We start from the raw sequence: 288358 nt of genomic DNA on the forward strand, positions 1-288358 counted from the left end.
CTCCCCCTTTCCCCGCTCATGTGTTCTCTCTCTTTATCAAATAAATCTTTAAAAAATAATAAAATTAAATTTGAAGCTAATAAATATGAGAGTTATAAAGAAAACCAACTGGGTTTGGGGAGTTCTTCAAAAGTAGACTATTTGGTATGAAGCAATAATCCTCATTGGCCTGTTGAGGAAGAGACAGAAAGGTAGAGTACATATGCTGAACTTTGAGAGCTGATTCTGTAACTATTTATGTTCCATGGAGAAGCTGAAGAAAAAACATCTGAGGGTGAAGGTTTCGGTCCCTTTGGGTTTGGGGTATGGGTATTTGAAATACCCAAAGGAGCAAATTTGACAGAATCATGAAATAAACCAAGAAATTGTTTGATCATAGTGAAAAATGTCAACTGGCCTTCTGTGATTATTGTTCAGTAAAGCAGATGAAATTTATTAAGGATTCAAGAATTTTAATAATACAATAAACAAGTTTGACCTGATGAAAGTATATTGCACTATACTGAACCTAAGCTTTACATATGAAACTAAAATAAATTAATCTCAAAGAAAGTTTTAACAAATATGAAATATTTTAATCGATTAAATCTGATGCCTAGTAAGGAATAATACTTTTGAAAAGGTACATTAAATAATTTAAAAATTTTACAAAGTGGGCTATATTTCTAATGAATAATTAGAATTTTTTAGACAGGGGCAAAAAGATAACTGCAAATTCTCATACTAGAGGAGAAAATGCCTGACAGTATGTATGCTAGATGTCAAACTCTGGAATTTATAAAAATAAACATTTGAGCAATGCAGCTAATATATAATAATAAGGTATAATAATTGTAATAAAATTTAGAACTGATATTAAATGTAATATAATAAAAATAATGGAATTAATAATAAAATAGTGTTAGTGCAATGTTGAGAAAAAATGTTTAGACACTTAAACAATAGTAAGAATAAATAGTATAAACTAAAATCTTGAATGAGTGTCGAATTTTGTTGAATACATTTTCTGAATTACATATTTTTTATGTTGTAAAATTGTAGTTTAAAAAATTTTTTGAATTTTATTATGTTACCCTAATCATCATTCAGTACATCATTAGTTTTCTATGAGTGTTCCATAATTCATTGTTTGTGTATAACACCTAGTGCTCTGTGCAATACGTGCATGCCCTCCTTAATACCCATCACTGGGCTAACCCATCCCCCCACCCTCTTCCCCTCTCAAACCCTCAGTTTGTTTCCTATAGTCCATGGTCTCTCATGGTTCATCTTCCCCTCTGATTCCCCCCTCTTTGTTTTTCCCTTTCTCCTCCTAATCTCCTCCATACTATTCCTTATGTTCCACATATAAGTGAAATCATCTGATAATTGTCTTTCTCTGCTTGTCTTACTTCACTTGGCCTAATCCCCTCCAGTTCCATCCAGGTCAATGCAAATGGTGGGTATTCGTCCTTTCTGATGGCTGAGTAATATTCCATTGTATGTATGGACCACATCTTCCTTTTTTTAAATTTATTTTTTATTTTCAGCATAACAGTATTCATTATTTTTGCACCACACCCAGTGCTCCATGCATTCTGTGCCCTCTATAATACCCACCACCTGGTACCCCGACCTCCCACCCCCCCGCCCCTTCAAAACCCTCAGATTGTTTTTCAGAGTCCATAGTCTCTCATGATTCACCTCCCCTTCCAATTTACCCCAACTCCCTTCTCCTCTCTAACTCCCCATGTCCTCCATGCTATTTGTTATGCTCCACAAATAAGTGAAACCATATGATAATTGACTCTCTCTGCTTGACTGATTTCACTCAGCATAATCTCTTCCAGTCCCGTCCATGTTGCTACAAAAGTTGGGTATTCGTCCTTTCTGATGGAGGCATAACACTCCATAGTGTATATGGAACATTTTCCTTATCCATTCATCCGTTGAAGGGCATCTTGGTTCTTTCCACAGTTTGGCGACCGTGGCCATTCCTGCTATAAACATTGGGGTACAGATGGCCCTTCTTTTCACGACATCTGTATCTTTGGGGTAAATACCCAGGAGTGCAACTGCTGGGTCATAGGTTAGCTCTATATTTAACTTTTTGAGGATCATCCATATTGTTTTCCAAAGTGGCTGTACCAACTTGCATTCCCACCAATGGTGTAAGAATGTTCTCCTTTCTCCACATTCTCTCCAACATTTGTTGTTTGTTGCCTTGTCTATTTTTGCCATTCTAACTGGTGTAAGGTGGTATCTCAATGTGGTTTTGATTTGAATTTCCCTGATGGCTAATGATGATGAACATCTTTTCATGTGTCTGTTAGCCATTTGTATTTCTTCATTGGGGAAGTGTCTGTTCATGTATTCTGCCCACTTTTTGACTTGATTATTTATTTTTTGGGTATTGAGTTTGAGAAATTCTTTATAGATCATAGATACCAGCCCTTTATCTGTAGTGTCATTTGCAAATATCTTCTCCCATTCCTTGGGTTGCCTCTTTGTTTTGTTTACTGTTTCCTTTGCTGTGAAGAAGCTTTTTATCTTGATGAAGTCCCAACAGTTCATTTTCCTTTTGTTTCCCTTTTCTTTGGAGATATGTCTTGAAAGAAGTTGCTGTGGCCGATGTCGAAGAGATTACTGCCTTGTTCTTCTCTAGGGTTTTGATGGATTCCTATCTCACATTGAGGTCATTCATCCATTTTGAGTTTTTCTTTGTGTATGGTGTAATAGAATGGTCGAGTTTCATTCTTCTATATATAGCTGTCCAATTTTCACAGCACCATTTATTGAAGAGATTGTGTTTTTTTCCATTGGATATTTTTTCCTGCTTTGTCAAAAATTAGTTGACTGTGGAGCTGAGGGTCCATATCTGGGCTCTCTATTCTGTTCCATTGATCTATGTGTCTGTTTTTGTGCCAGTACCAAGCTGTCTTGGTGATCACAGCTTTATAACATGTTTCTTCTATATAATATTTTCTCTTTAAAATTTGTCTATTATATAAACAACTTTAATGTAAGGGACATATAGGTAAACTACTCCCAGCAGCTAAAGAATACATATTAGTATATATACATATATTCAGCCATCTTTGCATTTCTGGGATAAAACCTACTTGGTCTTGATGCATTTTTTTAAAGATTTTTATTTATTTGAGAGTGAGAAAGAGAGAGTGAGAATGAGCATGAGCAGGGGAGGGATGCAGGGAGAGAGAGAAGCAGATTCCCACTGAGCTGGAAGCCAGATGAGGGGCTTGATCCTGGGATCCTGGGATCATGACCTGAGAGGCAGATACTTAACTGACTGAGCCACCTAGGCACCCTTTGATGTATTTTTTAAAATTTATTTATTTGAGAGAGAGAAAGAGAGAGAACAATTGGGAGGGGAAGAGGGAGCAGGAGGGAGAGTGAGAGAGTCTCAAGTGGACTCTGCACTCAGTGTGGAGCTTGATATGTGGCTCGATCCCATGACCCTGAGATCATGACCTGAGCTGAAACCAAGAGTTGGATGCCCAGCTGACTGCATGACCCAGGCGCCCCTGATGTATTTTTTATACATCAGTGCTGGATTGAGTTCACTATTTTATTTTTCTAGTTTTTCTTTTATGTCCATAAGTAAGATTGACATATAATTTTTTTGTATAATTCTTGTCCATGTTTGGTATGGAGCTTGTACTAGCCTCATAAAATATATAGGACATTCAGATTATTGCAGTGGTTTAATTAAGTTTATTTATTCCCTCCTCTTTTCAAACTCCACCAAAATAACATAAAAAATTAACAGAAATACACCTACAAGGACAGAATATAGGATTAGAGAGGGGTAATACAGGGGCCTTTGCTGAAGTATTTTTAAGATCTAAAGCGAATACAATAAAATGTTAAGCTATGACTAAGCTGGGTTGTAGGTATATGGGTATCCATTATCTTTTCCTTCATAATTTTTAGTTATGAGGAAATATTTATTAATGATAAAATTAAACAAAAAATAAAGAAGTTATTTATTTTTTAGTTTAGAAAAATTATTTAATTTCAGAAAGTTATATGTGCTCTATAAGTACTTCTCAAATTTTGATGTGCATATGAATAACCTAAGGAATTTTATTAAAATTCAGGTACCAAATCCTTGGGTCTGGAATCATTAGGTCCTGAGTTTCTGCATATCTTATAAGCTCCCAAGTGATGTCAATGCTGGTGGTCCATGGACCACTATTTGAGTAGCAAGATTTTAAGGGAAATTAAACAAGGCAATGTGATAGAGAGTGGCAGGGACAGGAAATAGTTTCTTTAATGAAGGTACTCTTGAACAGCTTCTCTGAACAGTGATATTTGAGTCATTAAAAAGTCTCCAGGAAGGATGTCTAAGTAGTGCAAAAAGTAAGTACAAAAGCAGTCAGGTGGAAATAACTTCTGGCATTTTCCAGAAACTGAAAAGGCCACTGTGGCCTTCTTCTTTTCCTTTTTTAAAATATTTTATTTATTTATTCGACAGAGAGAGATCACAAGTAGGCAGAGAGGTAGGCAGAGAGAGAGAGGAGGAAGCAGGCTTCCCGCCAAGGAGAGAGCCCGATGCGGGGCTTGATCCCAGGACCCTGGGATCGTGACCTAAGCCGAAGGCAGAGTCTTTAACCCTCTGAGCCACCCAGGTGCCCCCCACTGTGGCCTTCTTGAAGGATTTAAGTGTTTGTTCCACAATTCACGTGTAATTAAGTGAAAATATCACATATTTGGAGTCATTAAAAACTAAGTTTGGTTTTCATCCCATTAGCTCTGGGACCTCTGTCAAGCCACATAAAATGTATGTTTCATCATAAATATGTGAATATATTTTTAAAGACTTTATTTATTTGTTTGACAGAGAGAGGGAGCACAAGCGGGGAGGGTTGTGGGAGAGGAGATGCAGACTCCCTGCTGACCAGGAAGCCCGATGTGGGGCTTGATCCCAGGATCCTGGGATCAGGACCTGAGCTGAAGTCAGATGCCTAATGGACTGAGTCACCCAGGCACACCTAAATATGTAAATATTAATGAATAATGCATATTCTCCAGTATTGATGTGGGAATTAAATAAGATAAGGTATTAAAAAGCACTTTGTAAATTGCAAAATGCTATACACATATGAGTACAATTATTGCATAATTAAAGTGCTGTCATGTGATGTGAGTCTGCAACAGCTATTTATAGTGGCTTTTATTTTGTGCTCCTATGTTTCTTTTATTATTTTAGACACATGTCAAGTTGCTATAGTCCGACTTGGCCTGTCTGTTGCTGCAGTTCTCTAACAGCGCACTACTCTCACTATGCTTCATGTTCTATTTCTGGGTGCACTGGAAATTTTCTTTGACTCATTTGGCTCATGTTTGACCTACTTTAGCTCATCACAGAGTAACTACTTGGATATTTCAGTGTGATTCACATTTCCTAATCAGAATAGTTGACTTATAGTGAATACTATTTCAGTAAAAATATGTTGACTCCATTCAAAGAGTTGATCCATGCCAATAATGCCTTTAGATAATTCTAACGAAACTTCTCAAGAATCCTGAGAAGTCCTCTATAGGGTTAGGTGTTTCAGAATTCTGAGGTCTTAACTCATTTAAAATCTTACAATTCTATATGGCCCCTACAGACTTTCAATAATCTTGTCTTTGAGTATAGAAAACATCTTTAGTGTAAAGAACAGTGGAATAGGAGCCAGGATACCTCTGTTCTAATTCTGACTCTAATACTACATGGCCCTGGTCTTTTTTATCTACTAGGAGTGAGGAATACCCCCCCAAATTATTGTTAAGAATGAGCAAAATAATGTGTGTTTCTGCAAGTATAAAAATTCAAAATATTATTTTGCCACCCTATATGTAACAATCTCTCACAAAATATAATGGTACATAGATTAGTATATATATATATTTTAAAATTAGAGCATTATTGGACAATGCTTTACCTGGATAGAAAGATTCAGTGGCAACACAATTATTTGCCTGTCTTGTGTAAAAAGTTTGAATACGTGGCGGTGAACATAAAATTGCAACTGCATCACAGCCTATAGGGTTTTAAACAATGCTGAGAGATGCAGTCTTCCAGAAAACTGGAAGCATTTAAATATTTTGTTCAATGACAGTAGTGATGTAGGAAAAGACATTAGGGTTTGATGCCAACGGCCAAAAAGTAATTCTAGAGACACTGTTGGTACAAGGTGATTTTATTAAAGCACGGGGACAGGACCCAAGGGCAGAAAGAGCTGTACTGGGGTCATGAGGACTGGCCCATTATATACTTTCAAGTTGGAAGGGGGTTAGGGATAGTGTAAGCCTCCCAGGTATTTTGGAAACAAGGTTTCCAGGATCCAGAGGGGGCTAGCTATTGTTGGAAAGGTCTTTTATTACTGTTTAGTAAAAACTCAGTCACCAGACTCTACAGATGTGTATCTGTGGGTTATATGCTTGAAGCATGATTGCCAACATATATTTGGGGGTGTTGGGGGTAGAGATAAAGGAAGTTTCCAAAGGAATTTTTATATGTTAAAGCAGACTTACAGGATCTTGGGGATGGGCAATTCAGATGCCTCTTGCCCTAGCAAAGTATTAACAGGGATGCCACTGAGTTTTTAGAGGAATTTCACTCTGCCTGTTTCAAGGATTTGTCAATGGGTTGTTGATAGTAAGGAAATTTAATAATTTTCTTCTGCCTTTGTTTCTCACATCAGTGAGAAAAGAATAAAAACCTGGGTCCTGTCCCTGTGCTTTGATAAAATCACCTTGTACCAACGATGTCTCTAGAATTACTTTTTGGCCGTTGGCATCAAACTCCAACGTCTTTTCCTACATCACTACTGTCATCAATAAAAACTATGGGCTTCTCTACATACATCTTCATTTTACTATCTGTCAGCCAGTCTAGCTGCTTCGCAATAATTCGGGATGCTGCAGAAATCAAATGGAAGAGCTAGAAAGTGAGGCAAATTAGCAAAGATATGTGTGTGTTTGTGCGTGTGTGTGTAAAGACCAACAGACCAAAGGAAAACTGCCCCCAAGGTTTGCGCAAAAGTGAACTATCAGCCTGAAACTCAGCCATCAGCCTGAAACCCAGTGTATCTCACGGTTCATTAAGTCTCCACCCTGGGTAAATTAATATCTATAGTTCAATCTACCCTAAGAGTTAGTGCTAAGGAGAGTGAAGAATATGCAAAGGGAGGATAGAGTGAAGCGTTGCACTGAGTTGGAAGCCGTAAAAGAAAAGTGGAATGCTTGGACAAGATAGGGTTGGCAGATTTAGCAGTATTTGGGACATAATTATACTAAAAAATGACTCGTTTATTTCAAGTGCAAATTTAAGTGCACATCCTGTATTTTATGTGGCAAATCTAGGAAAACAGAGAAAGACAACATTATTCTTACATTACCGATTGCGTAAAACACTCAAAGAACCTCCCTGGAAGATAAAAGGGGTGGAGCCCAAGCTTCTGACTCTCCGCTAAGTTATTTCCGGTTTGGGGCCCTGAGAAAAAGAGAGGGAGGTGAGAGAAGATTAAGGTTGCTGAGTTGGGTCCGCCAGCGTCCCACAATCCTTTGCCCTCGGTTCCTCTTTCCTCGCTCAAGATGGCGCTGCTCGCGATACAATCTTCACGCTGGGCAGCCGCCGGGGCTGCTTTCGAAAAACGCCGGCATACCGTGTTTCTGATCCGACATCTAGTCTCTGTCCGTGGCGCAGGTTCTCAGTGGAGATCACGGCAGCTCGGCGTTTCGGGAACCGCTCGAATTTCCCAGGTGAGATGCCATCACATGGTAGAGTAGGGTGAAGGACAAAGGGACCTATAGGGAAAAGTTTGCCCTCGTGTCCTTGGGTCAGAGAGAACTCTAAGAGGAAAGGTTGTCAGTGCTAACTCGGAAGTGAAGGAAATTGGGGTTTGTAATTTGAGGAAAGGGTGAAGAAAACCTTTTTGGCATAGCCCACGGGAATGAAACGGAAGGTTTTGGTCAGAGGGCACCTAAGCGCTAGTGACTCTCGCAGCATTTACATTATTTTTTCTTATGAGTTTAAGAGATGTGGTAGACAGGATTCCCAGATTGCTTATCCTTCCAAATGTAAGGAAAACGAGCTGCTTTCCAGAGTTAGTAATGGAATTTGTGACCAGTATGCCCATGGTTCAGATTTTACTCATTTGGTTGAAAGTAGCAGTTAGGGGAACACTGTAAGATGACAGCAAAGCTACGTGTAAACAAGAGGCAAATTGATTTGGCAGCAGTTAACTCTCCGCTGACAGTGGTTCCTGATAGGCCGAAACCGTAACAATCTTTCTCTCCAAAACATTGACCGCCCTAAATTCATATGTAAACACGATTGTCCTTTGGTCTGAGAAGAGTGTTTTGTTCATACAAAACGGTTTCCTTTGGAAACCGTAAAGCTGGTTATCTTTAATGTAGTTTTTGTGATAGTGCCTCTTAATATCTGTGTCTGTTGTTATCCCTCACTCTGCAGTTTCAAATAAATTATTTGTACTTTAGTGTATCATTCATTTACTATATATTGGCAAAAAGTTTAATTCCCATTCAGTGATACTTGTTCATCAGTATCACTGAAGTATTTTCAGTTTTGTATGAGAAGCACCCTCATAAATTTTGATTCTGCGTGAACAGATATTTAATATCTACTGTGTACATAGGGCTACGCTCAATAATGGAGGTACCAAGAGAAACATAAATTAATGCCTACAAGATTGATCAATTTAGTTAGGGAGAGGGAATCTATGCATTATAAGGATAACTAAAAAACAGTGTAGGTTAAATATCAAATGAACAGTATAAACAATAAGAACAATAAACATATAGAGGAAATGGTGGTAATTAAGGACCAGATCACAGAGAGGATCTCATGCTGGTGATAGAAATGGGGAGAATATTTTAAGCAGGGAGACTATCGAATGACACTAGGCATGTGGAGTGCTGGAGAAATTGTATCTATTTTTTCATCCAGTAATTAGTGAACACCTTTACAGCAGTGAACAGAATAAAATACAGGCCAGCTCTTAAAGAGTTTAAAATCTAGTAAGGGAAAAAGGTAAATAAACAGGCAAATATAATTCAGTAGTGCAATGATGGGGAGGGTAGAGAGTACTGGAAGAGTGTATGGGAAAGGCATCAAGTCTAATTTTGAGGTGGGAAAAATGCCTTGAATAACTGATATCTAAACTAAGCCAAGACCTTAAAAATTAAGAGAAATTAGCTAAAGAGGGAATAGTGTGTGCGGAGGCCCACAGGGAAGAGAGAACATGGACTTTTTGTAGAACTACATACAGTTTTAGGTTACTGAGGAGTTTAGGATAAAAGTGGCACCTTAAGCTAGGGGAGCAATCCAGATCATTTTAATAAAGTTTTAAAAACACTTTATAGTTGAAAGTTTGGAACACATGATTTCTTGGGAACCATTCTTGTTCTGTAGTCCTCTAAAAAGTCTGATGAAGTTAAGATAAAATTTGTAGGACTTTGTCAGGCCGGGAGAGTGAGGGGGCTGGAGAAGTTACTGGTATTTTCAGAAGAAGTAATGGAAATAAAAAATTAGCCTTCTCTGTTTTCATGAACACTGTCCCCACAACTTTCTTCCTTATTGTCTTTGTACATTTTACCATTCCTTTTGGTTACCATTTCCAAAGTGAAAAACAAGGGAAAGATGTTACTTTTGTTTTCTACTTCTTAAAGGCATGGAACTCTTGCCATAATTTAAAAAAAAGATTTAATGGAAAGATGAAGGAATGGTTTTAAGGCTTTTAGCAGAACCTGATATAGCCCAAGGCATCTTCATATAGTGATCTGTGATTAAGATTACAAAATAGAGGCTTCTGGTAGTGTAGTCAGTTGAGCATTTGACTTTTTGGTTTTTGCTCAGGTCATGATCACCGGGTCCAGAGACTGAGCCCTGCTTTGGGCTCTGTTTGGCATCTGCTTGGGTTTCTATCTGCCTCTCCCTCTGCCCTTCTCCCCTCAAATAAAGAAATAGATCTTTAAGGAAAGATTACAAAATAAATATTAATATATATTTTTAGGATAGTCGTTAGTAAATAGCATAATATTTTAGAGCTGAAAAGAACCTTAGTGCAGTGTTAATGAAATCATGTTAATAGTTTGGATAAGCACTTTTTAAATATGAAATTCAGTGGAATAAGAAAGAAAATATCAGTGCTTTATACATATTAGGGGAAGTAATGCTTTAGGTAACTTGTTTATATGTGTATATATACACTCCTACATGTATGTGATTACTGGGATGTATTATAAAATGTGTTTTTCATACGGGGATGATACTCTAGAACTAAACTGTGCAGTATGGTAGTCACTAGCTTTGTGTGGTTGTTTAAATTTAAATTAAATTAAAAATGTAATTCCTTGGTTGCATTAGCTGCATTTCAAGGGCTAAAATGGCACATAGGTATGGGACATTTCCATCATTGCAGAAAGTTCTGTTCAAACAGTGTTACTTTAGAGAAGATCGTATCTAGCCTTTGGATTTTACAGATGAGGTAACTAAATCCTAGTATAGATAAATGACAGTCTTTAAGGCCACTCATTCATTTATGGCCTTCTGTGTGTCAGGTTATTTATATGAAGGTAAATAAGATTCTGGCAGACATAAAGCATACAATAAATATTGAATTGTAAAGATATACTTTTTAAAGATTCTATTTATTTGAGAGAGAGAGTGAGGGAGGAGGGTCCCGCTAAGCTGGGAGCCCATCACAGAGACTCCAGGATCATGACCTGAGCTGAAGGCAGATGCTTAATAGACTGAACCACTCATGTGCCCTGTAAAGATACTTCTACTGGAGCACTGTTAATAGAGGGAAATAACCTTAAACATAAAAGTTTTTTTAATTAAAATGGTTAGTATGATAAGACTTAAATTGTAATGATTTATTTTGCAGTTGCCTCTTTACTACATTAGTTAATATTAAAAAGACATGAATTTTGAGTGGTACAATTTTTCATCAATACTTATGTGGTAGAAACTGAGGTATCATACAGTTAGTCCACAGCACTTTTTACCTAAGTTTAAAAAGTTCCTAATTCTTGATCCTGACACTGATTATATATTTTTCTTCTTTTGTTCTTTTAAAACATCTTTTTTGAGATTAATTCACATACTGTATAATTCACCCATTTAAAGTGTGGAATTCAGTAAAGTGTGAAGTGTTCTCTAATTTTTGGTTTTGATTTGTGTTTCCCTGTTGACAAAAGACACTGAACATCTATCCATGTGCTTATTGGCCATTTACATCTCTTTTTGAGGAATGTCTCTTCAGGTCTTTTGCCCATTTTTTAATTGGGTCTTTTTATTATTGAGATGTCCGAGTTCTTTATATATTACAGATTCAGGTTCTTTATCGTACATGTGATTTGCAAATATTTTCTCCCATTCTGTGGGTTATCTTTTGACTTCCTCGATAATGTCCTTTGAAGTGCAAAAGCTTTTCATTTTGATAAAGTCAAATTTATCTATTTTTTTCTTTTGTTGGTCATACTTTTTTGTGTTATAGCTAAGAATCCATTGCCAAATCTGTCATGAAGATTTACTATGTTTTCTTCTAAGAATTTTATAATGTGATCCTAGTGAGATATAGAAACATCACTCTTGTATAGTTCTAGTTGCATTTTCCCACTTTATTTTAATATATATTACACTTATAAATGTTACAGTCCTAACAATACGGATATATAATTTATGACTTTAAAAGAAGCTGAAAGAAGAAAGGAAGGCAAGTAAATATTTATTTTGTTACACTAGCCTTTGTATTTATCATTTCTAGTTCTCTTCATTTCTTCTCTTGTGTTTGATTTACCATCTCGAGTCATTTTTTTTATCCCACTATAGCTGTGCTCCCACCTATCTCCTGTGTGATATTATTGGCAAGTATATTGTATCGCTATATGTCATAGGCTCAACAATTAATTTTATCCATATTATGTTATACAATTGCTTTTTAAATTGGTTCAAAGAAGAAGGTAAAAAAACTGTGCATTTATACATTCTGGTGCTCTTTGTTTTGGAGTGTGTGTGTGTGTGTGTGTGTGTACACGTACATGTGTGCACGCATATTTGGGCTATAGTCTGAGGTCACTTGTTTTCAGCCTAAAGAACTTCCTTTAGTATTTCTTGTAAGGCGTGTGTAAACACATTTTCCCAGTTTTCGTTTATCTGCGAATGTTTTTGTTTTGTCTTCATTTTTGAACAGTATATTTTCTGGATATAGGATTCTTGCTTGACAATTTTTATTCTGAGTGCTTTTAATATTATCCAACTGCCTTCCGGACTACACATTGTTTTTGCTAAGAAATCAGCTGTTAATCTTATTGGGGTCCTCTTGTTGGGAAGGAGTCTTTTTTTTCCTCTTGCTACTTTCAAGATGTTCCCCTTGTTTTGGCTTTTAATGTTTTTACTATAATGTGTCTGTGGATCTCTTTGTATGTTTCTTCCTTGGAGTTTGTTGCACTTTCTGGATGTGTAAATTGCATTTTAATATGTAAGTTCTTTTTAATAAGCTTTGGAAATTTTCAGCCATTATTTCATCAAGTAGTTTTTCTTTCCCTTTATCGTTCTCCTTTTCTTCTGAAACAGTCATTATCCATAAGTTCGTTTGCTTAATAATGGCCCTCATTTCTCTGAAGCTGTGTTCATTTTTCCTCAGTCTTTTTTTATCTTTGTTCTTCATATTGGTTAATCCTTATTGTTCTGTCTTCAAGTTTACTAATTACTTCTTCTGCCAGTTCACATCTGCTGTCAGTCCCCTCTAGTGAATAGTTCATTTTAGTTACTATAACTTTCAACTCTAGAATTTCCATTTAGTTTCATTAAAATAACTCCTATTTGTTTATTGATATTCTCTATGTAATGTTATTGTCATTACACCTTCTTTTATTTAACATGGTTTCCTTGAGTCTTTGGACATATTTATTATGATTACTTTGAAGGCTTTTTCTTTGCAGTCTGACATTTGGTCAAAACCACAGGCAGTTTCTTTTGCCTGCTTTTTCCCAGGGTATAGGTTATACTTCCTTGTTTCTTTGCATGTCTTGCAATTTTTTTGGAAACTGGACATTTTAGATAATGTAGTAACTCGGGGTACCGGTCCCCTCCTTCCCAGAGCTTGTTATTGTTATTTACTTGATTTTCTATTTTGTTAAGGACTGGCTGGACTATTTTAGTGATTTCTTTCTTCACTCTCCTCCTTGCTGCCTACTTTGCCTCTAATGTAGCTCCTTAAGGGGTGTAACCTTGAGTATGTCCATAGTTACCTTGGGATGACAGTGGTTTTGCTGGGGATTTCTGTCTCTTTCCCAGTTATGTTCCATTAGTTGCTGGCAGATTGTACTGCTGTTTTCAAAAGTGCCCTGGGGCAAAAATTGTTCCACAAACTAAATCAATCAAATTGGTGTTGCTTTGAAGTGATAGTTCCTGAGGACAACGTTTGAGACTTTATCTGATCCCAGGCAGGCTCCTCCAAGCTACCTGCCTTCTTGGTTTTCTGGTTCTCGGGCAAACCAGCTGACCCTCAGTTTAGCTTCTGTGGCTGATGATTCCATCAGTTTTTTCCCACTTGGCCTTTCACAAGAAACCTCCACTGTTTTTGAGAGCAAACTGAGGCATGAACTTCTCCACATTAAGTCAATTACTGTGGGAAGAGATGAGGAGCTATATGTTTTAGGGTCTCTCCTGCCAGGCAGAAATCTGCCAGCCACGGGTCTGGAGCTGGGGGTGGGGACATTGGTGGCCTCTCTCTGAGTGATACCCCCACCTTAGGAGTTGAGTGCTAGTGGGGAGTAAGAGGAGTTCTTTTTGGCATGCTTCTTTTGATATGGAACCAGCCTCTTAGAAGTCAGGGTTAGGGCAATTGGGCCTTCAACAATCAAGTATTTTCAGTGGCACCACACTCAAGGTCAAGCTTTGTCTCTTCTGTGGGGATATGTGGAAGAAGGGAGCCCCTCCTTCTTGACCACATTAGCCCAGAAGCTAGTTTCAGCAGTAGGTCACTGGGGGAAAGATGAGAGAAATGCTGATGTTCTGTCTTTCCCAGGAAGATAGTCTTCTCACTTGGAGCTCATGTTATTTCATTTTGCTGTATGCCCCAGGACCATTTCTAGGGGTGTTAAATGGTGGTCCTTTTGTAACTTGCCATTTTTGCTGAGAAATGGGTCTAAGGAGATGTTGTATGCTAGAAGTGAAACTCTCTTCATTTGATTTTGACTGGCTTGTGTTCTTTGGTTTATACTCCATGCAGCAGAATGGTCTGTCCTTTCTGTTTGGTTTTTAGAAGATATTCCCATTGAGGACTATCTGGCATACCTTTTACTTTAGTGTAGTTACCTAGTGTATTCTATTTAGTAGTTTTTGGATAGGTACTGTTTTGTTTTCATTTGTTGGTTCACATTTCATTTGTTTTTATCATAGACAAAGGATGAGAGCTTTAATATTTCCTGGTAGTAAATTTCCCCTTCCTGCAGTCCCACTGCTGACTGGCTGCTGCTAAGAGACTTTACTTCTGGCCTTCCTATTAATTGAAGTAGATTATAACAACAGTAGTGAAACAATCCTCCTACTTTGCTTTTTAGAGATCCTGGTTTTAAGATACAGGTTTTATATTATAAGATGCATATCAAGAAATGACAGTCATTACTGAGAAGACATAAAATGTAACAAGAAAATCAAGAACAGAACTTAAGAGAAGAAAATTAAGGGTACTTTTAAGGGGATTTTGCGTGGAACTTAAAAGAGGGCGAGAGGTGATTCAATGACATTTAAAGTACCTGAAGGGCATTTTTTTTTAAATTAAAGGTTTTCCTTCTAGTAGTTCAGTGATACCTGAACTTACCTGGAATATTAGTTTATAAAAAGAGACATAGACTTCAGTTGTAAGAAGAGGGATTTAATGTGCATATAAAAAAGAATTTCTTAGATTAATAATCTTTTTATTGGAAGAGCAAGGAAGACTTTAACCTAAGGGGCAGAATGAATAACCATTAATTATAATTTAGATATCTTCTTGAAGATAGAACTGACTTAAATTTATATCATTCAGGATCAAAACTGACTTTAATAGGGGTGATTTGGCAGAAAGAACATTGGTAAACAGAAGAGTTGGATTCTAGTCTTAACTTTGGTGTTAGGAGAACTAGAACAAATCATTAAACAATAATTTGCAGTCATTAGAAGAATATAAGTTATTAAGAAACAATGGCCTAGTTTTGAGAAAAGAAAGACCTACCAAACCAGTTCAGTTTTTCATATGAGAGAGTGATAAGGTACTTAGAAGCATAGTCTGTCTTGATTTCAGTAAGGCTTTCAGTTATTTTCCTCTATATCATTCTCACCCAATAAGCCAGGAAGGAATGATGTTGTATACTGTTAAGAGGTCTTGAGGTAGTAGTATAGTAGTAAGTAAATCTTACTGGAGAAAATACAGATAATTTGAAGGATTTTGATTTATAAGTATTAAAGAGGATGAACAACTGGTATACGAAGGATATAGCATGATATAGTGGAATGAACATTGTCATCAGGACACCTGCCTACCTGAGCTCTATTTCTACTCTTGATTATCTTGGACAGATCACTTGTTCCTTTGGACTTGGTTTCTCTAAAATAAGATTCAGCTACTTGATCTCTAAAGTTTCTCAATTCTTTAGTTTCCTGACTCTAATCTTCTGGGAGTAATCCTTTGTATAAGTAGAATCTCTATGTTATGAGCCTAGTTTATTACTATTAATAGTTTTTCAGGAGCAACATAGGCTACATTTAAATTCATGTATGTTTTTAATGGAGCAGATTTATGTGGTTCTGCCTCTTATAGTACTTGTTGATCTAAGAACAGGAGTAGAAAAAATGAGATTGGTGATGAGTTCAGTATTTGCTAGTGTTGGGGAGATAGAATTAGAGGGGAAGAGTGAGCTAGGTTCTAAAATTATCTGTGAAGATAGAAACAGGTTCTAAGGAGGTCGTGGAGAGTGACAGCAGTGCTGTAAAAGTTGTAAATAAAGATGAAGCATACCTGGACTGTAAATGATAAAGAATGGAAGTATAAAGGTCTTAGTCTGAAGTGGCACTGGGAATTGAGAAGAGGAATTCAGAGAGGGGGGGGTGCCTGGGTGGCTCAGTGGGTTGAGCCTCTGCCTTCGGCTTAGGTCATTATCTCAGGGTCCTGAGATTGAGCCCTGCATTGGGCTCTCTGCTCAGTGGAAAGCCCGCTTCCCCCTCTCTCTATACTTGCCTTTCTGCCTACTTGTGATCTCTGTCAAATAAATAAATAAAATCTTTTGAAAAAAAGAGAAGAGTAATTCAGAGGATCCCTTATTTGAAAATAGTCAAATAACTAACATTCTTTAAGTCATTGACATAGTTATTTGAATTGGCTATTAAGACTAAAAGGAGGGGGAAGAAAAGTGAAGATTATTTCTAAATTTTCTTTTAGAATACTAGGCCCTTCAAGAATCTGGTAAAAGCCATGAACCTTCTCCCTAGGAAAATGGGCATACACACATACTTCATTCTGCTTGGCGATCCGAGAATCCCTGATAAATATAGTATTTCAGGCTGGGGTTCTCTAATGGAGTTCCTGAGTGTCCAGTGGTGGAGTAAAGGGCACTTGTCATTGAGCAGTGGGGGGTAGAAGTGGAAGGGAAACTTATTTTGCTTGTATTAAAATTTTGATTAAATGGAAAATATAGTAATACACTGATACTCAGTGTTTATCTGAAAGTTTCCGGTTTTTCAAATAGGAGTATGTTCCTTCCCATGTTATAAAGTAGAGTTTAAAATAGAAGCTAAATTGCCTGTTCTGTATATGAACCTTATAGTTTTCCCTCTTTATTTTATTTATAAATTTCCCTTTTTAATTGTACAAAACTGCATCTAATAAAAGCATGAGGAAAAATAACCCACAACTTGCCTCTTAAGTAATTTTCCATTTCCCCCTTGAGTTGTAGTTGTTATATGGTTGTAATTTTTACAATGCTGAGATAATTTTAAATTGTTTCTTTTTATTTATAAGCATTATTTTTCTGTGCTCAGTGTTTATGAAAATTAGGTCTTTTAATTATTTAATATTTTAGTAGGTATATTTAGCTGGGTGCAAAAGGAGACATTTTTGTTCTTTTGGTTTTCTTCCATTTCCAGAATTTGTCTACCTAAAGTCCTCATTTATGCTCTCAAGACACCCTTGTAGATTTTAGTACTAGTGAGTAAATATACTTTTCAAGTCTGTTATATTATTATGTCATTTTATCTTCACAGTAACTCTGTGAGGTGGGTGTACATTTCATTGCAGTAACTGCGACCTGTCCTGTCCTTTTCATTCTCTCAACTTCTGTTATAGTTTTAGGCCCTTGTAACTTTATGCATGACTTCCTCATTGCTTACAGTTATTTATTACCCTTCCAATCCATCCCATACAACACCTCAAGATTGTTTTTCCTAAAGAACAACTCTAGTTAAGTGTCACTTCTTTACTTATGGACTCCAGTGTTCTCTGTACCTTAGCCTAGTCTTAAAAGCCCCTAAGGATCCCCCACATAACTAGCTTGCTAGACACATTGTTAAATATTTTCCTATAAATACCCTGCTATTCCAGTTACTCTGGATTGCTCCCTGTTCCTTGGACCTTGTGTTTTTCTGTTTTCCTTCATTTATGCCATACTCTCTGTTTGAAATGCCCTCTCTCTAATAACTCCTCCCAGTTTTTCAGAACTTAGCTCAAGGGCCAGTTTATTCTATAGAACCATTTGTTCTTTTTTTAAAGATTTTTAAAATTTATTTGGGGGAGGGAGGGGGAGAAAGAATCTTAAGTAGACTCCACACTGAGTGCAGAGTCTGACTCGGGGCTCGATCTCATGACCCTGATAGGACGACCTGAGCCATAACCAAGAGTCAGACACTAAACCGACTTGGCCACCCAGCTGCCCCAAGAACCATTCTTTATAAGCTTGAGAGACACTGATTTCTTCCTCTTTTGAACTTCTGTAACATCTTCTACAAGTAGTTATCATATGTGTCCTGTTAAAGAGGTAAGATTTTAGATGCTTAAAAGGCAGATACATTCCAGTCATCTCTTTTATCTTCTACAGAGCCAGGAATGGTCTTTTTCATGTAGTAGGCAATCAGAAAATATTTGTGAAATGAATGATTAAACCCTATAACCAAAATAACAACTAAATTTAACATAAAAATAAATAATATTTGTTTTGGTGCTACACATTTGGAATCAAAGCCTCACTTTCTACATAAAATGTTTATTTCAGCAAAATCATAATCAGACTATGGAGTTACTAAATTTGAGGATAATCTCTTTTTGAGGGAGAGAGAGAGAATGCACTAAAGTCATGCGTAGAAGAAGATAGAGAGAAAGAATCCCAAGCAGGCTTTGCTCAGTGCAAAGCCCTATGCAGGACTCGATCTCATGACTCTGAGATCATGACCTAAGTCGAAATCAAGAGTTGGACGCTTAACCAACTGAGCAACCCAGACACCCTTGAGGATAACCTCTTAAGTTCGTCCATTGCATTTCTGTCATTAGGTGGTACTGTGGCAGGGTAGCACTGAATATCAGTTTTTAGTTTGATAACCAAAGCACACATGCTTTTTTATTGCAAAATTTTGGGTTACTTTATTAGTAGGCATCTTTTGCTAAGAAAAAAATAACTTAAGGGACACCTGAGGTGCTCAGTCAGTTGAACATCCAACTCCCTGTTTCAGCTCAGGTCGTGATCTCAGGGTTGTGAGATTGAGCCCTGTGTCACCCTCCACACTTAGCACAGAATCTGCTTGAGGTTCTGTCTCTCCCTCTCCCTTTGCCCCCCCTTCACACGTGCTCTCTCTTTCTCTCTCTAAAATGAATAAGTAAGTCTTTAAAAAGAGTGACTTACAAGGTGAAGTTCTTTAAAGAATAAGGTAGGGTGCCTGGGTGGCTCAGTGGGTTAAAGCCTCTGCCTTTAGCTCAGATCATGATCCCAGGGTCCTGGGATCGAGTCCCGTGTCAGGCTCCTTACGCAGCAGGGAACCTGCTTCTCCCTTTCCCTCTGCCTGCTACTCCGCCTGCTCATGCTTGCTCGCTCTCTGTCAAATAAGTAAATAAAATTTTTTTAAAAAAGAATTAGATAAAAAATTTTACTCTTTCTAGAAATTTTAATTTTTTTAAAAGATTTTATTTATTTGACAGACAGAGATCACAAGTAGGCAGAGAAGCAGGCAGAGAGAGAGGGGGAAACAGGTTCCCTGCCATGCAGAGAGCCCAGTGTGATCCGAGGACCCTGGGATAATGACCTGAGTTGAAGGCAGAGCCTTTAACCCACTGAGCCACCCAGGCGCCCCACTCTTTCTAGAAATTTTAACTGCAGGTTATATTTTGGCTCATTTGGTAGTTTTCCAATTAAATTTTCTTTTCCACATCCAGAAGGCAAAGAGATGTTAGAGTGGAGAAACTGTATCCTATGGGGTATTTTCTTAGATATTGACATTTTAGGAAAGTAGGTTTTTAAACTGCTATCATGCTTTTCAAAGCATAATAAGAAAGTGAAGTTAAGGTTTCTGTTTTGGTTTATTTATCAAATTATTTTTATTGATCTTGAGTAACTTGTATTATGACATCATTGTAGTATAGTCATGTTTTTCAGTGTGTGAATATTTGCCACGTATGAACTTCATCTACTCTTAACTATGTTGATTTAACAGCTCTGTGTGTGTACATGAATGTTAGTTTTCTAGGGCTTCCATAACGAAGTACCACAGCATGGGTGACTTAAACAGCAAATTTTCTCACAGTTCTGGAGGTTAGAATTCTGAGATCAGGGTGTTGGTAGGGTTGATTTCTTCTGTGATCTCTCTCTTTGACTTGCAGATGATTGGCTTCTCTGCTTTGACACAGTCTTTCCTCTGTGCTTGTCTGTGTTTTAATTTCTACTAAATATACCAGGGAGATTAGGGCCTACTCCAATGACCTCATTTAACATTAATTACCTCTTTAAAGGCCTGATCATCAAATAGAGTCACATTTGAGGTTTTTTGGAGTTAGGATTTAAACAAGAAATTTTGGGAGAGAAAAAGTTCAGTCCATAACTGTGTGTGTGTGTGTGTGTGTGTGTGTGTGTGTGTGTGTGCGTATGTGTCCATCCACATGCTCACAAATACATAGAAAAGTGGAAGGATAAACTTAAACAAAGCTCTGAAGAGCGGATGGGTAGGGAAGCTAAAAGACAGTAAAAAGGACCTTTCACTTGATATTATAGATACTTTAGCATTGTTTGTTATGCTTGTATTTATTTACTCATTTATTACAGAGTGCAAGAGAGAGAGTGCACACACATGCACATGACCCGATGGAGAGGGTTAAAGGGAGAGGGAGCCCTGATACAGGGCTTGAGCTCATGGCCCTGAGATAATGACCTGAGCTGAAATCAAGTTGGATACTTAACCAACTGAGCCACCCAGACATCCCGATGTGCTTTTTGTTAAAATGAAAAAATCTTACATGTAAACTTTTCAACTGATGATCTGACCTTCTTGTTTGTTTTATTTTTTTCTTTCAAGTTTTTATTTAAATTCAAATTACTTAATATATAATGTAATATTAGTTTCAGGAGGAGAAGCCAGTGATTCATTGCGTACATAAAACACCTGGAGCTCATCCATCACAAGTGCCTTTCTTAATGCCCTTTGACCTGATCCCCCCCACTACCTCCCCTCCAGCAACCCCCAGTTTGTTCTATGTAGTTAAGAGTCTCTTTTTTTTTTAAAGAGAATATCAAAATATTTTTTATTATGTTCAGTTTGCCAACATATAGTACCTCATTAGTTTTTTTTATTTTTTTATTTTTATTTTTTTTCCCAATTTATTTATTTTCAGAAAAAACATTATTCATTATTTTTTCACCACACCCAGTGCTCCATGCAAGCCGTGCCCTCTATAATACCCACCACCTGGTACCCCTACATCCCACCCCCCCACCACTAGAGTCTCTTATAGTTTCCCTCCTTCTCTGTTTTTATCTTATTTTCCCTTTCTTTCCCCTATGTTCTTCTGTTTTGTTTCTTAAATTCCACATGAGTGAAATCATACAGTATTTGTCTTTCTCTCAGTGACTTATTTCGCTTAGCATAATACACTCTAGTTCCATTCTTTGTCATTGCAAATGGCAAGATTTCATTGTTTTTGATAGCTCAGTAATATTCCATTGTGTGTATATACCACATCTTCTTTATCCATTCATAAGCTGATGAGCATTTGGACTCTTTCCATACTTTGGCTATTGTTGATAGGCCTCCTATAAGCATTGGGGAGCATGTGCCCCTTCAAGTCAGTATTTTTATAGCCTTTGGATAAATACCCAGTAGTACAATTGCTGGATCATAGGGTATTTCTCTTTTTAACTTTTTGAGGAACCACTGTACTGTTTTCCAGAATGGCTTCATCAGTTTGCATTCCCACCAACAGTGTAAGAGGGTTCCCTTTTCTTTGCATCCTCACAAAATCTGTCATTTCCTAGGTTGTTGACTTTAGCCACTCTGACTGGTGCGAGGTGGTACCTCATTGTGGTTTTTGATTTATATTTCCCTGATGATGAGTGATGTTGAGCATTTTTTTGTGTGTCTGTTTTGGAGAAATGTCTATTCATGTCTTCTGCCCATTTCTTGACTGGATTATTTGTTTTTTTGGGGGTGTTGAGTTATAATAAGTTCTTTATAGATTTTGCATTTTAGCCCTTTATCTAATATGTCATTTGCAAATACCTTTGCCCATTCTGTCAGTTGTTTTTTAGTTTTGTTGATTGTTTCCTTTACTGTGCAGAAGCTTTTCATTGTCATGTAGTCCCAATAGTTCATTTTTGCTTTTGTGTCCCTTGCATTTGGAGGCATTTCTAGTAAGTAAGAAGTTGCTACCACCAAGATCAAAGAGGTTGCTGCCTATGTTCTTCTCTAGGATTTTAATGGATTCCTGTCTCACATTTAGGTCTTTCATCCATTCGAGTCTATTTCTGTGTATGGTGTAAGAAAGTGATACAGGTTCATTCTTCTGCATGTTGCTGTCCAATTTTCCCAGTATGATTTGTTGAAGAGACCATCTTTTTTCCATTGGATATTCTTTCCTGCTTTGTTGAAGATGAGTTGATCATATAGTAGTGGGTCCATTTCTGGGTTCTCTGTTCTGTTCCAGTCACTGGTGTGTCTATTTTTGTGAAAATATCATACTGTCTTGATGATTACAGCTTTGTAATGCAAGCTTGAAGATTAGAATTGTGATACCTCCAGCTTTGGTTTTCTTTTTCAACATTACTTTGTCTATTTAGGTCTTTCCTGGTTCCATACAAATTTTAGAATTGTTTGTTCTAGCTCTGTGAAAAATACTGGTGTAATTTGATCAGGATTGCATTTTATTTGTAGATTGCTTTGGATAGTATAGACATTTTAAGAATATTTGTTATTCCAGTCCATGCACATGGAATATTTTTCTGTTTTTTTGTGACTTCCTCTATTTCTTTTGTAAGTGGTCTGTAGTTTTCAGTTTTCTTACCTCTTTGGTAAGGTTTATTCCTAAATAGCTTACAGTTTTTGGTGCAGTTGTAAATGGGATGGATTACTTGATTCCTCTTTCTACTGCTTCATTATTGGTGTAGAGAAATGCAACAGATTTCTGTATGTTTATTTTATATCCTGTGACTTTGCTGAATTCAAGTATCAGCACCAGCAGTTTTTTTTGTTTTTGTTTTAATTTTTTTTATTTTGGTGGCATCTCTCAGGTTTTCTGCACAGCGTATAGAGTCATCTGTTAAGAGTGAAAAAAAAAGAGTAAAAGTTTGGGGGCAGCTGAGTGGCTCAGTTGTTAGGCGTCTGCCTTCAGCTTGGATGGTGATCCCAGGGTCCAGGGATCAAGTCCCACACTGGGCTTCCTGCTCAGCAGGGAGCCTGGTTCTCCCTCTCCCACTCCTCCCTGCTTGTGTTACCTCTCTGGCTGTCTCTCTGTGGCAAATAATAAAGAAAATAACAAAAAAAGTGAAAGTTTGACTTCTTCTTTGCAGATTTGGATGCCTTTTATTTCTTTATTCTTTTATTTTTTTTATTAAAGCATATCTTTTTTTATTTAATTTTTTTTATTTTTTATAAACACATATTTTTATCCACAGGGGTACAGGTCTGTGAATCGCCAGGTTTACACACTTCACAGCACTCACCAAAGCACATACCCTCCCCAATGTCCATAACCCCACCCTTCTTTTCCCAACTCCCGTCCCCGCAGCAACCCTCAGTTTGTTCTGTGAGAATAAGAGTCATTTATGGGGCGTCTGGGTGGCTCAGTAGGTTAAAGCCTCTGTCTTCGGCTCAGGTCATGATCCCGGGATCCTGGGATCGAGCCCCGTATCGGGCTCTCTGCTCGGCAGGGAGCCTGCTTCCTCCTCTCTCTCTCTGCCTCCCTCTCTGCCTGCTTGTGATCTCTGTCTGTCAAATAAATGAATAAAATTTAAAAAAAAAAAAAGAGTCACTTATGGTTTGTCTCACTCCCAATCCCATCTTGTTTCATTTATTCTTCTCCTACCCACTTAAGCCCCCATCACCACTTCCTCATATCAGGGAGATCATATGATAGTTGTCTTTCTCCGCTTGACTTATTTCGCTGAGCATGATACGCTCTAGTTCCATCCATGTTGTTGCAAATGGCAAGATTTCGTTTCTTTTGATGGCTGCATAGTATTCCATTGTGTATATATACCACATCTTCTTGATCCATTCATCTGTTGATGGACATCTAGGTTCTTTCCATAGTTTGGCTATTGTGGACATTGCTGCTATAAACATTCGGGTGCACGTGCCCCTTTGGATCACTACGTTTGTATCTTTAGGGTAAATACCCAGTAGTGCAATTGCTGGGTCATAGGTCAGTACTATTTTCAACATTTTGAGGAACCTCCATGCTGTTTTCCAGAGTGGTTGCACCAGCTTGCATTCCCACCAACAGTGTAGGAGGGTTCCCCTTTCTCCGCATCCTCGCCAGCATCTGTCATTTCCTGACTTGTTGATTTTAGCCATTCTGACTGGTGATATCTCATTGTGGTTTTGATTTGTATTTCCCTGATGCCGAGTGATATGGAGCACTTTTTCATGTGTCTGTTGGCCATCTGGATGTCTTCTTTGCAGAAATGTCTGTTCATGTCCTCTGCCCATTTCTTAATTGGATTATTTGTTCTTTGGGTGTTGGGTTTGTTAAGTTCTTTATAGATTTTGGACACTAGTCCTTTATCTGATATGTCGTTTGCAAATATCTTCTCCCATTCTGTCAGTTTTCTTTTGATTTTGTTAACTGTTTCCTTTGCTGTGCAAAAGCTTTTGATCTTGATGAAATCCCAATAGTTCATTTTTGCCCTTGCTTCCCTTGCCTTTGGCGATGTTCTAGGAAGAAGTTGCTGTGGCTGAGGTCGAAGAGGTTGCTGCCTGTGTTCTCCTCAAGGATTTTGATGGATTCCTTTCTCACATTGAGCTCCTTCATCCATTTTGAGTCTATTTTCGTGTGTGGTGTAAGGAAATGGTCCAATTTCATTTTTCTGCATGTGGCTGTCCAATTTTCCCAACACCATTTATTGAAGAGGCTGTCTTTTTTCCATTGGACATTCTTTCCTGCTTTGTCAAAGATTAGTTGACCATAGAGTTGAGGGTCTATTTCTGGGCTCTCTATTCTGTTCCATTGATCTATGTGTCTGTTTTTGTGCCAGTACCATGCTGTTTTGATGACAGCTTTGTAATAGAGCTTGAAGTCCGGAATTGTGATGCCACCAACTTTGGCTTTCTTTTTCAATATTCCTTTGGCTATTCGAGGTCTTTTCTGGTTCCATATAAATTTGAGGATTATTTGTTCCATTTCTTTGAAAAAGATGGATGGTACTTTGATAGGAATTGCATTAAATGTGTAGATTGTTTTAGGTAGCATAGACATTTTCACAATATTTATTCTTCCAATCCAGGAGCATGGAACATTTTTCCATTTCTTTGTGTCTTCCTCAATTTCTTTCATGAGTACTTTATAGTTTTCTGAGTATAGATTCTTAGCCTCTTTGGTTAGGTTTATTCCTAGGTATCTTACGGTTTGGGGTGCAATTGTAAATGGGATTGACTCCTTAATTTCTCTTTCTTCTGTCTTGTTGTTGGTGTAGAGAAATGCAACTGATTTCTGTGCATTGATTTTATATCCTGACACTCTACTGAATTCCTGTACAAGTTCTAGCAGTTTTGGAGTGGAGTCTTTTGGGTTTTCCACATAGAGTATCATAATCATCTGCGAAGAGTGATAGTTTGACTTCTTCTTTGCCGATTTGGATGCCTTTAATTTCCGTTTGTTGTCTTATTGCTGAGGCTAGGACTTCTAGTACTATGTTGAATATCAGTGGTGATAATGGACATCCCTGCCATGTTCCTGACCTTAGTGGAAAAGCTTTCAGTATTTCTCCATTGAGAATGATATTTGCGGTGGATTTTTCGTAGATGGCTTTGATGATATTGAGGTATGTGCCCTCTATCCCTACACTTTGAAGAGTTTTGATCAGGAAGGGATGCTGTACTTTGTCAAATGCTTTTTCAGCATCTATTGAGAGTATCATATGGTTCTTGTTTGTTCTTTTATTGATGTGTTGTATCACATTGACTGATTTGCGGATGTTGAACCAACCTTGCAGCCCTGGGATAAATCCCACTTGGTCGTGGTGAATAATCCTTTTAATGTACTGTTGAATCCTATTGGCTAGTATTTTGGTGAGAATTTTCGCATCTGTGTTCATCAAGGATATTGGTCTATAGCTCTCTTTTTTGATGGGATCCTTGTCTGGTTTTGGGATCAAGGTGATGCTGGCCTCATAAAATGAATTTGGAAGTTGTCCTTCCATTTCTATTTTTTGGAAGAGTTTCAGGAGAATAGGAATTAGTTCTTCTTTAAATGTTTGGTAGAATTCCCCCGGGAAGCCGTCTGGCCCTGGGCTTTGTTTGTTTGGAGATTTTTAATGACTGTTTCAATCTCCTTACTGGTTATGGGTCTGTTCAGGCTTTCTATTTCTTCCTGGTTCAATTTTGGTAGTTTATATGCTTCTAGGAATGCATCCATTTCTTCCAGATTGTCAAATTTGTTGGCGTAGAGTTGCTCATGGTATGTTCTTATAATAGTTTGTATTTCTTTGGTGTTCGTTGTGATCTCTCCTCTTTCATTCATGATTTTATTTATTTGGGTCCTTTCTCTTTTCTTTTTGATAAGTCTGGCCAGGGGTTTATCAATTTTATTAATTCTTTCAAAGAACCAGCTCCTAGTTTCGTTGATTTGTTCTATTGTTTTTTTGGTTTCTATTTCATTGATTTCTGCTCTGATCTTGATGATTTCTCTTCTCCTGCTGGGCTTAGGGTTTCTTTCTTGTTCTTTCTCCAGCTCCGTTAGGCGTAGGGTTAGGTTGTGTACCTGAGACCTTTCTTGTTTCTTGAGAAAGGCTTGTACCGCTATATATTTTCCTCTCAGGACTGCCTTTGTTGTGTCCCACAGATTTTGAACCGTTGTATTTTCATTATCATTTGTTTCCATGATTTTTTTCAATTCTTCTTTAATTTCCCGGTTGACCCATTCATTCTTTAGAAGGATGTTGTTTAGTCTCCATGTATTTGGGTTCTTTCCAAACTTCCTCTTGTGGTTGAGTTCTAGCTTCAGAGCATTGTGGTCTGAAAATATGCAGGGAATGATCCCAATCTTTTGATACCGATTGAGTCCTGATCTAGGACGGAGGATGTGATCTATTCTGGAGAATGTTCCATGTGCACTAGAGAAGAATGTATATTCTGTTGCTTTGGGATGAAATGTTCTGAATATATCTGTGATGTCCATCTGGTCCAGTGTGTCGTTTAAGGCTTTTATTTCCTTGTTGATCTTTTGCTTGGATGATCTGTCCATTTCAGTGAGGGGAGTGTTAAAGTCCCCTACTATTATTGTATTATTGTTGATGTGTTTCTTTGATTTTGTTATTAATTGGTTTATATACTTGGCTGCTCCCACGTTGACGGCATAGATATTTAAAATTGTTAGATCTTCTTGTTGGACAGACTTTTCGAGTATGATAAAGTGTCCTTCCTCATCTCTTAATATAGTATTTGGCTTAAAATCTAATTGATCTGATATAAGGATTGCCACTCCTGCTTTCTTCTGATGTCCATTAGCATGGTAAATTGTTTTCCACCCCCTCACTTTAAATCTGGAGGTGTCTTTGGGCTTAAAATGAGTTTCTTGGAGGCAACATATAGATGGGTTTTGTTTTTTTTTATCCATTCTGATACCCTGTGTCTTTTGATTGGGGCATTTAGCCCATTAAGGTTCAGGGTAACTATTGAGAGAGATGAATTTAGTGCCATTGTATTGCCTGTAAGGTGACTGTTACTGTTTATTGTTTCTGTTCCTTTCTGATCTACCACTTGTAGGCTCTCTCTTTGCTTAGAGGACCCCTTTCAATATTTCCTGTAGAGCTGGTTTCGTGTTTGCAAATTCTTTCAGGTTTTGTTTGTCCTGGAAGCTTTTAATCTCTCCTTCTATTTTCAGTGATAGCCTAGCTGGATATAGTATTCTTGGCTGCATGTTTTTCTCGTTTAGTGCTCTGAAAATATCATGCCAGCTCTTTGTGGCCTGCTAGGTCTCTGTGGATAAGTCAGCTGCCAATCTAATATTATTACCATTGTATGTTACAGAATTCTTTTCCTGAGCTGCTTTCAGGATTTTCTCTTTGTCACTAAGGCTTGTAAAGTTTACTGTTAGGTGACGGGGTGTGGTCCTATTCTTATTGATTTTGAGGGGCGTTCTCTGAACCTCCTGAATTTTGATGCTCGTTTCCTTTGCCATATTGGGGAAATTTTCCCCAATAATTCTCTCCAGTATACCTTCTGCTCCCCTCTCTCTTTCTTCTTCTTCTGGAATCCCAATTATTCTAATGTTGTTTCGTCTTATGGTGTCACTTATCTCTCGAATTCTCCCCTCGTGGTCCAATAGCTGTTTGTCCCTCTTTTGCTCAGCTTCTTTATTCTCTGTCATTTGGTCTTTTATGTCGCTAATTCTTTCTTCTGCCTCATTTATCTTAGCAGTGAGAGCCTCCATTTTTGATTGCACCTCATTAATAGCTTTTTTGATTTCAACTTGGTTAGATTTTAGTTCTTTTATTTCTCCAGAAAGGGCTTTTATATATCCCGAGAGGGTTTCTCTAATATCTTCCATGCCTTTTTCGTGCCAAGCTAGTACCTTGAGAATTGTCATTCTGAACTCTAGATCTGACATATTACCAATGTCTGTATTGATTAGGTCCCTAGCCTTCGGTACTGCCTCTTGTTCTTTTTTTTGTGGTGAATTTTTCCGCCTTGTCATTTTGTCAGATAAGAGTGTATGAAGGAGCAAGTAAAATACTAAAAGGGTGGCAACAACCCCAGGAAAATATGCTTTAACCAAATCAGAAGAGATCTCCACCCGCCCGTGAGGGTGGAGAAAGGGGATAAAAAGAGGTTCAAAAAATGAAAGGAAAAAAAAAGGCATTAAAAAAAGAAAACGAATAAAGAAAAGTATGAAAAAGAAAAAATATATATATTAGATAAACTAGTTTAAAAACGTTAAAAATGAAAAGGGTAAAAGTTAAAAAAATTTAAAAAAATTTAAAAAAAAATTAAAAAATTTAGCAAAAGAAGAGAAAAAAATGAAAAAGAAAAAAATTACTTTAATTGCAAGACTTAAAAATCACAGGGAGAAAGCCATGTGTTCCGTGCTTTGCTTTCTCCTCCTGTGGAATTCTGCTGCTCTCCTTGGTATTGAAACCGCACTCCTTGGTAGGTGAGCTTGGTGGCTGGATTTCTTGTTGATCTTCTGGGGCAGGGGCCTGGTGTAGTTATTCTCAAGTGTATTTGCACCAGGTGGAATTGCACCGCCCTTACCAGGGGCCGGGCTGAGTAATCCGCTGGGGTTTGCTTTCAGGAGCTTTTGTTCCCTGAGCGCTTTCCGTAGAGTTCCGGAGGACGGGAATACAAATGGCGGCCTCCTTCTCTCCGGCCCGGAGGAGCCGAGAGCCCGGGTCCCAACTCCTCAGTGTGCCCTCAGAGAACAGCACCCAGTAACTCCTGTCTGCCTGACCCCTGGCCGAGCTCTGAGCTCCCCAAGCCTGCAACCGGTTCAAGGTAACCCCGAGCTGCAAACTTACTGTTTGCTCTGTCTGCAGCCGGCTTTCTCGCTCCAGTACCCGCAAGCTCTGTGACACTCAGACACCCCCGATCCTTCTGTGACCCTGCGGGACCTGAGGCCACGCTGAACCCGCGTGGGCTTCGCCCCGGTTTAGCCTCTGGAGCGATTTCCCTTAGCGCAACAGACTTTTTAAAGTCCTGATTTTGTGCTCCGTTTTTCCGCCGCTTGCCGGGAGCCGGCCCCTCCTCCCGGGGTCTATCTTCCCGTCGCTTTGGATTCACTTCTCCGCCAGTCCTACCTTTCAGAAAGTGGTTGTTTTTCAGTTTCTAGAATTGCTGTTCTTCTTCTCTTCAATCTGCCGATCGATTTGCAGGTGTTTGCACTCTTTATATAAGCTCTCTAGCTGATCTCCTGCTAGCTGAAGTAGTCTCAGCTTGCTACTTCTCCGCCATCTTGACTCCTCTCGGATGCCTTTTATTTCTATGTGTTGTCTGATTGCTGAGGCTAGGACTTCCAAATATGTGGAACAGCAGTGTTGAGAGTCGACATCTCTGTCTTGTCCTGACCTTAGGATAAGAGCTCTCTGTTTTTACCCCCTTGAGGATGATTTTAGCTGTGGGTCTTTCATATATGGCCTTTATGATGTTTGGGTGTGTTCCTTCTATCCCTACCTGGTGGAGGGTTTTTATCAAGAAAGGAGGCTATATTTTGTCATATGCTTTTTCTGAATTGATTAGACGATCGTATGGTTCCTGTTCTTTATTTTATTAATGTGGTATATCACATTAATTGATTTGTGGATGTTGAACCACCCCTGAAGCCCAGGAATAAATCCCACTTGATTGTGTTGAATAATCCTTTTAATGTACTGTTAGATCCTATTAGCTAGTCTGTCTCTTGGTGAGAATTTTTATATCCATGTTCATCAGGGATATTGGTCTATACTTTTCCTTTTTGGTGGAGTCTTTACCTGATTTTGGGATCAAGGCAATGCTGGCCCGTGGAATGTGTTTGTAAGTTTTGCTTCAGTTTCTATTTTTTGAAATAGCTTCAGAAGAATAGTTGTGAATTTTTCTTTAAATGTTTGGTAAAATTCCCCTGGGAAGTCATCTGGCCCGGACTCTTGTTTGTTGGGAGATTTTTTATGACTGATTCAATTTCTTTGCTGGTTATAGGTCTGTTCAGATTTTCTATTTCATTCTGTTTCAGTTTTGGTAGTTTATTTCTTTCTAGGAATTTAGCTGTTTCTTACAGATTGCCTAAGTTGTTGGCATATAATTGCTCATAATATTCTCTTTTAATTGTTTGTATTTCTTCAGTGTTGATTGTAATCTCTTTTCTTTCTTTCATGACTTTATTTATTTGGGTCCTTTTTTCCCTTTTGATAAGGCTGTCTAGGGGTTTATCAATCTTACTAATTATTTCAAAGAACCAGCTACTAGTTTTGTTGATAGAGTTTTAAAAAATATTCTGTATCATTTTTTTTCTGCTTTGATTTTTATTATTTCCAACCCTCTGCTGGACTTAGCTTTTATTTGTTGTTCTTTTTCAAGCTCTTTTAGGTGTAAGGTTAGCTTATGCATTTGAGACTTTTCTTTCTCGAGGAATTTCTGTATAGCTATGTACCTCATCCTTATGACCACATTTGCTACATCCCAAAGCTTTTGGACTGCTGTGTTTACATTTTCATTTGTTTCCTTGTATTTTTAATTTCTTCTTTCATTTCCTGGTTGACCTATTTATTCTTTAGTAGGATGTTCTTTGACCTCCATGTATTTGCATTCTTTCAAAAATTTTTTTCTTGTGGTTGACGTCAAGCTTCATAGTCTTGTGGTCTGTAAATATGCATGGTGATCACAGTCTTTTTGTATCTGTTGAGACTGGTTTGTGACCCAGTATGTCATGCTTTCTGGAGAATGTCCCATGTTTATTCAAAAAGAATGTGTATTCTTCTGCTTTAGGATGAAATGCTTTAAAAGTATCTGTTAAGTCCATCTGGTCCAGTGTGTCATTTAAAGCCATTGTTTGCTTGTTGATCTTCGGCTTAGTTGATCTGTCCATTGCTGTGAATGGCGTGTTAAAAGTCCCCTACTATTGTATTATTATCAATGAGTTTCTTTAAGTTTTTTAGTAATTAATTTATATATTTGGGTGCTCCCAGGTTGAGGCATAAATATTTACAGTTCTTAGGTCTTCCCTTTTATTATGATAATAGTGTCCTTCTTCTCTTATTACTGTGTTTGGTTTAAAAATTATTTTTTCTGATAACAAGGATGGCTACTCCAGCTTACTTTTGATGTCTATTAACATGATAAATGGCTCTCCACCCCCTCACTTTGTTTCTGGAGGTATCTTTAGGTTCAAAATGAGTGTTTTCTAAGCATGTTGATAGTTATTGTTTTTTTTTTAATCCCTTCTAATACCCTGTGTCTTTGCATTGTGTCACTGAGTCCATTTATATTCAGAGTAATTATTGGTAGATATGAATTACTGGCCATTGTATTAGCTGTAAAATCACTATTCCTGGTTCTCTGTTCCTTATTAGTCTTTATTGCTTTTGGTCTCTCTTTGCTGTTCAAAGGATCCCCTTTAGTATTTCTATTTTTAACTTTTGTTTTTAAATTTTTAAATAAACATATAATGTGTTTTTATCTCCAGGGGTACAGGTCTGTGACTTGCCAGGTTTACACATTTCACAGTACTCATCATAGCACATACCCTCCCCGATGTCCATATCCCCACCACCCTATCCCGACTCCACTCCCCCCAGAAACCCTCAGTCTGTTTTTTGAGATTGAATCTTTTATGGTTTGTCTCCCTCCCGATCCCATCTTCTTTCATTTTTTCTTTTCCTACCCCCCAAACCCCCCATGTTGCATCTCCACTTCCTCATATCATGGAGATCATAGGATAGTTGTCTTTCTCCGACTGACTCACTTTGCTAAGCATAATACCCTCTAGTTCCATCCACGTTGTCACAAATGGCAAGGTTTCAATTCTTTTGATGGCTGCATAGTATTCCATTGTATATATATACCACCTCTTCTTTATTCATTCATCTGTTGATGGACTTCTAGGTTCTTTCCACAGTTTGGCTATTGTGGACATTGCTGCCATAAATATTCGGGTGCACGTGCCCCTTTGGAGCACCACGTTTGTATCTTTAGGATATATACCCAGCAGTGCAATCGCTGGATCATAGGGTAGCTCTATTTTCAGGTTTTTGAGGAACCTCCACACTGTTTTCCGGAGTGGTTGCACCAGCTTGCATTCCCACTAGCAGTGTAGGAGGGTTCCCTTTTCTCCGCATCCTCGCCAGCATCTGTCATTTCCTGACTTGTTAATTTTAGCCATTCTGATTAGTGTGAGGTGGAATCTTATTGTGGTTTTGATTTGTATTTCCCTGATGCCGAGAGACGTGGAGCATTTTTTCATGTGTCTGTTGGCCATGTGGATGTCTTCTTTGCAGAAATGTCTGTTCATGTCCTCTGCCAATTTCTTGATTGGATTACCCCTTTAGTATTTCTTGCAGGACTGGTTTAGTGTTCATTTAGGTTTTGCTTGTCTTGGAAACTCTCTCTTTGCTCTTCTGAATGACACCATTTCTGACTATAGTATTCTTGGGTGCATTTTTTTCCCCCTTTGAGCATGTTGAACATGCTCAGCATGCTCGTGCTACTGCCTTCTGCCCTGCTAAGTTTCTGTCTATAGGTTTGCTACTAATCTTATGTGGCTAGCATTTTGGGTTAAGAACCTTTTGTCCCTACTAGCCACTTTCAGAATTCTATGTAATTTGCAGGTTTTGCTCTGATATGACTTAGTGTTTTTATAGGTCACAAAATTCTTTAACATTTCAGTTCTTTTTTCTATTTTATGTGTTATTTTTCATGAAGACCCCCAAATAAAGGCTTCCTATTGCTTAGTGGTATGCTGCCTGGTACAGTAGACATTAACCTCATGTAGGTACTTAAATTTCAATTAAAATTAGTTAAAAATTAAATAAACGTAGTAACTTAGTCACACTAGACATATTTTAAGTGCTCAAAAGCCACATGTGACTGAGTGGTTATTGTATTTGACCACACAGATATAGAACATTTCTGTTATCATAGAAAGTTCTGTTGGACACGGCTGACCAGAAAACAACTTTATGTAGGTGATTGTATTATCAGATTTGTTTTAGGAATATCATTCTGGCTTCAGTTTGAAGGATAGTTGGAAAATAAGTTGTAATTGGTGATATGGACATCATTTGGGAGGATATTGAAGTATAGGAGAGAAGTTGTAAGTGCCTGTACTGCCTGTCATGAGAAAGCATTATCAGGATTTGCCACCAATCATTCTTATATCATGACATGATTTTGAAATGTTTTTAAATATGATGAAAGGTTTTGAGGAAGAGGAGTAACATTTTGTCTTAGCTACTTTTCTCAGTCTCAGGATCTTTAAGCTAAAAATGGGCTTGTGAAGTATAAAGGGCTTAAATTTTGCCGTTACGATTTTAGTTAATGCTTCTGTAAAAAACACTATCTCTTGTAATTAGTTTTGTTGGGACTGCCTATAGAACTCATGTGGGTAAGCTACTATCACTTCTATTTCGAATTCCTCTCAAGCAGTCCAGTGACATCCTAACTAATTCGTGACAGAATTGACACTGCAACCCAAGGCTTTTCATTCATCTCTTTCCCTTTCATCTTATCAGCTCTATTTTCACAACTCAAATGGATGCATTTTTCCTCTTATTTGGGATTGTTTGTGTAATTATACTCTATTGCATAGGTGAATAGGTAGAATAAATCCTTAGATAAAACTAGGTAAAACTATCTTTTAAATGAATTTTTTTTAATTTTAAATGAATTTTTTAAAAGATTTTATTTATTTTTGAGAGAGAGAGCATGCATGGGAGCATGAATGGGGGGAGGGGCAGAGGGAGTATCAGACTGCCTGCTGAGCAGGGAGCCCAATGCGGTGCTCAATCCCAGGACCCTGGGATCATGACCTGAGATGAAGGCAGACATTTAACCAGCTGAGCCACCAAGGCACCCTTATATGAATTCTTATATATCATTAGCTTAGAGTATTATAGTACATGCAAAAGTAGCAAAATTATACCACACTAATGTTTGTAAATTTTAGGACCACTTAACACAGCTCTACATTTACAAACAAGAATATACTACCATTGTTAGGGTCCGTGATCAAAGGAGCGAGACTGATACAAAGCGAAGGTCAAGCAAAGCTTTATTTCGCACCAAGCATCAAGAATCAAACTGACGGGTCAGGGCCGTCTCTTGCAAAGAGGTGACCCCTCCCTGCCTCACAGACTAACTTTTATAGAGTAAAGGCCATGTGGTTGAGCCTGGCTACACACAGGTGGCCAATGAGATTACAATCCACAGAGAAAACTGCATAGTCATGTTAGGTCACACACAGGCGGCCAATTGAATTACAGTTCACCCTAGTATGTGTGCCCCACTGATTGGCTGTCTTTACCTGGCCTGACCCGCCCTTGTATCTGGGCTTTGCTACCTGGGACTGGTAGCTAGGGAGACAGTATGCACACCCACTGATTGGCTGTCTCTACCTGGCCTGTCCTGCCCTGTATCTGGGCTTTGCAAGTAAGTTCCTCTGGGAGGGGCAGGGTCAATCTAAGTTTACTGCATAGACAACAAAATGGCTCCCTCTGATTAAGTAGGCCCTTAAAACCATCATCTTCAGACAGTCCTTTAACAAACACACTGGAGCTACAACCATGAGTGAGGCATAAGTCTTTGCTCTCCAGGAAATCACAGTTTAGAGTAGAAAATAGGTAGCCAACTATTCAAATAAGATACGGTAAATGTTTTCATAGGGGTAATTGCAGGATTATATGGGAGCCCAGAGGTGGAGAACCATCTTCAGCCTAGAGAGGTGAGGGAAGACTTTCCACAGGATTTATAGATGAGTACTGAAGGACTTGTAGGTAGATATTCACTTGATGGATGAATGAGGAAAAAGGGATATTTTAGGCAAAAATATTAAATGACATGTTTTCTTTGGAAAAGCAGTTTGGAGGGTGGATTGGATGTGGACAAAATTGGAAGTAGAGAGACATTTAGTTTGGATGGAATGTTTAGAGGGTTTAATGGTATGGTGTTTATTCATGCAAATGTACAGTGAATAAAGGAATGTGTCAGTAAATCAAAGGGTATTGGGGAATATTCAGATATTGCATCTGATGATTCTTCATGCATTGCATGAAGCAAGGTTTCCAAAACTTTGCCATACATTAGAATCACCTGGGTGGCTTTTTAAACTCTCAGTATACATTTTAATTCTTATACCTATTGTAACAGTTGGGGTTGAGAGCTGAAAATCAGCAGTCTTTATTTTTAAATTTTTACATTTTTTACACTTAATTTTTTAAGTTTTTATTTTAATTTCAGTTAGTTTACCTACACTGTTATATTAAATTTTTTTAAACATTATGTACATTACGGTGTACATTATGGTCATTCAACACTTCCATACAACACCTGGTGCTCATCAAAACATTTGCAATCCTTAATCCCTATCATGTATTTAACCCATCCCCCAACACCTCTCCCCTCTGCTAACCATCAGACTGTTCTCTTGCTTTGTCTCATTTCTTCCCCCTTGGCTTGTTTTGTTTTTTAAATTTGACATATGAGTGAAATCATATGGTATTTGTTTTTTTCTGACTTATTTTGCTTAGCATTATACACTGTAGCTCCATCTGTGTCATTGCAGATGGCAAGATTTCATTTTTTTATGGCTGAGTAATAGTCTGTTACATGTGTATACCACTGCTTCCATATCTTGGCTGTTGTAAATAATGCTTCTATAAACATAGAGGTACATGTATCCCTTTGAATTAGTGTTCTTGTGTTCTTTAGGTAAATACCCAGCAGTGTGATTGCTGGATCATAACATAGTTGTGTTTTTAACTTTATGAAAAACCTCCATATTGTTTTCCTCAGTGGCTGTACCAGTTTGCATTCCCACCAGTAGTGAATTAGTATTCCATTTTCTCCACATCCTCACCAATGCCTTTTATTTCTTGTGTTGTTGATTTCAGCCATTCCGAAAGGTGTGCGGTGATATCTCCTTTTGGTTTTGATTTGGATTTTCTTGATGATGAGTGATCTTTTCATCTTTTCCATTTCTTTGTGTGGTCTTGGGTTTTTTCACAAGTGTTCTACAGTTTTCACAGTACAGGTCTTTATATAGTTTTCACAGTACAGGTCTTTTACCTCCTTGGTTAGATTTATTACTAGGTATCTTATTATTTTTGTGGCAGTTGTAAATGGGATTGATTCCTCAATTTCTGTGTATGCCCTTTCATTATGGATGTATAGAAATACAACAGATTTCTGTAGATTAATTTTGTATCCTGTGACTTTACTGAATTCATATTATCAGTTGTAGCAGTTTTTGGTGGAGTCTCTAGGATTTTGTATAAATGGTATTTAGTCATCTGCAAATACTGAAAGTTTTACTTCTTCCTTACCAGTTTGGATTCCTTTTATTTTGTTGTCTGATTGCTGTGGCTCAGACTTCCAGTAACGTGTTGAATAAGAGTAGTGAGAATGGACATCCTTGTCTTGTTCCTAACCTGAGAGGAAAAGCTCTCAATTTTCCCCATTGAGAATAATGTTGGCTGTGGGTACTTCATACGTGACCTTTGTTATGTGGAGGTATGTTCTATCTCATCCTGCTATGTTGACGGTTCTTATTATGAATGGATGTTGTACTTTTGTCAAATGCTTTTTCTGCATCAGTTGATTGAGCATATGGTCTTTATCCTTTACCTTATTGATGTAATGTCTCACACTGATGATTTGTGAATGTTGAACCCCCTCCACTTACATCCCAGGAGTAAATCCCATTTGACCTTGGTGAATGAATTTTTTAATGTACTGGGTTTGCTGGTATCTTATGGAGAATTTTTTGCATTTGTGTTTATCAGGGATATTGGCCTCAAGTTTTCTTTTTTAGTGGAGTCTTATCTAGTTTTGATATAAGCATAATGCTGACCTTATAGAATTAATTTGGAAGTTTTTCTTCCTTTTTTATTTTTTTGGAATAGTTTGTGAGGAATAGGTATTCTTTTTTAAATGTTTGGTAGAATTTGCCTGTGAAAGAGTTTGGCCCTGGACTTTTGTTTTTTGATTACTAACTCAACTTCTGTGCTGGTTTTTGGTGTGTTCAAATTTTCTTCTGTCTTGTTTCACTTTCAGTAGTTTATATATTATAGCAATTTATTTCTTTTAGATTACCTAGTTTGTTGGCATATACTTATTCATAATATTCTCTTATGATTTTATTGCTGTAGTATTGGTTGTTATTTATCCTTTCTCATCTGTGATTTTATTTGAGTCCTTTCTCTTTTTTTTCAAGTTTGTCTAGAGGTTTATCATTTTTTTCCTTCTTTTTCAAAGAAACAGCTCCTGGTTTTATTTATCTGTTCTATTGTGGGTTTGTTTTTTAGTTTTGTTATCATTTATTTTTACTCTCTTTTATTTGTTATTTCCATCCTTCTGCTGTTTTTAGGTTTTGGTTGTTCTTTTTCTAGCTCCTTTAGGTGCAAGTTTAGGCTGTTTATTTGAAATTTTTCTTGTTTCTTTTAGTAGAATTGTACTGGAATAAACTTTCCTCTTAGAACTGCTTTTGCTACATCCCAGAGGTTTTGTATTGTTGTGTTTTCCTTTTCATTTGTTACCGTGTATTTTTAACTTTCTTCATTGATTTCCTGGTTGACCCATCACTGTTTAGTAGCATGTTATTTAACCTCCATGTATTTGGTCTTTCTAGATTTTTTATTGTGGTTGATTTCAGATTTCATAGTTGTGGTCAGAAAACATGCGCGGTATGATTTTGATCTTCTGAATTCTTGAGATTTGTTCTGTGGGCTACCATGTGATCTGTTCTAGAGAATGTTCCCTGTGCACCTGAACAGAATGTTTGTTTTGCTGTCTTAGGTTGGAATGTTGTGAATGTATCTGCTAAGTCCATCTTTTCCAGTGTGTTATTCCAAGCCATTGTTTCCTTGTTGATGTTCTATTCAGGGGTGCCTGGGTGACTCAGTTGGTTGGGCATCTGACTCTTGGTATTGGCTCAGGTCATGATTTCATGAGTCACAAGATTGAGCCCTGCATCAGGTTCCATGCTCAGTGAGAGTCTGCTTGGATATTTTATCCCTCTACCTCTTCTTCCACTCTTTCTCACTCTCTTTCTCCCAGATAAATGATAAATATTTAAAAGGAAGGGTGTTCTTTTCATATTGTTTGTTCATTGATGTGAGTGGGGTGTTAAATTTCTCTACTGTTACTATCAGTTAGATCTTTTATGTTTGCTATTAACTGTTTTTATGGATTTGGGTGCTCCTGTGTTGGGTACATAAATGTCTACAGTTGTTATACTTTCTTGTTGGATAGTTCCCTTTATTATCAAATGATGCCTTTCTTGCTTTGGTTCTTGTTACAACCTTTGTTTTAGAGCCCAAATGTCCATCAACTGATGAATGGATAAAGACGTGGTATGTACACACACACACACACACACACACACACTGCACTATTACTCAGCCATAAAAAGAATAAAATCTTATCATTTGCAGCAGGTGGGTGGAGCTAGAGAGTATTATCTTAAGCAAAACATCTCAGAGAAAGACAAATAGTATATGATTTCACTCATATGTGGAATTTCAGGGAAAAAAAAGCAGATGAACATAAGTGAAAAAAAAGAGAGAGTCAAACCATAAAACACTCTTAACTATAGAGAACAAACTGAAGGTTGCTGTAGGGGAGGTAGGCAGGGGCATAGGTTAAATGGGTGATGGGTATTAAGGAGCGTAGTTGTGATAAGCACTGGGTGTTTTATGTAAGTGATGAGTCACTAAATTCTACACCTGAAACTGATGTTACACTATATATTAACTATCTGGAACTTAAAAACTTGGGAGAAAAAACTATTCTGGGAAGCCTAATAAAAATTTTAATTTGCTATGCAGTAAAAATGAATGAATGAATGAATGAATGAGTAAGTGAATGAATGAGTGAAATAATGTGTCTTTTTTGTCAGACTACTCCAGCGTTTTTTTCTATCCATTTTCATAATAGATGTTTCTCTGTCCTTTCAGTTTCAATTTGCAAATGGCTGTAGGTTAAAAATTGGTATCTTTTAATAGGCATATAGATGGGTCCTGTTTTTTAATCCATTCTTCCACCCTGTGTCTTTTGATTTGATCATTCAGTCCATTTACATTCAAAGTAATCATTGGTAGATACTTACTTATTGCCATTTTATTACTATTTTCATCATTGTTTCTGAAAATATTCTTCTCATCTTTTCTTGTCTTTCATTTTTTGCTGATTTCCTTTAGTGATTTATTTGGATTTCTTTCTCTTTATTCTTTGCATATTTATTAGTGGGTTTTGATATATGGATACCATTAGGTTTGTATATAACCTTTTTGCATTTCAGAGTTCTATATTAAGTTAATGGTTGCTTATGTTTGAACTATTCTTTTTTCCTCTTGTCACCACATTTTTGGTATGTATTATATTTTATATCCTTTATTGTGAGTTCCTTGCATATTTATTTTTACTGCTTTTGTTTTTACTTCCTTTGTACTATCACTTTTGGTGTTTCCTTTCCACTCAAAGAGTCCTTTTTAGTATTTCTTGCATAGCTGGTTTAGTGATCACAAACTGCTTTAGTGTTGGTCTGGGAAACTTGATCTCCCCTTCTATTCTGAATGATATCCTTGCTGGATAGAGTATTCTTGGCTGATTTTTCCCATTCAGCACTTTGAATATATCATGACACTCTTTTCTGACTTGCAGTGTTTCTATTCAGAAATATCCTGCTAGTAGTCTCTTGCTTTCCCTTGTGAGTTACTGACATCTTTTCCTTGCAGCTTTGGAGATTTTGGTTTTAATCATTCTGTTTTGCCAACTTAATTACAGTATCTCTTGGTTTGGGTCTCCTTTTATTGATTTTGTTGGGGTTTCTCATCCTTTTGTGTCTGGATATATGTTTCATTTCCCATATTAGGGAAGTTTTCAGCTATTATTTCTTCGAATACATTTTCCCTTTTTTTTTTTTTTCTCTTCTGGGAGTTCTATAATATGAATGTTATTATGTTTGATGGAGTCAGAAATTCACATTCTGGTTTTGTTTTGTCTGATTGTTTTCTTTCTTTTTTGTTCTTTTTGATTGCTTTCTATTAGTTTATCTTCTAAGTCACTAATTAGTTTCTCTGCTTCCATCTTGCTGGTAATTACATCAAGTGTGTTTCTCATTTCCTTTATTGTGCCCTTTATCTGTCCTCTGTTATATCTTATCTGTGTCTCATTCATGTCTTCTATTCTCCTCTCAAGTCTAGTGAGTAGCCTGATCATTGCTTCAAATTCTCTATCAGGCATGTTACTTGTATCTGTTTTGCTTAGTTCTCTGACTGTCCATTGCCCCGTTGTTTTGTTTGGGATAAATTTCACTGTCTCAACATTTTGTTTGCCTCTCTGCATCTGTTGCTATGTAGTAAAAAACTCAGCTTGTCTTCTGCTATTAAAAGTAGTGATTATATGAGGAAGAGGTCTTGGTGTCACTTGCAGAACCTGGCACTTGGGGAGGGTATCCTTTGCATGTGGTTTATATCCTGGTGTTGTACCTGCATCATTTTTATTTTTTATGTGCACTGACTCTCTGCCTTTTGTGTTCTCCGCTTCCTCTCTGTGGTGTTAGTGGGACCCAAACAGCCCTACTTTTAGGATGCATGCCTGCCAGGAAACTTGGGATTGGGGCCACAGTGTTATCAAATTTGCTCTGGTCCACTAGTCATTTCCCAGATTCCCTGAAATGCTATGGTATATTTGGGCAACTGGGGACATGAGGCTGGGTGTGGGGCATGATGGTTCCTAGGGGCACAAGGTTGGGCATGGTGAGGTGGATGGGTACAGCACTCAACAAGTGCTCTGCACCTGGTGGCTGGGCTTTAACAAAATTTGCTCTGAGCCTACGCTTGAGGCTAGCAGGCTTGGAGTGGGTCAGTAGTCAGAAGAACTTGTGGGTGGGACCCACTGCTAGCAGGTTAGGTAGCAAGAGTCTGTGAAGCTCTTGTCTCCTTCAGGTGTCTGTATTTACGCTGGGGGGCAGTGGAGGAAAACGGCACATGCCAACCTCCTCATTTTGGGGGTTAATGCCCAATGCACACTGAAATTAGTTTCCACAGATCTGTCTCCTGTTTGCCTGCAGCACTGTGGAAATTGGTCTTTTTATATTATCTCTCCTCCCAGGCTGCTGTCTTTTTTTTTTTAAGATTTTATTTATTTATTTGACAGAGAGAGATCACCAGTAGTCAGATAGGCAGACAGAGAGAGAGGGGGAAGCAGGCTCCCTGCTGAGCAGAGAGCCTGATGTGGGACCCGATCCCAGGACCCTGAGATCATGACCTGAGCCAAAGGCAGCCGCTTAACCTGCTGAGCCAGCCAGGTTGCCCCCAGGCTGCTGTCTCTTTTAGGACAGTGACCCAGCTATCACTTGCCCTTCTGGTTTGGAGTGCTGAGTTAGAGACCTCTAAAGTTCCAGGGGCCAAGATCATTTGGTTTTACAAACTCACAGAATTCAGCCCCTCTGTTTTTTTTTTTAAAATTAAGTTGATTTATTTATTTTCAGAAAAACAGTATTCGTTATTTTTTCACCACACCCAGTGCTCCATGCAATCCATGCCCTCTATAATACCCACCACCTGGTACCCCAACCTCCCAGCCCCTCTGGTTTTAAAGCCAAATACTGTGGAGGTTAGTCTTCCCAGTGTGAGTTTGCTGGTGCATAGTCCCATTTCTCTGCCCTCTCTGTGTGCACGGCTCCCTCCCTCTGCCCTTCTGACCTTCATAATGTTTCACATGCAGCATCTTTTCTGTGTGTAGTTGCAGAGTTTGTTCTGCCAGTCTTTGAATCACTTTATGGTTTATTTCCTTGGTTGTAAATGATATATACTTGAAAATGTGGGACAGAGTGACCTCAGGGTCTTCCTACTCTGCCTTCTTCCCACATTCCTACCCAGCTGATAGTATGAGTTGTTGTATTGGTTGTATTGGTTTTATACTTGGTGCAATTATATTGCACCACTGTGGTTTTTCTGGGATGAATCCCACCTGGTCATGATGTATAATACTTTAAAAATGTTTCTTAATTCAGTTTGCTAGTTGTTTGTTAAGGCTTTTACATCTATAATAAGGAATTTTGGTGTGTAGTTTTTTCTGATGTCTTTATCTGGCTTTGGTATCCAGGTAATGCTAGCTTCATGGAATGGGATAGGAAGTATTCATTCAAGATTTAAGTTATTTTTTTCTTTAAATACTTGAAGAAGTCACAGTGAAGCCATATGATCTTAGACTTTTTTATTGGTATTCTTCCATTACTGATTTAGTGTCTTTATTTGTTAGGGGTCTGTTCACAGATTTTCTATTTCTTAAAGTAACTTGACTTTAGTAATTTATATTATAATAGGAATTTGTTCTTATTGCCTAGTTTACCTTATTTGTTAACATATGTTTTTTTATCCTTGTTATTTCTGTAAGATCAAAAATAATGTTTCTTCTTTCACTTTTTATTTTAATTTTCTTTTTTTCATTGTCATTCTAACTAAAAGTTTGTCTCTTTTGTTGATATTTTCAAGAGAATGAACTTTTACAAATTTTTACTTAGTTAACATACAGTGCAATATTGATTTCTGGAGTAGAATTCAGAGATTCATCACCTACATTCAACACCCAGTGCTCATCTCAGTTGCCCTACTTAATACCCTTCATCCATCTGTCCTGTCCCCCCTCCAGCCTCCCTCCATCAGCCCTCAATTTGTTCTCTATCGTTAAGAGTTTGTTATGGTCATTGGGGAGGGTATGTGTTGTAATGAACACTGGGTATTATATAAGATTAATGACACAGACCTGTGCCCCTGAAGCAAATAATACATTATGTTAATTAACTGAATTTAAATTAAAAAATAAAAACCTCAAATAAAAAAAAAAGACTCTCTTATGGTTTATTTCCCTTTCACTCTTACCCCTTTCCCACATGTTCATCTGTTTTCTTTATTAAATTTCACATGGTATTTATCTTTCTCGGACTTACTTATTTCACTTAGCATAATACATTATAGCTCCATCTATATAGTTGACAGCAAGATTTCTTTTTTTTATGTCTGAATCATATTCCATTGTTTATATATGTACTACAACTTCTTTATCCATTCGTCAGTTAATGAACATTGGGGTTCTCTCAATCGTTTGGCTATTCTTGATAATGCTAATGTATAAACATCGGGGTGCATGTATACCTTTGAATCTGTATTTTTGTATCATTTGGGTAAATACCTAGTGGCTCAATTGCAGACCATATGGTAGTTCTATTTTTAACTTTTTGAGGAACCTCCATACTGTTTTCCAGAGTGGCTGCTTTGCATTCTTATCAACAGTGGGAGAGAGTTCCCCTTTCTCTGCATCCTTGCTAACACCTGCTGTTTCTTTTGTTATTAATTTTAGGCATCTGATAAGGTAATACCTCATTGTAGTTTTGATTTGTATTTCCCTGGTGATGAGTGATTTTGAGCATCTTTTCATGTGTCTGTTTTGCCATCTGGATATCTTCTTTGGAAAAGTGTTCACATTTTCTGCCCATTTCTTAACTGGATTTGTTTTTTGGGTCTTGAATTTGATAAGTTCTTTATAGATTTGGGGTACTAACCTTTTATCAGATTTTTCATTTGAAAATATATTCTCTCCCTCCATAAGCTGCCTTTTAGTTTTGTTGATTGCTTTCTTTGCTATGCAGAAGCTTTTTATCTTGATGAAGTCCTAATAGTTCATTTATTTTGTTTCCCTTGCCTTTGCCAAAATGTCTAATAAGAAGTTGCTACAGCTGAGGTCAAAGAGGTTGCTGCCTCTCTTCCTTAGGATTTTGGTGGTTCCTTGTCTTATATTTAGGTTTTTCATCCATTTTTAATTTACTTTTGTGTATGGCATAACAGAGTGGTCCAGTTTCATTCTTCTGCATGTTGTTGTCCAGTTTTCTTAACACCATTTGTTGAAGAGACTGTCTTTTTTCCATTGGATATACTTTCCTGCTTTATCAAAAATTAGTTGACCATATGGTAGTGGTTCCAATTCTCAGTTCTCTGTTCTGTTCCATTGATGTATGTGTCTACTTTTATGCCACTGCCATACTGTCTTGATGACTATGGCTTTGTAATATAGCTTGAAATCCAGAATCGTGATGCCTCAGGTTTTTTTTTTTTTTTTCAGCATTGCTTCGGCTATTTGGGTTTTTTTATGGTTCCATACAAATTTTAGAATTGTTTGTTCTAGCTCTGTGAAAAATGCTGGTGGTATTTTGATAGGCATTGCATTACATGTGTGGATTACATTGGGTAACAATATATGTTCTTCTAGTCCATGAGCTTGTGATGTTTTTCCATTTTTCCTTTGTGTGCTCTTCAATTTCTTTTATAAGTGTTTTATACTGTTCAGAGTAAATATCTTTTACTTTTTTTAGTTAGGTTTATTGCTAGGTATCTTACTATTTTTGGTGCAGTTGTAAATGGGATCAGTTCTTGATTTCTCTTTCTGCTGCTTCATTATTGGTATAGAGAAGTGCAACAGATTTCTGCATATTGCTTTTATATCCTGGAACTTTGCCCGATTCATGTATTAGTTGTGGCAATTTGTTGGAGTCTTTTAGGTTTTCTACATAGTGTCATGTTATCTGCAAATAGTGAAAGTTGGACTATTTCCTTGCCATTTTGGATGCCTTTTTATTTCTTTGTGTTGTCTGATTGCTGATCCTAAGGCTGCTAGTAGTGTGTTAAATAGTAATGGTGAGAGGGGACATCCCTGTCTTGTTCCTGACTGCAGGGTAAAGCCTCTCAGTTTTTCCCCAGTGAGGATATGAGCTGTGAGTCGTCCATACATGGCCTTTATGATCTTGAGGTATGTTCCGCATATCCATCTACTTGTTGAAGTTCCATGTATTTGAGGTCTTTCCAAATTTTTTCTTCTGTTTGACTTCAGGTTTCAGTGTTGTGTTCTAAAGATATGCATGGTATGAGATCTGTCTTTTTGTATGTGTTGAGAGCTGATTTGTGACCCAGTATGCAATCTGTTCTGGAGAATGCCCCATGTACATTCAAAAAGAATGTGTACTGTGTTGCTTTACAATGAAATGTTCTGAATTTATCTGTTAAGTCCATCTGGTCTAGTGTGTCATTTAATGCCATTGTTTCCTTGTTGATTTTCTGTTTATATGATGTGTCTATTATTCTAAGTGGGGTGTTAAAGTTCCCTACTATTATTGTATTATTATCAATGAGTTTCTTTATTATTTATGGATTTATATATTTGGGTACTACCAAGTTAGGTGTATAAATATTTGGAGTTGTTAGTTCATCTTGATGTATAGACTTCTTAATTCTATATTATACACTTCTTCATTTCTTGTTGCAGTCTTTGTTTTAAAGTCTAGTTTAGCTGATACATGGATGGCTACTCCAGCTTTCTTTTGATGTCCATTTGCATGATAGATAGTTCTCCATTCACTCACTTTCAACTTTCATATGCTTTAGGTCTAAAACATGTCTCTTGTAAAGAAAGCATGTAGATCTTTTTTTCCTATATATTCTGATACCCTATGTCTTTTGATTGGAGCATTTAGCCTTTTTACATTCAGAGTGATTATTGAAAGATAAGAATTTCAATAATTGTCATTGTGTTATCTGTAGAGTGGGTATTTCTGATGATGTTCTCTGGTCCTTTCTAATCTTTCTTGCTTTCGTTCTTTTTCCCTGCTAACAGAATACCCCTCAATATTTCTTGGCAGGGATGGTTTAGTGGTCACAAACTTTAGTTTTTGTTTGTCTGGGAAACACTTTATCTCCCCTATTCTAAATGACACCTTTGCTGGATAAGGAATTCTTTGTTGTGTATTTTTCCGATTCAGCAATTTGAATGCATCCTTCCATTCTCTTCTGGCCTACGAAGTTTCTGTGGAGAGATCTGCTGTTGATCTGTCTTCCCTTTTAGGTTAAGGGTTTTTTTTTCCCTTACTGCTTTCAGGATCCTTTACTTGTCTGTGTATTTTGTGAATTTTACTATGATATCCCTTGGTGATCATTGATTTTTCTTTAATGGGAGTTCTCTGTGCTTCTTGGATTTTAATGGCAGTATCCTTCCCCAGATTAGGGGAATTTTCAGGTACACTTTTTTCAAATAAACCTGCCCCCTTTTCTCTCTCTTCATCTTCTGGGACTCCTATGATATAGATGTTACTCTGTTTTAATAAGTTGTTGAAGGGGCGCCTGGGTGACTCAGTCGTTAAGCAGTTGCCTTTGGCTCAGGTCATGATCCCGGAGTCCTGGGATCGAGCCCCACATTGGAATCCCCACTCATCAGGAGGCCTGCTTCTTCCTCTCCCATTCCCCCTGCTTTTGTTCCCTCTCTTGCTGTGTCTCTCTGTCAAATAATAAATAAAACCTTAAAAAAAGATAATGTCAATGATTGAAGTCCCTAAGTCTCCCTTTGTGATCCATTACCATTGTTTCTCTCTTCTTTTCAGCTTCATTATTTTCCATAATTTTATCTTCTGTATCACTGATTTGTTTCTCTGCTTCATCCATTTTCATTTATGTGGCCTCCATTTGGGCTTGTATCTCAGTTATAGCAATTTTAATTTTGGCCTGATTAGATTTTAGTTCTTTTATCTCTTCAGCAAGGGAGTCTCTAGTGTCTTCTGTGCTTTTCCAAAGCCCACATAGTATCCATATAATTACTTTAAATTCTGTTTCAGATATCTTACTTGTATCTGCATTGATTAAATCTCTGGCCATCATGTCTTCCTGTTTCTTTTGGGGTGAATTCCTTTGTCTTGTCATTTTGGAGAAAAGAAATTTAAAAAAAGCAACTTTTGTAGCAACATGGACAGGACTGGAAGAGATTACGCCCAGTGAAATAAGTCAAGCAGAGAGAGTTAATTATCATATGGTTTCATTTATTTGTGGAGCATAACAAATATCATGGAGGACAAGGGGTGTTAGAGAGGAGAAGGGAGTTGGGGTAAATTGGAAGGGGAGGTTAATCATGAGAGACTATGGACTCTGAAAAACAATCTGAGGGGTTTGAAGTGGCGGGGGTGTGGGAGGTTGGGGTACCAGGTGGTGGGTATTATAGAGGGCACGGATTGCATGGAGCACTGGGTGTGGTGAAAAAATAATGAATTATGTTTTTCTGAAAATAAATAAATTGAAAAAAATTAAAAAAATAAAACAAAAAAAAGTAAGAATAGTAATTTTTTAAAAAAGAAAATAAGATAAAATAGAATTCATTAAAGGAAACTAGATCCTAGGTGTTTTGGTGTGCTTGTTATGGAAAGCTTGTTACAAAAAAGGTAGAAAGAAAGAAAAGAAAAAGAAACAAAGAAAAGCAAAAAATTAAAATAATAAAAAAAAGTTGTTTGTGTTTAAAAAAGGAAACAAAAAAAAGCAGACAAAAACAAAAAAAAAAAAAAAAGAAAAGGAAACAAATATCAAACAACAACAAAACCCAGAAGAAATTAAATCCTGTTTCTCTAGAGCTGAAGCTTTGTAGCACTCTGTAATCAGCAGACTTGGTGTGGATAAGGGGATTGTGCTGTTTTTTTGTTTGTTTGTTTGTTTGTTTTTTTAGGGGAGGAACCTGTTGGTCTGATTCTCAGGTCGAATTCCTTTAGTAGAGTTGTGCCTGCATGGCAGGGGGACAGGGCATGCTAGGTATAGTGGCCTGTTACTTGCTTGGCAATATTTAGCTCATTCAGGTTGTTAAAGGAAAGGTTTTACAGTGTTATCTTGTCTCTGAAGTGGGAAAATCGGCAGCACACCTCTTTAATGAGCCCTCAGAGACATGTAAACAGTGACCTCTCCTGCATTCCTGGATTCTGTCAGATCTGTGCCTTCACTCTGTCTGTTTTGGAGCTGTCTGCCTGAGGAATGGCATAGCCCTCCTGTGTTTTTGTTTTGTTTTGTTTTTTGTCAGGCGGAACTGTGTTTCAAAACCCACTTAGTGACCCCTGAGGTGCAGATCTGCACTCATCCTCTGGGGGAGGGTTTCCCTGCGTTGTGGCCAGTGCTGGCTTGTAGCAAAAGACAGTGGATGGATGGTGCTGCAGTTCAGATTCATGGTGAATTGTAACATACAACCAGCTGCGGGTTTTGTAGACCCCAGCCAGGTCTTTTTCCCTATATTGGTGGGCAGGGCAGCTCAATGTCACCCACAGGGTCCTTTGCCTTTGCCTACAGAGAGGTCATATCACCACTCCCAAATGCCCTCAAGGTGCTCCTGGTGCTGGCTTGTCCCGGAAGATATTTGGGAGACCATGCAGCCCTTTGGTGTTTATGGAAATTGTAACACACCCTGTGCCTGGGTTTATAGTCCTCAGCTGGAGTCTTTGTTCCTGTACTGGTGGGCAGGGAAGCTGAATGTCCCCACAGGGTCTTTTGCCCTCAGAGATGCCATAACACCTCTCCCAAATGCATTGCAAGGAGAGGAACCGCTTCTCCCCATCTGACCCTGGGGATCTGGAGGCTGCTCGCTGCTGGGGCTTAGCTCTTCTCCCCCATTGGAGCATAACTTAGGTTCGCAGGTGCGAACCTGGGTATGTCACAAACTTCTGAACTTCAGAATATGCACTTTGCTGTTTATAGAAAACTAGCAGTATTGTAACCTTCTCCTTTTCTCCTGTCAGTTGATTTGAGCAGTAGTTTTCTTGTATAGTCCTCTGCATGAGTTTTCATTTTTTTCTCCCATACTTTGTCGCTCTCTCCTCTCTTGCTACTCCGTCTTTGGTCAGTGCTCCCTCACCTGGGGAGTACCCACCACTCTTCTCCTACATATCAACTTTCCACAGTGCCACTTTCAACAGGTGGTTTTTCTGGTTTATAGAAGTGCAGCATTATTCATTAAGACTTCTGATTGATTTCTTGGGTATTTAGAATGATTTAATATTTATCTAGCTGTGTTCAAGTGAGGAGTCAGACTTATAGTCACCTTACTCTCCATGAAGTTTTACTTTCATTGCTGTCTTTTTCTTTTTTCCTTCTTTATCTTCTATTGTATCTTTATTGTTTCCTTTCTTCTACTGTGTTTGAATTTAGTTTACTCTTCCTTTCCAGCTTAAAGTGTAAAGTTAGGTTATTTATTGTAAATATGTCTTTGTTTTTCATGTAGGCTTTTAGTGCTATAATTTTCCCTCTGAGCACTGCTTTCATTGCATCCCATATGTTCTGATATGTTGGTTTCGTTTTAAAATTTGGGTCATTTTTTAAATAGTTAAATGTATATAACATTTTCCACTCCCACCATTTTGAGGTGTACAGCTCTGTAGCATTAAGTATATTCGTATTATTGTGCAGTGATCACTATCATCTATCTCCATAACTTTTTATCTTTACCAACTGATACTCTGTACCCATTAAATACTACTTAATTCTCTTCCCTTCTTTTTCTTGCCTCTGGCAGATACCATTTGATTTTCTGTCTCTATAAATTTGATTATTCTAGGTACTTCATATAAGTGGAATCATAAAATATTTATATTGTCTTTTTGTGATAGTATTTTTACTTAGAATAATGTTATCAGGGTTCATCCATGTTGTAGCATGTGTCTGAATTTGTTTCCTTTTAAAGGCTGTATAGTATTCCATTTTATGCATTTACTGCATTTTGTGGATGATGTGAAATAATGTGAATGTGGATGTAGAAGTGTCTGAGTTCCTGCTTTGAATTATTTTGATTATATACCTCCAAAGTGGTACATCTAGATCATATGGTAATCCTGTTTTTAATATTTTGAGGAACCGCTATTGTGTTTTTCACAATGACTACACCATTTAAATCCTCACCAGCAGAGCACAAGAGACAGTTTCTTATTATTCCTGACAACACTGGTTATTTTCTGTTTGTGGGTTTTTTTGTGTGTGTGTTGTTTTAATCATAGCCATCCTAAAGAGTGTGAAGTGGTATCTCATTGTGATTTTGATAGGCAGTCCTTGCACGATTCATACATAATTCATAATGTTGAGCATCTCTTCATAAGGTTATTGCCCGTTTTTATGTCTTCTTTGCGGAAATGTATATTGAAATCTTTTCACTCAATTTTTGAGCTTTTCTTTGTTGTTGCCTGCTATAGGAGTTTATAGTGGATATTAATGCTTATCAGATACATGATGTGTAAATATTTTCTAGTGGATATTAATGCTTATCAGATACATGATGTGTAAATATTTTCTCCCCTTCTATGGATTGCCTGTTACTCTATTGACAGTATCCTTTTATATGCAAATTTTGAATTGCGATGAAATGTGTAGTTTGTCTCTTTTTCTTTTGTTGCCTGTGTGTTTGGTGTCACATTTAGGAAATCATTGCTTAATCCAATGTGATAAAACCTCCCATTATAATTTCTCCTAAGAGCTTTATAATTTTGATTGTTATATTTAGGTCTTTGGTCCATTTAAGTTTATTATTATATTTGGCATTATGTAAGGGTCCAGCTTCATTTCTTAAATGTGGACATTTACTTTTGCCATCATAATTTGTTGAAGAGATTGCCCTTTCCCCTTTGTATGAATGGTTCTGACACTTTTGTCAAAGATCATATGACTATAGATACATAGGTTTATTTCTGGGCCATCTTATGTTCCATTGGTCTATATGTTTATTTTTATGATAGGACCATACTATTTCAGTTATTGAAGCTTTGTAACACATTTTGAAATCAGGAAATATGATACTTCCAGCCTTGTTCTTCTTGCTAAAGATTGCCTTGACTCTTCAGGGCCTTTTGTGGTTCCTTATGAACTTCAGGATTTTATTCTGTGAAAAATGCCATTGGAATTTTAATAGGAATTGCACTGACTCTATAGAAGATTTTGGGTGGTATGGGCATTTTAATAGTATTGGTTTTTCTGAACCATGAACATGATGTCTTTCCATTCATATCTTCTTTGATTTTTTCATCAATATTTTAAAGTTTTTAGTATGTAAATTTTTACATATTTGGATCAGTTTATTTCTATTTTAATTTTTTTGTTCCAATTGTGAATGAGATTGTTTTCTTTTTTTTTTTTTAAAGATTTTATTTATTTATTTGACAGAGAGAAATCACAAGTAGATGGAGAGGCAGGCAGAGAGAGAGAGAGAGAGAAGCAGGCTCCCTGCTGAGCAGAGAGCCCGATGCGGGACTCGATCCCAGGACCCTGAGATCATGACCTGAGCCGAAGGCAGCGGCTTAACCCACTGAGCCACCCAGGCACCCCCGAGATTGTTTTCTTAATTAACTACTTGGATAGTTTGTTTTTATTTATGGAAGCATGACTGATTTTTGTGTATTGACTTTGCATCCTGCAACTTTACTCTGTTTGTTTTTTCTAACAGTATTTTTGTTGACCTTTAGGGTTTTCTACATATCTGATCCTGTCATCTGTAAACAAAGATGATTTTATTTTTTCCTTTCTGATTTGGTTGCCTAATATTATTTCTTTTTCTTGTTTAATTGCTCTGGCTAGGACTCCTAGTACTGTGTTGAGAAGAAGTGGCTAGAGTAGGCATCCTTGCCTTGTATTGAATCTTAAAGGGAAAGCTTTCAGTTTTTCTCCATTGGGTGTGATGTTAGCTGTGAGCTTTTCATATATGGCTTTGTTATGTTGAGTTAAGTTTCTATGTTTATTTTGTTGAGAAGTTTAATTGTGAGTAGTTGCTGAACTTTGTTAAATTTTTTTTTCTGCTTCTACTAAGATGATCATTCTTTTCCCTTCATTTGGTTAATGTGGTGTATCACATTGATTGATTTACTTATACTGAACCGTGCTTGTGTCACAGGGATAAATCCCACTTGGTCGAGGTGTATAATCTTTTTACTGTGCTGTTGAATTTGGTTTACTAGTATTTTATTGAGGAATTTTACATCTGTATTCACCAGGAATATTGGCCTGTAGTTTTCTTTTCTTGTAGTATCTTTGGTTTTGGTATCAGTATGATGCTGGCCTCATAGAATAGGTTTGGAAATACTCCTTCAGCTAATTTTTGGACGAGTTTAAGGATTAGTATGAATTCTTTGCATGCTTGGTAAAGTTTATCATTGTAGCCGTCTTGCCTTGGGCTTTTCTTTGTGGGAAGTTTTTGATTGAATAATCAAATTCTATCTCTTATTTGTCATTTCTTTTTAACTTGGTATTGGTATTTTGTATGTTTCTAGGAATTTAGCCGTTTTTTCTAGGCTTTTGTTTTCTGACAGTTCACAATAGTCTCTTTTATGTTCCTTTTTATTTGTGAAGGAAATGTAGTATTGTCTATTTTTCTCTTTTTTAGAAAGATTTTATTTATTTATTTAACAGATACATAGAGTACAAATAGGCAAAGTGGCAGGCAGAGGGAGAGGGAGAAGCAGGCTCCCCATCGAGCAAGGAGCCAGATACGGAGCTTGATTCCAGGACCCTGGGATCATAGTTGAAGATAGACGCTCAACCAACTGAGCCACCCAGGCACTCCTGTTTTTCTTATCTTATTTATTTGAGTCTTTTTCCCCCCTTATTCTAGCTAAGGGTTTTTTTATTTTGTTTTCAAAAAATTAATTCTTGTTTGTTGGGGTTTTTTTCCTACTGCTTCACAATGCTCTATTTGTTTCATTTATGTTCTAGTCTTTATGATGTCTTTTCTTCCACTGTCTTCAGGTTTGGTTTGTTCTTCTTTATCTACCTTGAGGTGTAAAGTAAGGTTGTTTGTTTGAGGCTCAGTTCAGGCTGCTCTAATAAAATATTATACATTGGTGGCTTATAAACACCAGACTTTATTTTTCATAGTTCTGAAGCCTGGAAGGTTCAAGATCAAGGTGTTAGGAGATTCAGTGTCTCACCTTCTGGCCTACCTTCTGGTTCATAGATGGCTGTGCTCTTCCTTATATGGTGGAATAGCCTAAGGATTGCTCTCATATCTCTTTCACATATGGAAACTAATCCCATTAATGAGGCTGTACTTTCATGACCTAGTCATCTTTTAAAGACCCTACCTGCAAATATCATTGTATTGTGGATTAGGTTTTTTTTTAAAAGATTTTATTTATTCATTTGATAGAGAACACAAACAGCACAGCACACAGAGCAAGAGGGAGAAGCAGCCTCCCCTTGAGCAGGGAGCTTGATCCCAGGATGCTGGGATCATGAGCTGAGCCAAAGGCAGACACTCAACCAAGTGAACCACCCGGGTGCCCTTGGAGTAGGGTTTTTTTTTTTTTTAAAGATTTTATTTATTTATCTGACAGAGAGAGATCACAAGTAGGCAGAGAGGCAGGCAGAGAGACAGAGGAAGAAGCAGGCTCCCCGCTGAGCAGAGAGCCCGATGCGGGGCTTGATCCCAGGACCCCGGGATCATGACCCGAGCGGAAGGCAGAGGCTCAACCCGCTGAGACACCCAGGCGCCCCTTTGGAGTAGGTTTTAACATGCATTTGGGTAGGGGGCACGAAAATGCACTCTGTTGCAGAGATCTTCTCTCTTTTTTAATGTTAGGCAAACACTATAAAGTTGCATCTAACTACTGCTTTTGTTGCGTTGTATTTTCCTATTTGTTTCAAGGTACTTTTTTTTAAAGGTTTATTTATGTATTGGGGGGACAACTGCACACATGAGTCGGGGGAGGGACAGAGGGAGAGAATCTTCAAGCAGACTCCCTGCTGGGTAACAGAGCCGGATAAGGGGCTCCATCTCCTGACCTATGAAATGATGACCTCAGCCAAAACCAAGAGTTGGATGCTTAACTGACTGAGCCCTCCAGGTGCCCCATCTCAGAATGCTTTTTATTTTTTCTTTCCCTCTTTCCTTCCCTCCTTCCTACCTACCTTCCTTCCTTCCCCACCCTCCTTCTTTTTGCTTCCTTTCCTTCCTTCCTTCCTCTTTCTTTCTTTCTTTGTAATTGGCAGTGTTATATTAGTTTTAGGTTTATAACATAGAAATCAGCAAGTTTATATACATTATGCTCTGTTCATCACAAGTATAGTTACCATTTGTCATAGTACATTGGTATTACAATATCATTGAGTATATTCCTTATGCTGTGTCTTTTATTTTCATGATTTATGCAATACATAACTGGCAGTCTATGTCTCCCACTTCTCTTTACCTCCATCCCCTCTGGAAACCATCAGTTTATTCACTGTATTTATGGGTCTAATTCTGGTTTTGTTTGCTTATTTGTTTGTTCTTTTTTTGATCCCACTTATGAGTGAAATCATATGATATTTATCTTTCTCAGTCCAACTTGCTTAGCATAGTACCTTCTGGGCCCATCCATGTTGTCTCATGTTGCACAATGTCATCCTTTATTATGGCCCTGTAATATTACGGGGTGTGTGTGTGTGTGTGTGTGTGTACCACATCTTCTTTTTTTTTTTACAGGTAATTATTTATTTTATTTTATTTTTATAAATACAACAGGTATTTATAGAGAACTCTACAGACTAGGTTGAAGCTCTTCCATGCTGTTCAAAGAAGGCCTTAAGTTACGAAAACACTTTATGCAAGATCATTCCTAAGTTTGGATTGCCACTAATAATTCAGAGCGACAACGGAGATGCATTTGTGGCAAAAGTCACATAAGCAGTGTCCAAAGCCTTGGGCATTAATGGAAATTAAACTCCTTCCTGAAGACCCAAATAAACTGGAAAAACAGAATAAATGAACATCAAAAAAACGCTGCTTGGACCAGCAAGCCTCTGGTCCAGAGAAATCCGTGGACAAGTACAAAAGAAATCCGTGGACAAGTACAATAATTTGTTGGTTATAACAGACCTCCCCTAAGGCCCTAGATAAAATAGTATAAGAACAACAAACCAAAGTACAAAAATCCTGGTAATATAGAATATTGGGTTTCAACTTGGAGCTAAAGTTTTCTAAATGAATGCAAAGAGTTTCCATTCCTCTAATTCTGCTCTTTGCCCCATTTTTTTGGTTTTTTTTTGTTTTTTGTTTTTTCTGTTTTTTTAAAATTTATTTATTTTCAGAAAAACAGTATTCATTATTCTTTCACCACACCCAGTGCTCCATGCAATCCATGCCCTCTATAATACCCACCACCTGGTACCCCAACCTCCCACCCCCCCACCACTTCAAACCCCTCAGATTGTTTTTCAGAGTCCATAGTCTCTCATGATTCACCTCCCCTTCCAATTTACCCAAACTCCCTTCTCCTCTCGAACACCCCTTGTCCTCCATGATATTTGTTATGCTCCACAAATAAGTGAAACCATATGATAGTTGACTCTCTCTGCTTCACTTATTTCACTCAGCATGTTCTCTTCCAGTCCCATCCATGTTGCTACAAAAGTTGGGTATTCATCCTTTCTGATGGAGGCATAATACTCCATAGTGTATATGGACCACATCTTCCTTATCCATTCATCCGTTGAAGGGCATCTTGGTTCTTTCCATAGTTTGGCAACCGTGGCCATTGCTGCTGTAAACATTGGGGTACAGATGGCCCTTCTTTTCACAACATCCGTATCTTTGGGGTAAATACCCAGGAGTTCAATTGCAGGGTCATAGGGAAGTTCTATTTTTATTTCTTGAGGAATCTCCACACTGTTCTCCAAAGAGGCTGCACCAACTTGCATTCCCACCAACAGTGGAAGAGGGTTCCCCTTTCTCCACATCCTCTCCAACACATGTTGTTTCCTGTTTTGTTAATTTTGGCCATTCTACCAGGTGTAAGGTGATATCTCAATGTGGTTTTAATTTGAATCTCCCTGAGGGCTAATGATGATGAACATTTTTTCATGTGTCTGATAGCCATTTGTATGTCTTGATTGGAGAAGTGTCTGTTCATATCTTCTGCCCATTTTTTGATATGTTTGCCTGTTTTGTGTGTGTTGAGTTTGAGGAGTTCATTATAGATCCTGGATATCAACCTTTTGTCTGTACTGTCATTTGCAAATATCTTCTCCCATTCCGTGGGTTGCCTCTTTGTTTTGTTAACTGTTTCCTTTGCTGTGCAGAAGCTTTTGATTTTGTTGAAGTCCCAAAAGTTTATTTTTGCTTCTGTTTCCTTTGCCTTTGGAGACATTTCTTGAAAGAAGTTGCTGTGGCTATACCACATCTTCTTACTCAGTTATCTATCGATGGACACTTAGGTTGCTTCTGTATCTTGGCTAATATAAATAAAGCTGCTATTAACATAGGAGTGTATTAATCTTTTCAGATTAATGGTTTCATTTGCACTGTGTAAATGCCCAGTAGTAGAATTATTGGGTCAAATGGTATATATAGTTAATTTTTTTTACAAACCTCCATACTGTATTCCACAGTGGCTGTACCAACTCACATTTCCATCAGCAAACAGTTCAGTTTTCTCCACATCCTCATCAGCACTTATTTCTTCTATTCTTGATTTTAGCCATTCCAGTGTATGTGGGGTGATAGCTCATTGTGATTTGGATTTGCATTTCTGTTATGATTAATGATATTGAGTACCTTTTCATGCACCTATTATCCACTTCTCTGGAGAAATGTCTGTTTAGTTACTCTGCCTGTTTTGAAATTGCAGCATTTGTTATTTTGGTACTGAATTACATGCGTTCCAGATATGCATTTTAGATATCAGCCCCTTATGAGTTATATGGTTTGCAAGTAATTTCTCCCATTCCATAAGTTGCATTTTCTCTATGTTGATTGTTTTCTTTGATGTGCAGAAGTTTTAGAGTTTGATGTATTCTCATTTGTGTATTTTTACTTTTCTTGACTGTGCTTTTGATGTCACATCCAAGAAAACTTTGCCAGATCCAAAGTCACTATGTTTTTCTGTTGAAGTCTTACAAATTATAGGGAAGATATGAGATATTTTATATTGAGGTATTTTATTTTGAGTTGATTTTTGTGTATGGTATTATGTAAGAGTCCAACTTTAGTTTTTTGTTATTATTATTATATATTTTGTTATTATTATTCTATACCCTTATTATTTAAGAGACTACACTCTCTAGTTGTGCAGTCTTTGCACTTATAGAAGACCATTTTAATGTATGGGCAAGATAATATTTCTGGACTCTCTATTCTCTTTTCTTGATTTATATGTTTGTTGTTATGGCATTCCCATCTGTTTTAATTACTGTTGCGTTGTGATGTGATTTGAAGTCCATAATTGTGAGGACTCCAACTTTTTCCTCTCAAGATTGTTGTGGCTTTTCAGGGACTCTTGAGTTTCCATATGAATTTTTGGACTTATTTTCTATTTCTGCAAAAAAAAGGACATTGAGATTTTGATTGGAATCACATTGATTGTATAAATTGCTATGGGTAATATGTGAGTGTTTTAGAAGTACTGAATCTTCCAATCCATGATTATAGGGTATCTTATCATTTATTTGTGTCTTTTTTCTTTTGGCAGTATTTTATAATTTTTCGAGTAGAAGTCATTTGACCTCTTAGTTAGGTTTATTTCTAATTACTATACTACTTATGATACTATTGTAAAGGGATTATTGTTATAATCTTCATATTTAGTTTATAGAGACATATCTGTTTTTCATTTTGATTTTGCATTGTGTAACTTAGCTGAATTTTTTTTTAGTGTTAATGGTTTTTTTTTTCCAGGAATCTGTAGGGTTTTCTTACATGACATTATGTCATAGGTGAATAGAGATAATTTTACTTCTTACCCATTTGGGATGCCCTTCCTTCTTTTCTCCCCCACCCCTTATTTTGCCCTAATTACTGTAGCTAGGATGTCCACTACCCTATTGACTAGAAATGGTGAAAGTGAATGCCTTGTCTTGCTCTGGATCTTAAAAAATTCCGGCTTTCCCTGTTATGTATGATGTTAGCTGTGTTTTTTTTTCTTTATGAATTTTATTATGTTGAGGTCGTTTCCCTCTTTTCCTAGTTTCCAGTGTTTCATCATGAAAGGTTGTTGAATATTATCACATGCTTTTTCTGTCTCAAATAATATGATAATGTGGGTTTTTAAAAAAAGTTATTTATTTGTTTGATACAGAGAGAGAGCACTAGTAGGCAGAGAGACAGGTAGAGAGGGGGAAGCAGGCTCTCCGTTGAGTAGAGAGCCCAACGCGGGACTTGATCCCAGGACCCTGAGACCATGACCTGAGCAGAAGGCAGAAGCTTAACCCACTGAGCCACCCAGGCACCCCGATAATGTGGTTTTTATCCTTTATTCCATTAATGTGGTGTATATTACATTAATTTTTAGATGTTGAACTACCCTTGTATGTCAAGAGTGAGTACTTGGTCATGGTGAATACTCATGTTAATGTGCTATTGAATTAGATTTCTTGATATGTTGTGGAACGTATTTGTATCTGTATTTCTTAGGGGATATTCCTCTATAATTTCCTCTTTTTTAGTGTCTTTGTCTGCTTTTGTTTACAGGGTATAAATTTCAAAATGTTTTCTTCTCTTTGGCATTTTGGAAGAGTTTAAGGAGGATTGGCAAACTTTTTTTTTTTTTAATTTTTATTTTTATTTATTTATTTATTTTTGGAATTCTACTTTATTTTATTATTATTTTTTACTAACTAGAATTTTTTTTCCCAATTTATTTATTTTCAGAAAAACAGTATTCATTATTTTTTCACCACACCCAGTGCTCCATGCAAGCCGTGCCCTCTATAATACCCACCACCTGGTACCCCAACCTCCCACCCGCCCCCGCCACTTCAAACCCCTCAGATTGTTTTTCAGAGTCCATAGTCTCTCATGGTTCACCACCCCTTCCAATTTACCCAAAAGCACATACCCTCCCCAATGTCCATAACCCTAACCCCCTTCTCCCAACCCCCCTCTCCCCAGCAACCCACAGTTTGTTTCGTGAGATTAAGAGTCACTTATGGTTTGTCTCCCTCCCTATCCCATCTTGTTTCATGGATTCTTCTCCTACCCACTTAAGCCCCCATGTTGCATCACTACTTCCTCATATCAGGGAGATCATATGATAGTTCTCTTTCTCTGCTTGACTTATTTCGCTAAGCATGATACGCTCTAGTTCCATCCTTCTGCTCTTTTTTACCTCTCTTCTTCTTCTGGGACTATGATACGCATATTATTATGCTTAATGGACTCACTGAATTCCTTAAATCTATAGTCATGATCCAATATTAATTTGTACCTTTATGATTTCATTATTTTCCTTACTTTTGTCTTTTATATCAGTTATTTTTTCTCTGCTTCTTCCATCCTTGTGGTTATTATAATCAGTCAGTTTCATGTCTCAGTTATAGCATTTTTTTAATTTTGATCTGAGTGGTTTTTTGGTCTTTTTATCCCTACTGTGTGGGACTTCTATTCTTTCCTCAAGCCCAGTTAGTATCCCTATGTTTGTTGCTTTAAATTTTGGATCAGGCATGTTACTTATTTTTGTTTGGATTAGATCCCTGGCTGTGTCCTTTTCTTGTTCTTTCTTTTGGCTTGAATCCCTCTGTCTTTGCATTTTGTCTTAGTCTCTGTCTTCTGTGTGTTACAAAATCCTGCTGTTTCCTGCCCCTGAGAGTAATGATTCTAGGAAGAAGAGGTCTTATAATACCCAGGGCTTGGGTCTTCAGGGAGTGATTCTGGTGTATGCCTTGTGTAGTTTGCTTCTGTGTTTTGGCTGCTTTTTCTTTCAGGTCATTGTTCTGCAGAGTTTCTCCTTGCCTGCGGGGAGGTGTTTGGACGTTTTCAAGAGTATGGTGAATTTTAACTAGGTGTGCTCTGATCTGCTTGTTAAAAGAGGCCATTTCCTGTTTCCATTAGAGCTGAAGCTTTGCTGCATTCTACTGTCAGACTTGGTGCATATGGGGGGTTTGTGCTGGTCTTTTGCAGGGAGGGGACCCTGCTCTGGTTCTTAGGCACACTTGCCTTAGTACAGAAGGACCTGCAGAGCACAGGATGGTGAGCCTTGGTGTAAGTTACTAGGGCCTTCACTGTTGGTGCTGTTCTGCTTAGTGAAGTCAGTCCGAGCTGAAATTTGGAGGAGAAAAATGGTGCTAGTCCTCGTCCTCCTGCTAAGAGAGGGGAGTTCTCACTGCTGCTGTCTGATAAGGCCTCACAGAAGAGTGAACAATCTCCCCTTGTGAGTTGCAGGCATCCCTCAGATCCCCACCTTCAGTCTGTTTGTGCCCGGGACATCTGCCTGCCCAGCAGTGAAATGTACTTGTGTTTTATTTTAGTAATGCCAGCTGAGTTTCAAAACTCCAAACTTTAGGAAACTGGCACAGCTTGGACCCATGCTGGTCCTCTGTGGGTGGGTGTTACAGCACTAGGACTGGTGCTGGCTTGTCTCAGAAGGATAGGTACACCGATGCATAGGAGCTTGGAGTTTATATATAGTAGAATGGTGGAAAAAGGCATCGTCCACGTTTGCTGTCCTCACCAGGTGTTTCTGCTTCCATGCTAAGGAATCAGGTAGCTCAGTGGCTCACTGGTTCTTTGTCCCCTGACTGGTAATGCCACCTCCCCAGATGCATTCCAGCAAAGGTTAACTGTTTCTCCTAGTGTGTCCCAGGGGTTCCTCAGATTGTGCCATGCACTCCTGGGCCTCTGCTCTCCTTCTCCACAGAAGCACTGCTGTATCTGCTAGGCTCTACACTGACTGTGGTGTGGACTTCTAAAACTCCAGTTTTTGAGTTCCACTGTTTGCAAAAACTCACAATAATTAGCCTCTCTCGTTTTCCCAGTCAGTAGCTTTGGGGAAGTGTCTTCCTTGTGTGATCCCATGTATGCTGCTCTCTCTCTCTCTTCTGTGATCAGGGCTCCTTCCCCTCTCCAGCACTCACAGTCATCTATTCCCCCAAATCATGTCTCCACACTCCTACCTTCCAGGATGTGCCCTGTTCTCAATCTCTATTTGTACAGTTTTTTCTCTCAGTTCTCAGATTGATTTCTTGTGTGTTCAGAATGATTTGATATTTATCTGTGTTTAAGGCACGAGTCAAGCATAGTATCCTCCTATACTCCACCATCCTGAGCCCCATTCTGCTTTTATTCTGTTTAATTTCACTGTGTTCTGTACCATTTTTGTCTCTCATATCTTGCCTTTTTGAGGTTTAATTGATTATTTTGGCATCTCATAGTGATTCACTTCTCATTTCAGTGTGTGTGTGTGTGTGTGTGTGTGTACTTAAAAATTAGTGTTTACTATAGGGATTCCAACGTACTGAAATTTATAACAATCAATTTTGAATTGGTTCCGGTTTAACTTCAATAATATAAAGAAAATGCTGCTTCTAGACCTCAATGTGAGACAGGAATCCATCAGAATCATAGTAACCTCTTCAACATCGGTCACAGCAACTTCTTTCAAGATATGTCTCCAAAGGCAAAGGAAACAAAAGCAAAAATGAATTTTTGGGACTTCATCCAGATCAAAAGCTTCTGCACAGCAGAGGAAACAGTCAACAAAACAAAGAGGCAACCCACAGAATGGGAGAAGATACTCGCAAATGACAGTACAGACAAAAGGCTGATATCCAGGATCTATAAAGAACTCCTCAAACTCAACACACAGAGAACAGATTATCATGTCAAAAAATGGGCAGAAGCCATAAACAGACACTTCTCCAACGAAGACATACAAATGGCTATCAGACACATGAAAAAATGTTCATCATCACTAGTCATCAGGGAGATTCAGATCAAAACCACATGAGATAATCACCTTACACCAGTTAGAATGGCCAAAATTAACAAGACAGTAAACAATGTGTGTTGGAGAGGATGTGTGTTGGAGAGGATGTGGAGAAGGGGGAACCACTGTTGGTGGGAATGCCAGTTGGTACAGCCACTTTGGAAAACAGTGTGGAGATTCCTTAAGAAATTAGAAATAGAGCTTCCCTATAACCCCGCAATTGCAGTACTGGGTATTTACCCCAAAGATACAGATGTAGTGAAAAGAAGGGCCATCTGTACTCCAGTGTTCATAGCAGCAATGGCTACACTCACCAAACTGTGGAAAGAACCAAGATGCCCTTCAGTGGACAAATGCATAAGGAAGATGTGGTCCATATACACTATGGAGTATTATGCCTCCATCAGAAAGGATGAATACCCAACTTTAGTAGCAACATGGATGGGACTAGAAGAGATTATGCTGAGTGAAATAAGTCAAGCAGAGAGAATCAAATATCACATGGTTTCATTTACTTGTGGAGCATAAGGAATAACACGAGGACATGGGGAGCTGGATAGGAGAAGGGAGTTGGGGGAAATTGGAAGGGGAGATGAACCCTGAGAGACGTGGACTCTGAAAAACAATCTGAGGGTTTTGGAGGGGCAGGGGGTGGGAGGTTGGGTGAGCCTGGTGGTGATTATTATGGAGGGCACATATTGCATGGAACACTGGGTGTTCCATGCAATATGTCAGAGAAGGACAAATATGTGATTTCACTCATATGTGGCATTTGAGAAGCAAAACAAATGAACAAAGAATCAAAAGGAAGCAAACAGCAACAACAACAGAGTATGACTCTTACATACATAGAACAAATTGGTGGTTGCCAGAGGGTAGGTGGTTTGGGACATAGGTTAAATATGTAAATGGGATTAAGACTATAGGTATCTCGAGGAGCAGTAAGTAATGCATAGAACAGTTTCATTCTTTTAAGATTTTGTTAATTTGTCAGAGAGAGAGAGAGACAGCACAAGCAAGGGGAGAGAGAGACAGGCAGAGGGAGAAGCAGATTCCCTGCTGGGCAAGAAGTCCAATGCAGGACTCAGTTCCAGGACCCAGGGATCATGACCTGAGCCAAAGGCAGCTGCTTAACTGACTGAGCCATCCAAGTGTCCCAGATTGTTCAATTTTTATAGTGGGCACCTAAGGCTGATATAACATTATATGCTAATTATGCTTCAATTATATATTTACATCTTGACAAAAAATAAGTCATGGGGTAGGGCATAAGGAATATAATCAATGGTATTGGAATAGCATCGTATGATGAGTGATGATAGCTACACTTGTGGTGAGCGCAGCATAACATACAGACTTGCAGGAGTCATTGTTGTACACCAGAAAGTAGGTTGGCACATATGATAGAACACTGAATAGCAAGTGAGAACATTGTTTTAGAGCTAGTGTGATTTTAAAGTGATAAGTCATAGGACACACTATCTTTATTATATATTTAATTTTATTAAATTGGCTGAAAACATGAAGAATTACATTATTTAGTTGTCTTTTAGTAACTTATAATTTTTGATTTATTAAGTTCTGAAACTACATAAGAACTTCATTTAAGAGTTTTACTTTATAAAATAAAATTGTGAATAATGGACAGATTTCAGTAATAGTCATATGGGAAGGACAGATATTATATTCTATCAAATTTTCATTTATGTAAGCTTTATTTACTTTTGGGTGACATTTGAATTTGTACTTAACTAATGTTTTAATTGCCAGCAAAGGCAGTTGCTTTTTAAGTACACAAAGCAATTACATATGAGTCATAGTGTCATCGGATGTTAGCATTTAAATAGATTCTGGGAGTGATATACTCAATTTTCCTAATCTTACAAATGAGAAACTGAAGCATGATATGCCCAGTAGCAAAGAGATGCTGAATGAATCACAGAGCCAAGATCTCCTAACTTCTGGTACAGTGTTTGTCCTGCTACATTTTTTTTTTTAAATTCAGTTCATTTCAGATTACTTTTATTTTGTATAATTAATCCTTGCTCAGTTCTTCCTGGGATTTTGATAGGACTATTGATAGAGGAAAATTCATAGAGAAATCTGGGTATTGATGAAGCTGTCTTTCTCTTTTTTCCCTTGCACTTATATATCATCAGGACTTTCAAAACCAACTGAAAAGTTAAGCCAATTTTGAATGAGAGTTGCTAGTAACACAAACATTGAATTACCTCAAATTCATGATTTGTTCTCTTAACTTTATTTGCAAATTACTCATAGAAAGACTATATTGAATGCCAAGAAGTGTGGTAGATTGAGGGTCACAGCAGGAAATAGACATGGGCCTTACATTTGTGAACGAAATGGAAATGATGCAAATACAAACATTAAATAATGACAGAAAATTTAAATGCGAATTTGGAAATGTAACAAGTGCTATACTTAGAGATGTGTGCCGCCATGATATTCTTTGTTATGTATACTTTGACCTAATCAGAGAAGTTAAGGAAGGCTTTCCTGAGATAGTCATGCCTAAGCTGGGTTCTGAAGAATGAATAGGATATAAGTAGGCAAAGAAAGAAAAGGAAGAGAGTTCTAGGCTGAGGGAAACACATGTCTAAAAGCTCTGTGGTGATAAGTATGGGAGCACGTGAGAAGCTTCTGTAAGGTACACCTGGAGGGATGGGTTGCAACCTAATTCTGGGTCATATTTAGGACGCCAATAATGTTAATCATCATAACAACTTATTCTTAGGTACTTAAAAGGTAGTCAGGTATTTCAAGAAGCTGTGTTGGCAGGCAGTAGGAGTAGGGGAAATATTACATTCTTTAAAAACTCAAGTAATTCTGATAGATAATATCAGGACAAATTTCTACATATAAGCTTTTAATCTAGATGTGTATGATTGTACATACTAATAAAATAGTTCTAAATTCTTTCATGCATTGTGAAGATGCCCTTAGTTTATAGGAAATATGTTGGGATTCTCATAGTCAACAATATACAGATACACATTCAGAATAAACTTAAGGTAGACTATTTAAGACGCTTATGACCAAAGCTCATAATCATTACTGAAGATCATAGAAGAAGCACACCATATGCCTGCCCCCAGCCAGGCTTCAGGTCATTTTCAGAGTTAGGTGAACTGACATGTCTGTTATCTTAGTGTCACTGTGGGATAAAGTGAGCTCAGGATCTGCCTACTCTGTCAACATCCCAGAAAGGTATGAAGCCTGAAAGTTCTATATCAAGGAGACAGCACGGTCAGGTCTCTGGACATCTTTACACATGTTATGACCCTTACCATGGATTTATAAATATTTTTATGTTTCTCTCTTATGTCATGCTTGAAGTAAAACATGGAGTTACAATCCAGAAATATTATGCTGTTGACTTTAGTATTTACTAAGAAAATTTGTATAATTAGAGAAAATGCTAGAATACTCAGTATTATATGAATGTTGATTCTCCTTAAATTAATAAATAGCTGTAGGTATATTCCAGTCAAAATTTCTACAGGGTTTTTTGAGAAGGCCTCCACAAAAGCTTTTCTGGAACAATAAACTGATGAGAAAAGCCATGAAGATTTTGGTGAATAAAAGTACTGCAGGTATTTTTGGGGGAGGAACTTATTCTGCCGGATACTACACTATGTAAGTTAAACAGTGATATTAGTGTATGAGTAGACAGGGAGATTAGTGAGACCAGATATCAAATTTGAAACAGACCTACATATATACTTAGTATTTGCAAGTTCTTTAAATTTCAAATTAGTAGGAGAAAAAAGACTTAGCTTTTTACCTAATACCATAGGCAAAATAAACTGGAAATGTATTAATGATTAAATATTATAAATTATACCTTAAATCAATGAAAATATATAACATGGCCATTTATCTACTCTCAGGCTAAGAATGGCATTTCTAAAGTATGAGAGAATGGCATAAACAAATAAAATGTACAAATGTGATGCTGTGAATATACATATTCTTTGTCAAAGATGATATAACAAAGCAATTTTTGTAACATAAGAAGCCAGTGTTAGAGGTGATACATATAATGAACTCATACAAATAAGTTTTTTAAAATACAAAAATGTAATTAAAAGCTAGGCAAAGAGGTCCAAAACCTATGGGATACAGCAAAGGCAGTCCTAAGGGGGAAATACATAGCCATCCAAGCCTCCCTCAAAAAAATTGAAAAATGCAGAACACACCAGCTGTCTCTACACCTTAAAGAACTGGAGAATCAACAACAAATCAAACCAACTCCACACATAAGAAGGGAAATCATCGAGAATAGAGCAGAGATCAATGAGATAGAAACTAGAGATAAAGTAGAATGCATCAATGAAACCAGAAGCTGGTTTTTTGAAAGAATCAATAAGATCGATAAACCACTGGCTGAACTAATCCAAAGGAAAAGAGAGAAGGCCCAAATTAATAAAATTATGAATGAAAAGGTAGAGATCACAACTAACACCAAGGAAATAGAAGCAGTCATCAGAAGTTATTATCAGCAGTTATATGCCAATAAGTTAAGCAACCTAGATGAAATGGATGCATTCCTGGAAAAATATAAACTTCCAAAATTGAACCAGGAAGAAATCGACAACCTGAATAGACCAATATCTAGTAATGAGATTGAACGTGATCAAAAGTAACGTGATCAAAAGCCTCCTAAAAAACAAGAGCCCAGGACCTGACGGATTCCCTGGGGAATTCTACCAAACTTTCAAGGAAGAAATAACACCTGTTCCCCTGAAGCTGTTTCAGAAAATTGAAGCAGAAGGCAAACATCCAGACTCTTTTTATGAAGCCAGCATTACCCTGATCCCCAAACCAGGCAAAGACCCCACCAAAAAGGAGACTTTCAGACCAATATCCCTAATGAATAAGGCTGCTAAGATTCTCAACAAGATCCTAGCAAACAGGATCCAACAGCACATTAACAAGATTATCCACAATGACCAGGTGGGATTCATCCCTGGATTTCAAGTATAGTTCAACATTTGCAAATCAATCAATGTGATAGAACAAATCAATAAGAGAAGAGAGAAGAACCACATGGTCCTCTCAATTGATGAAGAAAAAGCATTTGACAAAATCGAGCATCCGTTCCTGATTAAAATGCTTCAAAGTATAGGGATAGAGGGAACATTCCTGAATTTCATAAAGTCTATCTATGAAAAACCCATAGCAAATATCATCCTCAATGGGAAAAAGCTTGCAGCCTTCCCATTGAGATCAGGAACACGACAAGGATGCCCACTCTCATCACTCTTATTCAACATAGTATTAAAAGTTCTAGCAACAGCAATCAGACAACAAAGAGAATTAAAAGGTATTCAAATTGACAGTGAAGAAGTCAAACTCTCTCTCTTCGCAGGTGACAGGATAGTTTATATGGAAAACCCAAAAGACTCCACCCGCAAACTACTAGAACTCATACAGCAATTCAGTAATGTGGCAGGCTACAAAGTCAATATGCAGAAACCAGTTGCTTTCTTATACACTAACAATGAAAATACAGAAAGGAAAGTTAGAGAATCGATTCCATTTACTATAGCACTAAGAACCATAAGATACTTGGGAATAAACCTAACCAAAGAGGTAAAGGATCTGTACTCAAGGAACTACAGAACACTCATGAAAGAAATTGAGGAAGACACAAAAAGATGGAAGACCATTCCATGCTCATGGATCAGAAGAATAAATATTGTTAAAATGTCTATACTGTCTAGATCAAAATTACATGGGCAGTTTTCAAAGAGCTGGAGCAAACAGTCCTAACATTTGTATAGAATCAGAAGAGACCCCGAATTGCTAAGGAAATGTTGAAAAAGAAAAACAAAACTGGCAGCATCATGTTGCCGGATTATAAGCTTTACTACAAAGCTGTTGTATTTTGCTTTACTACAAAGCTGTTGTATTTTACTACAAAGCTGTAATTGTGCAGGAGCAATTCCATCTGGTTAAACAGTGATTTTGTTGTTTATGCAGTAAAACTTAAACTGACCCTGACCACCCTGCAGGGGACTTACTTAAAAGCAAGTCCGGGAAACCAGTCCCAGGTAACAAAGCCCAAATACAAGGGCGGGTCAGGTGGAGACATCCAATCAGTGGGGCGTGCATACTGTCTCCCTAACTACCAAGGAGTGTGGGCCCCGCCTTTTGGGCACCAATATATTTTTTTTAAGATTATTTATTTATTTATTTGACAGAGAGAGATTACAAGTAGGCAGAGAGGCAGGCAGAGAGAGAGAGGAGGAAGCAGGCTCCCTGCTGAGCAGAGAGCCCGATGCGGGACTCGATCCCAGGACCCTGAGATCATGACCTGAGCCAAAGGCAGTGGCTTAGCCCACTGAGCCACCCAGGCGTTTGGGCACCAATTTGACCAAGGTGATAGCTAGTTCAAGTAGCTGCTATGGGGTGAATTGTAATTCAATGACCATCCGTGTGTGACCTAGAATGACTGTGCAGCTTTCTCTGTGTGTTACAATCTCATTGGCCACCTGTGTGTGGCCAGGTTCAACCAAATGGCCTTTGTTCTATAAAAGTTAGTCTGTAAGGCAGGGAGGGGCACCCTCTCTTAAGAATCGGCCCCAAACGGTCGGTTTGATTCTTGACGCTTGTCGTGAAATAAAGCTCTGCTTGACTTTCGCTTTGTATCAGTCTCGCTCCTTTGATTATGAACCTAACACTGATCACCAAGACAGCATAGTACTGGCATAAAAACAGACACATAGACCAGTGGAACGGAGGAGAGAGCCCAGATATGGACCCTCAACTTTTTGGTCAAATAATCTTCACAAAGCAGGAAAGACTATACAGTGGAAAAAGATAGTCTCTTCAGTAAATGGTACTGGGAAAATCAGACAGCTGTACGTAGAAGAATGAAACTTGACCATTCTCTTACACCATATAAAAAGATAAACTCGAAATGCATAAAAGACCTCAATGTGAGGCAGGAATCCATCAGAATCTTAGAGGAGAACATAGGCAGTAACCTCTTCGATATCAGCCACAGCAAGTTCTTTCAAGATATGTTTCCAAAGGCAAAGGAAACAAAAGCAAAAATGAATTTTTGGGACTTCATCAAGATCAAAAGCTTCTGCACAGCAAAGGGAACAGTCAACAAAACAAAGAGGCAACCCACGGAATGGGAGAAGATATTTGCAAATGACAGTACAGACAAAAGGCTGATATCCAGGATCTATAAAGAATTTCTCAAACTCAGCATACATAAAATAGATGATCATGTCTAAAAATGGGCAGAGCTTCTCTATGACCCCGCAATTGCACTACTGGGTATTTACCCCAAAGATACAGATGTAGTGAAAAGAAGGGCCATCTGTACCCCAGTGTTCATAGCAGCAATGGCCACAGTCGCCAAACTGTGGAAAGAACCAAGATGCCCTTCAGCAGATGAATGGATAAGGAAGATGTGGTCCATATACACTATGGAGTATTATGCCTCTATCTGAAAGGATGAATACCCAACTTTTTGTAGCAGCATGGACAGGACTGGGCTGAGTGAAATAAATGAAGCAGAGAGAGTCAATTATCATATGGTTTCACTTATTTGTGGAGCATAAGGAATAACACTGAGGACAGGGGGAGATGGAAAGGAGAAGGGAGTTGGAAATTGGAGGGGGAGATGAACCATGAGAGACTATGGACTCTGAAAAACAATCTGAGGTTTTTGGAGGGGTGGGGAATGGAAGGTTGGGTGATCCTGGTGGTGGGTATTTTGGAGGGCACTTATTACGTGGAGCACTGCGTGTAGTGCATAAACAATGAATTCTGTTACACTGAAAAGAAATTTAAAAAATAATAAATAAAAAGCTAGGCAAAGAAGTAAAAAGACCATTCGTAGAAAAAGAAATAGTAGATGAGTAATCAGTTAAGTGTATGAAAAGATAATCAAATTCAATATAAAAGGACAGGAAGCAAAAACAGCCCACAAAAGAATATGAGTTCTAAACAACAGTTGAATCTTTTACATTCTGCTCAGTTGATAATAGTAAAAACAGATGCAGCATTCCTATAGTGAAATTATTCTTAGTGCTAATGGCAATGTACGGTGGCACAGCATTTCTCGAGTGCAGTTTGCCATGTGGATCAAAAACCTTAACAAATGTTTATGTTTGGGGGCACCTGGCTGGCTCAGTGGGTTAAGCCGTTGCCATCGGCTCAGGTCATGATCTCAGGGTCCTGGGATCAAGCCCCGCATCGGGCTGTCTGCTCAGCAGGGAGCCTGCTTCCCCCTCTCTCTCTGCCTACCTATCTGCCTACTTGTGATCTCTCTGTCAAATAAATAAATAAGACCTTTAAAAAACAAAAACAAAAACAAATGTTTTTGTTTGGGGAGATGTCCACAAAATTGTAGAGTAGGTGATACTAGCTTTCTGACCCACAGCAAAAGTAACAATTTGACAGTTGCATGTGATAAAAATAGCCTTGGAGCAGGGAGCTCTAGAGTCTAGCTCTAGAGTCTAATGAAAAACTATGGGAACACAAAGAAACAAGAAATAAATGGAGAATAACAGTGCAGAGAGGATTGCTGGGGAGATGGGCATCATAGCTGAGACGCTGGGAACAGAAAGGTTAGGAGACCTCAGTATCAGCCATGTGGTACTGAGCCCCAGTGGCCTGCTCTGCTGAGGACCTCAACAGCTTCTGCAACAGCCTCAGCCTCCCTTTATAACTTTCACAGCTGATGTTCTCAGAATTTTTTTCTGTATAGACCTCAGTGACCTCTGCTGAAGACACTGCCGGTTTTTACCACTGAGGTCACCAACAGCTGTCACCACCATGGACCCTCTCACCCAGAGAGTGAGATACTGATGTCCTTCCAACCATGAAGGAGCAGCTGTTGCACTGCCAGCCTCCTGACCATATAAGCCATGTCCTGTACCTCATAACTCTGACCATTCTGCATGTGCTTGTGCTCCAGACCTTGGCTCTTTGGCTGCAAATTAATAAATTGATATATACATCAACAGAATGAAGGATAAAATCATACAATCATGTTGATAGATGCAGAAAAAACATTTGTCAAAATTTGACATCCTTTCATGATTAAAAAAGCTTTCAAAAAATTAGGTGTAAAAGGAAAATATCTCAACATAATAAAAGCCATCTATGACAACCCCACAGTTAACATCATATTTGATAATGAACAGCTAAAAGGTTTTCCTCTAAGATCTGTAGCAAGACAGGGTTCCCACTCTTATCATTTTTAAGTTCAACATAGTACTAGAAGTCCTAGCCAGAAACATTTGACAAAATAATGAAACATTATGTTGAAATCAGTAGTATTTCTCCCATTTTTTTTTCTTGACACCCTTCTCAAAAATCAGTTGACAGTAAATGTATTGGTTCATTTCAATACTCTCAGTATTGTTCCATTTATCTGTATTTCTGTGTCTATGCCAGTACCATCTTTAAATGACCATAGTTTCATAGTAAGTTTTGATTCAAGAAATGCACTTTAATTTTATTCTTCAGGGACATCTATTATTCATATGGGGATCATCTTTTCCTTTTTCCAATTATGTCACTTTTTCTTGAATCCTTATTTGTCTTATATATTTTTAAACATATTCTGCTTTGTTAAGACATTGTTGAGTTTATGTACCCTTGTGTATTTGCTTTTGTATTCCTTCTGATTTGGGCTTTATTTCTAAAATGTGCTTTTTTACTTTTGTTTCTAATTATTGTTGGAATTCTCTCATTGTTTCTCAGTGTACCCAATTTTGCTTTATGTTCCTTTATTTATAGTCTTTCTCTTAATATCTGTAGCTTATTTAAAGATATTTTATACTTAACGATCTTGTTTTATAAGGATATGTTGCGCTTTCCTTGTCTGTGGTATCATTCTGTTTCTTATTTTTTTAAGACTTTATTTATTTATTTGACAGATAAGTAGGAAGAGTAAGGCAGAGACAGAGAGAGGAGGAAGCAGGCTCCCCGCTGATCAGAGAGCCCAGTGTGACCCTGGGATCAGACCTGAGCAGCGGCTTAACCCACTGAGCCACCCAGGCGCTCCAGTTTCTTTATTTTTGAAGCTTGTAATTTCTTGGTCTCTTGGGGGTCTCCTACACTGCTGGTTCTCTGAAACAGTAACACATCACCAAGGTGTTTTGTTGTTCTCAGCTTCCCCATGCATCTGTAATATGCCATGTCTAACCAGTACTCCTAAGTCAGGCAAGACAGAAACCAGTTCCTTGGACAACCTGCTGATGAGTCAGATTGTTAGATGCCTGCTCCACTCCTTCCCTCCTTCCAAAAGTAGAAGCCTTGAGTTGTGCATCTTCTCATGATCATGCTGAGTATACTGCTCACTACTCTCTTTTTCTCAGCAGCCCCCAGGCATCCAGACTGTGTTGGTTCTGTCAGGGCTTCCAGTGAGGTGAGACAGAAACCATAGCCGGGGGGCAGCACTCTGAAAAGCTAGGATGCTGAATGCATGTTTCTCCCTCACTGTCAGGAGGGAAGCCTCAAGTTCTGTGCCTCCTCCCAATGTTCAAAGCTGTGCCAACTGTAGTAATGCACCAGCCATTTCCTTTGTTTTTATCTGCCCGGAGAAATCCAAACTATTCTGGTTTTCATGCAAGTAAGCTGATACAGAAACCAGTACCTGGAACAACACTGTATAATTCTGAGATGTTGAATACATATTTCACTACTCTTCCCCTCAAGGAAAATGTTGCCAACTGGGGTGATCTGTCTCAGCATTGAGCTCTGCTGGTTTAGGGGAGGGGTTCATTGTGGATAATGTGAATTTGCTATTCTTAAGTTCTTCAGTGCAGCTGTTCTCAACTTTGTCCTTGTCTTGGATCTGCAACTTGGAATGTGAAATTCTTGTTAAGGTATTTTGGTCCATGTATCCTCATCAAATCAGTGTTCCTCTGGCAGAGCTAGGATTTTCTGACATCTTGTGATGTCACTTCTTTAACTATTCAAGTGTAATATATGAGCAAAAAAACATAAACATCATGAGTATAGAGCTTGATGACTTTTTACAAACTGAAAAGACCCATGTAAATCTGTATCAGATTTGAAAGACAATTTGGTTGTATCTAAAACTCTAGGTTTGACATTTTTTTTTAATGCTCTGAAAATCCTCTACTGTTTTTGCATTCAGTATAACTTGTTGAAAAGTCTTTGTAGATTTTTTTAGAATATATTATTTTACTTTGATATTCCTAAGTTTTGTTGTAAATATGTCTAGATGATAAGTTTTGATAAGTGCCACTTGGCACTCTATATGCTCTTCCAGTATGAAATCTTCCATCTTTAATTTTGGCAAATTTAATCTTTTTGTATTTAATTTTTTATATCTTGTTTTTAAATAAATTATAACTAACGTACAATGTTATCTTAGTTTCAGGTGTACAGTATGATTCAACAATTCATATACATGACTCAGTATTCATCATGATAAGTATTTTCTTAATCCTGTTCACCTATTTCACCCATTCCCTCCACCCACCTCCCCTCTGGCAACCAGTTTGTTCTCTGTGTTTAAGAGTCTGGGATTTTTTTGCTTGTCTCTTTTTTCTTTGTTTGTTTTGTTTCTTAAATTCCACATATGAGTGAAATAACATGGTATTTGTTTTTCTCTGACTTAGTTTATTTAGCATTATACTCTCTAGGTCCATCCGTGTTGTTGCAAATGATAAGATATTCTTTTTTAATGGCTGAGTAATAGTCCATTGTGTATCTATACCAGTTTTTCTTTGTCTGTTCATCTTTTGGTGGGCATGTGGGCTGCTTCCATAACTTGGCTATTATAAATGATGCTTCAGTAAACATAGGGATGCATATATCTTTTTGAATTAATATTTTTATTTCCTTTGGGTAAATATGAAATAATGGGTCATATGGTAATTCTATTTTTATGTTTTTGAGGAACCTCCAGTTTCTTTACATTTTAATTTTTTCTTGGTATCATATTAAATAGTTTTTCATACTTAGACTTTGTGTTTCTTTATTTAACTTTCCTTTTAAAATCTAATATTGCTATTCTCTTTTATTTTGTCTCCTTGTTGCTGCTTTTACACCTTTCACCAGGCATCTGCAACTAGTATATGCCTTTATATGTTTATAGCAAGCAATGACACTGAAGGGTGCTCCAGTCTGAAGAGAGTTGTGATGGGAGTGGAATAGGTTAAGCCCCTAAGCCAAGTATTCAGGAAGCTGCCAGGCAAGTCAAAATACACAACCATATTTCTTTGAGCACAAAGCCCATATTTTCCCTTCTGTTACTAGGAAGCCATACCAAAAACGGGAGGTGCTATCCATCCCCATGGCTGCCTCTGATCTGGGGACCTGGGGATGGTGGGTGAGTATGCACAAATACCAACACTTTCTACTGAAATTTAGTGACTTCTTCATTATACACTGGTTTTTATAAGTTTTTGAATTAGATTCCAGAGTTCTAAAAAAGTTGTTTCTATCAATTTTTGACAGCTTAATCATTGCTTCAGTGGAGGTATGTATTTTTGAATTTCCATACTCTGGAACTTTGATGATATCACTTTATTTTTAGGATCACAGTTGCATTGATGATCTTTTTTTGATTTTTAAAAATTTATTTATGTGTGTGTGAGAGAGAGAGCACTCATGAAAAGGGGGGAGGGGCAGAGGGAGAGGAAGAAGCAGACTCTTAGGAGGACTTGATCCCAGGACCCTGGGATCATGACCTGAGCCGAAGGCAGGCGCTTAACAGACTGAGCCACCCAGGCTCCCTGCACTGATGCTTTTACCAAAAACATCACATGTGTTTTATTAACAATAGAAAAATTAACCTAGACATTTTAAGCTTATGAATCAGGAAGATAACAGTAAACTTATTAGGTCCAGTACATCATAGATATTGTTAGTATTGATAATGTTAAGGATGTATATCTCTAGTCCACTACTTACTGGCTATGTGAATTTGGGCAGAGCAGCCTCACTGAGCCTCAGTATCTAGTCTATAAAATGGGAATAATAATAGTAGATACTTTATAGCATTGTAGTGAGAATGATATGAGATAGTGTAGCAGTGGATAGAAAACCAGCCAAATAGTGACTGCTTAGTGAATGGTTCTTACTAAAAATGATTATAGCTGTTTCTAATCCACATTGTTTGTAATGCAAAAAAATACTTTTGCAAACCAAGAGCAGAATGAAAATATGAAAAGCAGATAAAATACTAACTGCCCTGGCCTTCAGTGAATCTGTTCTGTTGTGGGCTGAGCAGCTCCAAGGATGAACTAAAATTGAGGTGTTTTTTTGGGTGGGTGATATTGGGAAGGTGATCAAGATATATCTTATCGTTGCATTTGTATTTCTGTGATATGCCTGCATCTGTTAGCTTTAGATTATAAACTCTTAAAGTATCAGGATCATGCATTTAAAGTTTTTGTTGTATACTTTATATAAGATAATAGTCTTTTGGTATTCAACAGTGAATACAATTTAAGAAAGTTGATATGGCAGTTTAGAGCAAGGTTTGTTTACTCTTGAAACAATGTAGAATGACTTTAAGGCTTTTTGGTGCTTCTTTTTAAGGCATTTAGAAGAAAGTACAACTAATGCTTCTAAGAGAGCTGCCAGTTTTCTTCCTGACGTTATGTGAAAATAAGTGTTCTAGTAGTCCTTGTGTGAATTATGGTTACCTTATGGAATTTTCAAAGTGCAGTTGAAAAGAGGAGTGGATATTTTTAGGAAAAAACTCTAACAGGTTGTTTCAGGGTTCAAATAGACAAATGAGATAAACGAGAGAAACCAAAATTAAGACATTTTTTTGTATGTATATTTGAGAGGGGGCACAATATCCTTTGTAAAGGTTATTTTTTTTCTTATTTGAGAAGCTAATTCGCTTGTTTGGGGCAATAATTGTGTTACCAGAAATACATAGTTGTGTTTTACATCACATTTTTGTTTCATTAGACCATGAGGAGGTAATGGGATATATGTTAGCAACCTTCTCAGGTTTGAGTGCTATTAGCAATACTAAACTAACAATCAAAACATAGGCAGATAGAAGAGAAAAGAGAAATCTACCAACACATAAAAAGAGAGAAACAAAAAAAGGAGTAGAAAGGAGATACCCAATGTTGATGGCAGTGGCAGATTGCGGTCAGTCCCCAAGGCCCATGTTTATCTACCCCTGTGCTAGAAATTAGCTTTCAGCATGCTGGAAAGAGGCTTGATATGGATAAGCTGAAAGGAATATAAAATTTACAAAACCAAATGCTTTATTTAAAATGCCTTTTCCATCTAGTGCTTAACAGGAACTCATTAAGGATCATTTATGGGCCCTGGAGTCGAGTTTGTGTTTATATCAATATTCTCTTACTCTGTACTTTATAAGCAAAGCTTATGCCACGTACTTCCTACCAAAAGACTGCCTATTACTAGATAACTGTTGGGATGCTTATTAAGAAAACCAAGGTATTTTGGATATGATATGCATAGTGAGTCTTGCAGAGTAACCAAGTAAATGAATAGCCTATCTTGTATGAGTTCAGTATAATTTTCCAGGTAACTGACTTACCAGCAACAATCTGATATAACCATATGAAGCATTAAACAGAAATGAGCATTTATAGAAAAAAATAACTAAATAAAGTGTCAGGTCTGCTATTGATTCAGATTGTCCAGCTATGGAACTTAAAGTTAAGAAATGTGCTTGAGAGTTCTCTCTGAAGTCCATATTAGTGAACATAAAGACTGAAAGTTATAACTGTAAAGTAGGAAAAAAATAGGTCTAATTCCACTTTCTCAATTTCTTTCACATTATCTCATCATTCCAGCTATAGTGTGGAATATGTGGTAGCATCTCCATTTTGTGCACGAGTATAGTAAGGCTAGGAATGTTAAAAGACTAAGAGATTCATCCCAATTACCTTAAGTTCTTGGGTTCTGATAAGCCAACTCGATGAAATAATTACTAAACATGTCTAAAATGTATCCTTAGTCAATTACCCTAACAGTAAAGTTCTCTTTAGGTGTCCCCTAATTTCATGATTTTAAAGGAATTGGTTCTAAGGTTTTTTTCCTTGCTTTAGAATTCTGTCATTGATGTTTATTGCCTTGAATTTGGCAAATTTATTTTTCCTTTTTACTTTATTAACAGCATGGAATCTCACACCACTTAGCTGAAATGTGTGAAGCAGTGACCAGGTTTCATGATGACAGAAATGTCAAATAAGGTTGTTATATGAACAGGAACAATGTTTAAACTTACTTCACAAAAGTTGCCTAAAAAAACCTAAAAACTCTGGAGAGTTTTTATGCTATGTGCTAAATAGGTCTTGCTGCTAGTGGTAAGCCCCAAGAGATGTGAAAATTTTGTTGAGGAAGAGGGGAATTATGTGGATATTGTTTGTTCATGAGTTGGTTTTCTGTGATGGTGATGGTGGTGTTTTTTTGGTGGATGTGTTTTCATTTGCTTTGCTTTGACATTCACAGAATCTTTGGAGGCTGCTGGGATTTTAGAAGTCATCTAGAGCAAGAATCGGCAATATATGACCCTTGAGACAAATCCAGTATGCCACCTATTATTAGAAGGCATCTGTGCTAAGAATTTTTTTTATATTTGGTACTGGGAAAACCATCTAAAGGAGAATAATATACATATATTTATTAACATAACATGTATTATTTGTTTCAGGGGTACAGGTCTGTGAATCATCAGTCCTAAACAATTCATAGCACTCACCATAGCACATACCCTCCCCCTGTGTCCATCACCCAGCCATCCTATCCTGCCCTCCTCACCCCCCCAGCAACCCTCAGTTTGTTTCCTGAGACTAAGAGTATCTTATGGTTTTTCTCCTTCCCTAGTCCCATCTTGTTTCATTTTTTCCCTCCCTACCCCCAACTCCTCACCCTACCTCTCAAGTTCCTCATATCAGAGAGACCATATGGTAATTGTCTTTCTCTGATTGACCTGTTTTGCTTAGCATAATACCCACCAGTTCCATCCACATCATTGCAAATGGCAAGATTTGGGGGGTGTTGATGGTTGCATAGTACTCCATTGTATATGTATACACCACATCTTTATCCATGCATCTGTTGATGGACAACTAGGTTTTTTCCATAGTTTGGCTATGGTGGACATTGCTGCTATAAACATTTGGGTGCACGTACCCCTTCGGATCACTACATTTATATCTTTAGGGTGAATACCCAGTACTGTGATTGCTGGGTCATAGGGTAGCTCTATTTTTAACTTTTGAGAAACCTCCATACTATTTTTTTTTTGCAGAGCTCCTACAGCAGCATGCATTCCCACCAAGAGTGTAGGAGGGCTCCCCTTTCTCTGCATCCTTGCCAACATCTGTCATTTCTAGACTGGTTAATTTTGGCCATTCTGACTGGTGCAAGGTGGTATCTTGCTGTAGTTTTGATTTGTATTTCCCTAATGCCAAGTTAGGTGGAACATTTTCATGTGTGTCTATTTGCCATTTGTGTTTTCTTTGAAGAAATGTCTATTCTTGTCTTCTTCCCATTTCTTGATTGGATTATTTGTCCTTTGGGTGTTGAGCTTGATAAGTTCTTTAAAGATTTTGAATATTAGCCCTTGATCTGATATTTCATTTGCAAATATCTTCTTCCATTCTGCCAGTTGTCTTTTGGTTTTGTTGACTGTTTTCTTTGCTGTGTAAATCTTTTGATCTTGATGAAGTCCCAGGAGTTCATTTTTGCCCTTGCTTCCCTGGCCTTTGGTGATGTCTTAGAAAGAAGTTGCTGCGGCAGAGGTTGAAGAGGTTGCTGCCTGTGTTCTCCTCTAGGATTTTGGTAGATTCCTGTCTCATATTGAGGTCTTTCATCCATTTTGAGTATAATTTTGTGTATTGTGTAAGGAAATGGTCCAGTTTCATTCTTCTACATGTGGCTGTCATATTTTCCCAACACCATTTGTTGAAGACACTCTTTTTTCCACTGGATATTCTTTCCTACTTTGTCGAAGATTATTTGACCATGGAGTTGAGGGTCCATTGCTGGGCTCTGTATTCTGTTCCATTGATCTATGTGTCTTTTATTGTGCCAGTACCATACTGTCTTGATGATTGCAGCTTTGTAATAGAGCTTGAAGTCAGGAAGTGCGATCAACTTTGGGTTTTTTTTTTTTAATCTTTTTTTTTTCCCAATTTATTTATTCTCAGAAAAACAGTATTCATTATTTTTTCACCACACCCAGTGCTCCATGCAAGCCGTGCCCTCTATAATACCCACCACCTGGTACCCCAACCTCCCACCCCCCCGCCACTTCAAACCCCTCAGACTGTTTTTCAGAGTCCATAGTCTCTCATGGTATACCTCCCCTTCCAATTTACCCAAATTCCCTACTCCTCTCTAACGCCCCTTGTCCTCCATGCTATTGGTTATGCTCCACAAATAAGTGAAACCATATGATAATTGACTCTCTCTGCTTGACTTATTTCACTCAGCATAATCTCTTCCAGTCCCGTCCATGTTGCTAGAAAAGTTGGATATTCATCCTTTCTGATGGAGGCATAATACTCCATAGTGTATATGGACCACATCTTCCTTATCCATTCATCCGTTGAAGGGCATCTTGGTTCTTTCCATAGTTTGGCGACCGTGGCCATTGCTGCTATAAACATTGGGGTACACATGGCCCTTCTTTTCACGACATCTGTATCTTTGGGGTAAATACCCAGGAGTGCAATTGCAGGGTCAATAGGGAAGCTCTATTTTTAATTTCTTGAGGAATCTCCACACTGTTCTCCAAAGAGGCTGCACAACTTGCATTCCCACCAACAGTGTAAGAGGGTTCCCCTTTCTCCACATCCTCTCCAACACATGCTGTTTCCTGTTTTGTTAATTTTGGCCATTCTAACTGGTGTAAGGTGATATCTCAATGTGGTTTTAATTTGAATCTCCCTGAGGGCTAATGATGATGAACATTTTTTCATGTGTCTGATAGTCATTTGTATGTCTTGATTGGAGAAGTGTCTGTTCATATCTTCTGCCCATTTTTTGATGTGTTTGTCTGTTTCGTGTGGGTTGAGTTTGAGGAGTTCATTATAGATCCTGGATATCAACCTTTTGTCTGTACTGTCATTTGCAAATATCTTCTCCCATTCCGTGGGTTGCCTCTTTGTTTTTTTGACTGTTTCCTTTGCTGTGCAGAAGCTTTTGATTTTGATGAAGTCCCAGAAGTTTATTTTCGCTTTTGTTTCCTTTGCCTTTGGAGATGTATCTTGAAAGAAGTTGCTGTGGCTGATATCAAAGAGATTACTGCCTATGTTCTCCTCTAAGATTCTGATAGATTCCTGTCTCACGTTGAGGTCTTTTATCCATTTTGAGTTGATCTTTGTGTACGGTGTAAGAGAATGGTCGAGTTTCATTCTTCTACATATAGCTGTCCAGTTTTCCCAGCACCATTTATTGAAGAGACTGTCTTTTTTCCACTGTATATTTTTTTCCTGTTTTGTCGAAGATTAATTGACCATAGAGTTGAGGGTCCATATCAGGGCTCTCTACTCTGTTCCACTGGTCTATGTGTCTGTTTTTATGCCAGTACCATGCTGTCTTGGTGATCACAGCTTTGTAATAAAGCTTGAAGTCAGGTAAGGTGATGCCGCCAGCTTTATTTTTGTTTTTCAACATTTCCTTAGCGATTCGGGGTCTCGTCTGATTCCATACAAATTTTAGGATTATTTGCTCCAGCTCTTTGAAGAATGTCGGTGGAATTTTGATCGGAATGGCATTAAAAGTATAGATTGCTCTAGGCAGTATAGACATTTTAACAATGTTTATTCTTCCGATCCAAGAGCATGGAATGGTCTTCCATCTTTTTGTGTCTTCTTAAATTTCTTTCATGAGTGTTCTATAGTTCCTCAAGTATAGATCCTTTACCTCTTTAGTTAGGTTTATTCCCAGGTATTTTATGGTTCTTGGTGCTATAGTAAATGGAATCGATTCTCTAATTTCCCTTTCTGTATTTTCATTGTTAGTGTATAAGAAAGCCACTGATTTCTGCACATTGACTTTGTATCCTGCCACGTTGCTGAATTGCTGTATGAGTTCTAGTAGTTTGGGGGTGGAGTCTTTGGGGTTTTCCATATAAAGAATCATGTCATCTGCGAAGAGAGAGTTTGACTTCTCTATTACCAATATGGATACCTTTTATTTCTCTCTGTTGTCTGATTGCTGTTGCTAGGACTTCTAATACTATGTTGAACAAGAGTGGTGAAAGTGGGCATCCTTGTCTTGTTCCTGATCTCAATGGGAAGGCTGCAAGCTTTTTCCCATTGAGTATGATATTTGCTGTGGGTCTTTCATAGATAGATTTGATGAGGTTCAGGAATGTTCCCTCTATCCCTATACTTTGGAGCGTTTTAATCAGGAACGGATGTTGGATTTTGTCAAATGCTTTTTCTGCATCAATTGAGAGGACCATGTGGTTCTTCTCTTTTGTCATATTAATTTGTTGTATCACATTGATTGATTTGCGAATGTTGAACCATCCTTGTAGCCCAGGGATGAATCCCACCTGATCCTGGTGGATAATCTTTTTAATGTGCTGTTGGATCCTGTTGGGTAGGATCTTGTTGAGAATCTTAGCATCCATATTCATCAGTGATATTGGTCTGAAATTCTCCTTTTTGGTAGGGTCCTTGCCTGGTTTGGGGATCAGGGTAATGCTGGCTTCATAGAAAGAGTCTGGAAGTTTTCCTTCTGCTTCAATTTTTTGAAACAGCTTCAGGAGAATAGGTGTTATTTCTTCTTGGAAGGTTTGGTAGAATTCCCCAGGGAATCCGTCAGGTCCTGGGCTCTTGTTTTTTGGGAGGTTTTTGATCACTGCTTCAATCTCGTTATTAGATATCGGTCTATTTAGGTTGTCGATTTCTTTCTGGTTCAATTTTGGTAGTTTATATTTTTCCAGGAACGCATCCATTTCATCTAGGTTGCTAAGCTTATTGGCATATAACTGTTCGTAATAACTTCTGATGATTGTTTCTACTTCCTTGGCGTTAGTTGTGATCTCTCCCTTTTCATTCATAATTTTATGAATTTGGGCTTTCTCTCTCTTCTTTTGGATTAGTGTAGCCAGTGGCTTATCGATCTTATTGATTCTTTCAAAAAACCAGCTTCTAGTTTCATTGATACGTTCTACTGTATCTCTGGTTTCTCCCTCATTGATCTCAGCTCTAATCTTGATGATTTCCCTTCTTATGTGTGGAGTTGGTTTGATTTGTTGTTGATCCTCCAGTTGTTTAAGGTGTAGAGACAGCTGGTGTGTTCTGGATTTTTCAATTTTTTTGAGCAAGGCTTGGATGGCTATGTATTTTCCCCTTAGGACCGCCTTTGTTGTATCCCATAGGTTTTGGACAGAAGTGTCTTCATTCTCATTGGTTTCCATGAATTGTTTCAGTTCTTCTTTGATCTCCTGGTTGATCCAAGCATTTTAAGCAAGGTGGTCTTTAGCTTCCAGGTGTTTGAGTTCCTTCAGAACTTTTCCTTGTGATTGAGCTCCAGTTTCAAAGCATTGTGATCTGAGAATATGCAGGGAATAATCTCAGTCTTTTGGTATCGGTTGAGTCCTGATTTGTGACCCAGTATGTGGTCTATTCTGGAGAAGGTTCCGTGTGCACTTGAGAAGAATGAGTATTCTGCTGTTTTAGGGTGGAATGTTCTGTATATATCTATGAGGTCCATCTGGTCCAATGTGTCATTCAATGCTCTTGTTTCTTTATTGATTTTCTGCTTCGATGATCTGTCTAATTCTGAAAGAGGCGTGTTAAGATCTCCTACGATTAGTGTATTCATATCAATATGACTCTTTATCTTGATTAACAGTTTTCTTAAGTAATTGGCTGCTCCCATATTGGGAGCATAGATATTTACAATTGTTTGATCATCTTGGTGGATAGTCCCTTTAAGGATTATGTAGTGTCCTTCTGTATCTCTGACTACAGTCTTTAGTTTGAAGTCTAATTTATCTGATATGAGAATCGCTACCCCAGCCTTCTTTTGAGTCCCATTGGCATGAAAGATGCTTCTCCACCCCTTCACTTTCAGTCTGCGTGTATCTTTAGGTTCAAAATGGGTCTCTTGTAGACAGCATATGGATGGGTCCTGTCGTTTTATCCAATCTGCAACCCTGTGCCGTTTTATGGGTGCATTTAGGCCATTCACATTGAGAGTGATTATTGATAGATACGTTTTTATTGACATCGAGTTACCTTTGAAGTCTTTCTTTCTGTAGACCGTCTCTATATTTCTGTTCAATGCTATTCTTGGGATTTTTCCTCTTTTATAGAACCCCCCTTAATATTTCCTGCAGTATCGGCTTGGTGGTTGCATAGTTTTTTAAGCCTTGCCAGTCTTGGAAACTCTTTATCTCTCCATCCATTTTGAATGTCAGTCTTGCTGGATAAAGTATTCTTGGCTGCATGTTCTTCTCATTTAGTGCCCTGAATATATCTTGCCAGCCTCTTCTGGCTTGCCAGGTCTCTGTGGACAGGTCTGACGTTATTCTGATGGGCTTCCCTCTGTAAGTAAGGAGCCTCTTTGCCCTGGGGGCTTTCAAGAGATTATACCTACAAATATAATTTCTCAATTTGACTATCAGGTGTCGTGTTGTTTTTTTTGGAGTGTATAATCTTGGGTGGAGACCGTTCAGCCTCTAGTACATGAACGCTGGTTTCATTCGCGAGATTCGGAAAATATTCATGAAGGACTTGTTCCACGATATCTTCTAGACTTCTTTCTTTCTCCTCCCCTTCAGGAATTCCAATAATTCTGACGTTGGAACGCTTCATGGCATCATTTATTTCCCTGATTCTGCTTTCATGGGATCTAAGCTTTTGTTCCAGCCTTACTCCTGATCCTTACTCTCTATCTGTTTGTCTTCCAGATCACTAATTCTATCTTCTGTCTCAGTTACCCTAGCTTTGAGAGTGTTTAGATTGGATTGGAACTCATTGAGAGCATTGTGGACCTCCTCCCTGGTAGCTTTAAGCTCCGCCCTAACATTGTGAACATCCTGTCTGGTCGCTTTCATTTCAGCCCTAATCAATTCTGTTTGGTCATCCATGGCTTTCTCCAACCTAGCTATTGCCTGGATAATTGTTAGCCTGAATTCTCTTTCCGACATATTGTGTATGTTGATTGCCGTTAGCTCTGTTGCAGAAGGTCCATCCTCTGTATTTTTCTTCTGTTGGGCATTCCTCCTCCTAGTCATTTTGGTGGGAGAAGACTGAACAGATGTAGCTGGATGTATCAACTCTGGTGCAGTCAAGGTGCACCCTGGAACACTTCCTATCTCCGTCTCAGAGAGAAGCCTCAGTCTGGGTGCAGAAGCTGAATAAATTCCCCCTTTGACGCTGGCAGTGCAGGTTCCAAGTTGCAGACCCTGGGGGCGCAGGATCTTTTGCTCGTCCCCAAAGCCAAGGCAGTGACGGCTGTCTGGGAGCTCCTGACCGCCAGAGAGGTTCCAAGCAGCGATCGCACACTGAGATTTTGCCGCCGGCCCGGGCTGGGAGTGCCCGGCTTGCGCGCACCTCTCTTCAGAGGCGGCTGTGGGTCGGGCGCGCGTTTGGGGCACTGAGAACGGGGCGCTGGTCCGTAAGCCGCAGGCTGGGCTTTTGCGCGCCTCTGTCCGGGGAAGAGTTTTGCTTGCGTGCGGCTTAGACTTTGAAACAATGGCGCAGGTCAAGAAGCGCCCCCCGGCCTTAGAAACCCAGGAGAGCTGGAGGGACGTGCGTGCGCATCACAAGCTTTGTGGTAGGGCTAGCGCGCGTTCTGCAGACCGGCGTATCTCTCATCCCCTCACTGGAGCCGGAACCCACGCACTCTGGGGCGCGCTGGCGGCTTAGGGACCAGGAGCTGGTTTCTCCGCCGCACTCTCTCTGCCTCCGCACCGGGGAGGCCGTCTGGGACCGGGGACTTAAGCCCCTGTCCCTATCCGCCCCGATTCCCACAATTTCCCCCCGCGATCCTTTGCTCTTTTGGAGTGCTTTCAACCAGTCTCCATGTTAATGCTGGTCCCCAGACGCAGGGCACTCTCGCTCGTACTGGAGTATTAGTTTACAACCGGTCGCCTCTGGTGGCTCCCTCCCCCTTTTGTTTATCTTCCGATATCAGTCTGCTGTTCCCATTCCGCTTTACCTGCTCACTGGCGTCTTCTGCCCCTGTAGAGATCCAGACGTGTATAATTCTGATCTCAGGCTGATTTCATGGGTGATCGGAGTTCTTTGGTAGGTAATCAGCTCACTTTGGGGTACAAGCTGAAAAGACGCCTCTTCCTAGTAACCCGCCATCTTGTCTCCCCCCAACTTTGGGTTTTTTTTGTTGTTGTTATTTCCAACATTCCTCTGGCTTTTTGGAGTCTTTCCTGGTTCCATTTAAATTTAGGATTGTTTGTTCCATTTCTTTGAAAAAAATGATGGTGTTTTGATAGGGATTGCATTAAGTGTGTAGATTGATTTAGGTAGCATAGGCATTTTCACAGTATTTGTTGTTCCAATCCTTGAACATGGAATGTTTTTCCATTTCAGTGTGTCTTCCTCAATTTTTTTCATGAGTACTTCATAGTTTTCTTAGTACAGATTCTTTCCGTCTTCGGTTAGCTTTGTTTGTAGATATCTTATGATTTGGGGTATAGTTGTAAATGGGATCAATTCCTTAATTTGCCTTTATTCTGTCTTGCTGTTGGTGTATAGGAATGCAGCTAATTTCTGTGCATTAATTTTATATTCTGACACTTTACTGAATTCCTGTATGAGTTCTGGCAGTTTTAGAGTGGAGTCTTTTGGGTTTTCCACATAAAGTATCATGTCGTCTACAAAGAGTGAGAGTTTGACTACTTCTTTGCCAATTCGGATGCCTTTTATTTCTTTTTCTTGTTTCATTGCTGAGGCTAGGATTTCTAGTACTATGTTGAATAGCAGTGGTGATAGTGACATCCCTGCTGTATTGCTGACCTTAGAGGGAAAGCTCTGTTTTTCCCCATTGAGAATGATATTGGCTGTGGGTTTTTCATAGATGGCTTTAATGATATTGAAGTATGTACCCTCTGTACCTACACTGTGAACAGTTTTGAACAAGAAAGGATGCTCTACTTTGTCAAATGCTTTTTTAGCATCTATTGTTCTTTCTTTTATTAATGTATTGTATCATATTGATTGGTTTGTGGATGTTGACCCAACCTTGCAGCCCAGCAATAAATCCCACTTGGTCATGGTGAATAATCCTTTTAATGTACGATTGGATCCTATTGCCTAGTATTTTGGTGAGAATTTTACCATGTTCATCGGGGATATTGGTCTGTAATTCTCCTTTTTGATGGGGTCTTTGTCTGGTTTTGGGGCCAAGGTAATGCTGGCCTCATAAAATGAGATTGGAAGGTTTTCCTTCCATTTTATTTTTTGGAACAGTTTGAGGAGAATAGGTATTAATTCTTTAAATGTTTGGTAGCATTCCCCTGGAGAGCCGTCTGACCCTGGGCTATTCTTTTTTTGGAAGATTTTTGATTACTGCTTTTATCTCACTGGTTATGAGTCCGTTCAGGTTTTCTATTTCTTTCTGGTTCAGTTTTGATAGTTTGTATGTCTCAAGGAATTCATCATTTCTTCCAGATTGTTAAATTTGCTGGTGTATAGTTGCTCATAATATGTTCTTACAGTTGTATTTCTTTGGTATTGGTCATGACCTCTCTTCTTTCACTCATGACTTTATTAATTTTCGTCCTTTCTCTTTTCTTTTTGTTGAGTCTGGCCAGGGGTTTATCCATCTTACTCTTTCAGAGAACCAGCTCCTACTTTCATTGATCTCTTCTACCATTCTTTTGGTTTCTAGCTCATTGACTTCTGCTCTAATCTTTATTATTTCTCTTCTCTGGGGTTAGGCTTTCTCTGATGTTCTTTCTCCAGCTCCTTTAGGTGTAGGGTCAGGTTGTATACTTGAGACCTTTCTCGTTTCTTGAGAAAGACTTGTATTGCTGTATAGTTTCCCCTTAGGTCCGCCTTTGCTGCATCTCAATGATTTTGAACAGTTGTGTTTCATTTTCATTTGTTCCCATGAATTTTTTAAAATTCTTCTTTAATTTCTTGGTTGATCCATTCATTCTTAGGAGGATCTTCAGCCTCCATGTATTTGAGTTCTTTCCAACCTTCCTCTTGTTGTTGAGTTAGAGTTTCAAAGCATTGTGGTCTGAAAATATACAGGGAATGATCTCAGTCTTTTCGTACCAGTTTACTGATTGTTGACCCAGAATTATTTTGGAGAACATTCCATGTGCATTAGAGAAGAATGTGTATTCTTTTGCTTTGGGATGGAATGTTCTAAATATATCTGTGATGTCCATATGCTCTAGTGTGTGATTTAAAGCTTTTATTTCCTTGTTGATGTTTCACTTAGATATTCTCTCCATTTCAGTCAGGGGGTGTTAAAGTCCCCTATTATTATTGTATTATTGTCAGTGTGTTTCTTTGATTTTGTTACTCATTGGTTTATATAGTTGGCTGCTCCCATGTTAGGGGCATAGACATTTAAAATTGTTAGCTCTTCTTGTTGGACAGAGCCTTTAAGTATGATATAGTGCCCTTCCTCATCTCTTACTATAGTCTTTGGCTTAACATCTAGTTTATCTGATACCAAGTTTGCCACCACAGCTTTCTTTTGATGTACATTAGCATGGTAAATTGATTTCCACACCCTGACTTTAAATATGGAGGTGTCTTTGGGTCTACAATGAGTTTCTTGCAGAGAGCATATCGATGGGGCTTGTTTATTTATCCATTCTGATACCCTGTGTCTTTTGGTTGGGGCATTTAGCCTATTTACATTCAGGGTAACTATTGAGAGATAGGAATTTAGTGCCATTGTATTGCCTGTAAGGTAACTATTACAGCATATTGTCTCTGTTCCTTTCTGGCCTGTTACTTTTAGCCTCTCTATTTGCTTAGAGAACTCCTTTAAATATTTCCTGTAGGGCTGGTTTGGTGTTTGCAAATTCTTTCAATTTTTGTTTATCCTGGAAGCTTTAGTGATGATTCTTTAGTCTTTCAAATTTAAATTTTTTAAATTTATTTTTTCTTACTCTATTTTTTTATGGGGGGGTTTTTGGTTTAATTTTTAGTTACAAATCTGTTCTTTTCTTTGATTTCTTTTTTCCTATAAATCTTTTCTTTGATTTGGTCTTTTCTTTTTTTTAAATTTTTTTATAAACATATATTTTTTCCCCAGGGGTACAGGTCTGTGTATCACCAAGTTTACACACTTCACAGCAGTCACCAGAGCACATACCCTCCCCAGTGTCCATAACCCCCCCTCCCGACCCCCTTCCCCCAGTAACTCTAAGTTTGTTTTGTGAGATTGAGTCAAACCATAAGTGACTCTTAATTAATTAAGATGAAGGGTCTTAATTAAGATTAAAAGTAATTAATTAAGAGTCACTTATGGTTTGTCTCCCTCCCAATCCCATCTTGTTTCATTTATTCTTCTCCTACCCCCTTAACCCCCCATGTTGCATCTCCACTTCTTCATATCAGGGAGATCATATGATAGTTGTCTTTCTCCGATTGACGTATTTCGCTAAGCATGATACCCTCTCGTTCCATCCATGTCACAAATGGCAAGATTTCATTTCTTTTGATGGCTGCTTAGAATTCCATTGTGTATATATACCATGTCTTCTTTATCCATTCATCTGTTGATTGACATCTGGGTTTTTTCCATAGTTTGGCTATTGTGGACATTGCTGCGATAAACATTCGGGTGCACATGCCCCTTTGGATCACTACGTTTGTATCTTTAGGGTAAATACGCAGTAGTGCGATTGCTGGGTCATAGGGTAGTTCTGTTTTCAACATTTTGAGGAACCTCCATGCTGTTTTCCAGAGTGGTTGCACCAACGTGCATTCCGACCAATAGTGTAGGAGCGTTCCCCTTTCTCCGCATCCTCGCCAGCATCTGTCTTTTCCAGATTTGTTCATTTTAGTCATTCTGACTGGTGTGAGGTGATATCTCATTGTGGTTTTGATTTGTATTTCCCTGATGCCGAGTGATATGGAGCACTTTTTCATGTGTCTGTTGGCCATCTGGATGTCTTCTTTGCAGAAATGTCTGTTCGTGTTCTGCCCATTTCTTGATTGAATTATTTGTTCTTTGGGTATTGAATTTGCTAAGCTCTTTATAGATTTTGGACACTAGCCCTTTACTTGATATGTCGTTTGCAAGTATCTTCTCCCATTCTGTCTGTTATCTTTTTTTTTTGTTGTTGTTGTTGTTCATTCATTTATTCCACAAATATTTTTGCTATATGCCAGGCATGCCTATGCAAGGCAGTGAACAAAATGAATTCTCAGTTCTCATGTGGTTTACAATCCAGTAGAAGTGCAGAAGATTACAGGAAGTAAATTACAGATCTAGTCACACAGTTATTACAAATAAAAGACTAGAGAATTTAGGGGAGAGTATTATTTTTAAGTGGGGCTCTCAGGAAGACCTTCCTGAGAAGGAGATATTTGAAAAGAAGTTTCTTTAAGAAGTGAAGAAATGACCACTGGAATATTGTTTTCTTTACAGAGCTGATAGCATATTGCATTCTCTAAAGGGGTACACTTGCTTAGGGTAGTGTTGTAAGAGGAGCAGTAGGTTAGAGGGTAATGCATTTTCAGAAGATGTCATTTGCCTCCCTTCAGGATTCTTTCCGTTTTGGTCCCAGTCATGAATCCATCCTTGCTTTCTATTCTGAGGGTCTGGAATATTCCCCTGGCTTAGTTTTTACTTGCTGAAACCCTAAAGGCACAAGGTTGTGTTTGGCCCCTAGAAACACCAGGCATTTGAAGGGTCTTGATGCTTCACTTATTTTTTTTTTCAGTACGTCTTTCTTGCTTTATTTCTTTTTTTTTTCAATTTATTTATTTTTAGAAAAACAGTATTCATTAATTTTTCACCACACCCAGTGCTCCATACAATCCATGCCCTCTATAATACCCACCACCTGGTACCCCCAACCTCCCACCCCCCCCCCCACCACTTCAAACCCCTCAGATTGTTTTTCAGAGTCCATAGTCTCTCGTGATTCACATCCTGTTCCAATATACCCCAACTCCCTTCTCCTCTCTAACACCCCTTGTCCTCCATGCTATTTGTTATACTCCACAAATAAGTGAAACCATATGATAATTGACTCTTTCTGCTTGACTTATATCACTCAGCATAATCTCTTCCAGTCCCGTCCATGTTGCTACAAAAGTTGGGTATTCTTCCTTTCTGATGGAGGCATAATACTCCATAGTGTATATGGACCACATCTTCCTTATCCATTCATCCGTTGAAGGGCATCTTGGTTCTTTCCATAGTTTGGCGACCGTGGCCATTGCTGCTATAAACATTGGGGTACAGATGGCCCTTCTTTTCACTACATCTGTATCTTTGGGGTTAAATACCCAGGAGTGCAATTGCAGGGTCATAGGGAGCTCTATTTTTAATTTCTTGAGGAATAGCCACACTGTTCTTTAAAGAGGCTGCACCAACTTGCATTCCCACCAACAGTGTAAGAGGGTTCTCCTTTCTCCACATCCTCTCCAAACACATATTGTTTCCTGTTTTGTTAATTTTGGCCATTCTAACTGATGTAAGGTGATATCTCAATGTGGTTTTAATTTGAATCTCCCTGAGGGCTAATGATGATGAACATTTTTTCATGTGTCTGATAGCCATTTGTATGTCTTGATTGGAGAAGTGTCTGTTCATATCTTCTGCCCATTTTTTGATATGTTTGCCTGTTTCATGTGTGTTGAGTTTGAGGAGTTCATTATAGATCCTGGATATCAACCTTTTGTCTGTACTGTCATTTGCAAATATCTTCTCCCATTCTGTCAGTTGTCTTTTGGTTTTGTTAACTGTTTCCTTTGCTGTGCAAAAGCTTTTGATCTTGATGAAATCCCATTAGTTCATTTTTGCCCTTGCTTCCCTTAACTTTGGCGATGTTCCTAGGAAGATGTTGCTGTGGCTAAGGTCAGAGAGGTTGCTGCCTGTGTTCTCAAGGATTCTGATGGATTCCTTTCTCAAATTGAGGTCCTTCATCCATTTTGAGTCTATTTTCATGTCTGGTGTAAGGAAATGGTCCAATTTCATTTTTCTGCATATGTCTGTCCAATTTTCCCAACAGCATTTATTGAAGAGGCTGTCCTTTTTCCATTGGACATTCTTTCCTGCTTTGTTGAAGATTATTTGACCATGGAGTTGAGGGTCCATTGCTGGGCTCTCTGTTCTGTTCCATTGATCTATGTGTCTGTTTTTGTGCCAGTACCATGCTATCTTGGATGATGACAGCTTTGTAATAGAGCTTGAAGTCCGGAATTGTTATGCCACCAACTTTGGCTTTCTTTTTCAATATCCCTTTGGCTATTCGAGGTCTTTTCTGCTTCCATATAAATTTTAGAATTTTTTGTTACATTTCTTTGGAAAAAATGGTTGGTATTTTGATAGGAATTGCATTAAATGTGTATATTGCTTTAGGTAGCAATTGCATTAAATGTGTAGACTGCTTTGTGCCATTTTCACAATATTTATTCTTCCAATTTAGGAGCATGGAACATTTTTCCTTTTCTTTGTGTCTTCCTCAATTTCTTTCATGAGTACTTTATAGTTTTCTGAGTATAGATTCTTTGCCTCTTTGGTTACATTTATTCCTAGATATCTTATAGTTTTGGGTGCAATTGTAAATGGGATTGACTTCTTAATTTTTCTTTCTTCTGTCTTGTTGTTGGTGTAGAGAAATGCAGCTGATTTCTGTGCATTGATTTTATATCCTGACACTTTACTGAATTCCTGTACAAGTTCTAGCTGTTTTGGAGTGGAGTCTTTTGGGTTTTCCACATACAGTATCATATCATCTGCGAGGAGTGATAATTTGACTTCTTCTTTGCTGATTTGGATGCCTTTAATTTCCTTTTGTTGTCTGATTGCTGAGGCTAGGACTTCTAGTACTATGTTGAATAGCAGTGGTGATAATGGACATCCCTGCCGTGTTCCTGACCTGAGCGGAAAAGCTTTCAATTTTTCTCCATTGAGAATGATATTTGTGGTGGGTTTTTCGTAGATGGCTTTGCTAATATTAAGGTATGTGCCCTCTATTCCTAAACTTGCAGGAGTTTTTATCAGGAAGGGGTGCTGTACTTTGTCAAATGCTTTTTCAGCATCTATTGAGGGTATCATATGGTTCTTGTTCTTTCTTTCATTAATGTGTTGTGTCACATTGATTGATTTGCAGATGTTGAAGAAACCTCGCAGCCCTGGAGTAAATCCCACTTGGTCGTGGTGAATGATCCTTTTAATGTACTGTTGAATCCTATTTGCTAGTATTTTGGTGAGAATTTTCGCATCTGTGTTCATCAAGGATATTGGTCTCTAGTTCTCTTTTTTGATGGGATCCTTGTCTGGTTTTGGGATCAGGGTGATGCTGGCTTCATAAAATGAGTTTGGAAGTTTTCCTTCCATTTCTATTTTTTGGAACAGTTTCAGGAGAAAAGGAATTTCTTTTTTAAATGTTTGGTAGAATTCCCCTGGGAAGCGGTCTGGCTCTGGACTTTTGTTTGTTTGGAGATTTTTGATGACTGTTTCAATCTCCTTACTTGTTATGGGTCTGTTCAGGTTTTCTACTTCTTCCTGGTTCAGTTGTGGTAGTTTATATATCTCTAGGAATGCTTCCATATTGTCGAATTTGTTGGCGTAGAGTTGCTCATAGTATGTTCTTATAATTGTTTGTATTTCTTTGGTGGTGTTTGTGATCTCTCCCCTTTCATTCATGATTTTATTTATTTGTGTCCTTTCTCTTTTCTTTTTGTTAAGTCTGGCTAGGGGTTCATCAATCTTACTAATTCTTTCAAAGAACCAGCTCCTAGTTTCGTTGATATGTTCTATTGTTTTTTTGGTTTCTATTTCATTGATTTCTGCTCTGATCTTTATGATTTCTCTTCTCCTGCTGGGTTTAGGGTTTCTTTCTTGTTCTTTCTTGAGATCCTTTAGGTGTAGTGTTCAGTTGTGTACTTGAGACCTTTTTTCTTTCTTGAGAAAGGCTTTTACTGCTATATATATTCCTCTCAGAACTTCCTTTGCTGTGTACCACAGATTTTGAACCGTTGTATTTTCATTATCATTTGTTTCCATGATTTTTTCAATTCCTCTTTAATTTCCCGGTTGACCCATTCATTCTTTAGAAGGATGCTGTTTAGTCTCCATGTATTTGGGTTCTTTCCAAACTTCCTCTTGTGGTTGAGTTCTAGCTTCAGAGCATTGTGGTCTGAAAATACGCAGGGAATGATCCCAGTCTTTTGATACCGGTTGAGTCCTGATTTAGGACCAAGGATGTGATCTATTCTGGAGAATGTTCCATGTGCACTAGAGAAGAATGTGTATTCTGTTGCTTTGGGATGAAATGTTCTGAATAGATCCGTGATGTCCATCTGGTCCAGTGTGTCATTTAAGGCCTTTATTTCCTTGCTGATCTTTTGCTTGGATGATCTGTCCATTTCAGTGAGGGGAGTGTTAAAGTCCCCTCCTATTATTGTATTATTGTTGATGTGTTTCTTTGATTTTGTTATTAATTTTTTTTATATAGTTGGCTGCTCCCATGTTAGGGACATAGATATTTAAAATTTTTAGATCTTGTTGGACAGATCCTTTGATTATGATATAGTGTCCTTCCTCATCTCTTATTATAGTTTGGCTTAAAATCTAATTGATCTAATATAAGGATTGCCACCCCAGCTTTCTTCTGATGTCCATTAGCATGGTAAATTGTTTTCCACCCCCTCACTTTAAATCTGGAGGTGTCTTCGGGTCTAAATTGAGTTTCTTTTAGGCAACATATAGATTTTTTTTTTAATCCATTCTGTTACCCTGTGTCTTTTGATTGGGGCATTTAGCCCATCAGCATTCAGGGTAGCTATTGAGAGATATGAATTTAGTGCCATTGTATTGACTGAATGGTGACTATTACTATATATTGTCTCTGTTCCTTTCTGATATACTACTTTTAGGCTGTCTCTTTGCTTAGAGGACCCCTTTCAATATTTCGTGTAGAGCTGGTTTGGTGTTTCCAGTCTTTCAGATTTTGTTTGTCCTGGAATTTTTTTATCTGCCCTTCTATTTTCAATGATAGCCTAGCTGGATATAGCATTCTTTGCTGCATGTTTTTCTCGTTTAGTGCTCTGAATATATCATGCCAGCTCTTTCTGGCCTGCCTGGTCTCTGTGGATAAATCTGCTGCCAATCTAATATTTTTACCATTGTATGTTACAGATTTCTTTTCCCAGGCTTCTTTCAGGATTTTCTCTTTGTCACTAAGACTTGTAAATTTTATTATTAGGTGACGGCGTGTGGACCTATTCTTGTTGATGTTGAGCGGGATACTCTGTACCTCCTGGATTTTGATGCTTGTTCCCTTTGCCATATGTGAAATTCTCTCCAATAAACCTTCTGCCCCCCTCTCTCTTTCTTCTTCTGGAATCCCAGTTATTCTAATATTGTTTCGTCTTATGGTGTCACTTATCTCTCGAATTCTTCCCTTGTCTTCCAGTTGCTGTTTGTCCCTCTTTTGCTTAGCTTCTTTATTCTCTGTCATTTGGTCTTCTATATCGCTAATTCTTTCTTCTGCCTCATTTATCCTAGCAGTAAGAGCCTCCATTTTTGCTTGCACCTCATTAGTAGCTTTTTTTTTTCAACTTGGTTAGATTTTAGCTTTTTTATTTCTCCAGAAGGGGCTTTTATGTCTCCCATGAGAATTTCTTTAATATCTTCCAAGCCGTTTTCGATCCCAGCTAGAACCTTGAGAATTGTCATTCTGAACTCTAAATCTGACATATTACCAATATCTTTAAGTCCCTAGCCTTCGGTACTGCCTCTTGTTCTTTTTTTTTTTTTTGGGTGGGGGTGCGGTGAATTTTTCGGCCTTGTCATTTTGTCCAGGTACGAGTATATGAAGGAGCAAGGAAAATACTAAAAGGGTGGCAAAGACCCCAGGAAAATACATTTTAACCAAATCAGAAGAGATCCCAAAGCGTGCGTGGAGGGGAGAAAGGGGATAAAAGCGGTTCAGAAAAAAATAAAAATAAAAATAAACAATTAAAAAAAAACAGATAAAGAAAAAATATAAAAAAGAAAAAATATATATATAGTAGATAAACTAGTTAAAAAACATTGAATTAGAAAAGGGTAAAAGTTAAAAAAAAACTTAGTAGAAGAAGAAAAAAATATTAAAACAAATTAAACTAACTGCAAGACTAAAAAATCATGGAGAGAAAGCCATGAGTTCCGTGTTTTGCTTTCTCCTCCTCTGGAATTCCGCTGCCCTCCTTGGTATTGAAACTGTACTCCTTGGTAGTGGAGCTTGGTCCTGGTTGGATTTCTTGTTGATTTTCTGGGGGACGGGTCTGTTGTAGTGATTCTCAAGTGTCTTTGCCCCAGGCAGAATTGCACTGCCCTTCCCATGGACCCGGCTGAGGATTTGCTTTCAGGAGCTTTTGTTCCATGAATGCTTTCCATAGTAATCTGGTGGACAGGAATGAAAATAGCGGTCTCCCAGTCTCCGGCCGGAGTAGCCAAGAGCTCGGGGCCCCACTCCTCAGTGTGCCCTCAGAGAATAGCGCCCAATTACTCCCGTCTCCCTGTCCTCCGGCTGCGCTGAGAGCTCACTCCTCGTCTCTGTGTCTGTTTCCGGTTTCCCTGTTCTAATACCTGCAAGCTCTGTGACACTCAGACACCCCTGATCCTTCTGTGAACCTGCAGGACCCAAGGCCACACTGACCCCACGTGGGCTTCACCCCGGTTTAGCCTCTGGAGTGATGTCCCTCAGCTGAACAGACTTTTAAAAGTCCTGATTTAGTGCTCTGTTGCTGTGTTGCTCCAGCGCTTGCTGGGAGCCGGCCCCTACCCCCCCGCAGTATATCTTCTTGTCACTTTGGAGTCAGTTCTCCACCAGTCCTACCTTTCAGAAAGTGGTTTATTTTCTGTTTCTAGATTTGCTGTTCTTCTCTTCGATCTCCCGTTGGATTTGTAGGTGTTTGCTATCTTTAGATAATCTATGTAGCTGATCTCCTGCTACCTGATGTAGTCTCAGCCTGCTACTTCACCTCCATCTTGACTCCTCCTCTTATTCCATTTTTAAAACTTTTCCTCTTTCCCATTGTAACTTTTTAAAATTTTTTTTCCAATTTATTTATTTTCATAAAAACAGTATTCATTATTTTTTCACCACACCCAGTGTTCCATGCAATCCGTGCCCTCTATAATACCCACCACCTGGTACCCCAACCTCCCACCCCCCCCCCCGCCACTTCAACTATCCATTGTAACTTTTTAAACAATTTCATCAATGCCTTTTAAAAAATCTTTTTAAATCTTCATTGTTACACTCATATTCTATCCCTTCAATGTGCTTAACCTTACATATGTATAGGTTTTAATTTCTTTAAAATTTTGGGATACATTTTCTTCTAACAGATCAAAATATACCCTAAATCAAGGGCATGGCTTTGTTCTATTCTCCAGCCTGATCACATTCTTTCCCCATTTTTTGATCTTCTTTCAACCAACTTCTTACTGTGTCAATTCCTTTTTTAGAATCTTTATTAATTTTCATCTTTATAGTCCTATTCCATCCCTTCATTTTGTTTACCCTTTTATTTGTATATGTGGAAGATTTTCTTTCTTTAAAAATGTTTGTAGGCAGATGCTTCTAAGGGACCAAAATACACATATAATCAAGTGGATGGTTCTATTTTTTTCAAGTCTAATGTAAATATAGGTAAAGATATAGATAAAGATAATGTAAACAAGAGGCATTAGTGACTGGTAGGAACCTAATGAACACATACGTTAGTAAGGTGTCAGAACAGAAGTTCAGAATGATGATTTTCAGGGTGCTGTAAGGGCTCTGAAAAAACATAGAAGATAGTGGAGAATCCCTTTCTGGAGAAATAAAAAAACTAAAATCTAACCAACTTGAAATAAAAACCTATTAATGAGGTGCAATCAAAATTGGAGGGTCTTACTGCTAGATAAAATGAGGCAAAAGAGAGAATTAGTGGTATATAAGACCAAATGATGGAAAATAAAGAACCTGAGAAAAAGAGAGATAAGCAATTACTGGATCACGAAGGAAGAATTTGAGAGATAAGTGATATCATAAGACAAAACGATATTAGAATAATTTGGATCCCAGAGGAAGAAGAAAGGTGGGGAGAAGGTATATTCGAGCAAATTATAGCAGAGAATTTCCCTAATTTGGCGATGATAAGAAACATCAATATCCAGGAGGCACAGAAACCCACTTCTACCCCTTACTTACCCTTATGACATTTTTTTTAAGAAAAGCTTCTTTGGGGGCACCTGGGTGGCTCAGTGGGTTAAAGCCTCTGCCTTTGGCTTGGGTCATGATCCCAGGTCCAGGGATCGAGCCCCACATCAGGCTCTCAGCCCAGCAGGGGGCCTGCTTCCTCCTCTCTCTCTGCCCGCTTCTCTGCCTACTTGTGATCTCTGTCTGTCAAATAAATTAATAAAATCTTTTTATAAAAAATGACACACTAGACCATAAGGACATCAGAGATACATTCAGAATAGTCCATCCCAAAGCAACTCCTAGAAAAGCAGTCAATCACTCCTATCTCCCTGGTCTCCCATTGCACTCTGTGCTCATCCAGCCTGTGACCAAGCATTTCTATCTCTGGAGCATGGCCTTGTTTGGAGTCTCCAAACCCATCCGATTCCTGCAGTGCATTCCTGTGTCACTCCTTCTGGAGGAGGAAGAAGTGTTTCTCCCAATATCTGCCACTTGTGGTGTCCCTGCATGAAGAGCAGTGTTTCAACTGTGCCTCAGATCACGGTTTACATTAACCGCGAGCTAAGAGCCCACTTCTTGACTCCGTTTCTACAGCTGGCTTTTCCACTCTGATACCTGGGAGCTCTGCCTCAGACACACACCCCTGGTCTTTTTCTGACCCTGTGGGTCCTGAGACCACACTGTCCCTGTGAGAGCTACACCTCCTTGCTTAGCCTCTGGAGCAATGTCCCTCTATGGAGCAGACATCTTTAAGTTCCAGTTTCGTGCTCCGTTGGTCTGCTGCTTGACGGGAGCCGGCCTCTCTGTACCGTGGTTTGTCTTCCCATACATCACCTTACATTCACTTTTCCACATGTCCTACCTTCCAGAAACTGGTTGCTTTTCTGTTCCTAGAATTGCTGCTCTTCTTCTCTTTGATTTCTTGTTGAGTCTGTAGGTGTTCAGAATGGTTTCATAACTAACTAGCTGAACTCCTAGGACATTAGGACTCCTAGGATATTTAGGTCTCCTGCTCCTCCACCATCTTGCTCCTCCCTCTTTTTCTTTCTGATTCAGTGTTTGAAGGTTATATGTTTCTAGGACTTTATCTGTTCTTGTTTCCCAAGTTTTTCATACTATTCTCTTGTGATCCTGTATTTCTGTGGTGTCAGTTATTTCTCCTTAAGTTCTGATTTTGTTTATTTGAGCCATTTCTCTTTTTTCTTGATGAGTCTGTCCTAGGGTTCATCATTTTTTTTTATCTTATAGAAGCAGCTCCTGGTTTCATTGATCTGTTCTATTTTTTTTATAGTATATTTTGCTTTGGGCTTTGCATAGTCTTCTTTTTATAACTCCTTTAGGTTGTTTTTTTAGATTTTTCTTGGTTCTTGAAGTAGGCCTCTATTGCTGTAGGCTTTCCTCTTAGCACAGCTTTTTTCCTCTCGAAGGTTTTATACTCTTGTGTATTCATTTTCCTTTATCTCCATGTGTTTTTTTTTTAATTTCTCTTTGATTTCTTGGTTGACCCATTCCTTGTTTAGTACCATGTTATTTAGCCTCCATGTGTTTGTATTCTTTTCAAATTGTTCTTCTAATTCCTCCTCGTTCATACCATTATGGTCAGAAAACATGCATGATAATGACTTCTGTCTTTTTGAATTTGTCAAGAGTTGTTTTGTGGCCTAGGTGTGGTCTGTCCTGAAAATATTCCATGAGCATTTAAAACGAATGTGTATTGTGCTATTTTTGGATGGAATTTTGTGTATATATTACATATATCATGTGGGATATTCCATAAGGCTATCAGTTGATTTCTCTTTGGAAATATTGCAGTTAATAAGAAAATGGCATGCTGTATTTAAAGTGCTGAAAGGAAAAAATCTGCAGCCAAGAATACTTTACCCGGCAAGGTTATCACTCAGGATAGAAGAAGAGATAAAGTGTTTCCCAGATAAACAAAAATTGAAGGAATTCATAACCTTTACACTGACCTTTAAGGAAAAGTAGTGCGAACTCTTTCAGTGGAAAGAAAAGGCCACAGTCAGGAGTAAGAACATTATGAAAGGAAAAAATTTTACAAGTAAATGCAAACATAAAATAAAAATAGTAGATTAATAACTTATAGAACCAGTATGGAGGTTAAATATAAGAATATTCAAGTCAGTTATATATTCAAAAATTAAAGGATTGACAAAAAGATGTAAAGTATGATATCATACACATAAAATGTGGAGGTGGTAAAAAGTTGAGTACTTTTAGAATGGGTTTGATCTTAAGTGACTACAAACTGAATGTAGACTGCTGCACACTTTAGATGTTATATACGAGCTTAATGGTAACCACAATTCCCAAACCTGTAGTAGATACACAAAAAATAAAAAGAAAAGAATCCAAGCATAACACTAAAGAACGCCATCAAACCACAAGGGAAGAGAGCAAGAAAAGACCTACAAGACAACCATAAAACAAATAACAAAATGGCAATTAAGTACATACCTGTCAATTTATTTAAGTATAAATGGACTGAATGCCTCAATTAAAAGACATAGGCTGACTGAATTGACAAAATTGCAAGACTCATCTGTATGCTTCCTGTAAGAGACTCCTTTCAGACATAAAGACGTATGTGGATTAATAGTGAAGGTATGGAAAAACATTTATCATGCAAATGAAGTGAAAGGAAAGCTTGGGTAGCCATACTTATAATGGACAAAGTACTCTTTAAAACAAAGACTGTAACAAGATACAAAGTAGAACACTATGAACTGCTAAAGGGAACCATCCATATTGAGAATATAACAATTATAAATATCTATGCACCCATCATGGAAGCATCTAAATGTATAAAGCAACTATTAAAAGACATAAAGGAAGAAATTGGTAGTAATACAGTAATAGTAGAGAACATTAACACCTCACTTACATCAGTCAATAGATCAACCAGTCAGAAGGTCAAAAAGGAAATAGTCACCTTCAATGACCAGATTGACCTAACAGTTGTATACAGGAGAATATAGGAAGTCTTTTTTTTTTTAGGGGAAATCTTTTAATATTAATTGTTTATTCTGAAAATTTTTCCTCCTTTTTTTCTCCTCCACAGATACCAGAGTCATTAAGACATACTATATGGCAGAGACTGGGAAAAGGCAACTCAAGACAGATATTAGATGTTACCAGGGTAAGATTGAGCAGATACTTCCACATATAACTCAAAAAATTTGCAAGCCCTTTGAGCACTTTAAAATTTATACTACATATTTTGTGTTTCTCATTTTTTTCTAAATACTTTTTATTTTTTCTAAATACTGAAAGATGAATGAGAAATTGTGTTCTTGTTAGTAGAAGCAGGGATAGATATCTTGATTGTTTTTCTACTGGAGAACTCTGTCAGACTCTCTTGAGATCAGTGCCAGCTATAGTAACATTTTTAGAATGCTTTTATAAATGTAATGGCAGTATATTGACACTTAAATTTTCCCCAGTAATTTGTATGTGATATATGGAATATTTCCTGTAAGCTTTTCAAGTAAGTGAAGTTCCTTTACCTTTGAAGATGTTCGGATGGCAGAAAGTATCAAGGGACTCTAAGCTTATTAGAGCCTCATACTTAGTTTACTTGTTGATAAGGGTTATTTTTCATTGTTAATGTAAGTAAAAGACAACTTAAAAATTTCTTAGTGCTCTAAAATTATACAGGCAATTCTCTAAGATAGAATAGAGCTAGAAAATTAGAAGATAGCCTAAACCCTGAGTACTTCCTTTATTATTTCTTTTTGATTAGCAGTTATTTGCCATTACAAGGTATAAGACATTGTTCTAATTTATGCAGAGGCTGTAAAAGTGAATTACATTTTAATCTTTTGCTTTGTCAAAGACCTCATTATCTTGTGTGGTATTCATCAGACCCCTTGATATAATTTGTTGCTTAGTCTTTCCGAAAAAAATGTTGTCAGAAGATAATATCAGACCAAAACTTATATTTTGATGTTTTCCCTTTAAAAATGCTTTAAGATTGTTGATCCAAGAATCAGTAACCCATTTATGGCAGTTGTTTTTTTGTTCTCAACTGGCATGAATAAGAATACACTTTTGCCTTTTGTGATTCCATTTTCATGGCTTGGTCCAAAGCTCATGCTATTATGATTTGGCATCGATACACATTTGTGTTTGTAAAGAGCTTGCCTTTCATTAATTCTTTAACTATTATTATGGCTGCTGAAGAAGAATTACTATATGCATTTTTTCATTAAGTATGTTTTAATTGAGGAAAACCTTTAAATATTAGCAGGCTTCAATTTTGAGCCTAATCTTTACTTTTATTATTAAAATATTAACTATTTTATTTTCTCAAATGACTATTTTATTTTCTCCAGTAAAACTTTTATGTTTATCTAGTCTAAGAATCAGTCTTAAGACCTTTCTTTTTTTTTAAGATTCTATTTATTTATTTGACAGATCACAGTAGGCAGAGAGGCAGGCAGAAAGAGAGAAGGGAGGAAGCAGGCTCCCCGCTGAGCAGAGAGCCCAATGCGGGGGCTTGATCCCAGGACCCTGAGACCATGACCCGAGCCGAAGGCAGAGGCTTTAACCCACTGAACAACCCAGGCACCCCCTTAAGACCTTTCTTAAAAGTAGGCAAGATGTTTGTATATTTTCAAGGCTAGTTGGGAGATTTATAGATAGCTCTGTTCTATGAGCTAATTCATTAAGCACTGAAATCTACTCTGCTCATGTGCAAGACACTGGTATAGGCAATGGGAAATACAAGAATAAAAGAGACTGTCTTTAATTTCAAAAAATTTACCATGTAATAAGAAAGACAAAACATGTATGCATATTACTGTAGCCTATGACAGACAGGAAGTATTAAAAATACTTGTACAGAAACACACAGAAGCAGGAATAAGGAAAAGAATCAGCTATGTAAAATGAACAATAAAGCAAAAAAATGTATACATATATAAAGCAAGTAGAATATAATTAGTTAATTGTATGACACATTTTGCTTGCTAGTGATAGAGTAATTGATTACATAGTACTGTAATAGCCAATGACAGTAAGAAGGCTGGTATGAATCAAGTAGAAGTGTAGTAAGTTTTCAAATATTTCAAAAGCTATTTAGAGAAAGTAACTTCTGTATGAGTATTAGTTATATTTCAACATTCTTTGTGTAAGTGTATCCGTAAGCTAATTGTGAAGGTGTTTTGCTTTGTTATGCTAAGCTAGAGGCTATGCCTATGAATTTGTATGGGACATTAGATAAAGCTAAGTCAGAGTTTTAAAGATCCGAAATTCTGTAATAGCTGATGGACAACTTGGTATCATCTTCAACTAGGGTCTCCAGGCTTGGCCACTGATAGAAAAGAGGACATGTTGGCATGGTCATGCAGGAGGAGGACTCCACACAGACCCAAAAGAAGGGGTAAGAGTGAATAACAAGTAAATGGAAATTCTTATACATGATTATGCTTGTATAGAACACACACACATTCAAGATTATTATGTTCTGGAATATTTTGATTGACTCATATAACTATAGGTTTTCTAATACAGAACCTTATGAATTGACCATGGTTATATGGATGACATTCTCTTGGGCTTAAAACAAACAAAAAAATTACATGATTTTCTAAAAACAAAAAAAGTTATCAACCTAAACATTTTAGTTCTTTATTTAAAATAGCATTGGTTGAGGTTATTTTTTATATAATCCAATCATATAAATAAATAGGTAAATTAGATTTAGCACTTAAAAGCAATTTGTGTGTGTGTGTGTTTTAAGGTTAACATTTCCCCTTCTCTACACTAAGTTTAGAAAGATCCTAGAATGCCCGGTGGCTTCCTGATAAATCCTCCATTTACCTCATCCATTTATTTAATTATCCATATTATTTTAAACCAGTGAGTTAACACAATGTTTCAAGTGTACAATATAGTGATTCAGTGCTTCACATATATCACCCTGTGCTCATCACAACAAGTGCATTCCTTAATCCCCATCACCTATTCAACCCATTTCCCCAACTATCTACCCTCTGGTAACCATCAGTTCTTTATAATTAAGAGTCTGTTTCTTACTTTCTCTTTCTCCCTCCTATTTTTTCCCTTTTCTTGTTTTATTTCTTAAATTTAATATGACTGGAATCATGTGGGTATTTGTCTTTCTCTGATTTATTTCACTTAGGATTATACTCTCCAGCTCTGTCCACGTCATTGCAAATGGCAAGATTTCATTTTTATGGCTTAATAATATTCCATTGTGTGTGTGTGTGTGTGTGTGTGTGTGTGTACACATATACATACATACATACCACATCTTCTTTATTTGTCACTTGATGGACACTTGGGCTACTTCTATATCTCGGCTATTCTAAGTAATACTGTTGTAAGCATGGGGTGCATATATCCTTTTGAGTTAGTGTGCTTATATTCCTTGTGCAAATAGCCAGTTGTGAGATTGCCAGATGGCAGAGTAGTTCTATTTTTAACTTTATGAGGAACCTCCATACTGTTTTCCACAGTAGGCTGCACCACTTTTGTATTCTTAACACTACTAATAAAAATTAATAATGCTGCTCAGAAGGTATTTAAATCACCTGTTTACCCAGTGTCTGTAGTGAAAGCGATTGTGAAAAAAGAGTGACAGTTTCAGTATTTGGAAGCTCTTGTTTAAAAGAGACGAATTAAGAAATTACTTGTTTTAGTGCTTGCTTTGGCAGCGCATATACTAAGAAATTATTTGTTTTATAATAGAATCTTCAGATTTTTGAAGAATTTTGGTGCTCTACTGCTGTTTAAACTTTTTTACTGTCCTGTTTTTGAAAAATCATATATTAGTAAATTTAGTTCATTCTGTGCTCATTATAAAATGAGTAATGAAGAACTTAAAATAAGGATGACTTTCCAGACTTTGCTTGACATACTTTTTTTTATTTTAGCAACAGATCCTTATTGGCTATAGTCAGAAGCTAGTAGTATTAAAAGAAAGATTAGCACTTACAAGCAGTCAGAGAGCTTTGGTACAAATCTTGATATAATCAAAAGTAGTAGAACAGCAATGTGGAATTTTTAAAAATTGGAGGTTTAGGAAGATAATGGAATAATGAATTTCCAGGCTTGTTAAGATGAGTGGACACTTAGACAAATGGACAGGAATACCTGGATGACTTGAAGAGGCTGTTTTTGTTTGTTTGTGTGTGTTTTTTTCTTTTTTTTTTTTTTCAGAGAGAGTGAGCACAGGCAGGCAGAGTGGCAGGCAGAAGCAGAGGGAGAAGTAGGCTTCCTCCTGAGCAAGGAGCCTGATGTGGGACTCCATCCCAGGACGCTGGGATCATGACCTGAGCCGAAGGCAGCTGCTTAACCAACTGAGCCACCCAGGCATCCCGAGGCTGTTTTCTAGCTCTGATTTTATTCATCATCATGCAGCCTTATGATCTTTATTTGATTTTTCCAGTTGAATTTCTCTTTGGGATAGGGGACTAACTGGCCATTGTGAATATCAGTCTGCTTGTAATATTTTTTATTATGCTATTAAATTGACTTATGGGTACCGATGCATCTCATATGTACCATAAGCTAGTTTTAGGGCCTTTTCACTGCTAGATAAACTCTTCATTTGTGGTATTAGACCAACAGAGTATAGAAAAGAAACCTTAAGGTATAGAGAAAGTAACAATAATAGTAAAGTTTTTCCTGACAATATATCTTTCATCTCCCATTCATAAATCTACTATATACTTATATCCCCAATAATATTGGAAAAATTTTCAGTTACTCTTGATTTTTCCATTAGACATCTGTTCAACTTGCTTGTCTTTTGACCTAGTTTTTATCAAACCACTGTTATTTCTAACAATATTGAAGTAGTGGTTGAATTTATTCCTTTAATTGTACTTAGCTATCTTTAGCCTGGAGTGAAACAACAATTCTCTTCTCTGGACAGTTTCCACTGTCCACTTGGGATACTTCCAAATTATCTGCTGCTAAATTGGTTCTTTTGGGAGAAAACATTCAGTCTGTAGTGCACATTTATACAAAACAAATTGAACCCAAAGTTTTTAGTATATATTTTATTTTTCCTCACCACAGATTTTGCCCCCAAAGTAGTTTTTATTAACTAGTCCCTTGATCTAAGATTAGAAAATTTCTTGCTATTAGAATTCAAGAATGTCTTTTTTTTTTTAAGTAATCTCTGCACCCACTGTGGGGCTCAAACTTGTGACCCCAAGATCAAGAGTCACATGCTCCACTGACTGAGCCAGGCAGGTGCCCCTCAATTCAGGAATATCTTTTTTAAAAGATTTTTTTAAAAATTTATTTGGCAGAGAGAGAGAACACAAGCAAGGGAGAGCGGCAGGCAGAGGAAGAAGAAGACTTGCCACTGAGCAGGGAGTCCGATGTAGGGCTTGATCCTAGAACCCTGGGATCACGACCTTGAGCCAAAGGCAGACACTTAACTGACTGAGCCACCCAGGTATCCTGCAGGAATGTCTTTTAAACTAGAATTCTTAGATATATTCCATATCAGTTAAAGAAAAAGTGATTCTGTTACCTTTATCAAATGATCATTTTCTTTTTTCATACTCTTTTATTTTCTTACCAGAACCCAGTGAGCTGTACACCCTTGGAAGCAGTGGACTCTTGGTGGAAAAAATTGTTCTTGCTTGACAACCTTTTCTGCTGAAAATTACAAAATTACTGACCTGAGAAACAAAATACACATTTAGCTTATTAATATGCAGTTTTCTTCAATATCTTAAAATTCTACCAAGTGAGCTGCTCCAGAGGTGCTTTGATTTTTTTTTTGTCCTTTTTGTGCACTATCCACATAGTTACTAGTTATAGGTATTCACTTACAGCACTTATGGCTGTGGAGACTACATCTCTCTCTCGGGTCATACTGTCGCATTCAGTACTACTGCATATAAACAGTGCAGTTTGTGGCTTTCCACTTATACCCAGTTGGGTCAGAGGCTTCCCGTTTTATTTATGCATTTGTTTTTGGCCCACCGTGCTGTGATTGTGCTGTTTCAGCTCCCTGTATATAAGTAGATATTCCTTCATTATTTCTTTTACCTGCCCTGCCTCATAAGGCTTATGAAACTACATATTATTACCAAATAAGCAAATAATTTAAAACCTGTCAGAAGTTATGATGACTTAATAAATCAAGTAATAAGTATATCTCCTGAATATAAGTAACAATTCGTCCTCCTGTGTTTAAGAATAGATAAATTAATTTATTAATTGAATAAATATTTATTGAGCACTGTTTCTGATATCAGGTTTCTTTTTGTGGCACCTGCTTTTTTTCTGTCGGCCCACCTTATTTTCACTTTCATCTCCTCTTTGACGGCTCTCTGATATTATCAAAAGATAACAATTTGTTACCATACAGAGGTATAGGGAGCCTATTTGAATTCTTTTCTGTATTACCTTTGTGTTTTCTTTCTGAATCCAATTGATTTCCTTTATTATGGCAAGCTAATTCCAGTATATATTTGAGACTTTTGTAAAAATGTTTATTCCTCATACTAACATAGTACTAGTTTTAATAGGGCTTAAAATGTCAGTTCACATTTTAAATTTGAAGTTATTTAGCTATAGCAAGAAGGTCTTATTGTATTTATTGTTAGCAAAGAGGAAAATAGATTCACTTCTACTTTTATAAGCCCTTTAATGATATTTCTGTAACATTCAAATTTTGTTATCATGATATGTCATCATAGTTCATTTTTTTAAAAGATTTTATTTATTTATTTGACAGAGAGATCACAAGTAGACAGAGAGGCAGGCAGAGAGAGACGGAGAAGCAGGCTCTTTGCAGAGCAGAGAGCCCGATGCAGGGCTCAATCCCAGGACCCTGAGATCATGCCCTGAGCCAAAGGCAGAGGCTTAAACCACTAAGCCACCCAGGCGCCCCCATAGTTCATAAGTGAAGGAATTTCATGTTTCCTTTTTACATGTAAGTGAAGCTTAAATAAAAATTAATGATATCAAAAATTATGATATGATCGCTTCAGGGATTTTGACCCCTGAGAAGGAACTTCCTTTCCTTAAATCATTGTGGTTTTTTTCCCTATAGTACTCCTTACACAGTATGTTTTCAGAAAAGCCAGTTTCTTATCATCCTCCTTAACCATTTCTTGTATTTTCCACCCTTTCTTTAAGAATGTGATCTTAAAGGGGTATCTATGCTGAAAATCTGAAATAAAAAGTCGGTTGAAATGAAGGTGATTTTGATTTTGGTCTCAAGCACATGGCTTTAGATAACCCTTTTGTCTTTCGGGATTACCATTGTCTGTCCAGTGTATGAGTTGTGGGTATCCACAGTATGATGATTCTGGTGATTTTAAAAGATGTTGTGTGTTTTCAGGATCTGTATTGAGACCTCCAGTATTATTTTACTCTTGTGCAGCAAGAATGAGTTGGTTTGAAATTCTATAAAAGTGGGCCTCAGCCTCTAATAATATGCCTTTTTGATTTGGGCTTAACTTAAAAAAAGATACTTTTCAAACTTTTTAGTGTAGCTAATGTAAAACTGAAGTCATATACTTTATAGCTGGATGGATTCATAATGCATGATTACACAACTTCAGAACCCATTTTGTTAAATGAAATGGTGACATTTTATGCAGTATTAAGCCAACTAGAATAATTTTCTTGCTCTTAGCCATAACCTCTGTATCCTTATTGAAAAAATTTGGGGTTTATTGTAGAAGGTTTTGATAGGAGAGAATGTTTAGAAAGATACGTAGAAACAGGGCCTTTTTGTCATTATTCCATCAAGAAAAACAAGACAGATAAAACTTGTGAAATGGGAAAATGGTTGAAATGCTTCAAATTGTGTTGTAATGCATTAAGTTATATTTATTTAGTAATAGTTTGATTGGAAAAAGTGAATTTTAAAATTATAGCCTTATTCCCATTTTTAGAAATACCTTACTGGTTATGAGAGCATGTATGAGTATTTGTGTGTATGAAATAAAGCATTAACAACTGTACTTTTGGCATTTCATGTTTTTGCCACCTTATATCTTTAAAGCAGCCAGAATGTAGTCCTGTATTTAGTACAGTATGAACAGTTTTATTTATTTTATTGCTCTTTACTCAGTAAACTGAGACTTAAGCTAGAAAAATAGTTTGGTCAGCTTTGGGGGCAACAACCATAATATAAATCTACCCTGTGTAACATAATGTGTTGTCCTGGATTTCTTATATCTTGACAATTTCCTCCATTCCTTGCTGTATAAATCTGCTTGAAATTGTGTAACTTTCCTCTCTCAAGGTAAACTAGATTTTTTCTTATATATGAACTACAGAAAATACAAGCAAGCAAAAAGAATGTAAAAAATTGTCAATGATTCCATCTATTCACAGCTACTTATTTTAACACTTTTGGGGGTATTGCTTTCAGACCCCTTTGTTTGCATGTGTAAACTCATACACACATCACTTTTTTTAACATGAAAAATAAGTTTTGTACTCTGCTTTTTTCACTTTAGATGTTTCTGTGTCACTACATATATTTCAGAATGGCTATACTTTGTTGTATACATTCACTGTAAGTTGTTTTTACATTTCTCCATTATTGATCATTTAGGCTGTTTCCAAATTTTTCCTGTTGAAACAGCATGTGAATAAACATCCTATAACTAAATTTTTCATTCCTTTATTCAGTGGATACTTGTTGAGAGTACCTACTGTGTGTTAGCCAATGTATTGATATTGGGTTGAATGGTACAACAAAGTTACCACTCACGGAATTCTAACAGGAGAGCAGATATTAATCAAATAATCACATTTCTGCATATGTAGTTTATAATCGAATTGGATGCTTTGAAAGGAGGAATACGCTCCTGTGAAAGAGTACAGCCAAGGATCCTGACTGGGGTTAGGGAAGACCTCATTGAAGAAATGCTGCCTGAGCTGACAGTTAACTAATTGGAAGAGGTTGGAGAGTGAGTTGGTGTTGTACAGAAAGAGATTATTCTAGACAGAATGAATGGTATAATGCAAATGGTATAATGCAGGAGGGTTTATAGCATATTTGAGGCACTAAAAGAAAAGAAAGCTAGTATGGCATGGACACTGAAAAGTGGTATAAAACATCGCTAGAGATGTAGTCAGGGATCAAGCCAAGCAGAGCCACACAAGTAATGTTACGGATGTTGATCTTCATTTTAAGAGTGGTAGGGTGCAATGGAAGGTTTTAAACTATGAGTAATATCTGATTGCAGGGTTTACTAATTGAACAGGGAACAGAGTGGATACGGAGAAATCATTTAGGAGGGTGTTGCAAGTATTTTATGTGAGAGGTGACGATAGCTTTGATTAGGTTGATAGTGAAAATAGATTCAAGAAATTTTTATGAGGTAAAATTGATTCAGTTTGGCTCATATTCTTAAGTATTTTTTAAAGTATAAGTTTCCAGAAATGGAATTCTTGAAACAAAGAGCAAATTATTTTAAAAGTTGATGGTAGATACCAAAATGCTTTCTGGATAGATTGTTTCAGTTTACTTTCCCATTAACTGTGTTAGAATGCCCATTTCAGTGCAACTTCCCCATCAATGAGCATTAACTTTTTGGTTTTTTTTAAAATACCTATTCCAGAAAGTATGTAGATAATTCAGTTTTTTGAATGGAGATTATTAGTAGTTTTGGAATGTGTATGTACTAATTTTATTTTGACTTTACCAAGTGTGGTTTTGATTCTTAATATTTTGCCTCTAAAAGCTGAAACTAAAACAAAAAGATTTCATGGGCATGTTGCCTTCAAAACTTGAGAGAATGAAAAATGTAAGATGATTTAGGTCAGATTAAACGTGACTGGCAAATTGTGTGTTTCTTGAAATTTTTAATAATCCAACCTCTGTGCTTTATAATTAATACCAAGACTCCTACTTTCCTAAACATTGCATTAGAACTCTACTTTATCATGAGTTTTGATTGAGGGCTCCAAAATATTTTATATAAACACATTGATAAAGAGACCAAAAGTATATAAAGATTTTGACCACAAAGATGGAAATATTGAAATGTTGATTACATTTTGTGTAATGTACTGATATCTTAATAGATGGAAAATAAATGTATAGTACATGTCCTCTTGCTCCTACTGAATAATTCTTTGACAATATGAGAATGGCTGTAGCTGGAAGTAAAAAATTAAGGGATATAAGTCACTTTTAAAAATCATTTTATATACTTTCTTTTTCTCCAGGATAGTTTGAGCTTGAAAGATACTGACCTTAGATTCAGAATAAAAATGATGTTTGGAAATATCTTTTCCCATATCATTTTGGTTTTTTTTGTTTTGTTTTTTTAATTTAATTTAATTTAAAAAATAACGATGGTTTTGTTTATCCCTCAGTAGTTCTTACAGTTTTCACTTTTTCTCACCATAATGTTCTTTTTTTTTTTTTGTCAAAAAAAGTTTTTTATTTTTATTTATTTATTTATTTTTATTGTTTGGATCTTCTTTTTTTTTTTAATTTTTATACACATCTATTTTAATCCCCAGGGGTACAGCTCTGTGAATCGCCAGGTTTACACACTTCACAGCACTCATCAAAGCACATACCTGCCCCAATGTCCATAACCCCACCCCCCTTCTCCAAGCCCCCCTCCCCCCATCAACCCTCAGTTTGTTTTGTGAGATTAAGAGTCACTTATGGTTTGTCTCCCTCCCAATCCCATCTTGTTTCATTTATTCTTCTCCTACCCACTTAAGCCCCCGTGTTGCATCACCACTTCCTCGTATCAGGGAGATCATATGATAGTTGTCTTTCTCCGCTTGACTTATTTCACTGAGCATGATACGCTCTAGTTCCATCCATGTTGTCGCAAATGGCAAGATTTCATTTCTTTTGATGGCTGCATAGTATTCCATTGTGTATATATACCACATCTTCTTTATCCATTCATCTGTTGATGGACATCTAGGTTCTTTCCATAGTTTGGCTATTGTGGACATTGCTGCTATAAACATTCGGGTTCACGTGCCCCTTTGGATCACTACGTTTGTATCTTTAGGGTAAATACCCAGTAGTGCAATTGCTGGGTCATAGGGCAGTTCTATTTTCAACATTTTGAGGAACCTCCATGCTGTTTTCCAGAGTGGTTACCCCAGCTTGCATTCCCACTAACAGTGTAGGAGGGTTCCCCTTTCTCCGCATCCTCACCAGCATCTGTCATTTCCTGACTTGTTGATTTTAGCCATTCTGACTGGTGTGAGGTGATACCTCATTGTGGTTTTGATTTGTATTTCCCTGATGCCGAGTGATATGGAGTACTTTTTCATGTGTCTGTTGGCCATCTGGATGTCTTCATTGCAGAAATGTCTGTTCATGTCCTCTGCCCATTTCTTGATTGGATTATTTGTTCTTTGGGTGTTGAGTTTGCTAAGTTCTTTATAGATTTTGGACACTAGTCCTTTATCTGATATGTCCTTTGGAAATATCTTCTCCCATTCTGTCAGTTGTCTTTTGATTTTGTTAACTGTTTCCTTTGCTGTGCAAAAGCTTTTGATCTTGATGAAATCCCAATAGTTCATTTTTGCCCTTGCTTCCCTTGCCTTTGGCGATGTTCCTAGGAAGAAGTTGCTGTGGCTGAGGTCGAAGAGGTTGCTGCCTGTGTTCTCCTCAAGGATTTTGATGGATTCCTTTCTCACATTGAGGTCCTTCATCCATTTTGAGTCTATTTTCGTGTGTGGTGTAAGGAAATGGTCCAATTTCATTTTTCTGCATGTGGCTGTCCAATTTTCCCAACACCATTTATTGAAGAGGCTGTGTTTTTTCCATTGGACATTCTTTCCTGCTTTGTCGAAGATTAGTTGACCATAGAGTTGAGGGTCTATTTCTGGGCTCTCTATTCTGTTCCATTGATCTGTGTGTCTGTTTTTGTGCCAGTACCATGCTGTCTTGATGATGACAGCTTTGTAATAGAGCTTGAAGTCCGGAATTGTGATGCCACCAACTTTGGCTTTCTTTTTCAATATCCCTTTGGCTATTCGAGGTCTTTTCTGGTTGCATATAAATTTTAAAATTATTTGTTCCATTTCTTTGAAAAAGACGGATGGTACTTTGATAGGAATTGCATTAAATGTGTAGATTGCTTTAGGTAGCATAGACATTTTCACAATATTTATTCTTCCAATCCAGGAGCATGGAACATTTTTCCATTTCTTTGTGTCTTCCTCAATTTCTTTCATGAGTACTTTATAGTTTTCTGAGTATAGATTCTTAGCCTCTTTGGTTAGGTTTATTCCTAGGTATCTTATGGTTTGGGGTGCAATTGTAAATGGGATTGACTCCTTAATTTCTCTTTCTTCTGTCTTGTTGTTGGTGTAGAGAAATGCAACTGATTTCTGTGCATTGATTTTATATCCTGACACTTTACTGAATTCCTGTACAAGTTCTAGCAGTTTTGGAGTGGAGTCTTTTGGGTTTTCCACATAGAGTATCATATCATCTGCAAAGAGTGATAGTTTGACTTCTTCTTTGCCGATTTGGATGCCTTTAATTTCCTTTTGTTGTCTGATTGCTGAGGCTAGGACTTCTAGTACTATGTTGAATAGCAGTGGTGATAATGGACATCCCTGCCATGTTCCTGACCTTAGTGGGAAAGCTTTCAGTTTTTCTCCATTGAGAATGATATTTGCGGTGGGTTTTTCGTAGATGGCTTTGATGATATTGAGGTATGTGCCCTCTGTCCCTATACTTTGAAGAGTTTTGATCAGGAAGGGATGCTGTACTTTGTCAAATGCTTTTTCAGCATCTATTGAGCGTGGACCTGAGGCCACGCTGACCCGGCATGGGCTTCACTTCTGTTTAGCCTCTGGAGCGATGTCCCTCAGCCGAACAGACTTTTAAAAGTCCTGACTTTATGCTCCGTTTCTCCGCCGCTTGCCGGGAGCCGGCCCCTCTCCCCGGGGTCTATCTTCCCGTCGCTTTGGATTCACTTCTCTGCCAGTCCTACCTTTCAGAAAGTGGTTGTTTTTCTGTTTCCAGAATTGCTGTTCTTCTTCTCTTTGATCTGCTGATGGATTTTCAGGTGTTTGCAATCTTTAGGTAAGGTATCTAGCTGATCTCCTGCTAGCTGAAGTAGTCTCAGCCTGCTACTACTCCACCATCTTGACTCCTCCCCCCTCATTTTGGTTTTTTGATGGTTTCCTTCACTGTGCAAAAGCTTTTTATTTTTGTGTAGTAATTTTTCTTTTGTTACCTTGCCAGAAGAGACATCTAGGAAAACGTTTTTGTGGCTAATGTCAAAGAAATTACTGCTGATGTTTTCTTCTAGGAACTTTATTGTTTCCTGTCTCACATTTAGGTCTTTTATCCATTTTGAATTTATTTTTGTGTGTGGTATAAGCAATTCAGTTTCATTCTTTTGTATAACTGTCCCAATTTTCCCAGCACCATGTGTTGAAGAGACTATCTTTTCCCCCCATTGTATATTCTTGCCTTCTTTGTCTTAGATTATTCCATAGAAGTATGGGTTTATTTCTGGACCTCTGTTTTCTTCCATTGATTTATGTGTCTGTTTTTGTGCCAGTACCATACTATTTTAATTACTACAGCTTTGTAGTGTATCTTGAAATCTGGGATTATGATAACCTCCAGTTTTGGTCTTTTTTTTTTAGTGTTTATTTTAATTCCAGTTAATTATCATGTAGTGTAATATTAGTTCCAAGTGCATAATATTGCATGTATCACGCAGTGCTCATCATGACGGGTACTGTCCCCGATACCCATCACATCTTTCATCCATCTCCCTACTCCCTTCTCCACTGGTAACCATTAGTTTGTTTTTTTTCTAATTAAAAGAGTCTGTTTCTCTCTCTCTCTCTTTTTTTACTATTCTCACATTTGTTTTGTTTCTTAAATTCCACATGAGTAAAATCATGTGGTATTAGTCTCTCTCTGACTGACTTACTTCACTTTCATTACACCCTCTAGCTCCATCAGTGTTATTTCAGATGGCAAGATTTCATTCTCTTTATGGCTGAGTAATATTCCATTGTGTGTGTGTGTGTGTGTACATATATATGTTACTACTTCTTTATCCATTTATTAATCAGTGGACAGTTGGGCAGTTTCCATAATTTGGCTATTATAAAGACTGCTTCTATAAACATAGGGGTGCATATATCCCTTTGAATTAGTGTTTTTGTATTCTTTGGGTAAATACGCAGTAGTGTGATTACTGGATCATAGGGTTCTTCTTCCTTTTCATGATTGCTTTGGCTATTCAGGGTCTTTTGTGATTCTATACATATTTTAGGATTATTTGTTCTAGTTCTGTGAAAAACATTATTGGTATTTTCATAGGGATTGCATTAACTGTATATTAATTATACTTAAATAAAAAAAGTTTATAATGTTTGCAAATTTTTCTCAAATATGTACATAATTCTACATTATTAAAGTACAGTTATATTTGAAATGACATGTTACTTACTGCTTTGTTTTCTCTCTTTCAACAGTTAAAAGATGTTGATACTCGGAAAATCATGAAAGCAATGGTTTCTTATGTGTGGCCCAAAGACAGGCCAGATCTACGAGCTAGAGTTGGCATTTCCTTGGGATTTTTGGGTGCTGCAAAGGTAAGAATAGGAGAAATTATGCATTGTTTGTTGCGTAACTAAGAAATTGTATGGCATTTTCTAATAATGAAACTTGAGCTGATAAAAGCTACTTTGGGGGGAGCATTATTAACTTTAAGGACCCTTATTTACATGACTCTTTTATGCAGTCAGAAATTATATGGTACTGCCCAGTTTATCTGTGGATCAAATTTAAGAGCCTCAACTTAATGTATTTCACTCCTGAAACCAGTGTAAGATACAGGATTATTAGTTGTAACAAAGCATTAAGAACTTTATAAAACAATCTCCTTAGAACCCTGTTGGCTCTTTCTTAATGCATATTTCTCATAAGCTTGGTTTTCAGCTTCCAGTAAATTGAGAAGAGAATGAAGACACATTTAGACACACTGATAGCATAAGTGGTAAGCAACAATGTGAAGAGAAAAAAAAAAAAAAAAAAAACAAAAAACAGGAAGACTTTAAAAAAAAAATGCCCACCAAAGCTGGCCGTATTTATTTATTTATTTATTTAATAGACATATAATGTATTTTTAGCCCCGGGGGTACAGGTCTGTGAATCACCAGGTTTACACACTTCACAGCACTCACCCTAGCACATACTCTCCCCAGTGTCCATAACCCCACCACCCTCTTCCGACCCCCCCCTCCCCCCAGCAACCCTCAGTTTGTTTTGTGAGATTGAGAGTTTCTTATGGTTTGTCTCCCTCCTGATCCCATCTTTGTTTTCATTTTCCTACCCCCCAAACCCCCCATGTTGCATCTCCACTTCCTCATATCAGGGAGATCATATGATAGTTGTCTTTCTCCGACTGACTCACTTCGCTAAGCATAATACCCTCTAGTTCCATCAACGTTGTTGCAAATGGCAAGATTTCGTTTCTTTTGATGGCTGCATAGTATTCCATTGTATATGTATATGTATATGTGTATATATACACACACACACACACGCACGCACGCACGCACACACACACACACACACCACCTCTTCTTTATCCATTCATCCGTTGATGGACATCTAGGTTCTTTCCATAGTTTGGCTATTGTGGACATTGCTGCTGTAAACATTCGGGTGCACGTGCCCCTTCGGATCACTACGTTTGTATCTTTAGGGTAAATACCCAGTAGTGCAATTGCTGGGTCATAGGGTAGCTCTATTTTCAAGTTTTTGAGGAACCTCCATGCTGTTTTCCAGAGTGGTTGCACGAGCTTCTAGCACCACTTTTTGAAAAGACTATTTTCCCCCTACTTGGTTGCCTCTACTTCTTTGTTAAATATCAGTTGAATATATTCGTGTATATTTTTCTATTTCTGGACTCTGTTCTGTTCTCTTGGTCTATTTATTCTTTTGCCAGCACCACACTGTCTAGACTATTGCAGCTTTATGGTAAGTCTTGCAGTCAAGTAGTGTCAGCCCTCTGACAGTGGTTTTCCAATACTGTGTTTGATATTCTGGGTCTTTTGTTTTTCTCTGTAATGCTTAGAATTGGTTTGTCCATATCTACCAAATAGCTGGGATTTTGATTGGGACTACATTGAATATTTAGAGCAAGTTTATGAACAACTGGCATCTTGACAATATTGAGTCATTCCATCCATGAACATGGAATCTCTTCATTAAGTTCCTTCTTGATTTCTTTCATCAGAGTATTATAGTTTTTCTCATATAGATCCTGAACATGCTTTGTTAGATTTATACCTAATTAATATCATTTTGGGTACAAATTTAGGTGGTCTTAATTTTTTATTTCAAATCATGTATTGTTCACTGGAGATAAATAGGAAAGCAGTTGACTTTTGTATATTAACCTCATATCCTGGCAAGCTTGCTAGAGTTGCTTATTAGTTTCAGGAGGGGTTTCTTTTGTTGGTGGTTGTTGTCAGTTCTTCAGGATTTTCTTCATAGCTAATCATATCATCTGCAAAAATAGTTTTATTTCTTCTTTCCTAACATGTGTGTCTTCTCTTTCCTTTTCTTATTGTATTACCTAGGACTTCCAGTACCATGTTGAACAAGAGCGATAAGAGAGGGCATTTTGCTTTGTTCCCAGATTTAGGGGTAAAGCATCTAGTTTCTCATCATTTAGTATGTTGTTAGCTACAGGGTTTTGTTGTAGGTATCTTTAATCTCGTTGAAGAACTTTCTTTCTTGTTTTATTTTTTTATTGTTATGTTAGTCATTAGTTTTTGATGTAGTGTTCCAAGATTCATTGTTTGCATATAACACCCACTGCTCCATGCAATATATGCCCTCCTTAATAGCCATCACTAGGCTAACCCATCCCCCTTTCCCCTCTAAAAACCCTGTTTGTTCCATCCATGTTGATGCAAAGCTGATGCATCCTTTCTGATGGCTGAGTGATACTCCATTGTATATATGGACCACATCTTTATCCATTCATCTGTTGAAGGGCATCTCAGCTCTTTCCACAGTTTGGCTATTGTGGATGTTGCTGCTATGAACATTGGGGTGCTTAGGGCCCTTCTTTTCACTACATCTTTTCATTTTGGGGGTAAACACCCAGTAGTATAATTGCTAGGTCATAGAGTAGCTCTATTTTTAATTTTTTGAGGAATTTCCACACTGTTTTCCTAAGTGGCTGTACCACCTTGCATTCCCACCAGTAGTGTAAGAGGGTTCCTCTTTCTCCACATCCTCTCCAACATTTGTTTCTTGCCTTTTCAATTTTTGCCATTCTGACTGGTATAAGATGGTATCTCAATGTGGTTTTGACTTGAATTTCCCTGATGGCTAGTGGTGGTGAACATTTTTTCATGTGTCTGACACTACAGACAAAGAGCTGATATCCAAGATCTATAAAGAAGTTTCTTTCTATTTTGTTCCCAGTTTGCTGAGAGTTTTTTTTTATCATGAATAGGTGTTGGATTTTGTCTAGTGGTTTTTTTCCCTCTATTGATATCATGGGATATTTTTTCTTTAGTCTGTTGATGGGATGGATTACATTAATTGATTTTCTAATATTGAACTAGCTATGCATACCTGGAGTGAATTCCACTTGGTCATGTTATATATTTATTTTTATATAATATTGGATTTGACTTGGTAATATTTTGGTGAGAATTTTTTATCTGTAATCATGAGAGATAGTGGTCTAGAGTTTTCCTTTCTTATAATGTCTGCCTGGTTTTGGTATTAGTGTAGTGTTGGCCTCCTACAATGAGTTCAAAAATTTTCCTTCTGTCTCTCTTTTCTGGAAGGAATAGTATTTACAGATTGAATATATTGTCTACTTTTCTTTTCTCCTTGTTTTGCCTTGCTAATAATATCTCCCTTTAGTGCTCTTGTCCATTATGTTCTTTCTCTTCTTCTGATCTTTTTGAGACTTGAGAAATGAACAAACAAAATTTCTCTTTTACCTCTTCATGTATAATGGGCCCTTCTTGGCAGCACTAGTTATAGAGTCCTTAATTATCAGAGACTGCTGTGAAAGGGATTAATTTTTGAGAAATTTAGGTATTAAAAGGGTCTGGAAGAATTGCGTTCTTCAGATGACTTAGACAATACTTTCATGACCAAGAAGGGAAAAGTCACTTTAAAATCTAGCATTTGAGATCCTCAGCAAACTGATCATATGGACCAGTAAATTTGGCATCATATAGATACAGCATACTTTTGGTTGTCCTTGATGGTGATTGTACTTTTTCCTTAATTCCATTATTTAATTAATGTCCCAAGCTGTGCATTTCCAAGTTAAAGTTAAACAGATTCAATTCCTTAATTATATACCAGTCCTAAAAATTCAAGAATTTAGATTATTTATATATGTGATTTAAACTTTTGATCTAGGAAAGAAAAAAAATTGTGTAATAAGTCCTTTTATTTCTCTTGTACTTAAATTAATGGGCACATTGCAGTTATAGATGAAACATAACTTCTGTCCCATGATTATAACCCAGTAAAAACAGTTTCTTAATTTTTAGAAAACAACAGTGGGATTAAATTCCATACTGAGTCATTTTTGATTGAAATACATCAACATCTAGCCTTAATTTTAGACCTCTCCAGCCTCTAGGGAGCCATGTCTGGTGTGGCTTGAGACACTGGCTTTATTTTTTAAATTTTGCTTTTAATATACATGCAGTAAAGTGTACTCTTATGATTTTTAATACATGAATATATTCATGTAATTACTGCCATAGTCAGGATACAAAAATGTGCTACTATTGTGTAACCCCTTTGTGGATATATCCTCTTCAGACCCCTAACTGCTGGATACTACTGATTTGCCTTCTATCATTATGATTTTGTCATTTTGAGAATACTATATAAATAGAAACATACAGTATATAACTGTTTGAGCTGGCTCCTCTCGCACAACATAATGTTTTTGTCATTCATCCAATTCATTAAGTCTATCAATAGTTCATTTTTCTTTTTATTGCTGAGGTGCTGTAGTATGGATGTACTCTGTTTACCTACTGGTAGACATTTGGTTTCTTTCCACCTTTTGGCAGTTATAACTAGAGTGACTGTAAACACTTACATATGGGTGTTTGTATGAACCTGAGTTTTCATTTCTCTAGGATAAATATCTAAGAGTGGAATTTCTAGGTTATGGTTGGTGTATTTTTAACTCTATAAGAAACCACTGGACTGTTTTACAGAATGGTTATTTTTGTCTTCCTAACAGCAGTGATGAGAGTTCCAGTTGCTTTACTTCTTTGCCAACACATGATATTGTCAAGCATTTAGTGATGTCTCGTGGTTTCAATATACGTTTTCCTAATGGCTAATTATATTGAATATCCTTGCATGTGCTTAGTTGTCAGCCACCTATGCACTTTGGTGAAGTGTCTGTTCAAGTTTTGTCCATTTTTAGTTAGGCTTCTGTTTTTACTATTCAGTGAGTTATTTATACATTCTGGATATGAGACCTTTCTCAGATATGTAACTTGTAAAAATTTTCTCCCATCTGTAGCTTTTTAAAATTCCCTTAATAATGTTTTATATAGAACAAGAGTTTTTAATTTTGATGGGTTCCAGTTTATTATTTTTTCCTTTATGGATTATGTTTTAGTTATTACATCTAAGAACTTTTTTACTAACTCAAGGTCATTATGATTTTCTCCTGAGTTTTCTTCTAAAAACATTTATATTTATGCTCCATTTTGAGTTAATTACTGTATCCAGTGTAGTTGGAGGTTCATTGTTTTGTCCATTTGTTCCTAACATGAACACTATACTCTCCTAGTTGAATTTCCTTTGTATCCTATTGCTGTTGTAAAAACTTTTCACACTTGATAGCTTAAAACCACACATATATATTATTTTGTAAAGTTCAGAAGTCCAAAATTAGGTCTCCTGGGTCAGAATAAAAGCATTTGTCAAGGCTGTGTTCCCTCTAGAGGCTCTTGGGGGAAAAACCCATTTCCTTGCCTTTTCTATTGGCATGCCTTGACTTGTGGCTGCCCCCCCACCTCCATCTTAAAGCCTGCAGCATCTTCAGTCTCTCTGACTCTAACTTATGGCCTCTATAGTCATATCTTTTGTCTTGACTTTGGATCCCCTCCCACCTCCCTCTTATTATAAGATTTATAAGAACCCTTTTGATTACACTTGGCCCACCCAGGTAATTCACAATACTCTTCCCAGCTCATATTCTTTAGTTTAATCATATGCAAAGTTTGTTTTGCTATATAAGGTATCATCTTCACAGGTTCTGGAGATTAGTACCTTAGTACACGGAGATTTTAGGGAGCCATTATTTCTACGTGTGTGTGTGTGTGTATCTTTTTCTGGACTTTGTTCTTGTCTCTTGATCTATATGTATCTGTCTCTCCATTCATCCACACCACCTTGACTTTATTGAGATAGACAGTTTGATTCTTTCAGAGTTTTCCTTTTTAAAATTTTTTTGACTATTCTAGTTTCTTTGTCCATATAATTTTAGAATGATCTTGTCTATAGCTACAAAAAAGCCATATAGGATTTTTTTTTCAATTTATTTATTTTCAGAAAAACATTATTCATTATTTTTTCACCACACCCAGTGCTCCATGCAAGCCGTGCCCTCCACAATACCCACCACCTGGTACCCCAACCTCCCACTCCCCCGCCACTTCAAACCCCTCAGATTGTTTTTCATATAGAATTTTTAAATGGATTTTTATTAAATCTCTAGAGCAACTGGGAGAATTGACATCCCTGCTACATTGAGTGTTCCAGTCAGTGAACATAGAATATCTCTCCACTTACTTAGTGCCTTGTTTATTTCATCTGCACTTGTAGCTTTATCATATAGACACTGAACATGTTTGATTAGACCATTGGTTTCCAACCAGGGGTGACTTTGCCTTTCAGGGGACATTTGGCACTATCTGGAGACATTTTTGATGGTGACAGTTGGGGATGAGGGTGCCACTAGCGTATAGTAGGTAGACATTAAGGACACTGCTAAACATCCTAAAATGTACAGAATGTCTCTTCTCATAAGAAAGAATTATCTAAGACAGAATGTAGTGCTGAAGGTTGAGAAATCGTGGGTTAGGTTTGTACTTCAGGATTTCTTTGGTGGAGGGTTATTTTAATTTTTTTAAAGATTTTATTTATTTATTTGAAAGTGAGAGAGTACGAACAGGGGGAGGGGCAGGGGGAGAGGAAGCTGCAGACTCCCCGCTGAGCAGGGAGCCTAATGTGGAGCTCAGTCTCAGGATCCTAGGATCATGACCTGAACTGAGGGTAGATGCTTAACTGACTGAGCCACCCAGGCACTGGGGTATTGTAATTTTTTAAAATGTTGGTTCATTACTATATTGATATATTAATAATTATTTGCTTATATTGGTTATAATTTGTTGATAATTATATTTATAATTATTGAGAAATTTGGAGTTTGGCCTACCATTTTATTACTTGTTTTGTGCCAGTTTCCTCTTTTATTACTCCATTTCATCTTTCCTTTCATCTTTTGTGTTATTTAAGCATGTTTTACTATCCCATTTTACTTTATCTATTGTGCCTTTTAATCTATGTACTCCTATAATTTTTTTGTAGTTGCTCTAGGAATTACAATATTGATACTGAACTTCTCATAGTTTCCTTAGAATCAGTATTTTACCATGTCAAGTGAAATGTAAAAGCATTACTACTCTTTAAGTCCCTTTACCTTCCCATTTATATTTATAGGTTATCTTGTGTATTACATCTGTATACAGTGAAAACTCCATTAGTCAATGATTTAACTTTTGCTTTTGTCCATCGAGCATATTTTAAAGAACTTAAGAGAATAGGCTACTATATTTGCACAGATATTTACTATTTCTGTTACTTTTCCTTCATTTCTGACGTTCCAGGTTTCCATCTGCTACCATTTCCCATGTGTATGAAGAGTTTGCTTTAGAAGTTCTTTTAGAGGAGGTCTGCTAGTGACTAGTTTTTAGTTTTCCTTAACCTGAAAGGGTCTTGATATTCCTTTCATTTCTGAAGGCTAATTTTGCTGATTACAGGATTCTAAATTGACAGTTCTTTACTTTTACCACTTGAAAACTGTGCCACTTCCTGCTGGCCTCCCTGGAAATCTGGTTTCTTCAAATTGTTTTCCCCTTATACATAATGTATTGTTTCTATCTGGCTGCTTTTAAGATTTTTAAATTTGTCTTTAGCTTTTGGAATGTTAATTATAATGTGTCTTTATGTGAATTTTTTTGGGTTTTCCCTAACCGGGGGTTACTTATCTTCTTGAATCTGTAAGTTTACGTCTTTTGCCAGATTTGGGGAATTTTTAGTCATTATTTATTGGAATACTCTTTCCAGCCTCAGATTTTCTCTTCTTATCTTCTGAGACTCTAAAGAGGAGTGATAGATCTTTATTTTATAGTCCCATAGATCCCAGAGTCTTGTGCCCTCCCCCCCCTTTTTAGTGTTTTCTCTCTGTTGTTCATATTCAATAAATTTTATTGTTCTGTTTTCAAGTTGACTGATTCTTTCCTTTGTCCTCTCCATTCTTCTTAGAACCCATACATTCATATTTTTTTAAAATCAGTCATTATATTTTTTTGGTTCTGGATTTTTCGTTTGGTTCTTCTTTATGTTCTCTTAATCTGATGAGACATTCTACTTTTTGTTGTTTGAAACATGTTCATAAATGCTCCTTGAAGCACGGCTTGCATGGAGCACTGGGTGTGGTGAAAAAATAATGAATACTGTTTTTCTGAAAATAAATAAATTGGAAAAAAAAATTTAAATTAAAAAAAATGAGCTATTGAGGGGCACCTGCGTGATGCAGCTGGTTAAACATCAGACTCCGTTTCAGCTTAGGTCATGATATGAGGATCATGAGATTGAGCCCCATGTTGGGCTCCATGCTTGGCACAGAGTCTGCTAAAGACTCTCTCTCTCCCTCTCTCCCTCCCCTCCATACATGTGCATACTTTTTCCCTCTCTCAAATAAATAAATCTTTAAAAATAAGCTGTTGATACGTGCATCATCCTTGATGAACCCTGAGTGAAGAAAAAGGTCAGTCTCAAAAGATTATGAACTATATGATTCCATATATTTTATATATATATAAAATTCTCAAAATGACTAAACTATAGAGTTAAAGCACAGATTAGTGGTTGCCAGAGGACAGGGGTTTAGGTGTGGGGCAATGTGGGATTGGAGTGATTATAAAGAGGTAGCATAAGAGATTTCTTTGTTGTGATGGAGTAGTTCTGTATCTTTTTTTTTTTTTTTTAATTTTTTTAAAGATTTTATTTATTTATTTGACAGACAGAGATCACAAGTAGGCAGAGAGACAGGCAGAGAGAGAGGAGGAAGCAGGCTCCCTGCTGAGCAGAGAGCCCGATGCGGGACTCGATCCCAGGACCCTGAGATCATGACCTGAGCCGGAGGCAGCGGCTTAACCCACTGAGCCACCCAGGCACCCCAGTAGTTCTGTATCTTGACTGTGGTGATGGTTACATGGATCTGAAGATGGGATAAAATGGCATAGGACCATATAGGCAACACATAGAAACCACACACATACATGAATACATATTTAAGTATGATAAAAATTAAATTAGTTCTGTAATCTGGTTAATAGTAATGTGCCAGTGTACATTTTTGGTCTTGATATTCAACTACAGCTATATAAGATGTCATCATTAGGAGACACTGAGTGAAGGGTTATGAGTCTCTTTGTACCACTTTTGCAACTTCCTGTGAGTCTGTAATTATTTCAGAAGAAAAGGTTTTTTTTAAATTTACATTTCTCTGAGGTGGTTTAAGTGTAGTTCTTGTGAAGACAGAGTATGAGGGAAAACCAATATTTGCCACCCCCTATGCTCAAAGTACCACAAGGCCACTGCAGCCAACATACATATACTAATAAAAACATCTACACATAAATATACTCCTTTCTGTTTCTTTGGTATTTTAAAATTTCTTTCCTTTCTAAAATTACTTTTTTGGGGGAAAACTGGAAGTAATCAGTAGTTATTATTAGAGGTAGTACATGTTCTTAGAAATGTGCTAACTTCCTTTTTTCTGTCAATTAAAATACAGGACAGATGATAATTTACATACATTTATAAGGATGGTCCCAAATTTGACCAGACCCAAACACATTTCCAAGAAAGTAAAATAACACAACTCTCTTGATGATACATTATTTTTAGTCACTACTCACTCTGGCTGCGACAAAGATACAATGGGCTGTAAGTTATGAGAATTGTGTGCTAGCTCTAACTATCACTTTTTCTCCTGCTCAGGAAATTGTATTAGAATGCAAGTGAGGGGGATGTGGTCTTATTATACAGAAACACTGGAATCTGCTCAAATTTTTAAAAATTATTTATGCCGTACTTTATGCTGGTTACAATAACACATTTGAGAGCATCTACTTTAGGGTACAAATGAAGTAGAATAATATGATCCCTTGCTTTATGAGCTGCTAATATGGCAATGGTATTCTAGAAAAAATTCTGAATTTCAAGTCAGTCTTGGATTTTAATCCTAGCTCTGCTGCTTATCAGACAGGTCATTAAACCCCATGGAACCTAAGTTTCCTCAATTACAGGCCTGTCCATTGAATGGAATTATGTCATTCAGTTCTCACCTTTGTGAAAGATACCTAGTACCATACGTGTCTCTGGTAGCTGTTCACAAAATGTTTGTTTTGCCACAAAAGTTTTGTGAACTGAGGTTGAGAAGCCAGTATATGCGTGAACATTGCACCTGGAAAGCAAATGATAAATATATAGTAAAAAGGACAAATACTGAGGTATATAAACTGTGAAAAAAAGGAGTTTGCAAATGAAAAGTGTCAAATGGGCTGCAGGTTTCAGAGAAGACATCATGATGGGAATGGTATTCAGAGTGGGTTTTAAAAAATGGAAAGGAAGAAAGATAAATCAGGCAGGCAGACCATTTCAAGCAGAAGCAAGAGCTTGAGGTTATATGATTATATAGAAATAAAAATTGAGAAATTTATCATACTTCAAACTTGCTATTCTATTAGATTATATTTTAGAAGTTAGAAAAAATGTTAAGCAATTTTTCCCGAAGTGTTACATTCTTAAACGTGGTCCAACATCTGCTGCATATTTTAATGGTATTGTTGAACTCACTTGGTTGCTAGGACACTTGTATACTTTACTTTGAAATCTTGATTGGTAAGATTTACATAGCTCCTGTCAGCTGTCAGCTAAACTTAGGCTTGTTGACAATATTTTTTATGTTTAACAAAGATGAATGATACAATAATGGGATTAACAAGAGCTGGGATTTCATTGTTTTTGTTAAGCCTTACAGACTTGCTTTCAGGGTGCCTGGGTGGCTAAATCTGTTAAGCTGCTGCCTTTGACTCAGGTCATGATCTCAGGGTCCTGGGATTGAGCATCACTTTGGGTGCCCTGCTCAGCAGGGAGTCTGCTTCTCCATCTCTCTCTCAAATAAATAAAAATTAAAAAAAAAAGAATTGCTTTCATATGTTATTGATATACATGAACTTAATTTCTTTAAAGCTTTGGCATTCTGATCAGTTTTCTGTTCTTAAGTGATAGTTGATGTTTTTGATACTATAACCTTGCAGAAAATGTGAAATGTGCCTTGAATATATGAAAGCAGTATACCCATAATTTTCATATTTTCTGGTGTATTCTCTTAGACAAATAGGTTGGTTTTTGAAAGCTTAGTTTGGTATATAGTGAGTTTTGTTTAGTATTGGAGCAAAGGAATCTTCTTAAATTTTTATTACTGAGTTATAGTTGACATATGATGTCAAAATTAGTTTCAGGTACACAGCAAAGTGATCCAGCAATTCTGTACATTACTCAGCGCTCACCACAAAAATGTAGTCACCATACAACATTATTACAGTGTTATTGACTCTATTTCTTATGCCATACTTTTTGTCTCCATGACTCACTTATCTTTAAACCAAAAGTTTGTACTTCTTCATTTCCTTCACCTATTTCATTCATTCCCCACCTCTTCTCTGACCAAAGGAATCTTTTTGTGGGGCAAATAGATCTACGATTTTTGTGTTTTTTCCCAAGTAGTCAGTCAGCCACAGATACTTGTAATTTATCTACTTTTGAAATACATTTTCACTAAATATTTTAGTTTCACTGTTATTTTGGTGAACAAATAATTTTATGTATTTGATTGGATATCTACTAAATACAAAGCATAGTAGTACAGAACAAGTGTAGGATTATGATACAGATCATCAAGGATCTAGTAAGAAAGAAAAATATTTACATAAATGATGATAAGACAGTTTGCCTTAAGTGTCATAAGCTCTGTAGCAATTTCAGATAATGGAGAGAGCATTTTGAGTAGATGATCAGGGATTATTTCATGGAGGCATGAGCATTTGACTAATGCTTGTCGCTTTTAAATGAATATTAACATGGCAGTCAGTGTGAGGTAGAAATTCTGAAATGACAGCTCTCCACTGCCAAAGATTTTATCTTTGTAAACTGGGAAAATCATTTCATTACTAATAAATGATTAATATCTAAACATTCCCATAAATACTAACTTAAGGTAAATATTTTTACTTTTAGAGAGTACATTTATTTATGATGGTTAATTGTTGCTTTTATATTTTTAGGCCATGAATATTGTGGTCCCCTTCATGTTTAAATATGCTGTAGACAGCCTCAACCAGATGTCGGGAAACATGTTGAACCTGAGTGATGCACCAAATACAGTTGCAACCATGGCAACGGCAGTTCTGATTGGCTGTATGTGTGATTCTTTGATCTGTCTACAGGTGTTGACTTTCTTCAAGAGGGTTTCATCATATTTGAGAAGATGAACTTTTCACCACAAACACATTTAGCATTTTGGACGTTTATCATTTTATGTGAGATATTTGAAATGTGGTTTTTAAAAATTCTTTTTATAGTACACTTTCTAAAAATTCTCTAACAGCCTCATTTTTCAAGTTCTAGAAAAAAATAACATGAAATAAGACATTGAATTCATAACAACCACTTCTGATAGTCTATCAGATAACCTTTTCAATAATTCTAGTCATTTTCTTGCTGTTGTTAATTATTTAATGGGAAATAGCTAAATAATGATATGCGTACATTAATGTCTTTTTGAATTATATTCCATAACCATGACACAAATTTACCATTTGTAAAGAACAGAACATGTTACTTTGTTCCCTCATGCATTAGGAAGGACACTTTGTGAGACTCAGGAGATTTGAATGGGGACATGCTTTAGTCAAGGCACTTGATTTTTTAGGATCTCGATTTTATCATTTGTTATTTGGGGGAATTGAAGTAGATTAGAATTTGTCCACAATAAGGCCAGATAGACTGCTCTTTATTAAAAGTATTTAGTTGGAAAAAATCTTTCAACATCTGGAATTTATAGAGGGAAATAACAATGAAAGGGATCCATAGTGGTAGAAAGATTGGTAGTCACTAGGTTAGGTGCTTTCTTTCTAGGTTTCTTTTACTTTAAGTATTCTGTGATGTATTCATTTATTGTATAAACACTTTCTTACTTACTATATACTTAACATTTTATACCTATGATTCTAACGTTTTTATAACCCAGTTTTTTTTTCTTTTGAATGTATTGTTAGATGGTGTATCAAGAGCTGGAGCTGCCTTTTTTAATGAAGTTCGAAATGCAGTATTTGGCAAGGTGGCCCAAAATTCAATCCGAAGAATAGCCAGAAATGTCTTTCTCCATCTGCACAACCTGGATCTGGCTTTCCACCTGAGTAGACAGACAGGAGCTTTATCAAAGGCTATTGACAGAGGGACAAGGGGTATCAGTTTTGTCCTGAGTGCTTTAGTATTTAATCTCCTTCCCATCATGTTTGAGGTGACTCTTGTCAGTGGTATTTTGGTAAGACATTTTTCATAATAAGCTTTTATCTTACATTCTCATTAGTGGCTATTTAGTATTTGAAGGTGGTGTGCTATTGAATGTTCATGGTTTGAAAGCAAAATTCCATGGTATGAGAAGAGTTATGCAGTTAATTTAATTATTTGCCACAAGCTTCAAGAGACTGTCCAAAATCTTTATCATGTTGTTATTGTAAAGAGCTGGTCAGTTCAACACATACATCAGTTGTTTAATTAGTGCTTGTAATTGTTTTGGCAGAGATATTTGTGTATGACTTTGGAATGGTATGCTCAGATTACCTAGATTGTTCACCATTTATAATCTAAGCAATTTCATATTTTATAATTTAAACTGTATATATACTCTTTATTCCTCTTAAGGCTTATTTGGTTATTTTTTATCAGCATTTGACAGTAGTATCAATGTGGCAAGTGTTTGGCTTTCTTCCCTTGCTCCCTAGGGTAGCTTTTCTAAGGTATTTGATTCCTCACACATTTATTTATACAACTTCCCATCAGCATGCTTTTATTAAAATCTTTTGACTGATATTTGCTGTTGTAGATTATAAACTATTTGGCAAGAACAATGACTGTAAATTCTTCTTTTGGCTTCTCCAGTATTATAGATGTGGTGCCCAGTTTGCATTGGTAACCCTCGGGACTCTTGGTGCATACACAGCATTCACAGTTGCTGTTACACGGTGGAGGTAAAGTATTTCCCAGGAGCCAGTCAAGGTTCAGAAATTAGCTATGCTATTATAATAAAAATTTCATGCCTGTGCACATCTTTGTCTTACAGAACTAGATTTAGAATAGAAATGAACAAAGCGGATAATGATGCAGGTAACGCTGCCATAGACTCGCTGCTGAATTATGAAACTGTGAAGGTAATATGTTTAATTATACTTTCCTCTGCCTTCCACATTGCACAAAGATTTGTTCTGCCATTTAATGGAATAGGTGCTGTTAAGTTAGAGTTTTAGATGAGGATAGGATCTCTAGTTATGACAGAGTAATTGGACTTTGTTATTTTTCCTTATTTGGAAATTGTCTTCTCTTTCTGCCTCCATTTTTGTCTGGCAGCATCAGAATTTTACCTTCTGAATTAATTTATAGGTGAGAAAAGTATAGGTAGCACCTTGATTCAGAATGAACACTAAGCTAGTCAGACATGTAAGTTCTTGACTTTCTAGCCCTCAGAGAACCTAACATACTGCTTTCCATTATTCTTTCATTTATATGTTCATTTTTCCGTTTAACAAATATTACTGAATGCTTTTTATGTCCAAAGCCCTACACTTGGTCTTGTGATGGGGGAGGGTGGTAAAAAATGATTAATATTTAGCCCTTGCCCTCCTGCCCTCCCAGATTTAACTCCATTAACTGGGAGAGTTAAAGTAAGTATGCAGGTAACTATATAAGAAGGTGTAATGGCGGTAGGGGCAATGAGAACTGTCATTTCGGTCTCAAGGGATCAGGGGAAGGCTTTGTGAAGGAAATGCCATTAACAGCTTTTTCTTAGGGGTGCCTAGATGGCTCAGTGGGTTAAGCCACTGCCTTCGGCTCAGGTCATGGTCCCAAGGCCCTAGGATCGAGCCCCGCATTGGGCTCTCTGCTCAGCGGGGAGCCTATTTCCCCCTCTCTCTGTGCCTGCCTCTCTGCCTACTTGTGATCTCTGTCTTTCCCTATTAAATAAAAGAATAAAATCTTCAAAGAAAATTAACCAGACATTCATCAGAATGAGATCAATTTCATGGACTTTTCAAATACAGTTCATTGTGGAGAACTATAGGAGTACCATAGTCCAGTGTATTGAAAGTCATTTTTTAAAATGGAGTGTGCGGTATAAAATTGTATCCATACATGAGGTCAGATGAAAAGGATACCAATCACTTCAGAGAATAAATTCTTTTTTTTTTAGTTTTTAAAAAGATTCATTATTTTATTTTATTTTTATTTTACTTTATTTTTTTTAAGATTTTATTTATTTATTTGACAGAGAGAGATCACAAGCAGGCAGAGAGGCAGGCAGAGAGAGAGGAGGAAGCAGGCTCCCTGTTGAGCAGAGAGCCCGATGCGGGCCTCGATCCCAGGACCCTGAGATCATGACCTGAACCGAAGGCAGCAGCTTAACCCACTGAGCCACCCAGGCGCCCTATTTTTTATTTTATTTTATTTTATTTTATTTTTTCAATGTTCCAAGATTCATTGTTTATGCACCACACCCAGTGCTCCATGTAACACATGCCCTCCTTAATACCCACCACCAGGCTCACCCATCTCCCCACCGACATCCCTTCCAAAACCTTCAGTTTCTTTCTCAGAGTCCACAGTCTCTCATGGTTCGTCTCCCCCTCCGATTTCCCCCAATTCACTTTTCCTTTCCATCTCCTAATGTCCTCCATTTATTCCTTATGTTCCACAAGTAAGTGAAACCATATGATAATTGACTCTCTCTGCTTGACTTATTTCACTCAGCATAATCTGCTCCAGTTTCATCCATGTTGATACAAAAGTTGGGTATTCATTCTTTCTGATGGAGGCGTAATATTCCATTGTATATATGAACCATATCTTCTTTATCCATTTGTCTGTTGAAGGGCATCTTGGCTCTCTCCACAGTTTGGCGACTGTGGCCATTGCTGCTATGAACATTGGGGTACAGATGGCCCTTCTTTTCACTACATCTGTATCTTTGGGGTAAATACCCAGTAGTGTAATTGCAGGGTCATAGGGACCTGGTCTATCATAGGGTCTATTTCTAATTTCTTAAGGAATCTCCACACTGTTTTCCCAAGTAGCTGCACCAACTTGCATTCCCACCAACAGTGTAAGGGGGTTCCCCTTTCTCCACATACTCTCCAACACATGTTGTTTACTATCTTGTTGATTTTGGCCATTCTAACTGGTGTAAGGTGGTATCTCAACGTGGTTTTGATTTGAATCTCGCAGTGGCTAATGATGAAGAACATTTTTTCTTGTGTCTGTTAGCCATTTGTATGGCTTCATTGGAGAAGTGTCTGTTCATGTCTTCTGCCCATTTTTTAATGTGATTATCTGTTTTATGTGTGTTGAGTTTGAGGAATTCTTTATAGATCTTGGATATCAGCCCTTTATCTGTAGTGTCATTTGCAAATATCTTCTCCCACCCCATGGATTGCCTTTAAGAGAATAAATTCTAATTGTACTTGCATATAATTACTATTTTTGTTTGTTTTGTAGTATTTTAATAATGAAAACTATGAAGCACAAAGATATGATAGATTTCTGAAGACATATGAAACTGCTTCATTGAAAAGTACCTCTACTCTGGCTATGCTGAACTTTGGCCAAAGTGCTATTTTCAGTGTTGGTTTAACAGCTATTATGGTGCTCGCCAGTCAGGGAATTGTGGCAGGTAATGGATCTGCAGTGTTCACATTAAAGATACTTTACTTAACCTTTATAAATAAAGATTAATGAAAGGAATGTATATATTAGTCTTACTATAAAGCATGTTCAATAAGGTGCTTTAACATCCTTGGAGTGCTTTCCTTTTTGTATCAGAATGTGTTTTCTTAATTGTATGATAATGTTTTTTAACTTCCTTTTGTTTGACACTGTAAGTTTAGCACTAGCTCCCTCATTAATTAGGACTACTGTTTATACATTTTGTGGGGCTACATACTGATTGTTTCAGGAATAACTTCTTTTTTTAGCATTTAATATTTCTAATTTCTGTTTCTCTGTGGACCCGGAAAGCAGTGTAATTAATTTAGTGTTTAGTACAAAGGATTACAATTACAATTACTAGTTACATTTTAATTAGACCGATTGATTTGTAAAACATTTCAAAAGTAAATAATGTCTCTGCCTCCTTTCTATAAACTGCCCACTCAGGATTTGTTCATTCAGTGTATCTTTAATACATGGTTTATCATTCCCAGTCATATACTCATTTGCTCCAATTTTTTAATATATATTTTACAAAAATTTCTATTTCACATTACAAAGTAACTTGCTAGTGTCTTAGGAAGAAGGGAAAGATTTCTAGCCATCCATTTCTATCTTCCCTTAAACCATTCCTTTTTTAAAAAAATATTATGTATAGTGTATGGGTAAGCAGTTCCCATTCTACTTACATCAAGTTCCCTATATTCCTGAATCTTGGATTAAAATGCTTTGAAATTTGAGTAGGCCTTACAAGTTGCTAGTTATATGCATTTTTGAAGTATATTCCAGAATAATAGAATGTAAATTTTCTGTCTTAAGCTGGAAAAGTTTATAACCTCTAAAACACTGTTGTTGTTTTTTTTTTTTCTTCTGCTAACTACATATTAAGGTACCCTTACCGTTGGAGATCTAGTAATGGTGAATGGACTGCTTTTTCAACTTTCATTACCCCTTAACTTTTTGGGGACTGTATATAGAGAAACTAGACAAGCACTCATAGATATGAACACCTTGTTTACTCTACTCAAGGTAGACAGTCGAATTAAAGTAAGTAATCTATTCAGTACTTTTATAAAAGCATGTGAATATCATCCCATGAATAGGATTGTTCTAAGGGAATATTTACATCACCATGTTAGTGAACTATTCCTTTTTTGTAGGAATTGGAGATATCATGTGTATTAAGAGGTTTTTAGAGCTTTACTTCGATGTTTAGAAACCTTACAGTGTTAGCAAATGTTATACCTAGAGCCTGTGAACCTTGTTAACTTGAATTATTTGTACTTGCACTTGATTTACTTCTGCTAAAAACGATATAAAATGTGTGATTGCCTTTCCTCACATCCTCAACTTCCTTACACCCGTGCCCACCATCTTCCTACCTGCTCTCCAAAATTGCTCAAAAACTAAAGCATTTAAGAATTTCTGACCTTAGTGCAGAGTGAAAAAACAAATCTTTAAAAGCATGCTTGGAAGTAGTCTAGCTCTACTTACAAACCTTTTCTTCCCCCATTATTTCCATTCTTCTCTTTGTGAAGTAGAAAATTGTCTTCATGGCTGTACTCTACATGGTGTCTAAAGTGGCTTTTTTTTTCTCTTCCCTACTAGGACAAAGCAATGGCATCTCCCATTCAGATCACACCACAGACAGCTTCGGTGGCCTTTGATAATGTGCATTTTGAATACATTGAGGGACAGAAAGTCCTTAGTGGAATATCTTTTGAAGTTCCTGCAGGAAAGAAAGTGGCCATTGTAGGAGGTAGTGGGTCAGGGTGGGTAATTCAGTTATTTATAAAATCCTACATCATTGGTTAATGATTCTCAATATAATGTTTTTTTTCTTTATCATAATAAAATAATTACAGTTGTTTAGAATAGGGGTTCCCTAATGTTAATAATATTATGTAGCCTTTCCTTGTCTCCAATTTCAGAAAAAGCACAATAGTACGGCTGTTGTTTCGCTTCTATGAGCCTCAAAAGGGTAACATTTACCTCGCTGGTCAAAATATACAAGATGTGAGCCTGGAAAGCCTTCGGAGGGCAGTGGGAGTGGTGCCTCAGGTATTTAAAAAAAAAAAAAAGAAAAAACCTATTTGGGGAAAGATTTATTGGGTTGGTAGATCTTTTATTAGAATAATTTGAATTCAGAGAGTCAATATAGGGGCGCCTAAATGACTCAGTTGGTTAAGCATCTGACTCTTGATTTTGGCTCAAGTCATGATCTCAGGGATTATGAGATCGAGCCCCATGCTGGCCTCTGTGCTGGGCATAGAGCTTGCTTGGGCTTATCTCTTTCCCTCTCCATCTGTCCCTCCCCACTCTGCTTGTGGGCTGGCTCTCTCCCCCCCCAAATAAAAGGAAAAAAAGGTCAATATATGCTAATTAAGTAGGAAGCAGTAGGGCCTACAGTTTAAATTCTGTTACCAAAAATATTTTAAAAATATGAATGGAAAATCTGCATGATGGAAAGATTTTTTTTAAGTCTTAGAAAGATAGCATAATAAAAAGGAAAGAGCCCAGGCTAAAGAAAAACAGATCTGGAGTCTAACCCCAGCTCTAACCCTTGTAAGTTCTGTGGTCTTGGTCCTCAGTTTCCTTATCTTTATAATAAGGATAATAACCATTTGTCTTTTAGGATAGAGTTATTATGAATTAGAGATGATATACTATAAAACACCAAGCACAATGTCCGTCACGTAATTATTCAGTAAATGAAAACTAATACTGTGATTTTGAACAGTTTTTGACATAGTGAAGGAATTTGGCTATCTGCTTCCATGTTTGTATGCCTTGTCTTTGTACCAACTTGTCCTGTTTGTGTCTGACCTGTAGTAAGTAGTTAATAAGTATTTGTTGAACGACTTTAAGGAGAAAAATAAATTTAGAGCAAAATCTGAGAAGACAACAGGGAGGCCTTATAGAATGTGAGTTTTTCTTATGCTAAAAGCGAATAGAGAGACCTGGGAACAAGTTGCAGCCTAGAATCTGAATTAAGTTGAGACAACTGTAAGAAAGGGATCAGACAGGGATATGTAACTTCTAAAAGGTCCCCAAATGAATTGACACTCTGCACTGTCCTCCCTCTTTCACTGAGAATCTCAAATATCAGTGTGCATGATTTGCCTAGGGAGATTATTGAAATTCCAACTCTTTCACGGACCTTAGTTCTGGCTTAGGAGGGCTGTGTGGGGCCCAGGAACCTGCATTTTTGAATATGCATCCTAGATGATTCTGATAATTAGTGATCCATAGAGTCTGTGTTGAGAAACATTGACCTAAACTGTATATCGAGTGAATTGAATTCTAGGCTGTGTGTGCTTAGGGCTCGGTGTCCTCATCCATCCAGCTAGATTACTGCCATTCTCTTAGGGTATATAACAGTTGCCCTTGACCTTTTGAAAAATAAAACATTTTATTCACAAGGAAAAATATACATGGTTAATAAATGAAAGAAAAGATGCTGATCCTCACTGGAAGGCTTACCAGTCCAAATTAAATCAACAATGTAATACCATTTTTTGCCTGCCAGCAAGGATTTTAGAATTCATAACATCCAGTTTGGGCAAGGCTGTGTAAAATGGCTAGTCTGTTGTTTGGCCAGTGGAAGTATACAGCTTTCCTGACAAGCAACTTGGCAATTTGTACCAATAGCCAGAAAAATACTGATACCATTTATTCCAGTAATTCTGCCTCTAGGATGTTTTAAGGAAATAAACAGAGAAGTGAACAGATATTTATATGCAGAGATGTTCATTACACCATTATTTATAATAGCAGAAGTTGAAATTCACAGTGTGACTATCCAACAATAAGTAAATGGTTAAATTTATCACTATAGGATCAAATGTCATACAGCCATTTATAAATATGCTGCTTATAAATAATATTATCATAAAAATACTCAAATACAAAGTTTCTTAAAAAGAGGATACCAAGCAAAATACAAAATCCCAATTTTATAATACTAAATGAGTATATATAACTAGAGAAAAAAGGAGAAAATAAACCAAAATGGTGATAGTAGTTATTGATACATGGTAGCATTATGGATTATTTAATAAATTTTTATTTTATCATATTTTTGTATTTTCAAAGTTTTCAGTTAGTATTTGTTAGCTCTTTTTTGAATATAAAATATTTAAAGGTAAGTATTTTCTCTTTATAGAACTTTAAACTTAGTGGGTTTAAGTACCATTTCAAAATGAGAACATTTTATATCAGTAGTTGGTATAAAATGATTAAAATACTATTTGAAGTAATATCTCAAACTGGGGCTGATTGTTTTGTTAAAGAAGATCTTAGTTAATTATCTTGGTTAATGTGAACTAATGGAGCCATTTTATTTCATCTTACTGTTGACTTCCAACCATTTGGAGACTAAAAGTGGGAGTTGGATGTTCACTTTAAGTACATTAACTTTAGTGTGCTATATCAGAATAAAATGAAATATCAATTGAATGCTTGTAGTGACCTTTCTCCAAAAGATATCTATATTTTATAAATCCTTTGTTTTCTGTGTCCAAGTAAAAAACTTGTTTCTGTGTCCCATTTTAAAAGCTTCTGAGAAATATATATTCAACCTCATTAGTAACTAGGGAAGTGCTAATTTAAACAGCACGTTTTACCCCCAAAAGTAGCAACAACTGAAACTTAATTAATACGCAGTGTTGTTGAATATATAGGGATCGATTCCCTTAATACACTATGGGTTGGAGTATGTATACTGTTGGACCATTTTGGAAGACGGGCAATACTATCAAAGGATAAATGTATGCTTAACCTTTTTTTTAAAAGATTTTATTTGTTTATTTGACAGACAGAGATCACAAGTAGACAGAGAGGCAGGGAGAGAGAGAGGGAAGCAGGCTCCCTGCTGAGCAGAGAGCCCGATGCGGGGCTCGATCCCAGGATCCTGGGATCATGACCCGAGCCGAAGGCAGCGGCTTAACCCGCTGAGCCACCCAGGCGCCCCTGCTTAACCTTTTTTAAAAGATTTCATTCAATTGACAGGTGACAGCACAAGAAGGAGAAGAGGGAAAGGGGAGAGGGAGAAGCAGACTCCCTACTGATCAGGGAGCCAGATATATGCTTACTTTTTAACTCATCAGTCTGTTTCTAGGGGTCGTTCTTACAGAAATACTCAAGTGTAAAAAGTCCTATATACAATATTTTATTCCAACGTTGTTTGTAGTAGCAAAAATTTGGAAACCACATTAATGTCTGTCAGTAGAGAAATAAATAAATACATTGTTAGTATCATACAGCTGTTTAAAAAGTGAGATAGAGGGGATGCCTGGTGGCTCAGATGGCTAAGCTTCTGCCTTATGATCTCCAGGTCCTGGGATCGAGCCCCATGAACAATTTGTTGAGTATCAGTCCAGACTTTTTTGATGAATTTATGAATTATTTATTAATAATATATTATTACATATATATGTACGTATATATAAATCTGCTTCAGGATGCTGTCCTCTTCCACAATACCATTTACTACAACCTTTTATATGGAAACATCCATGCTTCACCTGAGGAGGTGTACGCGGTGGCAAAATTAGCTGGACTCCATGATGCAATTCTTCGAATGCCACATGGATATGACACACAAGTAGGGGAACGAGGACTCAAACTTTCAGGTAATCAGATTTTAGATCTACTCCTGCTTGTGTACTCCCATCAGACTTGAATTTGTCAGAGCCATTTTCTTGAAAATGAATGACAGAGTACACACCTAGTGCTCATCTATTCACTTTCAACAAGGTCCCAGTCTCAGCCATCACTGTAAATAATTCAACATGTTGGAAACAACTGTTCTCAATCATGCAGGTCTCTTTTTTTTATTTTACTTGCAAACTGTAAATGCTTAATAGTTAATTGCTAATACATCCTCAGGTCAGCATTAATGTATCATCCATAATTTTAATATTAAAGGAAAGCCAGTATCATTGCTCACCTGAGAAAGTAGTAGGAGTAGGGAAAAGTAATTTGATAATAAATAGTGTATCTCATCATAATTTCCTAGATCATTATGGGATATTTTCAATACTTTAGACTTCTTTATACTTGATGTACTTAACTGCTATACTTTTATTTTTTTTATTTTTTTTTAAGATTTAATTTATTTATTTGACAGAGAGAAATCACAAGTAGATGGAGAGGCAGGCAGAGAGAGAGGAGGAAGCAGGCTCCCTGCTGAGCAGAGGGCCGACTGCTATACTTTTATTAAAGCCAGTTTCGTTTTCATGTCCTTGTTGGTTCAGTAGTCAAGTAAACTTGGGGGCTTGTACATTTCTATTTAAGTGTTTAATTATGAGATTGCTGTGTTTAATAATTTTCCTGTAATGACTGAATTTTTTGGAGGATCCATAAAAAAACTTTTTCACCCAAAATTATTTGAATTCCAAAAGTATGATATCTGTGCCTGAAAGTATTAATGTAACTAGTATAAACACACTGTATCCTTTACATTTATTCTAGTTTAATTTAGGGAGGAAATATATAAATTAGGGATGTAGGTGAGACAAAAAGAATGAAGAATACTCTGCATGAATTTAATGAATCCCCATTCGTTTTCATTACAAACCATCTTCATTTATTCACAACATTGATTAGGTGTATATTATGTGCAGACTAACATGCTAAATGCTTTGAGAGTTAATAAGATGATGCATAGATATACTTGCCATCAGGGAATTTGCATTCCATTAGAAAGTTTTTTCCTAAGTTTAGAAAATATTAAGCAAAGATTGATTTCAAGTTAAGTTGGTCTGTAGTATTTTGGTTATCAGCTGGTAGTAGAAGATTCTTGCATCATTCCAGTCCCTGTTTATACTTCACCATTACTCTTAACAGGAGTAGTTCCCAGCTAACTAGACTACCTCCAGATGATTTGTCCAGTTGGCTAATTTTAAAGACCTCAAAGTTTTCACATAGTATAAACTAGACCTCTCAAAATAAAACTGCCTCAGATAGCTATGCCACATGCCATTTTCCAATCATTTTTTCCCCTCTCTGCATGTCTTTGGGAGTAGGAATGGCTAAGGAAATTTTCTTTATGCCTAATATCCATTGCCCTACAGCTAGACCTCTCTAAATGAGTATTATTTAGCACCTATGCTAGTATTTATGGTAGGAAACAAACAAATATTTCTTCTCCAGGTGCCAAAATTCTATTGATTAGAATTGAAACTGGGTTGGTTTCCACTTGAAATTTGAGAATCATGACTAAACTAGGCTTTCCTCTGAGTATCTTTATCTTTTAGGAGGTTTCTGCCACTAATTTGCTAGGTAGGTAAGGAGGTAGTGCTGGCATGATGCCTGCTTTGGTAGGAGAATTCTGATCTTATTAAATGGGGAAGAATGTGGATAGTATAAATACAAACTTATTAATATTAGAGATAAGGAGCCCTCTTTTACAAGTTGAAAATAATAATTGCAGAAATAAAACTGAAATATTATTTGGTGTACCAGGTAGTAAACAGGTGGCGCTGTTTCCCCAAGAGGTTACTGAAACTGAAAAACACAAGTTTTTTTCAGACATTGATAAATTAATGGATAATGGGGAAAAAAAGAAGCCAAAGGGGACCTATTCAGCAAAGCACCATCCTCTATACTTTCAGCTATAGTTTATGTATGATTGATGACCTTAGACCTGTAAGAGTCGCAGTGAGGAAAGAACGATTACTTTATTTTCACTGGAGTGTATTTAGAAACAAATACGGGGGGCGCCTGGGTGGCTCAGTGGATTAAGCCTCTGCCTTCGGCTCAGGTCATGATCTCAGGGTCCTGGGATCGAGCCCCACATCAGACTCTCTGATCAGAGAGCCTGCTCCCCACCCCCCACTCTCTGCCTACTTGTGGTCTCTCTCTCTCTCTCTCTCTCTCTCTCTGTCAAATTAATTAATTAATTAAAGAAAAATAATTATTAGAAACAAATACAGGCTTGCATATTATGATAGGAAGAGCACTGAACTGGGAGTCAGGTCTAGTCCAGATTCCACTAGAAGTTGCTCTGTGATCTTGGGCAAATCATTAAACCTTTCTGGGCCTCTCTTTTCTTTCGGTTTTAAAATACTGCTATTCTAGAGACCCATAGCAAATAACTAAGGTGAAATTAGTGTTATCTAGTGTACACCTTTAACTTTGAAGAGTACTGTGAAAATAATATCTGTCAAAAGAATCCTTGAGAAGGGAGTTGTTTGGGGAAGTGGGTAACAGGGTGAAGGGTATTAAGGAGGACATGTGTTGTGACGTGTAATGGGTATTATACATAACTAATGATCATTGGACACTACATCCAAAACTAGTGGCTAACTGAGCATGATAAAAGATATTAATTAATTCTAAAAAAAAGAGCTCTTGAGAAGAATACTGGCTAGATGGTATATTTTTGTTAAGAAGTAAATATAAATATTCATAGTTTCATGTTTTCAAGTTGCCAGGTTTCAGATACTATATTTGTTTTTGGCTTTTTTGATTCTCTAATACTGAAATTTTTCTCTCTGTGGTTGCTGTCCATTGGGAAGTAATATAAAATAACATATGTAATGAACATAGTCTCGGTGTGAGCATATTTTTGGTGAGAGGAGTAATTGTGGAATCAAAGCTATTACCTCTCCTCCTTGTTTTTTTCTCCTGTCACAAAATCAGGATCCAGAATTACATTTATGTTCCAGGGTATATAGTTTGTCAAAGGATATCATATATAAACTTAGACTCTTCTGAGTAAACTAACAGTGGTCAGAGTAAAGATACATGTTGAAGGCATTGCTTTGTGGTTATGATTGGTAGAAATACTAGAAACACAAAATATGTCTTTATGTTATACTTTCTTAAACTAAATTTTTCTTTACCAGGAGGAGAAAAGCAAAGAGTAGCAATTGCAAGAGCCATTTTGAAGGACCCCCCAGTCATTCTCTATGATGAAGCCACTTCATCATTAGATTCAATTACTGAAGAGGTAAATGATGATGAAAATGCAGAGCTCTTCAATTCTCAATGCTTAACTTTTCTGCTTGGAAGTTTCAGTAAAATGGCTATATTCTTTTATATTTTCAATGAACTTCAGTAGGAGGTACAGTAGAGCAAAATATCTGGCCCTTTGTCCCCATATGGCAAGTGCTGATAATAAGAATGTCAGGTTGCATTCAGTTATCACATTGCTAAGTCCATTTGCAAAAGTGTCTTCTTTTTGAAGCTTATGACTATTCTATTATCCTTACATCTTGCAAAGCTTGTAAGAATTGCCTAATCTGCTGACAGATGAAGAATGTTTTAGTCTTTCTGCTGTTGCTACTTACCACTCATGAAAATAGGTCATGTAAATGATTGTGACACAAGTATACACCAGAAAACCTTTCACTTACCATGGAGCAACTCACTGAAGTACAAGTCAGGCACACGCAGCCTGTGGTGCTGTTATAAATTTATATTCATTTCACAAAAATATACTGTGCAGCACCGAGATGTTGTGACACTTGATGTCATGGTACAACTCAGCAACTATGTTAGACTTCATAACAATACCTTTGCATTAAATACAATAGTCTTAATAATAATGATAATTTCATGAATGGATCCCCTTAATCTAGAACTGAAGATAGTCAGATTATCTGTCAGTTACCTCCATTCATCTACATTTTATTTAAATATATAGGAAAAACCCAATGTTGAAGGATAGGCTTAATTTCAGCTTTGCAGCATGTATGGCATAATATTTGCATATGTCGTTAAGTTTCAGGGCATATTTGATCTGCCGTATGTTTAAAATAGCTTAATATCTAAGTGACTTGTTTAGCATAAGGATTCGTTTTATTTAAGGGGAATCTTGGGGCGCCTGGGTGGCTCAGTCGGTTAAGTGTCCGACCCTTGATTTTAGCTCAGGTCATGATCTCAGGGTTATGAGGTGGAGTTTGGCATCTGGCTCTGCTATGGGCATGGAGCCTGCTTAAGATTCTCTCTTCCTCTCCTCCTCCTCTGTCCCTTCCAAATAGGAATCTGCTTGCAAGAACTTTATACCTACAAAGGTAGTATCCACGTTTACCACAAATTAAAAGTCCTAACAGTCATTATTTGAGTCAGGTAACTTTATTATATCACAGAGCATAACCCATTAAGAGCTAGTAGACAACCCCCCAAGGGAATGAGTTACCAGCAGATTTAGTAAATTTTAATGGGCCTTTTTAAAAGGTCCATAGCACTTAGTAGAATGTCAGAGCTTAAGTTCTTGAGAATAAGGAAGATGAGTCCCCACAAATATCACAGTTTTTCTTAGAATTGGCCCCACATTTGATTTACCATCTGTCTTAGTAAAATATAAGCTCTTCCCTTCCTGGGTAGCCACATCTACTCTTGATAATTTTATTCCTTTAATAAATACAATGTTTAGAAATATCTGCAGGGAGCCATTGGGTATATGCCCAACCCCACATTGCTGTTTCCATCGTGTTAGCTATACTTAGACCCAGGTTTCCAAGTACAGCTGAATATATATATACAGCTCCTTTACACTTTAAAAGCAGTAAACAAAAATGTGTTTTCCAAACAGATTCTTAAATACAGAAAATAAATATGTAGTTGTCAGAGGTGAGGTTGGTGGGAGGACAGGTGAAATAAAATGATTTAAGAGTATACTGATCCTGATGAGCACTGAGTAATGTATAAAATTATTGAATCATTATATTGTACACCTGAAATTAATATAACATTGTTAATTATACTGTAATAAAAAATGTTTCCCAGAGTTCCCTAAGAAGTCAGAATACTTTTTTTCCCCATTTCCTTCCTTTTGCTCTTTATTCATTTGGGTATTCAGGGCCAGTGTGTCTCAGAGTCATTCCCTCTGTTTATAATGGGGGAGAGGGGCTGGCCTATTTTTTCTGAATCTTGGATATTTTGGAGGGAAAAAAGCATTCTAAAAACTTGCTCTTCAGAATTATTTTGACAAAGATAGTCCTACACCATTTCAGTGTGCCCTGCATAGAATGCTTATGTTTGGGAAAGGCCAGAGGTATTGGGAGGAAGCTGTCCTTTCTTTTAGGGCAAGGGGAAAGGGAGCCAGACGTTTCATTCTTAGCTTTATCACAATGTCTTCTAAATTAATGGCTTTGCTCTCTGTGTAGCCATTTCCATCCTCTTGCTATTTTTCTTTTTTTTTTTTTTGGTGCATTATGATATAAGGGTGTTTGTTCTTTTTAAATTTTATTTTAGTTCCAGTATAGTTAATATAGAGTGTTATATTAGTTTCAGGTGTACAATATAGTGATTCACCAGTTTCATACATTATTCACTGCTTATCACAACAACTGTACTCCTTAATTCCCATTACCTATTTCACCCATCCTCCTACCCATCTCCCCTCTGGTAAACACTCATTTCTTTTCTATACTTAAGAGTCATTTCTTGATTTGTCTCAGTCTCATTCTTTCTCTCTTTTTTCCTTTGCTTGTTTGTTTTGTTTCTTAAATTACTCTTATGAACGAAATCATATGGCTTTTGGTTTTTTATCTAACATATTTCATTTAGCATTATACTCTTTACCTCCATGCATGTCATTGCAAATGGCAAGATTCCATTCTTTTTTTAATGACTGTGTTATTTTCCACTGTATAAATAAACACTTTCTAATAACTTTTTAAAATGGGAAGAGAATATAAACCGACATTTCTCCAAAGAATACATTCGAATGGCAGACAGACACATGAAAAATGCTCAACATCACTTATAATTGGGGAAATGCAAATCAGAACTACAATGAGATCTCACCTCCTACCTGTCAGAATGGCTAAAATCAAAAACACAAGAAACAACAGGTGTTGGCAAGGATGTTAAAAGGAACATTGGTGCCCTGTTGATGGAAATGCAAACTGGTGTAGCCACTCTGGAGAACAGTATGGAGGTTCTTCAGAAAGTTAAAAATAGAACTAGTGTACGATCTAGTGATTGTGCTACTGGGTATTTACCCCCCAAAAATACAAAAACATGAATTCAAAGTAATACATGCAACCTGTGTTTATAGCAGCATTATTTACAATAGCCAAGATATGGAAGTAGCCCAGCTCTCCATCAACTGATGATGGATAAAGAAATCAGAATACTTTTGAAAAGGAAGTTTGCTCAAGTTACCATACATGGTTGTCTTTATTGCCCATCTGTCCTCTGAGTTTGAACTAATTAAAAGCAAATGTTCCTGTACCCTTTGAATCTCCTTTCTACTGATTTGAAATTTTCTACATCCTATCACTTGTGTCCTATCACATTTTATTTTTATTCTCATTGGCCAGATAACATCATACCCAGCTATGTTCCTAATATCATTGGATTCTTCATTGTTATTTGTTCATTTTTAAGTATAGAAATATCCACCCTCTCCAGGTCTTTCTAATTTAAAGAAATGTTGCCTATCTAAAAGATAATTTTTTTCCATGATAATGTGGCATATTTGCCTTCCCTTTTTGATCAGTTTTCTCCTTTTAGTAATTATTAGAATAGGTCAAATATTTGGTAGTGATATAAAGTTTATATAATAAAAAATTCATTGGCATTTTATATGCTCCTTTAAGAAATGTATGGTTATTTTAATGTACATTTACCTAATAGATCTTTTTTTCCTCCTCTTCTTGTCAAACTTACAGACTATTCTTAGTGCCATGAAGGATGCAGTCAAACATAGAACTTCTATTTTTATTGCACACAGATTGTCAACAGTGGTTGATGCAGATGAAATCATTGTCTTGGATCAGGTAAGAGATTTAACTTTAAAGTTTAGTATGGGGGGATTTGGGAGAAGATGGTGGAGCAAGAGGATCCTGAGCTCACCTGATCCCACAGACAGATCTAGATAATCACAGCAGTGCAACTAACACGAAAACGCCCTGGCAGAACAGACTTTGCAGTTTATTGCAGACAGGAGGCCACCCTGAAAAGCGTAGGAAGGGCAGACACAGTCTGGAACCAGAATCCCATTGAGACTAACCACAAATGGAAGGAGCACCACAAGCATGGAAAAGGGAGAGGAGCAGACCCCACACCAGGCACCTTAGGCAGTGGGGGAACTACATTGGAAAGACAGGTCCCCAAAACATTAGGCTTTAAAATGGGGCTTAACTTTATCAGTGAGACTTAATGCCAGGTGCTTTAAAAATCAGCTAACTTAGCTGTGGGAGGCCCACAGGGCAATTGGAAACTGAGGCTTTGGCCTTAAAGAGCCAGCAAAACCAAAAAAACCCCACCAGGGTAGAGATTATTATTAAAGATTTCCATAAGAATGGAAGAGCTAGTGGGCAACCATTTTGCTTCCCCCACCCCCAGCCTAGATAGCCAGACAGTTGCAGGAATCAGGAGGAACACTCTATTACCTATCTTGCCAACACCACATCCAGCATTCTGGGGGATGCACCCCACTTAGCAACCATCCCTCCAAAGCAGTTTCTGCGAAGACACACACTGCAAGCAGCACTGGCAGGGACCTGCACCACTCCAAAGAGCCTCCTATCCTGGGGAGAGAAGATAACCACATACAGCAGTGCAACTACAGCAATGGCAGAGACTGGGCAGGCATCTGGTCTGACAGTTGGCCCTACCCACCATCAAAAGCCTCTCAAGAAAAGGCAGGAAGAGCACCCTGAAGGTTGATGCTACTGCCACCATAACAGACAGACTGGGGGCAGGCATCTGGTTTGACTACAGGCACCACCCACCAATGAAAGCCTCTCAGGGGGCAACAGAGGGAAAGGACCCTGCAATTTGGTGTGACTGCAACCCATTCAGAGGGGCTGAGAGCACACATCTGGTCTGGCTGCTCACACTACTAGATTATAAGCCCACAGTGGCCCCAGACTCTTCCCCTAACAGCACAGAGAGCAAACCCTGCCTGGTGCATCCAGAACATGAAAAGTGGACAATGCATCTAATGACTTAAGGTAAGCACAGCTTACCACAGTAGTAGGGTACACACAACCCACTAGGAGATCCCCCTGAAGCTCCTGGTTCTGGTTAACAGTGGACATTATGCTACAGGATACCACAAGACCTCTTCTTTATAAGGCTACTACTTTAAAGATCAGGAGACTTAGCAGACTTTTCTCATACATAGAAACAAACACAAAGAGTTAGACAAAATGAGGAGACCAACAAATATGTCCTAGATGAGAGAGAATGGGACAAAAGTAAATCAGGAGAACTAATTAAAACAGAGATGAACAATATTGCCTGATAAAGAATTCAATTGAATGATCTTAAAGATACTCACTAGGCTAGACAGAAAAGTAGAGAATCTCAATGAACCTTTAGTAAAGAGATAGAAAAGATAAAAAAGAACCAGTGAGAGATGAACTTAATGACTGAAATTAAAAATACACTGGATGGGGGGCATCTGGGTGTCTCAGTCAGTTAAGTGTCTGCCTTCAGCTCAGGTCATGATCCCAGCATCCTGAGATCAAGCCCTGCATTAGGCTTCCTGATCAGCAGAGAGCCTGCTTCTCCCTCTCCCTCTGCTGCTCTCCTTGCTTGCATGCTCTCTGTCTCTCTCTGTCGGTTAAAGAAATAAAATCTTTAAAAAAAAAAAACTACACTAGAGAGACTCTGGCAGATTAGAGGAGACAGAAGAATGGATCAGTGAGCTAGAAGACAGAGTAATGAAATCTAGCTGAACAACAAAAAGAAAAAGAATAATAAAAAATGAGACTAGATTAAGGGAACTCAGGGACATCAGTAAGGATCATAACAGTCACATTATAGCAATCCCAGGAGGAGGAGAGAGAAGGGTGAAGAAAATTTGTTTGAAGAAATAATAGCTGAAAACTAAAGGAAACCGACATCTGGATTCTGGAGGCACACAGAACCCAAAACAAAATCAACCCAAGGAGGTTCACACCAAGACACATAATAACCAAAAATGGCAAAAAGTAGTGATAAAGAGAGAACGTTAAAAGCAGCAGGAGAAAATAGTTACATACAAGGGAAACCCCATAAGGCTTTTCACATGATATTTCAGCAGAATCTTTATGTAGGCCAGAAGGGGGTGGCATGGTATATTCAGACTACTGACAGAAAAATAACCTGGAACCAAGAATATTCTACCCAGTAAGGCTATCTTCAGAATACAAGGAGAGAGAGTTTTCCAGGCAAATAAAAGTTTAGGGAATTCATTACCATGAAAACAGCCTTCAAGAAAAATTAAAGGGAATCCTTTGGAAAGAAAAGGCCATAACTAAGAGTAAGAAAATTATGAAAGGAAAAAATGTCACAGGTAAATGTAAACATATAATTAAAGTAGTGTATAAATCACTTATAAAACAAGTATGGAGATTAAAGCAGAAAAACAATAAAATAAATTATATCTGTAAAAGTAATCAAGAGGGTGCCTGGGTGGCTCAGTTGGTTTCAGCTTCAGTTTCAGCTTTCAGTTTCAGCTTCAGTGACTGCTTTCAGCTCAGGTCATGATCCTGGAGTCCCAGATCGAGTCTCACATCAGTCTCCCTGCTCAGAGGGGAGTCTGCTTCTCTCTGACCCTCCCCCTTCTCATGCTTTCTCTCTCAAATAAATAAATAAATAAATAAATAAATTTTTAAGAAAAGTAATCAGGAGAGTCACAAAATTAAAGGATATAAAGTATAATACCACATACATAAAATGTCGGGGAAGTAAAATTTTTCTACTTTAAAAATGGCTTCAAACTTAACTGTCAACCTCCATAGACTGCTATATGCATAAAATATTACATGTGAACCTAATGGTAATCACAAATAAAAAACCTGTGGTAGATATACAAAAAGCAAAGAGAAAGCAATCCAAGCATTAACACTGAAGAAAGCCATCAAATCACAAGAGAAAAGGGAAGATGGAGGAAAAAAAGAACTACAAAAACAACCATAAAACAAGTTACAAGATGGCAGTAATTACATACCTGTCATTAATTACTTTGAATGTCAGTGGACTAAATGCTCCAGTTAAAACACATGGGAGGAGTACAAACACAGGATGACTGAATGGATAAAAATTGCAAGCTCCATCTAAGTGCTACCCACATGAGACTCAGTTCAAGACCTGAAGACACATGGAGATTGACAGGAAGGACACATTTACCATGTGAATGGAAGTGAAAAGAAAGCCAGGAGAGCAATACTTTCATTGCACAAAACACACTTTAAAACAAAGATTGTAACAAGAAACAAGGACACTACATGATGATAAAAGGGAAAAATCCAGCAAGAAGATAAAATAATTGCAAATATTTGTGTACCCAACATAGGAGCACTCCAAAACCTGAATCATGTGTTAAGAGACATAAAAGAAGAAATTAACACAGTAATAATAACTGACTTTAGCACCTCTCTTACATTAATGGGTATATCATCTATACAGAAAATAAAGGAAAGAGTGACTTTGAATGACATACTGGACCAGATGAAATTAACATCCTATATATTGAACATTCTATCAAAAAACAGCAGAATGCACTTATTTTCAAGTGCACATAGAGCATTCTCCAGAATAGATCTCATATTAGGGCACAAAACGAGTCTCTGAATTTAAGAAAATAAAACCACAGCAAGCATCTTTCCAAAACAAAAAGATATAAAACTAAAAATCAGTTGTGAGTGAGAAAAATACGGGAAAGAACTACAAACACTTGAAAGCTTAGCAGCATGCTACTAAACAACCAATGGCTCAACAAAGAATCAAAGAAAAAATAATACATGGAGACAAATGAAAATGAAAACACAGTGTTTCTAATTCATTAAGATGCAGCAAAAGTGTTCCAAGCTGGAAGATTATACCAGTATAGGCCTGTCTCAAGAAAGAATAAAAATCTGGAATAAACAACCTAATCTTAACAAAATACCTAGGGATAAACTTCAGGAGATGAAAGTTCTGTACTATGGAAACTGTAAAATATTGATGAAGGAAATCGAAGATGACACAGATAGATATTTCTTGTTCAGGAATTAGAAGAATTAAGATTGGTGAAGGGTCTGTACTACCCAAAGCAGTCTATAGAGATTCAGTGTAATACCTATCAAAATACCAACACCATGTTCCTAGAACTGTAAAAATAATTTTATGAAACCACAAAAGACCTCAAATACCTAAAGCAATCCAAAAAAGAACAAAGCAGGATATATTAAAATCCCTGATTTCAAGATATATTACAAAGTTGTGGTTGTCTGACACAAAACTAGACACAAAGGTCAGTGGAAGAGAATAGAGAGTCTAGAAATGAACCCACGCTTATATGGCCAGTTAATCTATGACAGAGGAGGCAAGAATATACAAGGAGGAAAGAGTCTCTTCAACAAATGGTGCTGGGAAAACTGAACAGGTACATGTAAACGAATGAAACCAGACCACTTTCTTACACTATACACAAAAATAAACTCAGAACGGATTAAAGACCTAAATGTGAGACCTGAAACTGTAAAAATTCCTAGAAGAAAACATAGGCAATAATTTTTTTGACATTGGCTATAGAAACTTTTTTTAGCTAAGTCTTTTCAGGCAAGAGAGACAAAGGCAAAATTAGACTGTTGTGAGTATACCAAACTAAAACGCTTTTTCATAATGACAGAAACCATCAACAGAATTACAAGGCAACCTACTGAATGGGAGAAGATATTTGTAAATGATATATTTGATAAGGGCTAAATAACCAAAAGATATAAAGAACTTATACTACTCAACACCCCAAAAACCCAAATAATCTGATTTTTTAAATAGGCAGAGGACTTGAACAGACATTTTTCCAGAGAAGCCGCATAGATGGCCAACAAACACGTAAAAAGATGCTCACCATAACTAATCATCAGGGTAATGCAAATTAAAACACAATGAGATTATCCACAATGATCAGGTGGGATTCATCCCTGGGCTACAAGGATGGTTCAACATTCGCAAATCAATCAATGTGATACAACAAATTAATATGAGAAGAGAGAAGAACCACATGGTCCTCTCAATTGATGCAGAAAAAGCATTTGACAAAATCCAACATCCATTCCTGATTAAAACACTTCAAACTATAGGGATAGAGGGAACAATCCTGAACCTCAACAAATCATTCTATGAAAGACCCACAGCAAATATCATCCTCAATGGGAAAAAGCTTGCAGCCTTCCCGTTGAGATCAGGAACACGACAAGGATGCCCACTTTCACCACTCTTGTTCAACATAGTATTAGAAGTCCTAGCAACAGCAATCAGACAACAGAGAGAAATAAAAGGTATCCAAATTGGTAATGAAGAAGTCAAACTCTCTCTGTTCGCAGATGACATGATTCTTTATATGAAAAACCCAAAGGACTCCACCCCCAAACTACTAGAACTCATACAGCAATTCAGCAACGTGGCAGGATACAAAGTCAATGTGCAGAAATCAGTGGCTTTCTTATACACTAACAATGAAAATACAGAAAGGGAAATTAGAGAATCGATTCCATTTACTATAGCACCAAGAACCATAAGATACCTGGGAATAAACCTAACCAAAGAGGTAAAGGATCTGTACTCGAGGAACTACAGAACACTCATGAAAGAAATTGAAGAAAACAAATAGATGGAAGACCATTCCATGCTCTTGGATCGGAAGAATAAACATTGTTAAAATGTCTATACTGCCTAGAGCAATCTGTACTTTTAATGCCATTCCGATCAAAATTCCACCAGCATTCTTCAAAGAGCTGGAGCAAATAATCCAAAAATTTGTATGGAATCAGAAGAGACCCCGAATCGCTAAGGAAATGTTGAAAAACAAAAATAAAGCTGGGGCATCACGTTACTTGATTTCAAGCTTTATTACAAAGCTGTGATCACCAAGACAGCATGGTACTGGCATAAAAACAGACTATAGACCAGTGGAACAGAGTAGAGAGCCCAGATATGGACCCTCTACTCTATGGTCAATTAATCTTCGACAAAACAGGAAAAAATATACAGTGGAAAAAAGACAGTCTCTTCAATAAATGGTGCTGGGAAAACTGGACAGCTATATGTAGAAGAATGAACCTCGACCATTCTCTTACACCGTACACAAAGATAAACTCAAAATGGATAAAAGACCTCAATGTGAGACAGGAATCCATCAGAATTTTAGAGGAGAGCATAGGCAGTAATCTCTTTGTTATCAGCCACAGCAACTTCTTTCAAGATATGTCTCCAAAGGCAAAGGAAACAAAAGCAAAAATAAACTTCTGGGACTTCATCAAAATCAAAAGCTTCTGCACAGCAAAGGAAACAGTCAAAAAAACAAAGAGGCAACCCACAGAATGGGAGAAGATATTTGCAAATGACAGTACAGACAAAAGGTTGATATCCAGGATCTATAATGAACTCCTCAAACTCAACACACACGAAACAGGCAAACACATCAAAAAATGGGCAGAAGATATGAACAGACACTTCTCCAATCAAGACATACAAATGGCTATCAGACACATGAAAAAATGTTCATCATCATTAGCCCTCAGGGAGATTCAAATTAAAACCACATTGAGATATCACCTTACACCAGTTAGAATGGCCAAAATTAACAAAACAGGAAACAACATGTGTTGGAGAGGATGTGGAGAAAGGGGAACCCTCTTACACTGTTGGTGGGAATGCAAGTTGGTGCAGCCTCTTTGGAGAACAGTGTGGAGATTCCTCAAGAAATTAAAAATAGAGCTTCCCTATGATCCTGCAATTGCACTACAGGGTATTTACCCCAAAGACACAGATGTCGTGAAAAGAAGGGCCATCTGTACCCCAATGTTTATAGCAGCAATGGCCATGGTCGCCAAACTATGGAAAGAACCAAGATGCCCTTCAACGGATGAATGGATAAGGAAGATGTGGTCCATATACACTATGGAGTATTACGCCTCCATCAGAAAGGATGAATACCCAACTTTTGTAGCAACATGGATGGGACTGGAAGAGATTATGCTGAGTGAAATAAGTCAAGCAGAGAGAGTCAATTATCATATGGTTTCACTTATTTGTGGAGCATAACAAATAGCATGGAGGACAAGGGGCGTTAGAGAGGAGAAGGGAATTTGGGTAAATTGGAAGGGGAGGTGAACCATGAGAGACTATGGACTCTGAAAAACAATCTGAGGGGTTTGAAGTAGCGGGGGGGTGGGAGGTTGGGGTACCAGGTGGTGAGTATTATAGAGGGCACGGCTTGCATGGAGCACTGGGTGTGGTGAAAAAAAATAATGAATAATGTTTTTCTGAAAATAAATTAAAAACAATACAAAAAAAACCACAATGAGATATCACTTTCTACCTTTCAGAATGGCTAAAATCAGGCACATAAGAAATAAGAAATATTGACGATGATACAGAGAAAGAGGAACCCTCGTGCACCATTGCTGGGAATGTAAATTGGTGCAGCCACTGTGGAAAACAATGTGGAGGTTCTTCAAAAATTTAAAAATAGGGGTGCCTGGTGGCTCAGTGGGTTAAAGCCTCTGCCTTCGGCTCAGGTCATGATCCCAGGGTCCTGGGATCAAGCCCCACATCAGGCTCTCTGCTTGGCGGGGAGCCTGCTTCCCCTTCTCTCTCTCTACCTACTTGTGATCTCTGTCTGTCAAATAAATAAATAAAATCTTTTTTTAAAAAAATTGAAAAATAGGTAATTCCATTACGGGGTATTTACCTAAAGAAAATGAGACTACTAACTTGAAAAGATATATGCACCCCTGTGTTTATTGCAGCAATATTTGTATACAATAGCCAAGATATGGAAACTTCTCACCTGTCAATCAATAGAGAATGGATAAAGAAGACTATTACCTGGCTATAAAAAAAATGAAATCTTGCCATTTGTAGCAATATGCATGAACCTAGAGGATATAGTGATGAGTGATATCAGTCAGAGAAAGATGAATAACACACTATTTCACTCATGTGTGGAATTTAAGAAACAGTCCAAATGAACAAAGAAAAACAGACACAAAAAATAGACCCTTTAATTATAGAAAACAAACTGGTGGTCTTCAGAGGTGTGGTGTGGGGATATGGGTGAAATAGATAAAGGGGAATAAGAGTACACTTGATGAGCACTGAAAAAAGTATAGAATTATTGAATAATTATATTTTAAACCTGAAACTAATAGAACATTGGATCTTAGTTGCAGTTCAATTTAAAAAAAAAGTTTAGTACATGAAGAACATTGAAAATTGTCACAAACACAAATAACTTAAATATTGTTTCTAAAGAAAAATGCAGAATTTGTGTTCTTTAAATAAGAGTGAATCCTGATAGGACTCCCATTTTTACTCCTTTTGACAGGAAAACAAAGGCATTTTTCTTCCAAGAAGAAACAAACCATTAACTCAATTTTCATCGAAGTATTAAAAGCAAACTTGTATCAGGAAAGCATTAAAGCCTTATATAATAGAATCAAATTTTAGGGAGTATATATAAAATAGTTTTTTTGCATTCAGTTTTGCTCTGCACAGAATCATTGCTCATTATCATTTTTGTATTTTGTATTTTTATTTTTTCTAATATCTGCACATACCCTTGATGTCTAAAAGAAAATTACCATAAAATAGTCACTTACAAACATGATCACTTCTATTTTTTTCCTCCTGGGGAAAGTAAGAAAATGGATAGCCTGCTTTATCCCTTCTGAGTGCTTTACTATTAAGAGTGTACTACTTTCTAAATGTTCTGATAACTTAGAATACCACTGTAGTGATTGGTAATTTTTCTTTTCTCTACTCTTTATAAAAATGTATTTTCCCACATCCTAGTACTTGGTTATTTCTCACACTGTTCAGTTTTTCACCTTCTATTCAGCCTTTTCTATTATTATGTTTCCCTTCTAATAAATAAACCTTCAATTCTTTATCATTTTGAAAGCCTGAATACTAGATGTTGAGAGAGGAAAAGCAGTCTCATGTACTTTCTATATTGAGTTATTGAGAAAATTTTTCACACTACTAAAATTTCATATAAGCTGTTGATTTTTCTGTGGTGTGTATATATATATATATATTTTTAGATATGTACATATATATCGTTATATAGTCTTACCTGTGTGTACTTGAGTAACCCTAGGTTTTTTGTTGTTTTTTTTTTCACAAGTGCTTACATTCAGTAGAAAACAAACTAATTTTTTCAGTATGCTTATATACCAGAATGCCTTAAATGTGAAATGTTGTAAATACACTTTATTATCCAATTGATATTCAAAAGAGGGCAGTTGGGTGTTGTATGTACGGGTTGAGTCACTAAATTCTACTCCCGAAACTAATGTTATACTATCTGTTAACTAACTGGAATTTAAATGAAAACTTGGAGGAAAGAAATTAAAAAGAAAGAATCTGAAATAAAATTTGCTGTTGGTGCTTTTTTACTAACCTTTCCATTGTATGCAAGCATGCAGATAGTCTTTTCTTATAAAGTGGTAAAGGTACTTGAACAAGCTTGAGCTTTCTTGTCTCATACTTTGAGGTTGACAGTATCTACAGTTATATTACAACATTGCCAGTTGAAGTTTGGATTATAATTGGAACTATAATTAATATATTAATGATTATAGCACATGTATCTAAAATATCTTAGTATTTACAATTTGATCATTCTGTATTTGCTTGATTATGAAAATCAGAGACTTTCATTTTCTAGTGAAATGTATATAACCTCATGTATTCTGTCAACAGTGCCTTGTAGTATAATGTTACATCTACATAAGAAATAGAATTTTCAAGGCCCCTCCTTAACCCTACAGCCTGGTAATTACTGCTTCCCAGCCTTGGCAAGAGGCGGCAGGTTGACTTGTCAGGAAATTGAGTCATAGAGGCTCTAGACAGAAAATTGTCTAGCACATGAACAAAGATGGGGAAGGTTAACTGGAAATCAAAGCACACCAAAAAAAAGACCATAGACCCTCTTCTGCCACTGGCTCCAAGAACCTTGCTAACCATTTCTTTATTTCTAATATCACTACTCCTTCCTTCATCAGGAGATAATTGAAGAAGTCTCTGCAGAAAACACATGTAGCCTCAGGGGGGAAAAAAAAGCTATTTGTATTTGGAGACCCCAGCAAGATGACCGTGTATCCACATGGTCATTCTTCAGTGAAATCCCACAGTTGAAAATCCCATTCCCATGCACATAGTTTCTAGTCAGTTTTCTAATGCTCCATTATTAAGTATCAATGGATAATAAAAGAAGACCTCTTAAACAAGCAGAAAAAAAGGAATTCGGTAGAAAATATAGACAATGAGAAGAGCATAAAGCAACTTAAATAATTAATATCACCACAGGTCATGGAAAATAAAGCATTTCTAAAATAAGGACAGATGCTATTAAGAGAAAAAAGTAAAGGGAGCTTTATATGGCATGATTTCTAAATATGTTGTTAAATGAAAGAAAGAACAGTTCAGAATCTGTTGTATTCTGCTATTTGCAAGGAGGATGGGGGGGAAAAGGAATATGTGATATTTACTTATTTCTGTGGGAAAAAAACCTCAGAGTTTGTACCTCTTAATCCACTTTACTTTGCCCATTCTCTCATCCACCTTTCCTTTGGCAAATACCATTTTGTTCTTTAATTAAAAGGTACAGACTTCCACTTTTAAATAAGTCATGGATATTGAAAGTACAGCGTAAGTAATATAGTCAGTAATATTATAATAATGCCTTATGGTGACAGATGGTGACTACATTACCGAGCCCAGCACTGAATAATGTATACAGTTGTCTAATCACTGTGTCATACACCTGGAAATAATAAAACATTCTATGTCAGTTATATTTCAATAAAAAATTACAAAAAAAGAAATAGCCTAAGTTGAGCTGGAAAGAATTTAATATTTGATGATTCAGTCTTTGACTCAGAGGTATGATTGTGGATATTAATTATTACTATACTAAGGCAATACAGAACAGTGTTTAATAGTTTGATTAACATAAAATAGACTAAAACCTTTCTTTTTTGGGTTTCAATGCCAAATAAAAAGAACTCTTAGTAAAAGATAAAGCAACAACAACAAACTCAGGAAGCATAAACTAGAAACTAAAGAAATTGACTGTTTATGGAGTGGAGATAGAAAGAGGTAAAAGGGATAGGAAAGGGAGCATGATTTTCCCAATTATACTTTTTTATATATTTTTTCAGTCTTTCAAGTTTTTAAATTCCAGTTAACATCAAGTGTGATATTAGTTTCAGGGGTAGAATTTAGTGATTGATCACAGCACCCAGTGCTTATCACAAGTGCCCTCCTTAATACTCATCACCCATTTAACCTATCTCCCCACCCACATCCCCTCCAGCATCTCTCAGTTTGTTCTCTGTAGTTAAGAGTCTGTTTTATGATTTCTCTTCTCCCCCCATGTTCATCTATTTTTTGTCTTAAATTCTACATGTGAGTGAAATCATATGGTATTTATCTTTCTTTGACTTATCTCACTTAGCATAATACTCTCTAGCTCCATCCACATCCTTGCAAATGGAAGGATTTATTTTTGATGGCTGAGTAATATTCCGGTGTGTGTGCATATGTGTGCATGCATATGCACAGATGTATACTACATCTTCATAATCCATTCATTAGTCAGTGGGCATTTGGGCTCTTCTCCTAGTTTGGCTATTGGTGATAAAACAGCTTTAAACATTTGGGTGCATGTATGCCTGTGAATCTGTATTTTTGTATCCTTTCAGTAAGTACCTACAAGTAGAATTGCTGGATTGTAAGGTAGTTCTCTTTTAAACTTTTTGAGGAACCTTCCTACTGTTTTTGAGAATGACTGAACCAGTTTGCATTCCCACCAGTAGTGTAAGAGCGTTCCCCTTTCTCCACATCCTTTCCAACGCCTATTGTTTCTTGTGTTGATTTTAGCAATCCTAATATTTGTGAGATGGTATATCGTCATGGTTTTGATTTGTATTTCCCTGATGATGAGAGATGTTGAGCACCTTTTCATGTTCCTGGTAGCCGTGTGGGTGTCTTCTTTAGAAAAATGTCTATTCACGTCTTCTGCCCATTTTTTAACTGGATTATTTGGTTTTCTGGGTGTTGAGTTTAATAAATTCTTTATAAATTTTTGATACTAACCCTTTATCGGATATGTCATCTGCAAATACCTTCTCCCATTTTGGAGGTTGCCTTTTAGTCTTGCCAGTTGTTTTCCTTCACTGTGCAGAAACTTTTTATCTTGAAAAGTCCCGATAGTTTATTTATTTATTTTTTAACATATAATGTATTATTTGTTTCGGGGTACAGGTCTATGATTCATCAGTCTTAAAATACACAGTGCTCATTACAACACATACCCCCCAATGTCCATCACCCAGTTACGTTATTCCCCTACCCCCGCACCCCTCCAGCAAATCTCAGTTTTCTCCTAAGATTAATGGTTTGTCTCCCTCTTTGGTTGTATCTTGTTTTATTTTTTCTTCTCTTCCCCTATGATCCTCTGTTTTGTTTCCTAAAGTCCACATACCAGTGAGATCATACAATAATTGTCTTTCTCTGATTGACCTGTTTTGCTTAGCATAATACCCTCTAGTTCCAACTACGTCATTGCAAATGGCAAGACTTCATTTTTTTTTTGATGGCTGAGTAATGTTCCTGTGTGTGTGTGTGTGTGTGTGTACACACAGTGGATATATTTATCCATTAATATATTGATGGACATCTGGGCTCTTTCCCTAGTTTGGCTATTGTGGACATTGCTGCTATAAACATCGGGGTGCTGATGCCCCTTCACATCACTGTGTTTGTATCCTTTGGATAAATACCTGGCCATGCAATTCCTGGGTTGTAGGGTAGCTCTGCTTTCAACTTTTGAGGAACTTCCATACCGTTTTCCAAAGTGGCTGCACCAGCTTGCATTCCCAACAGTGTAGGAGGGTTCTCCTTTCTCTGCATCCTCCCCAATATCTGTCATTTCCTGACTTGTTAATTTTAGCCATTCTGGCTGGTGTGAGGTGGTATTCATGGTTTTGGTTTGTATTTCCCTGATGCCAAGTGATGTTGAGCACTCTTTCATGGGTCTTTTGGCCATTTGGGTGTCTTTGGAAAAATGTCTATTCATGTCTTCTGCCCATTTTTTGACTGGATTATTTGTTTTTTAGGTGTTGAGTTTCATACAGTCTTTATAGATTTTGGATACTAGCCCTTTATATGATATGTCATTTGCGAACATCTCCCATTCTCTTGGTTGTCTTTTGGTTTTGTCAACTGTTTGCTTTGCTGTGGAGAAACTTTTTATCTTGATGAAATCCCAATAGTTCATTTTTGCCTTTGTTTCCTGTGCTTTGGAGGTGTGTCTAGAAAGAAGTTGCTGTGACCAACATCTCAGAAGTTGCTGCTTGTGTTCTTCTCTAGGATTTTGATGGATTCCTGTCTCATGTTTAGGTCTTTCATCCATTTTGAGTCAATGTTTGTGTATGGTGTAAAGAAATGGTCCAGTTTCATTCTTTAGCATCTGGCTGTGCAGTTTTCCCAACACCATTTGTGGAAGAGACTGTCTTTTTTCCGTTGGATGTTCTTTCCTGCTTTGTTGAAGATAAGTTGACCACAGAGTTGAGGGTCCATTTCTGGGTTCTTGTTCTGTTCCGTTGATCTATACATCTGTTTTTGTGCTAGTACCATACTGTCTTGATGATTACAGCTTTGTAAGAGAGCTTAAAGTCCAGATTTGTGATGCTACCAGCTTTGGTTTTCTTTTTCAACATTTCTTTGGTGCTTCAGGGTCTTTTGTTTCATACAGATTTTAGGATTATTAGTTCTAGTTCTGTGAAAAAAGTTGATGGTATTTTAATAGGGATTGCATTGAATGTGTATATTGCTCTAGGTAGTATAGACATTTTAACAATATTTGTTCTTCCAATTCATGAGCATGGAATGGTTTTCCATTTCTTTATGTTTTCCTCAATTTCTTTCTTGAGTACTCTGTAGTTTTCTGAGTACAGATCCTTTGCCTCTTTGGTTAGATTTATTCCTAGGTATCTTATGGTTCTGGGTGCAACTATAAATGGCATCAACTCCTTAATTTCTTTTTCTTTAATCACATTGTTAGTGTATAGAAATGCAACTGATTGCTGTGCATTGCTTTTATATCCTGCCACTTTACTGAATATGCCAACAAATTAGGCAATCTGGAAGAAATGGATGCATTCTTAGAGACATATAAACTACCAAAACTGAACCAGGAAGAAATAGAAAACCTGAGTAGATCCATAACCAGGAAAGAAATTGAAGCAGTAATCAAATTCTCCCAACCAAAAAAAAAAAAAATCTTCCAACAAACAAGAGCCCAGTGCCAGAAGGCTTCCCAGGGGAATTCTACCAAACAGTTAAAGAAGAATTAATACCTATTCTCCTGAAACTGTTTGACAGAATAGAAATGGAAGGAAGACTTTACAAATTCATTTTATGAGGCCAGCATTACCTTGATCCCAAAACGAGACAAAGACTCCACCAAAAAGGAGAATTATAGACCGATGTCCCTGATGGTCATGGATGCAAAAATTTTCACCAGAATAATAGCCAGTAAGATCTAACAGTACATTAAAAGGATTATTCACCAGGATGAAGTGGGATTTGTTTCTGGGCTGCAAGGGTACTTCCACATCCACAAATCAATCAGTGTGATATACTACATAAATAAAGGAACTTTATGATACTCTCAATAGATGTTGAAAAGCATTTGACAAAGTACAGCATCCTTTCTTGACTAAAACTATCCACAGTGTAGGGATAGAGAGAACATACCTCAGTATCATAAAAGCCATCTATGAAAAATCCACAGCAAATATAATTCTCGGTGGGGAAAAACAGAGTTCTTCTCCTAAGGTCAGGAACACAGCAGGGATGTCCACTATCACCACTGCTGGTTAGCATAGTACTAGAAGTCCTAGCCTCAGCAGTCAGACAACACAAAGAGATAAAAGGCATTTGAATTGGCAAAGAAGTCAAATTCTCACTCTCCACAGATGACCTGATACTTTATGTGAAAAACCCAAAAGACTCCACCCCAAAATTGCTAGAACTCATATGGGAATTCAGTAAAGTGGCAGGAAAAGTCCTGATAAGTTCATTATTGCTTTTGTTTGCCTTGCTTCTTAAGACATACCAAGTAAGAAGTTGCTATGGCTGATGTCAGAGAGGCTATTGCCTGTTTTCTTCTCTGGGATTTTGATGGTTTCCTGTCTCACAGTTAGGTATTTCATCCATTTTGAGTTTATTTTTGTTTATGATGTAAGAAAGTGGTCCAGTTTCATTCTTTTGTATGTTTCTGTCCAGTTTTTCCAACACCATCTCTTGAAGAGACTGTCTGTTCCTTTGGATATTTTTTCCTGTACTGTTGAACATTAGTTGACCATGTATTTTTGGGTCCATTTCTGGGTTCTCTGTTCTGTTCCATTCATCTGTGTGTCTGTTTTTGTACTAGTACTATACCATCCAGATTACTACAGATAACTTGAAGTCCAGAATTGTGATGCCTCTAGCTTTTGTCCCATACAAATTTTAAGATTCTTTGTTCTAGATCTGTGAAAAATACTGTTTGTATTTTGATAAAGATTGCATTAAATGTATAGATTGCTTTCAGTAGTATAGTCATTTGAACAACACTTGTTCTTCCAATTTATGTGCATGGAATGTTTTCCCCTTTCTTTGTGTCATCTTCAGTTTCTTTCATCAGTGTTTTCTAAGTTTTCATAATACAGATCTTTTACCTCTTTGGTTAGGTTTCTTCCTAGGTGTCTTATGGTTTTTGTACAGTTGTAAATGGGATTGATTTCTTGGTTTTTCTTTCTGCTGCTTCATTATAGGTTTATAGAAATGCAACAGATTTCTGTATGTTGATTCTGTATCCTGCAACTGGACAGAATGCATGTATGAGTTCCAGCAATTTTTTGGTGGAGTCTTTTGGATTTTTTTCTAAGATATTTTTTATTTATTTGACAGAGAGGGAGAGAGAGAGAGAGGTCACAGGTAGGTAGAGAGGCAGGCAGAGAGAGAGGGGGAAGCAGGCTCCCCGCCAAAGCAGAGAGCCCAATGCGGGGCTCGATCCCAGGACCCTGGGATCATGACCCAAGCCCAAGGCAGAGGCTTTAACCCACTGAGCCACCCAGGCGCCCCTCTTTCGGATTTTCTATATAGAGTATCCTGTCATCTGCAAATGGTGAAAGTTTGACTTCTTTGCTGATTTGGATACGTTTTATTTGTTTTTGTTATCTGTTTGCTGAGGCGAGGACTTCTAATACTGTGTTAAATGAAAGTAGTGAGAGTAAACATCCCTTTTTCTGATGCTAGATGAAAAGCACTCAGTTTTTCCCCATTGAGGATGATAATAGCTGTGGTCTTTCATATATGGCCTTTATAGTATCAAGGTATGTTCCCTCTGTCCCTCGGTTTTTGAGGGTTTTTAATCAAGAATGGATGCTGTATGTTTTCAAAATTTTTTTCTGCATCTATCGAGAGGATCATATGGTTCTTACCCTCTTTTATTGATGTGGTGTATCACATTGATTTATTTGAAAATATTGAACCATTCCTGTAGTGCAGGAATAAATCCCAGTTGATCGTGGTGATTGATTCTTTTTCTGTACTGTTGTATTCAATTTGATAGTATTTTGTTGAGAATTTTTGCATCCATATCCATCAGAGATATTCACCTGTAGTTCTCTTTCTTAGTGGAGTCTTTGATTTTGGGAATCAGAATAATGTGGGCCTCATTGAATGAGTTTGGAAGTTTTCCTTCCATTTCTATTAAGAAAAATAGGTATTAACTCTTCTTTAAAGATTTAATAGAATTGCCATGTGAAGCCATATGGCCCTGGACTTTTGTTTGTTGGCAGATTTTTTTATTACTGATTCAGTTTCTTCACTGGTTATGTCTGTTCAAGGTTTTTGTTTCTTCCTGTTTCAGTTTTGGTAGTTTATATGTTTCTAGCAATTTATCCATTTCTTCCAGATTACTCAATTTGTTGACATATAATTTTTCATAATATTATTTTATTTGTATTTTTGTATTATTTGAGTTCTCCTCTATTTTATTTTTTTTGGAGCCGCCTTCTTTTTTATAAGTCTGGCCAGGGGGTTATCAATTTTATTAATTTTTTCAGAGAACCAACTCCTGGTTTCATTGTTCTATTCTCCTGTGTTTTTGATTTCTATATTATTTATTTCTAGTCTAATCTTATTTCACTTCTGCTAGTGTTAGCCTTCATTTGTTGTTCTTTTTCCTTTGTTTCATTTTTTTAATTTAAATTCAATTAGCCAAAATCATTAGTTTTTGATGTAATGTTCAGTGATTCATTAGTTGCATATAACACCCAGTGCTCATCGTTGTTCTTTTTCTAGCTCCTTTATGTGTAAGGTTATGTTGTGTATTCGAGATTTTTCTATTTGAGTTAGGCCTGTATTGCTGTATACTCCCTCTTATGACTGTTTTTGAAACATCCCAAATATTAAGGACTGTCATGTTTTCATTTTCATTTGTTTCTGATTGATTTATTGTTTATTTATTTATTTTCTGATTGATTTATTGTTTAGTAGCATGTTATTTACCTTCCATGTATTTGTGATTTTTCTCAAATTTTATCTTGTGGTTGATTTCAGGGTCATAGCATTGTGGTCAGAAAGTATGCATGGTATGATTTCATTCTTTTTGTACTTGTTGAGGCTTGATTTTTGACCAGTATGTGATCTGTTCTGGAGACTGTCCCATGTGTATTTGAAAAGAATATGTATTCTGCTTAAGATGAAATTCTTTTCTGAATCAATCTCTCTCTCTCTCTCTCTCTCTCTCTATATATATATATATATATATATATATGTATGTATGTTATTGTGTTATGTTGGTCACCATAAAATACATCAGTAGTTTTTGAAGCAGTGTTCCAAGATTCATTGTTTATGTGCAACACCCAGTGCTCCATGCAATATGTGCCCTTCTTAATACCCACCACCAGGTTTCCCCCACCCCACTCCCTTCAAAAGGCCTCAGATTGTTTCACCGAGTCCACAGCCCCTCATGGTTCATCTCCCTCTGATTTGCCCCAATTCACTTTTCCTTTCCTTGGCCTAATGTCCTCCATGTTATTCCTTATGTTCCACAAGTAAGTGAAACCATATGGATCTCTCTTAAATCCATCTAATCTAGTATATCATTCAAAGCCAGTTTTTTTTAAAGATTTTGTTTATTTATTTGACAGACAGTGATCACAAATAGGTAGAGAGGCAGGCAGAGAGAGAGAGGAGGAAGCAGGCCCCCTGCCGAGCAAAGAGCCCGATGCGGGGCTCGATCCCAGGACCCTGGGATCATGACCTGAGCCAAAGGCAGAGGCTTTAACCCACTGAGCCACCCAGGCGCCCCAAAGCCATTGTTTTCTTACTGATTTTCTGTTTAGATGATCTTCACTTGATATAAGTGTGCCCTACTGTTTTTTGTATTATCAATGAGTTCTTTTATTTTTTTATTAATTTTTTTATTTATTTGAATTCTCCCAAGGTGGGGGAGATCTTCTTAATTGGGTAGACTTCCTTTTTATTATATAATGCCCTTCTCCATCTTTTCTTACAGTCTTTGTTTCAAAGTCTAGTTTGTCTGTTATAAGTATTGCTATTCTGGCTTTTTTTGATGTCCGTTTGCATGGTAAATATTTCTCCATCCCCTCACTTTGAATCTGCAGGTCTCTTTAGGTCTAAAATGAATCTCTTGTAGGCAGCATATAGGTGGGTCTTGTTTTGTTTTGTTTTGTTTTAATCCCATCTGACACCATACATCTTCTGATTGGAGCATTTAGTCCATTTACATTACAGTAATTATTGTTAGATATGAATTTAGTACCATTTTATTACTTGTTTTGTCATTGTTCCTGACAGTTTTCTGTGTTACTTTCAAGTCTTTGTCAGTTTTGGTCTTTCCCACTCAAAGAGTCCCCTTTAAAATTTCTTGTAGGGCTAGTTTAGTGGTCACGAAATCCTTTACTGTCTGGGAAACTCTCTCTTTCTATTCTGAATGACAGCCTTGCTGGATAGAGTATTCTTGCCTGCGTATTTTACCTATTCAGCACATTGAATATATCATGCCTCTCTCTTCCGGGCCTCTAAGTTTTTTTTTGTTGTTGTTGTTGGGTTTTTTTTGTTTTTTTTTTCCCAATTTATTTATTTTCAGAAAAACAGTATTCATTATTTTTTCACCACACCCAGTGCTCCATGCAAGCTGTGCCCTCTACAATACCCACCACCTGGTACCCCAACCTCCCACCCCCCCCACTTCAAACCCCTCAGACTGTTTTTCAGAGTCCATAGTCTCTCATGGTTCACCTCCCCTTCCAATTTACCCAAATTCCCTACTCCTCTCTAACGCCCCTTGTCCTCCATGCTATTGGTTATGCTCCACAAATGAGTGAAACCATATGATAATTGACTCTCTCTGCTTGACTGATTTCACTCAACATAATCTCTTCCAGTCCCGTCCATGTTGCTACAAAAGTTGGGTATTCGTCCTTTCTGATGGAGGCATAATACTCCATAGTGTATATGGACCACATCTTCCTTATCCATTCATCCGTTGAAGGGCATCTTGGTTCTTTCCATAGTTTGGCGACTGTGGCCATTGCTGCTATAAACATTGGGGTACAGATGGCCCTTCTTTTCACGACATCTGTGTCTTTGGGGTAAATACCCAGGAGTGCAATTGCAGGGTCGTAGGGAAGCTCTATTTTTAATTTCTTGAGGAATCTCCACACTGTTCTCCAAAGAGGCTGCACCAACTTGCATTCCCACCAACAGTGGAAGAGGGTTCCCCTTTCTCCACATCCTCTCCAACACATGTTGTTTCCTGTTTTGTTAATTTTGGCCATTCTAACTGGTGTAAGGTGATATCTCAATGTGGTTTTAATTTGAATCTCCCTGAGGGCTAATGATGATGAGCATTTTTTCATGTGTCTGATAGCCATTTGTATTTCTTGATTGGAGAAGTGTCTGTTCATATCTTCTGCCCATTTTTTGATGTGTTTGTCTGTTTCGTGTGTGTTGAGTTTGAGGAGTTCATTATAGATCCTGGATATCAACCTTTTGTCTGTACTGTCATTTGCAAATATCTTCTCCCATTCCGTGGGTTGCCTCTTTGTATTTTGACTGTTTCCTTTGCTGTGCAGAAGCTTTTGATTTTGATGAAGTCCCAGAAGTTTATTTTCGCTTTTGTTTCCTTTGCCTTTGGAGACGTATCTTGAAAGAAGTTGCTGTGGCTGATATCGAAGAGATAACTGCCTATGTTCTCCTCTAAGATTCTGATAGATTCCTGTCTCACGTTGAGGGCCTCTAAGTTTTTATGGACAGGTCTGCTGCTAAGATAGTTTGTCTTCCCTCTTAAGTTACGTATTCCTTTTGTCTGGCTACTTTTAGGATTTTTTCTGTGTCTCTGTTTGTTTTGTTTTTTAACTTTAACTACAGTATGCTGTGATGTTGGCATGCTTTTTTGTTGATTTTGATGGGAGTTCTCTGTGCCTTCTGGACTTGGAAGTCTGTTTCTTTCCCCAGATTAGGTAATTTTTCAGCTCTGGTTTCCTCGAATTAACCTTCTCTCCCCTTTTTCCTCTTCTTCTGGGACGCCTGTGATACAAATTTAATTACTTTTCGAGGAGTCACTGAGTTCTTTTACGTCTGCTCGCAAGGTCCTAGATTTTCCCCCTTTTTATCAGCTTCCTTATTTTCTGTAATTGTATCTTCATTATCACTTATTCATTTCTTTTCTTCTTCCATGTGGTCATTGCATCCAGCCAGTTTTTAATCTGTTACTGCATTTTTCATTTTGTCACGATTGTTTTTAAGCTCTTGTATCTCTGTGGTATGGATCTTCCTGGTGTCGTCTATGCTTTTCTCAAGCCCAGATAATATCCTTAATGACTGTTGCTTTAATTTTTCAGTTAGGCCTGTTATTTATATGTATTTTGTTTAGATCCCTGGCCATGACCTTGTTCTTTCTTTTGTGATGAATTCCTGTCTTGGCATTTTGTCTAGGTATCTGTATTCTTCTCTGTGTTAGGAAAGCCTATTGTGGTGTTTCCTGCTCTTGAGATGTAATGGTGTTATGAAGAAGAGGTCATATAATGTCTAGGGCCTGTCACTTCAGGAAGTGTCTCTGATGTCTGCTATGTGCACTCTGCTGCTGTGATATGGCTGCTGTACCCCTCAGATCAGTGCTCTGCAGAGTTTCTCCTTGCCTGCAGTGAGTAGTGTCTGGATCTTGGCCAGAGTGTGGCAAGTTTTAACTAGTTATGCTCTTGTCTGCTTGTTTAAAAAGACCTGGTGCCATTTCCACTAGAGCTGAAGCTTTGCAGAAGTCTGTGGTCAGTAGACATGATGCCTGTGGCGGTTTGTGCTGGTCTCCTGGGGGAAGAGCCTGCTGTACTGGTTCTCAGGCACACTTGCCTGAGGCGAGCAATACCAGTAGAGTGCAGAGGAGCAGGGTTGATGTAAGCAATTAAGCAGCCTGTGTTGATACTCTTCTATTTACTGAAGTTAGTTTATGCTGGAGGCTAGTGGAGGGAAGTGGCACCAGCCAGTTCTTTTTTCCCTTGAGAGGGGAGTTCGTGCTCACTTAATGTCAGGGAAGCACTCCCAGAGGAACGAATAAACTCCCTTCATACACCCTAAGTGTTTTTCAGATCATTGTTTTCTCAACGTCGGTGTCTGGGTTGCTTGCCTTCCTGTTGCAGAACAGTGTGAACTTTAGCTCTTCCCCAGTCAGACTGGCTGAGTTTTAAATTTCTAATCTTTAGAAACCTGATGTACTGGGGACCTGTTCTGGTCTGAGGGTGGTGTGTTTGACCCAGAAGGGCAATCTCACCAGAGCCCAGGAGTGTGCAGTTTGGAACAGAGCTCACTAAGCAGCCATTGTCTGACTTTGCTGTCCTCACCAGGTGTCTCTGTACCTATTCTTAGGGTTGGGGGACAGAAATGCTGCCCACTGACTCCTTTGTCCCCAGAGAGGCAATGACATCTCCCTCAAAAGCACTCCAGGAGGGGCGCCTGGGTGGCTCAGTGGGTTAAGCCACTGCCTTCGGCTCAGGTCATGATCCCAGGGTCCTGGGATCGAGTCCCGCATCGGGCTCTCTGCTCAGCGGGGAGCCTGCTTCCCTCTCTCTCTCTCTGCCTGCCTCTCCATCTACTTGTGATTTCTCTCTGTTAAATAAATAAATAAAATCTTTAAAAAAAAAAAGCACTCCAGGAAAGGGGATCCACCTCTCCCAGTGAATGTCAGGAAATCCTCAGATCATGCCATCTGACCTCAGTTTACCTTCCTGCCTTCTTCAGGAGAACTGCAGCACCCTCAGGATTCTCAGCTGTGCCAGGAAAAAGCCCTTAGAACTCATCCCCTTCTTTTCTCAGTTAATGAGTTTGGGAAGTATTTTCATTGTGTGATCCCCTCTGCATTCCTTTCTCTCTCACCTCCCTCTGCAACCTGGGCTCCTTCCTCTCTGCAGCACCAATTATCTATTTCTCTCCCAAACCAGGTCTCTGCATCTCTTATTTTCCACAATGTAGCCTCTTCTCCCTCTAATTGTGCGGTTTGTTCTGTCAGTCCTCAGATTGACTTCTTGGCTATTCAGAATGAGTTGATATTTATCCAGCTGTGTTTGAGGGATGTAGCAAGCCTGCGGTCTCTTACTCTACCATCTTAGCTCCTTTTTTTGTATTATTTTTACTTTTGAACCATGGTAATGTTTTTATATATTTAAATTTTTGAACCTCAGCAAGGACAGAGAAAAGCAAAAAGTGATTACAAATAGAAGTGGAACTAACTGCATAACAAATTGATAACATGCAAAAGAAAAGCAATCCAAGTGACTGTTGAACACATTACTCTGATTATTACCATTAATGGAATATAAGGTCAAAAGTAAATAAAAATTTGAAACTAATTTTGTTATACTTAGTAGTATGGAAGGAGCCTATTCAAAATTCTGTTTTGTATATTTTAAGAGTGCGCATATGAGTAAATATATTAATGTTGTTGTAAAGCAGTACTCTTGGGAGAAGAAAAATAAAAATGGAATGTGGGAAGAAGAGGGGCAACCTTGTGATGTTATACTGGAACAGAATTATCAGAAGATGATAAAGAAGTTCCTAACTTTTCACTGAAAAGACCTAGAAGCAGTGAAATCCCAGCAGTAATAAGTATAACTAGCACATAGATCTTGAGCACTAAATACTATTCCTCACTGAAAGGAACCAAAATTCTTTGAATAAATGACTATTGCAGTATCTGGAGTGAGAAAACTAATGAATACCTATCACAAAGACACAAAAACCATTTTGTGTGGGCTCCCACTGGCCCAATGTGGGATAATTCGAACATCAAAAAAAAATGATACTTATGAATTACAGCATGTTCAGTAAAAAAACCTAACCTATAATTTCACAACAATACAGAAGTATGGGGAAAGGTCTTCTTTAAGAAGCATGCCAACTATCACTTGTAGAAGGAATGATAAATTTAGAAAATCACATTTTGCAACTACCATTGTAATAATGACTATAGCTAAGCATCATCATTGATTGCTAAAACCCTATGGTGAAAAAAAATATTGGGGAATGGATTACTTATACAGTTTGAAAATGTAACCCATAGATTAATTTCAAAGAGAAAAAGTACCTTTAAAATAGAGAAATTTCTCCTCGTCTTGCTTGAAACCGGGGCGCCGCCAGGATGCCGGCTTACCACTCATCTCTTATGGATCTGGACGCCAAACTCATTGGAAACGTGGCACTGTTGCCTATCAGAAGTCAGTTCAAAGTACCTGCCTCTAGAGAGACAAAAGATACAGATATTGTGGGTGAAGCCATCTACTACTTTAAGGCCAATGTCTTCTTCAAAAACTATGAGATTAAGAATGAAGCTGATAGAACCTTGATATATATAACTCTCTACATTTCTGAGTGCCTAAAGAAACTCCAAAAGTGCAGTTCCAAAAGCCAAGGTGAAAAAGAAATGTATACGCTGGGCATCACTAATTTCCCCATTCCTGGAGAGCCTGGTTTTCCACGATTTATTTTATTTATTTATTTATTTCCATGCAATTTATGCCAAACCGGCAAACAAACAGGAAGATGAGGTGATGAGGGCCTACTTACAGCGGTTGAGACAAGAGACTGGACTGAGACTTTGTGAGAAAGTTTTTGACCTTCAGAATGATAAACCTAGCAAGTGGTGGACTTGCTTTGTGAAGAAAAGATAGTTCATGAACAAGAGTCTTTCAGGACCTGGACAGTGAAAAGAGCCTGGGCAGACACTTTCCATAGCTATGAGCAGCATTTTACAGCAAGATGAACACAGTTATTTGCTTTTATTTGATAAAGTTTTATACAGAAGAGAGAAGAGAGCGAAGTGAAGAGAAGTATCTTCACTCAAAGAGCTCTTTATCAAGAATTTGGTTGGGGGAGGGAAGAATGGGTTGTTGAAGGGTGATTGGAACTTTCTGTAGTATTAAGCTGGTGCTTAATAAAAATTAAGTAAGAATTTAAAAAAATAGAGAAATCTGGTACACTCCCTTAATCAAAGGATCAAACTTAATATTGTTAATTGTGGAGTAAATTGACATTGTGTACTTCCTGAACTGATGCAGGGGGGCACATCGTCACCTGTATTGTATTTCTACCAAAAATGTTTAGCCTGGATCTAATAGGAGCACTAAACAAAAACAACTTAAATGGCATTCTTTAAAAAACACACCTGGGTATTTTAGAAATGTCAGTGTCATACACACCCCACATACTCGAAAACTTATAAATTCAATGTATTGATCCTAATTGGATTCTGGTGGAAAAATATGTATATAAAGGATATATTATTGGGACAGCAGGTGAAATTTGACTATGGACTGTATGTTAGATAAATTTCTATAAATATTTGTATTCTATTCTATAAATATTTATATTCTAGTCAATATGAAAATATTCTTGTTTTTAGGAGATACATGCTAATGAAATATTTAGGAGTGAAATGTAATGATGTTTGTAACTCATTCTCAAATGAATTAGCAAAAAATAGTGTAAATTTAGATGATGAAGTGAGAAAAAGCAAATGTGGCAGTTGCTAAACTGGGAGAAGCATGAGTTTCCATATTAAAAGGGCCTACCAAGTACCCAGCACAATGAATGGAAAAGAAAACACACACACACCAGAACACATACCATAAAATTTTAGAATTGAGGATAAATAAAACAACCTTAAAAGTTGTGAGAGGATTGTCTCAAAGCGGTGATCGTCATGGGGGGTTGAACTAATAGATCCCCTAATATACTTGATTATGAGAAAAATAGTATTTAAACAGTCTTTATAATTCTGGAAGAAAGTTTTGAGAGAATTACCAATAGTGACATAGAAAACTAAGAAAACAAAAAAAATGTGGCAGTTACTAAGTCCAGGAAGAACAAAAATTTTACAAGAAAAAAATTCTACTATCTTACTTGACTCAGCAGGTAATGCTTTACATGGTCATAATAAGGTAAACACTGAATATTAACTTAAACAACACTTGTGCTATAACCAATTTTATTAGAAGAGTGTAAAAATTAAACAGTGGTAATGTGGGGTAATAAAGGAGTGCTGAATTTCATAATACATGTATATATTTGTATATGTATTTTTAAATAACCAGAAGAAATAGCTATGAATTTGTGGATAGGAAGGAGATAGGTATGAAGGAGGAGACAAAAGACTTTTTTGCTATAAGCTTTTAATCTTACTTTTTAAGATATATACATTTGTGCTTTAATATAAATAAAAGTAATTTAAAATATATTTTATACATTTTTACTATAGGATAATTATTTGTGATTTATGTCATTGGTGTTTCCACAAAAATAATTTTATTTTTTCTAGAAACTTTTGATTAAGTTTTCACTGAGGATTTTGTTTTTGACAATGGTAAATAGAAAAATATAAACCATGTAATCCAAGGGGAGTTTTGTGCCAATGAAGTGATCCACACATACCTAGGTTGAGAACTATGTTCTTCATAATCCAGAGGAATTTAAATAGCTGAGCAAAATAGTTCTTTTTTAAACTGCCTAGCTAGCAATGAAAGAGGAGTCTTAAATCAAATTTTAGTTGTTTTGCTTAAGGGTATATTTGTAAAGGTCCTATAACTGGGAGTACCAGTAAAAGTGACAAAACTCCTTTTGTCTCCCACCATGTTTAACAGTAGCTGTCAGAGGCAAATTAATTGTAGATAGGAGCTTGGAATCTATACCAAATCTGTAATGTTAAGTTTAATATCCATTGTTAACAAAAATAGCTACTGGAATAGATAAGCTTTTCATGGAGAAATCTTTTATTTTAAAGTATACATAAGGATTTCAGGGTATTTAAGTCCCTGTTACAAATCACAGTGCATTTGATTAAATATTTACCAATTATAATCACCTTTAAAATTTTTCATCTTCCTTTTCTGCCCTTCAAAATTAAAAATAAAACATTAAAATTTCATTTCTTTTAAGTTAAATGGTTTACAGTATATGGGATTTCATAGATTTTTGTCTGTTCACTACAGTAATACCTTAATAGTGAAGAAAGCATCCTTACCTCAATTTTTCCTACTTGTGCTATGGATAAAGAATTGGGAGAGGTATTTTAATGAACGGAAATCCTTCAAAATCCTTAGTTAGAAATTATTATGTATTTTCAGTTATTATGCTAGTTATATGACCTTTTTCTATGTTTCTCTTGCTTTTGCTTTTTAGGGTAAGATAGCTGAACGTGGTACCCACCATGGTTTGCTTGCAAACCCTGGCAGTATCTATTCAGAAATGTGGCATACACAAAGTAGCCGTGTGCAGAACCATAATAACCCCACATGGGATGCAAAGAAAGAAAATATGTCCAAAGAGGAGGAAAGGAAGAAACTACAAGAAGAAATTGTCAACAGTGTGAAAGGCTGTGGAAACTGTTCCTGCTAAGTTGCATGAGACATTTTTTTTTGACACATTTGCACTGAAGCAGAATTGTTTTATTAAAAAATATCATACATTCCCATTTTCTATAATCCTTTTTTAGATAAGATTTGTTTGAAAAGAAATTTGAGTTTTACATCTTTCACAATATTTAATGTGACATATGCATTTAGCCCCAAATTACCTTCTTGTTACTGCCTTAGTTACGCCTAAAGCATGTTTTTTGGATTCCAAATTTTAATAGTTTTTTAAGTCTCCTTTATGCTTACAGTTTAGATGAAAAGTATCCATTACTTTTTTTTTATTTTTAAAAGAGGACAGTGTAGGTTCATTGTTTCTCCTCTTCCCTCCCCGCTGACTGACATACTTCAAAGATAGATAACTACACCTTCATTTTTTAAAGTCTGCCACTGTACAGTTTTTGGAGGAAAAACCTTAATTCTCATGTATGTATGTAGAATGTTCTTCATCATTAACCAGCATCTCTAGCAGTGGGAATTTTATTTTTTCATCAGAATGAGTTATTGCTCTTGTTTGGGACCAAAATTTATGCCTTTCTCTTTAACACTTAAAACCCTGATGTAATTTGACAGTGGTCGTACTGGGAATGATCTAAAAAGCTTAGGAAGTTAATTGCCCTTCTATTTCCATCTTAACTATAGTGCTTTTGCTGTGTGAAGCTATATGAAGAAACAACTAAATGGAATGTATGCATACACAGATATGTGTGTGTGCACATGCTCACAATTGTATATAAAGCAACAACCACTTAAAGATTATTAATGACCTTGAGGTAAATAGGAGAAAGTTATGTATATGTACTCTAGATGATTGGGACTTTAATCAATGACACGTCCGAATTTATTACAAGATCTTCCCTTCCTTCTTCAGTAATTTAATGAGTTCCTTTAAATGTGACTTAACAAGGAAGAGCCCAAACAAAATGATCAAGTTTTACCTGTTAATAAAATGTTGGTATATGTTCACTTAGAAGCTCCTCTCTTTTCCAATTTAAATAGCTTCTTTTCTTTCTGAAAAAGCTATTTTCTTTTCATATGATTGGAGATGGTCTCAAGACCATTGGATCACGTGGTCATTAGCCAGTATTTTCAGCTACTAAAAACTTGAATAACCTAAAAAACAGTTACAGTTAGGGCCATTAAGTAAGTCTTAAATATTTTCTCTTAACTTCATCATATTAAGATGGTTCCATACAGTGAAATAATGAACAAAAGGAAAGTTTCCTAGGATGACTCAGAAGAAAATGTCAAGAAAAGTGGCATTTATTATAACAATAATTTTATATTAAAATATTACATATTCACATAAAGGTGTATAAAGTATAAATTTTTAAAATCAATATTGAAACATAATTTTTTACTGGATTGGGATGAATAAGCTACAGTTTTAGAATATGGGCTCTGAAAATGGAGTAAGATGATGGGGTTTTATTTCTTATATCCCTGTATTTTTAAAATTGCATATTTCCTTCCTAAAGGGAATCCCAATTTGCAAAAATTGAAACGAGTAATTTGGGATCAGAAAAACAGATGCCTTCCTTAAAGTTTTTAACATAGAAATATCTTGGTGAATGGATAGGTTCATTTGGAAGTTTTTTTCAGCAGTTCAAATGTGAGGGTTAACTATGAGAATCAAAAAAGAGGCCTAGGCATGTGGACAACCTCAAAGTATACATTTACTTTAACTCTAAAGGGATGTGCACCTTTTATATACCTTATGATAATTATTTTGCCTTTTCCCTTAGATGTTGACGAAGATCAGTTTGTACAAATGGTTAGTATAAAAATATGTTTTAAGGGGCACCTCCATGGCTCAGTCTGTTAAGCGTTCAACTCTTGCTTTCAGGTCATGATCTCAGGGTCATGGGATCAAGCCCTGCGTTGGGCACTGAGTTGGGCATTGAACCTGCTTAAGATTCTCTCTCTCCCTCTGTGCCCCCCACATAGATAGATAGATAGATAGATAGATAATTTTGCTTTAAGGATAAGGTATTTAAAGATTATATGAATTTTTGTTTCTGGGTCACTTTGTCCATGTTGTCATCTTGCTGTCATCCTTCCTAACTGCTGGATGTATCAGTGAGTAGCAGCTTTTGCCAGTGCATATTTATAATTCATATATACCTTCTACCTTTATCATAGGATGTTCTGTTGTAGAGTAATAATTGAAAGCTTTTAAATATATTTGCATTGGCAGCTTTCTTAAATTATAAAAAGTCCCTTTTCCCCCTGCTTTGAATATATAGATTTTGAATGTAAACTATATAGGAAAGGACATATTAAATCAAATACACTGGTTAAAACTATTTAGTTAAGACAAAAACAGCTCAGCAAGGGAGTTTCTTTATTAGTTTTATTGTTATAGCAATTTGTATAGATAATCATTACTAAATAAACAATATATCTTTGTGACTAGAAATGGGTGGCCCATTGAAGCAACTTTTTTCTGCAATGCATAGGGAGAACTGATATTTTGTCATTCACACACTCAGAGTAAGTATGAATAATTAATAGACACCCTGGGGTATGGCCTTAGAGCCTTATGCTGAAGGTGAAAACTTGGAATTGTCCCAGAGAGAAAGTAATTGTTTGCAGATTTCATAATACAAGTAAAATGGTAGTAAATTATAGTGCTTTCACTTAGCATTAAGCTGTTATATTTTTGATGACCAGTCAGTGAAAGGCAACTTTCCGTTGCCCCAAGTTTTTCAGTTCTAATGATTAGGAAGGAAACCTTTGGGGTGAGAAATTTTTTTTACTGCAAAGCATGCAAAACTAGTATTTTGATTAAGTAGAATTAATTGTTCTAATTAAATACAAGTTGGAACAGTTTTGGCTTAAAAAGGCAGTGGATTGTTTTCTTATATCTTGTTCTCACAGAGCATTTTTCACTGATTACCTTCTATTCTCATTTCTACTTTATAAAAGCATAGGGTATTTAGAGTTGCAATATAGAGGCCTTTAATGTAATTTCCTCATTCGGAAACCGAATTTCAGGAGAAATCACTGGTTTTGCGAGAGACCAAGTTGGAATGAAAACCCTGGCTCTTGACACCTACTCCATTTCTCTTTTTGCTGGACATTTCCACTAAGAAGCTAAGTTTAAAAATGTACTGAAGGCTGAGATTTCCAGAATGTTGAAGTGAGCAGCTCAGTAGACCTTCTCTGCAGCAAAACAACTTAACTGTTGGAATTTTTTTTAAAAAACAATAATTTAAAAATCTCTAGAAATTATGCAAAGTTCGTATGTCAATTGGAAAAACATTGATTCAAGAAAACCTATTAAATATCAGTAAGAATAGCAAGAGTCTGGCATCTGAAGAATCACCTGCATAACCTCTACCATACCAGGTCTGTGTTACAGAAGCTTGACCTTGGGTATTCTATTTAGGCAGGTGTGGTGAAGATGCTGGGAGGAGCTAGGGCTCCTCCTCCCAGCTCCCACTCCAGGGCTGTGATTTCACCTTGGCAGGGGTAGCTGCCTGCATTTTTTACCCCCCAACTCTGTGTTGAAGAAATTTATTCCTCACAGGCACAGCCAAGAGGACTGATGATACCTTCACCACCCAGCCTCCATTCTTTGAGTGGAAGCAAACTATTCTGTGTGCAGGGTGGAAATACTGAGGCCCTGATTTTTCCACACTAGCTTACTCAAAGTTTGGATGTTTCACTCAAGGAGAGGATAACTCAGAATACCAGGGACTGACACCATGGCCCAATGTTCACTTAGGGAGTGGTGTTTTCACTCTTCGCCCCTTGCCCCCACACCCCCAGTTTTGGTTCAGTGGTGCACAGGTCCTTTCTTAGTGCGTAGGTATGCAATGAGAACAAAGAATTCCACCTCTCTGCCTGGGGGACTGACTTCATTTGAAACAGCATGGAGAACTCTGTCCCTAAGGACATTGTCAAAAACAATGGGGATCTTGGTGGAGAGCAATTAGGAGGAGCTGGTGCTAGCAAAGCAGCAGAGCAGCCAGAATTTTAGTAAAGAGAAACCAAGAGGGAACCAGAAAGAGCCCTCCTGGGAGCAAAGTCAACTCAGGATTGAAGAGACTTGCGTTTGCTAGGCTGCACCTAATCAGGACAATTAGAGCAGAACATGGGACAGACTGAAAAGCATTTCCCAGTATATGTAGACCCATCAACACAGAGCAAACACTTCGTTGGCAAAAGGAACTTGACCAAACACTGAACAATAAGTTGTTCTCAATTAGAGGTGACTTAGGAACACAGGCTTAAAAATAAAATCACACTCCTCCTTGGCAGTCTAGAAGACTGTGTTATATGTCTAAAACTGTGCCCTCCCAGAAAAGAGAAGGATCCTCCCAGTTACCAGTCCCTAGCTGAATGTGGGTCAAAAGAAAACTGCCTGACAACAGCCTCCGCGTACATTCATATCCAATGGTAAAGGGTAAAAATCTTAGCAATAAGTGCATTATGCCCACCCAGAGATAACCCTTAGGTGGCTAGACTAAAAGAGATAATATCAGGCTGCATACTGCGGGGGAAATAGCCAAGTAAATGCTGATCCCTTATAGGAGGAGGATCATTATCCAGAGTTGCTATAAGATACTATAATAAAAAGTCTGCTTTATAATAAAAGATTATAAGAAATGCAAAGAAACAGGAATGTGCCATGCACACACAGGAAAAACAGGCAGTAAACACTGCTTTAAGGGGCCCAGGTGGTAGCTATAGCATATAAAGATTTATTAATAAAGAAATAGAAATTACTTTTAAAGAACCAAATGGAAATTCTGAAGTTGAGAAGTACAGTAACTGAAATGAGAAATCTACTAGAGAAACTCTAGTTTCTCTAGAAACTTGATCTGCAGTTGTTGATCTGCATGAGCAACAACTTGTGGAGAGTAAGCACTTGCTTCTTGGTTATCATCACATGGCCTTTCTGCATGACAAAGTCATGAGCTGGCCAAAGAAAATCCACTAAGTTGAAGATGTATCAGTAGAGATTATTCAATCTGAAGAACAGAGATAAAAATGAAAAATGTCTTCAAGAGAAATGTGGGACACCATTAAAAATTCAACATATTCATAATGTAAGTAGCCAAGGAGAGGAAAGGAGCAGAAAAAAATACTCAAAGAGATTAACGGGAGCATCTAAATTTGACAGGAAATACTACACATCAAAAAAGTTTAACGCCAATTAAGAAAAACACCGATGTTCAAAGCTAAAGATAAGGTGAAAATTATAAAAGCTGTAAGAGATAAATGACTCCTCACATACCAGGAAAATCCCATATGATTAACAGGTGAGGTTTCTCATAAACAGTGGAAGCCAGAAGACAGAGGGATTGCATATTCAAATTGCTGAAATTAAAAATCAAGGGACACCTGGGTAGTTCAGTGGGTTGAGCGTCTGCCTTTGGCTCAGTTCATGATCCCAGGGTGTTGGGATCGGGTCCCACAACGGGCTCCCTGCCTGCCACTCCCCATTGTTGTGTTTGTGCACTCTCTGACAAATAAGTGAAACCTTTAAAAAATATTTAAAAATAAGTATCATTCAGGGTGCCTGGGTGGCTCAGTGGGTTAAAGCCTCTGCCTTCAGCTCAGGTCATGATCCCAGGGTCCTGGGATTGAGCCCTGCATCGGGCTCTCTGCTCAGCAGGGAGCCTGCTTCCTCTTCTCTCCCTGCCTCTCTACCTACTTACGATCTCTGTCTGAAAATAAAGTAAATTTAAAAAATCTTAAATAAGTATCACTCAAGAATATTATATCCAAAACTATCACTTGAAACTGAAAGTGAAATAAAGATGTTATCATATAAGTAAAAAGAAAACACATGGCTAATAAATCTGTATTACAAGAAATACAAAGGAAATGATCCAGGCAAAGAGCAGGTGACACCAGATAGTAATTCAAATCCACAAACACACACACCCCAGAGCACCAGTATAGATACATCCGAGTCACTCATGTAGATAATTAGTAAAAGACAGTATAATTGCATGTTTCTTCTTTCCTTTAGAAGAATCTGTTTCTCCCCTGGAAGATAATGTTTATTGAAATCCCAGCAGTTGTGCAATCTGCTCCTGACATTAAGCAGCTGCTTCTTCCAGTTTGGTCCCATGAATGTTTCCTTATCCTCCACAGTCTGGAATCAGCCATGGTCAAACTTAGAGGTGATGTCAATGAACTTAAGGTTAATCTCCAGGGCCTGTCATTTGATCTGCATGAGCAACAACTTGTGGAGAGTAAGCACTTGTTCTTGGTTATCATCACATGGCCTTTCTGCATGACAAAGTCATTGGACACTTCATCATAGTGGACAAAGCCAACGTAGAGGGTTGATGCTCTTGTCAGATCAAAATCAGTGGAAACATTGTTCTTGATAAGTTTGCCATCCTTGATGAGGTAGCCCTGGCCAATCTTGTAGATCTTCTTGTTGATCTCAGTGCAGTGATGGTAGACTTTTTGCCCAGCCCATTGCACGGAGAAGGCCACTTGGGCAGGATGCTATATCCCAATACAGCCCACCTTGCACAGTCCCTGGTGGGTCTTGCAGGGTAGCTTCTTGGTGTGCCAGTGGCTGGTGACATTAATGACATCTATCATCTCATCCTGCCCAAACACTAGGTTCATAAGAACCTACTGTTCCAGGTTCTCATGGGCCTATTCCAGCTTCTCAGTCACTGTGCATCTAGTCCCCTGGATCTCCATGAGGTGGGCTTTCTTCTGGAATAGAGGAAGCAGGGGCATCTGGGTGTGGGCGATGACACAGATGATTTGTCAGTGCTGTTGAGGTCCTTCTCTAGCTGCTGCTTGCCAGTCATCATCCTGCCACTTGCAGTATTTGGTTGAAGGTCTTCTTAGACTGATGCCAGTTCTTATAGAAGTGCCCTTTAACTCATCATGAATGTGCTCAGCAAAGATGGTCTTAAACATACAGAGACCTTGAGTGGTTTCTTCATAGCCCATGATGTCCACAACTACCGTGGATGGTACCTCCACAATGGTCACGTCTTCCACAATTTCCTTCTTTTTCACCTGGATTCTGGCCTGTTGACCCCTCACACAATGTGAGTCATGCCAGCATTGTAGATGAGGAAAGCTGTGAGTTGAATAGAGTCATCCTTGGGGAAGCAAGTCAACTTCCATGGTGCCAGTCACTGTGTTTCTGGGGCGAGAAGCCCAGGGACCCATGCCTGGGAAGGGAGAGTTTCCTATGAGACATTCTGCCACCAAATGCTGCCAGTAGAGTAAGAAAATTTTAAAACTTCACTTAAGTTGACTTAGAAAACAACCACATGAAGCAATGTGTATTCTTTCATTGGGAGTAGAAACAGAGATATCTTGGATTAATGAAAATAATTCTTGGAAATGAAACCAGATGGTATTCAGAATCCACAAGAACAAACTATGGACTCTGAAAAACAATCTGAGGGTTCTGAAGGGGTGGGGGGTGGGAGGTTGGGGGAACCAGATGGTGGGTATTAGAGAGGTCACGGATTGCATGGAGCAGTGGGTGCGGTGCAAAAAACAATGAATACTGTTACGCTGAAAAGAAAAAAAAATATCTGATAGGCATGCTATGAATCATATATTAAATTGTGTTCTGACTTAAAGCATTAGCTAAACAATTCTCTATAGAATAAACATTATCTTGAAAAAAGAACAAATGAAGAGAGATAAAATTGTATATATGATGATTAATATAACAAATTCTATGAATATACACTTATCCTTCTCTTCGATGTTTTGAAAGATATAAGATCATAGAAACAAATAATTTTAACTATGTATTGTTGAGTTTGATACTATACACACACACACACAAATGTAACATATATAAATGTAATACATGTAACAATAGTACAAAAAGGTGGTATGGAAAGGAGCTATATAGGACTAACGGTTATATATGCCTTTGGAACTAATCAATGGAAATGCAAAGTGAATTCTGAGAAGTTTGGATGTATATTGTAAGACCTAGAACAACCACTAAGAAAGTAACTGTAAGAAATATACTTAAAATATTAAAGGGATCAGGATGGTACGCTGGAACATATCCACTTATTACAAGAAGAAGACAATAAAGTGGGAATAGAAAAAAAGACATGAGGCATATAGAAAAAGTTAAAGTAGAAGATGGAACAATATTAAATATGAATTAAATCAAAAGGCAGAGACTGTCAGATTGAATTACAAAAATCAAGATCCTCTGCAAAGAGTGATAGTTTCTTTCTCTTAGCTGATTCAGATGCCTTTTATTTCTTTTTGTTGTCTGATTGCTGAGGCTAGGACTTCTAGTACAATGTTGAATAGTAGTAGTGATAGTGGACATCCCTGCCATGTTCCTGACCTTAGGGGAAATGATCTCAGTTTTTCCCCATTGAGAATGATATTTGCTGTGGATTTTTCATAGATAGCCTCAATGCCTTTGAGATATATACCTTCTATCCCTACACTTTGAAGAGTTTTGATCAAGAACGTATGCTGTACTTTGTCAAAAGCTTTTTCAGCATCTATTGAGAGTATCATATGGTTCTTGTTCTTTAAATGTATTGTATCACATTGATTGATTTGTGGATGTTGAACCAACCTTGCAGCCCAGGAATAAATCCCACTTGGTCATGGTGAATAATCCTTTTAATGTAATGTTGGATCCTATTGGCTAGTATTTTGGTGAGAATTTTTGCTTCTGTGTTCATCAAGTGTATTGGTCTGTAATTCTCTTTTTTGGTGGGGCCTTTGGTTATGGGGTCAAGGTAATGTTGGCCTCATAAAATGAGTTTGGAAAGTTTTCCTTCCATTTCTATTTTTTGGAACAGTTTGAGGAGAATAGGTATTAATTCTTCTTTAAATGTTTGGTAGAAATCCCCTGGGAAGGCGTCTGGACTTGGGCTCTTGTTTGTTGGGAGATTTTTGATGACTGCTTCAATTTCCTTACTGGTTATGGGTCTGTTCAGGTTTTCTATTTCTTCCTGGTTCCGTTTTGATAGTTCATAAGTCTATAGGAATTAGGAATGCCTCAATTTCTTCCAGATTGCCAAATTTGCTGGCGTATAGTTGCTCATAAATCGCTCTTATAATTGTGTGTATTTCTTAGTGTTGGTTCTGATCTTTCCTCTTTCATTCATGATTTTATTTATTTGGGTCCTTTCTCTTTTCTTTTTGTAAGTCTGGCCAGGGGTTTATCAATCTTATTCTTTAAAAGAACCAGATCCTAGTTTCATTGATCTGTTCTTTTGGTTTCTTTTTCATTGATTTCTGCTCCGATCTTTATTATTTCTCTTCTCTTGCTGGGTTTAGGCTTTCTTTGCTGTTCGCTCTTCAGCTCCTGTAGTTGTAGGGTTAGGTTTTGTACTTGAGACCTTTCTTGTTTCTTGAGAAAGACTTGTATCACTATATACTTTCCCCTCAGGACTGACTTTGCTGTGTCCCACAGATTTTGAACCATTGTGTTTTCATTTTCATTTGTTTCCATGAATTTTTTCAATTCTTCTTTAATTTCCTTGTTGACCCATTCATTCCTTGGTAGGATGCTCTTTAGCCTCCATGTATTTGAGTTCTTTCCAACTTTCCACTTGTGATTGAGGTCTAGTTTCAGAGCATTGTGGTCTGAAAATATGTAGGGAATGATCCCAATCTTTTGGTACTGATTGAGACCTAATGTGTGACCCAGGATGTGACCTATTCTGGAGAATGTTCCATGTGCACTAGAGCAGAATGTGTATTTTGTTGTTTTGGGGTGGAATGTTCTGAACAGATCTGTGATGTCCATCTGGTCCAGTGTGTTATTTAAGGCCTTTATTTCCTTGTTGATCTTTTGCTTGGATGATCCGTCCATTTCAGTGAGGGGTGTGTTAAAGTCCCCTACTATTATTGTGTTATTGTCAATGTGTTTCCTTGATTTTTTTATTAGTTGGTTTATATAGTTGGCTCTTTCCATGTGGGGCATAGATATTAAAAATTGTTAGATCTTCTTGTTGGACAGGACTTTAAAGTATGATATAGTGTCCTTCCTCATCTCTTATTATAATTTTGGCTTAAAATCAAATTTATCTGCTATAAGGATTGCCACCACAGCTTTCTTTTGATGTCTATTAGCATGGTAAATTGTTTTCCACCCCCTCACTTTAAATCTGGATGTGTCTTTGGGTCTAAAATGAGTTTCTTGTAGACAGCATATTGATTTTTTTAATCCATTCTTATACCTTGTGTCTTTTGATTGGGGCATTGAACCCATTTACATTCAGGGTAACTATTGAAAGATATGAATTTAATGCCATTTTATTGCCTGTAAGGTGACTGTTACTGTATATTGTCCCTGTTTCTTTCTGGTCTACTACATTTAGGCTCTCTCTTTGCTTAGAGGACCCCTTTCAATATTTCCTGTAGGGCTGGTTTGGTCTTTGCAGATTCTTTTAATTTTTGTTTGTCCTGAAAGCTTTTTATATCTCCTTCTACGATACTTTATGTGGAAAACCGAAAAGACTCCACTCCAAATATGCTATATTTGGAGTGCTAGAACTCATAACAGGAATCCAGTAAAGTGGCAGGATATAAAATCAATGCACAAAAATTAGTTGCATTTCAATACACCAAGAAAAGACAGAAGAAAGAGAAATTAAGGAGTCAATCCCATTTACAATTGCACCCAAAAGCATAAGATACCTAGGAATAAACCTAACCAAAGAGGCAAAGAATCTGTACTCAGAAAACTATAAAGTACTCATTGAAAGAAACTGAGGAAGACACAAAGAAATGGAAAAACATACCATGGTCATGGATTGCAAAAACAAGTACTGTGAAAATGTCTATGCTACCTAAAGCAATCTACACATTTAATGCAATCCCTATCCAAATACCATCAATTTTCTTCAAAGAAATGGAACAAATAATCCTAAAGTTTGTATGGAACTGGAAAAGACCTCAAATAGCTAGAAGAATGTTGAAAAAGAAAGCCAAAGTTGGTAGCATCACAACTCCAGACTTCAAGCTCTATTACAAAGCTGTAATCATCAAGACTGTAAGGTCCTAGCACAAAAACAGACACATAGATCAGTGGAACACAATAGAGAGCCCAGAAATAGACCCTCAACTCTCTGGTCAAATAATTTTTGACAAAGCAGGAAAGACTGTCCAATGGAAAAAAGACAGTCTCCTCCACAAATGGTGGGAAAATTGGACAGCCACATGCAGAAGAATGAAACTGGACCAGCTCCTTACACCAGGTAAAAATAGACTGAAAATGGATGAAAGACCTCATCCATCAAAATTTTTGAGGAGAACACAGGCAGCAACCTCTTCGACCTCAGCCATAGCAACTTCTTCCTAGAAACATCACCAAACGCAAGGGAAGCAAGCACAAAATGAACTCTTGGGACTTCATCAAATCAAAAGCTTTTTTGCACATCAAAGGAAACTGAACAAAACCAAAAGACAACTGACAGAATAGGAGAAAATATTCGCAAATGACATATCAGATAAAGGGCTAGTATCCAAAATCTATAAAGAACTTATCGAACTCAACACCCAAAGAACAAATAATCCAATCAAGAAAGGAGCAGAAGATATGAACAGACATTTCTGCAACGACATATAAATGGCCAACAGACACATAAAAATTGCTCAGTGTCACTTGGCATCAGGGAAATACAAATCAAAACCACAATGAGATACCACCTCATACCGGCCAGAATGGCTGAAATTAACAAGTCAGGAAATGACAGATGTTAGAAAGAATGCAGAGATAGGGGAGCCCTCCTACGCTGTTGGTGGGAAGGCAAGCTGGTGCAGCCACTCTGGAAAACAGCATGGAGGTTCCTCAAAAAGTTGAAAATAGAGCTACTCTATGACCCAGCAATCACACTACTGGGTATCTACCCAGAAGAAACCATTGTAGTGATCCGAAGGGGCATATGCACCTGAAAGTTTATAGCAGCAGTGTCCACAATAGCCAAACTATGGAAAGAACCTAGATGTTCATCAACAGATGAATGGATAAAGAAGATGTGGTATATACAATGGAATACTATGCAGCCATCAAAAGAAATGAAATCTTGCCATTTGCAACAATGTGGATGGAAATAGAGGGTATTATGCTTAGCGAAATAAATCACTCAGAGAAAGACAATTATATGATCTCCCTGATATGAGGAATTTGAGAGGCAGAGTGGGGAAAAAAATGAAACAAGATGGAATAAGGAAGGAGACAAACCATAGGAGACTCTTAATCTCACAAAACAAACTGAGGGTTGCTGTGGGGGAGTGGGTGTGTGGAGAGGGTGGTTGGGTTATGGACATTGGGGAGGGTATGTGATATGGTGAGTGCTGTGAAGTTTGTAAGCCTGACGATTTACAGACCTGTACCCCTGGGGCAAATAATACATTATATGTTAATAAAAATAATTAATGAAAATATATTTTAAAAATTCAGATCCAACTTGATCCAACAGGTATTGTGTCTATAGGCAAACCACTTCATATTCAAAGATATAAATAGGTTGAAAATAAAAGATGGGAAGGGTGCCTGAGTGGCTCAGTTGATTAGCGTCTAACTCTTGGTTTTAGCTTAGGTCATGATCTCATGGGTTGTGTGATTGAGCCCCATATTGGGCTCCATGTTCAGCGTGGAGTCTGCATAAAGATTATTTCCCTTTGCCCCTCTCCTCACTTTCTCAAATAAATAAATAAATATTTTTTTAATGAATGAGAAATAGGGACCTGGGTGACTCAGTGGGTGAAGCCTCTGCCTTCAGCTCAGGTCATGATCCCAGGGTCCTGGGATTGAGCCCCACATCAGGCTCTCTTCTCCACAGCGAGCCTGTTTCCTCTTCTCTCTCTCTATGCCTGCCTCTCTGCCTACTTGTGATCTCTGTCAAATAAAAAAATATATATTTTAAAAATAAAGGGGAGGTGAACCATGAGAGACTATGAACTCTGAAAAACAATCTGAGGGGTTATAAGTGGTGAGGAGGTGGGAGGTTGGGGGAACCAGGTGGTGGGTATTAGAGAGGGCACGGATTGCATGGAGCACTGGGTGTGGTACAAAAACAATGAATACTGTTATGCTGAAAATAAATAAAAAATAAATTAAAAAAAATTAAAGAATGAGAAATATATATATGTGTGTATATGTATATCTATATGTACATATATGTATATTCTCCAAGAAAACTGTAAGAGAGTTGAAGTACTTGTACTAATATTACAGAAAATAAACTTTAAAACAAATAAACGCTACTAGAGATAAAAATGGATATTTCATAATGATTAGAAATTCAATCTATGAGGAAGATATGACAATTTTAAACATATATACACCTAAGAACCTATCTAAATACATGAAACAAAAACTGACAGAATTGAAGGGAGAAATAGACAATTTAACAACAATAGTGGAAAATTTCAAGGCCTCTTTCAATAATGGTTAGAACAACTAGCCAGAAGATTAAGAGAATACAAGATTTTTTTTTTAGATTTTTATTTCAGTTTTTATTGAAGAATAAAATGGGAAGATTTTATGCTCAATCATCTTTTGAAGCTGATGGTTTTAGATAATGCATAAGATGTTCAAGATCCAAATGGCAAAGTAGACATGTATTGGAATGATGGCTGAAATTCTCTGAATGATTTTGGAAAAATCATTTTTATAAGTGCTTTGTCCAGGTGCCTCCAAGTCTGTATCATCAGGGAAACCTTCTACTTGCACTTATTCTGCTATATTGCTGCTCATATAGCTTTAAGAACTATTGTTTAGTTTAAATAGTTTCTTCCTCACATTTAGACTTGCATTTCCATGAACTTCTTTTGATATCATTTTCTTCAAGTTGGAGTAATTTCAAAAAAAATAATGAATAATGTTTTTCTGAAAATAAATAAATTGGAAAAAAAGGGAATAGAAGATTTAAACAGAATACACTTTTTGCCAAAGTACACATGGAACATTCTTCAGGATAGATTAAATGCTAGGCCAAAAAAAAGTGTTGATAAATTTTAAAAGATTGAAATCATATAAAACATGTTCTCTGGCCATAATAAAAATATTAAAAGTCAATAATAGGGGAACAAAATATGAGTATTTCAGAAGGAAATTAAGTCACTTTAAATATGGATCAAAGAAGAAATCACAAGGGGAAACTATGGAGATGAATGAAGATGGAAAAACAGAAATGTATGGGATGCAGTTAAAGCTGTCATTCAAAGGAATTTTGTAACTATAAATGCTTATATTTCAAGGCAAGGAATATCTCAAATCACTAACCTAAGCTTCTGCCTTAGGGAAATAAAAAAGTGCAAACTGAACCAAAAGCTAGCAGAAAGAAAATTTAGAGCATAAGTCAGTGAAATAGAGAATACAAAATCAGTAGATAAAATTAACAAAGCCACAAGTTGGTTCTTTGGAAAGATTTAAAAAACTGAATTTTTAAAAAAGATCTTATTTATTTATTTGACAGACTGATCAAAAGTAGGCAGAGAAGCAGGCAGAGAGAGAGGGGAGGAAGCAGGCTCCCTGCTGAGCAGAGAGCCTGATGTGGGGCTTGATCCCAGGACCCTGAGATCATGACCTGAGCTGAAGGCAGAGGCTTTAACCCACTGAGCCACCCAGGCGCCCCCAAAACTAAATTTTTTAAACTATGTTGACGATTAACAAAATAGTGAAGACTCAGATTGGTGGGAAAAAAAGAATGAAAGGATATCACTGCCAATTTTACAGGTAAAAACAAACTAAAAATATGAATAGGGAGGGGAGGTATAATGGTGGAAGAGTAGGGGACCTTGTTTCAACTGGATTTAACCACATAGTTATCAAATCTAAAACACCCATGAATTCAACTAGAGATGAAAGAAAAGAATATTTGGAACTCTACAAGTAGAAAAGGGACCACTTTTTGCAAGGTAGGACATGCAGAGGAGTGTTTTTGAGGAGATACATCAGAAGATAAATGCGCGGAGGAATTTGGTGCACCATGATTGGGCAGCTGCTCTCCATACCAGGACCGTACAAAGTGCAGAAGCATATCCTTCCCCTGGGAGGATAGGGGTGAGTGCACACCATAGGAGTCTGCAGAGTTTGGCACATGCAGAAGTGGCACAATCATCCCTGATGATTTACTAAAGAGAGGGGAGTGAGATCTTTCTACTCTGGTCCTGGAGATTGGGCATGGCCATTTTAATTTTGATCCTCTAAAGAGGCGCAGAAAACCTTCAGGGATCAGAAGCCACACAGAGCAACTTAAAACAGCTTACACAGAGCCCAGTCCTCCAGCAAGGGGTGGTGCAACTCTGCCCCGGCAAAGATACCTGAGAATCAGTGCAGCAGGCCCCTCCCTCAGAAGACCAACTGGAAGAACAGGTAAATAGCAAGTTTACAGACCATACAGGACTGTAAAACTCCAGTGCTAGGGAAAAATATTATGTAGAATTTAAGGGTTTTTTTCTCATGATTTCCTTATCCTTCAGTTTAAAATTTCCCATTTCTTTTTTTCTTTTTTCCCTTTCCAAGTAGGTTCTTATTTTATCAACTCTTTGTTTTTAAGTCCTTCTTTAGCTTTTATTTTTAAAATTTACATTTTATAGATATATTCTTCACTTTTGTCTTCCTTTCACTATATTGAATTTTCTCTCTCTCTCTCTCTCTCTCTCTCTCTGTGTATGTGTGTGTGTGTGTGTGTGTGTGTGTGTGTAATTTGCTTTCTTTGTTTTTGGGATTTATTGTCTTCTAAAACACAGACCAAAATACATTCAGGACCAAGTGGATCATCCTGTTTTTTCTACCCTGTAAGATTATATTCTCTCCCCCCACATTTTTCCCCCTTTTTCTTTTTCTTTTCTGATTTCTGACCTCTTTGGATTTGTCTAGTGTATATTTTGCTTGGGTTGTAGTTGATTTTTTTGATAGTGCTCACTTCTTCATCCATTCTTCTCTGGGCAGAATGACTAGAAGGAGAAATTCACAACAAAAGAAAGAACCAGAGGTAATACTCTGCCACAGAGCTAATCAATATGAATATAAAATGTCAGAACTAGAATTCAGGATAACAATTATCAAGTTACTAGCTGGACTTGAAAAAATCATAAAAAACATTAGAGAATCACTTCATGCAAAAATGTGGTCTAATCAGGCCAAAATAAAAAATGTTCCAACTGAGATGCAGTCTAAATTGGATTCTCTAACAGCTAGGGTAAATGAGGCTGAAAAGAATCAGTGACATAGAAGACAAGTTGAAGGAAAGTAAGGAGGCTGAGGAGAAGAGAGAAAAAACAAGTAGTGGACCATGAGGGGAGGCTTCAAGAAATCAGTGATGCCATAAAACAAATTATATCAGAATTGTTGGGATGTCAAAGGAGAAGAAAAAGAGACAGGGCCAGAAGGTATATTTGAGCAAATTGTAGCTGAAATCTTGCTTAATCTGGGACGGGAAATAGGCATTCATGGCCGAGAGACAGAGAAGACCCTTCCCAAAATCAATAAAAAATAGATCAACAACCAAACATGTAATAGTGAAGCCTGCAAATTTCAGAGATAAAGAGAAAATTCTGAAAGCAGCTTCAAACAGTAAGTTCCTAACCTACAGGGATAGGAATATTAGACTGGCATCAGACCTATCCACAGAACCGGGAAGGCCAGAAAATGCTGGCATAATATATTCGGGGTACTAAATGAGAGAAACATGCAGCCAAGAATACTTTAACCAGCAAAGCTGTTATTCAGAATAGAAAGAGAGATAAAGAGCTTCCAGGACAGACAGAAACTAAAAGACTATGTGACCACCAACCCAGCCCTGCAAGAAATATTAAAGGGGATCCTGTAAGCAAAGAGAGAGCCCAAGAGTAAGATAAACCAGAAAGGAACAGAGACAATCTACAGGAATGGAGACTTTACAGGTAATATAATGGCACTAAATTAATTTCTTTCTATAGTTACTCTGAATGTAAATGGGCTACATGCTCTGATAAAAAGACACAGAATATCAGATTTGATTTAAAAAAAAAAAAAAGCAAGGCCCACCCCTATGCTGTGTACAAGAGACTCATGTTAGATTTATTTTTTTTAAAGATTTTATTTATTTATTTAACAGACAGAGATCACAAGTAGGCAGAGAGGCAGGCAGAGAGAGAGAGGAGGAAGCAGGCTTCCCGCTGAGCAGAGAGCCTGATGCAGGGCTCAATCCCAGGACCCTGGGATCATGACCTGAGCCGAAGGCAGAGGCTTTAACCCTCTGAGCCACCCAGGCGCCCCTCATGTTAGATTTAAAGACACCTCCACACTAAAACTGAGGGGGTGGAAAACCATTTTTCATGCTAATGGACTTCAAAAGAAAGCTGAGGTAGCAATCCTCATATCAGACAAACTAGATTTTAAACCAAAGACTATAGTATGAGTTGAAGAGGGACACAATGTCATACTTAAAGGGTCTACCCAGCAAGAAGATCAAACAATTATAAATACTTCTGCTTCTAATTTGGGAGCAGCCAATTATATAAACCAATTAATAATCATATTAAACACATTGATAATAATACAGTAATATTAGGGGAGTTCAACACCACACAAACAGTAATGGACAGATCATCTAAACAGAAGATCAACAAGGAAACGAGGGCATTGAATGAGACACTGGACCAGATGGACTCTTACAGATGTTTACAGAGCATTCTATTCTAAAGCAACAGAATGCACATTCTCGAGTGCACATGGAACTTTCCCTAGAATAGACCACAATAGATTACAAATAAAGTCTCAACCAACACCAAAAGATTAGGATTATTCCCTGCATATTTTCAGACCACAATACTTTGAAACTTGAACTCAATCACAAGAGGAAATCTGGAAGGTACTCAAACACTTGGAGATTAAAGAGCATACTATTAAAGAATGAATGAGTTAAGCAGGAAATTAACACAGATTAAAAACTTTGTTTAAGTTTTAAAGATTAAAAACAAAAATTTAAAACTTCATGGAAACTAATTAAAATAAGAACACAACTGTTCAAAACCTTTGGGACACAGCAAAGGTGATCCTAAGAGGGAAGGATATTGCAACACCAGCCTCTCAAATAATTAGAAAAATCCCAAATGCACAAGCTAACCTTATACCTAAAGGACCTGGAGAAGGAACAGGAAGTAGAGTCTAAACCTCAAAGAAGATAAATAACCAAGATTAGAGAAGAAATCAATGAAATAGAAATGAGAAGAAGAGTAGGACAGATAAATGAAATTAGAATCAGTTTCCTAGAAAGAATTAATAAGATTTATAAACCCCTGGCCAGACCTATCAAAAAGAAAAGAGAGAGAATAAAAACATGAATGAAAGAGATCACAACTGGAGGAGAGTCAAGATGGCGGAGAAGTAGCAGGCTGAGACTACTTCAGCTAGCAGGAGATCAGCTAGAGAGCTTATCTAAAGATTGCAAACACCTGCAAATCCATCGGCAGATCGAAGAGAAGAAGAACAGCAATTCTAGAAACTGAAAAACAACCACTTTCTGAAAGGTAGGACTGGCGGAGAAGTGAATCCAAAGCGACGGGAAGATAAGATCCCCGGGGGGGGGGGGGGGCGGCTCCCGGCAAGCAGCGGAGCAGCGGAGCACAAAATCAGGACTTTTAAAAGTCGGTTCCGCTGAGGGACATCGCTCCAGAGGCTAAACCGGGGCGAAGCCCACGCGGGTTCAGCATGGCCTTGAAAGATCCCCCCCCCGGGACTCCAAGCACCCCCGAATGGACCCCTTCTCAGGAGGAGACCCCCGGACCCAAAAACCGAGCCGAGTCCACTGATCAGATGCAAACAGCACGAGGTTTATTGAGTTGACACAGGTACCTGCGGGCGATCAAGTCTTAGGAAGACTCGCACGCCAGCCCTTTGTTTAGGGCCTTTTTATGGGGTTCGGGGAAGCGAGCGCATACGTACAGAAGCAGAAACATAGTTACAAGGTTCTTATTGGCTGGTTTGAATGTAAGGCATACTCGGTGTTTGTAGATTGGCTTTGAAGGACCCCGGCGCGCAAAGAGAAAGGTGGGGAGGGGGAGTGAGGAGGGGGAGTGGACCTTATTACTTAGCAGAGAAACATCCTGCCTACGTGACTAGGTCCACATACTTAGGCGATCCCCCTTGCCCACATACCTAGGCGACCCCCCTTGCCTACGTGACTATCTGCGCGTTACAAGCCGCGCGCGGCAAGCGTACCTATCTCCCCCGCAACATGCCGTTGCCCCTCCTAGCTCCAGGGCTGTGCTGAGATAAGGGAGGATTGTCCAAGTAGGGGGAAGGGAAGAGGGGTCTCTTCATTCCCCCATTTTCTTTTTGGCCTGAGTAAAACCTTTTACTTTATTAGGGGCTAGTCTCTTGCTGCCCTATTGCATGATATTGTTGGGTTAATACCATGGTTTGGACAAGCGACAATCTATCTTTTATAAATTGGGTTAACCTGTTAATGATGCATGGCCCGAATGTTAGAATTAACATTAAGAGCATTAAAGGTCCTATTAAGGAGGTTATTAGGGAAGTAAACCAGGGTGAATGATTCCAAACTCCTTTATACCAAGACTGTTGAGATTCAAAGTCTCTTTTACGCTTATCTAGCCTTTCCTTCAATTTGTCTAGAGTTTCTGTTACTACTCCAGTCTGGTTGGCAAAAAAAACAGCATTCTTCTCTGAGAGCAGCACAAAGGCCACCCTCTTTTAGGAACAGTAGGTCTAAGCCTCTTCTGTTTTGTAAGGTAACTTCTTTGTTGCAAATTTTAAGGACATTTGCAAACAAAGGGAGACTTCTGCCTTACAAGACTGTGATCTCTGCAATATAAACATTTGTTCTTCTTTCAGGGCAGTCAGGGGTGCCTGTGAAATGTCATACATATTACCAAGGGGAGTGGGTGGAGAGGGGGTGCAAGGCGCCAGCCCCTGCTCCCTCCTCAGCCAGCCTCCTGAACAATTTTGACCCTTAAATCTTTAAGGTGGTTGAAGGTGGAAGGTCTTATTTTCTGTAACTTCTTCCTGCTGAATAGGGGCGTAGAGCTGTCCCTACCTACTCAGGTCAACATTGATCAGTGGAGGAATGTATAGGGGAGTTACGAAAGGCGGAGGCAGCTGAATCCAGTGCTGACAGTGAAAAAGTATCTTTGCGCATGGTAAGGATCATCTGTCGTGGTGAAGTCATTGCAGCGATGGAGTCTCGGCACCAAGTAGAGAAACAGCGAACAAAGCAACATATTAAGGCTAATAAGGCAATAAGAATGAGAAGCCCAAAAAGGAGATTTGGCCGCAGTCCTCCTCCAAACCAGTAAGCTAACCAATTGCTGAGAGAGAGAGAAGGATCTTGTAGAGCCTTAATCTGGGCATTCATATCCTTTATTAATCCTGTGACATTTTTGTGATAGTCTGGGATGTACACACAACATTCTGTCTTGATAATTGCACATATGCCACATGACATCCTCTAGTCCCAAAGATGGAACAAAAATGGATGCTAAGTGATCATACCATTTAAAAATAGATCGCATCCATCTTTGTTTTAAGTTGGGGAGATTAGCTGGAGTTGTAATGGTTTTAGTAATGCGCCCATGAATCCAGGCAAATCCTAAGGTACAGCGACCTATCCACCCTGGAGGAAGCCAGGGCCACAGGTTTGTTTCACATATCCAGTGGGTTCTGTTTGGAGCTGGCAATCTAATGCCAGGTCACCTTGTCTAGTCAATAGCCTGGAGTACTATTACTTGGTAACACATTTCTAATGATAGCCGTCCCAGATATCGTGTGTTATTTGCCCAAATATCACTCGTATGATTTCTTTGTTCCCAGCATAAAACTGCCTTCTGACTGAGCTGTCCAATCGTGGGTGTAAGCCACAGATATGCATCACAGATCTGATATATGCCATCTTCAGTATAGCGATAAGGAGGGTTTGTAACTTAGGCCCATATTTGATTGGGGAGTTATGGCTTGATAGCAATCCCCTTTCCTTCCAAATAGCTCCATGGGCATGTAGTACCAGGAAGGCATATTTGGAGTCAATGTTAATGTTTATTCTTAGGCTTTGGCAATTGCAAAGTGCTAGTGAACACTACAGTATACCTAGCTTTTCTTATTTTTTTTTATGAAAACTATTGTCATCAGTAAACTGTCATTCATCCGGCATATCTGTAAGTATAGCCCAGTATTTAATTAGTCGGCCTTCATCATTCTTTGGTGGCCTTTGAATTCTAAGAAAAATCTGGACCTGATGTGAACTCATTAGTTAGGGGCTGTTCCATAGTGAGCTCTGAGGCTCTTTTTATAGGAGGGCTGTTTTAGGTTTCTCTAAAGCATCTGTTTGCAATTGCACCCCAACAGAGGTGGCCTCTAGGATAAATATGACTAAGGGATGAAACCAATAAGAAGACCTTTGAGTGGTCCAGCCTTAACAATATCCTGATTACGGAGGATCACTGGCAAGTGAGAAAACTTGTCAAGAGATAAGGGGAGGCCCCCATGTATCATCCGATCTAATCATAAAGAAAGTGGGGTCATCCATTATCTCTATAAGTCCATAGTTAATCCTATGGAGTGCAATAGGCTGGCCTTTAGGCAATTTTATTATCCCAGCCACAAACAAGGTGTTAGTTAAGTTATACAATTATAGGGGAATCGATCCCATTTTCCAGTTGTTTAATCATGTGCCGTGGGGTCTTGTTAATATACCCACAAGATAATAAGATCGATTAAAGAAGCTATTGTGTAACTTCTCTGAAGTTTACCTCAAATTGTTTAGCTTAGGTAAACAAACATTTAAAGACAATCGAATCTAGAATTTAACATCCATAAAGGTGTGTTATTAAAATATAATTTTTTTCTCTAAAATAACCCTCATTTACAGAGATAGCCAAATCAGGACTAAGTCACTTGTGAAACAAGTCCAGTTTTAACAAACTTGGCCCATTATTTACATAAGCTCAGCAAGAACAGTTGAGTGTGATCATATAGATCTTTTAGAATCTGCTTTGCTGGAACTTCTTATAAGGAATCTCTAGGTTGAACTTCTAGTAGCCTCTCCAGGCCAGAAGCCAAGCCACGTACTTGCCATCAGGCATGCCTGCAATACCTGTCGATTTGGGCATATGCCTCTTCATGAGATTCTGCACCTACCAAGGAGTGACATTCTTTACTCACCTGGTGAGGCTGCTGGGAACTCTGTAAACAAGGTATCAGGCCAATAGTCCCAAGGGGCTTTATGGCTCCAGGTTTCATAAAGTCAACCTTAGTTCCTTTAAACTGTCTGGTCGTATCTGAGTCTTTTCAAATATGACATCCCAGTCAAAGCCTTGGTAAAATAACCAGTTTCCAATGGTGTCCTGTTACAAGGAGAACAGATTCTTACTGAACTTATGCAAATGAATTATTGCCATGGAAGAAAGAATACTTACTGAGACCTTTTGGTTTCAGAGGGTTCAGATAGAGAGAAAAGTTGAATGCCTTGAGCATTTTTACATCTCTGTGAGTTATAGATAACTTAAGAAAAAGTATCCCTAGTCTGGAAGAGCAAACATTAGAGAAGCTGCAATGTCTAAAACAAGACAAAACATTAAGAGACACAACACTATAATCTTGTAGTTCATTTAGTCCCATGTTACTAAATCTGGTGAATGCACCTTTAGTTAGTTTTGGAAATTCTTACCCATTTCAGTTTTAGGGTTTTTAAGTATATCAAATATCTATTTGTCTTCAAAGTCCTTTATATGAATCTCCTTGAAGATAAAACTCATTTAGAAGAGAATTAAAACAATTATAAATGACAAAAACTCAGAATGGATATGGTTAGAGCTGATGAGACAAGAGTTTACAATTTAGCTGGCAAGGAAATCAGGTTAATTTTGTGACACATAGCATTTTCATAATTATAATATCAAGCGATGATCTTTTAAAACATTTAAAACTTTAGGAAATGTATAGAATCTCTAGAATAATTATAGCATTTTCCCAAATGTAACCCAAGGTTTATCATTCGTTTAAATCTTGTCAACAATTGCTAAAATCTTAGAAAGTTTTAAAGCACATGCCTAAATATAATTAGGGATGTTAAACACGTGATAAAACAAAACATAGAAACTGGGTTTTCTGGGCTGGCAAAGAGAAAACTATTTACATTCTCTTATCTGATCAATTAATCTAAGAAAACTTTGTCCTTTTAAACAAAGAAAACCAGCTTTTTTTTTTATACCAGTGTCTTTTCCTTTTTAATTTTATTTCTAAGTGTGCAGTCTTAAGATAGGAGGGGTTTTTTTTGGTTTTTTTTCCCATCATGAATGATGTCGCAGACAAAGGAGGGGGATCTTTTTCCTGCTGTCCTGCTCGCATCCCTCACAGGAACTTAGAAGCGTTTTAGCTAAGGCCTGTCCGAATAAACCCCAGACCAGGCTACTCCGTGGAGTAGATGACCGTTCTGCCATATGACGCCCTGCGAGACTCAGGGTGCAGCCCACTCAGACTCCGTAGCTGAAGCAGTGAAGCCGTACAGACAGATTTACACAGTCAGGCACTCTTCAGATTCAAACAGGTTGGATACCCTCCCTTTTTACTCTTTACAGATTAGAGTGAATTTCTATGGTTACAGGCAATGGAGGATGGCAACCGGGTGTTTTCGCAGTCTCTCAAGGTTGGGCTGCTTTCTTAATCTCTCAAGGCCAAATGGCCCTTATACTTGGAAGTATAATCTATGTGGAGGCAGGTCAGGAGAGTATTAAATCACCTTGGAGGCTGTTTTTCTTTTTTTAGTCTGTCCTGACCATATCTAAAATTCCTTTTCTGAAGATTTCCCTTCACAAACCTTTTACATCTTTCCTTTGCATTCAGGTTTTGTCCCAAGTCATTTTCTTTCAAACAACCATTTTATTGAGGACAAAATTACCTTCCCTAACCTTCAACAAAATGTATTCCCATTCCTTAAATCTTTTTTACATATCACCTACTTTTTTATAGAGTTTCCCTTATTTCCATCAGTTTTAGTTACACTAAGCAGAATTTGATAGTCTTAGAAACCCCTTAATCTCTAGTTAAGACTAAGTATTAACCAACTGTGAACTGTTACAACAGAATTCTTCAGATGTCAAATTTATGAAACAGTTAAGTGCAAAACACCTTTACCAACAGATTTAAATACTCTTAGTTTCTTTGCAGTAAGAAGTCAAAAGCATAAACCTACATCCAGTAATTAACGACTTAGCATTTTATCCTTTAAGACCTAGATGTCCACAATTTAATTCCATTTGTCACCCAAGCAAAACTTTAAAACTTTCAGGTTACCAAAGACTTTGAAAGCTACTTCAGCAATTACCCATTAGAACTTTGAGACAGACAATTAACCATCAGTTTAGTCATTTCTTTGCTAACATATTTTAACAAGTAACACAAGCTTATTTGACCTTCAGTAAACTTTCAAGTTTCACATTTACTACTGTTAACTTAAAAGACAGGTCTTATCTTAATTAAACCAACAAACTTAACTTAGTTCCAATAGTGATTTACGTTCCACCTGGGCCCACTCCACTTTGAATGTTTACCTGAGACATGCATGGGAAGATCTGGAGTGGGGGTTTTAGGTCCAGGGGGTGCTCTTTTTGCTCCTTGACAGTGGAGAGAGGAGCCATGGTGCATGATCTAGAGGCTAGTCATGCAGGCTGCACGCACGTTGGTGCAGAAACACGATAAGGGGGAAACAGAGGAAAACAAAGTGCTGCCAGGAGGCAGAGAAAGGATTCCCGGTTTTGGAGCTCATAAGCCCCAACAGAGGAGCAGATGCCATGCTTTCCCACCAGCAAGGGGGGAGGGGTTAAGCAGTCCAAGTCGGGCCAGAGAACACAGGGAAACTTCCCCGAAACAAAGAGAGTTTTGGCAGCTGCTTGGGAATATTCCTTATGGTCTCTGTCTCGAGTTAGACCAACCCCAGTTGGTTCCAGTTATAGCCATTAACATGGGAAGTGAGTGAGGGAGAAACCCCCACATCTATTAGGAGAAACTCAGAATCTCTCCAGTGACCTGAAGTGAGACTTAAGGGGGTGGTAAGTGTTTGCCCCATTTTAGAGTCAAAGAAAACACCAAGGACAATAAGTAAGACACACAAAACAGTTAACAAGAAGGACGCTGCGCGATTTCGGTACAAAACCGAAAGCAAAAACTCAAGCGGAGATCCCGGGGGTCCGGATTCCCCCTCTCCAACCAAGGCCACGTATCTCTCTGATACAGGCTGAGCTCCAAATGCCCCGCTGCCCCGGGGCATAGATGTCCTCGAAGGATTCAAATGTCCCACCCGGCGGGACTACAAACACCTCTGAAACGTCTTCCAGGGCTGCGAGGGAGAAGTCCGAGCCCGTCAGCTCCTTCTGGCCCTCGCCAAATACAAATGGATCCGATCGAACCCCAAACCAAAACCAAACGCGTGCGCGCGAAATGACAAGTAACAGATCCAGACACCACCACAGACACAACGCGAAATCACAAGTAACAGGTCGAACTACAACCACAAACACAACGAATATAGCGCTGGCCAGCTTACCTCCTGACAGTGGGTCGGTGGTCCCTGGGTGGGGGTCTCACATCCCGGACGAGCCCCCAATGAAAGATCCCCCCCCCGGGGCTCCAAGCACCCCCGAATGGTCCCCTTCTCAGGAGGAGACCCCCGGACCCAAAAACCGAGCCGAGTCCACTGATCAGATGCAAACAGCACGAGGTTTATTGAGTTGACACAGGTACCTGCGGGCGATCAAGTCTTAGGAAGACTCGCGCGCCAGCCCTTTGTTTAGGGCCTTTTTATGGGGTTCGGGGAAGCGAGCGCATACGTACAGAAGCAGAAACATAGTTACAAGGTTCTTATTGGCTGGTTTGAATGTAAGGCATACTCGGTGTTTGTAGATTGGCTTTGAAGGACCCCGGCGCGCAAAGAGAAAGGTGGGGAGGGGGAGTGAGGAGGGGGAGTGGACCTTATTACTTAGCAGAGAAACATCCTGCCTACGTGACTAGGTCCACATACTTAGGCGATCCCCCTTGCCCACATACCTAGGCGACCCCCCTTGCCTACGTGACTATCTGCGCGTTACAAGCCGCGCGCGGCAAGCGTACCTATCTCCCCCGCAACATGCCGTTGCCCCTCCTAGCTCCAGGGCTGTGCTGAGATAAGGGAGGATTGTCCAAGTAGGGGGAAGGGAAGAGGGGTCTCTTCAGCCTCAGGTCCCGCAGGGTCACAGAAGGATCGGGGGTGTCTGAGTGTTGCAGAGCTTCCGGGTATTGGAACGGGAAAGCTGGCTGAAGAGACAGAGCCAACAGTGAGCTCGCAGCTTAGGGTTACATTGAACCGGTCGCAGGCTCGGTGAGCTCGGAGCTCGGCCGGAGGTCAGGCAGACGGGAATTACTGGGCGCTGTTCTCTGAGGGCGCACTGAGGAGTGGGGCCCTGGGCTCTCGGCTCCTCCGGGCCGGAGACCAGGAGGCCGCCATTTGTATTCCCGTCCTCCGGAACTCTACGGAAAGTGCTCAGGGAACAAAAGCTCCTGAAAGCAAACCCCAGCGGATTACTCAGCCCAGCCCCTGGTAAGGGCGGTGCAATTCTGCCTGGGGCAAAGACACTTGAGATCACTACACCAGGCCCCTCCTCCAGAAGATCAACAAGAAATCCAGCCAAGACCAAGTTCACCTACCAAGGACTGTGGTTTCAATACCAAGGAGAGCAGCAGAATTCCAGAGGAGGAGAAAGCAAAGCACGGAACTCATGGCTTTCTCCCTGTGACTTTTTAGTCTTGCAGTTAAAGTAATTTTTTTCTTTTTCATTTTTTTCTCTACTTTTGCTAAATTTTTAAAATTTTTTTAAATTTTTTAAAAATTTTTTTAACTTTTACCCTTTTCATTTTTAACTTTTTTTAACTAGTTTATCTAATATATATATTTTTTCTTTTTCATACTTTTCTTTCTTCATTTTCTTTTCTTTAATTCCTTTTTTTTTCCTTTCTTTTTTTTTGAACCTCTTTTTATCCCCTATCTCTCCCCTCATGATTTGGGATCTCTTCTGATTTGGTTAAAGCATATTTTCCTGGGGTTGTTGCCACCCTTTTAGTATTTTACTTGCTCCTTCATATACTCTTATCTGGACAAAATGACAAGGCGGAAAAATTCACCACAAAAAAAAAGAACAAGAGGCAGTACCGAAGGCTAGGGACCTAATCAATACAGACATTGGCAATGTGTCAGATCTAGGATTCAGAATGACAATTCTCAAGGTTCTAGCCGGGCTTGAAAAAGGCATGGAAGATATTAGAGAAACCTTCTCGGGAGATATAAAAGCCCTTTCTGGAGAAATAAAAGAACTAAAATCTAACCAAGTTGAAATCAAAAAAGCTATTAATGAGGTGCAATCAAAAATGGAGGCTCTCACTGCTAGGATAAATGAGGCAGAAGAAAGAATTAGCGATATAGAAGACCAAATGACAGAGAATAAAGAAGCTGAGCAAAAGAGGGAAAAACAGCTACTGGACCACGAGGGCAGAATTCGAGAGATAAGTGACACCATAAGACGAAACAACATTAGAAAATTGGAATTCCAGAAGAAGAAGAAAGAGAGAGGGGAGCAGAAGGTATACTGGAGAGAATTATTGGGGAGAATTTCCCCAATATGGCAAAGGGAACGAGCATCAAAATTCAGGAGGTTCAGAGAACGCCCCTCAAAATCAATAAGAATAGGCCCACACCACGTCACTTAATAGTAAAATTTGCAAGTCTTAGTGACAAAGAGAAAATCCTCAAAGCAGCCCGGGAAAAGAAGTCTGTAACATACAAAGGTAAAAATATTAGATTGGAAGCTGACTTATCCACAGAGATCTGGCAGGCCAGAAAGAGCTGGCATGATATTTTCAGAGCAATAAATGAGAAAAACATGCAGCCAAGAATACTATATCCAGCTAGGCTATCATTGAAAATAGAAGGAGAGATTAAAAGCTTCAAGGACAAACAAAAACTGAAAGAATTTGCAAACACCAAACCAGCTCTACAGGAAATATTGAAAGGGGTCCTCTAAGCAAAGAGAGAGCCTACAAGTGGTAGATCAGAAAGGAACAGAGACAATATACAGTAACAGTCACTTTACAGGCAATACAATGGCACTAAATTCATATCTCTCAATAGTTACCCTGAACGTTAATGGGCTAAATGCCCCAATCCAAAGACACAGGGTATCAGAATGGATAAAAAAACAAAACCCATCTATATGTTGCCTCCAAGAAACTCATTTTAAGCCCGAAGACACCTCCAGATTTAAAGTGAGGGGATGGAAAAGAATTTACCATGCTAATGGACATCATAAGAAAGCAGGAGTGGCAATCCTTATATCAGATCAATTAGATTTTAAGCCAAAGACTATAATAAGAGATGAGGAAGGGAACTATATCATACTCAAAGGGTCTATCCAACAAGAAGATCTAACAATTTTAAATATCTATGCCCCCAACATGGAAGCAGCCAACTATATAAACCAATTAATAACAAAATTAAAGAAACACATCAACAATAATACAATAATAGTAGGGGACTTTAACACTCCCCTCACTGAAATGGACAGATCATCCAAGCAAAAGATCAATAAGGAAATAAAGGCCTTAAACGACACACTGGACCAGATGGACATCACAGATATATTCAGAACATTTCATCCCAAAGCAACAGAATATACATTCTTCTCTAGTGCACATGGAACATTCTCCAGAATAGATCACATCCTTGGTCCTAAATCAGGACTCAACCGGTATCAAAAGATTGGGATCATTCCCTGCATATTTTCAGACCACAATGCTCTGAAGCTAGAACTCAACCACAAGAGGAAGTTTGGAAAGAACGCAAATACATGGAGACTAAACAGCATCCTTCTAAAGAATGAATGGATCAACCGGGAAATTAAAGAAGAATTGAAAAAAATCATGGAAACAAATGATAATGAAAACACAACGGTGCAAAATCTGTGGGACGCAACAAAGGCAATCCTGAGAGGAAAATATATAGTGGTACAAGCCTTTCTCAAGAAACAAGAAAGGTCTCAGGTACACAACCTAACCCTACACCTAAAGGAGCTGGAAAAAGAACAAGAAAGAAACCCTAAGCCCAGCAGGAGAAGAGAAATCATAAAGATCAGAGCAGAAATCAATGAAATAGAAACCAAAAAAACAATAGAACAAATCAACGAAACTAGGAGCTGGTTCTTTGAAAGAATTAATAAAATAGATAACCCCCTGGCCAGACTTATCAAAAAGAAAAGAGAAAGGGGCCGGGTCGGTGACGTGGGGTCGCAGAGTCGGGGCTGTGAGAGCAGAGAACGAGCCACAGCAGGCCCGGACCTGAGCGGCCTGAGGAGCGGAAGATGGGGAGGAGAGAAACCGGCCTCCTGCCAGGACATGTCGTGCAGCAAGCAAGGAAAGTGCATGGAGACCATCGGGAACTATACCTGCTCCTGCTTCCCCGGATTCTATGGGCCAGAATGTGAATATGTCAGAGAGTGTGAGGATCTCGATCTCCCTCGGCAAGCATTCATGAACTGCAGCCACCCTCTGGGAAACTTCTCCTTTACTTCAGAGTGCAGGTTCCACTGCGCGGAAGGGTACGAACTGAATGGGCCCAGCAAGCTGGAATGTTTGGCTTCCGGAGTCTGGACGAGTGAGCCACCGCAGTGTGTCGCTGCCCAGTGCCCACCCCTGAAGACTCCTGAGCGAGGAAGCATGACCTGTCCACACTCGGCCGAGGCCTTCCTGTACGGGACCAGCTGCCACTTTAGCTGTGAAGAGGGATTTGCATTAGTTGGATCGGAGGTGGTGCAGTGCGCGGCCTCAGGGGTGTGGACAGCCGCAGCCCCAGTGTGTGAAGTTGTGCAGTGTCCCCTCCTGGAAGCCCCTGGGAAAGGAACCATGGACTGTGTCCACCCCCTCTCTGCATTTGCATATGGCTCCAGCTGCAAATTTGGATGCAAACCTGGCTACCAGGTGAGGGGCTGGGCCTCTCTCCGCTGCACGGGCTCTGGCCAGTGGACCGCACCCTCGCCAGCTTGTGAAGCCATTGCCTGCGGGCCACTGCAGAGTCCCGTTCACGGCAGCATGGACTGCTCCCCATCCTCAGGAGCATTCCAGGACAACACCAGCTGTAGCTTCCGTTGTGCCGAGGGTTTCAAGCTGGAAGGAGCTGACCTAGTCCAGTGTACTGAGTTGGGACAGTGGACAGCGCCAGCCCCGGTGTGTCAAGCTCTGCAGTGCCAGGATCTTCTGGCTCCAAACAGGGGGCAGGTGAACTGCTCCCACCCACTTGGTGCCTTTAGGTACGAATCCACCTGCCACTTCGCGTGCAGTGAAGGCTCCCACCTGGTGGGAGCAAGCGTGCTGCGGTGCTTGCACTCTGGGAACTGGAGCTCTCCTCCTCCAGAATGCCACGCCAATACGTGCACAGCTTTGGGAAGCCCTCACAACGGCACAATGACCTGCGTCCAGCCTCTGGGGGATTCCAGTTACAGGGCCACGTGCCGATTCGCCTGTGATGAAGGATTCTCTTTATCCGGACCGCAAGTACTGATTGCACTCCATCTGGACATTGGACAGGCTCCGCACCAACTTGTGAAGCCATCAAGTGCCCAGAATTATTTGCTCCAGAGTGGGGAAGTCTGGCTTGTTCTGACACGCATAAGGAACTCGGGGTTGGCTCCACCTGCCGTTTCTCCTGTAACAAGGGTTTGAAGCTGGAAGGATCCAGTAATGTTGAGTGCACAGCTTCTGGAGAATGGACGGCACCTCCACCGACCTGCGAAGGCACAGTAACGACTCGTACTTCAGACGAGGTCCGATGCCCAGCCCTCATCACGCCAGAGCAAGGAACCATGTCCTGTAGGCACCCTCTGGGAAACTTTGGCTTGAACACCACTTGTTACCTTGGATGCAACGCTGGATTCACACTCTTGGGAGACAGTGCTCGCAGATGCAGACCTTCAGGCCAGTGGACAGGAGGAACTGCGGCGTGCAGAGCTGTCAGATGCGCCGAGCTGCACGTGATTGAACCTGGCGGCATGAACTGCTCCAATCCCTGGGGCGGTTTCAGCTATGGATCAACCTGTCCCTTCTACTGTCCGGAGGGCCAGGTACTTAACGGCTCAGCAAGAACAGCATGCCAAGAGAACGGCCAGTGGTCAGCTCCCATGCCAGCCTGCCAAGCAGGGCCGTTGACAATCCAGCAAGCCCTGACTTACTTCGGTGGAGCAGTGGCTTCTACAATAGGCTTGGTGACGTGTGGGACACTCCTGGCTCTGCTAAGAAAGCGCCTCAGACAAAAAGATGATGGAGAGAGCCCCTTGAACCCTCAAAGCCACCTGGGAACATACGGAGTTTTTACAAATGCTGCATTTGACCCAAGTCCTTAAGAGACTGTCCTGCTGGTCTCCTTACTCAACCTCCACAGGATCCTATTTTTGAACATCAGGCTTCCTGCCAGACTTGACTTCAGCTGTAGCATGTTTGCTGCAGTTTTCTGGAAATACTTGTTAAAGAAGGACATGGGGTTTCCTGTAGATTAGCTCTGGATGAGAGCAGAAGGATTGTGCCACAAGCCCAGACTCTCCAGTCACCACTCTTTCCTGCTCCGCCTCTTCCTTAAGCCCTGGAAGCCGGGGCTGGAGATCTGCCGTGGTCTGTGGGTTTTGCTGTCCCTTTCTTGACAGACTCATTAACCAGAGACCGAAGCATCTGGCTTACCAGAAGACCGGACCGTGGAAAAATAAAAATGCCTCTTTATTTTCAGACTGGAGGAAGGCGTACGCTACTGGTTGGAAGGCAGCTGGTGTCTGTGACTTGAGGGAATTTCTATAAGACCTTCTGGGGTCTCCAGTGATTGTTGTTTATGCAGCCCTATTACACCTGTGTTGCAAGGCTTCCAGAGAAGCCTCTGGAAGGCACCAGAGAGACCAGAATCAACGTAGAGACCAGAATCAACATTGTGCCAGAAGACCAAGAATCAACAGAGGAAGCCACGTGTCCCCTTCCCTTCACTGGTCACTCTCCCCAAAAGAACCTCAAGACCAAAATTCAAATGGGCAATTAAAAAGATTCTTCCCGAAAAAAAAAAAAAAGAAAAGAGAAAGGACCCAAATAAATAAAATCATGAATGAAAGAGGAGAGATCACAACTAACACCAAAGAAATACAAACAATTATAAGAACATACTATGAACAACTCTATGCCAACAAATTTGACAATTTGGAAGAAATGGATGCATTCCTAGAAACATATAAACTACCACAACTGAACCAGGAAGAAATAGAAAGCCTGAACAGACCCATAACCAGTAAGGAGATTGAAACAGTCATTAAAAATCTCCAAACAAACAAAATCCCAGGGCCAGACGGCTTCCCGGGGGAGTTCTACCAAACATTTAAAGAAGAACTAATTCCTATTCTCCTGAAACTGTTCCAAAAAATAGAAATGGAAGGAAAACTTCCAAACTCATTTTATGAGGCCACCATCACCTTAATCCCAAAACCAGACAAGGATCCCATCAAAAAAGAGAGCTATAGACCAATATCCTTGATGAACACAGATGCGAAAATTCTCACCAAAATACTAGCCAATACGATCCAACAGTACATTAAAAGGATCATTCACCATGACCAAGTGGGATTTATTCCAGGGCTGCAAGGTTGGTTCAACATCCGCAAATCAGTCAATGTGATACAACACATCAATAAAAGAAAGAACAAGAACCATATGATACTCTCAATAGATGCTGAAAAAGCATTTGACAAAGTACAGCATCCCTTCCTGATCAAAACCCTTCAAAGTGTAGGGATAGAAGGCACATACCTCAATATCATCAAAGCCATCTATGAAAAACCCACCGCAAATATCATTCTCAATGGAGAAAAACTGAAAGCTTTTCCGCTAAGTTCAGGAACACGGCAAGGATGTCCATTATCACCACTGCTATTCAACATAGTACTAGAAGTCCTAGCCTCAGCAGTCAGACAACAAAAGGAAATTAAAGGCATCCAAATCGGCAAAGAAGAAGTCAAACTATCACTCTTTGCAGATGATATGATTCTATATGTGGAAAACCCAAAAGACTCCACTCCAAAACTGAACTTGTACAGAAATTCAGTAAAGTGTCAGGATATAAAGTCAATGCACAGAAATCAGTTGCATTTCTCTACACCAACAACAAGACAGAAGAAAGAGAAATTAAGGAGTTAATCCCATTTACAATTGCACCCAAAACCATAAGATACCTAGGAATAAACCTAACCAAAGAGGCTAAGAATCTATACTCAGAAAACTATAAAGTACTCATGAAAGAAATTGAGGAAGACACAAAGAAATGGAAAAATGTTCCATGCTCCTGGATTGGAAGAATAAATATTGTGAAAATGTCTATGCTACCTAAAGCAATCTAAACATTTAATGCAATTCCTATCAAAGTACCATCCATCTTTTTCTAAGAAATGGAACAAATAATCCTAAAATTTATATGGAACCAGAAAAGACCTCGAATAGCCACAGGAATATTGAAAAAGAAAGCCAAAGTTGGTGGCATCACAATTCCACACTTCAAGCTCTATTACAAAGCTGTCATCATCAAGACAGCATGATATTGGCACAAAAACAGACACATAGATCAATGGAACAGAATAGAGAGCCCAGAAATAGACCCTCAACTCTATGGTCAACTAATCTTTGAAAAAGCAGGAAAGAATGTCCAATGGAAAAAAGACAGCCTCTTCAATAAATGGTGTTGGGAAAATTGGACAGCCACATGCAGAAAAATGAAATTGGACCATTTCCTTACACCACACACAGAAATATACTCAAAATGGATGAAGGACCTCAATGTGAGAAAGGAATCCATCAAAATCCTTGAGGAGAACACAGGCAGCAACCTCTTCGACCTCAGCCACAGCAACTTCTTCCTAGGAACATCGCCAAAGGCAAGGGAAGCAAGGGCAAAAATGAACTATTGGGATTTCATCAAGATCAAAAGCTTTTGCACAGCAAAGGAAACAGTTAACAAAATCAAAAGACAACTGACAGAATGGGAGAAGATATTTGCAAATGACATATCAGATAAAGGACTAGTGTCCAAAATCTATAAGGAACTTAGCAAACTCAACACCCAAAGAACAAATAATCCAATCAAGAAATGGGCAGAGGACATGAACAGACATTTCTGCAAAGAAGACATCCAGATGGCCAACGGACACATGAAAAAGTGCTCCATATCACTCGGCATCAGGGAAATACAAATCAAAACCACAATGAGATATCACCTCACACCAGTCAGAATGGCTAAAATCAACAGGTCAGGATATGACAGATGCTGGCGAGGATGTGGAGAAAGGGGAACCCTCCTACACTGTTGGTGGGAATGCAAGCTGGTGCAACCACTCTGGAAAACAGCATGGAGGTTCCTCAAAGTGTTGAAAATAGAACTGCCCTATGACCCAGCAATTGCACTACCGGGTATTTACCCTAAAGATACAAACGTAGTGATCCAAAGGGGCACGTGCACCCGAATGTTTATAGCAGCAATGTCCACAATAGCCAAACTATGGAAAGAACCTAGATGTCCATCAACAGATGAATGGATAAAGAAGATGTGGTATATATACACAATGGAATACTATGCAGCCATCAAAAGAAATGAAATCTTGCCATTTGCGACAACATGGATGGAAATAGAGCGTATCATGCTCAGCGAAATAAGTCAAGCGGAGAAAGACAACTATCATATGATCTCCCTGATATGAGGACGTGGTGATGCAACATGGGGGCTTAAGTGGGTAGGAGAAGAATAAATGAAACAAGATGGGATTGGGAGGGAGACAAACCATAAATGACTCTTAATCTCACAAAACAAACTGAGGGTTGCTGGGGGGAGGGGGGTTGGGATAAGGGGGTGGGGTTATGGACATTGGGGAGGGTATGTGCTTTGGTGAGTGCTGTGAAGTATGTAAACCTGGCGATTCACAGACCTGTATCCCTGGGGATAAAAATATATATTTATAAAAAATTTAAAAAATTATTAAAAAAAATAAAATAAAATAAAAAATAAAATAAAAAAGGAAAGAGATCACAACCACCACCAAAGAAATACAATTTAAAGAACATTCTATAAGCAACTAAATGTCAAAAACTAGGCAATCTGGAACAAATGGATGCATTTCCTGTAAATTATAAAGTACCAAGACTAAAACAGGAAGAAATAGAAAATATGAACAGAACCAGTAACCAGCAAGGAAATTGAAACAGTAATCAAAAACTTCCCCCTCAAAACCCCCAAGAGTTCAGGCCAGGCCACATGGCTTCCAACAGGAATTCTATGAAATGTGTAAAGAAGAAATAATGCCTATTCTACTGAAGCTATTTCAAAAAGTCAAAATGGAAGGAAAACTTCCAAAATTACTCTATGAGGCCAGTGTTACCTCGATCCCCAAACTGGACAAAGACCCCATCAAAAAGGAGAATTACAGACCAGTATCACTGCTGAACATGGATACCAAAACTATCACCAAGATACTAGCCAAAGGATCCAACAGTACATTGAAAAAAACTATTCACCATGACCAAGTGGGATTTATTGCTGGGCTACAAGGGTGAGTCAACATTTGCAAATTACTAAATGTGATACAGTACATTAATAAAAGAAAGGACAAGAGCCATATGATCCTCTCAACTGATGTAGAAAAAGCATTTGACAAAATACAACATCTTTCTTGATTAAAACTCTCCACAGTGTAGGGATAGATGAAAATACCTCAATATCATAAAAGCCATCTATAAAAAACCCACAGCGAATATGATTCTTAATGGGGAAAAACTTGAGAGCTTTTCCCCTAAGGTCAGGAACACAACAGCAGTGCCGATTGCTACCACTGTTGTTCAACATAGTATTAGAAGCCCTAGCCTCAGCAATCAGACAACAAAAAGAAATAAAGTCATTCAAAATGGCAAAGAAGAAGTCAAACTCTCATTCTTTACAGATGTCATGATATTCTATGCTATTCTATATTCAATATTCTATGATATTCTATGATATTCTAATTGCTAGATCTGATACATTCAGCATCATGGCAGGATATAAAATCAATGCACAGAAATCAGTTGCATTTCTATACACTAACAAAGAGAAAGAAGAAAGAGAAATTAAGTCATTGATCCCATTTACAGTTGCACCCAAACCCATAAGATTCCTAGGAATAAACCTAACCAAGGACACAAAGGATGTGTACTCTGAAAACTATAGAACACTTATGAAAGAAATTGAGCAAGACACAAAGGAATGGAAAAACATTCCATGCTCACGGATTGGAAGAATAAATATTGTTAAAATCTCTATGCTACAGAAGCAATCTACACATTCAAGACAATATCTATCAAAATATCATTGATATTTTCCACAAAGCTGGAACAAATAATCCTAAAATTTGTATGGAACCAGAAAAGACACTGAATAGCCAGAGTAAGGTTGAAAAAGAAAACCAAACCTGGTGGCATCACAATACCAGAATTCAAGGTATATTACAAAGCTACAATCATCAAGACATTATGGTATGGGTACAATTGTGGACACAGAGATCAATAGAACAGAATAGAGAACATAGAAATGGATCCTCAACTCTAGGGGCAACTAATCTTCAACAAAGCTGGAAAGAAAATCCAATGGAAAAAGACAGTCTCTTCAATATATTGTGCTGGGAAATTTGAATAGCCACATGTAGAAGAATGAAAGTGTACCATTTTCTTACACCATACCCAAAGATAAGCTCAAAATAGATGACAGATCTCAATGTGAGACAGGAATCTATCAAAATCCCAGAGGAGAACACAGGCAGCAACCTCAGCCACAGCAACTTCTTGCTAGATACCTTTCCAATGGCAAGGGAAACAAAAGGAAAAGTGAACTACTGGGACTTCAAGATAAAAAGCTTCTTCACAGCAAAAGAAACAGTTTACAAAATTAAAAGGCAACCTGTGGAATGGGAGAAGATAGCTGAAGATGATATGACAGATAAAGAGCTTATGTCCAAGATCTATAAAGAAATTCTCAAACTCAACCACCCCCCCCAAAAATAATCCAGTCAAGAAATGACCTGAAGACATAAACAGACACTTCTCCAAAGAAGACATACAAATGGTTAACAGATACATGAAAAAATGTTCAACATCACTAGCCATCAGGGAAATACAAATCAAAGCCACAATGAGATACTGCCTTATACCAGTTAGAATAGCTAAAATTAACAAGACATGAAACAGCAAATATTGATGAGGATGTGGAAAAAGGGGAACCCTTGTACAATGTTGGTGGGCATGCAAGCTGGTACAACCACTCTGGAAAACAGTATGGAGGTTCCTCAAGATGTTAAGAATAGAGCTACCCTATGACTCAGGAACTGAACTACTAGGTATTTACCCCAAAGATACAGATGTAGTGAAAAGAAGCAGCACCTGCACCCCAATGTTCATAGCAGCAATGTCTGCAATAGCCAAACTGGAAGGAGCTGAGACATCCTTCAACAGATGAATGGATAAAGAAGATGTGGTACATACGTACAATGGAATATTAGCCATCAGAAGGGATAAATATCTAAAATTTACATTGACATGGATGGAACTAGAAGGGATTATGCTAAGTGAATTAAGTCAAGCAGAGAAAGACACTTACCATATGGTTTCACTCATATGTGGAACATAAGGAATAGTATGGAGGGCCACAGGGGAAGGTCAGGAAAACTAAATGGGAAGAAATCAGAGAGGGAGACAAGCCACATGAAACTCATGACTCCAGGAAACAGACTGAGGGTTACAGAAGAGAGGGGGTGAAGGGATGTGTAACTGGGAGATGGCTATGAAGATGGCATGTGTTGTGATGTGCACTGGGTGTTAAACACACGTAATGAATCATTGAACACTACATGAAAAACTAATGATGTACTGTATGTTGGTTAATTGAATAAAATAATAAATATACATATAAGTAAATAATAAAGTAATTTTTTTAAAGTGAAAAGACAGAGTATGAGAAAATATTTTCCAATAATATATCTGATAAGAAACTGTATCCAGAATATATAAATAAAATTACAACTCAATAACAAAAATCCTAATAACCCAATTAAAAATGGGTGGAAGATCTGAATAAAATTTTCCAGATAAGATGTACAAATATCCAATAAGCACATGAAAAGTTGCTCAACATCATTTGCCATTAGGGACGTGCAAACCAAAACTAGAGGGAGATACCACTTCACACTCACCAGATGAGTATAATTAATAAGACAAAATAGGACTGTTTGCAAGGATGTGGAGAGATTTGAACCTTCCTACAGTGCTAGTAGGAATGTACAATTGTGCAGTTATTTGGAAAACAGTCTGATAGTTCCTCAAAGCACCACTCCTAGATAGGAGCCCATTCATAATAGCCCAAATATGTAAACAACCTAAATGCCCAACAACTGATGAATGGACAAATAAAATATTTTATATCCTGGATATATCATGGAATATCATGGCAATGAAAATGAAGAATGAAGTACTAATCCATGTTACATATGTATTACATATGGATCCCATATTGTATGCTTCCACTTTAGAACATGCAAATCTATAGAGACAGAAGGTAGAATAAGCTGCCTAGGGATAGGACTGTGTTTTGGAGGAATGAAAAGTTACTGTTAATGGGCACAAGGTTAAGAATATTGACTATAGCCTGTGTTGTCATGTGGCTCATGACAAAATATGTCTTTTGTACATATGCTGTGCTAACCTTAAAAAATAAAACTGTCCATAATTCTATCAGTAAAAGATGGGTTTATTCAGAAATAGCAGAGAATTCCAATCTAAGGAAAGCAAGCTATGACAAAACCTTGGGCAAATCCATCAAAGGAGAAGAATGCTCTTTTATAGAGGAAAGTGAGAAGTTGGGAAGGCTGTTTATAAACAAAAAAGTTTATTGGCGAAAATTGGGAGTTCCAGGTATAGTGGCTGAGATGTTGCTGGGGGAGGAGGATGCTTTCCTTCCTCCTGCTGGGGTAGTAAGGTACTGTCCATGGGGCAAGGTCTCTTTCAGGGTCTCTTCCTATAGTCTGCAATGACTATGAGTGGTAGAGTGTGATAGCTCCCCATGTTGAACCTCCCAATTCCATTTCCTTTTTTAATTTTCACCTTTCCCCCTTTTTTATTAAATTTATTTTCAGAAAAACAATATTTATTATTTTTTCACCACATCCAGTGCTCCATGCAATCCGTGCCCTCTATAATACCCACAACCTGGTACCCTAACCTCCCAAACCCCCACCATTTCAAACCCCTCAGATTGTTTTTCAGAGTCCATAGTCTCTCGTGATTCACCTCCCCTTCCAGTTTAACCCAACTCCCTTCTCTCTACCACCCTTGTCCTCCATAATATTTGTTATGCTCCACAAATAAGTGAAACCATATGATAATTGACTCTCTCTGCTTGACTTATTTCACTCAGCATAATCTCTTCCAGTCCCGTCCATGTTGCTACAAAAGTTGGGGATTCATCCTTTCTGATGGAGGCATAATACTCCATAGTGTATATGGACCACATCTTCCTTATCCATTCATCCGTTGAAGGACATCTTGGCTCTTTCCATAGTTTGGTGACCGTTGCCATTGCTGCTATAAACAGATGGCCCTTCTTTTCACTACATCTGTATCTTTGGGGTAGATACCCAGGAGTGCAATTGCAGGGTCATAGGGAAGCTCTATTTTTAATTTCTTGAGGAATCTCCACACTGTTCTCCAAAGAGGCTGCACCAACTTGCATTCCCACCAACAGTGGAAGAGGGTTCCCCTTTCTCCACATCCATTCCAACACATGTTGTTTCCTGTTTTGTTAATTTTGGCCATTCTAACTGGTGTAAGGTGATATCTCAATGTGGTTTTAATTTGAATCTCCCTGAGGGCTAGTGATGATGAACATTTTTTCATGAGTCTGATAGCCATTTGTATGTCTTTATTGGAGAAGTGTCTGTCCATATCTTCTGCCCATTTATTGATATGATTGTCTGTTTTGTGTGTGTTGAGTTTGAGGAGTTCATTATAGATCCTGGATATCAACCTTTTGTCTGTACTGTCATTTTCAAATATCTTCTCCCATTCCGTGGGTTGCCTCTTTGTATTTTGACTGTTTCCTTTGCTCTGCAGAAGCTTTTGATTTTGATGAAGTCCCAAAAGTTTATTTTCGATTTTGTTTCCTTTGCCTTTGGAGACATATCTTGAAAGAAGTTGCTGTGGTTGATATCGAAGAGATTACTGCCTATGTTCTCCTCTAGGATTCTGATGGATTCCTGTCTCACGTTGAGGTCTTTTATCCATTTTGAGTTGATCTTTGTGTACAGTGTAAGAGAATGGTCGAGTTTCATTCTTCTACTTATAGCTGCCCAGTTTCCCCAGCACCATTTATTGAAGAGACTGTCTTCTTTCCACTGCATATTTTTTCCTGTTTTGTCGAAGATTATTTGACCGTAGAGTTGAGGGTCCATATCTGGGCTCTCTACTCTGTTCCACTGGTCTATGTGTCTGTTTTTATGCCGGTACCATGCTGTCTTGGTGATCACAGCTTTGTAATAAAGCTTGAAATCAGATAACGCGATGCCCCAGCTTTATTTTTGTTTTTCAACATTTCCTTAGCGATTCGGGGTCTCTTCTGATTCCATACAAATTTTTGGATTATTTGCTCCAGCTCTTTGAAGAATGCCGGTGGAATTTTGATCGGAATGACATTAAAAGTATAGATTGCTCTAGGCAGTATAGACATTTTAACAATGTTTATTCTTCCGATCCAAGAGCATGGAATGGTCTTCCATCTTTTTGTGTCTTCTTCAATTTCTTTCATGAGTGTTCTGTAGTTCCCCGAGTGCAGATCCTTTACCTCTTTGGTTAGGTTTATGCCCAGGTATCTTATAGATCTTGGTGCTATAGTAAATGGAATCGATTCTCTAATTTCTCTTTCTGTATTTTCATTGTTAGTGTATAAGAAAGCCACTGATTTCTGCACATTGACTTTGTATCCTGCCACATTGCTGAATTGCTGTATGAGTTCTAGTAGTTTGGGGGTGGAGTCTTTTGGGTTTTCCATATAAAGAATCATGTCATCTGTGAAGAGAGAGAGTCTGACTTCTTCATTGCCAATTTGGATACCTTTTATTTCTCTCTGTTTTCTGATTGCTGTTGCTAGGACTTCTAATACTATGTTGAACAAGAGTGGTGAAAGTGGGCATCCTTGTCATGTTCCTGATCTCAACGGGAATGCTTCAAGCTTTTTCCCATTGAGGATGATATTTGCTGTGGGTCTTTCATAGATAGATTTGATGAGGTTCAGGAATGTTCCCTCCATCCCTATACTTTGAAGCGTTTTAATCAGGAACGGATGCTGGATTTTGTCAAATGCTTTTTCTGCATCAATTGAGAGGACCATGTGGTTCTTCTCTCTTCTCATATTAATTTGTTGTATCACATTGATTGATTTGCGAATGTTGAACCATCCTTGTAGCCCAGGGATGAATCCCACCTGATCCTGGTGGATAATCTTTTTAATGTGCTGTTGGATCCTGTTGGCTAGGATCTTGTTGAGAATCTTAGCATCCATATTCATCAGCGATATTGGTCTAAAATTCTCCTTTTTGGTAGGGTCTTTGCCTGGTTTGGGGATCAGGGTAATGCTGGCTTCATAGAAAGAGTCTGGAAGTTTTCCTTCTGCTTCAATTTTTTGAAACAGCTTCAGGAGAATAGGTGTTATTTCTTCTTTGAAGGTTTGGTAGAATTCCCCAGGGAATCCGTCAGGTCCTGGGCTCTTGTTTTTTGGGAGGTTTTTGATCACTGCTTCAATCTCATTATTAGATATCGGTCTATTCAGGTTGTCGATTTCTTCCTGGTTCAATTTTGGTAGTTTATAGTTTTCCAGGAATGCATCCATTTCATCTAGGTTGCTAAGCTTATTGTCATATAACTGTTGATAATAACTTCTGATGATTGTTTCTACTTCCTTGGTGTTCGTTGAGATCTCTCCCTTTTCATTCATGGGGTACCAGGTGGTGGGTATTATAGAGGGCATGGATTGCATGGATCACTGGGTGTGGTGAAAAAATAATAAATACTGTTTTTCTGAAAATAAATTAATTAATTTTTAAAAAAGTCCAGGAGTATTGAAAAAGAAAACCAAAGCTGGGGGCATCACAATGCCTGACTCAAGCTATATTACAAAGATATGGTCATCAAGACAGCATGGTACTGGCATAAAAACAGACACATAAATCAATGGAACAGAATAGAGAGCAACAGTTGATTCTATGGTCAACTAATCTTTGACAAAGCTGGAGAGAATAGCCAAAGGAAAAAAAGACAGTCTTTTTGATAAATGGTGCTCAGAAAATTGGACAGCCACATGCAGAAGAATGAAACTGGGCCATTCTCTTACACCATACACCTAGATAAAATAAAAGTGGATGAAAGATCTAATTGTGAGGCAACCCACGCAATGGAAGAAGATATTTGCAAATGACAGTACAGACAAAAGGTTGATATCCAGGATCTATAATGAACTCCTCAAACTCAACACACACAAAACAGACAATCATATCAAAAAACGGTCAGAAGATATGGACAGACACTTCTCCAATCAAGACATACAAATGGCTATCAGACACATGAAAAAATGTTCATCATCACTAGCCCTCAGGGAGATTCAAATTAAAACCACATTGAGATATCACCTTACACCAGTTAGAATGGCCAAAATTAACAAGACAGTAAACAACATGTGTTGGAGAGGATGTGGAGAAAGGGGAACCCGCTTCCACTGTTGGTGGGAATGCAAGTTGGTGCAGCCTCTTTGGAGAACAGTGTGGAGATTCCTCAAGAAATTAAAAATAGAACTTCCCTATGACCCTGCCATTGCCCTCCTGGGTATTTACCCCAAAGATACAGATGTCGTGAAAAGAAGGGCCATCTGTACCCCAATATTTATAGCAGCAATGGCCATGGTCACCAAACTGTGGAAAGAACCAAGATGCCCTTCAACAGACGAATGGATAAGGAAGATGTGGTCCATATACACTATGGAGTATTATGCCCCCATCAGAAAGGACGAATACCCGGGGTGCCTGGGTGGCTCAGTGGATTAAAGCCTCTGCCTTGAGCTCTGGTTGTGATCCCAGGGTCCTGGGATCGAGCCCCGCATCGGGCTGTCTGCTTAGCAGGGAGCCTACTTCCCTCTCTCTCTCTGCCTACTTGTGATCTCTCTCTGTAAAATAAATAAAATCTTAAAAAAAAAAGAAAGGACGAATACCCAACTTTTGTAGCAACATGGATGGGACTGGAAGAGATTATGCTGAGTGAAATAAGTCAAGCAAAGAGAGTCATTTATTATATGGTTTCACTTATTTGTGGAACATAACAAAAAGCATGGAGGACATGGGTAGTTAGAGAGAAGGGGGTTGGGGTAAATTGGAAGGGGAGGTGAATCATGAGAGACTATGGACTCTGAAAAACAATCTGAGGGGTTTGAAGTGGCGGGGGGGTGGGAGGTTGTGGTACCAGGTGGTGGGTATTATAGAGAGCACGGATTGCATGGAGCACTGGGTGTGGTGAAAAAATAATGATACTGTTATGCTGAAAATAAATAAATGAAAAAAATCTAATTGTGAGATAGGAATCCATCAAAATCCTAGAGGAGAACAGAGGCAACAACCTCTTCAACCTTGGATAAAGCAACTTTTTTCAAAACACCTCTCCAAAGTCAAGGGAAACAAAAGTTAAAGTGAACTATGGGGACTTCAGCTAGATTAAAAGCTTCTGTATAACAAAGGAAACAATCAATAAAAGTAAAAGGTGACCTATGGAATGGGGGAAAATATTTGTACATGACATTACAGATAAAGGGCTGGTATCCAAGGTCTATAAAGAACTTCTCAAACTCAACACCCCCAAAACAAATAATCCATTTAAGAAATGGCAGAAGACATGAGTAGACATTTCTCCAAAAAGGTCATACAAATGGCCATCAGACACATGAAAAAATGTTCCACATCACAGGGAATCAGGGAAATACAAATCAAAACCATAATGAGATGCCACCTTACATCAGTCAGAATGGTTAAAATTAACAAGACAGGCAAAAATAAATGTTGTCAAGGATGTGGAAAAAGGGGAAGCCTCTTATACTGTTGATGGGAATGCAAGCTAGTACAGCCACTCTGGAAAACAGTATGGAGCTTCCTCAGGATGTTAAAAATGGAGCTATCCTAAAACCCAGCAATTGAACTACTGGGTATTTACCCCAAAGATACAGATGTAGTGATGCACCCCAATGTTCATAGCAACAATGTTTACAATAGCCAAACTGTGGAAGGAGCCAAGGTGTTCATCAGATGAATGTATAAAGAAGATGTGGCTCATATGTAGAATGGAATATTACTCAGCCACCAGAAAGGATGAGTAGTTACCATTTACATTGACATGGATGTGACTGGAGGATATTATGCTAAGTGAAATAAGTTAATTAGAGGAAGACAATTATCATATGATTTCACTCATATATGGAACATATGGAATAGTGCAGAGGATAATAGGGTATGGGGGGGAACTGGGAAAAAAATCAAAGAGGGAAACAGACCATATGAAACTTGTGGATCCAGGTAACAAACTAAAAGTTGCAGAAAGGGAGGTGGGTGGGGAGATGTGCTAACTGGGTGTTGGGCATTAAAGAGGGCATGATATGATGAGCACTGGGTGATACACTCAACTAAAGAATCATTGAACATTATATCAAAAGCCAGTGATATATTATATGTTGGATAATTAAATTTAAATAAAAAAGAATTAAAACCAGATTTAGACATGTGTTTTAGGATTAGGAGATGCGGATAAAATGAACTGACAGGGAGATGATAGCAGTGCTATACACCACTTAATATGTTACAACTTCCATTTTTTTTTCCCAATTTATTTATTTTCAGAAAAACAGTATTCATTATTTTTTCACCACACCCAGTGCTCCATGCAAGCTGTGCCCTCTATAATACCCACCACCTGGTACCCCAACCTCCCACCCCCCGCCACTTCAAACCCCTCAGACTGTTTTTCAGAGTCCATAGTCTCTCATGGTTCACCTCCCCTTCCAATTTACCCAAATTCCCTACTACTCTCTAACGCCCCTTGTCCTCCATGCTATTGGTTATGCTCCACAAATGAGTGAAACCATATGATAATTGACTCTCTCTGCTTGACTTATTTCACTCAGCATAATCTCTTCCAGTCCCGTCCATGTTGCTACAAAAGTTGGATATTCGTCCTTTCTGATGGAGGCATAATACTCCATAGTGTATATGGACCACATCTTCCTTATCCATTCATCCGTTGAAGGGCATCTTGGTTCTTTCCATAGTTTGGCGACTGTGGCCATTGCTGCTATAAACATTGGGGTACAGATGGCCCTTCTTTTCACGACATCTGTGTCTTTGGGGTAAATACCCAGGAGCGCAATTGCAGGGTCGTAGGGAAGCTCTATTTTTAATTTCTTGAGGAATCTCCACACTGTTCTCCAAAGAGGCTGCACCAACTTGCATTCCCACCAACAGTGGAAGAGGGTTCCCCTTTCTCCACATCCTCTCCAACACATGTTGTTTCCTGTTTTGTTAATTTTGGCCATTCTAACTGGTGTAAGGTGATATCTCAATGTGGTTTTAATTTGAATCTCCCTGAGGGCTAATGATGATGAGCATTTTTTCATGTGTCTGAGAGCCATTTGTATTTCTTGATTGGAGAAGTGTCTGTTCATATCTTCTGCCCATTTTTTGATGTGTTTATCTGTTTCGTGTGGGTTGAGTTTGAGGAGTTCATTATAGATCCTGGATATCAACCTTTTGTCTGTACTGTCATTTGCAAATATCTTCTCCCATTCCGTGGGTTGCCTCTTTGTTTTTTTGACTGTTTCATTTGCTGTGCAGAAGCTTTTGATTTTGATGAAGTCCCAGAAGTTTATTTTCGCTTTTGTTTCCTTTGCCTTTGGAGACGTATCTTGAAAGAAGTTGCTGTGGCTGATATCGGAGAGATTACTGCCTATGTTCTCCTCTAAGATTCTGATAGATTCCTGTCTCACGTTGAGGTCTTTTATCCATTTTGAGTTGATCTTTGTGTACGGTGTAAGAGAATGGTCGAGTTTCATTCTTCTACATATAGCTGTCCAGTTTTCCCAGCACCATTTATTGAAGAGACTGTCTTTTTTCCACTGTATATTTTTTCCTGTTTTGTCGAAGATTAATTGACCATAGAGTTGAGGGTCCATATCAGGGCTCTCTACTCTGTTCCACTGGTCTATGTGTCTGTTTTTATGCCAGTACCATGCTGTCTTGGTGATCACAGCTTTGTAATAAAGCTTGAAATCAGGTAAGGTGATGCCGCCAGCTTTATTTTTGTTTTTCAACATTTCCTTAGCGATTCGGGGTTTCTTCTGATTCCATACAAATTTTAGGATTATTTGCTCCAGCTCTTTGAAGAATGCCGGTGGAATTTTGATCGGAATGGCATTAAAAGTATAGATTGCTCTAGGCAGTATAGACATTTTAACAATGTTTATTCTTCCGATCCAAGAGCATGGAATGGTCTTCCATCTTTTTGTGTCTTCTTCAATTTCTTTCATGAGTGTTCTATAGTTCCTCAAGTATAGATCCTTTACCTCTTTAGTTAGGTTTATTCCCAGGTATCTTATGGTTCTTGGTGCTATAGTAAATGGAATCGATTCTCTAATTTCCCTTTCTGTATTTTCATTGTTAGTGTATAAGAAAGCCACTGATTTCTGCACATTGACTTTGTATCCTGCCACGCTGCTGAATTGCTGTATGAGTTCTAGTAGTTTGGGGGTGGAGTCTTTTGGGTTTTCCATATAAAGAATCATGTCATCTGCGAAAAGAGAGAGTTTGACTTCTTCATTACCAATTTGGATACCTTTTATTTCTCTCTGTTGTCTGATTGCTGTTGCTAGGACTTCTAATACTATGTTGAACAAGAGTGGTGAAAGTGGGCATCCTTGTCTTGTTCCTGATCTCAACGGGAAGGCTGCAAGCTTTTTCCCATTGAGGATGATATTTGCTGTGGGTCTTTCATAGATAGATTTGATGAGGTTCAGGAATGTTCCCTCTATCCCTATACTTTGAAGCGTTTTAATCAGGAACGGATGTTGGATTTTGTCAAATGCTTTTTCTGCATCAATTGAGAGGACCATGTGGTTCTTCTCTCTTCTCATATTAATTTGTTGTATCACATTGATTGATTTACGAATGTTGAACCATCCTTGTAGCCCAGGGATGAATCCCACCTGATCATGGTGGATAATCTTTTTAATGTGCTGTTGGATCCTGTTGGCTAGGATCTTGTTGAGAATCTTAGCATCCATATTCATCAGTGATATTGGTCTGAAATTCTCCTTTTTGGTAGGGTCCTTGCCTGGTTTGGGGATCAGGGTAATGCTGGCTTCATAGAAAGAGTCTGGAAGTTTTCCTTCTGCTTCAATTTTTTGAAACAGCTTCAGGAGAATAGGTGTTATTTCTTCTTGGAAGGTTTGGTAGAATTCCCCAGGGAATCCGTCAGGTCCTGGGCTCTTGTTTTTTGGGAGATTTTTGATCACTGCTTCAATCTCGTTATTAGATATCGGTCTATTCAGGTTGTCGATTTCTTCCTGGTTCAATTTTGGTAGTTTATATTTTTCCAGGAATGCATCCATTTCATCTAGGTTGCTAAGCTTATTGGCTTATAACTGTTCGTAATAACTTCCAATGAGGGAGAAACCAGAGATACAGTAGAACGTATCAATGAAACTAGAAGCTGGTTTTTTGAAAGAATCAATAAGATCGATAAGCCACTGGCTACACTAATCCAAAAGAAAAGAGAGAAATCCCAAATTCATAAAATTATGAATGAAAAGGGAGAGATCACAACTAACACCAAGGAAGTACAACTTCCATTTTAAAGTAGTGAAGGGAATGGGCGTTTGAGGTAATAAGAGCTTGAACTAGGGAAATGAGAATGAGGAAAGACAAACTGAAGGTAATATAGGAATAAAAATTTTAGAAGGTCTTGAATGACAGGTTGAAAAATTAGGATTTTATTAAGGTAGGTCTTTGGGCAGCCAATGGAGGAATAACTGATGCTAGAGATTAAAATAATACAAACGTCACGTTAATGTAAGTTGGGCACTTCTTAGCTTTCTGTGGAACCTTTTGCAAACAGTGAGGCCACTTTGGAGGCCTACATGGTACTTAAGGGGGAAATAATGGGGAACTGTACTAGGGAAGTGGTAATGAGGTGGGGAGAAGCGGGAAAGTTCAAGAGAGATTCCAGAGCTAGAATAACCAGGAGTTATTGGCATTTTGGATGTGGGAAGTGAAGGAGATAAAAGAGCATTGAGGATCCTGACCTTGAGCAGATGGATGGTTGAATCATTCACTAAGGTGGATAACCCAGGAGGAGGAGCAATTTAGGGTGGTGGGAGAAAAAAGATAAATTCCCTCTCAAACATGTAGTAGCTGTGCTTATGGAAGCCATCCAAGGAGGTAGTCTTGTACAAAGTACTCATTTTAAACTATCACAGGTGTATGATTATTTAACCTTCAACCTAAAAAAGTTATAAACTTTCTAAGTTTTCTTGTGTCTTCCCATGTTTTACTGTCCATAGGATCAGGAAACTGCTTTTCATATGTTACCCCAAATTACTCTGATGTATTTTAAAACTATTCCCTACCTACTGTTGCTAGAATCCAAGAACAGATGCTCTGTCATCCTCCTTATAATCTCTTTTCACATTTTCAAAAAACTTCAAATACATGCACACATGAAATCCTGTCCATCCTTCTGTAAAACTTTCATTTTAATTCTGCTAAGAAATTATTTAATCTCTGAACTTCTGTAGTCATGTGTACCACTAACATGGCACTAAACAACTGTCAATTTTATACTTCTGTATATCTTTTTTGTATATCTCCTATCTCCTTTACTAAACTGTTGGCTCTTTGGGGGCAGAAGTATGCATCCCCTCACAGCATCTGCCACCTTGTGAAAATTCATCGATTGGTACAAACATAAAAGAGAGTATAGCACAATGCTTTACACATAGTAGGTGCTGAAGAAATACTTGTCTAGTGAATGACAACTCAATGTGAACCTTCATTTGGTAAAATCAGCCTCATTGAACCCATTTTCTAAATGGTATGTTCTCACTGCTCCCCTGGTCATTAAGTGCATGTGACATGGTCATATAAGACCCAGTTACTAAACTTACCCCTTTATCAACAGACATTTAAGCCCTCTTGATTACATTTTTTAAAAATTCAAGAATAGTATGTAAATGTATTACATAAATGAAATTTTCAAGAGAATAGAACTTTAATTTGATCCACAAAAAACCCCACTCAAAAATGTATGAGATGATAGATGTGATAACTGACAGGGGGAGTCCTTCACAATGTGTGTGTGTGTGTGTGTGTGTGTGTGTATTAGAATTTTATTTCGCAATTGTACCTTGTTAAATCTGACAAAAACACAGGTATTTAAGATAATTACATAAAGCATAATGCCGTTTTCCTAATCCAAAATTTTCTGACCTCTCTTTTCATCACTCAAGCAAAACTCAGAAGCATTTACAAAGTTCTGAGCATTGTGAACTGGATGCCTATCAAAGCACTACATTGTGGATATTTCACCCTCCAAATTCACTCTTTTTATTCTTTGCAACCACCCCCCATTAGCTAACAATTCAAATCTACAAGCTCCAGCACTCAGTTCCCTTACTTCCTTGTCCCGATTGAGGAATGATAGTTGTTAGTCATCCATACCTTTGTTTCTTTGTTTTTTTGACTGCTCAGAAGTCCCTCTTGATACCTACTTAAAGATTTGGTATAGGTCTTTAAATAAAGAGGAGAAGAAGGGAGTGGTGAAGAAAGAATGTGTGTATCTTGTCCATGGCCTTTTCCCAGTGAGAAAAAGCAATCCTGATTTCCACAGACTCTTCACAAACATGTGTATCAAACCAAAAAACTAGCTAGCTTTGTTTCCTTTAAAATGACCAGTCTTATCTAAATCAGTAGGGCCCTCTAATGATCCTCTAATGGGAGGATCAAAGATTGAGATCTCTGCATAGTTCAGTTCTTTTCTTAGAGGAAAATGGTTACTTGACATGAAAATTTTAAAAAATCATGTTCTAGTCTTAGTCTTGAGACCTTTGGCAAGTAGTTTTTTCTGACTGGACCTAAGTCTCTACTTATTTAAAATGAGGTAGTTGAATTAGACCATTTCTGTGGTTCCTTATGTCTCTGACATCCTGAAATAATAATAGCAACAACAATAAAATAATAATAATAGTAGTAGTAAAATTGAGCCTTTAAAATGAACTTATGTGCTAAAAATGTATCAGCAAATTTACATGAGTCTGGGACAGTGAAGGAGAAGCATATGTTCAACGTAGACAATAATCTGCTATTCTCTGGAAAGTGAGAATGTAAAAGCTCTTTTAAAATTTTATAGCCCAATCTATTTTTTATATACAGATATATTGAAGAGTAATTCATATAACATAAAATTCATCTACTGTAGTGTACAATCCAATGATTTTTTAATGAATGTATAGAGTTCTGCAGCCTAGAATCACATAGCATCTAATCTGTTGCTTCTGGCTTCTTTTACTTATCATGCTGTTTTGAGAGTCATTTATATTGTAGCATGTATCAGTTGTATATTTGTTTATATTACTGAATAGTATTCTGTCTTATAGATATGCCCATATTTTCTTTATCCATGCACAAGTTGGTAAGACATTAATTGTTTATATTTTTTGCTATTGTGAATAATGTTGCTCTGAATACTTTCTGGTATAATTCTTACTTGATATACAATCCTCTGAATCTGCTGCTGGATTCAGTTTTCTAGTATTTTGTTAAGGATTTTTGCATTTCCAAGGGAATTGGTGTATAGTTTTATCTTGTGATGTCTTTACCTGGCATGGTACTGGGATATTTCAGCCTAACAGAATGAGTAAAGAAGTATTCCTTCCTGTTCTATTTTTGGAAGAGACACATACACCCTGATGTTTATAGCAGCATTATCAACAAAGATAAATAATGGAAAAAGCCATTGACTGATGAATGCATAAAGAAGATGTGATATATATATATCTATATATATCTATATATATATATCTCAATGATTATCTGATTTTATGAACACATTATATATATATACATATATATGTATATATATATATACATATAAAATATCTGATAATCATGCCCCCCAAATGGGCAGAAAGTATGAAGAGACACTTCTCCAAAGAAGACATACAAATGGCTAACAGACACATGAAAAAATGTTCATCATCACTGGCCATCAGGGAGATTCAAATCAAAACCACATTGAGATACCACCTTACACCTGTTAGAATGGCCAAAATTAACAAGATAGTAAACAACATGTGTTGGAGAGGATGTGGAGAAAGGGGAACCCTCTTCCAATGTTGGTGGGAATGCAAGTTGGTGCAGCCACTTTGGAAAACAGTGTGGAGACTCCTCAAGAAATTAAAAATAGAGCTTCCCTACGACCCTGCAATTGCGCTCCTGGGTATTTACCCCAAAGATACAGATGTCGTGAAAAGAAGGGCCATCTGTACCCCAATGTTTATAGCAGCAATGGCCACAGTCGCCAAACTATGGAAAGAACCAAGATGCCCTTCAACAGATGAATGGATAAAGAAGATATGGTCTTTATATACAATGGAATATTATGCCTCCATCAGAAAGGGTGAATACCCAACTTTTGTATCAACATGGACAGAGCTGGAGGAGATTATGCAGAGTGAAATAAGTCAAGCAGAGAGAGTCAATTATCGTATAGTTTCACTTATTTGTGGAGCATAAGGAATAACATGGAGGACATGTGGAGCTGGAGAGAAGGGAGTTGGGGGAAATTGGAGGGGGAGATGAACCATGAGAGACTATGGATTCTGAGAAACAATCGAGGGTTTTGGAGGGAAGGGGGTGGGAGGATGGGTGGGCATGGTGGTGGGTATTATGGAGGGCATGTATTGCATGGAACACTGGGTCTGGTGCATAAACAATGAATTATGGAACTCTGAAAGGAAATTTTTAAAAAAATTAAGGCTAGCATGTGGGGGGAGGGGAAGAACTATCCTGAGTTATCTAAGCTCCATATTAAAATGATTAGGAATAAAAAAAATCTGTCTATGAAAATCCCACAGTGAATATCATTCTCAATGGGGAAAAACTGAGCCTTCCCATTGAGATTAGCAACACAAGGATGCCTAGTCTCTGTTGTTCAACATAATACTAGAAGTCCAAACAACAACAGACAACAAAAATAAATAAAAGGTATTCAAATTGGCCAAGAAGAAGTCAAACTCTCTCTTTGCAGATGACATGATACTTCATAGGAAAACCCAAAAAAGTCCACACCCAAACTACTAGAACTCATACAGCAATTCAGTAATGTGACAGAATACAAAATCAACACACAGAAATCAGTTGCTTTCTTATACACTAAAAATGAAAATATAAAAAGGGAAATTAGAGAATTGATTCCATTTACTACAGCACCACAAACCATAACATACCTTGGAATAAACCTAATGAAAGAGGTAAAGGATCTGTACTCAAGGAACTACAGAACACTCATGAAAGAAATTGAACAAGACACAAATAGATGGAAAAGCATTCCATGCTCATGGATCGGAAGAATAAACATTGTTAAAATGTATATACTCCCCAGAGCAAGCTATACTTTCAGTGCCATCCCAATCAAAATTCCACCGGCATTTTTCAAAGAGCTGGAGCAAACAATCCTAAAATTTTGTATGGAATCAGAAGAGACCCCGAATTGCTATGGAAATGTTGAAAAATAAAAACAAAACTGGCAGCATCACGTTGCCAGATTTCAAGCTTTACAAAGCTGTGATCACCAAGACAGCATGGTACTGGCACAAAAACAGACCATAGACCAGTGGAACAGAATAGAGAGCCCAGATATAGACCCTCAACTCTATGGGGAAATAATATTCGACAAAGCAGGAAAGAATATACAGTGGAAAAAAGACAGTCTCTTCAATAAACGGTGTTGGGAAAATTGGGCAGCTATATGTAGAAGAATGAAACTCGACCATTCCCTTACACGATATACAAAGATAAACTCGAAATGGATGAAAACCTCAACATAAGGCAGGAATCTATCAAAATCCTAGAGGAGAAGATAGGCAGTAACTTCTTTGACATCAGCCACAGCCATTTCCTTCAAGATATGTCTCCAAAAGCAAAGAAAACAAAAGCAAAAATCGACTTTTTAGACTTCATCAAAATAAGAACCTTCTACACAGCAAGGGAAACAGTCACCAAAACAGAGGCAACCCACAGAATATGAGAAAAGATTTGTAAATGATACTATAGACAAAGGGCCAATATCCAAGATCTATAAAGAACTCCTCAAACTCAACACCCCAAAACCAGATAATCATGTCAAAAAATGGGCAGAAGACATGAACAGACACTTCTCCAAGGTTAAAAAATGGTTACCCTTCTTTTTTTTTTCAATTTAATTTTATGTTTCCATTGTTCCAAGATTCATTGTTTATGCACCACACCCAGTGCTCCATGCAATATGTGACCTCCTTAATATCCACCACCAGGATCACCTAATCCCCCCCCCAAAACCCTCAGTTTGTTTCTCAGAGTCCACATTCTCTCATGGTTCATCTCCCCCTCTGATTTCCCCCAATTCACTTTTCCTTTCCTTCTCCTAATGTCCTCCATGGTATTCCTTATGCTTCAGAAATAAGTGAAACCATATGATAATTGGCTCTCTGCTTAACTTATTTCACTCTGCATAATCTCCTCCAGCCCTGTCCATGTTGATACAAAATTTGGGTATTAATCTTTTCTGATGGAGACATAATATTCCACTATATATACAGACCATATCTTCTTTTTTTCCAATTTATTTATTTTCAGAAAAACATTATTCATTATTTTTTCACCACACCCAGTGCTCCATGCAAGCCGTGCCCTCTATAATACCCACCACCTGGTACCCCAACCTCCCACCCCCCGCCACTTCAAACCCCTCAGACTGTTTTTCAGAGTCCATAGTCTCTCATGGTTCACCTCCCCTTCCAATTTACCCAAATTCCCTACTCCTCTCTAACGCCCCTTGTCCTCCATGCTATTTGTTATGCTCCACAAATAAGTGAAACCATATGATAATTGACTCTCTCTGCTTGACTTATTTCACTCAGCATAATCTCTTCCAGTCCCGTCCATGTTGCTACAAAAGTTGGATATTCGTCCTTTCTGATGGAGGCATAATACTCCATAGTGTATATGGACCACATCTTCCTTATCCATTCATCCGTTGAAGGGCATCTTGGTTCTTTCCATAGTTTGGCGACTGTGGCCATTGCTGCTATAAACATTGGGGTACAGATGGCCCTTCTTTTCACAACATCTGTGTCTTTGGGGTAAATACCCAGGAGTGCAATTGCAGGGTCGTAGGGAAGCTCTATTTTTAATTTCTTGAGGAGTCTCCACACTGTTCTCCAAAGTAGCTGCACCAACTTGCATTCCCACCAACAGTGGAAGAGGGTTCCCCTTTCTCCACATCCTCTCCAACACATGTTGTTTCCTGTTTTGTTAATTTTGGCCATTCTAACTGGTGTAAGGTGATATCTCAATGTGGTTTTAATTTGAATCTCCCTGAGGGCTAATGATGATGAGCATTTATTCATGTGTCTGATAGCCATTTGTAAGTCTTGATTGGAGAAGTGTCTGTTCATATCTTCTGCCCATTTTTTGATGTGTTTGTCTGTTTCGTGTGGGTTGAGTTTGAGGAGTTCATTATAGATCCTGGATATCAACCTTTTGTCTGTACTGTCATTTGCAAATATCTTCTCCCATTCCGTGGGTTGCCTCTTTGTTTTTTTGACTGTTTCCTTTGCTGTGCAGAAGCTTTAGATTTTGATGAAGTCCCAGAAGTTTATTTTCGCTTTTGTTTCCTTTGCCTTTGGAGACGTATCTTGAAAGAAGTTGCTGTGGCTGATATCAAAGAGATTACTGCCTATGTTCTCCTCTAAGATTCTGATGGATTCCTGTCTCACGTTGAGGTCTTTTATCCATTTTGAGTTGATCTTTGTGTACGGTGTAAGAGAATGGTCGAGGTTCATTCTTCTACATATAGCTGTCCAGTTTTCCCAGCACCATTTATTGAAGAGACTATCTTTTGTCCACGGTATATTTTTTCCTGTTTTGTCAAAGATTAATTGGCCATAGAGTTGAGGGTCCATATCTGGGCTCTCTACTCTGTTCCACTGGTCTATGTGTCTGTTTTTATGCCAGTACCATGCTGTCTTGGTGATCACAGCTTTGTAATAAAGCTTGAAATCAGGTAAGGTGATGCCGCCAGCTTTATTTTTGTTTTTCAACATTTCCTTAGCGATTCGGGGTCTCGTCTGATTCCATACAAATTTTAGGATTATTTGCTCCAGCTTTTTGAAGAATGCCGGTGGAATTTTGATCGGAATGGCATTAAAAGTATAGATTGCTCTAGGCAGTATAGACATTTTAACAATGATTATTCTTCCGATCCAAGAGCATGGAATGGTCTTCCATCTATTTGTGTCTTCTTCAATTTCTTTCATGAGTTTTCTTTAGTTCCTCAAGTACAGATCCTTTACCTCTTTAGTTAGGTTTATTCCCAGGTATCTTATGGTTCTTGGTGCTATAGTAAATGGAATCGATTCTGTAATTTCCCTTTCTGTATTTTCATTGTTAGTGTATAAGAAAGCCACTGATTTCTGCACATTGACTTTGACTACCAACATTGAGCCAGGAAGAAATCGACAACCTGAATAGACCGATATCTAATAACGAGATTGAATCAGTGATCAAAAACCTCCCAAAAAACAAGAGCCCAGGACCTGACGGATTCCCTGGGAATTCTACCAAACCTTCAAAGAAGAAATAACACCTATTCTCCTGAAGCTGTTTCAAAAAATTGAAGCAGAAGGAAAACTTCCAGACTCTTTCTATGAAGCCAGCATTACCCTGATCCCCAAACCAGGCAAGGACCCTACCAAAAAGGAGAATTTCAGACCAATATCACTGATGAATATGGATGCTAAGATTCTTAACAAGATCCTAGCCAACAGGATCCAACAGCACATTAAAAAGATTATCCACCAGGATCAGGTGGGATTCATCCCTGGGCTACAAAGATGGTTCAACATTCACAAATCAATCAATGTGATACAACAAATTAATATGAGAAGAGAGAAGAACCACATGGTCCTCTCAATTGATGCAGAAAAAGCATTTGACGAAATCCAACATCCGTTCCTGATTAAAACGCTTCAAAGTATAGGGATAGAGGGAACATTCCTGAACCTCATCAAATCTATCTATGAAAGACCCACAGCAAATATCAACCTCAATGGGAAAAAGCTTGCAGCCTTCCCGTTGAGATCAGGAACAAGACAAGGATGCCCACTTTCACCACTCTTGTTCAACATATAAGTCCTAGCAACAGCAATCAGACAACAGAGAGAAATAAAAGGTATCCAAATTGGTAATGAAGAAGTCAAACTCTCTCTGTTCGCAGATGACATGATTCTTTATATGAAAAACCCAAAGGACTCCACCCCCAAACTACTAGAACTCATTCAGCAATTCAGCAACGTGGCAGGATACAAAGTCAGACCATATCTTCTTTATCCTTTCATCATTTAAAAGGCATCTTGGCTCTTTCCACAGTTTGGCAACTGTGGCTCTTGCTGCTAGGAACGTTGGGGTAGAGATGGCCCTTCTTTTCACTACATCTGTATCGTTGGGGTAAATACCCAGTAGTGCAATTCCAGGGTCATAGGGAACCTCTAATTTTAATTTCTTGAGGAGTCTCCACACTGTTTTCCAAAGTGGCTGCACCAACTTGCATTCCCACCAACAGTGGAAGAGGGTTCCCCTTTCTCGACATCCTCTCCAACACATTTTGTTTACTGTCTTGTTAATTTTGGCCATTCTAACAGGTGTAAGGTGGTATCTCAATGTGGTTTTGTTTTGAATATCCCTGATGGCTAATGATGATGAACATTTTTTCATGTATCTGTTAGCCATTTATATATCTTCTTTGGAGAAGTGTCTCTTCATACCTTATGCCCATTTTTTGGCATGGTTCTCACTCTTTTTTTTTTTTTTAGTTTGAGGACTTCCTTATAGATCTTGGTTATCAGCCCTTTGTCTGTCATTGCAATTGTCATTTGCAAATATTTTCTCCCATTGGTTGGAGTGGAAAATTTTTTACTTTCTTTAAATGTTTGGAAGAATTCACTGGTGAAGCCTTCTGGTCCTGAGCTTTTTGTTCTTTGGAAATTTTTTACTAATGATTCAGTCTCTTCACTTGTATTTATGTCTGTTCAGACTTTCAATTTTCTTGAGTATTCAGGTTGTTTACATATTTCTAGGAATTTGTCCTTTCCATTAGGTTATCTTAATTAATTATTATATAATTCTTTGTAGTATTCTCATATTTTCTTCATTTCAGTAGGATCCATAACAATGTTCTCTTTTTATTCCTGATTATAGTAATTTGAGTTCTCTCAGCTTTTTTGGGCTACCTAATGTTTTTTTTTTCTATGTCTTTTCTTTTCAAAGAACAAACTTTTCATTTTGTTTGTGTTATTGATTTTCTATTTTTTAATTTAATTTTTAAATTTTTAAATAAGCATATAATGCATTTTTCACAGCACGCATCATAGCACATACCTTCCCCAATGTCCATATCCCCACCACCCTCTCCTGTCCCCCCTTCCCTCAGCAACCCTCAGTTTGTTTTTTGAGATTGAGTCTTTTATGGTTTGTCTCACTCCCGATCCCATCTTCTTTCATTTTTTCTTTTCCTACCCCTGAAAACCACCACATTGCATCTCCACTTCCTCATATCAGAGAGATCATATGATAGTTGTCTTTCTCCAATTGACTTATTTCTTTTTTTTAAAAATTTATTTTTTATTTATTTTTGGCATAACAGTATTCAATATTTTTTCACCACACCCAGTGTTCCATGCAATCTGGAGTTTTTTTTTTTCTAATTTATTTATTTTCATTTTTTTCCCAATTTATTTATTTTCAGAAAAACAGTATTCATTATTTTTTCACCACACAGTGCTCCATGCAAGCCTTACCCTCTATAATACCCACCACCTGGTACCCCAACCTCTCACCCCCGCCACTTCAAACCCCTCAGACTGTTTTTCAGAGTCCATAGTCTCTCATGGTTCACCTCCCCTTCCAATTTACCCAAATTCCCTACTCCTCTCTAACGCCCCTTGTCCTCCATGCTATTTGTTATGCTCCACAAATAAGTGAAACCATATGAAAATTGACTCTCTCTGCTTGACTGATTTCACTCAGAATAATCTCTTCCAGTCCCGTCCATGTTGCTACAAAAGTTGGGTATTCATCCTTTCTGATGGAGGCATAATACTCCATACTGTATATGGACCACATCTTCCTTATCCATTCATCCGTTGAAGGGCATCTTGGTTCTTTCCATAGTTTGGCGACTGTGGCCATTGCTGCTATAAACATTGGGGTACAGATGGCCCTTCTTTTCACGACATCTGTGTCTTTGGGGTAAATACCCAGGAGTGCAATTGCAGGGTCGTAGGGAAGCTCTATTTTTAATTTCTTGAGGAGTCTCCACACTGTTCTCCAAAGTGGCTGCACCAACTTGCATTCCCACCAACTGTGGAAGAGGGTTCCCCTTTCTCCACATCCTCTCCAACACATGTTGTTTCCTGTTTTGTTAATTTTGGCCATTCTAACCGGTGTAAGGTGATATCTCAATGTGGTTTTAATTTTAATCTCCCTGAGGGCTAATGATGATGAGCATTTTTTCATGAGTCTGATAGCCATTTGTATGTCTTGATTGGAGAAGTGTCTGTTCATATCTTCTGCCCATTTTTTGATGTGTTTGTCTGTTTCATGTGGGTTGAGTTTGAGGAGTTCATTATAGATCCTGGATATCAACCTTTTGTCTGTACTGTCATTTGCAAATATCTTCTCCCATTCCGTGGGTTGCCTCTTTGTTTTTTTGACTGTTTCCTTTGCTGTGCAGAAGCTTTAGATTTTGATGAAGTCCCAGAAGTTTATTTTCGCTTTTGTTTCCTTTGCCTTTGGAGACGTATCTTGAAAGAAGTTGCTGTGGCTGATATCAAAGAGATTACTGCCTATGTTCTCCTCTAAGATTCTGATGGATTCCTGTCTCACGTTGAGGTCTTTTATCCATTTTGAGTTGATCTTTGTGTACGGTGTAAGAGAATGGTCGAGGTTCATTCTTCTACATATAGCTGTCCAGTTTTCCCAGCACCATTTATTGAAGAGACTGTCTTTTTTCCACTGTATATTTTTTCATGTTTTGTCGAAGATTAATTGACCATAGAGTTGAGGGTCCATATCTGGGCTCTCTACTCTGTTCCACTGGTCTATGTGTCTGTTTTTATGCCAGTACCATGCTGTCTTGGTGATCACAGCTTTGTAATAAAGCTTGAAATCAGGTAAGGTGATGCCGCCAGCTTTATTTTTGTTTTTCAACATTTCCTTAGCAATTCGGGGTCTCGTCTGATTCCATACAAATTTTAGGATTATTTGCTCCAGCTCTTTGAAGAATGCCGGTGGAATTTTGATCGGAATGGCATTAAAAGTGTAGATTGCTCTAGGCAGTATAGACATTTTAACAATGTTTATTCTTCCGATCCAAGAGCATGGAATGGTCTTCCATCTATTTGTGTCTTCTTCAATTTCTTTCATGAGTGTTCTATACTTCCTCAAGTACAGATCCTTTACCTCTTTAGTTAGGTTTATTCCAAGGTATCTTATGGTTCTTGGTGCTATAGTAAATGGAATCGATTCTCTAATTTCCCTTTCTGTATTTTCATTGTTAGTGTATAAGAAAGCCACTGATTTCTGCACATTGACTTTGTATCCTGCCACGTTGCTGAATTGCTGTATGAGTTCTAGTAGTTTGGGGGTGGAGTCTTTTGGGTTTTCCATATAAAGAATCATGTCATCTGCGAAGAGAGAGAGTTTGACTTCTTCATTACCAATTTGGATACCTTTTATTTCTCTCTGTTGTCTGATTGCTGTTGCTAGGACTTATATGTTGAACAAGAGTGGTGAAAGTGGGCATCCTTGTCTTGTTCCTAATCTCAACGGGAAGGCTGCAAGCTTTTTCCCATTGAGGTTGATATTTGCTGTGGGTCTTTCATAGATAGATTTGATGAGGTTCAGGAATGTTCCCTCTATCCCTATACTTTGAAGCGTTTTAATCAGGAACGGATGTTGGATTTTGTCAAATGCTTTTTCTGCATCAATTGAGAGGACCATGTGGTTCTTCTCTCTTCTCATATTAATTTGTTGTATCACATTGATTGATTTGTGAATGTTGAACCATCTTTGTAGCCCAGGGATGAATCCCACCTGATCCTGGTGGATAATCTTTTTAATGTGCTGTTGGATCCTGTTGGCTAGGATCTTGTTAAGAATCTTAGCATCCATATTCATCAGTGATATTGGTCTGAAATTCTCCTTTTTGGTAGGGTCCTTGCCTGGTTTGGGGATCAGGGTAATGCTGGCTTCATAGAAAGAGTCTGGAAGTTTTCCTTCTGCTTCAATTTTTTGAAACAGCTTCAGGAGAATAGGTGTTATTTCTTCTTTGAAGGTTTGGTAGAATTCCTCAGGGAATCCGTCAGGTCCTGGGCTCTTGTTTTTTGGGAGGTTTTTTTTTTTTTTTTAAGATTTTATTTATTTGTCAGAGAGAGAGAGGAGGGAGAGTGAGCACAGGCAGACTGAGTGGCAGTCAGAGGCAGAGGGAGAAGCAGGCTCCCCGCCAAGCAAGGAGCCTGATGTGGGACTCGATCCCAGGACGCTGGGATCATGACCTGAGCTGAAGGCAGCTGCTTAACCAACAGAGCCACCCAGGCGTCCCTTTTGGGAGGTTTTGGATCACTGATTCAATCTCGTTATTAGATATCGGTCTATTCAGGTTTTCGATTTCTTCCTGGTTCAATTTTGGTAGTTGATATTTTTCCAGGAATGCATCCATTTCATCTAGGTTGCTAAGCTTATTGTCATATAACTGTTCGTAATAACTTCTGATGATTGTTTCTACTTCCTTGGCGTTAGTTGTGATCTCTCCCTTTTCATTCATAATTTTATGAATTTGGGATTTCTCTCTTTTCTTTCGGATTAGTGTAGCCAGTGGCTTATCGATCTTATTGATTCTTTCAAAAAACCAGCTTCTAGTTTCATTGATACGTTCTACTGTATCTCTGGTTTCTCCCTCATTGATCTCACCTCTAATCTTGATGATTTCCCTTCTTATGTGTGGAGTTGGTTTGATTTGTTGTTGATCCTCCAGTTCTTTAAGGTGTAGAGACAGCTGGTGTGTTCTGGATTTTTCAATTTTTTTGAGCAAGGCTTGGATGGCTATATATTTTCCCCTTAGGACCGCCTTTGCTGTATCCCATAGGTTTTGGACCGAAGTATCTTCATTCTCATTGGTTTCCATGAATTGTTTCAGTTCTTCTTTGATCTCCTGGTTGATCCAAGCATTCTTAAGCAAGGTGGTCTTTAGCTTCCAGGTGTTTGAGTTCCTTCAGAACTTTTCCTTGTGATTGAGCTCCAGTTTCAAAGCATTGTGATCTGAGTATATGCAGGGAATAATCTCAGTCTTTTGGTATCGGTTGAGTCCTGATTTGTGACCCAGTATGTGGTCTATTCTGGAGAAGGTTCCATGTGCACTTGAGAAGAATGAGTATTCTGCTGTTTTAGGGTGGAATGTTCTGTATATATCTATGAGGTCCATCTGGTCCAATGTGTCATTCAATGCTCTTGTTTCTTTATTGATTTTCTGCTTCGATGATCTGTCTAATTCTGAAAGAGGCATGTTAAGATCTTCTACAATTAGTGTATTCATATCAATATGACTCTTTATCTTGTTTAACAGTTTTCTTAAGTAATTGGCTGCTCCCATATTGGGAGCATAGATATTTACAATTGTTAGGTCATCTTGGTGGATAGTCCCTTTAAGGATTATGTAGTGTCCTTCTGTATCTCTGACTACAGTCTTTAGTTTGAAGTCTAATTTATCTGATATGAGTATCACTACCCCAGCCTTCTTTTGAGTCCCACTGGCATGAAAGATGCTTCTCCACCCCTTCACTTTCAGTCTGCGTGTATCTTTAGGTTCAAAATGGGTCTCTTGTAGATAGCATATGGATGGGTCCTGTCATTTTATCCAATCTGCAACCCTGTGCCTTTTTATGGGTGCATTTAGGCCATTCACATTGAGAGTGATTTTTGATAGATACGTTTTTATTGACATCGAGTTACCTTTGTAGTGTTTCTTTCTGTAGACTTTCTCTATATTTCTGATCAATGCTATTCTTGGGATTTTTCCTCTTTTATAGAACCCCCCTTAATATTTCCTGCAGTGTCGGCTTGGTGGTTGCATAGTCTTTTAAGCCTTGCCGGTCTTGGAAACTCTTTATCTCTCCATCTATTTTGAATGTCAGTCTTGCTGGATAAAGTATTCTTGGCTGCATGTTCTTCTCATTTAGTGCCCTGAATATATCTTGCCAGCCTCTTCTGGCTTGCCAGGTCTCTGTGGACAGGTCTGACGTTATTCTGATGGACTTCCCTCTGTAAGTAAGGTGCCTCTTTGCCCTGGTGGCTTTCAAGAGATTATACCTACAATTATAATTTCTCAATTTGACTATCAGGTGTCGTGATGTTTTTTTGGAGTGTATAATCTTGGGTGGAGACGGTTCAGCCTCTATTACATGAACGCTGGTTTCATTCGTGAGATTCGGAAAATTTTCATGAAGGACTTGTTCCACGATATCTTCTAGACTTCTTTCTTTCTCCTCCCCTTCAGGAATTCCAATAATTCTGACGTTGGAACGCTTCATGGCATCATTTATTTCCCTAATTCTGCTTTCGTGGGATCTAAGCTGTTTGTTCCAGGCTTCCTCCTGATCCTTTCTCTCTATCTGTTTGTCTTCCAGATCACTAATTCTATCTTCTGTCTCAGTTACCCTAGCTTTGAGAGAGTTTACATTAGATTGGAGCTTATTGAGAGCATTGTGGACCTCCTCCCTGGTAGCTTTAAGCTCCGCCCTAACATTGTGAACATCCTGTCTGGTCGCTTTCATTTCAGCCCTAATCAATTCTGTTTGGTCATCTATGGCTTTCTCCAACCTAGCTATTGCCTGGATAATTGTTAGCCTGAATTCTCTTTCCGACATATTGTCTATGTTGATAGCCGTTAGCTCTGTTGCAGAAGGTCCATCCTGTGTATCTTTCTTCTGTTGGGCATTCCTCCTCCTAGTCATTTTGGTGGGCGAAGACTGAACAGATGTAGCTGGATGTATCAACTCTGGTGCAGTCAAGGTGCACCCTGGAACACTTCCTGATCTCCGTCTCAGAGAGAAGCCTCAGTCTGGGTGCAGAAGCTGAATAAATTCCCCCTTGGACGCTGGCAGTGCAGGTTCCAAGTTGCAGACCCTGGGGGCGCAGGATCTTTTGCTCGTCCCCAAAGCCAAGGCAGTGGCGGCTGTCTGGGAGCTCCTGACTGCCAGAGAGGTTCCAAGCAGCGATCGCACACTGAGATTTTGCCGCCGGCCTGGGCTGGGAGTGCCCGGCTTGCGCGCACCTCTTTTCAGAGGCGGCTGTGGGTCGGGCGCGCGTCTGGGGCACTGAGAACTGGGCGCTGGTCCGTAAGCCACAGGGTGAGCTTTTGAGCGCCTCTGTCTGGGGAAGAGTTTCGCGCGCGTGCGGCTTAGACTTTGAAACAATGGCACAGGTCAAGAAGCGCCCCCGGGCTTAGTAACCCAGGAGAGCTTGATGGACGTGCGCACGCATCTCAAGCTTTGTGGTAGGGCTATCGCGCATTCTGCAGACCGGTTCAGCTCCCATCCCTTCACAGGAGCCGGAACCCACGCGCTCTGGGGCGCGCTGGCGGCTTAGGGACCAGGAGCTGGTTTCTCTGCCGCACTCTCTCTGCCTCTGCGCTGGGGAGGCCGTCTGGGACCGGGGACTTACGCCCCTGTCCCTAGCCGCCCCGTTTCCCACAATTTCCCCCCGCAATCCTTTGCTCTTTTGGAGTGCTTTCAACCAGTCTCCAAGTTAATGCTGGTCCCCAGACGCAGGGCACTCTCGCTCGTATTGGGGTATTACTTTCCCACCGGTCGCCTCTGGTGGCTCCCTCCCCTTTTGTTTATCTTCTGATATCAGTCTGCCATTCCCATTCTGCTTTACCTGCTCACTGGCGTCTTCTGCCCCTGTAGAGATCCAGACGTGTATAATTCTGATCTCAGGCTGATTTCATGGGTGATCGGAGTTCTTTGGTAGGTAATCAGCTCACTTTGGGGTACCAGCTGAAAAGACACCTCTTCCTAGTACCCCACCATCTTGTCCCCGCCCAATTGACTTATTTCTATAAGCCTAATACCCTCTAGTTCCATCCATGTCGTCGCAAATTCCAAGATTTCATTTCTTTTGATGGCTGCATAGTATTCCATAGTATACCTCTTCTTTATCCATTCATCTGTTGATGGACATCTAGGTTCTTTCCACAGCTTGGCTATTGTGGACATTGCTACTATAAACATTCGGGTGCACGTGCCCCTTCAGAGCACCACGTTTGTATCTTTAGGATATATACCCAGCAGTGCAATGGCTGGGTCATAGGGTAGCTCTATTTTCAGTTTTTTGAGGAACCTCCACACTGTTTTCCAGAGTGGTTGCACCAGCTTGCATTACCACCAACAGTGTAGGAATGTTCCCCTCTCTCCACAACCTTGCCAGCATCTGTCATTTCTTGACTTGTTGATTTTAGCCATTCTGACTGGTGTGAGGTGGTATCTCATTGTGGTTTTGATTTGTATTTTCCTGATGCCGAGTGATGTGGAGCATTTTTTCATGTATCTGTAGGCCATCTAGATGTCTTCTTTGCAGAAATGTCTGTTCATGTCCTCTCCCCATTTCTTGATTGAATTATTTGTTCTTTGGGTGTTGAGTTTGCTAACCTCTTTATAGATTTTGGACACTAGCCCTTTATCTGATATGTCATTTGCAAATATCTTCTCCCATTCTGTCAGTTGTCTTTTGGTTTTGTTAACTGTTTCTTTTGCTGTGCAAAAGATTTTGATCTTGATAAAATCCCAATAGTTCATTTCTGCCCTTGCTTCTGTTGCCTTTGGCAATGTTCCTAGGAAGAAGTTGCTGCGGTTGAGGTCAAAGAGGTTGCTGCCTGTGTTCTCCTCAAGGATTTTGATGGATTCCTTTCTCACATTGAGGTTCTTCATCCATTTTGAGTCTATTTTCGTGTGTGGTGTAAGGAAATGGTCCAATTTCATTTTTCTGCATGTGGCCGTCCAATTTTCCCAGCACCTTTTGTTGAAGAGGCTGTTTTTTTTTTCCATTGGACATTCATTCCTGCTTTGTCGAAGATTAGTTGACCTTAGAGTTGAAGGTCTGTTTCTGGGTTCTCTATTCTGTTCCATTGATCTATGTGCTTGTTTTTGTGCCAGTACCATACTGTCTTGATGATGACAGCTTTCTAATAGAGCTTGAAGTGTGGAATTGTGATGCCACCAACTTTGGCTTTCTTTTTCAATATTCTTTTGGCTATTCAAGGTCTTTTCTGGTTCCATATAAATTTTAGGATTATTTGTTCTATTTCTTTGAAATAAATGGATGGGATTTTGATATGGATTGCATTAAATGTGTAGATTGCTTTAGGTAGAACAGACATTTTCACAATATTTATTCTTCCAATCTAAGAGCATGGAATAGTTTTCCATTTCTTTGTGTCTTCCTCAATTTCTTTCTTGAGTACTTTACAGTTTTCTGAGTATAGATTCTTTGCCTCTTTGGTTAGATTCATTCCTAGGTATCTTATAGTTTTGGATGCAATTGTAAATGTGATTGACTCCTTAATTTCTCTTTCTTCTGTCTTGTTGTTAGCGTAAAGAAATGCAACTGATTTCTGTGCATTGACTTTATATCCTGACACTTTACTGAATTTCTGTACAAGTTCAGTTTTGGAGTAGACACTTTTGGGTTTTCCACATATAGAATCATATCATCTGCAAAGAGTGATAGTTTGACTTCTTCTTTGCCAATTTGGATGCCTTTAATTTCTTTTTGTTGTCTGATTGCTGAGGCTAGGACTCCTAGTACTATGTTGAATAGCAGTGGTGATAATGGACATCGTTGCTGTGTTCCTGACCTTAACAGAAAAGCTTTCAGTTTTTCTCCATTGAGAATATTTGCAGTGGGTTTTTCATAGATGGCTTTGATGATATTGAGGTATGTGCCCTCTATCCCTACACTTTGAAGAGTTTTGATCAGGAAGGGATGCTATACTTTGTCTAATGCTTTTTCAGCATCTACTGAGAGTATCATATGGTTCTTATTCTTTCTTTTATTAATGTATTATATCACATTGATTGATTTGCGGATGTTGAACCAACCTTGCCGCCCTGGAATAAATCCCACTTGGTCATGGTGAATAATCCTTTTAATGTACTGTTGGATCCTATTGACCAGTATTTTGGTGAGAATTTTCACATCTGTGTTCATCAAGGATATTGGTCTGTAATTCTCTTTTTTGATGGGATCCTTGTCTGGTTTTGGGATCAAGGTGATGGTGGCCTCATAACATGAGTTTGGAAGTCTTCCTTCCATTTCTATTTTTTGGAACAGTTTCAGGAGGATAGGAATTAACTTTCTTTAAATGTTTGGTAGAATTCCCCTGGGAAGCCATCTGGCTCTGGACTTTTGTTTGTTTGGAGATTTTTGATGACTGTTTCAATATCCTTACTGGTTATGGGTCTGTTCAGGTTTTCTACTTCTTCCTGGTTCAGTTGTGGTAGTTTATGTCTCTAGGAATGCTTCCATTTCTTCCAGATTGTCAAATCTGTTGGCGCAGTGTTGCTCATAGTATGTTCTTATAATTGTATTTCTTTGGTGTTAGTTGTGATCTCTCCTCTTTCATTCATAATTTTATTTATTTGGGTCCTTTCTTTTTTCTTTTTGATAAGTATGGCCAGGGATTTGTCAATCTTATTAATTCTTTCAAAGAACCAGCTCCTAGTTTTGTTGATTTGTTCTATTGTTTTTTTTTATTTCTATTTCATTGATTTCTGCTCTGATCTTTATGGTTTCTCTCCTCCTTCTGGGTTTAGGCTTTCTTTTTTGTTCTTTCTCCAGCTCCTTTAGTTGTAGGGTTAGGTTGTGTATTTGAGACCTTTCTTGTTTCTTGAAAAGGGCTTGTACCACTATATATTTACTTCTCAGGACTGCCTGATTTTAAACCAGTGTATTTTCATTATCATTTGTTTCCATGAATTTTTTCAATTCTTCTCTAATTTCCTGGTTGACCCATTCATTCTTCAGAAGGATGCTCTTTTGTCTCCATGTATTTGTGTTCTTTCCAAATTTCCTCTTGTGATTGAGTTCTAGCTTCAGAGCATTGTGGTCTGAAAACATGCAGGGAATGATCCCAATCTTTTGATACCAGCTGAGACCTGATTTATGATCCAGAATGTGATATATTCTGGAGAATGTTCCATGTGCACTAGAGAAGAATGAGTATTCTGTTGCTTTGGGATGAAATGTTCTGAATAGATCTGTGATGTCCCTCTGGCCCAGTGTGTCATTTAAGGCCTTTATTTCCTTGTTGGTCTTTTGCTTGGATGATCTGTCCATTTCCGTTAGGGGGGTGTTAAATTCCCCTATAATTTTTATATTATTGTCAATGTGTTTCTTTGATTTTGTTATTAATTGGTTTATATAGTTGGCTGCTCCCAAGTTAGGGGCATAGATATTTAAAATTGTTAGATCTTCTTGTTGGACAGACCCTTTGAGTATGATATAGTTCCCTTCCTCATCTCTTATTATAGTCTTTGGCTTAAAATCTAATTGATCTGATATAAGGATTGTCACCCCAGCTTTCTTCTGATGTCCATTAGCATGGTAAATTGTTTTCCACCCCCTCACTTTAAATCTGGAGGTGTCTTCAGGTCTAAAATGAGTTTCTCATAGGCAACATATTGATGGGTTTTGTTATTTTTATCCATTCGGATACCCTGTGTCTTTTGATAGGGGCATTGAGCCCATTAACATTCAGGGTAACTATTGAGAGATATGAATTTAGTGCCATTGTATTGCCTGTAAGGTGACTGTTACTGTATATTGTCTCTGTTCCTTTCTGATCTACTACTTTTAGGGTCTCTCTTTGCTTAGAGGATGCCTTTCAGTTTTTCCTGTAGAGCTGGTTTGGTGTTTCCAAATTCTTTCAGCTTTTGTTTGTCCTGGAAGTTTTTTAATCTCTCCTTCTATTTTCAATGATAGCCTAGCTGGATATAGTATTCTTGGCTGCATGTTTTTCTCTTTTAGTGCTCTGGATACATCATGCCAGTTCTTTCTGGCCTGCCAGATCTCTGTGGATAAGTCTGTTGCCAATCTAATGTTTTTACCCTTGTATGTTTCAGACTTCTTTTCCCGGGCTGCTTTCAGGATTTTCTCTTTGTTGCTAAGACTTGTAAATTTTATTATCAGGTGATGTGGTGTGGACCTATTATTAATGATTTTGAGGAGTGTTCTTTGCATCTGCTGGATTTTGATGTTTGTTCCCTTTGCCATATTAGGGAAATTCTTTACAATAATTCTCTCCAATATACCTTCTGCTCCCCTCTCTCTTTCTTTTTCTTCTGGGATCCCAATTATTCCAATGTTGTGTCGTCTTATGGTGTCACTTATCTCTTGAATTCTCTCCTCGTGGTCCTGTATTTGTTTGTCTCTCTTTTGCTCAACTTCTTTATTCTCTGTCATTTGGTCTTCTATGTCACTAATTCTTTCTTCTGCCTCATTTATCCTAGCAGTAAGCGCTTCCATTTTTGATTGCACCTCATTAATAGCTTTTTTGATTTCAACTTGGTTAGATTTTAGTTCTTTTATTTCTCCAGAAAGGGCTTTTATCTCTCCGGAGAGAGTTTCTCTGATAATTTCCATACCTTTTTCGAGCCCGGCTAGAACCTTGAGAATCATCATTCTGAACTCTATATCTGTCATATTACCAATGTCTGTATTGATTAGGTCTCCAGCCTTCAGTACTGCCTCTTGTTCTTTTTTTTTTTTTTTTTTTTTTTTTTTTTTTTTTTTGTGGTGAGTTTTTCCACCTTGTCATTTTGTCCAGATAAGATTTGCTTTCTCCTCCTCTGGAATTCAGCTGTTCTCCTTGGTGAGTGAAGTTGGTCTCTGCTGGGTTTCTTGTTGATCTTCTGGGAGAGGGGTCTATTGTAGTGATTCTCAAGTGTCTTTGCCAGACGCCCTTATCAGGGGCCAGGATAAGTAATCCACTCAAGTTTGCTTTCAGGAGCTTTTGTTCCCTGAATGCTTTCTGTAGAGTTCCGGAGGATGGGAATGATAATGGCGGCCTCCCGGTCTCTGGCCCTGAGGAGCCGAGAGCTTGGGGTCCCACTCCTCAGTGCGCCCTCAGAGAAAAGCGCCCAATCACTCCCGTCTCCCTGGCCTTCAGCCACGTGCTTGAGAAAAGTACTCACTCTGTTTCCCTGGCCTCCGGCCATGCTCTAATCTAACCCAGCCTGTGCCCGGTTCAAGGTAACCCCGAGCTTAGAGCTCACTCCTCGCCTTTGTTGCTATAGCTGGCTTCCCACCTTTAATACCTGTGAGCTCTGTGACATTCAGACACCCCTGGTCCTTCTGTGACCCCGCAGGACCTGGGGTTACCCTGACCCTGTGTGGGTTTCCCCCCGGTTTAGGCTCTGGAACTCTGTCCCTCAGTGGAGCAGACTTTTAAAAGTCCTGATTTTGTGCTCTGTTGCTCCACTGCTTGCCGGGAGCCAGCCCCTTCCCCCCGTGGTCTATTTTCCTGTCTCTTTGGATTCACTTCTCCGCAGGTCCTACCTTTCAGAAAATGATCAATTTTCTGTTTCTAGAATTGTTGCTCTTCTTCTCCTCCTTGATTTCCCATTGGAATTGTAGGTTTTTGCAATGGTTAGATAAGCTATCTAGTTGATCTCCTGCTACCTGATGTCGTCTTAGCCTGCTTGACTCCTTCTTCTTCTTCTCCACCATCTTCTCCACCATCTTGACTCCTTCCCCTGATTTTCTATTTTTTATTTCACATATTTCTACTTACTATAATCTGTATTACTGCATTCCTTCTGCCAGTTTTGGGGTTTCATACACTCTTCTTTTTCTAGTTTCTGGATGTAAAGTTATTGTTTGTGGATCTTCCTCATTTTAAGCTTTTATTTAAATTCCAGTTAGTTAACATACAGTGTTATATTACTTTCAGGGGTACAATGTAATGATTCAATAATTCCATATATCACCCTGTGCCCATCACAAATGCATTCCTTAAACACCATCACCTGTTTAATTCATCCCCCCCACCTACATCTTTTCTGGTAACAAACAGTTTGTTCTCTATAGTTAAAACTGTTTCTTGGTTGGTGCCTCTCTCTTTTTTTCCCTCTTTGTTCATTTGTTTTCTTTCCTAAATTCCACAAGTGAATGAAGTCATACACTATTTGTCTTTATCTGACTGACTTATTTTACTTAGCATAATACTCTCTACCCCATCCATGTCTTTGCAAATGGGAAAATTTCTTTCTTTATGGCTCAAAAATATTCCAGTGTGTGTGTGTGTGTGTGTGTGTGTGTACCACTTCTTTATCCATTCATCAGTCGCTGTACTTTTGAGCTGCTTGCATGATTTGCTATTGTAAATAATGTTGCTACAAACATAAGGATTCCTGTGTACCTTTAAATTAGTGTTCTTGTGTTCCTTGGGTAACACCTGGTATGCAATTGATGTAACTTTTTGAGGAACCTCCATACTGTTTTACAGTGTGAGTATACCAGTTTGAATTCCCAACAACAGAATAAGAGGTTTCCTCTTTCTCCATATCCTCACCAACACCACTGTTTGTTCTGTTGTTAATTTTAGCAATTATGAGAGGTGTGATATCTGATCGGAGATTGGATTCGCATTTCCCTGATGATCACTGATGTTGAACATCTATAATATGTCTGTCGGCCATCTGAATGACTTTTTTGGATTAATTTCTATTCATGTACTCTGCCCATTTTAATTGGATTATATTTTGGATGCTAATGATGTAAGTCTTTATATATATTGGATACTAACTGTTTATCAAATATGTCATTCACAAATGTCTTCTCCCATTCCACAGGTTGCTTTTAGTTTTATTGATTGTTTCCTACACTGTGCAGTTTTTATGATGATGTAGTCCAAATAGTTTATTTTTTGCTTTCATTCTCTTGACTCAGGAGATATCTCTAGAAAGAAGTTGCTTAGGTCAAAGTCAAAGAAGTTACTTCCTGTGTTTTTTTTCCAATTTATTTATTTTCAGAAAAACATTATTCATTATTTTTTCACCACACCCAGTGCTCCATGCAAGCCATGCCCTCTATAATACCCACCACCTGGTACCCCAACCTCCCACCCCCCCACCACTTCCTGTGTTTTTTAATAACTTTTATGATTTCAGGTCTCACATTTAGATTTTTAATCAATTTTTAATTTATTTTTGTGTATGGTGTAAGAAAATGGTTCAGTTTCATTATTTTGCATGTTGTATTCTAGGTTTCCCAACATTTGTTGAAGAGACTCTTATTTTCCCACTAGATATTCTTTCTTGCTATGTCAAAGATTGATAGACTGCATATTTGTGGGTTAATTTATGGAATTTCTATTCTGTTCCATTGGTCAATGTGTCTATTTTTGTGCCAATACCATACTGTTTTGATCACTACAGCTTTATAATATAACTTGAAGTCTGGATCTGTGGTGTCTTTAACTTTGTTTTTTTTTTTCAAGGTCGCTTTGCTTATTTGGGGTCTTTTGTGGTTCCATATAAATTTTAGGATTCTTTGAACTCTGAAAAATGTTGGTGGTATTTTGATAGGGCTTGTCTTAAATGTGTAGATTGCTTTGGGAAGTATAGCCACTTTAACAGTATTTGTTCTTCCAATCCCTGAGAAGGGATTGCATTTCCATTTCTTTGTGCCGTTTTCAATTTTTTTCAGCAGTATTTTACAGTTTTCAGAATATAGATCTTCTGCCTCCTGAGGGCTGGTTAGGTTTATTCCTAGGTATCTTACATTATTTGGTGCAATTATAAAGGGAACTGATTCCTTGATTTCTCTTTCTGCTGCTTCATTATTGGCACCTAGAAATGCAGCAGATTTCTCTACACTGATCTTATGCATCATGACTTGACTAACTTTGTGTATCAGTTCTAGCAATTTTTTTAGTGGAGTCTTTCAAGTTTTCTATGTAGAGTATCATGTCATCTGCAAATAGGGTGACTTTGAATTCTTCTTTGCTGAGTTGGATGTCTTTTATTTCTTTTTGTTGTCTGATTGCTGAGCCTAGAACTTTCAGTACTATGTTGAATAAAAGTGATGAGAGTGGATATCCATGTCTTTTTTCTGACTCTATAGGTAAAGGTCTCAGTTTTTCCCCATGAGGATGAATTTAGCTATGTTTTTTTCATACACGGCCTTTATGATGTTGAGGTGTGTTCTCTCTAGCCTTACTCTGTTGAGGGTTTTTAACATGAATTGATGTACTTCATCAAATGTGTTTTCTGCATCCATTGACAGGATTATATGGTTCTTATCCTTTATCATATTAATGTGATGTGTAATGTGAATTGATTTGTGGGTATTGTATGACCCTTGCAACCCAGGAATAAATCCCACTTGATCTTGATGAATGATGTTTTAATGTATTGTTTAATTTGGTTTGCTTGCATTTTGTTGAGGACTTTTGCATCTATGTTCATCAGCTATATTGACATATACTTCTCTTTTTTGTGGAATATTTTCTGATTTTGGTATTAGGGTAATGCTGGCCTCATAGAATGAATTTTGAAGTTTTCCTTCCAATTATATTTTTTTTAGTATTTTGAGAATAGGAATATTAATTTTCCTTTAAATATTGGTAGAATTTTCTTGTGAATGGTCCTGGACTTTTATGTGTTGGGAATTTTTTGATTACTGATATAATTTCATTGCTGGTTATCAGTCTATTCAAGTTTCCCATTTCTTCTTGTTTCAGTTTTGGTAATTGATATGGTTCTAGGAATATGTCCATTTCCTCTAGGTTGTACAGTTTGTTGACATATTGGGTTTTTTTCTTTCAAGATTTTATTTAAATTCAATTTTAGCTCACAGACAGCATATTATTAGTTTCAGGGATAGAATTAATGATTCATCAGTTGCATACATCACCCGGTGCTCATCACATCATGAGCCCTCCTTAATGCCCACCACCCTGTTACCCCATCTCCCCACCTCCCTTTCTGCACACCTCAGTTTGTTTCCCAGAGTCAAGAGTCTCTCATGATTTGTCTCCCTCTCTGATTTCTTCCCATTCAGTTTTTCTGACCTTCCCCTATGATCCTCTGCGGTATTTTTATATTCCACATATGAATGAAACCCTATGATAATTGCCTTTTCTAACTGACTTATTTCACTTAGCATAATACTCTCCATTTCCATATATATCAATGTAAATTGTAGGTATTCATCCTTTGTGATGACTGAGTAATACATATACGAACTGCATCTTCTTTATCCATACATCTGTTGAAGGACATCTCAACTCCTTCCATAATTTGGCTATTGTGGACATTGCTGCTATGAACATTGGGGTACAGATGCTCCTTCTTTTCACTACATCTGTATCTTTAGGGCAAATATTCAGTAGTTCAATTGCTGCATCATATAGTAGCTCCCTTTTTAGTATCCTGAGGAAGCTCCATACTGTTTTCCAGACTTGCTGTACCAGCTTGCATTCCCACCAACAGTGTAAGAGGGTTACCTTTCTCCACAACCTCTCCAACATTTGTTGTTTCCTGTCTTGTTAATTTAGCCATTCTAACTGGTGGAAGGTTTTGATTTTTATTTCCCTGATGCCCAGTGATGTGGAGCATTTTTTCATGTGTCTTATGGCCATTTGTATGTCTTCTCTGGTGAAATGTCCATTCATGTCTTCTGCCCATTTCTTGACTGGATTATTTGTTGTTTGGGTGTTGAGCTTGAGAAGTTCTTTTTTTTTAAGATTTTATTTATTTATTTGACAGACAGAGATCACAAGTAGGCAGAGAGGCAGGCGGGGTGGTGGTGGTGGTGGAGCATGCTCTCCGCTGAGCAGAGAGCCTGATGTGGGACTTGATCCAAGGACCCTGAGATCACAACCCAAGCTGAAGGCAGAGGCTTAACCCACTGAGTCACCCAGGCACCTGGAGAAGTTCTTTATAGATCTTGGATCTGATATGTCATTTGCAAATATCTTCTCCCATTCCATAGGTAGCCTTTTAGTTTTGTTGACTGTTTCCTTTACTGTGCAGAAGCTTTTGTCTTGATTAATCCCCAATAGTCAAGTCTAGCAGGAAGCTGCTGCAGCCAATGTCAATAAAATTGCTGCCTGTGTTCTCCTCTAGGATTTTGATGGTTTCCTGTCTCATATTTAGGTCTTTCAACCATTTTCAGTTTATTTTTGTATATGGTGTAAGAAAGCAATCCAGTTTCATTCTTCTGCATGTGGATGACCAATTTTCCCAACACCATTTGTTGAAGAGACTGTCTTTATTTCTATTGGATGTTCTTTCCTACTGTGTCGAAGATTAGTTGACCATAGAGTTGAGGATCCATTTCTGGATTCTCTATTCTTTTCCATTTCCCTATTTGTCAGATTTTGTGCTAGTACACAGTCTTAATGATTATGGCTTTGTAACACAGTGTGAAGTCTGGCATTGTGATGCCCCAAGCATTGGTTGGCTTTTCCAACATTCCCAATTCATAGTCTTTTCTGGTTCCATACAAATTTTAGGATTATTTTTCCAGCTCTTCAAAAAATGCTGGTGGTATTTTGATAGGGATTGCATTGAATGTGTAGATTGCTCTGGGTAGCATAGACATTTTAACAGTATACATTCTTCAATTCTGGAGCATGGAATATTTTTCCATTTCTTTGTGTCTTCCTTTGCTGCAACCCAAAGGTTTTGAACTGTCAAGTCTTATATTCATTTGTTTCAAAGTATTTTTTAAATTCTTTTTTAATATTATTTTATTTATTTTCAGCATAACAGTATTCATTATTTTTGCACCACACCCAGTACTACATGAAATCCGTGCCCTCTATAATACCCACCACTTGTTACCCCAACCTCCCACCCCCCGCCACTTCAAACCCCTCAGATTGTTTTTCAGAGTCCATAGTCTCTCATGATTCACCTCCCCTTCCAATTTACCCCAACTCCCTTCTCCTCTCTAACTCCCCATGTCCTCCATGCTATTTGTTATGCTCCACAAATAAGTGAAACCATATGATAACTTACTCTCTCTGCTTGACTTATTTCACTCAGTATAATCTCTTCGAGTCCCGTCCTTGTTGCTACAAAAGTTGGATATTCATCCTTTCTGATGGAGACATAATACTCCATAGTGTATAAGGAACATATCTTCCATATCCATTCGTCTGTTGAAGGGCATCTTGGTTCTTTCCACAGTTTGGTGACCATGGCCATTGCTGCTATAAACATTGGGGTACAGATGGCCCTTCTTTTCCATATATCTGTTATCATTGGGGTAAATACCCTGTAGTGCAATTGCAGGGTCATAGGGAAGTTCTATTTTTAATTTCTTGAGGAATCTCCACACTGTTCTCCAAAGAGGCTGCACCAACTTGCATTCCCACCAACAGTGGAAGAGGGTTCCGCTTTCTCCACATCCCCTCCAACACATGTTGTTTCCTGCCTTGCTAATTTTGGCCATTCTAACTGGTTTAAGGTGATATCTCAATGTGGTTTTAATTTGAATCTCCCTGAGGGCTAGTGATGATGAAAGTTTTTTCATGTGTCTGATAGCCATTTGTATGTCTTGATTGGAGAAGTGTCTGTTCATATCTTCTGCCCATTTTTTGATGTGTTTGTCTGTTTCGTGTGGGTTGAGTTCGAGGAGTTCATTATAGATCCTGGATATCAACCTTTTGTCTGTACTGTCATTTGCAAATATCTTCTCCCATTCCATGGGTTGCCACTTTGTTTTTTTGACTGTTTCCTTTGCTGTGCAGAAGCTTTTGATTTGTTTAAATTAAATTAATTAATTTATTTTCAGAAAAATAGTATTCATTATTTTTTCACCACACCCAGTGTTCCATGCAATCTGTGCCCTCTATAATACCCACCACCTGGTACCCCACCCTCCCACCCCCCGCCACTTCAAACCCCTCAGATTGTTTTTCAGAGTCCATAGTATCTCATGATTCACCTCCCCTTCCAATTTACCCCAACTCCCTTCTCCTCTCTAACTCCCCTTGTCTTCCATGATATTTGTTATGCTCCACAAATAAGTGAAACCATATGATAATTGACTCTCTCTGCTTGACATTTCACTCAGCATAATCTTTCCAGTCCCGTCAATGTTGCTACAAAAGTTGGGTATTCATCCTTTCTGATGGAGGCATAATACTCCATAGTGTATATGGACCACATCTTCCTTATCCATTCGTCCGTTGAAGGGCATCTTGGTTCTTTCCATAGTTTGGCGACCGTAGCCATTGCTGCTATAAACATTGGGGTACAGATGACCCTATTTTCACAACATCTGTATCTTTGGGGTAAATACCCAAGAGTGCAATTGCAGGGTCATAGGGAAGCTCTATTTTTAATTTCTTGAGGAATCTCCACACTGTTCTCCAAAGAGGCTGCACCAAGTTGCATTCCCACCAAGAGTGGAAGAGGGTTCCCCTTTCTCCACATCCTCTCCAACACATGTTGTTTCCTGTTTCGTTAATTTTGGCCATTCTAACTGGTGTAAGGTGATATCTCAATGTGGTTTTAATTTGAATCTCCCTGAGGGCGATTGAATCCCCCTGAGGGTGATGATGAACGTTTTTTCATGTGTCTGATAGGCATTTGTGTGTCTTCATTGGAGAAGTGTCTGTTCATATCTTCTGCCCATTTTTTGATATGTTTGCCTGTTTCATGTGTGCTTGAGTTTGAGGAGTTTATTATAGATCCTGGATATCAACCTTTTGTCTTTACTGTCATTTGCAAATATCTTCTCCCATTCCGTGGGTTGCTTCTTTGTTTTTTTGATTGTTTCCTTTGCTGTGCAGAAGCTTTTGATTTTGATGAAGTCCCAGAAGTTTATTTTCACTTTTGTTTTCTTTGCCTTTGGAGACATATCTTGAAAGAAGTTGCTGTGGCTGATATCGAAGAGATTATTGCTTATGTTCTTCTCTAGGATTCTGATGGATTCCTGTCTCACATTGAGGTCTTTTATCCATTTTGAGTTTATCTTTGTGTACGGTGTAAGAGAATGGTCAAGTTTCATTCTTCTACATATAGCTGTCCAGTTATCCCAGCACCATTTATTGAAAAGACTATCTTTTTTCCACGGTATATTTTTTCCTGTTTTGTCGAAGATTAATTGAGCATAGAGTTGAGAGTCCATATCTGGGCTCTCTACTCTATTCCACTGGTATATGTGTCTGTTTTTATGCCAGTACCATGCTGTCTTGGTGATCACAGCTTTGTAATAAAGCTTGAAATCAGGTAACGTGATGCTCCAGCTTTATTTTTGTTTTTCAACATTTCCTTAGCGATTCAGGGTCTCTTCTGATTCCATACAAATTTTTGGATTATTTGCTCCAGCTCTTTGAAGAATACCAGTGGAATTTTGATTGGAATGGCATTAAATGTATATATTGTTCTAGGCAATATATACTGCTCTAGGCAGTATAGACATTTTAACAATGTTTATTCTTCTGATCCAAGAGCATGGAATGGTCTTCCATCTTTTTGTGTCTTCTTCAATTTCTTTCATGAGTGTTCTGTAGTTCCTCAAGAACAGATCCTTTACCTCTTTGGTTAGGTTTATTCCCAGTTATCTTATGGTTCTTGGTGCTATAGTAAATGGAATCGATTCTCTAATTTCCCTTTCTATGTTTTCATTGTTAGTGTATAAGAAAGCCACTGATTTCTTCACATTGACTTTGTATCCTGCCACGTTGCTGAATTGCTGTATGAGTTCTAGTAGTTCGGGGGTGGAGTCTTTTGGGTTTTCTTTTTTTTTTTCATTTATTTATTTTCAGCATAACAGTATCATTATTTTTTCACCACACCCAGTACTACTCCATGCAATCCGTGCCCTCTATAATACCCACCACCTGGTACCCTGACCTCCCACCCCCCCCGCCACTTCAAACCCCTCAGATTGTTTTTCAGAGTCCATAGTCTCTCATGATTCACCTCCCCTTCCAATTTACCCCAACCCCCTTCTCTCTAACTCCCCATGTCCTCCATGCTTTTTGTTATGCTCCACAAATAAGTGAAATCATATGATAATTGGCTCTCTCTGCTTGACTTATTTCACTCAGCATAATCTCTTCCAGTCCCGTCCATGTTGCTACAAAAGTTGGGTATTCGTCCTTTCTGATGGAGGCATAATACTCCATAGTGTATATGGACCACATCTTCCTTATCCATTCATCCGTTGAAGGACATCTTGGCTCTTTCCACAGTGGCGACCGTGGCCATTGCTTCTATAAACATTGGGGTACAGATGGCCCTTCTTTTCACTACATCTGTGTCGTTGGGGTAAATATCCAGGAGTGCAATGGCAGGGTCATAGGGAAGTTCTATTTTTAATTTCTTGAGGAATCTCCACACTGTTCTCCAAAGAGGCTGCACCAACATTCCCACCAACAGTGTAAGAGGGTTCCCCTTTCTCCACATCCTCTCCAACACATGTTGTTTCCTGTCTTGCTAATTTTGGCCATTCTAACTGGTGTAAGATGATATCTCAATGTAGTTTTTTTTCATTGTATTTATTTTCAGAAAAACAGTATTCATTATTTTTTCACCACACCCAGTGCTCTATGCAATCCGTGCTGGATTTTCCATATAAAGAATCATGTCATCTGCGAATAGAGAGAGTTTGACTTCTTCATTGCCAATTTGGATACATTTTATTTCTCTTTGTTGTCTGATTGCTGTTGCTAGGACTTCTAATACTGTATTGAACAAGATTGGTGAAAGTGGGCATCCTTGTCTTGTTCCTGATCTCAACGGGAATGCTGCAACCTTTTCCCATTGAGGATGATATTTGCTGTGGTTCTTTCATAGATAGATTTGATGAGGTTCAGGAATGTTCCTTCCATCCCTATACTTTGAAGCGTTTTAATCAGGAACGGATGCTGGATTTTGTCAAATGCTTTTTCTGCATCGACTGAGAGGACCATATGGTTCTTCTCTCTTCTCATATTAATTTGTTGTATCACATTGATTGATTTGCGAATGTTGAACCATCCTTGTAGCCCAGGGATGAATCCCACCTGATCATGGTGTATAACCTTTTTAATGTGCTGTTGATTTTGATTTTGATGAAGTCCCAAAAGTTTATTTTCACTTTTGTTTCCTTTGCCTTTGGATACATATCTTGAAAGAAGTTGCTGTGGCTGATATCGAAGAGGTTACTGCCTATGTTCTCCTCCAGGATTCTGATGGATTCCTGTCTCACGTTGAGGTCTTTTATCCATTTTGAGTTGATCTTTGTGTACGGTGTAAGAGAATGGTTGAGGTTTATTCTTCTACATATAGCTGTCCTGTTTTCCCAGCACCATTTATTGAGGAGACTGTCTTCTTTAATTTCATGGTTGACCCATTAATTCTTTATTTTTAAACTTTTACTGTGTTATGATAGTCACCATAAAATACATCATTACTTTTTGATGCAGTGTTCCAAGATTCATTGTTGATGTACAACACCTAGTGCTCCATGCAATATGTGCCCCCCTTAATTTGAACCACAGTTCATTCTTTAAAAGGATGTTGTTTAACCTCCATTTATTTGTGGTCCTTCCAATTGTTTTCTTGCAATTGACTTCAAGTTTCATAGCATTGTGGTCTGAAAAGATGCATGGTATGATCTCAATCTTTTTGTACCTGTTCAGTCCTTATTTGTGACCTTGTATGTGGTCTGTTCTGGAAAATATTCCATGTGCACTTGAAAATCATTTATATTCTGCAGCTTTAAGTTGAAATGCTCTGAATATATCTGTTAAAACCATATGTCCAGTTTGTCATTGAATACCTTTGTTTCCTTATTGATATTCTGCTTAGATCATCTGTCCGTTGCTGTGAGTGTGGTGATAAAGGCTATACTATCATTGTATTATTATCAATGATTTCCTTTTTTAAAAAAAGATTTTATTTATTTATTTGATAGAAAACACAATTAGGTAGAGCAACAAGCAGAAGGAGAGAGAAAAGCAGGCTCTCTGCTGAGACGGGAGCCCGATGTGGGACTTGATCCCAGGACCCTGGGATCATTACCCAATCTGAAGACAGCTGCTTAACCAACTGAGCTACCCAGGCACCCTCAGTGGGTTTCATTAATTTTGTTGTTCATTGGCTTATATAATTGTCTGCTCCAAAGTTAGGATCCTAAATATTTATAATTGTTAGATCTTCTTGTTGAATAGACTGCTTTATTATGATATAGTGTCCATCTTCATCTCTATCACACTCTTTGGCTTAAAATCTAGTTTGTCTGATATAAAGATGGCTACTCCAGCATACTTTTGATGTCCATTACCATGATAAATTGTTCTGCACTCCCTCACTTTCAATTTGGATATGCCTTTGGTCCTAAAACGACACTTGAAGCAGCATATCAATGACCATTTTTTAAAAATCCATTCTGAGGGACGCCTGGGTGGCTCAGTGGGTTAAGCCGCTGCCTTCGGCTCAGGTCATGATCTCAGGGTCCTGGGATCGAGTCCCGCATCGGACTCTCTGCTCAGCAGGGAGCCTGCTCCCTCTCTCTCTCTCTGCCTGCCTCTCCATCTACTTGTGATTTCTCTCTGTCAAATAAATAAATAAAATCTTTTAAAAAAATCCATTCTGATACCCTTATATATTTTGATTGGAGCATTTAGTCCATTTACATTCAGGTTGGTAATTGAAAGAGGGGTGCCTGGTTGGCTCAGTTGGTTAAGCGTTTGCCTTCAGCTCAGGTCCTGATCTCAGGGTCCTGTGACTGAGCCCCACATCAGGCTCCCTGCTCAATGGGGAGCCTGTTTCTCCCTCTTCTTTGCCTGTTGCTTCCTCTGGTTATGCTCTCTCTGTCAAATAAATAAATAATTTTAAAAGTGCTCCTAAAAAAAGATCAATCATCAAAAGATATGAGTTTAGTGCCATTGTATTACCTATAATGTCACTGTTTCTGTAGATTGTCTCTGTTCCTTTCCTGTCTTCGTTACTTTGGGGCCCTCCCTGTCTGCTCAAAGGATCCCCTTTAATATTCTTGCAGGACTTATTTACTGTTCACAAATTCATTTAGTTTTTGCTTGTCCTGGAAACTCTTTATCTCTCCTATTTTGTGTGACAGCATTTATGCATAAAATATTATTGGCTGCACATTTTTACCACCTAACAGTTGAATATATCATTCCAGTCCTTTCTGGTCTGCCAGGTCTCTGTGTACAGGTCTGCTGCCAACCTTATATATCTACCCCTGTATGTTAGGGATCTCTTTTTTGAGTTGGTTTCCACAATTTTCCCTTTATCTTTGTAATTTTTAAGCTTCATTATAATATATTGAGGTATTGACCTGGTTTTGTTAATTTTGAGGGGGAGGTTCTCTCTGCCTCCTGGACTTGAATGTCAGTTTTCTTCCCTAGATTAGGGAAGTTCTGAGCTACATTTTGTTCAAATAAACCCTTTGCTCTTTTCCCCCCCTCTTCTCTCTCTGGAACTCCTATAATACACATAGTATTTTGCTTGATTGCATTGCTGCTTTCCCAAATTCTACCTTCATGATCTAATAGTTTTGTTTCCCTCTTCTTTTTAGCTTCCTTATTTTGCATAATTTTATCTGCTGTATCATTGTGTCACTCTTCTGCTTCGTTCATCCTCATTTTTATGGCCTCTAATTGGAACTGCATCTCCATAAAAGCATTCTTAATTTTGACCTGACTAGATTTTAGTTCTTTTACCTCTACAATAAGGGATTCTCTAGTGTCTTCTATGCTTTTTTCCAAGCCCAGATATTATCTTTATAATTTTTGTTTAAATTTCTAGTTCAGACATCTTACTTATATCCATATTGATTAAAACTGTGGCAGTGAGTACTACCTCCTGTTCTTTCTTTCAGGGTGAATTTCTCCATCTTGTCATTTTGTCCAGAAAAGAAAAGAAGAAAGAAAGAGAAAAAACATAAAAAACAAAAACAAGAATAAAAACAACAAAAAGAAAAAAACTAAATCCCGCATGTGTTTTCTTCTACTTCTTAAAAGAAAATAGATTCCAAAATAAGAAAGAAAAACATATATATCTATATTTATCTATGTATCTGTATAAAATAAAATACAATGAAAGGAAATAAAAATACATAAAACATATAAAATTAAAATTAAAAATGAATTAAAAGGAATTTAAAAAATAAGAAAATAACTGAAAAAATTATACTAAGAGACTAAAGGATAAAAATACAAAGAATGCCATATACAGTTTTTCCTAAGAGCTGAAGCATTTTAGGCTTCTCTGATCAGTAAACTTGATGATAGCTAGTTATCTGTGCTGGTCTTCTGGGGGAGGGGACTGTTGCCTTAATTCACAGGTGGACATGTCCTGGTGGAAATTGTCCTCCAGCAGGTGGAGGCAAGTCTTGGTATAAGCAGCTCCAGACTCCATTAGGTGTAACTGTTTTGCTCCCTGAAGGCTTTCAGCATTGATGGGTAGGATGAATATAGCTATGCCCACTCTCTAGCCTGGAGTGGAAAATTCACACCCCCAGTATTCAGTGAGCTCTCAGTCAACCACTGTTGTCTCCCCAGTTTCTGTTAGAACTCTGCATTCACCTGGCCTGTGAGGGAGTGTTTTTATCTTAGCCATGTGACTGAGTTCCAAAACTTCAAATTTTATAAACTCCTGCAGCAAGGACCCACGTTGTTTCTTCTGGGGGTGTGGAAGGGTCTTATCATTCTTCTGCTTTTTACTGGACCTCTCCCAGCAAAGTGGTCCTCAACAGAGTAGCAGTTTGCAGTTTATGGAAACACAGAGCAGAAAGCCAGCACCGAGATTTGCTGTTCTCCCCTGGCTTCTATGCTTCTACGACTGGAAATTCTGCCATACTCAGGCACCACCTATTGTTCTTGGGATTCCAGGGATCCTGAGACCAGGCTGTCACAGCAGGGATTCTGCCCCACTATGATGCCTGAGCTGCTTTAAGCCAGGCATTTCCCCCACTGCAGCAGACTTCTGAAAGTTCCCATTTTGCACTCTGCTGCTTATAATACTTCACAGTAGCCTCCTTATCAGGTTCCCTCCTCTCTGCTGTATCCTCAGCTATATCACAAGTTTCTGCATCTCCTATCTTCCAAATGGTGGTACTTTTCTACTGATAGAGACTTGCAGCATTTGTTTTGTTAGAACTCCAATTGATTTCTTAGATGTTCAGAATGATTTGATAACTATCTAATTGTATTTGAGGAATGAGACAAACCTAGGGTCCCTCTTATCTCCTACATCCCCAATTAATAGTCTTGCTGGGATGGTTTTAGTGACCATTGTTTCCTTTAGTTTTGTCCTTTAGTTTTTGATTGTCTGGGAAATGATCTCTACTACTCTGAATGATAGCATTGCTGGTTAGAGTATTCTTGGTTGCAATTTTTTCCCACTTAGTACTTTGAATATATCATGCCACTCCCTTCTGGCTTTCCTAGGTTTTGTTGAGAAACCTCCAGCTAGCCTTGTGGATTTTCCCTTGTAAGTAAATGACTTCTTTTCTCTTTCTGTGTTTAAGGATTTTTCCTTATTCACTATATTTTGCAAATTTAATTACACTATATGCTGGTGTTTGTGGGAATTCACAGTGCTTGGATAGATAAAATCTGACTTGTATATGCCTTCCTGGATGAAACTGACTTAAAAGCAAAGGAACATGCCATGAACGCTGGGACTTCTTTGAAGTTTCTTGGCTGAAAGTGGCAAGATTCTTACCGCAGCTCAAGGTTCTCATCTAGGGAGTATATGTTTAAATTTTGAAGAAAAACATGTACCTCTGGGGCCCTTGGGTGGCTCAGTGGGTTAGGCCTTTGCCTTCCACTCAGGTCATGATCTCAGGGTCCTGGGATCAAGCCCCACACCGGGATCTCTGCTCAGCAGGGAGCCTGCTTCCCCCTTTCTCTCTCTCTGCCTCTCTGCCTACTTATGATCTCTCCCTCTGTCAAATAAATAAATAAAATCTTTAAAAAAAAAACCAAACAGGCACCTCTGCTGGTCATGAACTTCACAAACTCCTTGCTTTTCATGCATGTCACAAGCACTGCTTGCCCTTATGACACACTGCTCCATATATTACTGTCCTGATCATTAAAACTACACATTCCTTCTTGTTTTGCTCTTTCACTTGGTGTATTGATAAAACTCACAATAAAAGCTGAGACAAAACTTGACTCAGAGCCTTTCGCCACTAGACTATCTGGTCCCCAAGCCCTCTCCTCTTATCCTACCAAGGTGTCTGGAGTAATCTTTTCATTCACTGTCTCAGGGTTTGCTGGGTAAACCTGACAACTGCTGAACTGCTCTTGTTGATTTTTATGGGAGTTCTCTGTGCCTCCTGCGTCAGGATGTATGTTTCCTCCCTTAGATTATGGAAGTTTTCAGCTATTATTTTTTCAAATGAATTTTCTAACTCCTGTTCTCTCTTCTTCTGGGATTCTTATAACACAAATATTACATTTGATGGAGTCACTGAGTTCCTGAAGTATGTTCTCCTTTTGCATAATTCTTCTTTCTCTCTTTCATTCACCTTCATTGCTTTGCATTACTTTGTCTTCTATGTCATTAATTCATTCCAGGGCTTCTTCCAGCCTGCTGTTCATAGCATCTGGCACAATTCTAATCTCATTTATTGAATTCCATCTTTGATTGATTCTTTTTAACATTTTATCATTGTGGTAAGGGTCACATTGAAGTCTTCTATTTTTGTCTGTAGCCCAGTGAGTTTTCTTATGATGCTTTAAATTCTCCATTAGGCATATTACTTATATCTGCTTTGGTAGATCTCTAGCCTTGGTCTTACCTTTTTTTTTTTTTAAAGACTTCATTTATTTATTTGTCACAGAGAGAGAGAGTGCACTAGCAGTTAGAGTGGCAGGCATGGGCAGGGAGAGAAGGAGGCTCCCCACCGAGTAAGGAGCCTGATGTGGGACTTGATCCAAGGACCCTGGATCATGACCTGAGCCAAAGGTAGATGCTTAATTGACTGAGCCACCCAGGTGTCTCACCTTGCTCTTTTATTTGGGATAAATTCCTCTGTATTTGCATTTTGTCTAAGCCTCTACTTTCTTCTCTGTGTTAGAAAAGCCAATTATGTCCCCTGCTTCTGAAAGTAATATCCTTGTGAAGAGGTCATGTAGTGTCCTGTTCCTAGTGCTTCAGGGAGTAACTCTGGTGTGCACTGCCTGTACTCTGATGTTTTGTTCTTCTTGCTCTATCATTCATTCCAGTCACCTGCAGAGGCTCTCCTTGCCTGCACTGGGCAGTTTACTTCTTGGCCTAAATGTGGTGAGTTTGAACTAGGCATGCTCTGGTCTGCTTTTGAAATGAGACCTGTCACCACCTCCACCAGAACTGAGGCCCTGCAAAACTCTCTGGTTGGGAGATGTGGTATGGGAGGGGGTTTGTTCTGGTCTTCTGGGGGAGAGCCCTAACATGCTGAGAATGAGGCAAGCATAACTGGCAAGGACAGTTCCCCCAGAGCACAACAGGGTGGGGCTTGCTGTGAGCATGTTAGGCAGCCAATGTCCATACTGCACTGCTTCCCACAGGTGGCTCTGTGTTTAATGTGAGGGGTGAGGGAGGGAAATGTCACCCATCAGCTCCTTTGTTTCTGGAGAGGTATGTCCATGAATGCTACTTCTCAGGTATGTGCTCTGAGAATAGTGAATAATCTCCCCACAGTGTGGCTCAGGAGCTCTTCAGATTGCTGTTTCAACACTGTTTGCCACTGGATTTTTTGCCTGCCATATCACTAGCAACAGCACAGCACCCTCTATGCTCTATCCCAGTGAAACCCACTGACCTTTAAAACTTCAGACTTTCAGGGCACCTGGGTGGCTCAGTGGGTTAAGCCACTGCCTTCGGCTCAGGTCATGATCTCGGGGTCCTGGGATTGAGTCCCGCATCGGGCTCTCTGCTCAGCAGGGAGCCTGCTTCCTCCTCCTTCTCTCTCTACCTGCCTCTCTGCCTACTTGTAATCTCTCTCTGTCAAATAAATAAATAAAATCTTTAAAAAAAAAACCAAAAAAACACAAAAAAACAAAAAAACTTCAGACTTTCAGCCCTGTTGGTTGCAAGACTTCAAGAAATTATGCCCCTCTCATTTTCTAAGCCAACGGCTTTAGGGAAATGTTCTCCTTGTGCATTCCCCTGTGTTCTCCTCTCTGTCACCCTTCTCCACTATTATGGCTCCCTCCCATCCATAGCACTTGCAATCCATTTCTTCCCTAAACCTCATTTCTGAACTTTTAACCTTCTCTCATGTGGCTTCTTTTCTTCTTTAGTTGTGAAGTTTGTTCTGTCAGCCTTTAGGTCAATTTCTAGGGTATTTAGGATGACTTAGTAGCTTTCAAGTTGTCTTTATACGATGAGGCAAGCCTAGGGTCCTCCTGCTCTGCAACTGTCTTCATGCCTCAGAGATTTTCTTTTTTGATGCAGTCATTTACAGCAACAAATTTCCCTCTTAGAACTGCTTTTAATACATCTCACGAATTTGGGTATGTTATGTTTTTGTTTTCATTCATTGAAAAATACTGTCCAAGTTCCCTTGTAATTTCTACTTTATTTTTTTTTAATTTTTATTTGTTTATTTGACAGACAGAGATCACAAGTAGGCAGAGAGGCAAGCAGTGGGGGGGAAGGGGGGAGGGAAGTAGGCTCCCCACTGAGCAGAGAGCCCCATGCAGGGCTCGATCCCAGGACCCTGGAACCATGACCCAAGCCAAAGGCAGAGGCTTTAACCCGCTGAGCCACCCAGGCACCCATGTAATTTCTACTTTTATCCATTGGCTAAGACTGTGCTGTTTAATATATACCCATCTGTGAATTTTCCAATTTTCTTTCTCTTATTTTAGTTTTATTCCATTGTGGTTGGGAAACACACTTTGTACAGCTTCACTCTTTTAAAAATTTATTCATGTGCCTGGAATGTCACCAATCCCATGCATTGTGTCTTTGGCCACCACTGCACTTTAAAGCAGTTGAGCCTGGACTAGCAGCTCAGTTCAAATTTTGATAACACTTTGTATGTGCACTGCCCATCCGCCACCCACAGAGATGCTGCATGCCACTGGCCACCAAAAACATGCCCCTGTACCAGGAACTAGGAAGCCACCCAAATTTGAGGGATCCAGCCTAAGACTAGAGGCTCAATGCAAATTTTGCTAACACTACCCCTTACCACTGAGCCCTTCTGTAGTTATGCCCATTCAAAGCTGACCTGCCTTTGTCTCACTAACATTACACAGAGAGCAAGATCAACCCACAACAGGCAGTCATTGTATACATCTGGACTGAAAGGAAAAGTGTCTCTGACACAATAGTAGGACACAAGCACCACACACAGGAAACTCCCCTGAAGTGCCAGTTTCTGGTAAACAGGGGACTCTGCACTTCAGGTTAATATAGGACCCCTTCTTAGAGCCCTACTTTCAAGAGCAGAAGACATACCTGACTTTCCTAAAATGCAGAAACAGACACAGAGAGATAGACAAAATGAGGAGACAGAGAAATAAGTCCTAAAAGAAAGGACACAACAAAGTCTCAGAAGGAGATCTAAGCAAAACAGAAATAACTAGTATTCCTGATAGAAAATTTAATCCCATTATCATAAAAATACTCTAGACTTCAGAAAAGGATGGAAAACATCAGTGAGACTTGTGAAAATAGATAAAAAGTAATATATCAGAGAAGAACTCAATAAATGAAATTGAAAATACAATAGATAGAAAAATAATAGGTTACAAGAAGCAGAGGGATCTATCAGTGACCTGAAGATAGAGTAAAGGAAAGCAGTCAAGCTGAACAGGTGAGAGATAAACAAATACTGCATAGTGAGAATAAAGGTAGAGAACACAGTGACTCCTTTAAGTGTAATAACAATCCCATTACAAAGTTCCCAGAAGAAGAGAGAGAAAGGTGGGCAGGAAATAAACTTGAAGAAATAATAGCTGAAAATTTCCTGAACATGGGTAGGGACACAGATGCAGATTCAGGAAGTTCCCCAATAAATTAAACCCAAAAGGTCCACACCAAGACTTATAATAATTTAAGTGGGAAAAAATAGTGATTAAAAAAATGTAAAGATTACAAGAGAAAAGAAGAGAGTTACAAAGGAATCCCACCAAGTCTGTCAGCTGACTTTGCAGCAGAAATTTTGCAGGCCAGATGAGAATGTATTCAAAGTGCTGAAAGGGAAACATCTGAAGGCAGGAGTACTTTACCCAGTGAGGCTAACATTCAGAATGGAAGGGGACAGAGAGTTTTCTGTACAGACAGAAGTTAAAATAATTGATCCGTAAACCAGCCCTACAAGAAATGTGACCAGAGACTCTGTGAGTAGAAAAAGAAAACCATAAATAAGAGTAAGAATAATAGGAAGCACAAAATAAAAGGATGTAAAAGATGCTACCAAATATCTGAAATGTGGAGGGGAGTGTAGTAAAGAAAGAATTCAAAAATATGTGATCATCTATGGTCAGGGAGAAGACTGGGATGTCCACTCTTATCATTGTTATTTAACATAGCACTGGAAGTCCTACCCTCGGCAGTCAGAAAACAAAAAGATATATAAAACACCCCAAATGGAAAGGAATAAGTCAGACTTTCACTATTTGCAGATGACATCATACTTTGTAGAAAACCTGAAAGACTTCATGAAAACATTGCTAGAACTGATACATGAATTCAGCAAAGACAGGATACAAAATCAACATATAAAAATTTGTAGCATGTCTATACATTTATATATATAATGAAGCAGCATAAAGAGAAATCAAGGAGTCCATCCTGTTTACAATTGCACCAAAAACCATAAAATACCTAGGGTAAATGTAACCAACGAAGTAAAAGATCTGTACTTTGAAAACTATAGAAAACTTATGAAAGAAATTAAAGATGATACAAATAAATGGAAAGACATGACATGTTCATGGACTAGAAAAACAAATATTGTGAAAAGGTCTAAGCTACCCAAAGCAATTTACATACTTAATGCAAACCTTATCAAAATACCATCAACATTTCCCACAGAGCTCGAAAAAACAATCCTAAAATTTGTATGAAACCACAAAAGACCCTGAATAGCCAAAGCAATTCTGAAATAGAAAAACAAATCTGCAGACATCATAATTACAGACTTAAAGTTATATTACAAAGCAGTAGTCATCAAGACAAAATGGTACTGGCACAAAGATAGACAAATAGATCAATGGAACAGAATAGAAAACTTGGAAATGGACTCATAACTATATGGTCAAGTAATAATTAACAAAGCAAGAAAGAACATTCAGTGGAAAAAAGACAGTCTCTTTAACAAATGGTGTGGGGAAAACTGGACAATCACATGCAGAAGAATGAAACTGGACCACTTTCTTAGCCTGCACAAAAAAGTAAATTCAAAATGGATAAGACAGGAAACTGTCAAAATCCTAGAGGAGAACATAGGCAGAAATGTCTTTGACATTGATCATACCAACTTCTTACCAGATAGGTCTCCAGACACAAGGAAAACAAAAGAAAAACTGAACTATTGTGACTTCATCAAGATAAAGTTTCTTCATAATTAAGGAAGCAATCAAAAAAGCTAAAAGGCAACCTGCAGAATGGGAGAAGATATTTGCAAATGATATATATGATTAAGGGCCAGTATCTGAAATCTAAAAAGACTTACCAAACTCAACACCCAAAACACAGAGTCCAGTTATAAGGCACGAGCAGAAGACATGAATTCACATTTTTCCAAAGACACATGAAAAGATGATCAACATCACTCATCATCAGGGAAATACAAATCAAAACCATAATGAGATATCATCTCACCCTTGTCAGAATGGCTAAAATAAACAACACAGGAAACAACAGATGTTGGCAAGAATGTGTAGACAGGGGATCCCTCTTACATTGTCGATGGGAATGCAAACTGGTACAGCCACTCTGGAAAACAGCATGGAGTTTCCTCAAAAAGTTACGAATAGAACTACACTATGACCCCAATAATTGCACTAACTAGGTATTTACCCAAAGGATAATAAAGGCTGATTCAAAGGGACACAAGCACCATAGTGTTTATAGCACCATTATCAACAGTAGTGAAATTATGGAAAAAGCCCCAATATCCATTAACTGGTAAATGATTTTAGATAAAAACTTGAAACAAACAAACAAAAAATAGAATACCATCAGTAAACCACATCTTACTAAAAAAATGATCACCAGCTTAATATAGACTACTATATACAGAAGCTGTTATATTTAAACTAAGTTGTAACCACCGATCACATAGCGGTAATGGATATGAAAACATAAAGGATAAAGAACCCAAGTATATCACTAAAGAAAACCAGCAAATCATGAAAGTAAGAAAGAGAAGAATCAATCAGACAATGAGCTAGAAAAACAACCACAAGACAAGTAACAGAATGGCAAGAAATATTTATCTATGTGGTGAAAAAATAATGAATACTATTATGCTGAAAATAAATAAAAAATAAAAAAATAAATATTTATCTATCATAATTACCTTGAATGTAAATTGTCTAAATGCTCTAATCAAAAGAGATAGGGTGATAGAATGAATATAAACAAGACATCTTTTTTTTGAGAGAGAGGCAGAAAGAGGGAGCATGAGTTAGAAGGTAGAAGTAGAAGGAAAGAGAGAGAGAGAGATCATCTTAAGCAAGCTCCATACCCACAGCAGAGATGAAGGTGGGGTTCAATCTCATGACCATGAGATCACAACTTGAGCTGAAGTCAAGAGTTGGATGTAGTAGCCAAACTGGAAAGAATCAAGATGCCCTTCAATGGGTGAATGGATAAAGAAGATGTGGTCCATATATACTATGGATTACTATGCTTCCATCAGAAAGGATGAATACCCAACTTTTGTATCAACATGGACGGGACTGGAAGAGATTATGCTGAGTGAAATAAGTCAAGCAGAGAGAGTCAATTATCATATGGTTTTTCTTATTTGTGGAGCATAAGGAATAACATGGAGGACATGGGGAGCTGGAGAGGAGAAGGGAGTTGGGGGAAATTGGAGGGGAAGACAAACCATGGGAGACTGTGGATTCCGAAGAACTAACTGAGGGTTTGGGGGTGGGTGGGAAGTTGGGTAAGCCTGGTGGTGGGTATTGTGGAGGGCACGTATTGCATGGAGCACTGGGTGTGGTACATAAACAATGAATTCTGGAACACTGAAAAGAAATTTAAAAATAAATTTAAAATTTTTTTAAAAAAAGAGTTGGATGCTTAACCAACTAAGCCACCCAGACACCCCAAAACAAAACCTATCTATATGCCATCTATAAGAGACTCAAGTCAGACTGAAAGATATCTGCATAATGAAAGTGAAAAGATGAAGAAACATTTTTCATGCAAATGGTGGTCAAAATAGAGATAGATTAGCAATATTTATATAGGACAAAATAGATTTTCAAACAAAGTCTGTAAAAAGAGACAAAGAAGGACACTATATAATAATAAGGGAGGCAAACAAACAAGAACATATAAGAATTGTAAATATATAAATATATATACCCCCAACCTGGGAGCACCCAAATACATGCAACATTTAATAACAAACATAAAGGAATGAATCCATAGTAATAAAATAACAGTAGAGGACTTTAACACCACACTTAGAGCAATGGACAGATCATCTAAACAATAAATCAACAAGGAAACAGTGACTTTGAAAGACACACTAAACTAGATGTCTCTAACAGATATACTCAGAACATGCCATCCTGAAAAAGTAAAATACACATTCTTTTCAAGTGCACTTGGAACATTCACCACAATAGATCACATATTAGGCCACAAAACAAGCCCCAACAAATTAAAAAAAAATTCCGGTCATAACATGCATCTTTTCTGACCACAACACTGTGAATTAGAAATCAACCACAAGAAAAAAATCTTGAAAGAGCACAAATACATGAAGATTAAATAACATGCTACTAAAGAATGAATAGGTCATCCAAAACATCAATGGAGAAATGAAAAAGTACAAGGAAACAAATGAAAATGAAAACACAATGATCCAATACCTTTGGGATGGAACAACAAAGAAGTTCTAAGAGAGAAGTTTATAGCATTACAGGCCTATCTCAAAAAGAAAGAAAATCCTGAAATAAACAACTGAAATGTACACCTAAAGCCTAATGGAGCTAGAAAAATAACAACAAAAAACCCAAAAAGCAGCAGAAGGAAGGAAATAACAAAGATTTGAGCATAAATAAATGAAATAGAAACTAGAAAAACAATGGAAAAGTTCAATATAACCAGGAGCAGATTCTTTGAAAAGATCAACAAAATTAATAAAACTCTGACCAGACTCATCAATGTAAAAGGAAGGACTCAAACAAAATCACCACTGAGAGAAGAGAATTAGCAACCAACACCACAATAGTACAAACAATTGTTAGAGAATATTGTAAAAACTAGGGGCGCATGGCTGGCTTAGTCAGAAGAGCATGTGACTCGATCTTGTAGTCATGAGAAAAGATTACTAAAAAAAAAAAAAGAATAAACTTTAAAAAAGGAAAAAATTATATGCCAAAAAACCACAGTCTAGAAGTGGATAAATTCCTAGAAACATAAAAGTGAAAGAGAAAGAAGTAGAAAATCTGAACAGACTGATAACCAGCAAAGAAATCAAATCAGTAGTCAAAAAAACCCCCAAAAAAGAAAAGTCCAGGACCAGATGGCTTCATAGGTGAATTCTACCAAATATTTAAAGAAGACTTAATACATGTTCTTCTCAAATTATTTTGAAAAATAGAAGAAGATGATTAGAGTTGAGATGGTGGAGGAGTAGGGGGACTCTAAGTATGTCTCATTCCTTGAATACAACTAGATTGTTGTCAAATCATTCTGAGCACCTGAGAAATCAATCAACAACCTGAGAAAACAAATACTGCAAGTCTACAAGGAGAAAAACCACTACCTTTTGGATAGTAGGAGGTGTGGAGACTTGAGACAGGTGTGATATAGATGAGGATAAGGGGGTGGGGGAGGCTGTTGAAGCAGGCTACCACAAAGTATTACAATAAGTACAATAAGTAGCAAAGGACAGAATCCAGACTTTTAGAAGTCTGATACAGTAGGGGATGTGCCTGACCTAAAGGTGATCAGATGGTGAAGTGGGGCAGAATCCCAGGTGTGACAGTGTGGTCTGAGGGATCCCCTGGTCCCAAGAAGAATGGGTAACACCTTAGTGAAGCACTGTTCCCAGGCCTAGAAGCATAGAAGCCAGCTGAGGACATTGAGTCTAGGTGCTAGCTTTCTGCTCTCTGTTGCCTTAAACTGCAAACCACAAATTTGTTGTGCCACTGCTTTCCTGGGATGAGTCCAGCAAAATGCAAAAGACTGGAGAAACCCTCCTCAGGAGGAACAGCACAGGTAAGCACCATAGTAGTCGCAAAATTTTGGAGTTTTAAAACTCCATCCTGTGTCTGAGATGAAAAAAAAAAAAAAAAAGCTTGGACACACACAGGGTGAACTAGAGCACAGTTATGACAGAAACCAGAGAGACAAGAGTGATTGATTGCTCTTTTGTGAGTGCTCATTGAAGACTGGGGGCTGCGAATTTCTAGCACTGGGGCTAGAGAGCAGGGCACCACCATATTCATGCTGCCCATCAGTGCTGAAAGCCTTCAGAGAGCAAAATAGCTCGACCTAGAGGTGGAGTCTGGAGCCTTGGAAACCAATTGCTGCCTCCCTGTGCACTGTAGGTGCTTGCCCTTCCACTAGGGCAAGCCTACCTGAGAATCAGTGCAACAGGCCCCTCCCCCAGAAGACCAACACAAATTACTCATACTGTTTACTGGTCATAGATGGCTGCAAAGCTTTAGCTCTAGGGGAAAATAGTATCTGGCATACTTTCTACTTTTATTCTTTAGTTTATTATTATTTTTTCAGTTATTTTTATTTTTTTCAATTCTTTTTAAATTTTTGTGTTTTTTTTGTATTTATATGTGCTTTATATATATTTTTATTCTTTCCTTCTATTGTCTCATATACATATATATTTTCTTTATTTTCAAATCTAGTTTCTTTTTTTTTTAAGATTTTATTTATTTGTCAGAGAGAGAGAGAGGGCACAGGCATCTAGAATGGCAGGCAGAGACAGAGGGAGAAGCAGGCTTCCTGTGGAGCAAGGAGCCCGATGTGGCACTCGATCCCAGGATGCTGGGATCATGACCTGAGCCGAAGGCAGCTGCTTAACATCTGAGCCATCCAGGTGTCCCCAAATCTAGTTTCTTTTAACAAGGAGACCAAACACACTAAGGATCTAGAGAGTTTGTTGTTGTTGTTATTGTTGTTTTTCTTTTTCTTTCTTCTTTACTATTCTGGAAAAAATGATGAGATGGAGAAATCCAAATACCAAAAGAAAGAACAGAAGGTAGTACTCACAGCCAGGGATTTAATTAATATAAATATAAGTAAGATCTCTGAATTATTATTTAAAACAACAATTATAAGGATAATAATTGATAATAATATATAACAAATATAAGGATAATAATTGATAATAAATGGGCTTGAAAAATGCATGGGAGACACTAGAGAATCCATTATGGTAGAGATAAAAGAACTAAAATCTAGTCAGGCCAAAACTATAAATGCTATAACCAATATGTACTCCCAAGTGGAAGCCATAAAAAATTAGGATGAACAAAGCAGAAGAGTGAATAAATGGTATAGAAGATAAAATTATGGGAAATAATGCATTTGAAAAGAAGAAACAAAACTATTAGATCACAAAGGTAGACTTAGGGAATGCAGCGATTCCCTAAAGCAAAATAATATCCATATTATGGACATTTCAGAAGAAGAGTGTGAAAAGATGGCAAAAGGTTTATTTGAACAAATTATATCTGAGAGCTTCCCTAATCTGGGGAAGGAAATAGACATTCAAGTCCAAGAGGCACAGAGAACTCCCCTTAAAATAAACAAAAATAGGTCAGCATCACAATGAATTTTAGTGAAACTTGCAAATTTCAGACATAAAGAGAAAATCCTGAAAGGAGTTGAGGCAAGAGCTCCTAAACCTATAAAGGTAGAAACAATAGACTGGCAGCAGACCTATCCACAAAGAACTGGCAGGCCAGAAAGGACTGGCATGACATTCAACATGCGAATGGGAAAATATATGGCAGCCAAGAATATTTATCCAACAAGGTTATCACTCAGAATAAGGAGAGATAAAAAGTTTCCCAAACAAACAAAAACTACGTACTAAACCTGTCCTGCAAGAAATATTAAAGGGGATGCTTTGAGTGGAAAGAGAACTAAAAATTGACAATGACCAGAAAGGAACAGAGAAAAGGTACAGGAACAGTAACATTACAGGAAATACAATGGCAATAAATTTGGATTTTTTAAATTACTAATACAAATGTAAATGGACTAAATGCTCCAATCAAAGAATATAAGGTATCAGAATGGATTTTTAAAAAGACCCACTGATATGTTGCTTGCAAGAGACTCATTTTATTTTTTAATGTTTTTGTATCCTTATTTCTTAGTTTTTTTTCAATTTATTTATTTTCAGAAAAACATTATTCATTATTTTTTCACCACACCCAGTGCTCCATGCAAGCCGTGCCCTCTATAATACCCACCACCTCGTACCTCAACCTCCCACCCCCCCGCCACTTCAAACCCCTCAGATTGTTTTTCAGAGTCCATAGTCTCTCATGGTTCACTTCCCCTTCCAATTTACCCAAATTCCCTACTCCTCTCTAACGCCCCTTGTCCTCCATGCTATTTGATATGCTCCACAAATAAGTGAAACCATATGATAATTGACTCTCTCTGCTTGACTTATTTCACTCAGCATAATCTCTTCCAGTCCCGTCCATGTTGCTATGAAAGTTGGGTATTCATCCTTTCTGATGGAGGCATAATACTCCATAGTGTATATGGACCACATCTTCCTTATCCATTCATCCGTTGAAGGGCATCTTGGTTCTTTCCATAGTTTGGCGACTGTGGCCATTGCTGCTATAAACATTGGGGTACAGATGGCCCTTCTTTTCACGACATCTGTGTCTTTGGGGTAAATACCCAGGAGTGCAATTGCAGGGTCGTAGGGAAGCTCTATTTTTAATTTCTTGAGGAATCTCCACACTGTTCTCCAAAGAGGCTGCACCAACTTGCATTCCCACCAACAGTGGAAGAGGGTTCCCCTTTCTCCACATCCTCTCCAACACATGTTGTTTCCTGTTTTGTTAATTTTGGCCATTCTAACTGGTGTAAGGTGATATCTCAATGTGGTTTTAATTTGAATCTCCCTGAGGGCTAATGATGATGAACATTTTTTCATGTGTCTGATAGCCATTTGTATGTCTTGATTGGAGAAGTGTCTGTTCATATCTTCTGCCCATTTTTTGATGTGTTTGCCTGTTTCGTGTGTGTTGAGTTTGAGGAGTTCATTATAGATCCTGGATATCAACCTGTTGTCTGTACTGTCATTTGCAAATATCTTCTCCCATTCCGTGGGTTGCCTCTTTGTTTTTTTGACTGTTTCCTTTGCTGTGCAGAAGCTTTTGATTTTGATGAAGTCCCAGAAGTTTATTTTTGCTTTTGTTTCCTTTGCCTTTGGAGACGTATCTTGAAAGAAGTTGCTGTGGCTGATATCTTAGGTTTTTTTTTTTTTTTTTTTTTAAAGATTTTATTTATTTATTTGACAGAGAGAGATTACAAGTAGGCAGAGAGGCAGGCAGAGAGAGAGAGGAGGAAGCAGGCTCCCTGCTGAGCAGAGAGCCCGATGTGGGACTCGATCCCAGGACCCTGAGATCATGACCTGAGCCGAAGGCAACGGCTTAACCCACTGAGCCACCCAGGCGCCCCCTTAGGTTTTTTTAAATTAAAATTTTTTTACTATGTTAATTTACTCACCGTACAGTACATTATTTATTTTGGATGGAGTGTTCCATGATACAGTATTTACCTATAACACCTAGTGCTCCATAATATATATGCCCTCCTTAGTAGCCATTACTGTGCTATCCTGTACCTCCTGCACCTCCCCTTTAAAACCTTCAGTTTGTTTCTTGGGGTCCATGGTCTCTCATGGTTCATATTATCCTCATTTTGTCTCCTTTATTTAAGAGACTCATTTTAGACACAAAGGCATGCCCACATTTAAAGTGAGAGAATGGAGAAGAATTTATCATGCTAATTGACATCAAAAGAAAATTAGAGTAACCATACTTATATCAGATGAACTAGATTTTAAACCAAAGAGTGTAATACGAGATGAAGGACACTACATCACAATAAAGGGGTCTATCCAACAAGAGGCTCTAATAATGATAAATATTTAGTCCCCTAACTTGGGAGCAGCCAAATATATAGACCAATTAACAACAGAAATAAAGAAACTCATTGATAATAATACAATAACAGGAGGGGACTTCAACAGCCCACTCACAGCAATGGACAGATCATGGAAACAGAAAATCAACAAGGAAATAAGGGCTTTGAGTGACACACTGGATCAGACAGACTTCACAGATATATTGAGAGCATTTCTACTTAAAGCAGCAGAACACACATTCTTTTTGAGTGTCCATGGAACAATCTCCAGAATAGATCACATACTGGGTCACAAATCAGGTCTCAACCAGTACAAAAAGATTAAGATCATACCATGCACTTTCAGACCACATCAGTTTGAAACTTGAAGACAACCACAAAAAGAAATTTGGAAGGACCACAAATACATGGAGGTTAAAGACCATACTATTAGAGTGGATGGATCAACAGGAAATTAGAGACATTAAAAAAATACACAGAAGCGAGGGAGGAGTCAAGATGGTGGAGAAGTAGCAGGCTGAGACTACTTCAGCTAGCAGGAGATCAGCTAGAGAGATTATCTAAAGATTGCAAACACCTGCAAATCCATCGGCAGATCGAAGAGAAGAAGAACAGCAATTCTAGAAACAGAAAAACAACCACTTTCTGAAAGGTAGGACTGGTGGAGAAGTGAATCCAAAGCGACGGGAAGATAGACCCCGGGGGGAGGGGCCGGCTCCCAGCAAGCAGCGGAGCAACGGAGCACAAAATCAGGACTTTTAAAAGTCTGTTCCGCTGAAGGACATTGCTCCAAGGCTAAACCGGGGCAAAGCCCACGAGGGGTCAACGTGGCCTCAGGTCCCGCAGGGTCACAGAAGGATTGGGGGTGTCTGAGTGTCGCAGAGCTTGCGGGTATTGGAACGGGAAAGCCGGCTACGGAGACAGAGCCGACAGTAAGCTCGCAGCTCGGGGTTACCTTGAACAGGTCGCAGGCTCGGTGAGCTCGGAGCGCGGCCGGAGGTCAGGCAGATGGGAGTTACTGGGCGCGGTTCTCTGAGGGCGCACTGAGGAGTGGGGCCCTGGGCTCTCGGCTCCTCTGGGCCAGAGACCAGGAGGCCGCCATTTGTATTCTCGTCCTCCAGGACTCTACGGTAAGCGCTCAGGGAACAAAAGCTCCTGAAAGCAAACCCGAGCAGATTACTCATCCCGGCCCCTGGTAAGGGCGGTGCAATTCAGCCTGGAGCAAAGACGCTTGAGAATCACTACACCAGGCCCCTCCCCCAGAAGATCAACAAAAAATCCAGCCAAGACCAAGTTCACCTACCAAGGAGTGCGGTTTCAATACCAAGGAGAGCAACAGAATTCCAGAGGAGGAGAAAGCAAAGCACGGAACACATGGCTTTCTCCCTGTGATTTTTTAGTCTTGCAGTTAAAATAATTTTTTTTTCATTTTTTTCTCTTCTTTTGCTAAATTTTTTTTAACTTTTAACCTTTTCCTTTTTCACGTTTTTTTTTAAAGATTTTATTTTATTTATTTGACAGAGAGAAATCACAAGTAGATGGAGAGGTAGGCAGAGAGAGAAGGAAGCAGGCTCCCTGCTGAGCAGAAAGCCCGATTCAGGACTCGAACCCAGGACCCCGAGATTATGACATGAGCTGAAGGCAGTGGCTTAACTCACTGAGCCACCCAGGCGCCACATTTTTAATGTTTTTTAACTAGTTTATCTAATATATATATTTTTTCTTTTTTCTACTTTACTTTATTCGTTTTCTTTTTTTAATTCTTATCCTTTTTTTTTCTTTCTTTCTTTCTGAACCTCTTTTTATCCGCTTTCTGCCCCCTCAAATTTGAGATCTCCTCTGATTTGGTTAAAGCATATTTTCCTGAGGTTGTTGCCACCCTTTTAGTATTTTATTTGCTCCTTCATATACGCTTTTATTTTCCTATTTTTTTGTTTTTTTTTTCCAATTTATTTATTTTCAGAAAAAATAGTATTCATTATTTTTTCACCACACCCAGTGCTCCATGCAAGCCATGCCCTCTATAATACCCACCACCTAGTACCCCTACCTCCCAACCCCCCGCCACTTCAAACCCCTCAGATTGTTTTTCAGAGTCCATAGTCTCTCATGGTTCACCTCCCCTTCCAATTTACCCAAATTCTCTACTCCTCTCTAACGCCCCTTGTCCTCCATGCTATTTGTTATGCTCCACAAATAAGTGAAACCGTATGAAAATTGACTCTCTCTGCTTGACTTATTTCACTCAGAATAATCTCTTCCAGTCCCTTCCATGTTGCTACAAAAGTTGGGGATTCATCCTTTCTGATGGAGGCATAATACTCCATAGTGTATATGGACCACATCTTCCTTATCCATTCATCCGTTGAAGGGCATCTTGGTTCTTTCCATAGTTTGGCGACTGTGGCTATTGCTGCTATAAACATTGGGGTACAGATGGCCCTTCTTTTCACGACATCTGTGTCTTTGGGGTAAATACCCAGGAGTGCAATTGCAGGGTCATAGGGAAGCTCTATTTTTAATTTCTTGAGGAATCTCCACACTGTTCTCCAAAGAGGCTGCACCAACTTGCATTCCCACCAACAGTGGAAGAGGGTTCCCGTTTCTCCACATCCTCTCCAACACATGTTGTTTCCTGTTTTGTTAATTTTGGCCATTCTAACTGGTGTAAGGTGACATCTCAATGTGGTTTTAATTTGAATCTCCCTGAGGGCTAATGATGATGAGCATTTTTTCATGTGTCTGATAGCCATTTGTATGTCTTGATTGGAGAAGTGTCTGTTCATATCTTCTGCCCATTTTTTGATGTGTTTGCCTGTTTCGTGTGTGTTGAGTTTGAGGAGTTCATTATAGATCCTGGATATCAACCTTTTGTCTTTACTGTCATTTGCAAATATCTTCTCCCATTCCGTGGGTTGCCTCTTTGTTTTTTTGACTGTTTCCTTTGCTGTGCAGAAGCTTTTGATTTTGATGAAGTCCCAGAAGTTTATTTTCACTTTTGTTTCCTTTGCCTTTGGAGACATATCTTGAAAGAAGTTGCTGTGGCTGATATCAAAGAGATTACTGCCTATGTTCTCCTCTAAGATTCTGATGGATTCCTGTCTCACGTTGAGGTCTTTTATCCATTCTGAGTTTATCTTTGTGTACAGTATAAGAGAATGGTCGAGTTTCATTCTTCTACATAAAGCTGTCCAGTTTTCCCAGCACCATTTATTGAAGAGACTATCTTTTTTTCCACTGTATATTTTTTCCAGTTTTGTCGAGGATTACTTGACCATAGAGTTGAGGGTCCATATCTGGGCTTTCTACTCTGTTCCACTGGTCTATGTGTCTGTTTTTATGCCAGTACCATGCTGTCTTGGTGATCACAGCTTTGTAATAAAGCTTGAAATCAGGTAAGGTGATGCCGCCAGCTTTATTATGGGTTTTCAACATTTCCTTAGCGATTCGGGGTCTCTTCTGATTCCACACAAATTTTAGGATTCTTTGCTCCAGCTCTTTGAAGAATACGGTGGAATTTTGATCAGAATGGCATTAAAAGTATAGATTGCTCCAGGCAGTATAGACATTTTAACAATGTTTATTCTTCCGATTCAAGAGCATGGAATGGTCTTCCATCTATTTGTGTCTTCTTCAATTCCTTTCATGAGTGTTCTGTAGTTCCTCAAGTACAGATCCTTTACCTCTTAATTAGGTTTATTCCCAGGTATGTTATTGTTCTTGGTGCTATAGTAAATGGAATCGATTCTCTAATTTCCCTTTCTGTATTTTCATTGTTAGTGTATAAGAAAGCCACTGATTTCTGCACATTGACTTTGTATCCTGCCACGTTGCTGAATTGCTGTATGAGTTCTAGTAGTTTAGGGGGTGGAGTCTTTTGGGTTTTCCATATAAAGAATCCTGTCATCTGCGAAGAGAGAGACTTTGACTTCTTCATTACCAATTTGGATACATTTTATTTCTCTCTGATGTCTGATTGCTGTTGCTAGGACTTCTAATACAATGTTGAACAAGAGTGGTGAAAGTGGGCATCCTTGTCTTGTTCCTGATCTCAACAGGAAGGCTGCAAGCTTTTTCCCATTGAGGATGATATTTGCTGTGGGTCTTTCATAGATAGATTTGATGAGGTTCAGGAATGTTCCCTCTATCCCTATACTTTGAAGCATTTTAATCAGGAACGGATGCTGGATTTTGTCAAATGCTTTCTCTGCATCAATTGAGAGGACCATGTGGTTCTTCTCTCTTCTCATATTAATTTGTTGTATCACATTGATTGTTTTGCGAATGTTGAACCATCCTTGTAGCCCAGGGATGAATCCCACCTGATCATGGTGGATAATCTCTTTAATGTGCTGTTGGATCCTGTTGGCTAGGACCTTGTTGAGAATCTTAGCATCCATATTCATCAGTGATATTGGTCTGAAATTCTCCTTTTTGGTAGGGTCCTTGCCTGGTTTGGGGATCAGGGTAATGCTGGCTTCATAGAAAGAGTTTGGAAGTTTTCCTTCTGCTTCAATTTTTTGAAACAGCTTCAGGAGAATAGGTGTTATTTCTTCTTTGAAGGTTTGGTAGAATTCTCCAGGGAATCCGTCAGGTCCTGGGCTCTTGTTTTTTGGGAGGTTTTTGATCACTGCTTCAATCTCGTTATTAGATATCGGTCTATTCAGGTTGTCGATTTCTTCCTGGTTCAATTTTGGTAGTTTATATTTTTACCAGGAATGCATCCATTTCATCTAGGTTGCTAGGCTTATTGGAATACAACTGTTCGTAATAACTTCTGATGATTGTTTCTACCTCTTTGGTGTTAGTTGTGATCTATCCCTTTTCATTCATAATTTTATGAATTTGAGCTTTCTCTCTTTTCTTTTGGATTAGTGTAGCCAGTGGCTTATCGATCTTATTGATTCTTTCAAAAAACCAGCTTCTAGTTTCACTGATACATTCTACTGTATCTCTGGTTTCTCCCTCATTGATCTCAGCTCTAATCTTGATGATTTCCCTTCTTATGTGTGGAGTTGGTTTGATTTGTTGTTGATCCTCCAGTTCTTTAAGGTGTAGAGACAGCTGGTGTGTTCTGGATTTTTCAATTTTTTTTAAGCGACCCTTGGATGGCTATGTATTTTCTCCTTAGGACCGCCTTTGCTGTATCCCATAGGTTTTGGACCAAAGTGTCTTCATTCTCATTGGTTTCCATGAATTGTTTCAGTTCTTCTTTGATCTCCTGGTTGATCCAAGCATTCTTAAGCAAGGTGGTCTTTAGCTTCCAGGTGTTTGAGTTCCTTCAGAACTTTTCCTTGTGATTGAGCTCCAGTTTCAAAGCATTGTGATCTGAGAATATGCAGGGAATAATCTCAGTCTTTTGGTATCGGTTGAGTCCTGATTTGTGACCCAGTATGTGGTCTATTCTGGAGAAGGTTCCACGTGCACTTGAGAAGAATGAATATTCTGCTGTTTTAGGGTGGAATGTTCTGTATATATCTATGAGGTCCATCTGGTCCAATGTGTCATTCAATGCTCTTGTTTCTTTATTGATTTTCTGCTTCGATGATCTGTCTAATTCTGAAAGAGGCGTGTTAAGATCTCCTACGATTAGTGTATTCATATCAATATGACTCTTTATCTTGATTAACAGTTTTCTTAAGTAATTGGCTGCTCCCATATTGGGAGCATAGATATTTACAATTGTTAGATCATCTTGGTGGATAGTCCCTTTAAGGATTATGTAGTGTCCTTCTGTATCTCTGACTACAGTCTTTAGTTTGAAGTCTAATTTATCTGATATGAGAATCGCTACCCCAGCCTTCTTTTGAGTCCCATTGGCATGAAAGATGCTTCTCCACCCCTTCACTTTCAGTCTGCGTGTATCTTTAGGTTCAAAATGGGTCTCTTGTAGACAGCATATGGATGGGTCCTGTCGTTTTATCCAATCTGCAACCCTGTGCCTTTTTATGGGTGCATTTAGGCCATTCACATTGAGAGTGATTATTGATAGATACGTTTTTATTGAAATCGAGTTACCTTTGAAGTCTTTCTTTCTGTAGACTGTCTCTATATTTCTGTTCAATGCTATTCTTGGGATTTTCCCTTTTATAGATCCCCCTTTAATATTTCCTGCAGTGTCGGCTTGGTGGTTGCATAGTCTTTTAAGCCTTGCCGGTCTTGGAAACTCGTTATCTCTCCATCCATTTTGCATGTCAGTCTTGCTGGATAAAGTATTCTAGGCTGCATGTTCTTCTCCTTTAGTGTCCTGAATATATCTTGCCAGCCTCTTCTGGCTTGCCAGGTCTCTGTGGACAGGTCTGACGTTATTCTGATGGGCTTCGCTCTCTAAGTTAGGAGCCTCTTTGCCCTGGCGGCTTTCAAGAGATTATGCCTACAATTATAATTCCTCAATTTGACTATCAGGTGTCGTGATGTTTTTTTGGAATGTATAATCTTGGGTGGAGACCGTTCAGCCTCTAGTACATGAACGCTGGTTTCATTCGCGAGATTCGGAAAATTTTCATGAAGGAATATTTCACTATATCTTCTAGTCTTCGTTCTTTCTCCTCCCCTTCAGGAATTCCAATAATTCTGACGTTGGAACGCTTCATAGCATCATTTATTTCCCTGATTCTGCTTTCTGGTTTCTAAGCTGTTTGTTCCAGTCTTCCTCCTGATCCTTTCTCTCTATCTGTTTGTCTTCCAGATCACTAATTCTATCTTCTGTCTCAGTTACCCTAGCTTTGAGAGAGTTTACATTAGATTGGAACTCATTGAGAGCATTGTGAACATCCTCCCTGGTAGCTTTAAGCTCCGCCCTAACATTGTGAACATCCTGTCTGGTCGCTTTCAGTTCAGCCCTAATCAATTCTGTTTGGTCATCCATGGCTTTCTCCAATCTAGCTATTGCCTGGATAATTGTTAGCCTGAATTCTCTTTCCGACATATTGTCTATGTTGATAGCCGTTAGCTCTGTTGCAGAAGGTCAATCCTATGTATCTTTCTTCTGTTGGGCATTCCTCCTCCTAGTCATTTTGGTGGGCAAAGACTGAACAGATGTAGCTGGATGTATCAACTCTGGTGCAGTCAAGGTGCACCCTGGAACACTTTTGAGCAATCAGGATTCCCCACCCAAACGAGAGACAAAAGAAAAGAAAAAGAAAAAGAAAAAAAAGGAAAAGAAGAAAAAGAAAAAGAAAAAGAAAAAAAGAGAGAGAGTGAGAGAGAGAGAGAGACAGGAAAGAAAGGGAAGATGAAAAAGAAGGTTCAGCCCAGATGGGCCCCAAGGTAAGATTTATGAAGTAGACAAACAAAAAGAGATAAAAAGACTGATAGAAGTATATGGCAAGAGAAAGAAAAAAAAATATATATATATGCAAATAAAGAAAGAACCTCGTCAAAAAGAACCAGAAGTGTAAAATTTATATGCTATCAGGACAAACACAAAAAACACAGAAACACTGGTGGAAGAAGATGGGAGAGTTCTTATAAATTCTCAGTGTGTGCGAGGAAGGTTGTTTTGATTCTTCCTGGATGTATCTTGATATCTTTGTTAAAGGACTCAATAGCGCCGCTTCACCTCCGGGGCCGTCCCGGCCACTGCCATCTTGCTCCGCGGAGGATGCCGTCTCCTTCATATACTCTTATCTGGACAAAATGACAAGGCGGAAAAATTCACCACAAAAAAAAGAACAAGAGGCAGTACCGAAGGCTAGGGACCTAATCAATACAGACATTGGTAATGTGTCAGATCTAGAGTTCAGAATGACAATTCTCAAGGTTCTAAGCGAGCTCGAGAAGGCATAGAAGATATTAGAGAAACCCTCTCGGGAGATATAAAAGCCCTTTCTGGAGAAATAAAAGAAGTAAAATCTAATCAAGTTGAAATAAAGAAAGATATTAATGAGGTGCAATAAAAAATGGATGCTCTCACTGCTAGGATAAATGAGGCAGAAGAAAGAATTAGCGATATAGAACACCAAATGACAGAGAATAAAGAAGCTGAGCAAAAGAGGGACAAACAGCTACTGGACCACGAGGGCAGAATTCGAGAGATAAGTGACACCATAAGACGAAACAACATTAGAATAATTGGGATTCCAGAAGAAGAAGAAAGAGAGAGGGGAGCAGAAGGTATACTGGAGAGAATTATTGGGGAGAATTTCCCCAATATGGCAAAGGGAACGAGCATCAAAATTCAGGAGGTTCAGAGAATGCCCCTCAAAATCAATAAGAATAGGCCCACACCCCGTCACCTAATAGTAAAATTTACAAGCCTTAGTGACAAAGAGAAAATCCTGAAAGCAGCCCGGGAAAAGAAGTCTGTAACATACAATGGTAAAAATATTAGATCAGCTGCTGACTTATCCACAGAGACCTGGCAGGCCAGAAAGAGCTGGCACGATATTTTCAGAGCAATAAATGAGAAAAACCTGTAGCCAAGAATACTATATCCAGCTAGGCTATCATTGAAAATAGAAGGAGAGATTAAAAGCTTCAAGGACAAACAAAAACTGAAAGAATTTGCAAACACCAAACCAGCTCTACAGGAAATATTGAAAGGAGTCCTTTAAGCAAAGAGAGAGCCTACAAGTGGTAGATCAGAAAGGAACAGAGACAATATACAGTAATAGTCACCTTACAGGCAATAATGGCACTAAATTCATATCTCTCAATAGTTACCCTGAATGTTAATGGGCTAAAGGCCCCAATCAAAAGACACAGGGTATGAGAATGGATAAAAAAACAAAACCCATCCATATGTTGCCTATAAGAAACTCATTTTAAGCCTGAAGGCACCTCCAGATTTATAGTGAGGGGGTGGAAAGGAATTTACCATGCTAATGGACATCAGAAGAAAGGAGGAGTGGCAATACTTAGATCAGATCAATTAGATTTTAAGCCAAAGACTATAATAAGAGATGAGGAAGGACACTATATCATACTCAAAGGGTCTGTCCAACAAGAAGATCTAACAATTTTCAATGTCTATGCCCCCAATGTGGGAACAGCCAACTATATAAATCAATTAATAACAAAATCAAAGAAACACATCAACAATAATACAATAATAGTAGGGGACTTTAACACTCCCCTCACTGAAATGGACAGATCATCCAAGCAAAAGATCAACAAGGAAATAAAGGCCTTAAATGACACACTGGACCAGATGGACATCACAGATATATTCAGAACATTTCATCCCAAAGCAACAGAATATACATTCTTCTCTAGTGCACATGGAACATTCTCCAGAATAGATCACATCCTCAGTCCTAAATCAGGACTCAACCAGTATCAAAAGATTAGGATCATTCCCTGCATATTTTCACACCACAATGCTCTGAAGCTAGAACTCAACCACAAGAGGAAGTTTGGAAAGAACCCAAATACATGGAGACTAAACAGCATCCTTCTAAAGAATGAATGGGTCAACCGGGAAATTAAAGAAGAATTGAAAAAAATCATGGAAACAAATGATAATGAAAACACAACGGTTCAAAATCTTTGGGACACAGCAAAGGCAGTCCTGAGAGGAAAATATATAGCGGTACAAGCCCTTCTCAAGAAACAAGATAGGTCTCAGGTTCATAACCTAATCCTACACCAAAAGGAGCTGGAGAAAGAACAAGAAAGAAACCCTAAGCCCAGCAGGAGAAGAGAAATCATAAAGATCAGAGCGGAAATCAATGAAATAGAAACCAAAAAAAAACAATAAAGCAAATCAATGAAACTAGGAGCTGGTTCTTTGAAAGAATTAATAAAATTGATAAACCCCTAGCCAGTTGTCTCTTTGTTTTTTTGACTGTTTCCTTTTCTGTGCAGAAGCTTTTGATTTTGATGAAGTCCCAGAAGTTTATTTTCGCTTTTGTTTCCTTTGCCTTTGGAGACGTATCTTGAAAGAAGTTGCTGTGGCTGATATCAAAGAGATTGCTGCCTATGTTCTCCTCTAAGATTCTGATGGATTCCTGTCTCACGTTGAGGTCTTTTATCCATTTTGAGTTGATCTTTGTGTACGGTGTTAGAGAATGGTCGAGTTTCATTCTTCTACATATAGCTGTCCAGTTTTCCCAGCACTATTTATTGAAGAGACTGTCTTTTCTCCACTGTATATTTTTTCCTGTTTTGTCGAAGATTAATTGACCATAGAGTTGAGGGTCCATATCTGGACTCTCTACTCTGTTCCACTGGTCCCTCGGAATGGGAGAACATATTTGCAAATGACAGTACAGACAAAAGGTTGATATCCAGGATCTATAATGAACTCCTCAAACTCAACCCACACGAAACAGACATACACATCAAAAAATGGGCAGAAGATATGAACAGACACTTCTCCAATCAAGACATACAAATGGCTATCAGACACATGAAAAAATGCTCATCATCATTAGCCCTCAATGAGATTCAAATTAAAACTACATTGAGATATCACCTTACACCAGTTAGAATGGCCAAAATTAACAAAACAGGAAACAACATGTGTTGGAGAGGATGTGGAGAAACGGGAACCCTCTTCCACTGTTGGTGGGAATGCAAGTTGGTGCAGCCTCTTTGGAGAACAGTGTGGAGATTCCTCAAGAAATTAAAAATAGAGCTTCCCTATGACCCTGCAATTGAACTCCTGGGTATTTACCCCAAAGATACAGATGTCGTGAAAAGAAGGGCCATCTGTACCCCAATGTTTATAGCAGCAATGGCCACAGTCGCCAAACTATGGAAAGAACCAAGACGCCCTTCAACGGATGAATGGATAAGGAAGATGTGGTCCATATACACTATGGAGTATTATGCCTCCATCAGAAAGGATGAATCCCCAACTTTTGTAGCAACATGGACGGGACTGGAAGAGATTATGCTGAGTGAAATCAGTCAGGCAGAGAGAGTCAATTATCATATGGTTTCACTTATTTGTGGAGCATAACAAATAGCATGGAGGACAAGGGGCGTTAGAGAGGAGTAGGGAATTTGGGTAAATTGGAAGGGGAGGTGAACCATGAGAGACTATGGACTCTGAAAAATAGTCTGAGGGGTTTGAAGTGGCGGGGGGGGGGGGAGGTAGGGGGTACCAGGTGGTGGGTATTATAGAGGGCACAGCTTGCATGGAGCACTGGGTGTGGTGAAAAAATAATGAATAATGTTTTTCTGAAAATAAATAAATTGGAAAAAACAAAACAAAACAAAAAACCCTAGCCAGACTTATCAAAAAGAAAAGAGAAAGGACCCAAATAAATAATCATGAATGAAAGAGGAGAGATCACAACTAACACCAAAGAAATACAAACTATTATAAGAACATACTATGAGCAACTCTACACCAACAGATTTGACAATCTGGAAGAAATGGATGCATTCCTAGAAACATATAAACTACCACAACTGAACCAGGAAGAAATAGAAAGCCTGAACAGACCCATAACCAGTAAGGAGATTGAAACAGTCATTAAAAACTCCAAACAAACAAAAGCCCAGGGCCAGATGGCTTCCCGGGGGAATTCTACCAAACATTTAAAGAAGAACTAATTCCTATTCTCCTGAAACTGTTCCAAAAAATAGAAATGGAAGGAAAACTTCCAAACTCGTTTTATGAGGCCAACATCACCTTGGTCCCAAAACCAGACAAGGATCCCATCCAAAAAGAGAGCTATAGACCAATATCCTTGATGAACACAGATGCGAAAATTCTCACCAAAATACTAGCCAATAGGATTCAAGAGTACATTAGAAGGATTATTCACCACGACCAAATGGGATTTATTCCAGGGCTGCAAGGTTGGTTCAACATCCACAAATCAGTCAATGTGATACAACACATCAATAAAAGAACAAACAAGAACCATATGATACTCTCAATAGATGCTGAAAAAGCATTTGGCAAAGTGCAGCATCCCTTCCTGATCAAAACTCTTCAAAGTGTAGGGATAGAGGGCACATGCCTCAATATCATCAAAGCCATCTATGAAAAACCCACTGCAAATATCATTCTCAATGGAGAAAAACTGAAAGCTTTTCCGCTAAGGTCAGGAACACGGCAGGGATATCCATTATCACCACTGCTATTCAACATAGTACTAGAAGTCCTAGCCTCAGCAATCAAACAACAAAAGGAAATTAAAGGCATCCAAATCGCCAAAGAAGAAGTCAAACTTTCACTCTTCACAGATGATATGATACTATATGTGGAAAACCCAAAAGACTCCACTCCAAAACTGCTAGAACTTGTACAGGAATTCAGTAAAGTGTCAGGATATAATATCAGTGCACAGAAATCAGTTGCATTTCTCTACACCAACAACAAGACAGAAGAAAGAGAAATTAAGCAGTCAATCCCATTTACAATTGCACCCCAAACCATAAGATACCTAGGAATAAACCTAACCAAAGAGGCACAGAATCTATACTCAGAAAACTATAAAGTACTCATGAAAGAAATTGAGGAAGACACAAAGAAATGGAAAAATGTTCCATACTCCTGGATTGGAAGAATAAATATTGTGAAAATGTCTATGCTACCTAAAACAATCTACACATTGAATGCAATTCCTGTCAAAGTACCATCCATCTTTTTCAAAGAAATGGAACAAATAATTTTAAAATTTATATGGAACCAGAAAAGACCTCGAATAGCCAAAGGGATATTGAAAAAGAAAGCCAAAGTTGGTGGCATCACAATTCCGGACTTCAAGCTCTATTACAAAGCTGTCATCATCAAGACAGCATGGTATTGGCACAAAAACAGACACATAGATCAATGGAACAGAATAGAGAGCCCAGAAATAGACCCTCAACTCTATGGTCAACTAATCTTCGACAAAGCAGGAAAGAATGTCCAATGGAAAAAAGACAGCCTCTTCAATAAATGGTGTTGGGAAAATTGGACAGCCACATGCAGAAAAATGAAATTGGACCATTTCCTTACACCACACACAGAAATAGACTCAAAATGGATGAAGGACCTCAATGTGAGAAAGGAATCCATCAAAATCCTTGAGGAGAACACAGGCAGCAACCTCTTCGACCTCAGCCGCAGCAACATCTTCCTAGGAACATCGCCAAAGGCAAGGAAAGCAAGGGCAAAAATGAACTATTGGGATTTCATCAAGATCAAAAGCTTTTGCACAGCAAAGGAAACAGTCAACAAAACCAAAAGACAACTGACAGAATGGGAGAAGATATTTGCAAACGACATATCAGATAAAGGACTAGTGTCCAAAATCTATAAGGAACTTAGCAAACTCAACACCCAAAGAACAAACAATCCAATCAAGAAATAGGCAGAGGGCATGAACAGACATTTCTGCAAAGAAGACAAACAGATGGCCAACAGACGCATGAAAAAGTGCTCCACATCACTTGGCATCAGGGAAATACAAATCAAAACCACAATGAGATATCACCTCACACCACTCAGAATGGCTAAAATCAACAAGTCAGGAAATTACAGATGCGGCGAGGATGCAGAGAAAGGGGAACCCTCCTACACAGTTGGGAATGCAAGTTGGTGCAACCACTCTGGAAAACAGCATGGAGCTTCGTCAAAATGTTGAAAATAGAACTGCCCTATGACCCAGCAATTGCACTATTGGGTATTTACCCTAAAGATACAAGCATAGTGATCCAAAGGGGCACGTCCACCTGAATGTTTATAGCAGCAATGTCCACAATAGCCAAACTATGGAAAGAACCTAGATGTCCATCAACAGATGAATGGATAAAGAAGATGTGTTATATATACACAATGGAATACTATGCAGCCATCAAAATAAATGAAATCTTGCCCTTTGTGACAACATGGATGGAACTAGAGCGTATCATGCTTAGTGAAATAAGTCAAGCAGAGAAAGACAACTATCATATGATCTCCCTGATATGAGGAAGTGGTGATGTAACATGGGGTCTTAAGTGGGTAGGAGAATAATAAATGAAACAAGATTGGATTGGGAAGGAGACAAACCATAAGTGACTCTTAATCTCACAAAACAAACTGAGGGTTGCTGGGAGGAGGGGGGTTGGGAGAAGGGAGGTGGGGTTATGGACATTGGGGAGGGTATGTGCTTTGGTGAGTGCTGTGAAGTGTGTAAATCTGGCGATTCACAGACCTGTACCCCTGGGGATAATAATATATGTTTATAAAAAATAAAAAAAATTTAAAAAAAATACACAGAAACAAATGAAAATAAAACAGGACAGGTAAACCTTTGTCTACCTTTGTAGCAAAGGTATTCCTAAGAGGGAAGTATATAGCCACACAGGTCTTCCTCGAGAACAAAGAAAAGTCTCAAATACACAACCAAACATTACACATAAAGGACCTGGAAAAAAAAACCAGCTGTTAAGACTTAAATCCAGCAGAAGAAGGAAAATAATAAAGGTCAGAGCAGAAATCAATGATATAGAAATAAAAAAATAAGTAGAACAGATCAGCAAAACTAGGAGCTATTTCTCTGAAAGAATTAATAGATTGATAGCCTTCTAGCCAGACTTATCAAAAAGAAAAGAGAAAAGACCCAAATAAAGTCATGAATAGATGAGGAGAGATCACAACCAACACCACAGAAATACAAACAATTATAAGGGAATATTATGAGCAATTATGTGAAGAAATTAGGCCATCTGGAATAGATACATTACTAGAAACACAAACTACCAAAACTGGAACAAGAAGCGATAGAAAACCTGAAAGAACCCATAAACAGCAAAGAAAAGGAACCAGTCATCAAAGATATCCCAACAAAGAAGATTCCAGTGTTGGATGGCTTCCTGGGGGGAATTCTACTAAACATTTAAAGAAGAATTAATACCTATCTTCTGAAAATATTCAAAAAATTAGAAATGGAATGAAAACTTTCAAACTCATTCTATGATGCCAACATTACTTTGATCCCAAAACCAAGTCCCCCACTATATGTACATATAAAAGTGAAAAAATTATACTGAAAGGCTGAAGAATCAAAAAACAAACCCAACAAATTCTATATACTGTTTTCCCCAAGAGCTGAAGCTTTGCAATTTTCTATAATGAGGAAACTTGGTGCTAGCCAGTTATTCCTGCTGGTCTTCTGGGGGAAGGTCCTGTTGCATTGATTCTCAGGGGCACTTGCACTTGTGGAAATGCACCTCCACTGCCAGGGTCTAGGCTCAGTGTAAGTGGCTCCAGATTCCACTATGTGGCACTGTTTTGCTCTCTGAAGGCTTTCAGCCCCAATGGTCTGCATGAAAATGTGGTGTCCCAGAGCTGAAAGTTCGTACCCCCTACTCTTCAGTGAGCCCTCACAGAAAGCATTCACTTTCGTCTTCCTGGTTTCCACCCAAACTTTGTGTTTTCCCAGCCCATGACCAATAATTTTTATCTCAGGCACATGATTGAGTTTCAAGTCTCCAAATTTTATAGACACCTACATCATGGACTTATGCTATTACTCCCAGGGGAGGGAGGGGTGTCTTATCACACTTCTCCCTATTGCTGGCCCCTGCCAGGAGAGCAGTTCTGTGACCATGAAGCAGTTCACAGTTTACAGCAACACAGAGCAGAAAGCCAGCACCAAGACTCGCTGTTTTCACCCAGCTTACCTGCTCCAATACCTGGGAACTCTGCCACATTCTGATATCCCAGTTCTCCTTTGACCCCAGGGATTCTGCGACCATGCTGTCCCACCTGAGATTTCCCCTGCTTCACCACCTGAGCACCTTTAAGCCAGGGACATTCCCCACTGTAGTAGAATTCTAAAAGTTCTTATTTTGTGCTCTGTTGCATATAATACTTTGTGGTAGCCTCCTTAAGGCAGCTCTATCACCACTCCCATATCCTCTGTTATATAGCCTTGGATTCAAGTTTCTACACCTCCTACCTTCCCCCAAAGTGGTCACTTTTCTATTTGTAGAATTGCAACATTTCTTTTTCTCAGATCTCTGATTGATTTCACAGATGTTCAGAATGATTTGATATCTAGCTGTATTCCAGGAACCAGATGAATTTAGGGGCCCCCTACTTCTGTTCTGTCTTAACTCCTCTTCTAACAAACATTTAAAGAAGAATTAATACCTATTATTCTGAAATGATTCCAAAAATAGAAATGAATGCAAACTTACAAACTCATTCTAGCAACATTACCCTGATCCCCAAACCAGACAAAGGCACATTAAAGGAGAATTGCAGATCAATATTCCTGATGATCATGGATGGAAAATTCCCAAAAGATACTTGCTAATCAAATCCAAGAGTACATAAAAAGGATTATTCACAACCATTAAGCAGGATTTATCCAGGTTTGCAGGGGTGGTTCAACATCCACAAATCAACTGGAATGAGATACCACTAACATATAGAATTGTATACAATATCCCTAATGAGCATAGACGTAAAAATCCTCAAAGAAATACTAGAAAACTGAGTAGAAGAATACCTTAAAAAACCATTCACACATATGAGGAAGTAGTGATGCAACATGGGGGCTTAAGTGGGTAGGAGAAGAATCCATGAAACAAGATGGGATAGGGAGGGAGACAAACCATAAGTGACTCTTAATCTCATGAAACAAACTGTGGGTTGCTGGGGAGAGGGGGGTTGGGAGAAGGAGGGTAAGGTTATGGACATTGGGGAGGGTATGTGCTTTTGGGTAAATTGGAAGGGGTGGTGAACCATGAGAGACTATGGACTCTGAAAAACAATCTGAGGGGTTTGAAGTGGCGGAGGGGTGGGAGGTTGGGGGTACCAGGTGGTGGGTATTATAGAGGGCATGGCTTGCATGGAGCACTGGGTGTGGTGAAAAAATAATGAATACTGTTTTTCTGAAAATAAATAAATTGGAAAAAAAAACCATTCACACAATCAAGTGAGATTTATTCTTGTACAAATAGTTCAATATTCACAAATCAATCAGCGTGATACATCATATCAATAAGTGAAAGGATAAGAACCATACAATCATTTAGATAGATTGCAGAAAAAACATTTGAGAAAGTACAATATCCATTTATGATAAAAGCCCTCAACAAAGTTTGTTGACATGGGTATATTTCAACATAATAAAAGCCACATATTAAAATCCCACAACTAAAATCATCCTCAATAATGAAAAACAGAAATCTGCTCCTCTATGTTGAGGAGCAAGACAGGAATGTCAACTCTCACCACTTCTATTCAACATAGTATACTGTAAGTCCTAACCACAGTAATTAGATAACAAAAAGAAAAAAAAGTATCCAAGTCAATAGGGAAGAAGTCAAACTATCACTATCTGCAGATGACATCTTACTTTATGTAGAACACCTAAAGATTCCACCAAAAAACTGTTAGAACTGATACAGGAATTCTTCAGTCAGGTCACAGGATACAATATCAACATATAGAGTTCTGTTGCATTGCTATACATCAAAAATGAAGCAGCAGAAAGAGAAAATAAGGAATCAGTTCCATGTACAATTGCAACAAAATTAATAAAATACCTAACCAATAATAATAATAATAATAATAATAATAATAATATAACTAACCAAAGTGCTGAAAGACCTATACTCTGAAAACTAGAAAACACTGATGAAAGAAATTGAAGATGACACAAAGAATTGGAAAGATATTCCTTTCTTATGGATTTGAAGAAAGAATAATGTTAAATTGGCTATACTACCCAAAACATTCTACACATTTAATGCAATACCTATCAAAATACCAAAAGCATTTTTCACAGAATTTAAAAAAAAATTCAAAAATGTGTATTTAGCCATAAAAGACCCTGCATTGCCAAATCAATTTTGAAAAAAAGCAGACCAAAACTAGACTTTTGCAAAAATGGTGGAAGATAGGGGACCTTGTTTCATGTAGTCCCTTGAACTTAGCACCTATGAATTCAACCTGAGATGGAAGAAAAGAATTGCTGGAATTCTACAATTAGAACACTGACCACATTTCCCAAGGTAGGAGATGCAAAGAAGTGAATCTGAGGGGTATGAATCAGAAGATAAATGGCAGGGGGTGGGGAGGGAACTCCTGAAAACCAGCTACTGGAAAGTGATAAAGCAGCAGAGCTCAATATCAGAACTTTTAGAAGTCTGCTCCAGTGAGAGACATCCCTGCCTGAAAGGTGCCCAGGTGCTGAAGCAGGGCAGAATCCTAGGTGGGATAGTGTTGTCTTAGGATCCCCAGAATCCCAGAAAGAACAGGGGTGCCTGAACTGGCAGAGTTCCCAAGAATTGGAGTGGGAATTCAGCTATGGTCAGTGAGCCTAACTCAGTTTGCCATAAACTGCAAACCAGGGCAGGATTGGGTGAATACTTTCTGTTTGGGGAACCCTGCAAGCAGTAGGCCAGTGGTGACCCCCCTCCTTCTCCTGGGAAGATCAGCACAGGTGCACACCACAGGAATCTGCAGAGTTTGGGGGCACACAAAAGTGAAGAGTGCATTTCCCTGAGGGTTTACTGAAGAGAAAGGGCCGTGATATTTCAGCTGCGGTGCTGGAGATTAAGGCACTACCATTTTAATTTTCAACTTCTAAAGCCATATAGAGAGCCTTCAGGGAATGAAAGCTACATAGAGCAACCCAAAGCAACTTACACTGAGCCTGGCCCACTAAAATGAGTGGTGAAACTCTGCCCAAGTAGACACCTGAGATTCTGTGAAGCAGGCCTCTCCCCCAGAAGACCAGCTAGAACGTCAGATGAATATCAACTTTACCAAACACACAAAACTGCAAAACTCCTGTGCTAGGGGAAATTAGTATATAGAATTTGAGGTTGTTTCCTCATGATTCTTTTATCTTTCAGTTTAACTTTTTTATGCTTTTTTCTTTTTTTCCTTTTCAACTAGGTTCTTATTTTATCAATTCTTTGTTTTAAAGCTTTCTTTTAATTTTCATTTTACATTTACATTTTATAGATATATTCTTCATTTTTTATTTCCTTTCACTGTATTCAACTTATTTTTGTAGATACAGAAGTTTTGCTTTCTTTACAATTTTTTCTAAAAAGCATACCAAAATACACTCAGGACCAAATGGATTGCCCTGTTTTATATACTTGGGAGATTATATTCTCTCTTTTTTTGCTTCTCTTTCTTTTCTTTTTTGGTTTCCAAATTCTTCAGATTTGTCTAGTGTGGATTTTGTTTGGGTCATGGTTGA

At 38.2% G+C, this 288358-nt stretch overlaps 2 protein-coding genes and 2 pseudogenes across 3 annotated transcripts; 3 read left to right on the forward strand and 1 right to left on the reverse strand.

Moving 5' to 3' along the window:
- The first annotated feature begins 7531 nt into the window (after nucleotides 1-7531).
- ABCB7 (ATP binding cassette subfamily B member 7) lies at nucleotides 7532-172995 on the forward strand. Of its 2 annotated transcripts, none has more exons than XM_044235921.1 (16): nucleotides 7532-7752; nucleotides 100280-100357; nucleotides 102515-102601; nucleotides 114667-114786; nucleotides 126853-126985; nucleotides 127846-128114; nucleotides 128732-128820; nucleotides 128913-129000; nucleotides 131336-131510; nucleotides 132435-132592; nucleotides 133154-133317; nucleotides 133477-133606; nucleotides 137007-137178; nucleotides 140398-140501; nucleotides 144175-144282; nucleotides 171239-172995. In XM_044235921.1, the coding sequence occupies exons 1-16, from the start codon at nucleotides 7585-7587 to the stop codon at nucleotides 171452-171454; spliced, it is 2259 nt and encodes a 752-aa protein (XP_044091856.1). In that variant the 5' UTR covers nucleotides 7532-7584; the 3' UTR covers nucleotides 171455-172995. The 2 variants fall into 2 exon arrangements, with proteins under 2 accessions (XP_044091856.1, XP_044091857.1); XM_044235922.1 differs by lacking the exon at nucleotides 171239-172995 and adding an exon at nucleotides 151810-151830.
- On the forward strand, nucleotides 168203-168774 carry LOC122897615 (annotated as a pseudogene).
- A 4291-nt stretch (nucleotides 172996-177286) lies between the features above and the next one.
- Nucleotides 177287-178660, reverse strand: LOC122896601 (annotated as a pseudogene).
- A 7677-nt stretch (nucleotides 178661-186337) lies between these two features.
- LOC122896602 (P-selectin-like) lies at nucleotides 186338-203020 on the forward strand. The gene is given in 3 exon segments (XM_044234721.1): nucleotides 186338-186475; nucleotides 200687-201983; nucleotides 201986-203020. Coding segments are annotated over 3 exon segments (2277 nt in total). The 3' UTR covers nucleotides 202828-203020.
- Nucleotides 203021-288358: the final 85338 nt, after the last annotated feature.

This window comes from Neovison vison, chromosome X (assembly GCF_020171115.1).
Source record: "Neovison vison isolate M4711 chromosome X, ASM_NN_V1, whole genome shotgun sequence".
Lineage (NCBI taxonomy): Eukaryota > Metazoa > Chordata > Mammalia > Carnivora > Mustelidae > Neogale > Neogale vison.

Bases quoted from the DNA above. Each gene is read 5' to 3' on its own strand.
- ABCB7 (XM_044235921.1), top strand. From the start codon at position 7,585: ATGGCGCTGCTCGCGATACAATCTTCACGCTGGGCAGCCGCCGGGGCT. The intron at 7,753-100,279 runs GTGAGATGCCAT...TCTCCTCCACAG, and splicing joins GAACCGCTCGAATTTCCCAG to ATACCAGAGTCATTAAGACA. The intron at 102,602-114,666 runs GTAAGAGTGAAT...CTCTTTCAACAG, and splicing joins ACACAGACCCAAAAGAAGGG to TTAAAAGATGTTGATACTCG.